The sequence below is a fragment of the Xiphophorus maculatus genome, chromosome 17 (genome assembly GCF_002775205.1).
Source record: "Xiphophorus maculatus strain JP 163 A chromosome 17, X_maculatus-5.0-male, whole genome shotgun sequence".
In the NCBI taxonomy this organism is placed as follows: domain Eukaryota; kingdom Metazoa; phylum Chordata; class Actinopteri; order Cyprinodontiformes; family Poeciliidae; genus Xiphophorus; species Xiphophorus maculatus.
In genome coordinates this window covers 18,923,664-19,167,456 of record NC_036459.1, presented here as the reverse complement: position 1 = coordinate 19,167,456, position 243,793 = coordinate 18,923,664, and the positions used below count along the sequence as shown (strand labels likewise).

General features: G+C 39.0%; 12 protein-coding genes and 1 non-coding gene across 23 annotated transcripts; 8 read left to right on the top strand and 5 right to left on the bottom strand.

The window, feature by feature from the left end:
- Positions 1-573: 573 nt before the first annotated feature.
- Positions 574-27,688, top strand: arhgef39 (Rho guanine nucleotide exchange factor 39). The gene is made up of 12 exons (XM_023349861.1): positions 574-660; positions 2,058-2,229; positions 3,746-3,840; positions 7,877-7,997; positions 8,398-8,516; positions 10,927-10,997; positions 15,643-15,771; positions 19,442-19,671; positions 23,688-23,776; positions 25,543-25,648; positions 26,311-26,408; positions 26,862-27,688. The coding sequence occupies exons 2-12, from the start codon at positions 2,080-2,082 to the stop codon at positions 26,896-26,898; spliced, it is 1,245 nt and encodes a 414-aa protein (XP_023205629.1). The 5' UTR covers positions 574-660; positions 2,058-2,079; the 3' UTR covers positions 26,899-27,688.
- A 2,512-nt stretch (positions 27,689-30,200) lies between these two features.
- On the top strand, positions 30,201-40,167 carry il17ra (interleukin 17 receptor A). Its single transcript, XM_023350247.1, has 11 exons — positions 30,201-30,438; positions 31,952-31,976; positions 32,797-32,943; positions 33,188-33,309; positions 33,789-33,915; positions 34,033-34,080; positions 34,150-34,295; positions 36,250-36,324; positions 36,446-36,515; positions 37,639-37,752; positions 37,848-40,167. The coding sequence occupies exons 1-11, from the start codon at positions 30,301-30,303 to the stop codon at positions 39,281-39,283; spliced, it is 2,448 nt and encodes an 815-aa protein (XP_023206015.1). The 5' UTR covers positions 30,201-30,300; the 3' UTR covers positions 39,284-40,167.
- Positions 39,939-45,994, bottom strand: tmem121b (transmembrane protein 121B). The gene has a single exon (XM_023350249.1). It carries the CDS (start codon positions 45,765-45,767, stop codon positions 44,565-44,567), a length of 1,203 nt encoding a protein of 400 aa, XP_023206017.1. The 5' UTR covers positions 45,768-45,994; the 3' UTR covers positions 39,939-44,564.
- A 1,788-nt stretch (positions 45,995-47,782) lies between these two features.
- On the bottom strand, positions 47,783-58,140 carry mkrn1 (makorin ring finger protein 1). The gene is made up of 8 exons (XM_005808137.3): positions 58,040-58,140; positions 57,322-57,453; positions 51,172-51,371; positions 49,984-50,207; positions 49,684-49,898; positions 48,727-48,837; positions 48,413-48,557; positions 47,783-48,188 (listed from the first exon to the last, which is right to left on the bottom strand). Exons 1-8 carry the CDS (start codon positions 58,111-58,113, stop codon positions 47,976-47,978), a joined length of 1,314 nt encoding a protein of 437 aa, XP_005808194.1. The 5' UTR covers positions 58,114-58,140; the 3' UTR covers positions 47,783-47,975.
- A 2,553-nt stretch (positions 58,141-60,693) lies between these two features.
- On the bottom strand, positions 60,694-123,390 carry sbf1 (SET binding factor 1). 6 transcript variants are annotated; one of them, XM_023349862.1, is made up of 43 exons: positions 123,177-123,390; positions 97,699-97,784; positions 96,407-96,544; positions 96,161-96,289; positions 95,905-96,015; positions 93,924-94,001; positions 91,414-91,443; positions 89,528-89,633; positions 89,067-89,199; positions 88,476-88,584; positions 87,831-87,944; positions 81,971-82,048; positions 81,422-81,535; positions 81,200-81,328; positions 80,425-80,523; positions 80,100-80,307; positions 79,746-79,858; positions 78,904-79,053; positions 78,626-78,694; positions 78,257-78,406; positions 77,867-78,135; positions 77,342-77,514; positions 77,186-77,259; positions 73,233-73,425; positions 73,023-73,150; positions 72,754-72,929; positions 70,291-70,427; positions 69,969-70,176; positions 69,386-69,582; positions 68,561-68,698; positions 68,386-68,481; positions 68,143-68,217; positions 67,511-67,683; positions 66,507-66,683; positions 66,329-66,430; positions 66,051-66,236; positions 65,288-65,414; positions 65,078-65,208; positions 64,562-64,906; positions 64,226-64,431; positions 63,543-63,630; positions 63,319-63,450; positions 60,694-63,120 (listed from the first exon to the last, which is right to left on the bottom strand). In XM_023349862.1, exons 1-43 carry the CDS (start codon positions 123,229-123,231, stop codon positions 63,022-63,024), a joined length of 5,829 nt encoding a protein of 1,942 aa, XP_023205630.1. In that variant the 5' UTR covers positions 123,232-123,390; the 3' UTR covers positions 60,694-63,021. The 6 variants fall into 6 exon arrangements, with proteins under 6 accessions (XP_023205630.1, XP_023205631.1, XP_023205633.1 ...); XM_023349863.1 differs by having other exon boundaries at positions 77,867-78,132; XM_023349865.1 differs by lacking the exon at positions 68,143-68,217.
- An 11,390-nt stretch (positions 123,391-134,780) lies between these two features.
- Positions 134,781-143,970, top strand: LOC102234633 (ADM2). Of its 2 annotated transcripts, none has more exons than XM_005808154.2 (3): positions 134,781-134,889; positions 135,209-135,381; positions 140,791-143,970. In XM_005808154.2, the coding sequence occupies exons 2-3, from the start codon at positions 135,284-135,286 to the stop codon at positions 141,200-141,202; spliced, it is 510 nt and encodes a 169-aa protein (XP_005808211.1). In that variant the 5' UTR covers positions 134,781-134,889; positions 135,209-135,283; the 3' UTR covers positions 141,203-143,970. The 2 variants fall into 2 exon arrangements, with proteins under 2 accessions (XP_005808211.1, XP_023206195.1); XM_023350427.1 differs by having other exon boundaries at positions 135,113-135,381.
- Positions 143,971-156,893: 12,923 nt separating this feature from the next.
- Positions 156,894-158,941, bottom strand: LOC111611846 (E3 ubiquitin/ISG15 ligase TRIM25-like). The gene is made up of 2 exons (XM_023350432.1): positions 158,832-158,941; positions 156,894-158,258 (listed from the first exon to the last, which is right to left on the bottom strand). Exons 1-2 carry the CDS (start codon positions 158,875-158,877, stop codon positions 157,708-157,710), a joined length of 597 nt encoding a protein of 198 aa, XP_023206200.1. The 5' UTR covers positions 158,878-158,941; the 3' UTR covers positions 156,894-157,707.
- A 1,770-nt stretch (positions 158,942-160,711) lies between these two features.
- glt8d2 (glycosyltransferase 8 domain containing 2) lies at positions 160,712-173,251 on the bottom strand. 4 transcript variants are annotated; one of them, XM_023349929.1, is made up of 10 exons: positions 173,113-173,251; positions 167,704-167,747; positions 165,429-165,515; positions 164,585-164,783; positions 164,379-164,496; positions 164,184-164,268; positions 163,486-163,598; positions 163,150-163,316; positions 161,786-161,898; positions 160,712-161,565 (listed from the first exon to the last, which is right to left on the bottom strand). In XM_023349929.1, the coding sequence occupies exons 2-10, from the start codon at positions 167,720-167,722 to the stop codon at positions 161,387-161,389; spliced, it is 1,080 nt and encodes a 359-aa protein (XP_023205697.1). In that variant the 5' UTR covers positions 167,723-167,747; positions 173,113-173,251; the 3' UTR covers positions 160,712-161,386. The 4 variants fall into 4 exon arrangements, with proteins under 4 accessions (XP_023205697.1, XP_023205696.1, XP_023205694.1 ...); XM_023349928.1 differs by lacking the exons at positions 167,704-167,747; positions 173,113-173,251 and adding an exon at positions 165,696-166,426 and having other exon boundaries at positions 163,150-163,328; XM_023349926.1 differs by lacking the exons at positions 167,704-167,747; positions 173,113-173,251 and having other exon boundaries at positions 163,150-163,328; positions 165,429-166,426.
- A 655-nt stretch (positions 173,252-173,906) lies between these two features.
- ankrd16 (ankyrin repeat domain 16) lies at positions 173,907-180,542 on the top strand. Its single transcript, XM_005808156.2, has 7 exons — positions 173,907-174,314; positions 175,554-175,774; positions 176,291-176,333; positions 176,731-176,839; positions 177,199-177,360; positions 179,413-179,491; positions 179,602-180,542. Exons 1-7 carry the CDS (start codon positions 173,977-173,979, stop codon positions 179,775-179,777), a joined length of 1,128 nt encoding a protein of 375 aa, XP_005808213.1. The 5' UTR covers positions 173,907-173,976; the 3' UTR covers positions 179,778-180,542.
- Positions 174,410-174,497, top strand: trnay-gua. The gene is given in 2 exon segments: positions 174,410-174,446; positions 174,462-174,497. It is a non-coding gene; the product is annotated as a tRNA-Tyr (tRNA).
- A 1,069-nt stretch (positions 180,543-181,611) lies between the features above and the next one.
- On the top strand, positions 181,612-192,938 carry LOC102230669 (rab GDP dissociation inhibitor beta-like). The gene is made up of 10 exons (XM_005808138.2): positions 181,612-181,757; positions 185,769-185,876; positions 186,119-186,218; positions 186,350-186,484; positions 186,567-186,765; positions 186,846-186,977; positions 188,743-188,842; positions 189,861-190,032; positions 190,146-190,345; positions 192,253-192,938. Exons 1-10 carry the CDS (start codon positions 181,713-181,715, stop codon positions 192,403-192,405), a joined length of 1,344 nt encoding a protein of 447 aa, XP_005808195.1. The 5' UTR covers positions 181,612-181,712; the 3' UTR covers positions 192,406-192,938.
- Positions 192,939-194,216: 1,278 nt separating this feature from the next.
- LOC102235420 (ankyrin repeat and SOCS box protein 13-like) lies at positions 194,217-197,165 on the top strand. The gene is made up of 6 exons (XM_005808157.2): positions 194,217-194,645; positions 195,303-195,490; positions 195,568-195,724; positions 195,793-195,927; positions 196,513-196,704; positions 196,808-197,165. The coding sequence occupies exons 1-6, from the start codon at positions 194,603-194,605 to the stop codon at positions 196,942-196,944; spliced, it is 852 nt and encodes a 283-aa protein (XP_005808214.1). The 5' UTR covers positions 194,217-194,602; the 3' UTR covers positions 196,945-197,165.
- Positions 197,166-201,695: 4,530 nt separating this feature from the next.
- On the top strand, positions 201,696-208,113 carry LOC102231095 (ankyrin repeat and SOCS box protein 13-like). 2 transcript variants are annotated; one of them, XM_023350548.1, is made up of 6 exons: positions 201,696-201,784; positions 203,549-203,736; positions 205,180-205,336; positions 205,432-205,566; positions 205,703-205,894; positions 206,756-208,113. In XM_023350548.1, exons 1-6 carry the CDS (start codon positions 201,763-201,765, stop codon positions 206,881-206,883), a joined length of 822 nt encoding a protein of 273 aa, XP_023206316.1. In that variant the 5' UTR covers positions 201,696-201,762; the 3' UTR covers positions 206,884-208,113. The 2 variants fall into 2 exon arrangements, with proteins under 2 accessions (XP_023206316.1, XP_005808197.1); XM_005808140.2 differs by lacking the exon at positions 201,696-201,784 and adding an exon at positions 202,091-202,277 and having other exon boundaries at positions 206,756-208,112.
- Positions 208,114-243,793: the final 35,680 nt, after the last annotated feature.

Sequence of the window (243,793 nt, the reverse complement as noted above, 5' to 3'; positions counted from 1 at the left end):
AATCTCATAATCTCTTCATGTCCTAATTAAGATGGATGAACTTTATTATGTTACACTACCACTCAGCATTCACCTTTCCCGAATATCCCCAGTGTGGGATATTAAAGGATATTTCCATTTCTTCTTTTAATTATGAATATTTCTTCCTAATCATAATGAAGTTGTTCAACTGTTTGGGTTTGGAAGTACTCCGACCTCGTTGATTACCAGTGGGTATGTTCTTTTACGGTAGCCGGCACATCTCCTTGGAGGGAGTGATGAGGAGGCAGCGTGGGAGGAGATTACCTCTGAAATGAAGAGGTTTTTTGGGCTCAACCAATCTAGTTTTATTCCTCTTACTGTGTGATCTAAAAGAAACTCAGTTATTCGGCCACAGAGGGCTCCATCCATCGCCACCCAGGTTATGAAATCCAATCAATGATTGCAAATCGCGCCTCCCTTTTGCACCGATTCTTTCCTTCGCTTGGTGGTAAATGGTGCGCACCCAGTGACGCTGTGTTTCGGAATGCGGACGGGAAGCTGAGTGGTTCAGTTCCCTCCTCTGCCCAACAGGCTGAGTCTCCGCGTTCAGCCAATCAGCGGGCGTCCCACAGCGGCTACCCGGAAACAAGTTAAAAGTTAAAAAAGGGCGCCTTGATTAAAGCAGGAGACCAGCTGAAGGTAAGCTTCGTTCTCGTTTAAAAATAAGGTGCATAGTTTCCACTTGTTACTTTGAGAGCGCGGTTGAATAAGCAAATCGGAAAGTTTCTGTGCCTGTTTCAATTTTCTTATACCTCCACAGAAAGCTCCCTCATTTGTGTTCATTATTTGTCTAAAAGTTTAGAAGTATTTAAAGCATTGTTACAGTAAAACATGTAAAACTGTCATCATGTACAGACAGACGTCTGTAGTAGAAGGAGCCGCTTTCGTGTTGTTTCAGTATATGCAAGTTTTGGATGATGTGTAAATACGTTGTGGTTGCACAATAATTTCCACACTGCCAATAGTTTCAGGATATGGGGTCATGAGTCTGTCAGAAGCAGGAATGCCGGATCAGAGAAGCTTTCAGGCGGGGCCCTGACTGCCTCCCCTTAAGGCTTTATTCTGTCATTTGGTAAAATTATTATTCTGCTTTATGAAATGTAACAGCAGGGCTCCATGAACTGACCTGGTCAGGATGTTCTCTATACATTTGTCAGATAACACATTTAGCAACCTCAGTTCTAACATTATGCAATTTTCTAAGAAATTGAATCTTAAGACAAACTATTAAATCTTTAGAAGCTTTAAAATAATTTATACAACAGGGAAAATAAGTGTTTGATACACCACAAGTTTCCCGTTTTCATTTTCAGCCATTTTCATTGCAAGGCACAGCTCAGCTGTGATGGACAGCATCTACTTCAGACAAAGTAAAACAAGCAAAAAAAAAAATCTAAATGTATGATTTGTAAAACATATATAATTTGTAGTTACTTGGGGTTAATTGGAGATTCTAAATTTTAGATTAATTTGATGCCATTTAACATTATGTGAAAACCTTTGGAGGTCAAGAAAAATGTCATGCATCTATCCTTCAACATGGAGCGTCAGTCGTCACTCTTTAAGAGCATGTCTAAATAAATATGGACGTCGTCATGACTGAAATGTTAATTTATTTTAGCAATTCAGTTAAAAAGTGACACTTATCCATACTTGATAAGTATCAGGTATGGATAAGTGATCGTGAAGGAAAGCTCTTTTAACAGTTCAGTAGAGACTCACAGCTTCAAGAGCCAGCACCATGTCACAGAAAACATCAGAACCATGATATGTGAGCTTAGGAGAAAAATAACTGGAAGGTTCTGACTCAGGTTCTGACTGTGACTAAGCAACCGGATTTGAGACAACTGTAAAGTCAGCAGTCTTCCCTATCTTCTTCTATAATTTCTAATGGTAGTACTGGTTATTTAAATACATTTCTTTAAAATAAAAGTAAAATTTCAAGAATTTCTTGGCCTGTAATCAATCTAATAGGTCGATTATATTACATATTGTTTCAATATAACCCTTGTGTTGGTCCTTGTGTTTCCCTGCAGTCTCCTCCTCACTACGGTAACCATGAGCTTCTCCCCTCATCCACCCGGTCTCTCTGGGTGCAGCAGCATCCAGGAGCAGAGGGACCGCTGGGAGAGGAAACGCAGCCGAGCTGCTAAAGAGTTGGTGCAGACAGAGCAGCACTACTGCCAACAGCTGGAGCTTGTTACCACAGTATGTTTTTATTATCGCTCTCAGTAAGGGAGGTTTGAGGTTTTAGACCCGTTTTTATTGGCTTGTTGCGAATTTGAAATTTGGTAAAAAATGGGTTTGTGTTACCAAAATGGTAACACAAACCCATTTTTTGGCGATTGCATGTTCGGATTTCTTTTTTCACTAGATTGACTTCTATGCTTCTTTGTTAGAAGTCAGTGATGGAATAGGAAGAATTGATGATAGCTTTTGTATTTAAATATGACAGCTCATTTTGGGTATTTTTTCAAAATTATAAAATTTTTCTATACATCATTCCTTCAGCTTACAATCTTTTTAATGAACTGCTGTGGAGCACAAAATCTCCAAAGACTGCTATTTTCTTATTTTTTATATTCATTGGGAGATACTATTTAAAAACTTTGGAGATATTTAGGGTAATAATGTGTCCATCAATGTGTTCAATAAAATATCAATATGTTGTCACACCAATAGCAGTACTGTTTTGCAATGCAATCATTTTGTTAGAATAATGGTATTCAATAAATTAGAATATTAATGTTGTATCTCAGTAACTCAATCAGTAAATAAGACAGATTGATTTCACACAGATTAAGGTTTTTAACCTTTAAGCCTTTATTTCAGTTATTTGTGATTATTTTCTGCTTACAGCTGATGATGAAAACACATTTAACATAAGAATATGAATGACCATTTTATGCAATTCCAAGAATAGACAAAAAATAGTTTAAGTAAAATTCAAAACAAAACAAAAAAAATGCTTTTCTGAATTAACTCATGGATCTTACCAGCATAGAAACTCAGCTGGGGTGTTCAGACAAAGTTTGAACTTTGAGTCTGTCAAACCAGCACCATTTAGAGATAGGCATCTTTATACTGCATTGTGCCAGCCCATTTGGTCACAAAAACAAAAAATTATTTAGTTATGTATGTACTGTATTTTTTTGTTTTCTCATTTAAGATATCTCAGAATTAATATTACACTATTGTTTAACTCTACCATATATTTTTCGTCTTTCTTTCGTCTTGAATTTTGATGTATTTAATAGTGAACCTGAACTGAAAATTAAAATGACCCAGCAGAGGTAAAAGTGTGTCTAGTCTATTCAGCATCCATCCTCTGCCTCCTGCAGTGATGAAGGGAACCTTACATAACAGCTCTACAACAAAGCCTAACTAAGTTTTTACAAATAGTATTAACAACACCTTACCTTCCTGTGGAGAGTGCAGAATTAGTATGTGCATCTATAGTCTAAATTCAATGCAACTACTAGGTCTCCACCTCTTCACTAGAGGTAAATTTCATTTTCTTCATCCTATTTTCAGCTTAAATGGATTGAGATCCCAACAGATGTTGTTTTGTCATTTTGGCAGCTCAACAGTGCTGGTTTTGTGTGAGCTACACAGCCCACAAAGCTCTGGCTAATGGATATTTGGATTTTTAATGCTTTCATATTATAGCTCACCACCTTGGTCCAGCTCCAGAGTTTTAACCATCTTCTTGTCCTTTGCACAGTTTTTTGTGGAAATCTTGAAAGCCAAAGGAACCTTAAAGGAGGATGTTCGAGAAGGAATCTTCAGTTCCATCAAATCCATTTTTTCAATGAATCAGTAAGTATTTTTTGAGTACCTGAGTATTTTTGAAGAGCTGATCACTGGTGCATGACTTGGTTAATTGATGAAAATTAGTCGTTTGTCATTATTACTGTGTTGCAATCTTGAGGCATTCTCTTATTATATACCTATAAAATGTCACGTATGATTTATCCAGGTAATATTAATAACGTACAGTTATTTGTTTTTCCTTGCATTTTTTTAACCCTACATTGACTTCTGCCTAGGCCGGGTTCACCGATTGCAGTTATCTGGCAGATCAAAAATCTTTAACAAGCCTGACATGCTGTTTCCAATTTTTATTTATTTTTTTTGTCTGAAATGTTGCTAAATATAGCAAGAAAGTCGCAGAGTTGGCAACTGTGGGCGACTATTGTTAACTGCAAGAGTGCAGACATGACTTGGTGGGCGGGGCTAACAGTCAGACCTCTCTCATGCAGAGCAAAAGAGGACAGTGGTTGATTTTTAGACCTTTGCTGAGGTAGAAAACATCAGTGGATGAGATCGGCTTCACATGTAAGTATCAGCTGATCACCAATTTCCCAAAATGAAGGAAATCGGATTTGGGACATGTCATCATTTTTCAAACTGGAAATCAAACAGACACATGGGTGCTAACTGAGTGCCCTGTCATTACGAGAAATCTGTGTTTAAAAATAATACAAATCTTTTCATTTATATCGTTTATAAAATAAAACTCTGACTTGAAATGGTAAATTTCTGAACATTGCAAAACAGTTTGTCTTCCTTGGAAACTGTTGCTAGTTAGGGATCAGTCTCTGGCTCAAGCAGGAGCCAAGGGTCTGGTTTACGAGTAGGATGGAACACGAGATGGACAGATGGACTGGGGTTCTGTCATTAGAGGGTGCTGCTGCTTCGGTCTGTTGTAGTGAAGAAAGGGCTAGGGAAAAAAGCAATACTCTCAATTTTTCCAGTCCGTCTACATTCTAATCCTCACTGACTGAACCTAGTGATGGGGTGTTGAGTTCCTCCAACGCCTTCTTGAGATTCCTGAGAATGAGTAGAAGGATTCTTTTTAGGGTGGAGGAACGTCTGGGGTACCCTCCTGGCGCTGTTGCCCCCACAACCTGGTTTTACATAAATCATGGACGGATGGATGGATTGAGCTAAGCTGGATGGAAATCTTAGCCTTTTTTATGATTTGTATCCAATGTGAGAGAGAAGTTTGCTCTCCAAGTTTTTCTGGAGCTTTCTTTCTTTGACAAGTTGGGAAAACAGGTGATAGGCTCTTATTGTCCTGCTCAGGCTGAAGCTTCCCCAACATGAGCCCTTCAGGGGGGAAGGCTTCAAAGCTACAGCTGGCTAAAACAAGGTAAGTCATCTGAAAAAGTACAGTTGGTGCTTGATTTGAAATAAAAATGCAAGCAATTTGTGTTCACAATTGCACTCTTCAGCAAGGCAAGCTGTGGAATTGTTGGTTCAGATGCCTTGGACACCCATAATAAGGAGTTTAAGTTGGTCTAAATGAAGGTTTGAGTCCCTGCAGATGGCAAAGCTTTCTTGTTTAGCGTGCTACAATGAAGACTGAAGTATAAATTACACACTCTGATTTATTGGATGAATGGCTCCACAGTTCCCATACATCTTCATTATGTGCCCATTACTGAATCAGTGCTTGAAACATAGTGACAGTCTATCCTGTAGGAAGTGGTCTTAGGGGAGACAGTGGTTTACTGCTAGAAAGATTTAACACTACTCTTTGTTTGATTAAAGACTTAGCTGTTCTGACATGTTGTATTCACTAAACTTGTTTTGTAAGGCCAGAATTTACATTGATGTATTGATATATAAAGTGTATAATCCTTAGTTTCATATTTATTATAGGAACCTATCCGACTGAGAGTTTAATAAAAATCGGAATCTGAAGTTTTCCAGCCCTTGTTAGAACCCTCCTAGCTGCTTCTGCATCGCTTGATTATGTAGAGTCTACCTAAGCATGCACCTTCATTAAAATCTATTTAAATCAACTTCAGTGGTAAAGTGTGTGTGCACAAGACATGTGGTTAGAAGTCACGGGTAGCATCATTTGATGAGGGTGTGTGCGTGTTCGAAGTTTAGATAATGAGCTCGTTCACACGTGCCAAAGCCCTCTGCCAGTTGAGTCTGTTAGAGAGCCTTACAGGCTTAGCGACTGTGTTCTCATCTCCTTCATTCTGTTGTTTTGGTGAGTTCAGCAGGTGTGTTTTCTCTACAAAGTGGCTCTGTTCACCCCGAACATTGACTTACAGGAAAAGTCTCACCCTTGAACCTTGCCTGCTAAGCTATGTGTTTAGAGAAGCTCTACCTCTTGACTTTAAAAACCATGTGTGGTCAGGCAGGAGAAACTGATACAGACGTGATGTTGCCTTTATCTCTCGTGCAATATTGCACCTTAACATAAAGTTCAATGCAGTTTCATTGGGGTTTGAAATGTGACCACATTCTGTCATAAATTGTTGACATTTTGAGCTATAAATTTTTCTGTTTAAAATAGAAACCACACAGACAAAAACTTATAGCAGCCAAGTATAACGCAACAGATGAAGTTTTTTATTGTGGGTGACCTGGTTGAAGTTTGACCTCAATGTAATATCTTTAAAATGAAAGCAACACACACCAATTCAATTCAGTTTATTTATATAATACAACATGTTGCCTTGAGGCACTTTACCACATTCAAACAGCACAAATTAACCTAGTACTGTATTTTCCACATCTACTTTATAGGGTAATAAGTTAAACTATAAAAGTTGAAATTTGAACTTTTATTCAAAGTAGTCAACACATAGAAAATAATTATCATAAATTTGTACTGTTCTCTTTCTCTCTTTGTTCCAATGCTGATTGTATAAAAGAATTAACAGTTGTACCCAGAAGTTTACATACACAGAACAAAAACAAAACATCAACATGTCTGAAGTTAAATCAGACCAAACGTCTCTTGTTTTGGCTTAGTTAGAATTGCCAAAATTATTTCTATTTGGTAGCATATCAAAATGATGAGAGAATATGTTAAAGATTTATTTACTAATGTCTTCAAAATCATAACTTGCAGAATAATTACCATTTCTTTAAACAATAAGATAAACAGTTATTTGGAGCAAGGTACATCTAGAACACCCTGCTTTCTGGTTCGACCCCATAGGGGGTCTGCAGTGTGCAGATGGACCCAGAACAGAAACCAAAGACCTTGGGAAGAAGCTGCTGAAGCTGGTAAGAATCATTACCCACAGTGAAACTGTCCTGCACCAAACTGGACTGAAAGGAACTCAGAGGAAGAATCCATTACTCCAAAAGAAATAGCAAAAAGCCAGACTGCAGTTTGCAAATGTCCCCAGGGACAAAGAGCTTAATTTTTGGAGACATGTCCTCTGATCTGATGGGACTGAAGTGGAACTGTCTGACCATAATGACCATTTGGAGGAAACATGGGGATGTTTGTTGCCTGGAACATCATCCTAACTGAAGTATGGTGGTGGCAGCATCATGTTGTGGGGCTGTTTTGCTACAGGAGGAACTGGTGCACTTCATAAAATAGATTCATAAATAGGCATCTTGAGGAAAGAACATTATGTGAACACATTGAAGTGAACAGAAATTAATTTGTTTTAGGTCTAACTGACCTAAAACAGGTCAGCCAGACCTAACTGACCTGTTAGGTCAGAATTTTGGTCTGATTTAACTTTTATTAAGCATGTGTAAACTTATTGTTTTCATAGTTTTAATATATATATATATATGGTGAATAATGGTGACATTAGAAAATCAAAGCACATAGACACAGTAAAATGTTGGGTTAAAAATGCAGTTAAGGGCCCCACCTCCTCTCTGACCCGTCCTGTGGGATTACAGTCCAATAAAGCCCAGGAGTGCCAAAAAATGATTTAAAAATGTAACTGATGTTTAAAAAAAGATATGCAGAAACTATTATATATGAAGTTCAAAGCTGTATTAATAAAAAGTTTTGGTTGTTTTTCAACGGCCAAATTGAAATGATTCAAAGTTTTATTTTTGGCTACTTTGTATTTTACAGATCATTACTGGTCCATTTGGAGAATGGCTACATTGGGAAAGGCCTGGAAAAGTTCTCTTCACATTTGCACCACTACAACACCTATGTGGACAACATCTATAATGCCAACAAAGTGCTTGGGGTAGAGACTCTGCATTTGTTATGCAGCTGAGTTGGATCATTTTTTAATAAATGTACAAAATGTGCATGTATATATTTTTATTCACTTCTATTTACTGTTTCATTTATGAGAAATGAAACAGCTGGGAGAAAGAATCTGTTATAAAGTTTCTTTGTGCACCTAGAATGCAGCAGGTGTTATTTTCCACATCTTTCTGCTTTAGCAATCAATGTACTGCAGTTTAACAACCAGATACCAAACCACTTCCAAAACCAAGGGAGTTGTCCTGGAGTAACATGAAAAAATAAAAACAATCAAGAACTTCAGAAAGCTTTCAATAAAAATGTCCCAAAGTATTTGCATTGTCCTGTGTATGACCTTGAAAATGACCTCACTTAATATAATGGGTTTTTTTTTCCAGATCCAGCTGAAGAAAAATAAAGCCTTCAGACGTTTTAAGAAACTACAAGAAGCTCGACCACAGTTCAACAACCAGAAGCTGGAGGACATGCTTCAAATGCCAGTTCAGCGAATTCGTCAGTAAGACTTCACCTTTCTGTTTAAATTAAGATTCTGGTTCTTTTGTTTCTCATCATGTTGGAATTGGAAATTGAATTTGGGGATCTATTTGGTGTTCAGCAATTTTTATTATTATTTTAACTTTGTGACATGGCAGGATGGATTCTTGCTGTTATGTTCACTGCAAATTCTGACCAAGCAATCGGTAGTGAGATTGAAAGTTGCCGCCACGGTTCACATACACATCTTCTTCAAGGTTCAACTCATTGTGTGTTCATAGATGAAATTCTGCTGGGTAAAATAAAGGTTGTCTTCCTTTTTTCTCAAACTGGTCTGCCCATTCTCCTCTAATATTCATAAAGATATTTACCAGGTTCTAGCCTGGTAAAACCAGCCTCTTGTTCTACACTTTGCTTCATCCAGAGGGTCCGGACACTTGGCTGTTGAGAAACGATTACTTCCTGGAGGCGTGGCCTATGTTAAAGTTTTAAATTTTACCCAGTTGCAAACGTATGTGACATATGTAATGCAGTAGTTCAATGCTATGAGCGAACCAGAAGTTGCCTGCGCTGTAAACAACCATCTTGCACTGTGAAGAGAGAAAAGCCGATCCGAACCAGTGAGCTGTTGATGTTAATCCAATATTTGGAAGTGTGACCAAAACGGACTGAACGGCTTGGTTCACTTCCTCCTCTGCCATCACTAAAACTACAGTTAGCCTATAATTCTAAAACAGAGCAGAAAATCATTGTCATGATTCACAACTTCTCCTTTTGTTCGCTGAAGGAACAGTAGAAATTCTAATAGACAATCCAAGTCAAGGGTCTGCACTCAGTCTGTGCTTTGGATAATGGTAGGGGAAACGCTGTACTTGGTTGTACTATAAAATGGCACTTTTTGCCTTGAGAATACATAATACTGCCCCTTTAATTTAATAGGTGGGTCAAACCCTTATTATGCCTCATCTGGCCGTCTGACTGCAACATAACTAATCTAAGTTGAGGCAGAAATAATATAAAAACTTTCCCTGATTTAAAAAAATAAACACCTCCTATGACTGTTTCATTGTCAGAAATATATATATATATATATATATATTTAGCTTTAGGATTTTTTTTAGGATGATACTGCGACCCATGAGGCTTCTAAGTTCTTTTATTTAGTGGTTTTTACTGAGGCTTATGCTTATTAGGCATTACTGCATGAGAGAGAAAGAGAGGTAGATAATGTAAGCCACTTTCCCCTCCCTGTGTGAGAAGCTTGCACCATTACATTTGGAGTCGTGGGCTAAAAAATTTGGGAACCATTGGTCTTAGCAACCTCTGTCACATTACGCTGGAACATTTAATGCCACCAAACAGACCAGAGTCAAACAGCCTGGTTTTGTCTATAATGGCCTCTTCCAGTGGCACCACTGTGTCTGTAAAACAAGTTAAGACTAGACTCAGGGAGGGGTGGGCTGAGAGGTGGAGACAGACATGGTGAAAATCAATGAGAACTGTCAATGTTCCTGTAGGTCATGTTATCCTATGAAAAAGTATCAAGTTTTTGTATAGTGATTATTCACCAATACAGTGTTTTGCAAAAGTAACACCATGGACTTGTTATTTTGTTCTCTTACTATCACTAACTTCAGTGCAATTTATTGAGATTTGTGTGTTAGACCAACACACAAATCTTGGAATTAGACCAGAGGATACTTACTTATACTTATTTACCAACCCTGAATAGGAATATCTAGTTTATTTACTTTGGATCAACATTATTAGCTTTTTCTTCTTTTGCTCTTTCGTTTGGTTTGTTATTTGGTTTGTATTTCCTTTTAATTCCTGTAAAGCACTTTGTATTGCCTTGTTGCTGAAAATGTGCTATATAAATAAAATTTCCTTTACCTTTACAAAGGAGAACATCCACATGCATTTCACTTTTCATATTTTCATTGATTAACGTTTTAGATTTTTATTTACTTAAAAAAATGAAAATCATCTAGTTTGAATGTAGTGTGAAACTCTTTGGGGATCTCTGGACAAAGCCCTATACAAGGGCAGTCCATTTGCCATACAGGTTTATGTCTTTGAAATATGCGTATAGACTTATTAGGGATCAGATTGTCTGCATGTTTTTTGCAGAGCAACAATCTTCAAGGAGCTAACAATGCGCGACCATGTGGAGGGAAAGTATAACTGGGATTATGCCTGCTCTGAGTCTTGTAATTATGGCATCAATATCTCAATTTTTTAACTGCAAAATGTACACTATTATTTGACAGCTCACATCAAATAAACAACCGCAGCTTGACAGCTTTAGGTCAAATGGCAGAGAAGATCTTCCAAAGTCTACAGTTCAATACATACCAACAGCTGTTGACTCTGGCTGACTCTGCATTTTTCCATTTCTTCAGTTAGTTCAACTGGTTTTGTTTGTTACTCAGGTATAAGCATCTCCTCCAAGACCTGGCCGCCAACACCAGTCCAGACCACCCAGAGTTTGAACAGCTTTCCAGTAAGTATCTCTTTATTTAAATTAGTGCATGTTTTTGTTTTAGTACAACAGAAATATGGACCATCTGTATTTACATCTCCGCCTTTCATTATGTCTTTGCTAATGAATTTCTCATTAAATGCAAACAGGAGCAGCTTTAATGTGGTTTGCATCATTAGACGAAGATCGTGTTGGCCTCTTTCAAACATCTTTAAGCAACAAATTAAGGAGTCTGCACAGTTAGAAACTCTATGGCTTGTTCTCATGACACTGTAGTCTGTCTGATTGTCTTTATTTAAAGGAGAATGAAAAGTGCTTTTCTTCATAACTCCATTGTAAGTGTGAAATTTTCATTTGACTGGAGAGAAAATGAAAGCAAGAGAATACTGTGTGTACATGTGGCTCCAGTTTGACCTCATTAATTAGGAGTGGATCAGAGCATATTAAGCAGGCGGTTATATTAATAAATAAAATCTTCAACATCAGCACAGATCTTGATAATGACTATTTCCAGTTGTCAAATAAACAGAAATGTGCTTCAAGTGCAAATATACACAAGGAATTATTTATGTGTATCAATTAAAATGTGGTTGCTGGTGTGCTGCGTGTGTTTACAAATTAAAACCTCCTCTGACTCTAAAATGAAGGTACATATCTTACTGTGCCCTCCTTTTTCCTTCCTCTTCTCATTAGTATTTTTTTTATCAGGGAGCCTTGTATGTGTAGCACATACGAGCACATAATGGAAATTGTTCAATGAGAAATTTCGGATAATTTTAGCAAAACTGGATTAAGCTAACGAACAGAGAATCACAAGAGACTTAACTGTTGTTTCCATTCTGTATCTGTTTGTTTTCCTTCTTTCCTTTCCCTTCTCCCTGAAGCATTACTTTACTCTTTCTACATATTAAGGCAGCATTTAGTTGGTGTACCTGCACTGAGTTTTCATGGTTGCAAATTTTGTGATCTGAGTGTCTGGAACACAGTCGGACCTGAGCAATGCAGCTCAGGTTCTAATCTGTGAAGTCTGATAAATCTTTGTACTGGGTCAAACACAACTGAAGAAAAATTTGGAATAAAGAGTTGCAGCAGGTGGAAGATAAATGTGGAAACCAAGGCAACAAACAGTCCTGCTGCTGTCAGTGACTGTTGAAATAGTCATATTTTCTGTAGTCTTTTTTTTGTTTGTTTGTTTGTTTTATTGATAAACCAGACGTTTTCAGAAATTGCTTCTTTTATTTTCTGTTTTGCTTCTTATTTGGTTTCTTTTTCTTAATTTCTTGTATGAAGTTAATTTTCATAGAATCACAGCTTTTGCTACCGCCCAGAGAACCACAGCAAAGATACTGGAACTGAATGAAAACGTGCCAGAGTTCACAGGTTAAAATAGTGTTTGCAGTGCAGTAGCAGGAGGACGATGGGGACGAGGCTTGCACAAGTCTTCTTAGGCTTAGTAGTTCTACTGACAGAACTACTAAATTAAGTTTTAATTTATTTTTTGTTGTTGTTGGTAGTAAGCTAGTGTTTAAATTATGCAAAGTGGATTAAAATCTAGATTAGTGAGAAATTTGCATCAGACTTTACTTTTAAATCCAAGCTCACTGATAGCGTTCATTATTGGGGCGTGTCCTCTCAGTGGTTTCATAAAAATGAATCTTTTTATTTCTCTTTCCTGTTGTTATCACACACATAATTTCTGAAACCTCCTGAAGCCACCAGTCCTGGTTGAGATGATCATTTTAAAACCTCTTCTTTCCTTCTCCTAATTCTTTTTGTAAATGCACTTTTTGGAGGAGGCCTGGCAGGAGCGAGGGGCTGATTCAGCACCACTGACTAGACTTTAGTGCACTCAGGTCCCATGTTAGCCTTCTTCTTTCAAGTCAGAGGCTTTGTTCTTTCCCAAGTGATCCTTGGAGAAATGGAACGTTTGCAGGCAAGGCATTTTAACTTCAAAGTCGTTGCATTGTTAACTGATTCACAGTAGAGTTTATGTAGAATGTTTCTTCTAAAAACTGTACAGGAGAACATTGTCTGCATGTAACTTTTACAGATGATATTTGTTATTAAACTGGGAAAACACTGCAAGCACCTTTTTCAGTTGTACACTGCACCAATGCCCAGTAGTTGAAGACAGCCAGCTGCTTTGAACAAAAACAAGAGGTGAATTTGTGAACTTGAGGGCAAAAACTCAACATATCCTCATAGAAATTCATCCCATAATTATTACAGGCACTACTGCACATGTGTGCTGCCAGTGACAAAGAGGAGAGAGAGGGGGCAAAGCAACAAACTGGGACATTAATACCACCAAATGGTATGATGGTTTATTCTCTAAACCACAGGGGCCAAATCCAGCCCACCAGGACAAGATAACAGTTCTGTGCTTAAATATTGTTTAATCAGTCAAGTTAAATCAGGTTTTATCTGTGTACTGCTAAATTACATCAATGTGAAAAGATGTTCAATATTATTTAACTTTAAAAAGTACTTACTGAAGCAGACATAGCTATTTATTCATATTTTACCAATTTGTTAATGGGTTTTATCAATACATTCTGCCACACCAAGAGGACATTGATGATCTTAATGAGTCTGACACTCTTGCTATAAGCTGTTCAGCGAGAGTTTCCTTGATTGGCTTTAAAGGTCCACTATTATGCTTCCTGAAACAAGCATTCTGTGTGATATGCAAAACTTGTTCCTTACATTTAATGCACAAAATCTTTCTCAAATATTGAGATTTCACCTGATCAGTGAATGAGGCCTGTTTTGACCTCATTAAGGAATGTGATGTTTTATGGCTTCATCACAATTATGCAAATGAGCTGCTGCTGGTTAGGCAGCGTCAATAGACATTTCAGACGCATTGAACGTGAGTAAATTTGTTTTTAATCAAATTTCAGCATAATTTTTCATGACACAACTTTGGTTTTACCACTTACAGACAGTTTTATTAATCGCTAATTTCCAACATGATTTACAGTCGGATTACTGGAAACAGAGTTCATACAACTTCATCTGTGATTTCCTGAAGATTTCTGCTTACAGCTAAGCCTACATCTAGTTTGTAAGCTCTGTAAACTTTTATTCCACAGGCTAATTTTACTCAACTCTGGAAAAAAAATTTGCATAGCAATTATTTATGATTCCTGCGGTGGATGATAAAGTGACATCTGACCTCTGCACTGTTTAAGCACTTGTGCCATTACTGGTAACTGGGACGTCATCAGTCCAGTCAGTATGATATTCCTCTGATGGTAATGGTTTGATGTAGTAAATCCTTTAAAGAAATAATTTTTTTTATAATACCCCATGTTTAACAGGTTTAGCTTTTTCTGTACATATCATAGACATAAAAACTAACTTGAAAGCAGCTATTGCATTATGGGACAGAAGGATCCCTGTGGTGGAGACCGGCATCCCTAATTAAAATAACCATGGTTTGGTGATTCTGAACACACTGTTCAGCAGACCATCACACCTAATCAGGGCTCTGAATATTTTCATTTTCAGTAGAGTTCCTGACAGGAACTTACTGAAATCAGGTTGTGTTAGTCTGCGATCTTATGAAGCCTTTCAAAAACAGATCAGAAAATTTATTGTTAAAAACAAATTATCAAGTTTTACATTTTTTTGTAAGATGTGTCATACATTCTCAGAAAAGAGCAGGATGATCACTGTTCAGAACTTATCAATATTTGCTTCTTCAGCTGGCTTTTGTCTTCACAATGGGTTGCTTATGATATTTGCATTCATCTGAACTTATATCTGTATCTATGTTTGTGAATGTGACAATATAACTATGTCAATCAATTTGTTTCAGTGAAAACTATTTAGAAAAATCTAAATTATACTTTACTAGAGTAGTGACAAAATGTAGACTTAATGTTGGGTGTTTTCTTCTGTTTACAGAATTTTTTTTATGATTCTGTAACTGATGAATGCAGTGGTGGAAAACTGAAGCAAAATACACAAGATTATTAAATGTACAGACGGCCTGCCATAGCTGTGCACCAAGCAGCTCAACTTCATTCACAGGAAACTGATGATTCCTAGACTTTATTGGGATTCCTATTTATGTGACCTTAAACTGTATGAGCCATTTAAAGGAAAATATTTAACTTTCAAAAAATGTGATGTACTCTGAGAACAGAATCAGAACCAGTGCTGGTCAGGGTGGAATGCTGTGCAGGGTTGGAGTAGCTAATTTACTGTTAGGTTGGAGCTAATACAGGAGAAACAGTGGATTGGTTATTTGAGTTACTGTTTTATTATCTTGGAGTAATCTGCACTCTCTCCTGAAATCAGCAAGACCTTTTTCCACCTCTTTATATGTGCTTACCTTGCTCTGCAAACTCTGCCGATTGTTCCCGAACTTCTCCACCCAGCCATTGGTTGGTTCTTATATTCTAGTCTTATATTACTTTTATAACTATCACTGCTAATTTGCTAGAGAGATTTTATCTGGACCCCTTTACTGCTTCACATGGTTTTGAAATGTTTTTTCTTAACCGAAACATGTAATTTTTTCTTACATGTTTGCTCTTTCATTTGACACAGAAATGTGTGGATGCCCACAATATGTTTAGAAACATATTCAGAAAGAGCTCACACACAAGTTTTGTGAATGTCCTTCTAATACACTATATATCTTTGATTTCTGTAGGAGCCGTGGCTGCTGTGTGTGAAGTTTTCCAGCGTATCCAGGGCAATGCTCAGCGCCATGAAAACCACCTGCAGCTCTGCAGAGTGCAAAAGCTGCTGCAGGGCCGAAAGACGCGGGTGTTGGCTCCAGGTTGGATCCTCCAATGACGCATTCCTTTCATCTTTTTCATCAATTGCCACAATCTCTCTTATACATTCCTGAATCTGTTGCTCAAAGTCCTTTGAGACACAAGGGGGAGAGGAAGACACAGCTAAGCTTAAGCAGGGCGATGGTTTGTCAGGACATAGGGGTTCATCTGGTTTGAAGCCCCGCTCAGTCTGTTGTGTCCTTGAGCAAGGCACTTCACCAGTCTTCCATGGTCAGAGTGCCCAGTGGCAGCCATACTTCTGTCAGTCTGCTCCGGGTAGGGCATTGTGGCTACAACGTAGCTCACCAGCATCAGTGTGTTTAATGCATCTGAATGACTGAGCACTAACAAGGCTGATAGCCTTGCGTGCTTTGCAGGATTTTATGACAGTTTTTTGTGTTTGCTCTCTGTCAGCTGGCGGGAGCGTGTGTTTACCCGTGTGTGTGTGTGTGTCGTTGATATATAGTAGAAGTGTGTGTTTTTATTCAGCGTTTGTCAGCCTTGTGGTTGGTGCTTTTGAAAATTCGAAATTTGAAATTTGAAGTCACGCAAACCGAGCAAGCTCCGTTAGTTGGTGAGTGCACCCTCACACTCAGTTCAGTGTGTCAGGTAGATGAGTGACCACTAGGGGCAGAAATCACTCATAATGTGGCCTGCTGTTACTAGAAAGGTTGATAAAATTAAAGGCATTCATTGTGAATACCTACAATTACTATGTCGTAATCTTCTTGGGGGGTAAGGAGGACGATTACGACCCCCACCTGGATAATGGTAGGGGGAAACACTGTAGATTAATATAACAGCACAAATTTAATAGGGAATGGCTGTAAAAAAAAAAAAAAACGTTTATATGTGTTTACCATTAAATATGCTGCAGAACCATTGAACTGTCTTTTCTTGTCTTGCCTGTGCATCTTTGACTACTGGAAAATACTTTAAGTAGATACAAGTTATAAAACTATTTCAATTAATGAATGAATGTACCTTTACCCTTCACCTGCTTTCTACCTTTTTAATTTATTTCCTCTCTTGAGTTGCCGTTCATCCAATGCTTTGTGGAATGGTGGCTTTTTTCTTCCTGCCACTCCCCTTCCTTTTGTTTGCCTCAAGAGAATTAGGCCTCATTGTAGCGCTGCTCGCCCTGCCAATCTCCCCCAGGACCAATTAGAGTCCGGCTTCATCTCACAGACCAGAAGATAAAAAGAAAGCCAGAATGTGTGTTTCTCTTAATGTGTGTATGCGTGCGTGTGTGTGTGACGGCATGTGGGGGTGCGCGCTGGTGTGTGCCTCTATGTGTACTTGCTTATGTTACATATTTAGGACCTTTTGTGGTGTATTTAGTAATCTCCTAAAGACCTCATGGTGCAGAAGCACATTTTAATGGAAAGGGGTTATGATTAGAGGTAGGGTGTAAATTAAGTTGATTATTCATATCCTAAAATGAATGGATAGAAAATACAAACCTGTGTTTGTCTTTGTGGATATGCAAGCTGTTTTTAAATCAGCTCATGGAGGCTGAGAGTGAACGATGAATAGCAGCTCATGTCTCTAAGGCCAATGTGGAAAGTTTTGAAAGCTTCCTCTCATCCAAGTTCTCAAGCCTTTGCAGTGCACAGGCTCCATTTTAGTGAATAAAGCTCCGGTCCCACCAGGCAGACTTCAGAGGTGCAGCAGCACCTCCCCACGCAGCAACCTCATCCCGACCCATTCTCCTTCCTCCTCACAATCACCACCTTTAATGTTGGAGAAAGAAAAGCAATGCCTATTACAGATCAGAAGCATAAGAGCCCCTCCAACATATTAAGTAGCTTTGGAGGACAGAAGAGGGGCAATTGTGGGACTCAAAGCCTAAATCACTAAGGCAGATACAGCACACTGTTGTGTGTTTTTATGTATTTGTTACTGAAGTCCTACATTTTGTTTGTAAGTAATGAGGTTTGATTGTCCATGAATCTTCCAAATATTTTTCCTTCACTTCAATTATTTTTATTTTTCATTTGAAGCCTCAGGACATGACATGGTTTAAAAAATAATAATCTGAGATTGTATTTTTTGAGCCTTTATTAATTTCTGATCACCCAAGCATTTTTTAAATTTTAAGTCAGTAATCATGTTATCTTTAAATTATACAAAAGTCAGTTATTCAAACATATTCATGGAAATGTTCACATTCTAGAGCCAATGTCAGACAAGCTAACCTACAAACTGTAATTGCATGGAATCATTTTTAAATTGGGTTAGTTCAAACCTAACCATATAGGGCAAATGAGCGTGGTTAGAAACGATGCTGGGATGCCATATGACGCTAATGTTCTTCAGCTGTGGTTCTGGTCCGATCTGGAAGGGTTCTGCTGGGGGTAACTTGAAAGGATCAACCAAAGAAGCTGATGACATCATGAAAGGGTTAGCCGTTATTTTCTATTGTTTTCCTTTAGATCTTTGTCCTAAACAGTTGTGTAAATGAATTGTAAGTTTAATTCATTCTTCTAGACTCTTTGGTTTGTCTCGGCAGTTAAGCTCATTCTTAAGATTTTCATTTAATGCCTGCATGAGAGTTCCATCCAGAAGCTGCAGCTAAAGTCCAAAAACCACTGATTTCTTGGCTTGTTTAATAAATGGCATTTATTATTATATAGATTTAATAATAAATCTATATTATCTCTGCTTCAATAGCGGTTTAACAAAAAGTCAGCCAGAAAAACTTCTAAGGTTTGACTTAGGAGAGTCTGCTAACTAAATTTAGCTTCAGTAAGCTTTACCTTGAAGTAAACTGGTAATCCTGGTTAGATGATCAGGAAAAGACTAAGGAGATCGACTTAACACCAGATGAACTAAGAATGTTATGTGTTTAAACTCCTGAATTTGAAGTAATAAAATAATTCTCATGTGAATCTTCTCTTTTAATGGGTACCTGCAATAGTGCTTTTGTCTCAAACAAGCTAATTAGATTTCAGAAAGTGTTTATTTCATATTTATTGGAACAGTCAGTCATTTTCCAGTGAAACATGTGAGAAGTCATGGCATGTCTCTTTCTTTTTGAAGCACATTGCATTTATAAGCAATGTGACCCATTCTTGGCCCCACCACTTAATCTCAGTGGGCTTGTCTTCTGCTGAAAATGTCCTTCCTGAGCCCAAAGGCAGAGCTGCAGTCACTCAGGCTAACTACAATCACTTTGGTGAAAATGACTCTGGACCCAGGATAAATTTTCATTTTATCTATCTAAATGTCAGTCCCCTGCTTATTAGCTGTCATCTTACTGCTGCCAATCAAAGTAAAAACATGAGCTTTTCTCTTGGCATAGGCCACAAAGGCAGTTAACTAGAATGATAACGGCAAGAGGTGCTGCTGCAACAAATAAAGAAAAAAACAATGAAGCAAAATAAATAATAGGAATAATGTGCAGGTAATTCAACCTTTTCTCATGCTCTGTACCAAATAATTTGATGTATGATTTGGAGTGTCTGACTGAATTCCTTTTTTTATACATACACTGCATCTTCTGCTATGTTATGCTGCCACCCCTAGCCAAAATCAGAAAAGAAATTGAGCTAAAAATGATTTATTTGGAGCTTTCTATGTTCAATTTTGATTTTTTTTTGAATTTTCGAATAACCCACATCCTGTAGAGAAAGTAAAAAATAATTTCAACCAATCATCTCTATTTCACAGGAAGATGGTTCATCCGTGAAGGTTGGCTAAACATGGTTCCTCCAAAGGGCTCTGAGGCAAAGACCAAGATGTTCTTCCTGTTCTCTGACCTCCTGCTGGAGGCCAGACGCTGCAGCCCACTGTCTCTCTCCAATGGCGAGAAGTTTGTAAGCCAGCACGCCTACCCGCTGCAAGACGCTGCTGTTGAAAAGGTCTTTGGCCACACCAGGAGCCAGGGAGGACTGCTCAGTGTAAGTTCTTGTAGCCTTTGGTATGACAGGTTTGTTTTTAGTTTTTGAAAACACAAACAGAATTATGATTTTTCTTTTTTTTTCCCATGTACTCTACAACTCACAGAAAAATGTAATATATTTATTAAACAAACAAAATAGCTGGACAGATTGTAAAGATCAGTTCAAACGTTGTTTGCCTATTAGGTTAACTTCGGTACTCAGTCTCTCCAGACGATGGAATTTCTTTGTTTTTTGAGTATTATCCATGCAAGTGTGTTGTATACTAATTAAAAGATGCTTGGTAATTATTCTTGGGTGGGGGAGGGGATTTTTTTCTTGAGTTGTGAAGTGTTAATGTCAGTGTAAATGATTTAAGCCAGGCATATTAAGCCCTAGGCCTTACAGGCCAGATATAATTGGATCCAACCCACGAGGTAATTTCATACATTTATTAATAATGTAATCCCAGAAAGAGTTCACAAGCTGCTTGGGAAAGTTAGACGCAACAAGAAAAACTATGGCACTTTCCACTTGCCAACTATTGGCAAACCAAGTGCACATTTTACTAGTAAACTGATCATGTGTAATGACTTCACATGGAAAAGCATCTGAAACTCTATCATAATACATTCATTTTTACACAATGACTACCATTTGTTTTAACTGTCAACATAATGTGCAAAATCTTAAATGTATGTATGATATTTAAAAGAAAAAAGGATGAAGTGATTCAATTGTCAACACTATGACAACTACAAAACAACGAAAAAGTTTTTAAGAAAATTAGTGAGAGAGAGAAAATAACGCACAACACGTTGATAGTATGACTAGAAAAGCACTCTAAGTTCAGTTTAGTTACCATTTTACTCTGTAAAGAGGAGAGAATTAGAATGTGCAATTCCACCATGAGCCAACAGTTTATTCATGTTATGGATGTTTATTCTTTTAATAAGACAAAGACATTCAAGCAAGAGCAATAAAAGAAAGACTAAAAAAATAAAGGAACTAAGGGAAGAACTCGGGGTCTCTCACACCAAATGCACCACTAGCTTCACTGCTCCCTAGAATTCCTCTACTTGTTGCTGATTTTTTGTGCAGCAGCTTTGCAAAGCAAAGTGCAGGTGGAGCAACGCTCCCACCTCTGTGTGGAGGTGCGAGCTGCTTGGTGGCTCTTGGACAGTGCTCAGGTCAAAGTTGAAATTTCTTCAACTTTTTACTCAGTGCACTGTTAGGGATATTTGCATGATGTCTATCCAAACTCCACACTGCTCCTTACTCCTCAAAGCTCTTCCTCTGTCTCACTATACCATGTTTAGTTGAGAGCAGCAGCATCTGTGTTGCTGCTTGGCTCCACAGGGTTCACTGCAGTCTCCTACAGAAAGCTCAGCAAAAGCTGTTTTTAATCTGGAAGTCTAAAATACATCTGTTTGCTAGCTCTTGCTAGCGCTGCGTTACTATACTAACTTGGCATGCTTCAGATAATGTTTGTTTCTGTTTTCTGGTCAAGAGCTAAACTTGTCAAATTTTGTGACGTATTCTTCAGGCTTTTGGCTCATTATCTTCCATCCTTATTGATTAATGTGATCAGAAGCATGTTGTGTCACTACACTAATAGTTTCTGTGTGAAATAGCAGGTAGTCATTTGGTGCTCAAGGACATTTTTACATGGGGAATTGAACTGGCAACCTTCTTGTCAGTAAATTACTTAATTCCATCATAAGTCTGTACCTTTCCTGTGCCTGGGGGGAAAAATGATTTCCTCACAGTGGACTGTGCCCCAAGGACAGATAGATCAGGTTTTATGTCTGTCTTATTGTGAGGATTAGTGTTAAACAAGTAAGAGTCAGAGTTAAGCTTAGAATAAGTGACCAGGAAGTGAATAAAATCCTCTTCTTTGTGTGTGTGTGTGTGTGTGTGTGTGTGTGTGTGTGTGTGTGTGTGTGTGTGTGTGTGTGTGTGTGTGTGTGTGTGGGTGGGTGTGTGCATGTGTGTGTGTGCGTGTATGCATGTGTGGGGGTGTGCGTGAGAGAGAGAGAGAATCATCTAGTTGCTGGATCCGATTAGGTTGCAGATCCATCTCTTCTGGTCTTCCAGTAAATGCATCTTCCTCAACCCCACTCTGCCATCTCCCTGCAGCTTATCTAATGGTAGAAATGGCATTTCATTAGCCTCTTATCCCACGGTGCCCCGCATGCATACGCAATAGCTTTACACATAATTTCTCATAACGACACATTATTGATCCTGGGCCCCTACCTGAGCTAGAGGAAAAGGGCTATCAGCACTCCAGGGCCCTCATCATGCAGGACCATGAGGAATTAAAGCTAAATTAAATTTGACAGCTGTAAATGCCATGCCAATCTATATGCAAAGTTTTTTTTTTTAAAAAGAATTTTTATTAAAAATTCTGTCTTTTTCTTCTCTCCTTTCTTTTTTCCTTTCCTCTTTTCCTCCCGTTTTTCTTTGTGTCTTGCTTCCTTCGCTCTGTCTGTCCTGACCTTCCCCGTCTCTCTCTCTTCCTCCTGCTAATATTCCCTCATTCCTTAAGTATTTTCTCACATCGCTGACAGATTCTCTTTGATGTATAAATAATTAGACTAAATTATGTGCAGCGATCAGGATTTCTGCTTTGCTGTTCCTATTACACAAAATAATTTCTACCTAAGAGGATCAGATTTCCTGTCAAATCCCTAATTACCGTGCTGCAGTGGAGCTGGAATTTATTTATGCAGGGGTGGGTGCCTAATATTATGAAGCACTCTGCTCATCCTGACTCACTGAACTCTTTAATAAGACTTATGTTGATGTTACATTTGAAAGATTTTGTTTAAATGTCCAAATAAAAAATACAATTATCCTTCATGAACTTTCTGGTCAGTCTCTAGTCAATGCCTTGCGGATTACTTTATCAATGTCATGTAACCATTGAGAAAACAGAACTAAAAATATTTCATTACAATATCAATCCTCTTGCCTACTTAAAATTTTATTTTTCCTGGAAACTTCACCTGGTTACAGCACAATCTTAACTAACATTACTTCCAAGCACCATTTTTTTTAACTGCAAATGTCACTTTCTGCTAATTTCTTGTAGAAACAGCAGTGGCTTTTTCAGGAATAGTATTGCTTGATCTGGGCTGCCCCCTACTGTCGGTTCTCCATCACTGCAGACAGGTGTTTCACCTAAAAACAAGCCTTTGGAATAAGAAACAGGCCAATAGGAAACTCTTATAACCCAAGTGGCTACAAATGTTCTTTATGTTCTTTGGCCTGTTGAGCAAACAAACCTTTCAATATGAGGCAAAAAATTAAGCTTCAATTCAAAGCAATTCATGTTTCTCTAAAGACAAAACATCCAACCTAGTGTTATGAATAAAGGGATATATAAGGAACACAATCTAAAATGCAGAATCATTGTTTTCTGTTTTACAGTTTCCCGTTGCATTGGAATACTGTCACAATCATTTCATAGATTTAGTTTTAATATACTTTATTACAACCTTATATTGCATATTATGAACTATAATACTCCCAATTGAAGTTGCGTTAGTAAGATGTTTCCCTATTTTTAAAAGGAATACACAGAAAAAGAAATTATTTGATAGAATCTTACAGGAGTTGGGTAAGTACCAGAGATGGATTTAAAAAAATTAATTTGTAAAAAGTGTCCTGAAGAAGCATTTTTCAATTTTTGTATGTTTTTAATAGCAGTGTTTGTGGAGGTTGGCTGCACTGACGTGCAGGGGAAAAAACTGAATAAGTTGAACATCCATTTTTATTGTTACTTTTAAAATTATCATAATAAAAACCTAAAATTTAAGGTGGTATTGTCACAAGACCACATCAGTAAGAAACTACTCCTGTAATGTATTGATTCCATCAACAGGAGCCTGCTTATATTTAGATTAGACATCACTACTTAGTAAAAAAAAAAAAAACTCCAGACCTGGAAATATGGAAATAGACAGGAACTGATTAGGAACTCACATCTTCATCAGACATCATTACTCTTTTCTTCCCATATCTTCCTTCAGCTAACCTTCCCCAATGCAAAACTCCTGCTGATGTCCAGTAACCATGACGACCTCAATGACTGGTATCAGTGCCTGAACTCAGCCGTAAGGTATATAGCTGCTACACACACATACCAGGTGTTGCCTTTAACTTTGACTGTTCTAACATTAATATTGACTTGTCTACATTTTGCCTTGTTTATACCTATAAAGTGAGTATTTCTTGTCAAAGAGACTAAACCAATATGAATATCAGAGAGCTGTCTATAGGAGAACAGACAACCATTTTGAAGCTGAGAAAAGAAGGAAAATCAATCAACCACTGGACAAACATTGGGCACAGCAAGCACAACAATTTGGAACTGTACTGAGCAACAGATGTCGAACAGGTCACCCAAGGAAAATAACAGAGTTAATGACAAAAATATTTTGAGAGCTGTGAAGAAAAACTTCAAAACATCAGTAAGTGACATCACCAACAACCTCCACAGTGCAGAGGTGAAGGTATCACAATAAACTGTTCAAAGAAGACTCAGAAAATAAAAATAGAGAGGATGTACCCAAAGAGGCAAACCACCTATCAGTGGTAAGAATTAGAAAGCCAGGTTGCAATTTGCAAAGAAGTACAGAGATGAGCCAGAAAAGTTCAGGAACACAAACTTAGGGACTGATGAGACCAAGATCAATCTCTACCAAAGTGATGGAAAGGCCAAAGTGTGGAGAAAGAAATCAACTGCTTTTGATCCGAAGCACATAAGCTCATCTATGAAGCATGGTGGAGATGATGTCAAGGATTGGGCTTGCATGGCTGCTACGGGAAAAGGCTCATTGATTTTTATTGATGCTGTAACTGATAAGGATTGCAGCAGAACAAAATCCAAAGTGTGCTGAAATATTTTGTCTACCAACCCAAGGAGAAAGGCATCAAAAGTAATTGGGACAATGGCTCAAAACATACTACCAAAAAAAGTGAAAGGTTTTGGACTGGCCAAGTCAGTCACCTGATCTTAACCAGAGAGAGCCCACATTTCACCTCCTCTTTCAGGAGGACTGAAAGGAGAAACCCCCCAAACAAGAACTGAAAGAATCTGCAGTAAAAGCCTGGAAGAGCATCACAGTGAAGAATGCAACAGTTTGATGAAGTTGAGGCATTCACTGCAGGACGTAAGGGTGATGGTGGGGACGGCGGTAGGAGTTTGCCTCACAATCAGTGGATCACTGGTTCGATTCCCGCTCCACCATTGTTGTTTGTGTCCTTGGGCAAGACACTTCTGTCAGATTGAACACTGCAGCCATGTCAGCATGTGAATGTGTTCCATTTGATTTAAAGGATACTATAAATAAAATGTGTTATTATTAAATATTACATATTATTCACTTTAACATTATTTTCCCTTTACTTTTGCTCACCTAAAAATGCAGCGGTGTAATGCAAATGGTGATATGAACTAATTTGCGTAACACATCCACATGTAAATACCAGGAAATAAAAACTGACATTTTATTTCCTGGCAGTCCGTTGACATTCTGAACTCTTGTCTCATGCTCATCTTTTGATGAAAACCCAAATGTTTTCAGTGTACAACAAAACCAAAGAATTTGGCTTTACTGTTCCAATACTTTTAGAGGGGACTGTAAGTATTTTCTTGTCTCCAGTGTGGTAAGACGTGTTGTTATTACCAGATCACTACCAAAGGTAATCAGAAGTTGGACTTTCCAAACCTTCATATCTCTCTCCGCTACTATTGCAGGGTTTGTTCCCTCAGTTTGGTGCCAAATATGTGCACAAAGGTCCTCCATATTTATACACAACAAAGGTCTTTCAACAAACACTCATCTAGCATAATGCTGAATGTGACCGCTAATGTGTTTCCAGGAAGCTGCAGGCTAAGCACACAGTGGTTCTTCAGAGAGATGAGCAATGTGGCCGACCTCTCCTCCCGGCTGTGGATCACTCCAATCCAGGCAGGAAGAGAGACCTGGTGAGTTAAAAAGCCATCAGAAACTTCCTCACTGGTAGAAATTCTGGCTTTTAACTCCAGTCATTTTGTGCTTCAGGAGTTTTAATGATCTTCAAGGGGCTTGATACATGTAAATATCAGTGAATAGATTTATTTCATTTAATTTTCACAATTCTGGCTTATAAATAAAATTCTCAAATTCAGTTTGACAAAAAATTGTAATATTAGATCAGACCAATAGATGGTGTTTTAATACAGAAATGTGGGCCTTCTGAGAACCATGTACTGTACAATCTGTGCAGTTCATACTTAGTCAGACAATAAAGAAGATCCTGCAAACTGTAAATTTGAAATTAATTTATTTATTTGACTGGGGGAATGCACTTTAATTAACATTTCTGTAAATGTGCCAGGATCATTTCATCCATTGTTCCTGGACAATGAGCATTTGTCTTGGTAAGAACAAACAAAGATTATACAAAACAAGATTAAAATAAAACAACATCTCTGTTGATAATCTGCTGCAGGTCTTCTGTGTTCTATTAAGATTAGACTTATCATCCAGTTGAGGTTGTTTCCTGTCAGCCACCTGAGACAGTCAGGCTGCTGTCATTTCCACATGCTTGGTCAGAAATTAGTTTCCCCTTTCCACTTTATAAACTAAATCCCGCCTCTGTCTTCAGGCCAGCGTTGAACCCTCGGAGCGCATTCAGAAGTCAGTGGCTGAGCTGGAGTGCAGCGCCCCCAAGAGGACAAAGCAGTCAGTCGACGCAGAACCAATGTAAGGTCCTTGTAGCTCCGCAGATCTGAACATTCCATAGTAATAGTGAAGAATTATATTCTGTTTTGCTCCCTCGGGTGACAGTTTCTGCTTAGAGTTTTGGAGCAGCTTTATTAGCTGGACAACAAATATGTCCTAAAAACAAAGGGGACATTAAATAAATAAATAATCTGATGGAAAAATATAAGAATGAAAAGAAAATTTAATGTTTATTAGTTTTTCAATTGTTAACTTTATGGTGTTTTTATGACTTTAGGTTTTTATAATATAAAGCACTTTGAACTGCCTTGTTGCATAAATATGCTATAAAAATAAACTTGATTGATTGACCGAAAATTGAACATAACTGTATGTGGGTGTGTGTTACAGAAATTTTTAAGTTTTCTATTCCTAACTTGCCTTCTGTTCTGTGTGAGGCGGTTTGATTGAGAACATTCTCTCTGTGCCCAGCAGTGCAGAAGACTCCTCTTCCAGCTGTGTGATCCTCTGATGGGTTCCTTCGGTCTCAGATGAGTGTGGACTCTCTCACCTGCACATTTTGATTCCACACTCAGGCTGTCCTCTAAATCATCACATGCAGCTGCACTGCCTGCATCACCCAGATGTTTTCCTCTGCGTTTACTTCAACCTCAGAGCTTTTTATAACCTAACCTTTGTTTTATAAACTAACCTCAACTTTTTCCCTTCATGTGACATGTTTTTTTCTCTTACCTATGGATCAAATATATCTGCAATTAATCGTGAGATCCTGCTGTTGCAACCTTAGCAGCGAGTCACATAAACGATAATCATGGGATAATTAAACATATAGCACTATATGCAAAATGTTAACATCATGTAAACATTGAACTCTATTATCTGATTGACTTGATTCAGCTAATATCTGTTTCTGTATTCTGATGAAGAATGTATGCCTTTAACTCCTAAAACCAGAGAATACAAACTGATGGAGAGTTTGGGGTTCTGCTGCCATGCAGCTGCAGGATAAATGCTCACTCACTGCTCCTTCCTGAAAGTTCTGTGGTGTGTATCAGAAGGTTCTGTGTCTACCCCCATCCAGGCAGAACAACCTGGTTAACAGACATGGATCTGGAACATGTTTTCCTCCCTTTGTTCTACCTTTTTACAGAAATTCTGCAAATATTACCTCTATTTTGTATCTTTATATTGCACACTGAGTCTTTTAATGCTTTTTTTTGCTACTCAACATGCTATTTAAAGCTGTTACACTGGTTTCAAATAAAAACTGATGAAAATGATCATTTCCTCATAAAATGAAAACAATAGAACAAACTAAAACTTGAGTGCTTGATTTTGTTGTTGCTTGTTGGTTCCTGAATGGTTTGAATAGATTAAACAGAATTAATTAATGTATTGCATTAATATTACAACAATATTGTGATCTAGAACTCAGAAGAAACAGTGTTAGATCAAACCCTCTTTCCATCATGGGAGAAGAAGTGGAGGTGGTTGAGGAATATAAATACCTCGATGTTAATCTGGACAACAGACTGGACTGGAGACACAGCAGTGAAACATCTATAAGAGACAGAGCAGACTGGACTTGTTGAGGAAGCCAAGATCCTTCAAGGTTTGCAGCATGATAGTGCAGACCTATCAGTCTGTTGTTGAGAGTGTCATCTCTTCTGCTGTCATCTGTTGGGGCAGCAGAGCCCTGACCATCTTTTTCATGAGACTGTCATTGGAAAAGATAGTGTCTTCAGTCAGAGGCTTCTTTAGATTTGCTACAGTAGATATTTCCCACCAATACCCATCACTATCTACAATGACTCTTTAAAAATTTGAATTAATATGAGTTACAACAACATTTAATATCTGTTTGGGATCAATAAAGTATTGTGAATATGGTTAGTTGTCAGATCTGACTTTACTTCAGATACAGAAATAGAAATAAGGATAATGCAGCTTTCAACATTTTAAACAAGAGCATTGTGTGTAATTTCAACAAAGCAAGGAGTTTAGTGATAAAAAAGGAACAGTTCCATTTAACTCAGCAATACAACCAAAATCAAACCAGGAGATCACACATGCACATAATTCATATCTGACAACAAGAAACCAAATTTCAAAGTGTATCACCACTCTCACATTAAATGAGTTCACACAGCAGAAGAGCCGTGTGTCATGATGTTTTAAATATTAAACACCTCTATTAATGGACTGAATAGACAAAGATTCTGTTTCTATTTTGGATGACAGGTGATGAGTTATTTTATCACCACAGTCTGTCAGATCCAAGGTCCAGAGAACTTTCCCTTTAACTTCATGTTGGAGCTATTTCTCTATTTTTTGGTGAATCTTAGAGTTTAGATTATTTAGTTTATTTTATTGATTTCCTTATTTTCTGGTTGATTCATAGTAATTTTGTTTGGGATATGGGTGTTTCACGTATAAATATGTAGGCTTTAGGGAGCTCTGCATGGTCATGGTTTTTTTTTTACCAGTCACCATCATTCAGGCAGTGGGCGAGAAGGTGAGGTAATCAGGCTGTCAACCAATACAGGAACCAGGGCAGGAAAAGCAGCAAGAGATCCTGTCAACTTCCACCATGCTGTTTGCCTGGAGTCTTGGAATAGACCAACACGGAGTCATCTAAAGGACCTCTGAACATGTCACTTAAGATGTTTTACTCTCCTTACTATGCATTTCACATTTTGAGGAGCAAGGGCTGTTGTCCTAGATGCAAAAATGATGGATATTATTCAAGTTTAATGTGACAAATGCAACAACATATTTTAGAAATTAAAATCCTACTTCTCATTTGCAATGAATTCCTGTTTTAACATCAGAGGGCTCCATTCTCCTGCTCTCATGAATGAGATCATCTCAGTGTCAGTCGAAAGACACACCGCAACAGGACATCGTTCCTGAGAGAAAATATGCAACAACAAAAAAAACTGAAAGTACTTTGGGAGCTGATACAATGACCCTTGAATTCTTTACATCCTGTAGAAAGGAGAATCAGCACTTTTAGAACCTTGGTATGCAGGAGAAACACTGAACAATACTTTGTGAAGCAAGGAGATAAGACTCTGACATTAATATAATATAGTAATAAGATATGATTTAGAAGCAAGATAATGTTAGTAATATTTCCATTTATTTGGATAAACTTTATGTGGTCATTATTATGAAACTGTTATTAAGACTGAGACAGATTATGCCCTGGTGATTACTGTACTAAAGGACCAGACCAGAACAGTCTTGGAACTGAACATTTAATTGGTTGTTCACAACATAGGTGAAGCTAGTGGGCTGTTGCGATGTTTCTGCTGCCAATGGTTAATCATCTTAACCAGACTGTTCCAAAGAACAAGGAAGTAGACAGAATGGTGGATGATTAATTCACGGACACAGAAAAAAACTCAAGAGGTTGAAACTTCCTGGTGAAAACTACTCCCCAGTGCAGCCTTCAGGTACTGCTGTTACAGCCTCTCTGGAGAATTCTTAATCGCAACAATAATAATGAGTAAAGCAATTTGTCTGTTAAGATATTTAAAAAATAATATTTGAAATCTTCTGGTAAGGTTGGCCTGACAGACATAAACATACTGTATGTGATTAATTTAAAAGCTAACACACTGAGTAAACATTTTCCACCTCAGTGTTCAGAGATCACTGAGGTTCGAATTCTTCAATGAATTTTCAAAAACTCTTGATTGTCCAAATAGAAAAAGAGCAAACTGTCGATAATTCTGGTAACAACTAAAAGCTGTAACTTCCGAGGTTAATGAACTCATCATGAGGTAGAAGTTCCTGCTCTGAGCGCGGAGGGGATTTTCCCGCAACAGAGCAGGAAGTTTAGCACCTGCGTCAGTGTTTCGGAAAAAAAGGCTGTTCTTTTCACTTTGTTTTTGATGCTCTGGCTAAAATGGCAGCAGCGAGGCTGACTCTGGAATGGCTGATAAACATGAAGTTGGTTTTAGCGCTGCTGGTCTTACTGGAAGCGATGGGCTCGTCGTCCATCAGCATTATATCTCAGCAAGCGAAGCTGAAATGCTCGCGACAGGTGAGACGCACTGAGACTTTCTTAACGATTCCAGTGTTTGTCAACACCGGAAATATTTATTTGGTCTTATTTTTCTTATTGAACTAGTGATAAAGCATTTCTTCTCTGTGTCCAAATGTTGTAAATGTAATCACTAGGTTGAATTAAATGAATTAAAGTGCTTAACGTTTTAAACATGTCAAACAATTAAGCTTAAAATTGTAACGTCTTAATAACACAGACTAATCGAACTACCTGTTTTGACGTGAAAGCCTTCCGAGTGTTAGTTAGTTAGTTAGTTAGTTAGTTAGTTAGTTAGTTAGTTAGTTAGTTAGTTAGTTAGTTAGTTCACAGTAGCGCGGTATGGGAGAGACACATGGGGAATGAGAGAAAACAGCAGCAAAAGTTGTATATTTTCAACTTTTTGCATTTCTACCCCGCGTGTGTACATCTACGTACACGGGCTCTAAATTTCACTACGTCGGCCGCTCGGCTGGATGAGGACAAACTGTCGCCTCATCGGACAAGTTTCATAGAGCTGAAATTAAAGGAGAGGGACATTTCTAACCAGACGTTCAAAACAAAATGACTTCCTTTTAATCCTCCTGGAAAACCGAGAATCTTCAGACATGTTTGGTTTGAGACAGTAAATCCTTTTCTTAAATATGTTTTGAAAATGTGCATACAGTCATGGTTTTTGAAAAATAAAGCATTTTACTCTCTTTATTATGCTGTAAGAATTGACCAATGTCTTTTCTCACCAAAAACTTTTAAATCAGGTGGAGGTCTTTTCTGATGTAGATCTGCAGCTGTGTTTGGATCATGGTTCTGTTAGGAACCATTTTAGCTGTCAGGTACCTCACATGTCACCTTACACGTTGGTGTACAGAGGAGCTCACAGTAGACAAGTTCAAATCATTACCCTCCACCACAGGGCTAAAAATGGTATTTAAGCTGTTTGAGTTTCTCTAAACATGTTTCACTTAGGATGGTTTTGTTCAAACTTTAACTCTTGGAACGATTAGAAACTTTGCCACTTGACACATTCAAATTATTTTAATATACCCTTGAATCCCTTCTCAGATTGATTGGCAGCAACAATTAATTCTCCGACTTCATTATCAATTCTATCTGTTCTTGGCATATTGCTAAGATACACAATATTAACAAATTTATAAAGGTGGTCCTACTATGATCAGGTCATCAAGTTCTGTAATTAGCAGCACCTTGTTATAATTATCACTCAATCCTATGGAAACAAAGGTATGCTCTGAGATTTTCACACAAAGCCTTTCAGCAAAATCTTTATTGTAGAATTATTGTGTTTTCTAGACTTTAGGTTTGATTTAAATTATTTTAGAAACTTGTAAAGACTAGATCATTATCAATTCAAGAAAGCCCTAGAACTGATCAGTGGGTCCTTTCTGTTTTCCGTGACTTTGTAGTTACTCAACCTTTAAATACCATGTGTACAAAACACCAAGTTTGATAAACTCCAAGATTTCTAATGTTGTCGTCTTTGTTGTTGTAACAGGATGTGGACTGTAAAGCCAGTTACAGTGAGTATTTTGAATTTCCTGTTGCAGACATTTCCTTCTTGCTCTTTTGTTTATAGTGAGTTAGAAATCCAGAAATTACAGATCTATTAAACTTTTCAATAGCATTTTCCACACTTGTGTCTTTGATTTTCATTCCCCCCGCACCACTCATGTCATGAAAGTTATTACATTTACATGCTCCGTATTTATGTATTAGAAAAACTGCCATTTTTTTATTGTATATATTTAAATTAGGACCACATGTAATATATAAAATACTAAGTATTTTTAGGATAAATAAAAAATAGCATAGTGAATGGATACTGACAGGCCTGTCACAATAAGCAATAAATGAATTAATCACATGATAAATTAAAAGAATAGTTTTTGAATAATTTTCATTTGCTTGATTTATCTTTTTCCCCCCTTTTTTTTCTCTCTCTCTCTCTTTTTAAACCAAAAACTGACTGATAGAAGTCTTCGGTCTGGTGATTTGCTCCTCAACTATCTTTTTTTTTTAAAAAAAACATAATTGGTTTATAGAGGCATCCTAATTTATTTAATTTGTTGTCTCTGTTGTTTTCTATATTTATTTTGGATATTCAAAATATCTTCCAGTGTTTAAATGTTCATTAGAATTGAAAGTTTTTTGATCTTTGAGAATGTGTTCTTGCATCTTTATGCCATTATTGCTATTATATTACTTGAAAATGTTCTCAAAACAACAATGATATCGTTTATCTAAATAAGTTCTGAGACAATTTATCGTCCCAGAACTTATTGTTATCATGGCAGCCCTAGATACTGAGGCATTTCACTGTGAGTTTGTCTCTTTATGCAGATAACTGTATGGACTCTGGGTGGCTGATCAGTCACCAGTACACCCCCAGCGGTCCAGACGACCTGCAAGTTGCTATAGAAACAAGGATAGACAAAACAGGGAAACTGCAGCCTGTCCTTCAGGCTAACTGGACTTTAAAGGATGATGGTGAGTCAGCGTTAGTGTTGCAACACTAACACTGTATATTGTTTGATTATATTAAAAGTATTGTTAAAATTCAGTGTTTATATGGATTGCAAATATGTCTAACATTGTCAGTGTCTCTGCAAAGTTTAGGATTTAAGTTTAATATTCTCCAGTCAGCTGATTCTCACTGGAGTTTGTTCTTTTTATTTTTTCATTTTCTAACATAGACAAAGACAACATTAACATCAGCTGTGTTAATCAACAGGTAGCATACATTTCCTGAATGCCACTGAGCTTCATGTTCTTCGGATGTCCACTAATGAGCAGCGGTGTATTCGATATTCCTTCAAAAAACGTCTCGACATGAAAAGCCCATCAGAAGAGAAAGTGAGTGACTCATGTTTCATATTTTAGATCAGTTTTTGCCAAGTTTGGAAACAAAAATGAAATCATATGTTTCTTCTATTTTTTAGTCATTTTAATATAGTTGTCATACATGGCAAATCACAGTTGTCATTGTAATATTTATGTGTGATCTAGTACAATAACAAAATATTGCATGGATGCTATGTATATTTGGTAGGTTGCATAATATTTCAGGTATATTTTGTACTAAAAATTTTTGTACATAGATTTCCTTTGCAAACCATGTATAATCCTGAAGCAAACAGAATGAATCTATTTATTAGGCTAATTATCTACTAATATTCAGACTTAACCAAGATGATGAAGCTGGTCAGGTTTGCATTGCTCTCACTGATTTCTTATTCAGTCTAAGTGTTCCAAACAGAAGCAGGAAACCAGAAGCATTTTACTTGTTGAGTCCAGAATTCTTTCTTTGGACTGACTTATTTGTGTGTTTTCAGTGGCTGTTCTCCTCTGATGTTCTGGTGCTGAATCCTGGTGAGAAGTATTATGTGTCTGTCTATAACATCCCCAGACCAGAGCAAGGTCACAGCAACTATGACGTCAGCAGACAAATTCAGGTCCCAGGTGAGTAAAACGAGGATGCAGTTGTTTTTGGTTTGTGATTCACAAACCTGTCAGGAAATCTTCCATTTGATTTTTTCTTGAGTTAATATGTCCTCTTAATCTGTGTTTTTTTTTAAGGATGTGACCACGCCAACATGAAGAAGACCCAGGTTTGCATAGAGAGAGGTGAGTCATACTCCTGTTTCCCCAGGTCAATGTCCTTAAAACTGCTAACAGGCTGTGTAATCTCTGTAGGAAGTCTGTGGAAGCCTAACATCAGCCTGGTTCATGAGCCAGTCAATGGCTCCCTGGCTGTCAGCTTCATCCCCAGCACTCTGTGTAAGGAATACCTGGTTCTAATGAGATGTGGCTCCATCACAGACAGCACCCCTGTGCTCATGGTGAGGCTCAGCCTCATGGCTGTTACATACCTTAGTCGACTTTGACAGTAATCTGTTTCCAGGATTGTACATGAACTCATTAGAATGAGTATGTTTGTGTGGTGTTTACTTTTTGGAGAACACTAAACATGTAGAAAAACACTAAAGCCTCATAAATGGTGGAACATTAGCTGAAGCTGTTGACACATAGTAGTTTTTGCATTGTAAGTTTTATCAGACTCAGTATTCTCAAATATATCAAAAATCATTCTGAAAGGTAGTTATTTTAACCAGAGAGCCCTAATTTCATACTTCATGTGAATGAATGAGACATTTTTCAAAAAATAGATCAAAATCATAATCATTTCCATTGAAATGGTTTGATTATCTCAGAACTTGTAGGACTAATATATATTTAGTAATCTTAATAATATACTGTATTTAATGATTATTTAGGTAAATAAAATGGACTGAAGAAATCTACTAATCTACATTAAATATGTTAATCTATCACTGTCTCTCTGAAACGTAAACTAGGTTTTTGTGCACATTATGGAGTTCTAAATGTCGCACTCAAAACAAAAAGAAAGCTTTCAAATAGAGGAAAGATTCAGATGGAGGAAGCCCTGAGCCAAGCTTTTGGGCCAGAAAACCACTTGCTGTTTACTTTCTTTGAGTCAATTTTTGTTTCAGTTGATAGTACTTCCATTGCAGACTTTGCTGCAGTTTGTCATATTGAGCATGCGCATAGCAACAGCAAAGAGGAAAAATCTCCAGCAGAACCAGAACCTTTCTCAGTGTGAACAACTAGTGGGGGTTTGAGAAGACAAAGCAGACACAGAAAAGAAACAAAAGCGCTGATTCAGTAATACTTTCAATGTTAAAGAAATAAATGTAATGTGTGATTCCTTAAGTGGTTTAGGACAACTAAGCAGATCATTTGAACTATGTAAATTTGGATAAGCAAGCCTTTAATTCTAAATATGAAAGACAGAACATTCAGTTAATTACAGCAAAGCCTCAGTCAATAAATTTGTTTAGGAAAGATAGAGTTAAAAAACTCTTTGGCTGTTGCTGTGGGTTTATGTGCTAGTGTGCATGCCTCTCAGGGTACAGCACACAATAATTTGTCTCCACTGTTGATCATGCATACCGTTCCCTGTTATTTAACAGGGAACGGTATGCATAAGTTGCTGCTTAATGAATGCAGTTTTTCTCTCACCATCCACAACAACATTATGATACAGCTGGAACAAAGCAAGCAAAGAAAATCACATAGACAGATCAATATGCTCATTGATGCTTGATGTTGTGATCTATGCATTCTAAAATACTTGACTTCATTAAAATGTTGATATGTGAACTAGCCTTTCAAAACAAAAAAGGCTAGTTCCTGTCTGGAGCTGTGAATGTAGTTCAGATGCTAAAATATATTCATGCAATGAGTTTGTTTTAATGTTGCGAAGTGATTCTCCAACATGAGGGTGAACAGATGCAACTCTGATGTTATCTTGAGGAACATACAGGCATTTTCCGTTTTGTGTAGGTTGATGCTGATCAAAACATTCTGCAGTCTGAAGCCAATTTACTTATCTGTGACCATATTTTTTTTCCGTACACAAAAATGTTAGTCGCACTATCTTTGTGGGGACTTTACATTGACTTCCATTCATTTCTACAGCCTAACCCTAACCATACCAAAGCTCAATTCACATCTTAGGTCTAAAATATGAATCTTAGAACAAAAAACAGCATTTCCCATGGAGCAGTTGGTCCCCACAAAGTAATATGTGTCAGGAAAATAGTTCCCACAATGCATCAAATACATGGCACATATAAGTATACATGTGGGAGAGTGTGTGTGTGTGTGTGCGTGCGTGCGTGCAGGTGTGGGCGGGTGTGTGTGTGTGTGTGTATTTGTGTGGATGTATATGTTTCCCCTGCAGTACTAACTTCTCCGTAAACCTCTCCCCAGGAGAATCAGGAGACAGTGAATGTACAGTTCAGTCTTCACAAATGGCCAAGATTCTGCTGCCAGTTTGATGCTGAGGTAAATGTTTTCATTTTTTCTGCTGACTTCCATTATGTCAGCCATGCTTGTGTTTATTAGCAATACGTCTGCATCATCTAAGCTAAATATGAACATTCATTTGATTCTTCTTTTCCTGCAGATTAAACCTTTTTTCCCACAATGTGGCAACGACTGTACACGTCAAAGAAAAACTCATAACTTGTGTTCAGGTACAGAATCTTGTTTTATGGCAAAGATGGATGACAGCTAAAATCTTTAGCCATTAAAACTTTACCTTCCATTATATTCCAACTGGGACAAGTGATTTCTGTCTACTTTGTCTCATTAAAGAAAGGCCTTTTAAAAGGGCTGGATGGAAACAGATGATCAGCTACTAGAATAACTCTAGCGATACAATTCAACATTAGAATTTTAACAAGTAGATAAAAGCGTTCTTTTGCAAAAGTTATTAATTTTTTTCAAGTTCTGCACACACACGCACTCTAGCAAAACATCAGTGGACATAATATATTCAGAGCACTCGATTATTGCAAATAAGCAGATAGGCTTCATCTAAAGGGTATCTGAGGGAAACCTGCCTCAACGGCATCTACACAAACATTAGTGCCAGGTCAGAGTGGTCAGACCTTTACTTGGTCATAGTTAGCAGTAAATGTAATAATAATCCCATCATGTGTCATATTTTCAGCATTACTATTCAACACTAATAAGTTAGAGATATTTGGATTTCATGTGAACTTTCAGGATGAGTCTAAAATGCACTCTAACCTTTACAAGTGAACTTAATGTGACCTTCTTGAATTGTTTGAATTCACAAATTGTTCAATATTTCAGAACTCTTTGTGCAACTTGCTGCTCTATTAAGCCAGCTCAAAACAAAAGTCATCCTGGGATACTTTTAAAGAAACTGCTTATACTCATATCTGACTGCAGTCACTAGTATACAGAGACATTTTGACATTCTGAAAGTGCAAGGTTGGATTTTATCAGACTACATTTGGAAGGAAAACTTTCTCTGGGAATGGGGCCCACTCATTCAGATACTGTGGTCAGTTTTTTTTTTTTGTTGTTTTAATCCAGAATTACAGAAGCTTTATTTGGTATTAGTTTGCTCTACATTTTACTTAATAAAGCCCAGGATGTCTGTCCTGACTTATTTCAGAGCAAGTCTTTACACTTGAAAGGCTTCTCAGCATATTGTGTCTAAAACATTTGTGGGTTTCAGATGTTGGAAATAAAGCAAAAAAAAAAAAGCCTGGCGGCTAAATGAGAAGGACAAGGAGACAAGAATCCTCTAAAACTTTCCAATCGCTTGTCTTTTCTTTCTTACAGAGAAAACACCTCAGGCAGATCCGCTTCCCCCTGGGTACTTGTTTGTTCCCATTGCAGTGATTTCCATCTGTATCATAGTGGCAGCAGTGATGTGTGTCATTTGCAGAAAGCGCGGTATGGAATACTTTTTTCAAATTCTTACTTTTGAACTTAATGAATGTAGGAAGTGTAGTTTCATACCACTCATAGATCGCTTCATCCACCTTTAGGTAAACATTACGTTGCTACTCCATCAAAGGACGGTGAAACACAGCAGACGCCACTTAAACCACAACCCAAAGTGCTGGTCATCTACTCCCAGGACCACCACCTTTACAGGGAAGTAGTGCTTAAGCTGTGTGGTTTTCTTCAGGCCAAATGTGGCACCAGGGTGCTGGTAGACCTGCTGGACTCCTCCTCAGTCAGCATGGTTGGCCGTCTCCGCTGGCTGGAGTGGCAACGGCAGCAATTAAACAACCCGTCCGACAAGATCCTGGTACTGTGCTCACCTGGAGTTCAGGCAAAGTGGAGAGCGATGTGTGGTCAAGGCCAGGTGAAACTGAAGGAAGATGTACTTTGCCCCACAGATGACATCCTCATTCCGTTTCTAAATCTCTTCCTGCCTGACATGCATCAGGCAGGCATGTTGGGCAAGTATATGGTGGCTTACTTTGGGGACATCAGCAGTGAGAGGGATGTACCTTCAGTTTTTGACATTGGAATCAAATACAACCTGATGAAGCACTTTGAGGAACTCTACTTCCGTATCTTAGACATTGAGAAATATCAGCCAGGTCAGGTCAGCCACATCGAGGGAATCGGTGTGGATGAATATTCCAGCTGTGCTTCTGGTAAAGCCCTTAGAGATGCTATTGAAACCTTCCAAGCCTATCAGATAGAAAATCCGGACTGGTTTGAAAAGGAGTGTGTTCTCAGTGAAGAGGAAGTCATTTGTGAAGCCAACCAGCTCATTGAGCCACTGCAGACCCTTCCTGTCTTTGAGTACATCCCTCCTATCAGAGATGGCCTTCCAGTCTACATTCACAACGTTGACATTGATGAAAGCTGCAGCACTGTTCACATGCTTACACCTGAGTTAAACCCAGGGCAGCAGATGTCTTCAGTGGCAGAGCTTGTACCAGCGATGAATTCTGACTGCAGACGTCTGTATGCCCCAAGCCAGGTGGAAGTGTTGACAGAAGTCCCACTGTACCACCACAGCACTGGGCCAGAGTCTGCGTATGTAGCTGAACCTGTTTTCAGGAGCCAGTCTTCTGTCCAACAGAACTGGGTGTCCCTCAGGGAACCATCATCTGTTCCAAAGTCTGCTGAGGATGATGAAGCTTCTTCGCAGCATATGAACAAAAGGCTGTATGTCTATTCAGACCAAGTACATTTGGCTCAACAGAACTTTTCTGACACAAGTTCTCTTGGATGCCCCAGTTCTGTTGTGCAGAGTGAGAATATTTCCTTACCTGAACTGAGCCTGGCTGAGCCTGTGGAGATGGAGGAGGATATTGAGCCAGGTGCAAAACGTTCCAGCAGTGGATCTGACCAGGGCTACAGCTCCAAAGGATCATCCCAACATGAAACCCCTTTAGAAGAGGATCCAATGAAGGCTTTAGTCAGACTGCAGGAGGAGCTGTTTCAGATTTCTGACAGCTGATCACAGTGCCGGCCCTTCATCTCCTGCTCTAACAGACTGTGGTGACTTTCTAGGTGAAGCTTTTTTACCCAATGCCAAGTTCTTCAGACCCTCAGAGACATTACACTTAATGCTCAAATGTGACTTTTCAGAACAAGCTGACATACCTGGACCTGTAAAGCAAAACAGACATTTAATTGCATTTCTTCATAGACAGAGTAAAGAGTGTTACATCTTTCACTTTAGGTTTCATTCTCATTAACTCTGCCCTGTGCCAAAGTCCCAGTTCCTGCTCGCGACACTGTTTGATTGTGGTATTCTGATCCTGTGTATGCATACTGATGAGACAATCTGAATGATTAAAATGTCTTAATGTGATATAAGAAAGAAGAAACCTATTTTAGGTTCTGAGAAACTCAGAACAAGAAATTCAACAAACAGCTGAGCTGAGAGCAACATGGTTCTGTTCTGTTAATGTATGTAGTATGTTTGGACTGCATACGATTGAAAACAGACGTTTACATCCACTGAACAAAAAGATACAAACACAGACAACTGGTAGGTTTTCTTTTTATTTCAGTCTTCAACCACATAAAACTCCATCTTAAACTACATTGATTAGATCAATACAGATACAGTATACAGCACATCTGGGTTGGAGATAGTATTGTTATAGTAGCCATACTATAACAATACTATACTATGTATATATTACATAATTGATTTAGAACAATTCTAAAAATCAATACTGTACTTAATACTGATTTTTATTATTGTTTACTGTCTTTATGTTGTTTGTGATGTATGTAATATATTTCTCTTGTAAATGAGACCATGAGTCTTAGGAGATTTTTTTTTCCTGTATAAATAAAAGATGGTGTAAGAAAAGGAAATGAGCGCTCTGACTCCAGGACTCATGTGGATCTGTTCTCTCTGTGACAGGCTCCTTCAAACATCCAGAAATGGTTTTGGTCCCGTCAGAACTTTTTGCTACATGCAGGTCACAGCTTCACTGCACTCTGGCTGGATGATTTTGGTATTAATCTGGGGTAAAGGTTTTGTGCTGCTGGATTAAGGGAATTCAAACTGAATTTGCTTTTACATGCAACATAAAATCTAAGTAATACATTGCATACAAACGTGACAGATGGGCAAATGACAGAATCATTTCTCCACAGGAATTTTGTCCAACTTTCCTCCAGTTTGAAATGTTCCACTGAAGGTGAAGACATATGTGCAAATATTGAGTTGAAACATTTAAAAAAAAAATTCAGCTCTGCCAGACCATTAATATTCCTGTAAATACATTCAAAGAACTTCTAGAGCACACGTTTTACCATAAATCAACAGAAATCTGAAGATAGTGATTTTTATGGTTCTTTGATGAAGGAATCTGAACTGGAACATAACATCATGTAGATACTGAAACAGAAACCAACCAGCGTTCGCTCTGGAGTGGCTTCCTGATGGCTGAACTATGACCTTATGTCTTCATTCAATTCATTTGAGTTATTATATATCACAGGTCAATTGACAACAATTAAGAAGACAGCAGAGGTCAGACTGCACAGCAGAATGATGTTATTGATATTAATATGGTCAGTAAATGAATGAAATGATTTGTTCTGTGGGATAACAAGGGCCAGCTGGAGGAGCACCACTCTGCAGTCATATTCAATAAATGAGAATATGGTTTCTGATGAGGCTCATTTGTCAGATTAAATGTATCTTGAAAATAACCTTAATACAAGATAAGTATTAAACGTACTTCTCATTAATCCCACATTTTTGTATTATAAAATGTTTTTTTTACTGGTATGATGTAATATTCTAATTTTAAATGTCATGTTTTGATTAACTGTAAATGGGAAATTATCATTATTATCATAAATAAGAGGTGGAAAACACCAGCCTGTGTGTAATTAATATAGACATGTATATGTATATGTGATAACGCTCCTGAAATAAACCAAGTTGTAATAATATTCTAACTTTCTGAAGGGATCTGTGCTTCCTGCTCCATGAGTGCAGGGTGTGTTGAACTCAAGCAGCATGTTCCAGTTACTTCAGAGCAGAGCGAAGTTCAGGTTTGAGTCTAAGCTGAACGCTGTTCTGTGGAAAACATCATAAAGTGCCTTTAATGCAGCAATGATTCAGAAATAATTATTTTTGTCACCAGCATATAAAGCCATTCATCTCAATTATCATGAAATGTGTGCTTCAGGCTTTGACCTTGACAGATCTGTCATTTAATGACCTCAGTTAATGGATGGATAAATGGATTCCAGAAGTGGCTTTAACTGGACTCCACATGTGTTCACACAGTGTGTGTAAATGGATGACGATGGTTTCAGCTGGACAGCAGAACAAGGCCAGCAGAGTTTCAGGTGGATGAGTAAATAAAATTAGATTTGGGAAATTCATAAAATTGCTTGTCATGACGATAAACCAGCAGCTCAAACCCAGAAAATAAACCCAGAATGTTTCATCTCCTTCTACTGATCTAGAAGGAGGAAGAACTAAAAAATCAAAATAAAAAGGTAGACATGAACGGTACACACTCAGGTTACTCTACTGTGACACTTTAAGGTGCAGCGAGCCACTCAGGCAGGACAAAGATCTGATTTCTCTAACAGAACAGAACTAAAGTTAAAGCTGTGGGTCCTTATGGAGGAATGTTTCTCCTCACTGGTCCTTCATGGATCCACACAAGGCATCAACTATCCACAAGTTCATTTTCAGCAAAAGGCATTAAATGTATTTTTATTTGTGAAATATTGCACAAACTGCCACATCAAGCAGGATAAGGCATGACATTCCAACTTAAAATAAGACACTAAGCAACATCTCACATGTAGAGCACACATTATCAACAGTATATGTTCTTCTGACATATTTAGGTCATTGCAGTGATAAGTGCCTGAACAGAAAGCAGGTGGATGTCTGCTTCACTCCTGAAGACAGCGAATGTCTTTTTGTACTGATGGAGAATCTCAGGTATTTAATCCCTTTTGTGGGCATCAGAGACCAACAATATTATTTGTTTCTTTTGACAAATTATCATTCAAAATCACATTATTTTCTAAAGCTGGTGTCAAAGCCCACCTGTGCAGATTAACTGCCTTCTATTTAAGCTCTTTACATCACTATTCCACCCTGGTCTTTCACTAAATGACAGAGCAAATGTACAAGAGTGGGATGTAGTGTTGGGGTAAGACAACTTGTTGATTATGGCTGAATCAGCAACCTGCTCTCTCAATTAGGTTATGGAGCAAAACCCAAGACTCCACTGTGCAAATAAAAGCTCTATGATTGGGCATCCTGATATCCATCCACTGTCTGTGGGTCACTCTGGGGCAGCTCCAGCAGTCACTAGGCAAGACAGCAGTCTGTCATCAACCCAGAGATACACACACTAGGGCTGTTGTAAAAGAATATTCTAGTAATCGAGTACTCTATCCATTATTGTTATGATTAATCGAGTAATCAGAAAAAAACTGTGATCTCCCTTTCATCCCTTCTTTCTCCCTTTTTCTCTCTCGATAAAACCCAGAAAACTGGACGTTATGCTGCCAGCACTGAGCAACAACTCACAGGCGGAAGTAAGAGCGCTGCCCGGAACTCGGCACGCTAAATAATAAAGCATAATTTATCGAAGCTTCAAGGCCAATACATTTTTCTCGAGGAATTTTAATAATCGAGGTACTCGAATCATTTGAAGGATTGTTACAGCCCTAACACACACACGCACACACACTTGTGCCAAATGGCAGTAGAGAGACCAATTAACAGTCAAGTGTTTGAACGGAAGCTGGAGTAAAAGGAGAGAACACACACATGCATGAGTAGAACATTCAAACTTCCATGCAGAAAGACCCCAACTCGGGATTTGAACCCAAAACCTTCTTACCAGAAGGCGGCCAACTGCCCGCTTGTGCTGCCCTGCATTCTGACTCTGCCAAATAAGTGTTTATTTTAATAAAATCACTTTCATTTAAAACCTTCTGTTGATTGAATATAACATATTCACTATGACGGTGAATAAATGTATTTATTGTGCAAATATGTCTATTTGATCTTCTTTAATTTTTCCCACCATCTAAGCTTCTCCTTCAGGGAAAAGTTAAACCCTGACCATGTACAGCAACAGGTGGGGGAGGAGCACAGCTCTCTGTGCCACATGGCTGGAGAAACATTTGGTCCAAATCTGGACTTTTAAAGCCATAGTTTTTTACAACCTTCACACTGGGAACAGCCTCTTGTGTTTTAAGCCAAAGTGATAAGATATGAAGTTGGCATTTTATTGAAATATTGAGGCTTTCAAGGCACAACCACCAGAAGTTCCATTTGTGCCATTAAGTAAACCTCCTGCAGTAACCCAGGTTACCAGCTTCATGCTCTGACAGGCACTTTACATTCCATCACCTTCATCTGAGAGCAGAGCTGAAAACTGAACGGCTCAGTGGGGACGGAGCAGGCGGCCTATCAGAACCATCACATCAGATCGAACTCATTGCCCTAACACTGTGGCATCAGCCATGACAGCGTGACACCAGCAGACAGAGGTCCACTCCACTGAGTCACTAAACTACAGACACACATTCTACTCTGGTTCTGACAAATGGAGCAAAAAGCCACAGGAACAGGAACTGCTGCTGTCCATGACATCTGGAGTCAGAACACACGTTTTGCTTCTATGTCCAAAACTCAGCAGGATTCTTCTTCTTATTATTATTCCTATTATTATTATTATTGTTGTTGTTGTTTGCACCAGTTTAATCTGAATGTGACCTGTGTGAACTGGTTCTAAATAAGAGCTTGGAAATATGAGACAAAAGCCTAAAACAGCCAAACATGTCCTGTAGAAAATGATTTAAAGTTCTACAGAAAGTTCCTCAGGTCCAAGGTGTTGTAGTAATGTGATATAATCCCCAAAAAGCAACAAAGATCAGAAGAAGACTCCGTGGAGGTCTGTTATCTAGAAAGAGAAGAAAAGTTTGCTGACTTCGCAAAAAAGAGATAAAAAAGAGAATCTGTTTGAACATCCAGTTTCCAGTCTCTAGAAATGAAAGAGATCCGTGGTGCTGCTGTCATTGTGCTGGTTTATCTTTATCTTCTGCCAGTGGAAATCCTGCAACCTGGATGTTTTTATCCGACAAACTGACAAGCAACCCTGTGGTGTTGCCCTCCCCACCCCACACCCACCCCCGGTCCACAGCAGCAGTCTGCCCGCTGAGGCTCGGCTTGGCTCTCCGCTGTGTCTGCTTCATTCCCACGCCAGCCTCCAGCACATGCAGGCTGATTAAGACTGCGTGACGGCCAGAGTGTTGACATATCCGTGGGGACACATGTCGTTCTCGGACACGCAGTGGGAGAACTGGGCTGGGTTGTTGGTGCCAGTCCGCCTCCGCAGGCCCTGCACCGCGGCGCACTGCTCCAGCAGCTCCAGCAGGCGGCACGCCAGCAAGAAGATGTTCTTGAACATGAACACCGACACCGGCATCTTGTAGACATACACCTGGAAGCAACGCACGACGAGCAGCGGAGCGTTGACCAGCAGTCCGGTGGAGAAGCGGGCCCACAGCCACCGGCACCGCAGCTCCGCCGCCGTCAGCTCGTAGAGCCAGACCACCGGGACCGCCAGGGCCACGAAGTACACCGTGATCACCGTGTACTTCAGGTACACGGAGGGGAGCTCGCCTCTGAGAAGCATCTCCATCAGCGTGAACGAGTCCAGCAGGTCCAGACAGGTGCTGGTGAAGCAGCTCTGGGAGTGGTGGCGGGTCGGGCCGTTTAAATCCACCACGATGGAGTTGATGAGGCAGAAGAGCAGCGGCGCGGACAGCAGAACCGTGATCTTAAAGCCGGTCACGCCGCACGGCACCTTCAGCGCGATCAGCTCCAGGATGGAGGTCTCCAGGATGAGCACGACTTTCGGGGTGCAGGCGATGACATAGATGAGCCAGGCCAGGTAGGCGTAGGTGAACTCTCCGAGGTTGCAGCCGAAAATGGAGCTCTTCTGGTGAAAGCCGCAGGCCCGTTCTCTCTGGCTTCGAGCGTTCTTCAGGAAGAAAACCCCCCAGCCAGAGATGACCACCAGGTCCGTGGCTATCCACGAGCACCAGTACAGGTCGGTGAAGAGGATGAGGTAGAAGTCCAGGACGCCGCCCTGGAAGAAGAGGAGAAGGAAGCAGAGCGACTTGTAGAGCAGGCTCCTCCTGGATTTGTGCACCAGCAGAGGAGCGCTGGGCAGGAACTCCCCAGATGTCATGATGCAGGCGGAGAACAGAGGCTGGAAGCTGCTGCTGGTGCTCCGGGTGTCCCGGCTGCTGCTCAGCTGGCAGGCTGCAGAGCGGAGGGAGGAGGATGAGGGGCTGGGAGGAAGATCGCTGTTCTGATGAACGCCGCCAGATTCAGAGATCATTGTATTTGTGCTGCCGCCTCCCTTCATCCACTTTCTGCCCTTCTGCTGGTTTTCTTTGGGAGCCGCGGCAAAGAAAGGCATGGACTCTCAGGGAATGGACTCTGCTTGCATTAGGTCCAGTCATTTAAAATGCAACCCGGACAGCAGACTGAAAACATCATTTCCATCAGCTTCAGTTTGACAGTCAGCAGTGAGATGTGGAAATCGAGTGTCCCTTCGATCAATCAACCAAGTTTATCTGTAAAACACATTTCAGCAGCAAGTCCGTTCACAGGGCTTTACATCATAAAAATCATAAATACACCTCGAATATGTTGGTCAATGTTTCACAGAAGCTGAAAGCTGCTTCTCCATGGTTGGTTCTGGTTCTGGATGCAGAGCAGAACCAGAAGACCTGAGGGATCTGGAAGGTTGATACAACAACAACAGAACTTTAATGTGTTGTGGTGCTGAGCCGATCAGTGATTTATAAACTAACAGAATTTTAAAGTCTCTTCTCTCAGTGGTTCATCGTCATGACATACTTTTCTTAATCCGGTCTAGATTGTATGAACGCTGAACTCTGCTGCCCTTTGACCCAGAGCAGATGAAGAGCTGCTTCAGTGACAGATGGCTGCATCCAGCAGTTATCACAGATCCTTCCTCCCCTCTGTTCCCCACTAACAGGTTGACTGTCTTGCAACATCTCTGTTGTTCACACACTTTTTCATTTATTGTAAATAAGCACAACAGTGCTTATGTGCTTCTGTGCTTTCTTTAAAAAAAGAAAGAGAGATCATATTCAGTTGCACAGTCTAATTGCTATTTCTAATTACTGCACAGTATTTTATATTGTATTTTAGCCCCTAGTGTACAGTGTGTTTTTCTTAATTCTGTTTTTATATTTGTGTGAATCTACGTTTCGATTGCTGGTACAATTGCCATACAATATGCAAAGGCACATCAGATTATACATGAGCAGGCTATGTTGTTTCAAAAATGTAAACAAAGTGCTGCCCCTTATGAGAAAGAGAGTAATGATGTTTAAAAAATTACATGTTTAAAAAATGACAAGCTCTTTCACTATTCAGAAAGACATTTCCTCTGGGAGGGACGGCCGCAGTGTAACAAGGAATTCTATTAGTGAAAGAAACACAGCTACAGACGACCTGTCAGTGTTTCATGAAATATACTGTAGGCTAATAAAATACATGTTCCAAGTCTGACTGAATCAAATGTTTCTTATAATTATTTCATATATTGAGCATTTCAACACTTTTGGCTTCAGTTTCCTCAGTCAATATTTAGTGAAGTAATAAATGCATGGATTATGTTTCCAGTATCATACAGGAGTGGTAATATTCTGGAATTGTTTAAGACGAGATTTAAATGACATTCTGGACAAAAATAACACCAAGATAATTTATTTTATCATCAGAAGCTGATCCACTGCCGTCCAGATCAAGTGATTGATGAAGCAGGTTCTTTTTCATTAGTTCTGGTCCAAATACAAATTCTTTGTCGTCAGAATCTAAAAAGAGAAAGCTTAGAGTCGTCCGGGTGTTTACATCAGAAATGTCTGTAATCTGCCTGAATTAAGGTTTATGGATAGATATAACTGCGTGTCATCAACATAACAGTAGAACTTTATCCCATGCTGCCTGACGATTTTAACAATTTTGTTTATTTGGAAAGCACATTGCCTTTCTTTGCCTGACTTCTCATATTTATTTATTTTTTCAATTAGTCCATCATAATTAGATTTTAACCATAAAAAAATCCCAACAAAGGCCAGGAACTGATTATGGTAAATTTATTAAACATCAGCAGCTTTATAAACAGACAGAAAAGAAGTCCCGGCCTTCAACAACCATATGTAAAGTCTTACAACATGCCCATCTCAGTTACAGTAAACGGTGCTGAGTAAGTTCAAGTGCAGAGTCTCAGAAGTATGTACAAATACCTGGATAGATGATAAACAAGTCAAACCCACAAACAAACTGGACGATGTCTTAGCAATTTCTTAATGGTTACTTTAATTAGATTTTATATTGACTTCTTTTTCTCATTTTATATTTTAATAAACCACGCAAGAAAGACTCACAAGGATAGAGGTCTATAAAATGTTTAGCACGAGCGCACGGAGGTGGAGTTTTCTTTTTTTTTTTAGTTTTTATAAGTTCATTTATTATTCATGGCCTGCTTAAAGGCACTGCCACAATACAGAGGGGAAGCTACTGTCCATCACTCACACAAGACAGTCCATTCTAATGTCTAGAGTATATGGGTGGTGGGGTTAGGAGGGAGGTGCTATAGGTAAATCTCATAGAAATCGTCGAGCTCCTCATGAAACAAGTCCCATTCGTCCTCTGAATCCGTCACTTCGTCGTCGGTTCCTGCAGCAAGCAGCATGAGAAGCATCTCACTCAGCTCGAACGTCACCATCTCCTCGTCGTCGTTGTCGAACGAGTCGGTGCTTTCTCTCTCGTCAAAGATGTCCCACAGTGGCGTCCGCCTCGAGCTCTGAGAATTGGAATGGGTCTTATAAAGTGTCTGCTAGTTCTCACACACTCAGAGAAACTAACTGCTTTTCACTTTCTTTAATCTGCTCTTCCTATACTCAACTAGTTTTTTGCTTTCCAGCTCCACTACAAAGTGGGAGTTTTATCTAGCAGTGGTCACTTAACAGAACTGCTCACTGTAAAGCTTTGTGAATGCATGTTAGCGGTTTTGGGAAATGTGTTTACCCGGTTCCTGTTATTGGATCCAGTCTGTCTTCTCTGCGGCTGAGCTTCCTCTAGACGTCCATCAGGGAAGGCGTGTTTGTAGAAGCAGTTTGAGCCAAAAGGGCAAGTTCCACGACCTTCATCGAAGTACCGACATGGTTTACTCCTACAGACAACAGAAAACAGAGGTCAGGCTTTCTCAGTGAAAGCAGCAACAAAAGAAAAGTAAATTAGTTTGAATAAAAACCTAACTAAATCTAAATATTTGATCAACTTGATTTGATGTCAGCCACTAAGCAGAGCAGCAGAGCTCATGTAGGAAGCAGGCAACGTACCCCATGCCATCCTTGTATTTCTGGATTAGCTTCTGCTTGTCCTCTTTGTCCTCCACCCAGTACTCACTCGGGATGACAAAGTTAGATGTGATTCGACACTCTGGACAGGACCTAAAGAAAGAAAGAAGAGATTACCAAACCTCTAGTTGACAGGCATCATCCTTCAGATCAACAGGGCCGGCTAGTTTAAGTTTTGAAGTGAATAATAGGTTGTGTACTCTAAGCAATTTAAAACTGATGTATCTAGTGTGAACAGTCACATAACTTCTTGCCTGTACTGCTGAAGGTGTTTTTGGCTCTAGTGGTTTTTATCTGAAAGTGCTGGACAAGAAAGTAGGTAAAGAGAGAGAGAAGACATGGGGCAAAGGTCACCAGGCTGGGAATCAAACCTGTGACGGCCACATTGAGGACTAAGGCCTCTTTATCTGGGTTGCACTTTTATGGTTAGAAGTTTTGACTAGGTCAGTGGTGCCCAAAGTGTGTCCTGGTTAGGGTCAGGGCATCCTGTATGTTCTAGTTCTCTCTGGTTTAACACACCTGGATCAAATGATGGCTCAATAGAAAAACATTGACATGGTGGGAAAGTTGTTTCTACCACCAGGGAGAGGAAACATGCAGGATGTCGGCCCTCAGGAGCCACTTTGGGCGCCTCTGGTTTAGGCTGTAAATTCAGAAAGATCAATACCTGGTAAAAAGTGGAAAATATTCCATGATAACATTCCTATTTAGATAGGTTGAAAATTTACTGTATAAAAAACTGTTAATTTTTATACAGTGAATAAAAAATTTATTATATAATTTTTTATTACATGGCAAATTTGTTATTGTCCTGTCTGAATTAGGACAAAGATTCATAACTTTGTCAAACATTTTTACACACTGTTTGTTCCTTAGACTGTGTTGGAGGACGCAGGATGAAGTAACTGCTCTCCAAGCTATAGAAATAAATCTGCTTACTTGATAATTTTGCTCTCGAACTGCTTGGCACTCCTCCACTTGCGAATGCATTTCAGACAGTAGCAGTGGCTGCAGTTGGAGAGGATCCCAAAACGACGTTCGCTTGGGTTGGACTTCTCAAACACAACCTCCATACACACGCCACACATCATGTCCTTACTGCGCTGGATGGCAAAAGAAATCTCCATGTCTTTCTCATGAGCTTCAATGCACGCCTGGAGGGAGGACAGTTAACCAACATTCAGTGCTGCAGGGTTTGGAATAAACATGCTCTCTCTGACGCCTGCCTGATTCCTTCACCTTGGTGTGCTCTGAGCGCTGGGAACTGTCACTGGGGTGGAGAACCTGCAGGCCGCACATGTCACACACGTCACCATGGAGATAAGCACAGTTGACTCCGTAGCGACACTCTCCAACAGCAGCGTATGGACAGAGCTGCTTCCTCAGGTCTTTGTTGTCTGGGCCTGCGTCGCTGTCAAACTCCTCAATGAGAGGGGCCGAGCTCTCCACTTTCACTGGCTCAGCTGTGAACACACACACACACACATGCGTGCGCACACACAATTTACTAAATGTTTCATTGTTGCGCTGCAGAGTGGATAAGTCCTGCTCTCTGTCTGATGAACATTTACCCCAGCAGATTAAATGTGATCGTTTACTATTTACAACATTTCTTCAGGCTGGAGGTGATAATGTCTTGGACTGCTGTAATACCAAACTTTAATAGAGAACTTGCCACTTTTTGCTAAAATGTAAATATTGACTAAAACTACAGCCATGAAACTATCTGCTCTAGTGGAATTAGTGAGATATGGTCTGAGCAGCTGAATGGAAACATGCTGAGGATCCGAGTCAGAAACGTTACTTGAATTTACGGCATTAAAAGTTTTAGAGTGCCCTGTGTGACGACGTCATTCCTCACAGAATGTGTGTACGATGTCTCACACACACTGCTCAAGTGAATGCTGTCAACAGGAACCAACACACCTTGTTTCTGGAATCCCAGCTGCATGAGCTGAAAGCACATAAAGCCTGTGATCCTGGCATGATTGACCTTTATGACGGTTAAAAGTCAAAGCGGTCGCTAATGTACCTCAAGAGCCACCATACAGCATTCAGGACACGGGCCATTAGAGAAAAGCGACTGCATTGTAGCCGTCTAGTGAAAGCCCAACCATGAATTAATGCACTTACTGTATAGTACATAGACATATTTGTCTCATTTAATATTCTAATTAAAAAATGATTTCTGGGTTTTTACTAGTTCTATATGTAAGATATGAAATATAGTTGTAAGTGAGGAAGCTATGTACATTTTGTTAAATTTTTAGAATGATTAAAAACTAAGATTTGATATTTCCCTTAGATGCCCCTGAAAGTTGTTCAGTACCAATGATCACATTCAAACATCTAAAATGACTTAATAATGTCATATTTTCAAACATTAAGATCACTACCAACGTCAGGTGAGTGAAGCCGTTCACTCACCTCGTCCACAGTACGGCTGTCCTGGAACAAACTCTGCCGCGTTGACCCAGTCCTGAGCCTCTGACCCAGGCGACATGCCCCTGGGTTCTGGGTCAGCCGGGTCGGTTGGGTCGGCTGGGTCGGCCTGGGAGACAGAGGCCAGCGGCAGCGTCTGGGTGTTTGGCAGCTCCTCTTTCTTTATGGGTTTACTGTGCTCAAACCTAAACAAGCAAAACAGAACCCATCATCAGAGCAGAAACCATCTACTCACTTCCTGAAATGAAAGAAAAAAAACCCCTAAAACTTGAATACAGTAAAATAAATGATGAGATCATTTTTAACTCAAACCCCAGCCTATTAAAACCATTTCAGACTAAAGGTTCACACACCTGTCTACAGTCGTCCTTGATATATAACTCAAAACATTGATAAACATACTTACTTGATTTTGATGGCATTTGACAAAATATAATGGTTATTGCTTGCTTCATGGTTAGTTACTGGTTTATATTTTATGGTAAGGTTTAACAGCAGTCATCATGGTGTAACACTAACCTAATTCTGAACATTAAGACCAGGGCAGTGGTTGTGGATTTCCACAGAAACCAGTAGAACCACTAATGCCCTGTTGGCAGAGAGGTGGTGAGAGAGTTACCAACTTTAAATACCACAGAGTAACTATTCTGGAGAATCCTGACATCTCCTCAGCTGTGGGGAAAGCACATCAATCCCTGTTCTACTAGAGGACGTAGAGGAGTGGCTCATGACGGTGTCAGTGTTTTAACTTTTGGAATGGTAGTGTGATTTCTGGCTGTTCCAAAAGTGACTGAGAGGCAACAGCAGAGAAGGTCACTGGGCCAACTCTTCCAGATATCAGCACCATTTACACCTCCTGCTTTCTGTGTGTGAGCAACACCATCTGGTGCTTCACCTGTTCCCTCTGCTGCCCTCCGGTGGAAGGTACAGGCAGTAGAGCAGCTCCTCTCTTTATCCCACCCAGAGACAATCATAACATCCCACTGTGTTACAACAGCTGTGACCTGGACTTAACACTGACACATTAATCAAGACATTACTCAAATAACTCGATTCTTTTTCTTTGTTAAGATGCTATCTGTTTGATGCAGTATCACTGTTGATGTTTATTATACTTGTGCCAACACTGAACTGATTTATTGAATATTGCTGTTTATATTGTGATCACTTCATAGTGGGTGTTTACAGGCGAATGGGTTTTGCACTGATCTAGCACTTCATTACATTTTTGGCTATGCAGTATATAAAAGCTCTGAATGAAATTTTGTTGAGATTTTGACGACAAAGAAATTAATTATCTAGGTTAATGAATTCGTTACAAAAATGAAAAAATCCAAATACTACACACCACCTCTGCCACAATATTAAATAGAATGCCAAAAAAAAGAAAGATCTAACATTAAAACCAAACACTACACTACTACATAACTATGAACTAACTTTCCAAAACCTCAAAACAGATATTGTACGATGTTCCACATGGCCACTGGATTTTAGGAGAAGTGTACCAAAAATTATGCGTTTGCCTAGACTGCTCTGTTTGTTTCAGGCACTCCCTGTTGACATGTAACTTAAACAATTCATTGAGTGGGACAAGATATACTAACATACATCAAGATTTATTTGGAAAAGTAACGAGGTATTCAACACAAAGCCAGCATGAATCTTCCCAATTTGAAATTGTATCACTTTGTGGCTCAGCTTGGTTATTTGTGTTGCTGGCGTGACCCTCGTTACATCGCCAGAGGGAAAGAGTTACAGACCCGTATCCAAGATCACCAAGTGCAAACGCTTCTGGAGAGTACAGCACAGCACACCAAATTGTTTTTTTAAAAAAAGGGTCTTAATCCAGTGGTCATATCCACACTGGATACTTGGTTTAAGATAACAAGACAAGTTGAACTGAAGAAAGAACAACAAAAAAAACCCCTTTAAGATGGATAGTTCTGGACAATTACTTTAAAACTGGCATGTTTGACTCAACATTTAAGAGCTGAATCTAAGACCTTTTTCCATTGTTGTAAAAAAAAAAATCAGCAATGAGGAGTTCCCAAAACTTGAAGAAAAAAAATTTGGACTTTGTAATCAGGACTTATTATATATCTACAACTAAGAGAATATTATAATGAAGAAAGAAAATTTGATCTGGGAAGTGAACCAAATGTAGTTCTAGAAATATTGTTGCCGCATTTAACTACAAATGATCAAAATCTATTTATATACACATTATGCTAGTATGCTGGCCTGCCGGAAATATTACAGTAATACTCTACCAAATATGTAGGAGAAATGGGGAAAAAATAAATAAAATTCTGTCACATTCTCAAATGAAGGATGGTTTCAAATGACTTCGAGCGGCTCATTAAGACTGGGGGAATTCAACTGGAAAAAATCTTGTTTGTCTTTTTTAATCACTTCACTTATTAAGAAAAAACAACCAGCAATGCAACAAATCTGCTGGAGGCAATGTGGTTCTGAGGACTTGAGTCACTCATGTTTTGGAGCTGCTTAGAATGTTATTTTTTGGGATTATATTTACTTTTCCTAAAGAAAATATTAAGATAGTTTATTGCATGGCATGTGCATCTTCATATTTTGGCAATATCAATATGGTAGCCAAAAAAGAAGACCAGCACTTAGCTAAAATACGTCTGGCAGCAGTTATGAAATGGATAAAATGACATTCAGCCAAAGATTCAAGGAAACAATGCAAAATGAAAAATGGGTCAAATTAATTACTTATAAAATATTATATATGGTCACTGAATAGACTTATTGAAGCTTAAATATGTCATAATATCTGCTATGTCCTCTTGTTCATATTTATTTATTTTTGTTATATGTCCATTTCCTGAGGCTCTTGTGTTTTTTTCATATAATTTATCTTGTTTCTTCTAAATAGTGCAATAAAAAGCAAAAATGTAAGTGGAAAAAAAATAATTATACTAATAATACTAGTTTTGCAAGATTTTTAAATATCAAGCAGCCCAACTTCCAGATAACACTTCCACAACAATTCAACTCTAAAATATACCCATGTTGACTTTAAGTAATAGTATCTGACACCAACATTTGCATATTAAGTGCAAACAGTGCGATAAAATAATTTTCCAAAACCTAGTCAAGTTTATGTCAACAAGCAGAAACCCTCAGAGCTTCTGGGGGGCTGGGCATCCATCACAAAGACAAATTGACAAGAATGTACAAAGTGAGATAGCAGTGAACGCAAACATACTGACATTCACAAACACCTCATAACAACATTTTATGTTTACATAAATGGGTTTTATGTAAAAGCATAAAACCCATTTTGTTTTTAACCACAAATTGGTAAAAACATCACATGCTAATGGTAGTGATGAGTTCCATAAACCTGATCAAAACGCTCATTTATTAAGCAATCACACAATTCAAAAGCCAAACATGAACCAAATCAACCTTCTTCTCTCATCAGCTCCTCTTATCCATCCAAACAGACTCACACATGAAGATGCACTAGGCCTAGTTATGAGACACTGTGTGCAAAAAGCTACCCAGAAAGCTTGTGGAGTTTGAGGAGGGGGAGGGTACTGAAGCTATACATAAAGAGAAAAGGAGTGAGCTGCAGCAGAATGAACCTGGTGAACCCAACAGCAGCAGCCTGAGAGGAGGAGAGGAGGAGGGAGGAGGGGGTCAGTCTGACAAAGAGAGCAGCTCAGGAAAAAAAACTGTTATGCAATTACTATTCGGTCTGCAGTGTATTCTGTCTGGCCCTAGGGGCTACAGGGGGAAGAGAGAAGCTTCAAATGCTAATGACAACATTCACAGCATGTTGGAGTGTTTTAAATGAACATATCTGTCTAAATCAGCATCAAAGTGTAGCTACAGTGCAAGTAGTACAGTGTACAGTGCAGTTAAAAAAAAAGAATGGAACATGTCAGTGTTAAGTCTTATTGTTTACATTACACCAAAAAAAGAAAAAATATAAACACCCGTTAATCTGCCCTGACGTTCAAGAAAATTATTATTTTCTTCAGTACGTATGCATAAAATATTTAATATATTCAACTTGGACATACAAAATGAACTCAGATTACAATTTTTGATCAGAACTATAAAAAGAACTATGATTAAAATAATTTGGATATTATTCAGAACCTGTCAGGTCCCTGAATGACCGGTGTCAGAGTCTGGTCCGCATTGCCGGCAGTAAGTCGGGCTCATTTCCTGTGAGAGTTGGACTCCACCAAGGCTGCCCTTTATCACCGATTCTGTTCATTACTTTCATGGACAGAATTTCTAGGCACAGCCAAGGTGTTGAAGGGATCCATTTTGGTGGCCTTAGGATCGCATCTCTGCTTTTTGAGGATGATGTGGTCCTATTGGCTTCATCAGATCGTAATCTGCAGCTCTCGCTGGAGCGGTTCGCAGCCGAGTGTGAAGCGACCAGGATGAGGATCAGTGCCTCCAAATCCGAGGCAATGGTCTTGAGATGGAAAAAGATAAAGTGCCTTCTCCAGGTCAGGGGGTGTCCTGCCCCAAGTGGAGGAGTGTAAGTATCTCGGGATCTTGTTCACAAATGGGGATAGGAGGGAGAGGGAGATCGACAGGCGGATTGGCGCAGCGTCTGCAGTGAAGCGGGCGCTGTGCCGGTTTATCGTGGTGAAGAGAGAGCCGAGTCAAAAAATGAAGCTCTCGATTTACAGGTCGATCTACGTTCCTACCCTCATCTACGGTCATGAGCTTTGGGTCATGACCGAAAGAACAAGACCCCGGATACAGGCGGCCGAAATGGGTTTTCTCCGGATGGATGGATATTATTCAGTTTTTCTTTTAGAATCTCAGAAATCAAGCTACAATATCTGAGATGATTAATGAATCAGTCCGGTCCAGAGTCCAGGACGCTCCTGTAGCCGTTTTAATCCCGAATAAGTAAAAATTAAAAGAAAAAAAGTGGTGGGAAAAATAACAAATAAAACATTTTGGTTTTGTAACATTCAATTTTGAACTAAATATTTCAGTTAAATCAACAGAATGGCTGCCATGCTATGGTTCATGGTCTTTGTAATAAAACTCATCCACCATCTACCAGCTTAGTCTGCAAATGGTGACCTTCAACACACTCAGGCTGCTCATATGCATAAAAACTATGATGGGTAACATTATTGTTGGAATATTATATAAAAATAAGCAATACCATAATGTGTATAAATATGTAAGCAGCAACAAAAGCTGCTTTTCTGATTTAAGTGAAAGCATTTAGGGAAATGTTTCATTTTATGCCCTAATCTAATCCACTATCAGAAGTAAGTGTGTAATTTCTTTAGGACTGCACAACACAAATTTAAAGCCATCTTAATATTGCTGTAGACAAAATGCATATCATAAAGAACTGCCTTGCCTGCAACAAAGACTGGCTGATTATTTAAGTACCATTCATTTGGACTCACTATGTCTGTAATATACTTGGTAACATATTTCTGATGTGATAAAAATCATTTCAGAAAGCAATGTGACAGTAAGGTGGGCATCAACAAGAACCAACTGTTTCAATAAAACCATCATATGTGAATTTCATTTTCTCTGGGGTTTATGTTTGTTATGAATCCAAATCACAAATTCATTTAGGCCCTAAGCTGAAAGTACATAAAAAGAACCTGAAGGTGCTTAAACAAAAAAAAGGATGCATGGGAGTCAGCTGCATGAGATTTCTGGCACCAGGAACCAAAACTGCAAATGCACAACATCCATCACATTAAGCAATTCATTCTCTGGAACTGTTTCCTACTGACCTAAAGAGCATCAGAAACATAGAGCCAAAGGAGGATGTCGACAAAACTTTACAAATTCATGTTTTATAAAAGCTTCCTCTCACCATAGAGCAGCTGTGGAGCTTAACAGCAACTCCACAGTTTAGTGATAGACAACACATTGACTGAAGCAGCTGTCTCACATATCAGTCACTTGAGGAGCAAGCAGCATAGCTAAGACGCCCCTCCAGCAAGGCTGTGATTGGTTCAGAGCATGGCTACTTTTAGAAAACTAGTAACAGCAGTCTAGATCAGGATGAGTATAATTTCCCAGCCCATATTAGATTTGCATCCATATCTGATTTATTCTGGCATGTGTTTGTAAAATTCCTGGAGTAGTCAGTACCTGCAGCGATCTCCAAACACACAGTTTCCCTTCTGAAAGAACTTGCATATCATGGCTGCAGGTTTGCTGCTTGAAAGATCATGAGAGTATCGACAGCTGTCTCCTTCTTTGCAAAGACCATGCATGAAATACCTGCAAATTCAAATGTGAAAAAGACAACAAGTACAAGAATTAGAAAAAGAATAAGGTAATCATTTTAAAATTGGTAATTTGGCAGAACTGAAAGGCTGAACACTCATCTAGCAGTACAGAAGACAGTTAAGGAAAATGCATCCTATGGCTTTATTACTGAAACTACATTCCTAATCTCTGACTATAAAACTATTGGAATGACGAACCAATCAGGAATTTATCACCAGATGCTATCTTTCATTACAGTGTGTACTGGTTACCACACGGCTGCTTTAAGGTGAAAGAATATAAAGGACTTATGAAGTATTTATGGTTTTATCAAGGTGTGGCAGTATGTGTAAGTTTGACACGAATGCCAGTCGGGTAATAGTTGACAATGTACGTAACATAGCTAGCTAGCCGGCCGCTAAAGTGGCTCAGTGGCCATAGTCAACACAATAACAGAGGACTCCAGCTAGCTCAGTAACAGAGCCGAGGTTGTCGTCAGGCTATTAATCGGCCACTACCCGTCCTCTCAAACCAATATTCGTGTCAACCAATAGCTGAATACATCCTGGCACTACAATACTCGAAGATAGCGCTCTACCTGCAGGTTACATGTTTTGTCCAACCTCCTGTTACTGAAGGAGCCACCGTAGACGCTGCTGCTGCCTCCGCCATTTTTGTTTATGTTGAGAAGCTACAGCCGGATGTTCCGGACAGCTCAGCTTAGGCTCGGCTACTTTCGGAGCAAACGATCGGGATCGATGATTACCGAAAACCTATTTTGACTCTTTATTATACAACTTAATTTTTTGTTTAAATTATAATATTCTTGATTGGTCACATCACGTGAAACCCATTTAATTTCATGAAAAAAAGAAGAAGAAAGAAACACTATTAACTGAAGAAGAGCTACATTGTTTAAATAGCGGTTAAGTGAAGGTTTAGTTTAATTTCTGCTCTATAAACCACATTCTGTAAGCATGAGCTTCCTCCGGCCTCCTACAGATGGCGCTGCTCGGAAGCTGGGTTGAAACACACGTAGTCTGTTACCAGGAAATACTGGTAGAGTGTACTGTAACTCTAAGGAAAATAACAATTTCAGGGAATTTTTATGACTGTTTCTAACCAAGAATAAATCTCACAGAAGCATAGCTAAAAAAAATTTAATGTAATGGAAAAAGACGGCTGCATAGTGGCACAGTTGGTAGCACTGCTGCCTTGCAGCAAGAAGGTCTTGCCTGGGTTTGAATCCTAGCCTGCTGTCTTTCTGCATGGTCTCTCTAAATTCTCATTAGGTGTGTGCGCATGATTGTTTGTCCTGTCTGTCTCTGGACAGGTCGCCATGTGATAGACTGATGACCTGTCCAGGGTGACCTCGCCTGTTGATCACTGGAGTTAAGCACCAGCACCCCAATGACCCCAATGGGATACGGGTGTAAGAAAATGGAGGGAAAAAGTCACATTCTTTGTCACTCATTTTAGAAAGGGAAACTCAAATTACAGAATGTATTATTATTACACATAGTAAATGGTAAATAAATAAGAAAATAAAGTTTTCAAGTGGCAAAGATTTTATTCTTCATTCCCTCATACATACTGCATGAAAAGACATCTGGCCCACAGCCACTGGAGGTCAGGATGTACTAGAGGTCATGCTTCTCTGAGTTGCTCTGGATTCAACAACTTATAATAAAGCAGAATATTTCCTGCAGTGATTTGGAAAGTTAAAATACTTATAGTGTACATTTATAGTGTTGGAGTTGTACTGCCATTGTCAGCAGTAGAAATGCCAAAACAGCAATAGTCCAGTCATTTTGGATGTCACCATAATGACTCCGAGGCATACTAACCTGCACACTCAAATCCTTATGTGCATTTTGACTGAGTACACACATCATAGAAGGGCGTAGTGCGAGTACTGGGATGGGGCCGTTGTATGCGACATACGTTACCAGTAATCACTCTGGTAGCACTGGCAGATATACCTAGACGCACTATGGCAGGAAAGTCTGAGGAGATGGCACAAAGCATGTGAAAATGACAGAAAAGGTCCCCAAGATACTGTTCTTATGAGAAAGCACTCTTTATCCTGTTCAGCAAAATACAACAGTCAATGAACTGCATAGTTCTTGCAATGTGAAAACACAAAACGTTTTAGATGAAAACTGTTGAACACCAAGTGGCACCATCAGGTGTTGCACCATGCACCAACTTGGTTTTGACTGTCAATATACATTACTTGCTCTCCACTGCTGTAGTAGATAAGCAGTTTTACATTACACTGGTAATTTAGAACAAGCAGGCAGGTCTTCTATATTTTGAGATAGTTTTAACCAGCCATTTATTTGGAACATTTTAAAGGTTCATTTATCTACTGTTGCTATACCCAACACTTGGTCTGGTAGTGTTATTCAGCTTTGGTGGTTCCATCTATCACCAAAGGTTGCTTGTCGACATCCTTAGAATGTTGTCTCATTGGTGTACTTCTTGTGAATAATGGCCTTTCCTTTTAGACTATGCAGGGTTGTAATGTAAAGCTCTTCTCCAGATATGCTGGCTAATTTACTGGAGATTTAAACAATCATTGTTTTGATTCCTAGTCATCGTACAAGTGAGCCTGTGCAATCGAGGGAAACAGCTGGGTGTCTACGTCTCTGCAGCACTACTATGCAGTTATGTGCCAACTTGGGAAATTAATTTGAATGACTGAAATAATTTTGATGTCAATAAGTCTCAATTTCTTTCTTTTTTTAGTGTACAGGATGGGCCATAAGTTTCCATACATAGGAGAATGTAAAATGTATTATTTTTTATTTCAGATACCCAAGAAGATGAGTTTGACAAAAGAGCAAAGAATTTAAATTACACTGATGGCTGGATCGGGAAGCAGTCGCATGGTTTTACGAAACTTTAACAGAAAACATGGAATGAGCATCACACACGACACTGTGGCAAAACCTGTTTGCAAGTTTCAGAAAACTGGAAATGTTGCAGATCAACCACAAAGTGGTCCAAGACATGCAGCGATTACAAAGAGTCCCACAAAAATAAAAGCGGTTGTCCAATATAAAATGTTTATTTTTTCTATGTATAGAAACTTATGGTTCACCCTGTATATTATATCCAAATATTACTTTGATAACTTTAGGCCAAGTATTCCAGAATTTAGAAAAAATTATTCCTGGATGACTTGTGAAAAAACAATAATGAACACCTGCAGAAAAGAAGAATGGTTAAAATTGATGATGACACATGAACCTTTAAACCCACAGTATTTATTTGGATTCTAAAAACTAGACTGACATGATTGACATCCCGGCTCAGAAGGTCATTTCTAAACAAAAAAATGAACCATATAAATAAAGGATTCTGTCAGACTGTGGTTAGTTGAGCTGTCTGAGGAGTAAACTAGAGGCAAATTGACTTGGGACTGACTGAAGCTAATATGGCTCTACAACAGGGTAATACACAGAGTATTGGGTTCTGTTCTGCTGTCATTTTGCACCAGCTGCAACAAAGAGCAAAGTGATCTCACCTGAAACTGAGTCAACATCTGCTGGACTGTTTCAGTTTGGATCAGCAGGAAGCTACAAAGCTGAACCCAATCGACGGATCCGAAACTTTAGAGAGGACTTTCTACTTCTCTGATTAGAACAAACATTGTTTTAGTGCAGTGAAGTAGCTACTGATTCTGTCAGAAAATTTAATACCTGAAACAAGAGCTAGATGTTTCTCAGGTCAAGGTTGATGCCACAGGTCAGCAGAACAGAACCTAGCACTAGGAAGGATTTGATGTCTGACATTTTTTTTACGTTCTCCATGACGATGACCCTGTGAGTGGGTGACCGTATAATCTAACCAAACCCAGAGACTCCTACTGACACACCACTTCCACTCTTGATGAACAATTTGTATAAAGTAATAATGACTGTGTAAACAAAAAAGCAATAAAATTTACTTGCACATTAAAAAAAGTATTAGTCACATTAATACAGAAATAAATGGCACATTGAATTCCTAATTTCAAAAGAAAGTGGTGCTTTTCTTTACTGAGGAGACATGTTAAATAAATTACTACCATAAATGTTACATACAAATCTGGAGTAGTATATACAAATGAGTTGTTAGACACAAATAAACTACAGTTTGTAATTTTATGTTCAGACAGCAGTAGAAGTGTATGATACAATGTAGGGAGTTGTGTTGAACAAATGTGGGCCGGAGCGTGTGGGTTGGTGGCTGGCTGTGGGTGGAGAAGGGGCCGTCTTTCCAAAGGAAACAGAATTGCCTGCTGTGGACTGGCTCTGGCACGGTCACGTCCAACATGATGGAAGCCTTGGGAGCAAAGGAACACTGGTTCACTTTCACTTTGTTAAAGGAAAATTATGCCATCTATTTCCATCCCAGCTCAAACGCTTAGTGGAGTTCTGATTGTTCAGTTTTGTGTTTTAACACAGTAAGAGAAGCACAGAGAATAACTGTCGGTCTGATGGGAAGGAATGGGAAGTGTAAGTCAGACTGGGTCCGAAGTGCAAGGAAACAATTCTACTGTGGTAAAAAAAACAAATTATAAAATGACATAATTTTCCTTTTACAACTTGTTTCCAACAATTTGTGTCCATCCCTAAATCTATCTCTGACACATCCCATAATATCACAGTATCCCTCCATGTCCCATCTCCCTGACCTCCTGTAGATTGTTCTGAAGACATAATAGAAATCCCTGCTTTTTCCTTCAACATCCCTTAAAAATCTCCATGGTAACAGTGGTTGGATAGAAGCACGGGGCCGTGAGCTGAGTGGAGCTGAGTAAAGAAACCGTTGTCTACTTTGTAAACACGTATGGATTCTGAATCTCCAGATGGCTCTTCTGGTTTGGTCTTCACAACTGGATCATGGCTTTCACAAGATGTCTCCTCCTGTGGAGAACAGGTGGCCACAGGCAAAGTTTTCTCATTCTGATACAAACTTCTGATTCCTAAAAAAAAAGAAAAAGAAAAAACTCCAAAAGAAAAACAAATCCTTCATGAACCGTTACAGAGCTCTCCTGCTCTACTGTCTCTATAGCAACATGCTCGCCAAAACAGAGCGTCAGCGGGCTGCGTGAGGCAGTGAGAGCAGAGCTTTATGAGGACTGGACGCTCCTCAGGGCAGGTTTGGTCCATCAACCCAGCAGTTAGTCCTTGAGATTCTAGTTTGGGCAGTCTAATGAGTTCATTGTGCAGCTTGGCTGCCTCCAGCTCCTCCGTCATTCCTCCTTAAAGTGTGAGTGGGGTTTGGACAGAAGGAGCAGGTGTTGGTTTACAGGAGGAGGGTCTGGAAGGATGGTGATGCTGGTCCAAGCTGCAGGATACCTCCCAGAGACACCTGTTGATCAGACACTTGGGGAGTTGGCTTTTCTGGGACTTTTTCTTTTTTATAATAGAAACACTGTAACATGTGACATCAGATTATTAGTTCAACACTAGTGAACAGTGGTGAAAGGCCCCTTTCCCTCTTTGTTCTGCTGAGGTTAACCAGCAGAGGCTCCTGCAGGCACAGCAGCGCCCCCCAGTGTTTCCTGGTAGCACGGGCTCCAACCCTCTAGGCGTCTGACAGGGAGCTCTGGATACTGTCCATCCACAGCTGGGCATTTGAACTCTCCTGAGCACACAAGTTATACATGCGCTTGGAAGTTTTCAGCTGAGAGTGGGAGAGAGAGGACAGTTAGAACCACTGAAATACACAGAATACTTTTTGCCTTATGAAAATATTCACATCCTCTGCACTCTTACACAGTGGAAACTGGAAAGTATTTTCCTGTCTTGTGTTGATCTATTTTGTTTCTGCACCATAATGAGTGTTTCTGTATTTGAAGGAGAGAAATGTTTGCAGACTCACATCAAAGAAGGCTTTCTCCTCAACGTTTTTCGGTGCTCCCATGGTAGGTGTTCCCACTGTGACCGATTCCACGTCCGACAGCTCAATCACACCTTTACAGTCTTTGTCCTGCCTGCTGTCGTAATATCGCAGCTGGAAAAAGAGCCATGTTGGAGACAGGAGGAGGTCACAATCAGAACGGTATTCTTTAGTTTGGGTCGGTGGGGCTGTGTGATAAATTTCACCTCATGTTTCGTCTTATCCAGCACAAACCACCTAGGTTTCCAAGGTTTCAGCAATGCTCCTCTTTTGTACAAAATGCCTTCAAAACTCCTGATGGGGAAGAAGGGTTAAAAATGAGAGCAGTTCTGTTGAGGTATGGGATGATCAGCAGTTAAAACTCATTTGAAAAATCATTTGATCTGTTCACAGGTGAAGCTCAATAAATTAACATGGAATTGAAACTCTAAAAAATATTTTTCATGGTGTAAACATCATATTATTTATGTCATATTTATTTCTGTTCATTTTGAGGATTGTGGTTCACAGCTAACAAAACACTGAAAAGTCAGCTTCTTAATACTCTTTTCTAACCTACCATAACAGCATTTTACTTTTTAAAATGAATTACTGAAATTAATGAGCTTTTTCATGACATTCAAATTTAGATGCATATTGCAGGTTTTGTTGTTTGTTTCAGGAGGACATTCTGTCTCTATGTTCACACTGCAGGCCTTAATGCTCACTTCTGACTTTTTGGCAGTAGTTCACATTTCCAAATATTTGTGACTTGTGTGTGATTTTCTGTGTGAACTGCAACAATGTCACATGCAGTGAGCATGCTCAGAGTTTGTGGAAGTAAACATGGATGGTAATGATGGAGCATCTGAGCTTCCCCTCACAGACGGCCGCCCTCCGGGGAACAGACCTGTTCTCGCTCTCCGTGCTCTGGAACTGGCTGTAGAGTGTGCTGGTACTCGGCCGACCCGCGACAGGTGTGGACGTGGCACTAGCTTCACAGTCCAGACCCAGCTTGATGGAAGATCCAACTCTGCTGTCCTGCAGGCAGACACCCTGGGATCGCCGCTGGTGGCTTAGGTTGGAGGACATCAACAGAGAACTGGAGAATGACGGCTGTTAAGAGAGAGAGAAAATATTCAGAATCACATTTAAAATCAGATCTACTGCTCAAAATGTTGTGCATAGAAACTGTTACTAGGTAACATTATGAGTATGTGGGTGGGAAATGAAACTCTTATCTCACTTTGCTTTCCAGTTTGGTCTCAGTCCTCTGTGTGGTCTTGATTTTGTCCCACGTGTCCTTCCACTTCTCCGATGTCTGGCCGAGCTCAGCCTCCAGGTTCTGCAGATCTTGCAGCAGTTTGGTGATGGCGTCGGGCATCACTTTGCTTAGGTTGTCGTAACACGGCCACACGATGTGCCGCTGAGACTTTGGAGCGCCGGTGTCAGCTTTCTCTGCTGTCTCCTCTGCCAGGCTCTCCTGCCGGCTCCTCAGCTCCCAGTCGTATGGGGGTCCATCAGACAGAGTTTCCTCCAAGTAGAAGTCCCACACCTTCAGGTTGGAAATGAAAGTGTATGGCCGCAGGACCTGCAACACATTTCCACATCAGCCTCGTCTTAATGATTTAAGAACTCTGCGTCCTGAAACAATCCCGAAATGTTCCTGAGTCACATTCCATTAATATTCTGAGTCTAGGTTTCATTCAACCTCAGTAACAAGTGCAACTGTCACTACAAGATAGACGGAAGCTGCCCTCACCTCCTCATCCTCTGGAGAGTACATGTAGTTGTAGAAGACGGGGGCTTTCTTGTTGAGTCTGTCGATGTAGTCCCACACAGACTTGCACACCTGAGGATTTCTCCTGTCGCTTTTCTCCTCGTACAACACTCCTACATCCATACAATGATCAGCGTCACACAACCGCACAGTCAGAGAAACATGAGCAGATCTACTGCAGCTGTGGCTCACCGAGCTCGATGCGGTCATAGTCCGAGTCCAGCAGGAAGGTGCGGAAGCGGTTGGACATATAATGGTAGGCCAGGAACTTCAGGTAGTACTGGCTGAACTCAAACTCCATGGGGAACTGAAGGTGGATCTGAAGGATGCAGAAGGGTTTTTAGGATGACAACACAGTTCTTTAAACAAAGAAGCAGTTTTTATGCTGTTTAGCTCATTCAAACACACATTTTCATCTTGGTTAAACTCAATGTTTTGCTCTATAAATGTGTGACTACAGGCTTAAGAACAGGAAGCTCTTAAGCCTTCTTTTTCTGTGGTTCAACTCCACAAACACACAGATGGCCATATGTACACCATATGTAGAGAAAGAGGAAGGGAACTTGAAGACTGCTGACATTTCTGCACAGAGGGTTTTATCTTTTTGAGTCCAGGTCAGAGGTAAGCCAGGAGTGGTCTCAGACAGGACAAATACAGTGTCAAGTCTAAAGATGTAAGACTATTTTCAGAACTTTGAGTTCATTAAGGTTTGCAAACATTTGTTTCAGCACACCAAAGCATTTCATCCTGGGTGGAGGTCTGGTCTTTATTGAACCAATGCAACACCTTGGTTTTTCTTCGACACTTGTGTAAACACAGGAGCTCACGATCAGCTCAATGAGTACAAAATGCCGAGGTCCTCATCCATCAAGTTGAGGTGTTTGCTTCTTGCTAACCCTGAGTAGCCTGAGATGGAACACTGCAAAGTCTGACCTGGATAGAGATGTTGACCCACCTGGTGTACACAGTCGAGGAACTGCAGAAAGACGGGGGTGAAACCACTGCTCTGGCTGCCCAGCGTCTGCGCACCCCTGTGGCTGAACCTGTGGCCAAACGACAGCCACTCCTTCTCTACCAACAGTCGGAAACCATCAAAAGTTCTATAGTATGGGTCAGACAGCAGCTGCACCAGGGACACCACCTACAAAAACACAGTTTGAACTCCTTGATAAAAAAAAGTAACAAATAAAAGCAGATTTTAGGTTGGGCTGCATATCTTTGTCGTGGTCCAACCTGTGTTGTAACATCCCAGCCATCCTCCAGGCTGACCATGACCGAGGAGCCGGTGTCCAGTAGCTCCACCACCAAAACAGACACCTGCAGCACTCTGTGCAACTGGAAACACGGGCAACTCAGGTCAGAGTCCTGTCATCTACACTTAAGGAAAGCTGTAAAACCAATAAATACTGACCAGAGTCATCCACTCCGAGTCCTCTAGGAGGCGCAGGAAGCTCATGTTTGGCTCTGTGGTTTGGGAGCTCGGCACGCAGGCTTTCATCAGCTTCTTGAAACTGTTCTTCACCTGCCGCACATCACACACCTCGATGGGGATCACCTCCCACTGCTGGAACGAGTCCTGCTTTCCTCCCTGATGACAACATATCATTCTCTTCACTTACATTTAATGAATACCAACTTATTTTTTTTCCACCAAACATCACATATGAGTTTGACAGAGTGCCAAAACAGACCATATGATACCTTTTATCAAAAGAACAGATTTTCCCAAAGTATCTAGAGCAACAGCCTGCATTCCACACAGCTGTCATTCACATGAATGTTTTTATGACCCTGAAGTTTTATACTCAGAAAGGAAATCTTTTTCAAATGCCTTGGTCACTTAATAAAGTAGCTCTCATGTGAATCAACTTATTTAGCTCATTTAGAAATTCAAAAAGCTTTTGGTTATGTAATTAGTTAACTTTAAAGAGTGGTTAATATGTTAAATCTTTAATGGGAATTGGCTTTATAAATAAAGCAATGAAATGTTTAGAATTTCATTACTTTATAATGCAGTTTATAATGAAGTTTTCTTAGCCTTTTACTGCAGATCATATGTCAACCCATAATCAGAGCAGACATTCAATAACTGCTAAAAATCAGCCCTGTTGGGTGAGAGAACAGATCATCAGTGTAGTATCACCGATCATCCAAATATTTTTACAGAAGTTCAACTGTTCTGACAAGTAATCCATGTACAAGTTAAACACCACAGATTATTGACTTAACAACCACATTTTTGTCAAATCAATATCAATTAATTTAATTTGTCTAAATCAATTTTAGACAAATATTTTGTCTAAAAGAGCAGCTAACTGAAGACTAACCTGTTCTATTTTCTAGTTCTTTTGTGTAAACCTGTTATTGTGATCATACAGTATAACCAGTGACATTCTTTAGTATGTTTCTTCTCACCTTGAGTTGGGCCTTGTCCCCAATGATGTAGAGGTAGGCTTTCTGTTGGCGCAGGAATAATGGATCGTTTGGCCCTCCGTTGGGCTGTGGAGATTCCTTCCCAGCCAAACGTGTCCCAATGTCTGGGTTGTAGGCACTTAGACGGCCACTGCCCCGGATGCTGCCCCATTTACCTGCAGGGGACACACATACACACAAAGTCAAGTCTTCCTAGACATCGTGATGTGAACCTTTAATCAACACATCATGTTGAAGACCATTCTAAAGGATCATTCTGTTTTGCTGAAAGAGCTGGAATGATCCTTGAATGTGTCAGCATCTGATTGCTGTCACATTCAGCTACTACCAGCCAAGCTCTGAAGCAAGGCAGTGATGAGTAAAAACTGCCCAGCTCACTTTGCTACATCATGATGATTAATCAGCGGAGGGGAGAATCAAACAGAAACAAACAGGACGTCAGAGTCCAGCTGCAGCGGCAGCAGCATGCACAACACACACAAGCAGTAACAACAAACCCCTTAGTCTGCAGAGACACCGCTTTTCCCAGAAGAACACCACACTGAAGCTACTGTTAGACATCTGATTGGTTAGAGAGGAGTGCAGGAAGAGTGAGGGGGCGTGGCCTACTGTACCTCTAGGAGAGTTCCTAGCTTTGCCAGAGACTTTGGGCTGAGAGAGGGAGATGACTTTCGCCTTTTGACCAAGTGCTGAGGTCAAATGACAGAGACGGCTCATTAACCAACAGCGTTACACAACGGAGGATGGTTCACTGGTTTGCACTGATTCCACACATGATGTAAAAGGAGTGTGTTCACTGACACACCATCAACTCTGATCAGTTCTAATTTCACTATGAGGACAGACTAGCAGCTCACCTCCTCTGCTGAAGGTTCCAGGGACGTCTTCCTTGTTGCCCAGAACCTGCTTCATCAGGTCTCCAATCTTCGGCTGCCTGAGCTTATCAGATGACTCTGTGGATGGCAAAAGCTGTCAGCCTGCAGACAAGGGTCCTCTAACAGCAACATGTGCTTTTAGAGTGTGTGCACTGACCAGAGGTGTTCATGTGTGTGGATGTGAAGCCACTCAGGGTGTTCCTGCCGGTACTCTCACTGTAGGAGGGCATGGAGCTGATGATGGCTTGGAGGTATTTCTCCTGCTCCAGGCTGGTGGAGTCTGCTTGAGACGGCACTAGGTAAGATGAAAAACAAAAACCAAAATGTTAGGCTTGAGCTGAGCTCTACGTTTCACCAATAACTGAGGAGTTAAAAGGTGCTTGTCCCTTTATCGTTTGCTACACTTCACCAACATTTTATTATCAGATAAAAGATAACCTGACTAAATATGAAATAAAGTTTTGTAATGATCATTTACTTAACCTTTTTTTCCTTAGTGAAAAAAATCTGCCAAACGTGTCATCAAAACGCAGCCAGAATAAACTTGAAATGGTGTAAATATTTATTCATAGGACTGTACCTGTGCACAGTTGACAAAGTGGATGTTTTATATCTGATTAAATAAACACCTCACTAATTCAGCATGCAGCTCGGAGAATAAGTGATATGTGACTTCTTTGAAGCCCAACTGTCTCTTAGTATAAAGTCTAAACATGAATAAAATATAAACATGAACATGGTGTGCACAAAGATCACCAATAAGAGCTACACAATAAGTTGCAGTCATGACAGAGCTGCAACAGAAGGCAGCTGGACTTCTCTCTTTTTGTTGAAAACCTTTCAGAAGATTTACTCAGTTCTCAGAACCTTGTGGGTTTAGAAGCAAAACGACTTCAAAATATCTAGAAAAGACGTTTACTAAGACATATTTTAATGAAAACCAGGAATGTGTCCAGACAGTCAGCCTGACATAATGTTGTACCTGCAGTCGGCGCATTGGGAGACTTGAAGAAGCTGACGACTCCCTTGGCATGAAGGCCTGCAGAGCGCAGCAGGACGGCCTTGGTTCGTGAGTGTCTCCAGCACACAACAGGGAAGCGATTCTGTCTGTAGCAGCGGCAGATCCTATGAATGGTGGAGTCCGGAATGTTCTGAGGGATGATCAGCAGGCCGGGGTAGCTGGAGCACAAGAGGTCGAGCCATTTTTATTTGTCTGTCTGTCTTTTCTACACACTTTGCAAAAGGATTCATACCCCTGAAAATTTGTCGAATTTTGTCAAGGTACAAACAATAGCTTTGATGGATTTTATTGGGATTTCATGTCATAGACCAACACGATGCATCAACGTAAAATAGACAAAAAAGGATTCAGTTTTCAAAACCTGGGGTTTGAGAAAAATTTTGAAAACTATTTGTCATTTCCTTTAATTCACATTACTTCATTACCTTGTTTTCACTTAAAATCGCCACAAAATTCACCAATATATATGCCGTGGAAATGTTCAAGGGGTATAAACACTTTTGAAAGGCCTTCTACATTTGTACACCGACTACTGCTGCTGTACCTCCTGCAGACTGTGTACATGCGATTAGCTGTAGAAATCCTGAACGGCTCATTCTTAGATCGTGTCAGGCTGTTGCTCAGCGTGCCCAGACCTAGGCGCTGGTAGTCACGGCAACAGGCGCGCTCCACAACGTTGCTCATAGTCTGTCTGTCTGAAGAGCGGATGGTAGAGGACAGAGTCAGGGCACTCTGATCCACTTCCTCTGAGACTGTGGAGAAAATTGGTTGATTTAAACTTTAGGCCCATGATTCATTTCATTTCATTTGTTAAATGATGAAAAACAAAGACTTAAAAAACTGATCGGCCTTTTTCCTTGTAATACCTGAGATTTCATCTTCATCCAGCTCCGACTGGAAGTTGCTCCTGTTCTCCCAGGTGGCCGGAACCTCCTTCTTCCTGCCCACATACTGACGACTAATGGTTCTCTTTGCATTCTTCACCAAGTTTTTGGAAAGCGTCCTGAAGAGGATAAGGACATACTCAAAGATTTGTATCAATGTGGATCACTCTGAGTAGCTTACAGCTGGTTCTTTTTGGGGTTTTGAAATCTGAAATTGAGAAAATCTAAAAGTAAATCTGACAAATTGTCACATGGATACACATTCGGATTTATTAATACTTTGTTCATTTATTATGGTTGCGTTTTTTGTGCGTTTCTGATTTTTTCTTATTATTATGATTCTCCACTAAAACTCATATTGCTGCCTAAACCCAAAGACTTATTCTAACTTTTATTTGGTATCCAGGTTCAGTAGCCACACTGCCACTCAGATAGAAAAAAACTGAGGGATATGTTATATATTTTTTTATTTTCAAAATAACTCATGCTGAAATTACATTAAGAAACCATAATGGTTCAGAAACTCCCGCTGCTTTGCAAGTGACTCACAAAGCAGGGGGAGTCTTTGGATCACAATACTACGGTGGCCGACAGGTGCAAATGCGCAGCAAAAGAGAAAACATGCAAACAAAAAAGAAGACACCCCCGAATGAAATGCAGCAAACAAAAAGAGAGACGCAAACACCCCCGAATGAAATGCAGCAAATAAAAAGAGAGACGCAAACACCCCCGAATGAAATGCAGCAAATAAAAAGAGAGACGCAAACACCCCCGAATGAAATGCAGCAAATAAAAAGAGAGACGCAAACACCCCCGAATGAAATGCAGCAAACAAAAAGTGTTGAAAACGGAAGTGCTCCAGACCACTAGGGGGAGTCAAAGAAAATAGCATTCATTTCTATGGGACCAGATGCAAGATTCTTCTTCTTCTTCTTCTTCTTGGTATTTATTGGCGGTTGGCAACAAACTTACAGTAGCATTACCGCCACTTACCAGTATGGAGTGTGGTTCGAGATGGTCTATAAACTTTCACTTTCTACCTTTTCCCTCCATTAACTCCTGATTAAACATACCCCCACACATACACACCTGCTTATATTATCCAACTTGCTTATAACTTTATATACCCCTCTTTGATATTCTTTACACATTCACACCCAACTTGCTCTACTCATATCCTATGAAATAGCTTTGTTTTTTTAAGATACCGAATAATTATTTGAATATGTCTACTCCCGAAATCTCTCCTCAAAAATTCTATTAAATTAAACCTTTCTTTAATACCTACACACTCTCTCAGCATGCATCTTCTCTCTTCTTCATACTTACAACACTCTAAAATAACATGCTCTATTGTTTCAGACTTCTCACAATAATCACACTTTCCAGATGCAAGATTCAGAGAGATACCTTTACTTTCTTTCAAATTTCTTTCTCTGAATCTTGCATCTGGTCCCATAGAAATGAATACTATTTTCTTTGACTCCCCCTAGTGGTCTGGAGCACTTCCGTTTTCAACACTTTTTGTTTGCTGCATTTCTTTCGGGGGTGTTTGCGTCTCTCTTTTTATTTGCTGCATTTCATTCGGGGGTGTTTGCGTCTCTCTTTTTATTTGCTGCATTTCATTCGGGGGTGTTTGCGTCTCTCTTTTTGTTTGCTGCATTTCATTCGGGGGTGTCTTCTTTTTTGTTTGCATGTTTTCTCTTTTGCTGCGCATTTGCACCTGTCGGCCACCGTAGTCGGCCACCGTACAATACCTTCCTTAAAATTGTTCACATTTTAAAATGAGACCTTTTTTCAGATTTTTGCAGCGGTACGTAAGATCGGTGGATAAAATTGGCTTTACATGTAAGCATCAACTGATCACCTAAAATTAAGGACATAGCAATAGCAGCCATTTTGCAACATTTATATGTTGTAATCTGGAGGTTTGGTTGGAGGATATCTACATAAAATTTATTGCTAATCAGCAATAAATTAAATATAAATCTCCACTGAGTTGATCTTTAGAATTAACCAGTTTTCTAAATCATCTTATGTTCTCAGTGCTTTATCTATGTGACACTAATGCATAAACAGAAAACCATGATTCACAAGTATCCAGTTTAACCTTCCTATGTTCACAGCATCATTTTATCAAGGCACATAAATGATTCATGAGGCCAGTCAGAACACTGACACTTTGTCATAAACTAGCCTCAAAGTAAATCCCTCCTGTATATGGCCCAACAAACAACCAATTCTAATGGCTCGTCTGCTTTCAGAGTTCTGAGTACTTGATGAAATAATGAAATGTCAAGTTACAAAAAAATCAAAACAAACTATTACAACACTCCTCACCAGTTAGTGAGACTTGGTGTGCTTGGGCCAATGGATAAAGTCAAGCTAAAGGAGTGAAAACTGAGCTATTTGATTTATCTGAATAAAAGTCTTTTTGCCTCTTACTTTAATGACTGGTTCTTATCCTTGGTTTTGGGCTCCAACACCAGCTTGCCACTTTGACCAACTGTGAAAGCAAAGGTGCCCTGGACATGCTGAGGAAAGCGCAGCTTGTGTAAGTGCTTCCTGAAACTCTCAGCCAGGTCTGATGCCACCTCTTCATCAAAAGCAATTTTCATTAGCTGCAGGTAAGACAGAAAGAGAAGGACATCTGATCACCTGTGGGTTACAGGCGAAGGTCTACCAGAGGGTCGCTGATTGTGAGAGGTAAGTACCTGGAAGGTGCAGGATCGGAGCTGAAGGCCCTCCTGGACAAATTGGTCCATGGTTAGAGTGACAGAGATCCTCTTCTCCTTGGTCAGAGAGGCGATGGGGAAGGAGCGAGTCACTATCTGTTCACCCACTGAAGGAAAAGACAGCAGTTAATCTGGCTTAGAATAATGAAAAAAAATCCAGCAAGTCTCAGATGATCTTTTCTTCCTCACCTAATGCATCACTTGGTGTGCCCTTAAAGATAAGCCGGTAGGTTGTAAGAAAGATGGCGCCCTCTGCAGGAAGAAGAGGTGGCCCTCCCATCTGCCCTGTGGCCTCGTCGCGGCCATCAGGGATGAGGTGGACCCGCATGCCATCCATCACCAGCTCCTCACCAGGCAGCAGCGTTGGCCTTAGCAACTTGGGCTGCAGATGAAAACAAAAAAAAAAGGAGCCATAAATCATTTGAAGTGGAAAAACAAGAAAGTGAAGAGAAGTAAAGCAGGCTTGCATTTAGTTTTTTTTCAGTAGATCAGTTCTTTATTTAGCACCTTTTCAGGTTTGTGAAAATAATTTAGAAAAACTAACAGAAAATATCACTTTGTGTTTGTGCTTAAAAGTTAAACTGCTGACAAGTCTGAATGTTTGAATGTGAGTAGTAACTTTAAACTGTGCCATTACTTTAGGCCTTCACACACTCCAAACATCACTCTCATGCTTTGAAATCATGCGACCTGCACTGATTACCCAGAGAGCAAAATATGAGTGAATCAACGTTGAAATATAGTTAGGGAGAGACATTGAATCCATGTTGAAGAATGACACTGAAATGATACTGAAAGTAGTCAGTGACTTTCATGTTGAATCAACATTAATAACCGACACTATATCAATGTTGTTTCAACAATCTACATGCACATTTTAGTTTATTTTACATTGAATCAAAGTTAAGGAATCAATATTGATTCATGTACATTTTTTGGTCTGATAGGTCTACATCATCACATACTATTAAAAGTTTCTTCACTGGTGTTAAATACACAATGTTATTGACAGACAATATGTCATTCAAAATTGTCTTACATCAACATATTTCCAAAAATGTGTGTACACAAGCTTAAAATTGGCAAGATGGCATTAATATTACATTTTATTTAAGAAAACAGGCATAGATCTGTAAAAATATTTGATTGGTTTTTGAACAACAGTCTATTGTCCATGGAAGAACAGCGTTCATGAAGTTAAGCCTTGTACTGTATGAACCAGGGAAACATTATGTGTTGGGTAACCCAAGTTTGACTGGTTGGCGTCACGTTGGTTCCTTGATGCCTTTCTCCCTCTCTGGTACATAACAAAGCCACTTCTTGACAGTTTTGCTGCAGTCCTTGTCAGTCAGCTTTGGGCCAAACTTCTGAGCAGCAGCTGAAAAACACCAAAACAAGAGTGAGGAAGGTGCCAGTTTGGGCCTGTTAGAAAGATAATAAAAAAGTTTTGAAACACACTGAAATATTAAATAGTGTACTGGATCTGAGAACACACACAGAAACAGTATAATTCCACTTGTACACTCACAGCTAAATTAATAAGGACACGCCAATGAATATTCATGAAAATGTATCTTAAAGTTAGTCGACATACAGTACAGACCAAAACTTTGGACACACCTTCTAATTCAATGGGTTTTCTTTATTTTCATGACTATTTATAAGGCAAGAAATCCCACTTATTAACCTGACAGGGCACACCTATGAAGTGAAAACCATTTCAGGTGACTACCTCTTGAAGCTCATCAAGAAAATGCAGAGTGTGTGCAAAGCAGTAATCACAGCAAAAGGTTGCTACTTTGAAGAAACTAGAATATAAGGGGTATTTTCAGTTGTTTTACACTTTTTTGTTTAGTGCATATTTCCACATGTGTTATTCATAGTTTTGATGCCTTGAGTGTGAATCTACAATGTCAATAGTCATGAAAATAAAGGAAACTCATTGAATTAAAAGGTGTGTCCAAACTTTTGGTCTGTACTGTATATAATCACACCTTTACTTATCAAGCTGCAGCATAGGCACAAAACAATGCAGTTATTTTTCAATAAACACAGTTAAGATAAAAGTAATGTCGCCAAACTTACTGCAAAAGTGCTCAGAGTAGAATTCAATTCAGAAGCAGGTTGCAAACAAGCCAGCAGCGAAGGGCCGTGTAGTCGGACCATACCACTCATGTAAAAAGGCGAGTTGGACGGGGTGGACCGCTCCATTGATCGAGGTGACTTGTAGATGTTTTTGTCAACACATTATGCACAGTCAGTAATAATATTTACAGACAAGTAATAAAATGTACAGAAAGGAATCACAACCCACTGTCCTTAACAGTGCGTCATGTAGTGCTTAGTTTAAAACGTCACTACATTAATTTAACGTTGACCAGATATCGGCATTTGAATCATTACAATTCAACCACAAAGCAGCATTGACTCAGTGACATCTCTTCAACATTGATTTCTTGACTAGAATTGGATGATTGTTTGATGGTTGATCCACCGTCAGTCGTTGACTATAACCAAAAATCAACCTTTTTGACCATAATTCAACATTGAATTACCATTGCTTGCTATCTGGGTAATGTTAAAAGTTAAATTCTGACTGAAGAATGAACACCAACCAGATATCATCTGGAGAAATCCTTGTAAATGAGATTTAATACACAAAAACTATATAAACCAAAGACCAGCATTATGTTTGTTATATTTGACAATCGTCTGGTATTTCGTCAGCAGCTTCATTTTGACCTCAGGGCTGATTATGAGACTAGTGAGGTATTCCAAAGGCAGACCGTGAAAAGTATGAAGCTGGCTTTGTCCTTTTAACCACTTCATCATTCATCTAACAATTCAATTTGTTTTGCAAATAAAACAGTAACACATTCAGTCATGGCAGTCCTGTTAATGTGGCTGGCACAGGGCATTTCATTCTGTAGTCAGCTTCCTGTGACCATCTTCTAGCCTTTCTTTACAGGATGCCTATGAACGAGGGGTTTATATGCTGAGCAGAGAAAAACGAGATTCTGATCAGCTTTGTCCAGATGAGGTCTTGCTTTGGAAAAGTATGAATCCTTGACATTTGAATAAAACAAATCCAATGTCTTGTTTTCTCTGACAGAGTAGCTAACAATCTGTTGAAATGTTGGAAGTGCAAAAGAGAGTGATGCATGATTAGAATCCACAGAATCAAATGAATGGGTTAATTTTGCATTTGCAAAATTTGCTGATGTACCGAGGTGGTAATTCAGTGTTTTGGTTCAGGTGCAGGAAAACGTCCAAAAGCTGCAGGACAGTGGCACTAAAGGCACAGAGTTACTAGATAAGATCAAAGCCTCTTTCTATATTAGAATGGACTCTTCGAAGTCCTGCTCTGAATCCATTAACGACGACTGTTACTGAGCTATTTTGCAAAGAACAATGAGTACAAACTAAGCCTCTAGTTTCTAGTGAGCACACTTTTAAATTTATAATTGCAAAAGATTTTGAAAACCATAAAAAATTCCCACTGCATGCACTTCTTAGTGTTTGTCTATCACTCAAAATAACTTTCTATTAAAGTCTGTGGTTGTAACATAACTCCAGTCAAACCAGTGGACCATTACCAGGTCACTTCAGAACTTGATGACTTGCTGAGGTAATTCATTCATTTCAATCAGTTTTGCTGGAGCAGACACTCGTCTAAGACATTCAGGGCATTGTACGGCTGGAGGTGCTACTGACTGATTTACTCTGAAAACTAAGGCGAGACAATGCTCACAGGATGCCATCTTCCTATAACATATCTACAGGAATGATGAAAACAGTCAGATGAAGCTTGGCATAGCCCGAATCCGTCTCCAGCACACTGCATGCATGCACCCTTCAGCGTGAAGGCACTCAGCTCTGGAGGTCCTGGAGAAGCTACAACAGCCAGACTGAGCTTCTCCGGCCTCTACAGAGATCAAACAGCAGGGTGGGAGGGAACCATCACCCAGCAAGGACCACTGCGGCATGCTGAGAATCACGCCGTTCTGTCTGGATGGACAGACGTACCTGCCATGACACTGTGAGCCTGAGCTGAAGGGATTGGTGGAGAGGGGAGTGGGCGGGGCTGGATGGGGCTCTGCATGACCTTTTTCCAGTGGAAGGTAAAAACAGGAATTGGTTACCTTTTGGATCGGAGGCAGTCTCTTACTCTCCCTGTGGACTGCGTCCAGTGTCTCGATGTGCATCTGAACAATATCTGCAGGCACATTTATACCAATGAAGCTCCATACAATGCTTGTAAACTGCTCGATCAGAGATCAGTGAGTGAAGGACCATACCTGGTATCATAGTGTGGAGCGCCTTCAGGTGCTCGTTCGTCACACCGCTCTCATTACACACTTTATCTACAAAGCGATTGATAAAGCGCACCACTGAATTGGCCACGTCCGAGCTCTCTGCGTCTTCAAAGCCACTCTCTGTGTCGTAGCTCTCTGCCATGCTGCCTGCAATACTGCAAGATAACATGAACCCGATTTAAACTTCTGTTACATCAGGGGTGGGCGATCCTGGTCCTCGAGAGCCGGTGTCCTGCAACTCTTATGTCTCCCTGATCCAACACTCTTGAATCCAATAGCTGAATCACCTCCTAAGTGCAGTCAAGTTCTCCAGAGACCTCATTATTTGACTCAGGTGTGTGGAAGTAGAGATACATCTAAAAGTTGCAGGAGACCAGCCCTCGCGGCCTGGCGTTACCCACCCCTGTGTTACATTCTAACCTACAAACCACCAAGTCTTGAAGAGTGGATCGCATCATTACTCTGACCCCTGGTGGTTGAGATGAGGATGTGCCTCCCTCTGGTTACCTGTTGGTGACATAGCTGTTGCTGACGCTCTCCACGTCTCCGAGGCCAGAACTCCTCAGCAGCCGGTTCTTGCTGGTGTCCAGTGGCAGCAGGAGGTAGCTCATCCTGTTGGCGTAATGGATGGCCTGGCTGAACACAGTGCTCTCCTCCTTCTGCACGCGCTCCATCTGCATCTCTTTGCTGAGGGTTGGCCACAGACGGTTTTGCTCAGCTGCGAGCTCCAAGGCGCTGATTTCCCTTATGTTGCCTGACCCGTCCTGTTGGTCCTGCTGATGGATCAACAAATATGAGAGAAACAGATGAGCTGGTAACCAGAAGCCAAATTTGACCATTGCTAAATGCTCTCAGTCATATGGAGAGTGGAAAGTAGGTGCTCACTGAGTTGCTCACCTGGTTTCCATCATCTGTCTCCATGTACAGAGCTTTGATGTGGTTCTGAACGTCACTGTAGAACATGGCCTCCCAAAACTGCATGGTAGTCCACACCATGTGTTCTTGTACACAGCTGTAGGCAAACTGAGTGATGCCTGCACCCAGTTTCTGTCCAGTAAAAAACAGACTCTTGAGAACAAGCCAAGAAACTTTAATCCAGATTAAACGATATAGAGTTCACATTCTGAGTGGCTCTCATCTAAAGTTCCTCCCACTGAGTGAAGAAAGGAAAACCTACAGTATCTCACTGTTTTCTTAGAGCTTTATGGATTTAAGACTTGAATACATATAATGAAGTGACTTTCTTAATACTAGTTTGAAACTTACTCTGCAGAAGGCAGTGACAAGAGGAAGCAGAGTGGCTGCAATACCATGTTCATCCATATGTGAACAGTCCTGCATTGAAAGATAAATAACTTTTAATTTGTTGTTTACAATGAATACAAAAGTTCACTAAGATTTTATGACAGACATTTCAAAACCTAGTTGGTTTTACATGAGCATCAGAGACAGACGCACTAAAAGACAGCGAAAACTTCATGCGACATTAACAGCAGAGCGTTAGTGCTGATGTTCTGAGGTGTGTTGCACATGTGCAGGCTCACCTGTAAAGTGCAGTTCATCATGCGAACAATGTAGTCAAACTGCTGGTCGTCCAGCACAGCTCGGTTCTGGAGAACATGTTGATTTAGCTCCTGGGTCAGACAGACCCGTGCTGTGCGACCCTTTAATGCCCGCAGCACAGCTGGCATCAGCTGGACCATGGAGAGAGACAATCACAATACACTTCACACACGCATGATCTGCTGTGACATGGCCATTTTAGGTCAAATGCTAATGTTGAATTCACATTGTTAACATCAACATTCTTTTATGTTATAGTTTATATTAGGTCAATACCTTTTAAATGTTACAATTTCTGTTTGCCCAGAAGATGGCACTATTTTGTCCCTTATGAAATCATGCAGCTTCTAAACCAGAGACACTCATTAGCATCTTACCTTTAGCTAAGGAGAAAAAGTTCTAGACTGTGGCTCAGTGATTCAGTCCTTTTTTCAGATGAAAGTAAATTTTCCATTGAAAGGAGCCCTGACCAAGTATGGAATGCTTGTCCAAGAACATACTATTCTGTTGTCCCACATTCATGTTTTAAAATATGTTTATAATTGGTCTTATGAGTACTCAAGATTTTCTGAGAGGAATTAAATTACTGAAGTGAATTCACTGTTCAATAACATACAAAGGCTTATAAATCCAAATTTCAGCCTTTGTATTATACAAACAGGAAATTTTTTCTGCTCACTGCACAACCAGAGGCAAAAAAAAATTCCCTTTAGCATTATATCATTTAGAAAAAAAAATAAAATTTATTCCTGTTTTCGTTCCCTAAGTTTGGAGTTTAGAAACGCTGTAGTTCCATCTTGCAGACATCGTGAGTCTCACTCACCTTCTTGGCCTCCAGCATCTTGTTGTCAAAGATGTAAGTGATGCAGTTCCTGACCACCTCCAGCCTGCGAGCGCTGTTAGCCATCACATTACCGTTCCTGTCAACAATGTCTCCTGAGGGGAAATAGCAGTTATTCATCAACATCATGACTCTCTTGCTAAAATTAAAACGCTTAGACAAAGGTCTAAGTTGCATAAAGATAAATACACATCTGTATTTTTAGACTTTTAACACAAGGCTTATATTCCCATTGTGAAATACACATCTACAAATCCTCCTGGGTGACTTCAATTTGCACGTTACCATCAGGTTCCTCTTTGTGTTTTAGTCTTCAGGAATAGAGGTTGTGCTCACCCAGAGGAGGCCCAGACGGCACCATGCTCTTGAGCTCTGCTTTGACAACAGGTGGTGAACTCTTGAGCTTGGCAACAGCATGATCGATGAAGAGCTGCACTGCAACATCATCCAGAACAGGAAACGGAGTCCGACTCTGGTCCGTACTCTGGCTGGTTTCTGATGGCCTCTGGACTTTGTGCATTGCAACTGCGGGGTAGGGATTCTCCTGAAAAGACGTCAAGTAAAAGTGAAAGCTAACTCTAACCCTAACTGAACAAAGCAGAAGATGGCAGAGTACTTGGATGATTGGAATGTGAATGCCCTGAAATAATGGAGATCATACATTTTTAAAAAGTTGCTCTGCCAGCTCTTTGACATGATTCATGACTTTGTGTGGGCAGGCTTCTTCTTGTCGTATTCGCTCCACGTGATTGGCAACAAGCTGTGGAGAAAAAAGAAGATTTAAACATCTGCATTGTATCAAAGCTATATAACTAACAGACAAATACATAGCAAAATAATAGAACCCCCTGAATAAAACGGCTAAGAATGCAGAGTAGCTGTTTTTGTTAAGGTTAAAAAGTTAAACTTTAACCTTTTTTTTAAGGTTTTGTTGGCTCCAGTGGATTTTATTAACAGCTCTCAGACAGGAAAGTGGGTTGAGAGAGAGGGAAGACCTGCGACCAAGGTCATGGGGTCAAGACTGAAACCCGTGACAGCAGCATCAAAGGCTAAAGCCTCCATACATGGCTTTAACCCTGCGCAACCGCCTCACCCTCAGCACATTTTTAATGAAATAGTTAGTCAATTAATCCATGCAACTCATATTTACATGCATGTAAGTTATTAATTCAGCAGAAAACTTATTCATTGCAGTAATTCAGCTTAAAAAACATAATATTCTAGTTATCAGAGAAACTAAAATTTTCCATGTTTATTGAAATGATTGAAATCAAAATGCTTCATAATAGCATTGTTGCTGTAATGAATCTCTTTCTTCTCTCTTTTTTTATTTAACTACTGATATAAACTTCACAACACTTAGTTTTTAAGAAATGAATGTCAGCAAGAGTCTTTATTTAGCTAGCAAGTCTTCATATTTGTGCAGAAAGACTCACATCATCGAACAGATCGGTGGCTCTGTACGGTGGGCCCCTCTCTGATACAAAGCCTGCGAATGCCATCCCGTCCAACACCTTCATCAGGAAGTCATCCTCTGTCAGGGATCTTTGACCCAGGAAGGCCGCCTGCCCCAGTAAAAGGAAGACACGCTTTTGTTTTTTTTACAACTAAAAGCAAAGGCCTCTCCCTCTCCCCATTAAAACAATGCATTTCTGTACCTTATGGAAGCGGATTACAGGTTCTGGGTGAATTCGGATGATATGTAAACACCAGCGATAACCTTGGAAAAGTCGAGCGAAGAGCCAGAGGAAGACGGCTCGGATTTCCTTATCCTGAAACACATCCACAGTTCAGCTCAGTTTATTTATAGGGCGCTCATAAGCCATGTTACAAAACAATTAAACAATGTATGTTCAGAAATATATAGTAGCAGGGTAACAATCCATTCAATCCAATCCCATACAACTAAATTTAAAGTAAGTTACACACATTCTAATTAGAATCCAGGTACAAAACAAATCAACTTATTGTTCTAAATGGTTAAAAGTCCCAACCATTTGAAAGGAATCACTGACTTAGCATGAATCGACACTCTAAATGAGCATGAAGTGACAGTGCATGGTGTCCATGATTTTAAAATTAAAATAATTTTTAATTATTTAAAATTAGATCTTCAGAGGCTTTTAAAGCAGATTTAAAAGTCAGTCCAAGTGTTCATTCGGGGTGTGTGGAGTGTGTATAAAGGTCTACATTCACATTTTTCTTACCTGGATCTTTAGTGCAGAAGGATTCATGGACTGTGGGGGAAACGCCTGATCTGAAAATTCCAACTCCGGATCCAAAACCTGCAACAATTTTACAAACCTGTCAAAAATTATGCACAATCACATCTCCCCTTCCGCTTTGCTTTCTCGTGTGCTTTCCCTATTTTAGACGGTCCTTCCAAAGAGCAAAACAACTAAAAACACTGAGCCTCCCGCCAAAGACACCCACTGTAAAATGTGATGGCGGCAGCATCTTGCTGTTTTTTGTCAGTAGGGACGGGGATAGGAAGATGGATGGAGCTGGAGAAAAACCCAAGAGAGGTGGTAATATAGTTGAGAGTGCAGCAGAAGTTCAAACAGAGTTAGTTTATACCAATTATGTTTAAGGTTGAAAAGAAAACTTAATATATTTTTTAGGTTTTTCTGAAGGCAGAGCTCCGATTTCTTGTCATTTACATTTTTGACCTATGATCAGTTTTGGTATTTACTTTTAGAGGAAACCTGTTCACTATTAAGCTGAAGTGAGATGGCTCATGCGGTAACACTGTTGTTGTGCTGCCCAAATATGTGCCTGTTCAAAATCAGTGAAGATTGAATCATCTACACCAGTTCCCATTCTTAGAAAATGTAAAATGTGACCAATGTGACCTCTCCTCTGGATATCAGCTGGATTTTCTGTGCTTAAATACAGGCAGGTGTGTTGCTGCCTTTGCAACTTATTGAAATTGTAATTTTCTTTTTATTAAAAGTGATTTCGTTAAAAAAAAAGGTCTAATATATCATGACAGCATGTGGGTAGGAATGTGCGTTTGTGTTATTGTAATATTCAGCATTTTATGAAACATTCATCTCAACAATCCAAAGCAAAGTCTCAGATGTGATAAAATTGAATAAACAATGCAGAATGCCAGTAAACCTTTATGAATTTCCGCTTATTTCAGAAGGATTTGTTCTTTTTTGTTTGTTGTGGAAGGAAACCGGGAAATGTTTCCTCAATTAGTGACAGAGGTCAGTGTGATTACACAGAAACCCTGAAGTAGCACATTTCATTTCACTTAGGCCCAGTGACTCGGGCTGTCTCCCAGATGCCTGACATATTATGCCTTAAAATGAGCCCAAATAGAAACTCTGGGCTCCACACAACGTGTTGTTGTCCTTCTTTTTGACTTAAAACCCAGACTGTTGTGCTACTTTTCTGCAACAGTAAATGAGAAACCCCTGTGTCTTCAGCCAGGAGTTCATCGACCAAACAGTGACAAGAGAACCAGAATCAGATCAGGAGCTTGTGCTGCGGTTATTTTATTATTTAAATCGACTTGCTGGGATGAATTACCTCTGATGTAGATCCAGTTCATTGTTTGCCAGCAACCTTAAAACAGCACTTAATGCTAATTTTCCTGTTATGGTCTTGTGTCACCTGCCTTGTGTTCTGTAAAACTGAACATACCACTGAATGTAGTCAGAAAACCTGTAAAAGGGCAAATTATGGACTTCTGGGTGGGCAAGCAAGATGACAACAGCCTAACTGAGCGTTTCCCAGATAAATATTCTAAAAATATCCTTTCTCTATGCAGTTGCGGGCTGTAAAATACACTACAAAGTGAGTTAAAATGCCTAAGCCTAAAACTAAAAACTCTCTGCTGTACAACAACAAATTACAAAAGATGAAGGAATGAATGAAAAATGAACGGCTAGCCTCTGGAATTCAGAAGCATCTGTGGTGGCTAACGACGACTGATCTACAAACTATTTTCCAACAACTCAGAGAATCACGTCGAGAGAATAGAAGTGATTTTAGAAGTTAAAGAGGAACTAGAAAACAAATGGAAGAATGGACAAAGCAGAAAGCAATATTTTGAAAGCAGAGAAATATATTTAGCACAATGAAGTAAAGAACAATGTGAAGCAAAACAGGTTGAGTTGGGGAGCAGACTGAGATGGGTGAACATACGGCGCCATGGCTCTGCAGAAGGCTGAGGACCACTCTTCCTCTCTCACCCTTCATAGAAAAGATTGTCTCTGAAAACCTTCATAGACAAATTGGACATTCTGACATAATTTCACCTGGTTATTGAGAGAGCTCACCGATCACTGGGACCAGAAGCTCCACCTGATGCCCCCCACCACGTTTAATAACAGTCAAATTTGCCACATTTGAAGTCAAGGATGCAGTATTAAAACGAGCTTGGCAAAAGGAAAGCTTCATGCTGGCAGTGATTGGAGTAATAGACCATGATTATGCCCCATATGTGTTAAAATGATGATGTGAATACGCTGAAGCAGTTCCTCAGAGAAAAGGAGATAAATTCCAGACCCCATTCCCAGCCAAGTTGAGGGTATTTTATGAGAACACCACGTGTCTACAACTCTGCAGCTATAGCAACAAAAACATGGTGAGTTGAGGCTTCAAAGCCACCATCATCCAACCATCTACATTGTGAGATAACAAGATCAAGAGTGCTATGTGGACCAAGTCAGTAAAGATGGAAAAGAGCATTCAAAGGACGAAACATGGGATGGATGCAAGAAGAGGCTGGACGCTTTTAGAAGCCTTGTGCCAGAAGCCCATTAAAATGCTGTCTACATCGTTTTAAACTGTGTGATTGTGAGTGTGAGTGGGAATAAAAATAGCAATGGGTATTTTGTTCCATATAACACAGTAGGAGTGTAACAGGTAAACCTTTTATTAATGCAAACTCGACTAAAAACCCACCTGTTTGGAATTGTATTTGAAATGTAATCAATTACAAATTTATTGATGGAACCTGACTTAATGTCGTGTTTTGATTGTTGATTCTATGTTGCATTGCGTTTCTGTGTTTGATATGATGTAAAGCACTTTGAAATGCCTTGCTGCTAAAATGTGCTATACAAATAAAATTTGATTTGATTTGATTTGATTTAGAAGGGAACAAGTAAAACCATAAAGAAAAAACACGACCTGGTAAATGGAACATCACAACCAGGTAATGCCACCAGAGGGCCCTTCACAACCACAGAGCGTGATGCTTCACCCTCAGTCATTCATTAACTATTACACCATTAAGGTAGTTGATAAGACCAAAGGAAAGGAAGTCTTCTTTAACTGGACTTGTGTTAGTTTCATTTACAAAGTGAAAATGTTCAGACTATTGATTGTTGCTATATGTTTGAGTATCCAAAAGGTTTTCCTTTTATTTGTTCTGGATATATGGTAATCTCTAACTCCTGACTTTATCAGTACCAATAAGAATCACAAGCTAAAATGTAAAAGGAGTTCTTAATCCAACAAAAAGGGCTAAAATACTAGGCGAAATGAAAAATAAAAGACAGGAGTAAAATTCCTTCATGGAACTCACCTCTCTGAGACAGAGCATAATAAACTTAAAAGAATCGAGGTCTTCAGTGCATCACATGAATCAGGTTGTAGAAGGAGGGTAACATTTGAGAAGATCCTTGAATGACTACAAGGCCAAAGAATGCAGATACAATGTAGTGATTGGCAGACTAGAGGGGCAGGAAATGATCTTTAACAACGTGTATGTAATTTTGATAAATTATTTGGTTACCCACGTTAAATAATACCAAGTTTGTGTTTTTGGATAAACACTTTGAACAGATTCAGTACAGAAGTGGAAGTCAATCAATAAATTGGAGAAAATTAAATTTGTCCTTTTTCCCCACTTCTCCAGCAAAAGACAAAGCGAGACAGAGAACCCCCCCCCCCCCCCCCCCAACACACACACACACACACACACTGATGTTATGTACGGAGGATCTGAATGCATCTTGGTGTGCATGGCCCATCCACTCCACCAGTACTAACGACAGTTGTGAAACGTCCTGTTAAAAACCTGATCATACTGACAGGAGCTGTTGCTGCCAGTGAATGGTAGTTTCAATGTGAGAAAGGGAATATGTTTTCAATACTGATATAGTTAATACTTGTACAGAGCACTGTACTTCATTTATTAACAACATTTCAAAATATCCAGATCCAGTTGTTCCTCTTTGATGATTTCATTCTAAGACTTTTTGTGGTTAACTGTTAACTGATTATTATAACAGGAAAAAATATATACTGAGAGAAAACATATGGAATCATATTTTAACAAAGAAGCAAGATTATTTTGGTAGCTCAACTTCTTTGACTGTGCCACTTTCTTTGAAAATGGGAGCTGAATTCTTCCTGCCCCCCAAAAAACACCTTAAATGTCTCAGTTATGGTGAGATAATGCCATAACGCCATACGTTAATGTTTTACTGCAACAGAATTAGCAAACTGCCAGCAGGTTCTGTTATTCAAGAAAAAAAACCTGTAAAATATAGGAAGTAAATATTTTTATTATGGGGGTATAATTAAAGTCTGTGCAGATGTACAGCACGTGAGCTGGCTGACTAAATATGCAATAAAACTAGTGCTCACACATGGAATTATATGAATAACAAAGATGATACATTTCTTCAATTATTCCTGGTAATCCTTTGGTCTACACAAAACCAAGATCATAAAAATCATTTCCAGCATCACGCTGGAGGGACTTCCTGCATTATATAGCCTCAGAGTGTAAATGCAATGACTAACAACAAATTCAGTATTTGTTATCAAAAACACACACAATCATTTCCAAGAAGAGGAAGAAATAATGTAATGTGTAAATATCAATAAGGAAGCTGGGAAATCATCTGTGTACAGACTGTAAGAACTTTTCTCAGAATGGGCTGTCACTGGGATACTGGAAACAACCCAACAGCTTTATATGAGCTGGGTGGTCAAACCGCCTCTAATGAAGAGAACAGGGCAGCACAGACATAATAAAAGTTTAAGAAAATATTATACTGTAATATAGAAATAGAGTGTCAGCAGAGGTGGCAATATCAAAGCTCTAACATGAACAGTAGTTATAAAAGATACATAAACAAAAACAAATCAAAATAATGATGCAGATGGAGTTTAACATTGTAGGCTTAAAAAATGAAGCAAAAAATATTTTATTACCTGGATGAGTAATTGGAAATAACTTCTAAAAACATAAGCAATTTCTATCATTTTTTTTTAACAATACTTGCATTACGGCATTCTAGATTTTTGCAAAATCAGTTTAATAATAAGACATGTAGAATGAGCAGTTCTACAGATAACTCAGTGTTGTTTCAAATTCCAATCAATTCAAAAATTATTTATTGATCCTAAAGGGAAACTACATGTTGTAACTCAAATTATTCAAGATTCTTTAAGGCGTTAATGTAGATGGTGATGGCTGAAGGATCTCCTGTAACAGTCTGTATTAAGAAGCCTCTGACTGAAGACACTTTGTTTTTCTTTGACAGTCTCATGAAAAGGATGCTCAGGGTTCTATACCTGCATATGTTAGTAATTTCTAATATTTCTCACCACTCTTAGCACTTGAATGTTATTAATTAATTAATTAATTAATTAATTAATTAATTAATTAATTAAATTAATTAATTAATTAATTAATTAATTAATTAATTAATTATTGTAACAATTACTAGTTTGGTCCCACACTAATGCAGAATGATATTCCATTCCTCAACCAGCAAGTGTTGGAAATCAGTCCATGTGGTTGTGTTAATCATTTCAAATGTGATACCATTTTAGGGGAAAAAATGGTTTTCTGACAGTATAAGTTATTAGAAGAAGTGTGTGGTTTCTTTCACTGTTGCAACAATGAAAATAAAGGATTTAAATGGCTTTAAAAGATGTCACAGAAGGAAGAACTCAGTGAGGACTTTCCAGCAGTGCTGTGTAGCTGATAACTTAGTGAAGACTTCCCACAACCCATTCCTGAGATTTCCCTACATTTACCGGTGTGTTGTGTAATGGTGTGGTTGTGAGGCTGGTTGTGTTTGCAGTTCTTACCATGGAGAGGGCAGTCTGGGTCTGCTGCAGCAGAGGTTCAGGCAGCAGAGAGATGTGGACGCATTCAGGGATAGTAACGGTGCCTCCATCCAGGTCAGCGATGATTACGTCCAACTGAAGGCACACAAGTATGTATCATATATCACCGATAAACAGTGCAGCATCAGATGATAAACCGGACTAATAGACATTAAGTTGTTTCTGTCGGCTGCTGTCCATTACGACATCAGACATTAAACAACAACAATTCCACATTGAGACAGAACGGTTACAGAGCTGATAACCTCTGTTCTACACCGACAAGCGATCAGAGAGCAATCTGTGGGCTGAGATAAGGACTCAACTCACACTTTTAACATAACTGATCATTCCATTTTCAACAAGTCACAATCAGACAAAAGATTATTATTTTTAGTACTCTGAAGATTAACTTATGAAGGCTGAAAACACACAATTTTATTACATTTATAAATCTTAAAGGCAGCAATCAGTCAGGCTCTAGACTGGAACTCTAGACTGGAATTATAATATTAATTGTTCTGAGATCATGGATCTCTGTAGCCGTTTGTCAACACAAACATTTCCTTAACACCAGTGAGTTGCTTTAGTTATATAGTTTTATGTTTTGCAGTGATAAAAACTCACCAGTTCCTGTGTCTCAGAGCGAAAGAAGGAATTGACACCAATGATGAAGGGGGTGGGAGTGCTCAGGACCTCCAGCAGCTTCCCGGGTAAAATGGGAACATAAGTAAAACTAAGAAAACCAGAAAAAAAAAGTTTAATGTGAACATAATCACAAACAAGCTGATCACGACTACAGCAGCAGAGCAAAGTTAACAGCTGGATCAACTGTTTTGTACAAAAACGCCATTTGAGTTAGAGCGTTCTCCATCTCAAACTTAGAGACTGATGTGAACAGGGTCAGCAAGTTTAAATAAGCCTAACCTAACATATAAATATACATTTTACTTATGATTTCTACTGTAGCTTCTCACATAATTTCCAATAATCTCTGGATTTCCAGACCCTAAATATACTCCCTAAATTGACTTTTTAAAATTACACATCTCCACGTTGGAAGGTGTTTTAAGGATCTCAGTTGTTCTCATCAATAAAAAAAAAAACTAGTTTGAATGTGGAGCGGAAGTACAAGCAGCAGAAAATATTTATCCCTCTATATACACATGTTGGTGCAAACAGGGTTTTTGCTTCCAAAGCATCAGAGTGGAAGGTCACCTGTATTTGAGGGGGAACATGATGGCCAGCAGGCCTCGGCAGGCGTCGGTCAGTCTCTGGTAGCTGCTGGACAGAAACAGGATCTTGTGCTCCGTCAGAGCAGCACAGAACAGGTACAACACGTTGACTATACCTGAGAGGAAAAACACACTAACCATTATGACAAGCCATTTGCGGAGAAAGACTAGGTTTCACACACACACGAAAAAGATATACAGTTGTCAAGCCATCTAACCAATTAGCAGACACTAATGTAGAAAACAACAGTGTTCTAAAAAGCGCTGAAATCAACCAAGCTAACTCCACACAGGAACACTGGCGTGGTGCAGTTCAACCCAACAGGCACCAAAATCGTAAAGCTAAAATTGTAATCTGTTAATATCTTATAAAACAAATTTTAAAATGAATGAATTCATTGTTTATTTCCACAAGCTATAAAAACATGGGATCAGAGTCCATACCAAGCTGCCTAAAGAGCTGGGCCACGCTGCTGCCGCTGACAGGAAGAGCATCATTGATGGGAGTCTGGATAACTTGCCGGTCGCCAGCGCCTAATGTTATTGTCCTCTACAGGTAAGGAGAGATAAAAAAATAAATTAGAATAAATTAAAGAAAAAAAAATAAAACAAATGCGACTCAAAAAAATCATGATTCAGTGCGGAGGTTTGATCAGAGTTGTGTGCATCCAGAAAACAGCGTGAGTCTGAGAGAGAGATGGAGAATCACCGAAGCTCAGCAGGAACATGACAAATTAAACCCAAGCCATTCCAGCTGATCAGGTGCATGAGGCTGCAAAAGAGTCCATGCCAGCAACCTTACAGGAAAACACCAGCAGCACCATAACAAAAGGTTTCCACGGACAATGGAGGTAAAAAAGCCACTGCAGCCCTCATGCTCTATGAACTGTCCACTGCAGTCTAACGGGTAAGAGGGAATGATCAGACTGACTACATACATCAGTCAGGCCAACAACATTCTGCAAAAACTATTTTTAACTTTTTAATAAATAGCAGATATTTCTGTGCTTTATGTAGAAGGTTTCAGTTCTATATGCCAGTTACCAGATCATTAATAAACAACATCAAGCAAGAAGTAAACAGTAAAAGGCTTAAGATGAGATTACCTAACGGAGTTTATCTCAGTGATGTGGTTTAGGACAATATTCATATATTGAGTAGAGAAGAAGTTCCAAAAGGCCCAGGATGGTTTGGCTCAGGAGGCCAAACAGAGAAAAGTGCAGCCACATCCCATGCTCTCTACAACAGCAGTGATCATGTCAGTTGACTCAGATTAGCCATTCAGTCCTGTGGGCCAACGTCTGATCATCAGGTGTACAAAATGTTTTTTTGGACAAATAGAAGCACCTAATGTGCTGCTTCTTCTTCATCTGTATTAATACACCTACATGTCATAGTTGTAAACTAATAGTGAACTGAAATTCTATCCTTGATAAATCAGAGCATCTCAAAAAGTTAATCTAGTTCAGTAATTCATGAAAAAATGAAACTGGTCTGATGGATTTATTACACAAAGTGACTTATTTCAATAATTTATTCCTGTTAATCTTTGTGATTATGGCTTACAGCTAATGAAAACCCAGATTGTAGCTTTTAAGAAAAAAAAAATTAAAAATAACAAAGACCAACATTAGGACTATAGTTTGTGTGAGCTTGATTAGTCAACAGCCCTACAGAGAAAACGGTTGTCAAGATAGACAAACACAGAGCCACAGCATGATGGCCTCCACGGCACGCTGCACCAATGCAGTAACATCTGCTAACGGCACCCTGACCATCTGCTGGGTGAATATACTGTACATACTGAAGAGTGGACAGTATATACACAATTATTAGAATAATATCAGCTAATTTCTGAGAAAATGAATTAAAGTTTAACTGTAAGCCAAAGTCATCAAACAGAACAGAAAAGAAAGCTTGAACTATACCACTGTGTGTAAGGAATCTATTCTATTCAACTAAATAAATTCACATTTCACTTCAAATTAGCTGATCTATAACTAAGTACTAATCTGGAGCCTGTGCTTGACTTTACTGAGGAAAATGGAATTGGTTTCATGTTCTTGGTCAAATTGTTGCTGAGTGATACTTCAGCTTCCACTGTCTTTATGATTTGCATCAAAATCACATAACAATTTTGAAACATCTCCAGAATCTAGGATCAGCTTTTGTTATAGATGAGATCAAGTGTTGTTCACAGACAGAAAGCATCTCAATTAATCCACCTAAAGCAACAGGTGTGCATTGATAGACTGAAGGAAGTGGGCAGGGAAATAAAAAGAAGCTGATTGGTAGAGAGAGGATGAGGATATGAAGTCAGGCTGGCGTACCAAACTGTCCTCTCTCTCCTCTGGACCCGGCTGCACACGCATTCAACACACACACGCACGCACACACACACACACACAGCAGGATAAGACATGTTAGAGGTGACTGCACAAGGTAGTCATGTATCAGCATGGCAAAACATATAGGCTGAACAAACATCATCATACCTTTGTAAAATGGGTGAAAATAGAACATTGGGGGACACACATGCAAAACAAATATTTGGCATTTTGGCAGCACAAAAACAACAATAAAAATAATAAATGGTTCCATTAAAAATCAAAATATACATAAGAATAATAGGGCAAATACTTTTCACACAGAGTCAAGTTGTTTTGAAAAGCTTTTCCCCTAAAACATAATCATAATCTCAACACATTTACTATAGTTAAATTACTCTGATGTTACAATTAATCTGATAGTCTCAAACATAAGTGTGATTAAAAGCAAAACCAAAAGCTAATGTTATTTTAAAATGCTGTTACAATAACAACTGGCTCAGAGGGAAGTGAATTCTGAGAAATCAGCTCCAAAACTGAAACAGTGGTACCAACCATAAGCGGTACTAAAAGTGAAGCTGCCTCCAGCAGACAAAAATGTTCCCAAACAAAGAAGGCCCCGACATTAATATCTGCAAGCTCATGTGAATCAAGCAAAGTGCCAATGACCTCCGGCACAGTGACTGATTCTTTCATTTCAGTCAGAGCAGCTGGCAGAGTGACAGAGGGCAAAGAATGGACTTGGAGTTCCCAGTTTCAGGAGGAGTACCAGAGATAATGTGTATGTGCTCCTTTAACGGCTTGGGTTCTAATAAACACTTGACCTCGTTCCAAAGTAAACAAGTCTTTGAAAATCAGGGAAGTTTGGACATTTGAAAATTGTGGACACTGCCGTGGCCAGAGTTACCCTCAGTTGTTTGCTTCCATTTCCCCAGGGGAAACTCCATGGACTCTTTGCCATCCCCAGCCCTTCAGCTAAACATTGCCCCCTCCTAACTGACTAATTTTGCTAAACTTAAACCTATATCTTAGGGACAAACATAGCACAAATGTTCCACAAAAATTTGACACCATTTTTGTCTGCTTTGAAGAAGGTGGGATGACCAACTTCACTCAGGTATCTTAAAGTCAACAACAATTTGTTTCATTAATCACAGACAGTTCTGTAAGACATTACTGTTGTGTGTCAAAGTAAAGCCAAAGTTAACACTGACCCTTAAATTTGACTCATTTTTCAATGTTTAGGCAAATATGAAAATATGGCTTTATGTAATCGAGAATAGCAAAAGCAACAAACGTGGGATGAAAAGATGGATGGACAGCCTGAAAGTGTGATCTTATTGACATGTTTTCCCACAGAAGACGTTACATCTGGAGAAAAAGGGAGGCTGAAAACACAAACCCAGCTGTACAGCATCAAGTTGTATGGCTGTTTTACTGCACAAGGGACTGGTGCACTTCACAAATTACATCACTTCATGAGGAAAGATGATTTTGTTAAAATATTGAAGAACCACCTCAAGATATTCACCAAGAGGTTGTAGTTTGGGCACTAGTGGACCCTAAGCATACCACCAAGTCTTTTACAGAATGGCTCAGAGACAGCTAGTTTTAAATGGTGCTTTTCTAATGAAATCACGTTATGGAAGCGTCACATTCATCCAGCCGCAGTCAAAAATATGCAGACATTTATACACAGCTCAGAAGAAATCTTGGAGTCAAGTGTCTTGCCCTCAGGCACATCGACATGTGGCAGGGTAGAAATCTGGAACTGAGCCGAATGGGCGTGTGAGTAACAGGTTCTACAGAACTGACTCAGCTCCACTAGGTCTATCAGGAGGAGTACGAGAAAATTTCAGCAAACTATAGTCAAAAGTTTAAGAAAGGATAAACAAAAAATCCAAGTTTCAAAGGCAATTCTACAAAATACTAATGTATGTCTTCTTCTGCCATTGGACAAATAGAAACAATTACTGTTTTACAACCTAACTAATTTAGTCTAATTTAATAGTGGGAAAAGTAGCAGAATTGTCAAAATATGTTTTTTGACATATATTAAGTGCCTTTCTGAAGCGTGTAGTCGGTTGCTGCAGTCTGGAAATGTCTAATGCTGATTAGATGTGATTGTCTCATTCAGATGCTGCGCTGCCAGCAGGAAGCCATCTGCCAGGCCATATGGCCAACCAGCAAGCAAACTATGACCTGCTAAGCAACCACTTTAATGTGTGTGTTTGTGTGTGTGTGTGTTGCTGGGTGGGTGTGATTCTTAATACCTGAAGAAAATCAAAATGATTAAATAAGAAAACAGCAACAAACTCGTATCTGGAGAAATGATATGATTCTGCAGTCTGAATACAAAACACACATAAGCAGGTCAGAAACAGTTGGAATCACTCAGTTATTCATGATTTGAAATGAATTAATGAAAAAAGGACACTGATTTGATTGATTGACAGAATCAATAACATGGAGCTTGTTGCTGATTGGTGAATCTTGCAGAACAGGAAAGTTACCTGGAGACAGGCCAGCAGCCAGTCACAGGCCGGGGACTGGGGAACTTTGTCTAAACTACAAACTGGGGACTCATCTATCTGTAACACAAAGGAGCCAGTGTACAGAAGGGTGCACATACAATAGGATAGCACATCTGGAACTCTAGTAGAAAGCTTCAGCTCACAAAGAATCACAGAAAATATGAAACTGACACCATCTGTGAACCCCTAATAACATCAAGTAACTGAGTTTTGGGATAGCTTGCATTTAAAATAAAAAGGCAATGGCTGAATGTGGAAGACAAACTTTTCCAAAATTTCAAAAGTACGATTCATCAGGAGCAAGAAAACACATTCAATGAGAATGATGCCATTTAAAAACTGAAAAAATGTGCTTTAAAGTAAAACACAAGATGGCATGCTGACATCCCACAACATAAGTCTTCAAGATTTAAACAATATTAATTTGAACATACATACTGCTGAACATCCCATCAGAGGTTTGCTGTAAACACATCATTAGGAAGTGGAAACGAACTGTGACAACATGCCACACTAATGACATCCTATGTGAAAGAAAGCAGGTTGTTTGGTTTGAAGGCCTATATCCACCTGTAGGACTGAGTGTGGATGGAACATCTTAAAACAGTAAAAGTTTCAGTTTACCGCTTTGTTTCAGAAGCTAATTCATGCAGCAAGCTGTAAATTTGAAGTAAATGTTGAGCCGCTTAGATAAAAATCTTTTTGTGCGTTTTGAAGAACCAAGCGGTAACAGATGAGCCCAGTCATTTCAGCTTGTTAATGTGAGGAGGCTGAGAAAAGGAGCAGGTCCTCAGAGGAGACACCTGGAGGAATCTTCTCCAGACAGAATGATTCCAAAGCCAAGAAGTATTTGCTTTGTTTTTTAGAGGAACGGTAGCATCATGGAACCCGAGGTTTTGTTGGTGGATATAACATCTCATCTAAATGAGTTGGACCTCAAGCTCCAACTCATTTAGATCAGAACACTGTGTAATCTGATGGCAGCAGTCAGCTCCTTATTTGTTTTTCAAGTTTGATTAAGAATGTATTTTCTAATTGCAGTTCTCATTACATTTTATATTAAAAAATAGAGCAGCTTAAGTTCACAAACAGAAATGATGATCCTTTGAACTCATAATACATATGATATTTTGTCCAGTTTTCATCCTAAGAAAAACAGGTAGCAGTCATAACTTGCTCTAATGTCGATCACAGCATAGTTTACTGTAGTTCCAGTTCATTGTAAAAACTTAGAGAAAAATCTACTTCCCTGCTCTACACATTACTTGCTGTGCTTTCTCCCAACAGACAGCTGTTCGATGTTTGTCAGTGATCAGCAGCTGAGTAATTGTAAAGCATGACACAGATTATTAGACAAAACCCAGATTCCTTGGGTGAACTAAATAATGTGGACAGCCTATATAACAAGCTACACACAAAAATAGGCCATGGTTTGAAAAGTTAGCAGCATGAAACACAGCTGGATAAGACTACGCTGTAACAGTTATGTTTTCCATCAGCATTACCCGCCTACATTTAATATTTGTCACATTCAAAGCTACATGAACATCCTTCTGTGTGTGTTTCTCCTGTTGACCCCGGACTGGGCTCCATGTCCGCCTGGAGAGCCATGAGGTTGACCCTGACCTTCAGTAAAATCTAACCAACCTTTTTACAGGGTTACCGCAGCTGCAAGTCCTTATTATTCTCCATCCATCTCTTCCTGTGTGACGCGCAAGTTGATAATGATGACTTAGAGGAATTAGGTGGATACAGCAGAACTGATGTGATGAACTGGTGTGAACCAGTAATTAAGGCAACACAGGTTTCTCATTAAGCTCAGGAATATTAAACTAAACAGTCCCACTCACACATTAATGACCACCTGTACACCTGTGATCCAGCCATTATAACAGCTGATCTTGGCTCTGACCAGAGCAGAACTAACATGTCTCATGCAGGTGTTGGTCGGTTATCGTACCTGGGAGCCTCCGGCAACAGGGATGACACAGGTCAGCAGGTTTCCGATCACAGTTTCTAAAGGCGTTGACAGGCCATCTACATGGACGGTGTAGATCAGACCTAGGCAGTTCTGTGGAATCAAGGCACAGACACAGAGGTTAGAGGTCAGCAGGGCAATGTAACAACCACACTAATGATGCACTAAAAACTATAAATCTGTCACTTTTTTCTTTTTAACACCTAGAAATATACTGGGAAAGCTGATGACGTCCTACCCTGAACGCCTCGGTGTAATCAAGTCGAGAAACCACCACCAGGCTCTTCGGTGCAAACAGTTTAGAGTGCTGAACTACAGCTGGCTCCTCGTCTGCCTCGTCAGCATCGCCAGCATCAACCTTCTTCAGCTGAACACAGAGGAGAAACAGATGCTGTCACGACATCAAGCTGAAATGAAGTTATTGGTGTTCAGCTTCCTGTGTGATCAGCTCAGAGAGACTGTGTCTAGCTGGCGTTCCTCTCACCTGTGGACTATCCAAGCCCTCCCAGAAAGTAAAGCAGGCACAGTAGTGACGCTCCGAGTTTATGTCAGTCAACACGGCAACGAAGAAGGAGGCCGGCTGCCGCTCTGGAACCAGCTGCCAACCGCTGGGCTGGCAAAACTAGAGTGGCGGAGGGAGAGGAGGTGATGACAGCAGGAAGATTAGATAATAAAAGGTTTTACCGTAAACAACGAAGATAAAACAAATTTTCAAATTGATGTGTCATAGTTTCATATTTGATTTCCCTGATACTCTCTAGTTGAATACTGAAGGTACTTATTTAAATGAAGGCTATATACAAATCAGCAACTTGGTCTCTCATAAACAAAACACTGATTTAAAAATAAATTACAAAATATTAAAAATAAATGAAGTAGCATCTTAATACAATAAGAAAAATACTAATTCAAGTCTGATCCATAAAAAAGACAATAATTTTTCAGAATTTTAAATCATGCTTTAACTTGAGCACATTTTTTGCAAAGATATAAATATGTGTGAAATTATCATGTACAATGTGCCATAAATGTTAGGAATTTCTATGTTCAACTTACATTTTGCATAAAAGACCATGTCCAAAATTATTCTTACGATGAGAATTTCAAGGTTCTAGAAAATTTTAAATAGTCTGATGTTCTAAAGCATCCAAATTAACTTTCAACAGATGCTTCCAGCTAACCCAACAGGTGGAAAACAGCAGGTAGAGGCTCAAACAACAGAGCACAGTGAGGAGTTGCAGCTGTGTGATGTGGCCCTATCTGAACGTGCTCAAGTCCCAGTGGCAACAAAACACACTATTATTAAAACACACATAAAAGACTGTAAAAAATGTCAGAGGGAATGGTAGAAATTCAAAAGTAACACCTGAATTAACTAAACTGATGGTAAAAAAAAAGGGCATGAAAATTAGAATGTCCTGCAGAATGTGGGCTATGGAGGTGGCATCGTCTCCAGGCAGACAGTCCACCACACACTCAACAAGGAGGAAGTGAGGATGGTGATGATCTTGCCCTTCAGAAAATCTAATCTGGACAGGTTTTCTGTTGTGTGGTGAGATGAAATGCACATCGTACCATCCCAGAGCCTCTATGAATTTCATCCCATCATCTTATTTTGGTAAAGCCACAAAAAAAACATTTCATCCGCATGTGAATGCTGTTAGCTCTATCTGAACCACAGACAGTTGTTGTTATTGTGTCGTGAGGAGAGTGAAAGCCCTAACCCTGACAGGGCTAAATCCATACACAGGAACATGACAGTCAGCACAGACTCACCAGTTCAATGCCTTGTGGGAACGGACTGTCCTCCCAGTCTTTCTCAGGAAACCGCTGGAGAATGCGACCCTGACCCTCACCCTCCACTGTAGGAGACACACAGAGGAGCAGAGGAAGAGGTCAGTCTGGGTCATCTGTAGTGTTTGTTGCAAAGTCTGTTTCTACAAATAAGCTTCTGTTACAAATCATTTATAGATCATTCCAAAACATTCGGCTCTCATAAAAGTGTGTGCTTATTTACATGATCTAGCCAAGACGACATGCATGCGTTTCCTGGACTACCGACTGCAACTACAAAGACTGGTGCCAATCATAGCTTACTATGTAGAGTTTTAGGAATCAGAAGAAGTTATATTAAATAAATTATATACATCTGCAATACATATAGATATGTATATGCAGGGTTTCCTCCAAGTAAAGCCTGGTGGGAAGCTGCCAGGCTATACTTGTGTACCCTCCAGGCTTAGCATTGCTTATTTATTTGTTAATTTTAATGTTTGCATCTTTTTAAGACTTTATAGTTGGTGTTCAGATTTTAATCTGAACACCAATTATATGTTCCAATAACATATAATAATCAACTGATATTTTCAAATTTCCTGTCAACTTTAAACATTTTTCAGCTCAAAAACACGGCAGGCCGCTGGATGAATGACCGCTGAGCGCACCGACCACCAGGCAGTGCTAAATTCCAAGTATATAGCGGAGAGTTCAGAATGATCAAAGTGTGCTTAAAAATCTATATAAAAGTTTTTTAAATGGACTTTTGACTTTAGATTTCAATTTCCAGGAAGCAAATAATTACTCAGCACATTTTGACCATAACATGTTTTCAAGATGTTGCTTCTCAGACCAACAGATAGTGTAAAAATGGGATGGATTATATGTGTATTTGGTGAGTCATTGGATATTAATTTGACTGGTCTGTCATGCAGATAGCCTTGAGAAGAAATGTGGTTTGAATTGGCACTACACAACTAAACTGAATTAAATATTTGATGAATAACTTGGTCTCTAAACAAAGCCTTCACTTTGCTTTTTGTATAAGGACAACTGCCACATGACATCAGGAAAATAATGTTTTACACTGACGATATGATGAATAATTTTAGACTCTTTTCTTTCTCTACAGTTACACCAGGTCTTTTCCACTGTGTGAGCTTCAGTGTCTTTTGCTGAAAACAGACACCAGGGAACTACAGACTGCTGTAATACAATTAATACATAATTACACTTATAATACACAGTATCCTAACAAATATGACCCATGGTCACAGATATTGCCATGACGATTGCGTTTCAGTACTACATATTGAAACTCTAATGGGGACTGAGCCAGTCCATGCCTTGTGACTCTCCCCCACAATTTTGAATAAACAGCAATAATGATTCTTTCACACATTTTCCTTCCACTCAACTCTCCATTAACATGCGTTGACACAGCATCGACTTACTAATGACCTTTTATGGCTTACTCTCCTTGTGGAGTGTGTCAATGAGTGGAAAGCCAGCAGTCTTCCCCCATGATTTTGATGGCCATAAGCTTTCTGTATTAAAAATATTTTTTTATTTATCTTTTGGAAAAAGGCCGATATTATCAGATACATCCACGTATAGCAGTTTCATCTGGGAGATGGGCTAAACTGTTGCTTCCTGCTGATTAATGGAGACTTTTCTACTGTTGGTGTGAGCTTGGCTCATCACAGAGCCACAATAATACAACAAAGAGAAACTTTTGTAACCAACACAAGCCAGTCTTTCAGCTGGGTTCCGACTGTAGCCCTGCTGGTCGCTTAAAGGAACCATTCATCTGCACAGAGAATACACTCTACTTCCAAATACAAAGGAAACGCAGACAGAAACAAAGGAGCACAAAACCAAGTGCTAATCCATGCTAAAAGAAGATTAACACCAGTTTTTACACACCATAAAAAAAAAAAATCAAAGTTTGCGTAAATATACACACACTTTTTCGCTGGCATGAAAATGTGCGGCAGCCACGCAAACTTTTTCTGTGGACAATATCAAACTACAAAGCGTCAAAACTCACCTAAATACACTGAAATCTGACTACATTCGGTGTTATATAGACCAAGAAGCATCGAACTCTATGTTTTTGAGGTTTGTTTCATGATTTTAATTTTATTGTTTAAAGTAAACAATGAAACTGAACCACATTTATCCTCAGACAATAACATAACACTCACACACAAAACAAAGAAAGCAAAAATAAAAGGATGCGAAAATCTCACTAGAATGTAAAAAATACATTTCCTCAGTTTTTGTCTCATAAAGATGTAACGCATTGGTCTGTGCGCTGAAGTGAATGAAATGCATCTATGGGGTAATTTCATTCTCACAAAAAAAAATAAAAATAAAACATGGTTGGATCAACAGATTAACTGTGGAGCGCTTTGGCTCTGATGGAGAACATCACCAACGGAAGGATTCAGGGGGAGCAATTGATCATATTGAGCTGCTGGGAAATGTTGATGATGGTGTATTAGTGCTTAGATTAATCCAGACTGATTATCCTGGAGCTCTGAGCAGAACTTAAAGAAGAAGCCGTGCAGTACCGGGACCGGTCCAGCTGCAGTCATCCTTCAGTGGAGCCACCAGCTTTGTGAATGTGCCTTTCTGGACAGAAAGCGACTCTACTCTTTAAATGTACAACTTATGCACATGATTCCACTACTTATAAGAACCGTCTATTTTACCCACTCAAAGGACTCTCTGACTTTCTGTCTGTCTTTGAATCCCGGCTGAACGCTCTGCTGTTCAAACAGGCATTTGCACAATCTCTTTTTTTTTATTTATTATTTGGATTTTCTTCTTTCTTTAAGATGTATTATTTTTGTGAGGTAACCTTATGTTCCCTGAAAGCACCTTTTAAATAATATATATAATAATAATTATTATTATAAATACTTATACTGCTACAAACAAAGGACATTGCCATGGTTATTGCTTCCCGTGGTGGCAGACTTCTGGGTATTTATACTAATTTACAGATGTATTTATGGAGGCGACATGGTGGACCAGCAGCTGCGCTCTATTTCCCGCAAATTTGGATCTATAAAGGAAAGGTGCGCGGCCACGTGCGTGTGCATGGTTTTATACATCCGAATTTTTTTGTGCGCCGCACTTTTCTAAATTTTTCCGTACACCAAGGTTTAGTGTGAAAACTGCACACTCTTATGCATGAGGCCCCAGGACATTTTACAATGGACCAATCAATTAAGTCCATTGATTTAATTCCTAATTAAACATCCCAATCCTTTCCAAAGGTGTATTGGTGTCCAGTTTAATTAAGTATTACTTTACAGCAATAAGGCCGTTCATAGTGCTTTACATGACAGAAATATAAACAAAAAACATTACAGAAGACATAAAAAGTTGCAATCCAGACTAGAATTAATCAATGTTCCAGCTCTTATAAAGCCACTCTGAACAGGTTGGTTTTAGCCTTGTTTTAAAGGAACTCAGTGTTTCGCCTGTTTTGCAGTTTTCTGGAAGTTTGTTCCAGAAAACTGCAGATGCTGCTTCTCCATGTTCACAAGAAGACCTGAGAAGTCTGGAAGATTGATACAACAGCAGATCTTTAGTGTATTTTGGTGCAATCATGCACATTAGCGCAAATCACATTATTGTGTACTCTAATAATGTACAATATTACACTAATAATATGATGATACTATTTTACAAAGTATCTTGTAAAATACTTTGTAGAACCCTTAGAAGTCAATGTATTCTTAGCCAGTTGTTTCAGTCTGTTATTAACACAATCTCTCTCGCACACACAGGAGCTAAGGCAGCTAGGCAAACAGAGAAACACCAGCAGTCATCTTCACAATAGTAGCATTTGTTCCTAAAATATAAGCCGTGAATTTTTATTTGCGTGTAGAAGTACCATCCATCCACCCATTTTCTGTACACCCTTGTCCCTAGTGGGGTCGGCAGGGGTGCTGGTGTCTATCTCCAGCGAACGTTTTGGGCGAGAGGTGGGGTCACCCTGGACAGGTCGCCAGTCTGTCGCAGGGCATGTAGAATTACCAGCTTATGCATATTTGATTTCAGTTAATAAAAATGGGACAAATGAAATCACATACTTTTTAAGGCTTCAAAAAACAGCTTTTAATATAAAGTAGAGCCCAGTCATGCCCTTATTAATTCAGTGACACATTTAGAGACTTGTCATTTTGCACTCTCTTTGTACTCTTGGACCAGCATAAAATGCCACTGTGCTTAAGAATGTGTGAACCATCTTACCTCAGAAGGGATTTAATTATGTATTTTCTATTTTGCTTTTGTCTCTCTTTTCATATCACTCAGCCTTTGTTGTATTCATTGTTATGTTTGTCAGTATTATTGCTGTTTTATCTCCTTTTGTCAACTTATAATGCAAAAAATATATATATCAGTGAGACACAGAAGAATGTACAGTAACTGTGGACAAGTGTCACTGTTGTAAAAAAAAAAAAACTAAGTTAAAAAAAAAAGGGACAAAACGAGACATGTAGGGGTCTGGTTTAGGACCTCAGTCCATCAGTTGAAGCTGGACATCCTGCAGTGGAGGGAGAAATGAGTAGAAAATGAATGTGGCTCACCAAGCCACATTCACAGAAACAAGTGAAGCTATAGTGTCTCTCTCTGTGTCTGAGTCCAGCTCCCGCCACATTCTGGGCTGGCTTATGGGAAATAAAATCCGACCAAAGAAGTCCCTTTTCCACAAAGAGGCCTGATTACCATTCTGCTTCCAGATGCAAAATACATGAATAAAGACAGTGTGTGACATTTTGAATGCATCTGTTTCTGTTTCTGAATCTGTATGGGTGGGTGAACCATTACAGACACAACATAGCAGTTTCTTCTACTGGAGCAAGAACTACTGCATAACTTTATAATTCAACTTTGCTGAGGTGGATAAAGATCGGCTTCATGTGTAAGTATCGGCCGATCACTAATCTCCCAAACTGATGGAAATCTGCGCTGATTTGCGAGTGCAACCCCAGTTTTAATTCAATTCAAAAATACTTTATTGACCACAAAGAGAAATTAAATGCTGTTGTAACTCATGTTGTTCAAGGTTCTTCAAAGAGAGTTTGAACATACTCCTCCTCTCTCTTCTCTGTGGTTCTGCTCTGCAGCTTCTGGGATTAGTTCAGGTAACATTTGAGATTTTGAGATGCTAATCATCTGCTCCCAGTTGAAAAACAATACATTGTTGCCATAGTTAGACAACATTCTAATTGTCCAAAAGTAAAAAAAGCGCAAAAATTCTTTCATCAATTATTCCCTCAGCATCCAAAGCTGAGGGAACAAATGTCTAACCATGCAGTGAATCAACCAATAAAAATATAAACAGACATCTAGAGAAAGAACCAATCAGAACTGACGTAGCAGAGCTGCTCCAACATGCTGCCACCATGAGCGACACATTAATAGAATTAAATAGAATTCTCCATGCGTCAAATATAAAATGAACAATCACTCAACTCATTCCTATGTCGGTGAGTAGGTAGAGGATTTTATCTCTCGTCAAAAAGTATGATTATTAATGCATTTTTTCCCCAAATTATTTAATCTATAAGTTCACAAGGAAATATGTTTGCTGCTAAAAGCTAAAGTACATTTCCATCGTTTGCTATACGTTGATGGTTAAACATTTCAGTGGTTTGTGTGCTGTTGCTGTGGAAACTGGTGCAGCCCTCAGGTCCAGTTCTCTAAAGAGGCCATGTAGACAGTTAGCTCCAATAAAAAGGTTATTATCGTATGAAACAACTCCTGGAGCTCTTTGCACATTACTGATTCAGAAACAGATCCAACTGGTCCGTCAAGAATTTCTCTCATCGCATCAGCCCATAAAATCTTTTAAAAAAAGAAAAAAAGATCAGTGATGGTTGGGTTTCTGAGCCCTGAACATTAACATCCTGAAACAGTATGATTTCAAGAGTGCTACATCTCTCTAAAAGCCTTTTTAAAGTGTTTGATATTTCACAATCAGTTAAATATTTCTTTATCTATTTTGCCAGAGGAAATGAAGCTACCAAGTAAATATGCACACCATGAAATCAGGCTTTGGTCTCCTTAGACCCCTCTTCACTACGCAAATAAGTAATAAATGACAGGCTCAAATCCTGCCAGAATTAGTATCAATTTGGAAAATGTGCGTAAAGATATTATCTGATCTGACCGGTACTGATCAATTATTCAGGCTATAAAGCCTGGTACTTTTCTACATTTAGGACTTCTAGAGCTACCTCACTCAATCTATAATGTATGCATTAGCTGGAACAAAGCCGCATTTAAAACAAACACATGAGACAGCAGTCCTGCACACACCAGGGTTCAAAGAGAGGCTAATATATTCATACACAAACTAACAAAGTTAGGATAGGTTTCATGTTTGTGTTCTCTTAACAGTGATTTTATTCATACGTCTACCAAAACCAGCTTGTGTAGCTCATATCCCTCTGATTAGTCAGTGACCCAAACTCAAAACCTGATCTGGAAGATCTGGAGATGATGGTGAAAAGAAGGAATCTTCAGAAAATCTAGAAAATTCTGAACAACCCTGAGCATCCTCTTCATGACAACAATCGCCTCTACAGTCAGAGGCTTCTTCAGATTCGCTGTAACACAGACCTCTGCAGGAGATCTTACCTGCCCATAGTCATGAACAGTCACAAACACTAAAAATGAAGATTAGGTTTTATTACCGAAATGGATCTTGTTTCTCTCTCAAAGCTATAAGTAAATTGGTAACAGCAACATTCCTGCCACTCCTGGATTATGGAGATGTTTTATATATGAATTATTTGACCAAATGCCTTCAATCATTGAATACTGTGTATCATTGTGCTTTAAGGTTTGTAACCGGTAGCAGACGTCTTACACATCATTGTGAGTTGTATGTAAAAGCTGAATGGCCTCCTTTAAGCGTACGGAGAAACAATCACCTGATGATCTTGATTTATAAATCTCTACTAGGCTTGGCTCCCGCATACTTAAGCTCTCTCTTACGTAGATCTGTTATTTCCCATTCTTTACGCTCTGATAACATTTTTCTTTTGCATGTTCCACGTGTTTGAACTGAAAAGGGGAAGCAAGCATTCAGTGTGACGGCTCCCACAGCCTGGAATCAGCTCCAGTCTGAACTCAAGATGTCAGAATTGATTTCATTGGATTTATTTCGAGCGGTTCTTAAAAACAGGCAACAAGATTCTATTAAACAGTGTCACTGCTTTTAAATTGTTTTCTATTGTTTTACACTTGTGCATATGTATTAATTAGTTTTATTTTGTAACCAGGTTGCTGTGTATTGCAGACTTCTGCCCAGGTCCCTCTTGAAAATGAGAGCTAGACCTCAACGGGGTTTACCTGGTTAAATAAAGGAAATACATTTTTTTTAAATCTACAATTCTTTGAAGAACTTTGAATAATATTAGTTACACAGCCTTTAATTCTCTTTGGGACCAATAAAGTATTTTTGAATATGACTTTGTGAATGTTAATGCTGCTGATGGGTAAATCTGGCCCCAGCCTGTTTGGTGAGGGGCATGTTGAAACAAGGAGCAGAACAACAACTGACAAGGACGTAAAGACAGAGAAAGATACAAGTTAAGACATTTTTCACCTTCTGATTTATTATCAGCTCCACAGGTATCCCACAGAGATAGCTGCAGGTTTCAAAACAGCACCGGACTGTGTGTAGAGCTGCTCATGATGAGCAATTAGAGTTTCAGAGTCAGCACTCACTGACAGTTTGTGTAATGTGAGAGGAATGTGAAAAGAGTCGAGTGTCCTTGCATGGATATAACATGCAGTTATGAGGCTGAGGAGTTGCATAACAGCAGCAAACATTATGACTGCATTCCCACAAGTTTCAATATTCAGCCTGAAATCTACAACAAATATCTTGCATCTTGTACAGATCTGACCAAAGTTTCTTGTTAAAAGTCCTTGAACCCTAAACCGAGTTGATTTTTACCACTTTCTCTAAATTCTTTGTTAGATGTACTCCTGACTTAGTTGAGCTACTAGGATAGATGCCCTGGGTCTGCCAGGCAGACCCTGGTGGATCGGAGGCGCCACCAGGCCCTCCGATCAGCACCAGCTGGCAGGGTGGGTCAAGAGTGTTACCTCGACGACGGAGACAGACAAGGGCTCGAATAGACAACCCAGCGATAATATATCCACCATTGCTAGTATACAATCGATACTAGAAAAATGATTTATTCAAAACACTAATTAATGTCAAAATTGTTATAAACGGACGTATTCACATTTGCTGGAATTGCCACATTTCTTCCAGCAGCAACAAAGACACTCAGCTCCTCCCCTCCTTTCAAGAAGTTTTGACGTTTAACCTGTCCAGTACATCGAAGAGGAAACGTATGTGACCATGACTCTCTTTAGCCGACGTGAGAAACACAGCAGTACTGTTCAGAGAGCAGACTGCCTGTGAGGCAAACAGACAGGAGAAAAGGAAATGCCTGCACTAATGCTACAAGCTAAAGTTATGACACTAATTTTTAAGAACAACTATAAAAAGGTCAGAGTAGCTCTTGTATTAACAGCCTCCTAGACAACATAAGCATAACGCTATCTGTCTGTCTGGACTGTCCAACGGTGGTGTTCTGTCTGTTTGTGTGCCATCGAAATCCGCTTCCTAGCTCAATCAAGCAGAACTCCACTCTAACCCTGCAACGCTCTGATATGTTTTGGTATGAATAAATAATGACAAAAAGGCTTAAGTTGTGGTGTTTGGGCCTAGCAATATTTCAAAGCCTCATGTTGACCTGTCCTCACTGAATCAGTTGGTGTAAGGCTGGACTTCAGCCTTGGCTCAGTTGTCAAATCCAAGTTTTTTTTTAAATCTGAAACAATTAGCCAGAGTAAAACCTTTTCTTTCTGTGCATCACTTTGAAATGATTATCAGTCGGCTACTAGTGAAGCTGTTAGGTACCCTACTGCTGCTGTTAATCATTAAAGAAAATATTCAACAAAATTATGTGAAAGAGAAATTATACATCTACTTGGACTAAATCCTTGTTTGAACTGCAAAAATCCAGATTAATTTATCAAATCATTTATTGTGATAAATTTATCACAAGAATTCTGATTAATCGTTGTCACGATAAATTTCAATGAACAACGTTTAACCCCCACACCTGTCTGTCTTGTTGGGATTGTTAAGTTTACTATTTTATACACTGTTTATTCAATGAGGGCTTTAATAAATATCAATACATTTTGAAAATATGATTAAAAGCAGTTACTGAATGTACTTATTGACACAAATGTGATTGGTGTGATAAATAAGTATTACAAATTGCTTTTTAAGAAGTATTTGTGTTGCTGTGACTGCAGTCGCAGCTGTACCACTACCAAAAAAGTAGTAAAAAATAGTTCTTGCATGATCACAGTAGTACAAAAAAAATCATAATAAAACGTAAAGTCTATATCACTTACTTCACATCCATGTCAATTTTGAAACAAAAGTAGCATAGAATAAAATGATCCCGTTTGATTTTTTGTACTAAAAAATTATTTGCATCAAAAGTAAACTGACAAACAAATGGAAGCACAGTAAAGAAAAGCATTTATAAATAATCAAATAATATAACTACAGGGCTGAACTAAAGATTCACTACCATAAAGTATATGAACATTTTACTAAGTGTTATCTTATTTTGAAAAATCAAATTAAAAGAAGCTATTACAGATTGTTGGAGCAAAATAACTAGTGTGTCTTCCCAAGGGCCAAATAAAGGCCTGAGGTAAACCTGCTCTGATAGTGACACTGGATATCATGTGACCACTGTGAATAAAGGTGAAGGAAGCATGCACCACAGACACTTTATCTCTGTGTATCATGCTCTTTTGCGGAACCAGACCACAGCTTCTTGTTCATAAGCTTTCAAACCACAATGACACGACATCATGGCATTTCCACAGCAACCATAGCAGTTGGGACAAAATAGCTCAGTTTAGACAGTGGGAAATGTCAAAAGTTTGACACTGGAGAAAACTACAAATGAAGTATTAAGGATGAACTGAGGCAAAGTTAATTCAGCAGAAAGGAAGAGGGGTGACATAATACCTTCATTACAGAATTATTAATACCAATAATAGAGCATTACAAGTCTAATCTGATTGGTCAAACTGATTGACCAATCAGTTTGCTGGAAACTGATCAGTTCAGAGCTCAGAATTAAAAATAAATAGTGTTTATTTTTAATTCATTAAAAATAAACACTATTTTTAATGAATTAGTTCATGTTCAAACCCAACTGTTCAAGCTAATCTACCATTTAGGAATCAGCTCCGTCTGGCTAGCTCCATAGCCTTGGACACAATGGTGAAAGGAGGGCGGGTGTTGGAGGGGCGGGGGCATTTTCTTTCAGCAAAAGTTCTTCAGCAAACTCACATCCTTTCTCCAAAGCTGCTGCTGCTGCCCCCTCCCCCTTAATACTCCACCATGCAGAGCCAGAAACAAAATGAAAAGAGAGAAAATGGCCAGCACTGCCTGGCTGGACACAATTTAGCTTTTCTTTAAAGTAGGAAAGGCCTAAAAGTTTCACAGTAAGATGTCGTCTGATGAACAAAAGGCAGACCTATGAAAGTCCACACAATACATTCTATCTGCTTTTTATTCTAAATAACAGGTCACCCACATTCGCCAATGACTATTTACATACACCGTATGTATTAATAACAAATAGACTTGATTTAGAAAATGACAAAACATAAATGTCACCATCCACATTATAGCATAATCTAATTCGCATCTGCAGTCCCTTGGCAACACGTAACCATTTCCTCCCTCACTTCCTGTTAATAAACCTGACAAGATTTCTCACTTTTTAGGTCAGCTAGAATTAGCTAAATTATTTCTATTTGTCACAAGCTTCTCACAACAATTTGCTGGAAGTCTGGCCTATTCCTTCTGACCGGACCTTCAGCTCTGCCACAACATTTCTATGAAACTGAGCTCAGAGTGTTGTGATGGTTACACCCAAACATTGACTCTGGTATCCTAAAGCTGCTCTGTAACTAATGTGATGGTAGACTTAGAGATGAAAGCGCTCAAACAGCCCCAAACATGACACTTTCACCACCATTCTTGACTACAGGAAAGCAACATGTGCCTTTGTACTCTTCACCTAGTTGCCACCACCCACTGTTGACACCATCTGGAACAAACACATTTGTCTTGGTCTCATCAGACCACAGGAACGGTTCTATTGATAGATGACCTTAATCTGCTTGTCATCTTCCTTCTGGGACTCCTCTGCCCATCCGTCTATCAACATATCAAAATTTTGAACTAGCTCAAAATACTGCAGCGGGAACCATAAACCCTGCATAAAGCATTCAGTGGCATCTTTGACTCTACTGGGCCCATCCAGCTAATCTCTGAACCAAACACTTCCAAACCTGAAAGCTAAAAATGACCTCTGACCTTTAAAAGTTAAAACAAACTAATTAGAAACATACATACACAGAAAATGTATTCTTGTTACCCGAGTAACCAGCAACAAACCACATTGTCTCATATATTGACAGAAACGGGGGAAGGGAGACGAGCAGGAAACATGACATAAAGCAGTGCATATGCACCTGCACAAGAAAGCAGCCACAGCCTACACATCAGGTTAAAGGAGGCACCCTCTCTACTTCTCTGAAACACAAACTTACTCGCAAAATCAAAGTCACATGGACTTTCAGTGCTTTGATAATCTTATTTCTTATGCAAATTTCCATTTCATTTTCATTTTTTAGTTTATTTGACAGGGACAATGCACACAATCATATAACAAAACAAGCAACAGTACACAGCTACAGCTAATTCACAACTCCAGTCCTGGTAGGACATTTATGTACATTAAATTACATACAATTTAAAAATCAAGATACTATAGAAATACATACTTCTTCCCGCATACATATTCGTGAACAACCTTGCAACCTCCATATTTATATAAATATGTTTGAACAGTCTCAGTACCTCTGCATCCTCTCACATTCAGCTAACGTACTAAAAAACTGTAAATATACAAAACTACTATGGGTTCCACATAAAAGGCTGAATGGGATATGACTGAACAAACAAAAAGAAATACTCAGGATATCTGCAGGTTTCAGCAAGTCAAATTTAAGACTTTAGACATTTTTAATGACATCCTGCTGCGTTACAATCAAGCACAGCAAAACGTCCAACATTTCTGGGTTGTGTTTGTGGCTCTTGGCAGCAGCGTTGTGTTTCCCATACAGTCTTAACCCTCATAGTGTTGAACTTAAGTTTTTTTTTGCACAGAATGCAGAATGTGCCTGGCCTCCAGTGGGTTGGCAACAGAAGGGGGTCAGTGGCGAAAATGAACGTGTTGCCAACCAGCCATAGATTTGCACTTACCCATAACAGACGAAAAAAAGTAACTAACTATTAAGTATGTATTAGCAGCTAGTCAGTGATAGCCTCAACTGCCTCGTGTTACAGAAAGCAATGAAGATGTTTCTGCATTACTAAAGCCTATACTTGACAGAAAATCCAGCAGGGGAAAAAAAAAAAAACTACATATGACAAAAAATAATTCTGCCATGACAAAATGTAATGCATTCAAGGCTAACTTGCATCTATTTTCTAAATTTAAGATATACCATGGCTTTAATTTCAGATAGATGAACTTAGGATTCTAAGGATTAGCAGCCATACCAAAAGGATTGTTGTAATATTTATCTACCATTAAATGTGCATCTATTTTTCACTTAACAGATTTAAGCATCAGCCTATGAATCCCTCCTCCTAACAGATGAACACATGAAAAGTTGTCCTTAGGCGCTGGAATCACCCTCTGGATCTGAATGATTGCTTCCTTTGAGCTCCACCACGCTGAGTGTGAGCCCCACTGATAAGCCTTTGTCCTGGGAGGGGAGCAGCTAAATTCCCTGAATTCCACCATCACTATCAAACCACAGTAAGATCGTCTTCTCGCTGCTGCCATATTTAAATTCCTTCTTAATCTTTAAAAATCTAACCTTCAAATAAATGCTTGGCTTTGGTAGAGTTTATACCATGATGAAGGTGTTAATTTTGGAAAGTTGAAGTGTGATGTTCTGATTCAGGCTTATCTTCTAAAGTGGTTCATTATCTACAAATACATAAATAAGTGTTTTTAAAATATTCTCTCAAGCTCATCAAAATGGAATTTTACTTTTATTCTGAAGCGTTCTGTTTATTTTACAGAACAGCATAAATTTGCACATAAGTGTTTTGTAAAAGTATTCACATTCACACTTTTGAACCATCTCATTTTTTCTTAGCCAACAACCACAAACACCAGAACAAGCAGCAGCACAAGGAAGATTTTGTAATTGCAAAGTAGAAAAAAGCACACATGGACTTCAACTGTTTTTACAAATAAAACTGAAATGTGTGGAGTGCTTTCATAAACCTGTTGCAATAAGCAATAAATCGCATGATGAATTAAAATGAGCTCAATAATCACAAAAGTCCTAAATGCCAGTTTTGCCTTTCTTACCCGTCTGAGCCTAATGAAGGGCAATTTTGTTTACAAAGACTTCATAATCCAGTTTGTTTTTATTTAAAATGTTTGATTTGTTTTGTTGTTTTTTTATTTTGCATATTTAAAATGTCTTCCAGTTCTGGTGTTAATTGTTCTTTACAAATGAACGTTTATTGATCTTTGAGAGTACGTACTTGCATATAATTCATCAATTATATGATAATTGTTAGTGAGGCATGTCCCTCTGGAGTCACATGAGGTTCCATGAAAATGGTCTCAAAACAGTAATATCATACTTATATCATACAATTATTTCTGGGACAATTTATCATCTAGGAAAGTTCGTAACAGTGACAGGCCTGGCATTGAAGCCCCTTTTACTCCTGAATAAGAACCAGGGAAATGAACTGATTCAGTGAACAGGCTGCCTGATCTTGGTATAAATGCAGATGTTGTGTGAAGGACTTAGAGTGTGTATCCAACCTGCAGCCAACAGACGCATGTGTGTTAAGGAATGAGGTTGTGAGGGTGGCGCTGTGGGCTTCATCTCCCTCGTTTACAACACACACTACAGCACACAGCTGGTCAACACACACCCTGAGATTAAAGCTGCGTCATTAAAAATGACACTTATTTTAATTCCCTTTATTGCTTTTATAGAAATAGTTTTTCTACTAATCTCAAAAGTCAAATGGGAACAAGTTTTCCTTTTAGAGGAAATGGAAAAGAAAAATGGCTGCATTTCCTAGTCTGTATGTGTGAGGTAAATAAAGGTTACCAAGGTAAAGCAGTAAATACTCAATAGTGTGTGTCAAGTTGCCAGCAATGACCAAGCAGGCAGCCCATCTGAGCAGAGCTCCTGCCAGCCGACATCTGTGCAGCACAACCATGGCTGTGGCCCAGCACCACTCTGTCCCCATCAAAGCTTCAGTGTGAGAATTATTTCTGGAGGGCCTGAATAGCAGCAGCCCTGCTCTGAAGAGGAGGAGGAAGTAGCTGGCCACTTTCAGCACACACACACACATGCACACACACCGTTAACCCAGTGGCCATGGCTTCAGGCAAAGAGCTTTCTATTTCCTCTATTAGTCTGGAGGATATTTATAATCCGCAACTGTATCTGTAACTTCCTATGATTTCATCTTTTAGAACCAAAGTACAAAATAAAGCAACAAGAGCAAAACCTGTGGCAGCATTCTGGATTCAATGTTCATCATGTAGGAGGCTCTGTAAATGCTGCAGGCCTGGCAGAGCAATCAGTTAATCGGACAGCCTGAGAAATAACTGCAGGGATGATTGGTGTCCAGATTCATTTTTTCAAAGTCTGCGTTCAGAGTCATCACATCAGACTAATCTATATCTACATCTATACAGAGAAATAATTTTTCTTACATACAAAGCCTTTAAAAAAGTTTCTGTGTGTTTCTTTTGTGTCTCTGCTTCATCCTCTCAGACTGCAGCCAGCTAGCTGCTAACACTGAGTCGGGTTCAGCTGGAGGGTCATTGCTTTCTACCATCACCACATGCATACTGGGTATGAAAGACTGCTGCAAAGTCAATGACTCAATGCAATTTGCTGAATTGGCTCACATAGAAAACTATTTGAACACACTAAAGGCAGAAACTAAGCTTGATTGTACCGTTTTAAGCCAAGAATCTGCATGTTGGATTGAACTGACTCCATTTGTGTATAAATCAATTTGTTTGTTTTCGCTACATAAAGCGAACTGAACTTATTATCCATTTAATCACATGTTCCCATCTTCTGGGATTTTTGTTCAACTTAAAGAAGGCAGTCAGAGCATATATTGTTGGTTATGCAGGGTTTCCTCCAGTTTACCATAAGCCTGGCGGGCCTTAGTGGTGCCAGATAAATTAAAACTATGTTTGTCTCTCAATGTAACTCTAGATCATCAAGCAAGGCCGGTTCAATGTTGGATGAAGCCTTGAACAGAATTTGATTTAGGGGCCCCTCTTCCTGCTAGAAGCATAGGGCTGAAACGATTCCTCAGGTGATTCAAGTACCTCGATTATTAAAATTCCTTGAGGAAAATTTATCTGCCTCGAAGCTTCGTTAAATTATATTTTATTATTTAGCGCACCATGTTCCGGCCAGGTTATTACTTGCGTTGCGCGGAGCTCTGACTTCCGCCTGAGTTCCGCCTGAGTTGCTGACGAGAGCTAAGTGTTAGCAGCATAACGACCAGTTTTCAAGTTCGGCCTGGGAGGATTTTATTGATTGATGATAATGTCTGGGTCTTTTGTAGTTTTTCGGGGGACCAATAAGCATCCTTAAAATAACTGGCGCGATGCTTGGAATACGGCAGCTTTTCTCCTCCCAGAGATGCTGCCTGGTGGCCGGTGTCCAGAGCGAACGGCGGGGAAGAGCACTGCAGCTCTATCTATACAGGTGAGCGGATAGTATAGACTGTAAACTGCGAATTAGATAATTAACATAAGTGTATTTTTATGGACGAACCAGAAAATTTATTTCATATCATCCCAGTCTCAACAAATGAGTGGCGATGCGCGTCGTGGCGGCATGTAGATGGTAGATGTTTCTGTGTGTGACGAACGAAGGTGTCAAATCCCGTCGCTAATATAAACACAAAAGCTATAAATGTCTGGAGAAGGTGAGAGTTCGTCTATTAAGCTCACTGAAGATGACTACCGAAACGCAAAGAGTATAGACATTTTTTATAAGCGTATTTCTGAGCCTGCCTCTTTATTATTGAACTGAAGATAATTTCAAAATTTTGTATAACTTTTCTTCAGGTTAACTTGGAGCTATTATTGTTACGAGTTAATTTTCTAAACTACAGAAAAGTTATTATTAGGGAAGCTCAAATGTGAAAAATTGGACTGATGTTCATATGCAATAGTAACACTGCTGTTATGTTAGATTCACCAATGTTTTACTGTTTCTTTTTTTTTTATCCGATTGCTCGATTAATAGTAAGAATAATAGATTACTCAATTACTAAAATATTCGTTTACAACTGCCCTAATCAGGATCACTAGCAGCATTTCAGTATAGACTTAATGGGATCTGGAAGAGGGAGTCTAGTTGTTTTCTAGAGCTTAAATGCAATCACTGATCATTGTAATTTGTTGAGATGTATTTGTGAACAGGCTGAGTTCAAACACAAAGGATTAAACTCATAGCTATGGTAACAAAACCATCTTACTATTAACATTATTTGCATTTTTACAAAGTAAACTTGCCAGCTCCTTAAAATCTTAAATTGAAATAGTAAACAATTCAAAGCCTTTTAATTTATCTATGCTGAAACCATTCAATCAAATTTAACAACATTGATATTCTCAATAAACAAATGTTACATTTCTATATCTGTGGTTTGTGTTCAAATGTAACCATTTATGGAGCCCCTGAAGTCCTGGGGGCCTTAAGCAGCTGCTTGGTTCAATTATGCCTTGGGCTCTAAATGTGATCAGCATTATAAAGTGTTTTAAGATCCACTGACTGATGACTTAATTGGGAAGTGCAAATAATTTATATTATTATTTTATTGCATTTTTTGTTGTTTTTAAGACTCTAATTGTGTGTTTAAGCATTGTCTGTCTCTGTGTGTGTGTAGCTCAGTGCTGCTGCAGACAGCGCCTCACACACAAGTACACAAACCAAACACTCAGTTTTCCTGCTTTCCACGCAAGCACAGGGGGACAATCTGGATTCTCGCTTTAAACACAAGTCTCCCTGGAGTCCTCTCCCCAGCTTCCTGTTTCAGCCTCAGACCATAAATCCAATTGGCTACTGGGTGCTCAACAAATGACGAATCGCTGTCAAAACACACAGGCATGCTGTAGAGTTTCTCAAGAGACTCTTGCAGGAGGACAACACCCTGGCAACTTTGGACTCTCCTCCACCCACAGACAGCAACGACAGCTCCAAAATCCACTGCTGAGATATTGGTACCTTGGCTGAGCACAATGTAAGCAGCAACATGACGCTTCAGTGGCACGAAACAAATGCAGAGAGGCTCTGACCCCCAGGCGACAGCTCAGCATCTCATAGCAGGCATGAACAGGTTCCTGGTTTGAGGTTTACCAAGGTTTCAAACAGGTATAAACCACTAAAATGTTCCCAATTACCACTCCCTTATCTTAAAGTCTTTATCGAGCATTGAGACAGCAGAGTTTCCTACACCTGACAGTAACACAGTACTGCCCCTCCCACACCTGCTGCTGCACGTTGGTCATCTGGCTGAGGTAAGTATACTACTGCAAACTGGGAAATGCTCTGTCAGTTAAAAAAAAGACATCAAACAGGTATTTTGTCATTTTTTGTTGTTGTTGTTTTTTAATTTTGTTTCAATATTAAAATAATGAATAAATGTAAACAATTTTTTTTGTATTTGATGAATGAAACAAAAGCAGAAACTTCCATAATTTTTTTAGTCAACCATTTTTAGCAGGCTGTAATGTGATGCACTTTCTCTGGGTTTAATCAAAATTAGTTTATGGTATAGGGCTGGTACTATTGTGATAGAAATAAATGTGACAAAAAAAATATTTATGACTTCTTATCACATAAACGGGATTTGCGTCACTAAATGACTATATATTGAACAAACGGTGGAGAAAATACTAAAACTAACAATCCCAACAATACGCACAGTTTAGGGTTGTTTTTTTTCAAACTTTATTATTTGGAATTCTTGTGACAACAATAAATCAAAATTCTTATGAGAAATTTATCACAATAAATGATAAACGATTTGATAAATGCTCACCCCTTGTTTAGGAACATATGCTACGACTTATTAATGACCAAAAGACAAAATTGTTACCCAAACCTACTATTTCTATTAAAAACCCTCAATATAAATTTTTCAATTGTAGTCAATACAGTTTTCAATTCAGCTCCAGCTCACAACAAAAAATGTCTCAAATCACATTTCAAAGAGAAGAATTTCAAAAAAGTAAATACAATTGAATCATACAATAACATTAAAAGTCAACTAAGCTCATTCCAAGTTAATGCTAGTTATCAAACCAGGTCTGTGACTTGTAGAATTCACTCCATCTGGTCAGGTATCAGGTGCACTGTGTATGTCGTCAAATTTGCAGCAATCCCTCATGCAAACAGCGACTGTAGAAAGGAAAACTCCCCTGACAGGTTTAATAAGCAATACTTAATAGCAATCAATATGTTTAATTATTTTAGAAACAGTAGGAATAAAATGATTGCTTCTTTCTTTTAAGTTAAGAAATAAGAAAAGTTTTGACATTTTTGTCTTTTGGAACTGTGGAACAGGCTACAGGAAAATGTCATACAGTCTCATGCCTAGCTGTTAGCTATGCCAATTATCATTATCAGACAGGAACATTAGTCTAATGAAATGAAAGAATGAGCAGAGGAAGTTGTGTTCCTGTTAGTAGCTGTGCCACAGTACAGCAGCAGAGTGGCGATGACGTCAGCTGTGAAGCTGTCAGCGCCTACACATGTAAAACATTCCACTGGATGACAATCAGCAACCACAGTCACACACAATGACTGGGACAGGATGGTTGAAATATTGAGGGACAAGCGGAAACTCAACTGAACGGAGAAAATTCCTCGTATTCTTAGAATCAAGGTCAGCTCCCTCTTGAAGCTGCTTTCTGCCAGGCTTTATCTCACCACTATGAACCACTTTCACTAGTTTGTGCATTTTTTTTATACCTAAGAATAAGATTTGAAGAAAGTGAACGCATATCTGACAGGGAAAAGGAAGCGGCAGAAAAATGGCTTCAGGTCTCTGAAGAGTGTGGGCTGTACACACAGACAAGAGCTTTCTACAAAAACTGGAGCCTAGAGGAGAACTAGAGCAGGATACCAGCAGGAGCTATTTCTGAGACAACAGCAGTCATGAGGAGGGTGCTGATGCTGCTGTCTGGACAGATGAAGTTACCCTGGATACCTGGTGATCCAGAGAGGGGACGTTGTGTTGGTTGTAGTTCTAGTTATTATACCAGAAAGCGTTTTGCTGTAAACTTCATGTTCCCTGGGTTCTGAGTTCACTATTACTTCTTTGTTGTTTCATTTAATTAGACTGAAAGAATCAAAAGCAAATCTGTTCATTTTTCCTTCCACTGCAGCTCAGTGTCACTCCCATTATTGTTCATTTTCAGGGTAACATGACTGATTATTTAGGCCTGCATACATGCTTTCCTGCATGATTATCAGCTGTGTAACATGGTTTTGTGAGTTTTCTCCGAGCTAAAAACAGAGTCAGCATTGGTGGGGTGATGCATGCAGATGTGACAGCTACGGATTGGTTCCTGAAGATTTACTATGTTTGTTAATGTTCCTACATATAAAACTGGGCAAAACAACATTCTGTCACATTTACAACTAAACAATTATTTATTTTTAACAAATGAGAATTTAAAAAATGGCATCAACAATTCTAAACAGCTCACTGTGTCAGGAATGCAGGTATTACTTTTCATTTACATTATCAATGAGTGTTTTCATCATTCAACTCAAAATATGATCAGGAACAGTGTTCTAATCTTTGTCCAGACTCATGAGAACTTATCGGTGTATTATAAGCCTGGAGTGTCCCTGTTATAAACAGGGAGTGAAGCAGAGAGTGTGGGGTCACCAATAAAACTGCTGGCATCTCCATGTGGTGGCCGCCTCGCACACCGTCACGGCTGCACCCCTGAAGTTACTAAACAGTGATCTGTGTTAAAATTGTAGCTTTTATGTCTAAGCAGCTGCTCAGTTCATTTATGCCTTGGGCAGAATAGATTGGGATTTAGCAGAAGTGCAAGGTTTCCCCCAGAAAACTTGCTAAGCCCGATGGTTGGGCGCTTGGCAGTCATTCAGCCCTTGGCCCACTGTGTTTTTGAGCTAAAAAATATTTAAAGTTGACAGAAATTTTGAAAATATCACTTCATAATTATGTGCTATTGGAAGATTAATATCTGAACACCAACAAACAAGTCTTAAACAAATGCAAACATTTTTTTAAAACTTAAATAAATAAGCAATGCTTAGCCTGGCAGAGCACAAGGAAAGCCTGGTGGCCCACCAGGCTTATAATACACTGAGGGAAACCCTTGCAGTAAAAAACACTGATATTTATTGTAATTGTATTTTTTTTTTTTTTTTGGTTTGTTGTTTTTAAGATTCTATAGTTGTGTGCTTAACTATTGCAACCAATGTCTTTCAGTAACATGTAAATGACCTGGTAATATTTTTACCTTTCCTGCCAACTAAACATTTTAAAATAGAAAAACATGGCGGCCCGACCACTAGCAAGTCTTCTGGAGGAAACAAACTCCTCGGTATGTGTTCATCTTATTTCTACCTGTTCAATTAGAAGTGACCTGTAGTGAAAACAATGGCTGAAAAAAAACCTTCTGGAGATTTTAGGAAGAACACATCTAAGAAAATCAAAATATTACAAAAACAAACAAAGATATTGTCTGTATAAAATCATGTCTGTTTTTTCTCTTTTCCTTTCCTCCTCTGCTAAAACACAGCAGAGGTACTCTTCAGTAGCTCTAAACATTTCAGAGAAAGCATCAACCTTACACTGCAATCTATGAGTCAAAGTATAAAATGACAGAATTTAAGAACACCTGTGTTCTACTCAAACAACAAATCTTGGCAAACTACCAATTGGTAATTTTAGCTTCAGGGACTTTGTTCACTTTTAAAGCAGCGTTAACAGGAGGTTTCTCCCTGCCACAGCACTGAATGCAGCGATTATTGGCTGTTAGAGGATTTTTTTTTGTACCACCATTTATTAACTATGCACTTAAACCAAAAGCATGCTTTTATGAATTTAAGAAGAAATTAGCATATTTATTCCCCTTTAAGTAGAATATTCTTTAGTTGAAAACAAATCTAAGTCGGTGACAACATGAATCAACATGTCAGAGCTCAAAGAAAACCAGAAATCCATGTTGAGGTCAAATCTGTCACTAAGACTACAGAATATATTTCTAATTCAGTCTCATTGCAATATTATATTAGTTGATTTTATTTGTACTACATGTTCATGTTCTATATGCCAATAAAATATATATCATATATATATTTATATTTATCACTTAAATAAATAAACAATAAAGTAATTTATTTTTCTATGTGGTGGATTTCTTGATATGGGACCCGAGTCCAAATTTCGGACCATGAGCTAGCTAGGTGGTATGACAATAGAAAATCCTTGAATCTTTGAATATTTAGTGGTGCTAATCTTTAGAATGTTACAAAAATATTTTGAAAGTCATTAAGATACTGAATCTGCATGCAACACAGGAAGGTGATTTATTGCCTAAGCAGCAGCTGTGAATGACGTTGGAATGAACACAATGTTTCTTTATCTTTACAGTATCTGCATAGGCTGCTAACATTCTAACAGAACAATATTAGAAAGTCATGTGAAAGCACTGTTATTGTTGAATATTGGGATGGTGACATCTTTGTTTCTCCTCGTTTCAATGTTTCTCTGTGACCTCACACCATGGCTGCTGTCATCTGTATCAGGAAGTCAGACTAACAGAATCAATACATGATCAACTATAATATCAATGGGAATATAATAGTCAACAAATCTTGCATACAGTCTTACTATGTTCACTTTGCACACAAATCAAGTCATGACAACATATTTGCAGTATGTTGCACATTCTCAATTGAGACATTCAATAAAGTTGCTGAATATTGAATGTTTTCCCAAAATAGTACAGCCCTGTGTGTGTCAGTATTTCAAGTAAAAAAAAAAAGGCAGACGGGCGGCTGGTGGCTAAACAACCGAGACAGCTCCTATAAACATGGGCTGTAGTTCTCTATGGAAAGGTCCAGGGTAGAGATCCAGACCTTCAGAACTTTGCTGAATGCCTTCCCTCTTTTCTCTCCAACCATTTCCTGTCTACACCTTCAAAGTGAAAAGCCCCACAATAACAAGAGATAAATGCAAAAACATAAGGTAAGTTTTTTTTATCCACCAGCCTCAAAAAGCAGCTGACAGGTCAATGGCACACTGCAGCGTAAGGAAAAACACCTGATGGAAGACCACCAGTCAGTGGCTTACTGGAAACTTAACTTTAATAACCAGAAGAGGCAGAACATGTCTAAAAAAAGAGCAACAGATTGGCAGACTCATGTTACCTGCTGGAAATCCTTCATTAAGCTAAGAAACAAGGTTTTCAGTCTGTCTACTGCCTTGAACAATACATGTCATATTTTCAAAGCAAAATACCAAAAGGTGGTTCTAAGTGTGTGTGAAGTCCTTTTTTGAAATCCTGGTTAATATTTTGGGAGCATGCTTTCACAATTAAAGTACCAGCATGTTCCATCTGTTCCATCATGAACAAACATAATATAGACATGCCCCGATTTACCTTTGCATAAATGTACATATAAGTATCAACAGGTCCAAACATATTCTGATCATCTGATCAGGCTTTTTCCCACTGCTTTTTGTCCTGGTGTTGTTGAGGCAACGCTGAATAAACCACAGCCAATGTCAGCTCTACAGATACAATCTGCCCTCACAGCTTCAATTGTATTTATATTTGCAATGAGAATTACATGGTAGGCCTCAGAATGACTCTATATATATTCACATCCTTGTCAGCTTCAGAGATGCTAAACATGAATCCAGGCTATGAGTAACGATCATTTAACACTGGAACTGGAAGACATTGTAAATATCCAAACTAAATACTCAAAACATCAGAAATAAATCAAAAGAACGACGAAAACAAAATGGTCCTTCAAACGAAGAATTACTTGAGAATAACACACTGGACTGAAGATGTTTGGCATCCAGATTTTTGTAAAATGAGAGGGAAAAAGAAAAATAATAAATTAGGCAAATGGAAATTATTGAGCTTGTTTTAATTTATCCTGTGATTAATTGATTTATCTCGTATTGTGTCAGACCTACTACCAGCTACACTTGCAGCCCTGCATTTACACAAGTGTCACCAAATATCTCCCTAACACAAGGGGCCTGAATTCATGGTACTTAAATAATCAACTAATACTTAGAAAGCTGGGGGGTTTTAAATATTGATATTTCTTACTGCGATCTTGCAAAAAAATAAATTTGAATATATTGTGCATCTGTATTTTACTTGTTGACATATTTTCCACAAATCTACATTGGGTTCTCTTATTAAGCTCCAGTGTTCTGCTGCAATCATACAAAACGCAAAACACAATTTGAAATTTGATTAACAACAGATGAAAATGGAGAGAGAAAAAATTGGCATAATACAAAAACTCTATACTGTGATGTCACTAGAAGGGCTTGTATTTTTCTTATCTTGATTAGATAATCTTTTAAAACAAAACAGCAAAACAAATGCTGTTTGTTTCGCTGCATTCTACATCACATTCTACAGTGATGTACGTAGAATGTCACTGTACAAGTGACATTCTACATCTAAATAAAGTGAGTTTGACTGATTTCATGATCAGTAGCTGTAAACTTCCAAAGCAAAATCAGCCACATTATGCCATGCAGCCTCACAGGACCAAGGCTGGAGTGGGTGGCTGGGCTGGGGGTCTGTAACTCATGTCTGATCTAAGCACCATTTCTCCACATTGCGTCTGACACTGACAGCAGATCGGTTCGGTCTGATCTCCACATCACACAAAACTCCCTGCAGCTACAGGTGAACCACAACATAACGCTGCGATCTAGAAACCTAACAGCGAGTGCAGCAAGTCGAAACACTGAGGCAGCAGCAGCACAATGCTAACGATCATCATCAACCATAAGTGTTGTGTTTTACAGGCTCTGAAAGCTGTTCTCCATTAAGGCCACTGGGGCTTTTAAAGCATGCTTCCCAGATGCCTTTAACAGGCTTGCTCTATGCCGCACTGCATTCAAGCTGAGTAGAACAGGAAGGAAAGTTTCTGCAGCGCTTGCAGTGTCCACCTTAGAACATCCTGTGTTCAGCCCCTTCCGTAACAACTACAGCATAAGAGGCAATACGTCACTTCATGCAACCAAGAAATTGATGCTCGCTGCTGTTGCATCACAGTGATAAAAGCCAGTCCCTCTGCCTGGTTTTAGCCACAGGGGGACTTGTCATGTTACAATCTGCCACTTAATAAATCATAAGAAAAACTCCACTCCAATGGAAACTTCTAGCCATGTTACAAGTTTGCATTCTTCCATGGGATGGGCGAGTTGAATATTTCATGATTAAACGGTCCATTATACTGCTAAGATCTAGGCCAAGGCTAAGACTGAATGAAGGGAGGGGGGCTCAGATAACGGTCCAAGCCCCGTCCCAACAACGCAAGGAAGCAGAGCTGCGGCGCGGGAGGGCGGTCAGGGAGGGGCCAAGCCATCTAGGTTAATCCACACAAACACATACAAAGAAAACAATAATCAACTCCGACAAGAAGAAGCATCGATTTCTATAAGTTTTTGTGCTGGGGTGACTGCAGTAGCGGGTTGCTGTCTGCAGCAGCACTTAAAGCTCCCAACAGTTTGATTCGAGCGTTTCTTTCTGAAAGTAAGTGCCCTGCTGTTTGTGAAGTGCCCAAAGTGATGCTTGTAAAGACAAACAGCAGGGAAATTGTGAATAAATGCGAACCAAGTTATATTCAACTCTACAGCTAGGTAATTGTTAGCTCTTAGCAAATGAAGATACATCAAGTTTACAGAAAAATAATGGCTGTTTTAGCAATGATAAAGGCTGTTTCAAGGCAAAGTCTTCCAGCAGAGCTGTGATTTCAGTGGCTTCTCCCGTCAGAAATGCGTGTCAACACTTGACAGCGTCGCACTGAAGTACGCTAATCCCCCCGAGGCCTCCTAGTCCCCGGCCTCAATTTGACGGCTTAGGCTGCTGACAGCGCCTAATATTGGTCAGCTGTAAATGGCGTACAGGCCGGTCCCCGCCTCCTATTTACTCACAGCTAATAATACGGCGTTAAAGCTAACAGGGCTGGCTAACTGGAGCACCAACCTCGGTTGTCGAGATCGTAACCGACCACAACAAAGTAGTCCGCGAGCCTGGCCATGTTCAGAGCTCAGGGCGACAGGCCGTTCTCACTGAATCCTCTGGTTTCTGGGCCGTCAATAGTCCATTTACGTGCTGCCGGCGATAGAAACATCCTGGAAGACAGTAGCATCCTTCCAGCTGCACTCCGCCGCCATACTGTCAATTTGCCTTGCCCCGACAGCCGAGAGCCATGCGCCTGCGCACCGAGGGACTACTAGGGAGGGGCTGTTCTGCAAGAATGTCCCATGTGGGGAGCCGAACCAATTAAGAGACCAGAAGTCTGACCAAAGCCTATGATTAAACCGGTTCAGCTTCAACTAGGCCAGCGATGCAGAGGTGAGGGGTAATGTCGGTTTTCAGAGCCTCTAAAGAAAGAGAACCCGTAAACGATAAGACAACCCAAGTTTATTTGTATAGCTTTATTCACAATTCTCTAAAGGGAAAAAAGTTAATGACAATTACAATAACAATTCAGAGTAACTCATTTATTTGGCACATATAAGGAAATAAAATGCTAAATGCAGATTTGTAACAAATAAATTGATAAGAAATTAGAAAGACGGTTTGAAGATTTAATTTCTGACCTTGTGGGTAAATCTGCAATAATCTAATGTTTTCAGTCCTGAATAATCAGCTTCTGCCATCCTTAGGTTTTTTCTGTTTTGGTTCCAGCGCAGAGGAGTGTTGAAACTAAAGAACTGAAACTCCATCTAACGTAGTTTATAAAGAGGTCCACAACTGCTTTGTGAAGTACTTTTTTCAATGTGGAAAAACCCAAACTTAGTCATACCTCAAAATAAAAGCTTCATATCCAGGCTACAGAGAGTCACCATCTCTTCCTCTAAAATCCTGGTTAAGATAACATCATAAACATAGGGACACTTTATTCTAAAAGTTAAATGAAAAGGAAAAAACCCAAAGTATTTAAATGGATAAATACATAATAGGGACTTTAAATGTTTCACATTCATGTCAATAAAATCCTTTAAAAAATAAATCATGCCAACAAAAATCCAATACAATTCATAACAAATAACAGGCCAATTAAACATTTACACATTTTAAGAAATCCATTGGAAATATGAAGAAATGGAAATATCTTATTTTAAAGCTAATTCCAAGACAGTTTTTACTCTGTGAACATTCATTAGTATTTTTTATTAAAATACTAATGAATATTATTTGAAAATTAATGTATTTCAGTAAATCAGTTCACTGAAATACAATGAACTGTATCTCAGTGTTGCTAAGTGACCTCTAGCAGCATTTTTTGAAAATAACTAAAAATTTGCTTGGCTTTTGCTCAGGAGCAACTGAAGTTATGTAAAGTTCTTAAAAACTGGAGTTACACTTATGGATGTGTAGATAACATTAGAGTGGGGTGAGAGGAAGGCCTCATGGCTCATATCCATGTGGCCTGTCCTTGGCTGTCAGCTTTGTTATAAATTCAGGAGATGTCCAGCACTTCCTGCATCTGACCTTTGATCCAGAACACTTACACACTTACACTCTGGTTATAAACAATCCCTAGGTTTGGATATAAAGTTTTTCATAAATGCTTTCCCCCCCACGATCACTAAAAACTCCATACTGTTTGTTTTCGTCACATTTATCTGTAATTGAGGGCTCAGCGGTTAAAACAAATAGACCATTATTTAAGAAATACAACCAACGCTGCACTAGCAGGAGATAACATCCACTGGAACTGGTTTTTATATTATAGTGACGAGTCTTGGTGAAGTAATTGGAGCTTCTCACCCTCAGCCTGCACCAAATGTAGCAAGCTGTTGTTAGTAGAATAAACACCAACAAACCCTAATTCATCATGTATTTTGACTAATAACACAGAGATAAAGGCAATACAGTAAAATGTGTGTGCTGGCTGCTTTTTTAAATGATAATTGTACATAGTTGTGTTTAAAAATGCATATCCTGTTCTAAGTCTTTCATTCTGTGGCAATGCTTTAATTCCTCATATTTTTAAAAGGGGTGAAAAATTAAATCCAGTAAATATACAGACAATTTTTTGTGTACAACTCTGTTCAAGTCCCAAACCCACGTTTAGTTGGGTTTGTGACTGGACTGGGCAATTTCAAGTTGCTCATGTAATTTTAGATGGCGTTACTTTTGACTCTTGAATAGAGCTACCTAGAGCTACCTAGAGCTACCTAGAGCTACCTTCCTGTTCAATTCCGCTCAAAATAATTCTCACTTACAGCACAGTGTGGGCTCTCTCCCCTTCACTTGAATTCTCTCTGGTAGGTTAAATCAGTAAACACCAGGAGAAGTTGTGAACAATAAAGTAGATTTTCTGCTCTGTTTTAGAATCGTAGTCTGAATGTAGTTTAACAATGGCAGTGGAGGAAGTGAGGGAAGCCATTCAGTCCGTGTTGATCACACTTCCAAATATTAAACTAACATAAACAGCCGCCTGGTTTGGATCAACACTTTCTCTATGTATTGCAGGATGGCTGCTTACAGCGCAGGCAACGTCTGGCTAGCTTTCATAGTAATGAACTGGTACTTTACATACGTCACTAACAAACGTTAGCGATTGGGTAAAATTTAAAACTTCGACACAGTCCGAGCCTCCAGGACGTAATCGTTTATCAACAACCAAGAGCCCAGACCCTCTGGACGAACCAAGTACCATAGAACAAGAAACTGTTTTTTACCAGGCTACTTTAAAGCTACAATATGTAACTTTTACAAAAATATGTTTATTACATTAAAATTGTCCCCATGTCGTGACAGTTTATTATGAGAGAGATTATCTGTGAAAAGATCTCTCCCCAGTGCTGCCATTGCTCTCTGAAGAAGCCGCTCGCTGTCATAAACAACCAATTAGAGCTAGAAGGCATGTCTTGATGCTGTCAAATAATCTCCTGTACGTGCTGCTAAATGTGCTAATGTTGGAGAAATAACTTGTTTAATAAGATATTTATCTGCCGTCATCAATGGCCATGATAACTAGCCTGAGCATCCACTGCAGCCTCTGTTGTGATGAACCAGTGCAGAAAGAAAGGGGAGGGTATGAGCAGCACATACGCAAGAATGATTGACAGCGTTGAGACCGTCCTCCCAGCTCTGATTGGTTGTTTCTGTCAGAGCAGTATATTTACTCTGGACCACAGGGAGAAGGCAGAGGAGCTCCAGTTTTTCACAGATCATTTGTTTCATATAGAGTATTTTCACGACATGGTGATAGTTTTTAAAAATATGCAAAAAATGTATTATTTATAAAAGTTATACAGTGCTGCTTTAATAGGCAATTTTTAAATGATAATATTAAGTGAAATGATTGGCACAATTCCAAACTTGGTGTCCAAAATAATTGTCAGCATAGATTTTAATTGAAGGACTAGAAATTCTAATAAATATTCAACCATCTTCCTAAAAGTAAGCAGCTACAGTCGCTCTGGTCATCTACTATTTATATATCATCTTTTTCTGACTGATTTCATTTCCAGGAATCAAAGAAAAGAAAGCTTCTCTATTCTGCCCATCGTTGATTCTTCAGGCTTTATAGTCATAAAGCATGCAATCAGAGCATGAACTCACTGTCAGCAGGATGCAGCAGTCATGTGATTTCCTGTAGACTAACCAACAGACAGGAAGTGGTTTGAAGGCCTAATGCACATCATATCTCTAAATAGGCTAGTTCCAGCAGCCATCTTATTCTCTGCTCAGGTGAAACATATCTCCTGAAAATGGATTCATGTTCCAGAAAGTGGTGTATTTTTCCTCAACTATGACTAAGAGAGACTTCACAGTTATAGTTTAATTTCCTTGTTGCACCTTTTCTCTGCACAGATACAGTTAGATGATATGTTGTGTTACATAATGTGTCATGTAAAAACAGTGATATATCCAGGTTGCAAAGAAGAATGCACAAGTGAGAACACATTCTCACTCCCCACTCATCATATAATGACACTTTGGGAAGGTTCCCTCTGCGTCACATGTTGACTCGTCGGGTACCCCCTTTGCGTCAATAATTGACGAGAAGGGTTCTCTCATTGAATGCTGTACAGCTCCCTAAGCATCCAAAAACGACAATCTAGGAACAAATAAGAGGTTAGGGTTAGGGTTAGGGCTATCCAAAGCGGGTACCCGATGCGTCAACATGTGACACTAAGGGAACCTGTCAAAGAGTGAATATATGACAAGTCGGGAGTGAGAATGGGTTGATATGTCTTAGTGTGGTGACTGAAGCTTTTCAGCATCAGCCCACACAAGCAATGTGGCAACCTGCTGTTATTACAAACAGCATGAAAGAAAAAATTCCATGAAGGTGTTGATCGCCCCATGTAAGGATTAGAGAGAAATATATGGGAAGTGTTGGTTGTTTCTTTGGCATTATCAAATTATAGCTAAGCTTAAAATCATAGGCCCTGTTCTTTGGACTTTTAAAGTACCTTTTCAATGAGATATTTGCGGACACCCGTTTTGGTCAAACATCCAGAGCTGAGGTCTGAACTTTGACTAAGCTATCGTAACACTTTGATCCCACCCCCCCTTTTCTTTCAATTTTTTCAGTCTTTACGTTGTGAATTTGCTGTAGTGTTTGGATGAACATGTTTGGGCCAAGTATCAGGTCTTATGATCCCTTGTTGTTTGGACATTTAGCCTTAATAATTTTCTGTTTTGATCAATTCTTTCTTGTTTGTTTTCTTACATCTTGTTCATTCTTTGTGTCGATTCAGCTCTTCTCATTATTTATGTTCTGGATTTGTTTCATTGGAGCAGTACTTATTTCTGTTGCTGCTCAGGTTTCATTTCTCCTTTATTTTCTTTGTTTTTCATCTGGACTCATCTTCCATTCTGCTCCCCTTCCCAGCTGTTATTAATTTCTTCATTAATAACAGGTTTTCCACATAAAGCACCACTCCACAGCGGCCCTACTGGTCACACAAACTATAAAATTATTAAAACATTCCCTTGAACCACAAAATGGGAGAGTAACTACTTTGCCTTATGGCAGTGGAGTACATTGTTTCAGAAAACTCACACAAAAATGTGTCTAAGTTCTACCTGCAGATGTTATTGGAAAGGGGCAAATGACTGCAAGGAGGCTCCAAAACCAACCCATATCATCAGACCTCCTCCTCTGTGCTTGGCAACAGTGGTGGGAGATTTGTGCTGACTTGTATTGTATTGATGGATTATTATTAAAATACGTCTGATGCATTTTAGCTTGTTTTAATGTAACTATGCAGACCGAACCCATTACACCATGTTCATTTGGATAAAAGAGGCCTTCTGCTGGAAGAATCTCAAAACAGGACATACTGTTTGTAACTGTACTGCATGAACCAAAACACTGGCTACTGTACTTACCTTCTTAAATCTTGTAGAAACAAGGTCATTTAAGTTATTTATTTATATATTTTTTAACAGTTTATTTTTATATTGTTTTATTTTTGCTGCAATATTTAGTATTTTATTGTATTTTTGCATGAGAACAAATTGATGACTGAGTGGAAAACCTGCAAATAACAACCATAATTTTGTTTGGCATGGCAAGATATAGATCAGTCATGTTTTTTTCCTGACTGGCATGTGGGAAAAAAAAACTAATTCTCTAATTAGCTTTAAAAATGAGATGAAAAAGTAAAAAAAATAAATAAATAGTGAGACCTTAAGGTGTGAGCTGTTGTGGGATATTTTCATTTGGGACAGATGTTTGATATAATATTCTGAGGACTGATCTTATGTGTCCACTAGCATTTAACTAAGTAACTAAATAAAACATTTTGTCTTCAGCTCTGAGGTTCTGTTCTACTGGATGTTTCTTATTGTTCATAGAGAGTTCTTACTTTCCACTGTCACCATGTGCTTGTTATGGAGAATGCATTGCTGCAAATGTAATTACTGAGATTTTTTGGGTTTAGTTTTTTGAATGGGTATTTATTTTTTTACCAATTGGCATTACATGTTCAATTAGACTTTATTGTACCGAATATTAACATCGTAACATTTGGTGCTATAATTAGAAATAAACTGGGTTGTTTTCAATTTGGTCTGAATTTGAAGAGAATCTACAGCATTGCAAAAAGATTTCTGTGATTTATACAAATACTGTACGTCAAAATTCCGTCAACCTATCTTAACGTAAGTTAGAGACATTTTTTTTTCTTTTTACAGTGTGGAAAAAACTGTATGGACATGAACTGATTTAGATGGAATTTGATTTTGTTTCACTGTATATGAATTCGACTTGCAAAGTGTCCTGAGACTTCATCAGTTGTGACTGTAAGAAAAAACTGAACTGTTTGGATCCGCATTATATGGACATGATGCGACCTATTTTTTATTATATAAATTTCTCTGAATTTACATTGTGTTTTAAATAGATGGAAGGTGAATAAACAGAAATGTGCAGAGCTGGTTTGTATTTGCAGTTGTTGCTAATAACGTCCATCTCCAGTGTCAACCCTTCTCTCCATCTCATCTTTCTCACAGTGAAATCTAATCCCTCATTTGTGCACAACACTGTCCTGATAGTTTTCTGCTCTCACTCATACTTGTGTTAAGCCATTCCAAACAAACCTATCTGGATAATATCTAAAATAATGTCAATAAAACTTACTGAAGCTGCTAAGCCAACGATTAACAAGATAACAGTAGAAAAGTGATTCTTCACGTGGATGTAGTGTTTGGAGTAGGATAAGCTATTTTTTAATTCAAGACATTAGAATAAGATACAGCTTCTACTTGTTGGAATACACAAAGAATTTGTGTTAATTTATTTTTATGTTATCCTCATCCAGCTGCAGCACCAAGTGTCTCCTGCTAGTGCAACATGAGGTTCACTAGGGGGCAGCAAGTATTAGACTACCACAGAGCAGCTTCTGCTGCTATGAAGCAGGTCTGCAAAAAAAATGCCACAAAGACGAGCACTAAATGATTAAAACTAAAATAATTTGAGCATGGCAAGATGGATATTTTTACCCAACTGTTTTTTACATTTGATATTCTATGGTGTATTGATGTAAAACATGATCAAAAACATTTTGTCTTTAGGAAATTTCACTTAAAAACTGAAATCCATATAACGATTTGTTACACAGAGGGACATAGTTCAAGCATTAATTTCTGTTCATTTTTGTGATTTTTGGGTTTCAGATATTACAAACCAAAAACTCTGCCTTGGGTTTCAGTAGAAAATAAGAATATTTCATGATACAAACAAGAAATGAAAATAAATAAAAACAAAAAACGTGATCATTTTAAATCATGAGTATGTTACGGCCTAGATAACAGTGGGGAAGATTCATGAAGCAAAGGGAACATCAGGCGAGTATTTTCAGTATGGGCCATACTTCTGTATTAAAATTATTTTCTTATTGTTGTCTTATGCAAAATCGTTTTTTTAAAAGCTGAATTTTGGGTTTTTATTTCCCTAAGCCAAAACCATCAAAACCGACAGAAATATGAAGTTGAAGTACTTCATTCTACGAGTAAAATCACAAAATGAGTTTCACTGTTTCTATAAACTAACTTTAATTTGATATTTTAATTGGTGGACATGTACACATTTAGTGATTTGTTTCATAAAAATCAACAAAGACAAAAATGTTGGTTCAAGTCAAGACCACAAAGCACAACAGCGAAACCTGCCAGGATGGAAGATACAGACTGAACACATGCTGCTCATATACTGGTGGCCTTGTAAATGTTTTCAAATAAAGAACGACCGATGAGGACAAAAATATCTTCAGCATTTGTCTACATGTAAATGAGTGTGTTGCTGAAAACCAGAGGAACTCAGTGTCCTCTATGAAGAACCATTTACCTCCTGAGAACTGCAGATGTTCTTTCTCTGGACCCTTCAGCTTCGTCCTCTTCACGCCACATTTCCTCCATCAGGCTGGTTGCTTGTTTTGTACCTGTTCTCATTTAGCAGGAACTGATTGCCACCCTCACATGTACGCTGTCTGATCACATCAGAATACTCCCCAAGATGTTTACTATTAACAAAAATTAAACTACACTGTCAATTAAATTGCAGAAAGCGATTCATACTTTTATCATTTCAGCGAAGAGGAATGTAAACTGGACTTCATGACCAATGAGGTCAATAATTCTCACACATACATAAATAGTTATTAAAATAGGATTAGACTTTTCTTGTTAATAAACTTATTTTACTTCTTTTGTGTTGATCAATAAAAGGCAGAATGTTGCTCCATAGCTGTAATGCATGTGAGAACTCGTTCCACTTTTTTCAGTGGCTCTCTTTTGCACTCAATGAAGCATACTAATTTGCATTTTCAGCCATCTCATGAAGTAAGCCGTGTTCTACTGTCTGTCATTCAAAGGCTCTTTGCTGTTCTCAAACACATCAACAGAGACAACAAAAAGATCGAGATAAAGGACTGATTTGATTGGTCTTTGATCAACTGACTGCATTCTCTCAGCTTTTCCTTTTCTGGCAATTTCCATAGTCGCAGATAAATGACTCTGTCCCACAATTGTCTGCTTCACAGAGTATTGAGTCATGTTTGCTAATTGCTGCCAAAAACAACAGTAAAGGCGGGCCACGACTGAGAGATCAATCGTAAAGAGAAGGAATGTGTTCAGCTCTCAAAGGATTCTGAATCTAGAGCTGAAACTTTAGATTCAGAGAATCAGTAACAGTATCACCAAAGAAGTGGCCTATTTTCTCAACCAGCTCTGATTGATCAATGGGTTACTTTCAGATATCTGTGTTGGGACGTCTTTTTCTTTTTGATGGTTTTTGTTGTCATATGCAAAGCTGAGGTATGCTCACACATTCTTCTGCAAATCCTAAAATGCAAAGCTTTCACTTCCCTTCTGGTACATGCTGTGGTTGTCTCTGCTAGAAGTGCATGTTTCCCCCTAAGAAAGTTGAAAAGAAGACTCTCAAAACAATGTATACCTTCACACAGGTGGTTTAAAAGTGAAAGCACATCTACCTGCCTTTCACTCATATAAAGACAAGCTGCTTGCAGTAAGACTGACTCTCTGCTCAATATGGTAATATGATATAACGCTGTAGCACACAACTTCATTTCTATGTAGGATTTCATTTTACCATTTTGAGGCCTGAAATTCTGTTAGGTTCTTTCAAGTGGTTTGATTAAAACCACCTCATCTAGGAGATGCTTGAAGTGGCCTCAGTGGCAGCACAGCACAACCTATTTTGTGACTAGGTGGTGGAGATGATTGTGGTAGGAGTTTGTCCTGTGATTAATGGGTTGCCGGTTTGAGTCCCCAGGCCATCTCATGTCTGTCAGATTGCCCCAGCCCAGCTGTAGCTTGCCACCATCACCATGTGAATGTGTGTGTAAATGGGAATGACTGATTTCATTGGAAAGAGTGTTTGATTGTCCCAAAAAGTGCCATGTCAGTCTGATGTCATTTCAATTCATTAACTCTGTTGATCATTTTGGGGGCATTAGGCAGACAGTTGTAGACAGCATTGAAATCACATCTCTTGGGATTGAAGAAAAACATAATCTCACCATAAGATTATGGAAAACGTATCCTACCCTGTCATGCTACTTTAACATACACCATTTTACTCCCTTCATTCCTACATACATGTAACATACAATATGGAGAGGCAATCTAAGCAACACATATATGTCACACAACTTATATAATCCACAAACTTTACTTGATTACTCCATGTCTAGATGCATATATTTTTTCAGAAATACAATTCTTTATCTATGTTGGATTTAAATATTCAAACCTTCAATTTATTAATATTGCACCACCAATAATAACAAACGTAATTTTAAGACACTTTACAAGACAAACAGATCCAGAGGTATAATATTACATCATTTCAATCATATACAGCAATTCAAATTCAGTCACATTCACTACAATTCAATGGCAGTTCTAATTCATTTCATCATTTGTAAACAGCTTCCCATAATGAAGAACTCCAGGTGATTGAACCGGGTCATTGACTTTGCACCGGTTCCTCCACAGTACGGAACATGAGGATGAAGAACATGGCTGTCTGATCAGTCACTAATGTCCACAAACCTGTTTGGTTTAGCAGCAGAGTAACCATCGGTCTGTGAGTCACTATGCTTTATTTGCTATCTATATATTGCATCAGCAAGTGGATCAATCAACTGAAAACTACAGACCAACCAGTGGTGTACTGGTTGGTCTACTGGTTGGTCTGTTGATCACCCATCAATTTTAGGTTCTTTCAGCCAAATGAAGAGGTTTGCACTGACTAGAACGTTGACAACAGCTTCATCAGGGTTCCTTGGAAACCAGCCTCTGACGCAGCACTAGATGTTATTATTAGCACAAAGACTAGTCAAGGAGAATTTGGACATAGAGCAAAAAAATTCCAGCCGATATGAGATCTGAGTCATTAATTAAAGTAGAGAAAAATGTGTTTAGACCTGCACCGTACCTGTCTTAGTGAATGATTCAATGAGATAGCATGCAAACAACATTGGCATGCTTTATAGTGTTGAATCATACTGACAATAGACCAGTTCCTACCAGGAACCACTGAGCTAGAATGACAACAGCAATAAAATACTGTAAGTGAAGGAAATGTTTATGTGTGGGAATTTAACAGTGATGCCTCCCAACGACTTATGACTGAAACTCAAAAGCATTAGGGGAGGTAGTGGAAGATTCCTGCATCTGGTCATATCTGTGCTAGACACTTGGCTGAAGGCGATGATAAGAAACAGGAGAGGGGTTCGACTGAATTTCTTGAAAACGCAGCTTCCTTTCATAAGCATGCACATGGTGGATTATGATAGCAAAAAGTCTCCAGGAATATACCAGTTTGAAACGGGAATATGGCCTGTGTCCTTCCATCCAATGACCACTGGAGATAAACGACAACCCCCTCACAATCAACCTGCAACAACATGCCGCTAAAGGCTGTTAGCAAAGCTACCTGCAGTTCATTACTGAAACTTTACAGCTGATGTTCAGTCTAGAGCAAATTTAACAAAACTATATTAACTGTAAAGCTTAAACAGTCTTTAGATCCTGTTGCAGTTAATTTCAGCTTCTTCTACCACTCAACTTTTACAGCAATCTCTCTTTTCCAGAAAAATACACGATCCCATAGAAAATAAATGGTGTAAGCTTATAAAATTAGAAAATGTGTCTCTTTTCACATAATGTAGCCTATACATAAATGTGTTAAGGATTCTGAAATGTATGCGTCAAATCAAAGAAAATCTCTGACCTACATAATGCTACACACAATTTTTTTTTCTGTTTTAGCTGTTTCAACTGTTAGTTCTGTATAGAACTAAACTTATTCAGCAGGTTTAACTATTTTATTGTGCTGATTTTTTTTTTTTTTTTTTTTTTTACAGAGAAAGCCTTTATGCTTTCAGTTTTATATAATGTTTGCTTACTTTTTGAGCTCATTCCTTTTAAGGTTACAGAAGTTATATTGCCTTTGGGCATGGACTGCAATTTATAATATTTTTTATAGAATCTCTTGGATTTATATCAGTACAATGCAGAATAGTAAAAATTTCCAAAGATGTAAAATACTGGTTAGTTGTAACTCCACCCACTCTATTTAAATCCACTATGTTAGTCAGCACTCAACTTCACATTGGAACTTGATCTTGACCAACAGGATTGGAATCGTGGGAATAAGAAGACTTTTGACTGACTCCATTCTCTGAGCTCCACATTAAAGGTAAGACAATTTATTTTTGCATAATGTGTGGATTATGAGTAAATAGGTAATCCTTCAGACAAAGATTTTCTGTTTTTATTTTGTTTCTGCAGTTAAAGTTAATGTAGAATTCAGTTTGTATAAGGCAAGAAAATCTGCCTATATTTAAATATACTTTTTACCATCATTGTCTTTTAGAAAAAAGAAAAACATTGACTTTTTTTTATTTTATTTTCTTTTCCAGTTTGCCCAAGTTGGAATTCTCAGCTTCAACGTTTTGCTATAACGTTTTTATTATTATTTAAATTATCTATTTATTGCTCTCCCTCCAATTTTGGAGGTCTGAAAGTCGGAGAGGTAGCCCCCCTCCAACTCCTGCAGAGAGAGGCTGTACAAAGTTGAAGCTTATCCGGAGATGCGGTCCTTCCTCCCGCTTGTCGTGTATTGCATCAGCCTGCTTTCCCTCCAGCAGCTGTCGGCTTCACCGGCCGGGGAGCGTCCTGACGGAAACAGGTACGACAAGATTAACTACCGGCTAATAACGCTTTACTACTGTTTCCGCTGCTGTTGTCGGTATAATAACACACTAATACAATTGTTTTAGACGATAAAACAAAGCTACACCTGATTGGCTAAGTTTATAAACATTTACTCACCTGTTACTTTACGGCAAATTAGTTCACGGGAAGTGCTGCAAGTCGGAAACCTTGTAGGAACAACCCACTTCTGCAATTGTCTTGTTTTTAATTTAAGGAGTTGAAAATATGGGTTTTCTGCCGGTGTGGTGGTGCGTAACAGATCAAGAACTTGAACTAAAGTTTGTTGCTAGTTTGGTTAACTCTCATTTTCTGCCCGCGTGTCTAAAGAGTCACATGAGCGTGAGTGGTTGCTGTTATGTCGTGCAGTTCACAGAAAATGAGCTCTACAAAGTCAAAGGCTGTCTACAATAAAACACTTTTTTTAAAAAAAAATTTTTTTCATTATTGTGAAAATTAAAATATAAAATAATGCGAATATTTGAAATGCTTAAAATAGCACAATAGTTCGTAACTCTTGGTTATTATTATTATAAAAGTTATACAGCATTTGATAAGGTCATGGACTAAGTTCTGAAGTGAAATAATATTCATTTAGCAGTTCCAGTGTAAAAAATGACCCACGTTCTGAATTTAAAGTTGAAGTTCACTGTATTTTCTATTGTACTATTCCTCCACACTTAAATCCCCAAAGCATGTGTGACATTTTCTACGTCGTTTTACACAAGGAGGGAAAACCGGTTTGTTTTCATGAATGGAGCCCCATAATGGATTATCGTGAATGTGACGATAAATGGTACCTGTTCTTTTCCGCCCTTTTAGACTGCAGGGGGTTTAGTCACAAAGCCCGGCCATAAGAGATTAGGCAACAACCAGAGCGCTTAGTAACAGTCTACAGTCTGACAGTCTTAGTAACAGTTTGATGTGTGCGGGGTCAGCAGCTATACAAACGTGTTACAATGTTGTCGCAGTGAGTAACGTGTGTGATTGTAGATGAATGACTGTAAATGGCGCCTTCTACTGGTAGAGTCTGACAAGAAGATGCATTTTTTTTTCTTTAGAGGCAACTTTTCTGTATTTCCATCCATTTGTGAGTCAACAAGGCAACTTAAAAGTGATAGACCTAAGTGTAGCATTAAATATTATGGGAAGGTTTATATATATTTATATATATAATATTTATTTGTTATTTGATTCCAGACATGAACTGTGAAATGTAACTTTTTTTGTAGGCTGCTTTTCTCTATCTATCTGGAGAGAACATCACTCATTCATTTGCTTTTTATTCAAAGGGATTTAAACTGTAGGAATAGTATAATTGAATTTGTACCTTTGAAACTGTAACTTTTAAAAAGCTTTCTACACTTTGATACCAGAAACAAGCAAAGTAAATGCTCAGTTTGAACAAAGTCTCTGACTGAAGTAGGAAATGAAAAAGTTTTGTGACTGAAAAAATATGGATATAACCCAATAGATAACTCAGGAAATTTTGGAAATCTTCTCTTTTTCTCTTGGAGAAAAATTCCCTCATCACTATGCATACGTCAAATGCCCGACACAATTAAGCAAGAGGGTTTGGAAGAATAATAAAGCAAACATCTGTGCTGATAATCTAACACTGTTGGAGGCAGAGCATTATCACACAGCACCATCTCATCTCATTGCCTATTGATGTGTGTGAGCAAGCGCTGAACACCTGCTGCTGAAACCTTCACCTGCCCAGCACCTTAATCCCCTCAGTCCATCTAGTCTCCGCTTAACAAGAGAGTCCTAATCCCTCCGCTGTCCCTAAAGACGTGTCTTTTTCCCAGTTTGATTCAGTCTGCCACTTCCCCTTTCGAGCATAATTGGTCGTAAATGTTCCATTGCTTTCTTCTTATGACACTAAACTCTTACTCCCAGTTCCAATGAGCACATCATGTCCTGTTACCATGACATGCTGACTGAAGAATAACAGCAGACATAACTATTCTACATTTCTTTCGCCTCTTAGACGCTGGGTGGATTTCTGTCATTCCTTCCATGTTCTGTTTCTGTCCACGTTCTGTCTCTGTAACCTGATAAGGTAATGCTAAAGAAGTCCTTAAGATGCAGAACTGCCGCTTGCCAAACTAGGAGCGATTGCATGTTTTTCTGATCACATGCAGCAAATACCCTTCATTTTCTGCTAGATTTTTTCTTTTATGTTTTTTTAGGTTAACCAGTTTTTATCTTTATTTACCTCAATAAAATATGTCAAAACCCGGACGTTTTAGCTAATATTTCTAGCTAAGAACAATGACCTTTCACCCACATTTAGCATCAGTACATATCTTTGGTGGTGTGCCACCAAAACTAAATTGTTGTTTTGGTTGTTGAGCACTTTACAAAACAGATTACCTATTAAACAATTCATTGTTTTGAGATGAAGGGCATGCCAAACAGATTTGTACTTGGACCCCTTTCGAGCCCCACTGTGTTCGCATCAGTTTGCGTCACATGACAGTTCAGTCTGGGTGCTTATGTTGTAGTCCAGGTTTGTTTAAGCAGTATGAAGTCACATGATGTTATGGTTTTTTTTTTCCAATTAAATCATTAATGGAGAAAAACAAGAGTGAGCTACAGACAACCTTTAGAAACAGACAGATTTAATATCACACAGGGTATGTGTAATAATAATAATAATAATAGTGCAATTATTATTATTATTATAACTATTAATTATAATAATTACTATTAGTATAGTAATTATTATACAATTAGTAATTATAATAACAATATAAGGATTTTAAGTTAGGTATTTCAGGTTTCTGTGCATGTTTTCTTGGGACTGAACAGTTACAGTTGAGCAGGGTGAAAGCAGTGACCAAACGGGGAGAATTCCACTCTGGATTATCGTCTTAGACCAAAATCCAACTCTGGCATCCGTAAAGAGCTGCTTTCCACAAGGAAACCAATTTTGTAGAGGTGTGACTTTACATGTGCTGTGTATGTGCTGTGAGGAGCAGCACTAATCTGATGATGTGGTTGAATGTTTTGTTTATTGATCACAGGGTTTCAGATGCTAGTTCCTATTTAAACTTTTGACTTCAACTATCAAAACCACAGGGCTAGAATCATCAGCACCGCAGATTATAGTTCTGTGTTGTGCAATAGTGGAGTCAGTGTATGAGTCATGCAAAATATTACCAATTTAAATCCACAATGAATTTCAGTGTCAAGATGCCATGGTGACTGCAGTTAGAGAGAAACAAGACATGCATCCAGTAAGTTAAATACTAGTCCCATTGTTTAGACGGGTGATGTGGCACCATGGCGCACCAAACCTGATCTGAAAATAGTAAGCGGCATCCCGTTATGCAACTGTCTTTCCAGCAACAGCCTCGTCTTTGGCAACTGAGTCCTCGTCAGGCTACCATACCTGTTTGAATAGCATTGACCTTCCATTTTGTGCCAGATTACTGAACAAGATCTCAATGGTACACAGTTTTCAGCCACTCAGTGGGAGTAAAGTCTGAGTGCTAGTGTTGAGTCAGCGTTTTACTGAGTATATTTAGAGCAGCTGTGGTGTCTGCCACAGACAACTTGGTGCAATTTTTTTCTTGTAGTTGGAAAAGCAAACATATGATGCATTGCTCAGCTGTAGTGTTCCAACAGAATTATAAAGGTTTACTTCTCGTCTGCCAGGTGTAGTCATTTTTTTGCAACCCTTTTTCCATTGGTGGTGCTAAGTTAGACACTCAGCTACTTGACTCTTACTGATGAGCTACCAGGTCAAGTTGTAAGAATGATACCCGTTGTTCAAACAACGAACAGATGGTAGAGATGTTGCTACTGTTTACTGAGAGGCCAGTACATTCTGCTTGCTTTGCTGACCGTGTCCTTTCCAGCAGAGAAATTGTCCCAAGGTCCATGTTCCAGACAATGCGTTTTATGCACGGATCAACGAAACGTCAAACAGTCTCCAAATAAAAAACATACCCTTCTTAACTTGAAGGAACTCGTTACTGTACACAGATTCACTAAAACTCCACTGGTTTGCTTTATATTTGTTCTGTTTCCCCAGGAACCATTCAGCAAAACTGAAACAAGTCTCATCAGGTTTCTTGATAATGAGATCCCGTGCCTACTTAACAAAAAGCCAAAACTAATCAGGTGGCGACGTAAAAAAGGTAGCAACCAAGGCTGACTCAGGAATATGCTATTCAAGGCATCAAAAGGCTATTTACTTTTATGCCCCAATTAAGAGACAGGCATGTTGAAATGCACAAAGTTGTGCTCACATGCAAAAGATAAACAGATGTTGGTACTCTTACTAAAAGTTTCACAGTATTAGCTGATCCTAACCCTTAAAAGAAAACAATAGGAGATAAATGCCTCACTAAAAATTTTACTTCTTTCAAAAGAAACCAATTCATACTATTCAGTGATAAAAATATTATGTAGTTTGGAAGATATACTGATCTTATGAGCTGTGTTTGTAATTCAGCACAAGACTAAAGCAGTTTCTAGTGTGATTGGTCTGTTTGTGGACAGGATTTGGAGTTGCAGAAAGGAGGGTGACTGGTTTGGGAATCTCAGGGTCTCCTTTCCTTTGGTTTGATGATGTGCTTCTGTGTGTATCTTTGGACCATGACCCTCAGTGTGTGCTAGAATGTTTTGCTTTGTATTCTAACGGTATACATCACGTCATTCAAAAATCTGTTACTATCCCTTACAGTTTGTAATTGTTACTCGCTTGTGACTACTTTTCGAGGTGTCTCGGTGGACTGATATTAGTGGGACGACTTCAACTCCTGATTCTGTTTGAGGACCTTCCAGTTGATCACACCATGTAAAGAACATCACACAATGAAAGGGGTTTCTGTTCTGGGTCTCTAACAGACTGGCATCATGCTTAGAGGTTGTACCTTCCTTGATGGCGGTGCCATCTCCCCAGTGTAGCTAACAGGACTTAGCAAGTACAGAAAATGGGCAGCAATTTCACCACCCATAAAGAGGCGTTTTCCGTGTCTGAGGAGCTTTTGAGGTTTTGTAATGTTCCTCAAAATATTCCTTAGCATTTTTTGTGGTTTGACATGATGCGCCATAATGCTTGAGGAGACTTCTACTGCTGGCGTGGTGCAGTGGATTGTGCTTAGTTCGTTGAAATGTTCAAGTTGAGGGCAAGTGTTACATGAATATAACACTTTCATATAACTCAAGGTTTGCCAGCACTGCATTAAAGTGTTGTGATTTTGGCCATTTAAGATTCTGATTCTTAAATATGCAAATTTTTCTTGCATATGATGTGTTACCTGCTTATTTTTGCATTGTATCTTTTGTTCATCCACTACTGTTTGCTTAATCCACTTTTATCTCAAAAACCTAAAAGAACACCTTTTTACCGTCTTTTTTTTCTTTCCAGCCTGAATCATCTCAAAGAACCAATCGACCAGGAACAGGAGCTTTCCACTCCCTCAGAAGGCCAGTCCAACACTGTCCCAGCATCTCCAGCTGCAAACAAACTCCACAAATGGATGTTAAGCCTCGTGAGGCACCCACCAGCGTCCAGTTTGAGGACGGCATCTCCTGGCCTGACATGGGCACAACCTGATGAGGCTTTTCAGATCAAGAGAAGGGCTAAGAGATCTCGTGGCCATGGACACTCGAAAGGGGGCAGAAACCACCACCAGCATCCCCAGTTTAAGAGAGTGGGGTGTGTCCTGGGAACCTGTCAAGTACAGAACCTCAGCCACCGTCTGTATCAGCTCATCGGTCAGAACGGCAGGGAAGAATCATCCCCCATTAACCCTAGGAGCCCTCATAGTTATGGATGAGCTAGGTTGCCCCTATAGCAGGTCTGTCAGTATTTGTCTTTTAATGTCTTGATTATCGTTTTTGCATTTAGGATTAATCTAGTGCACAGTCAGCTTTGACTTATTTTACAAGTCTCCTGCTTTTACTGTTTGTACTTTATTGGTGGATTTTAAAGTTAAATTTTAAGATCACAACAGACCAAATCAACTCCAGGGATCGACCATCTCCGTCACAGGAAAATATGGACATTAAAACATTATGGACTCTTCAGCTTAAATGCTAAAAGGAAGCCAAAAGCTGACATTGGCACATTTTAATCTGGATAAAGTAAGAATTGAGCTGTGTCTTCAGTGCCATTCAGTGGAGTACTTCTTGTTGCCAACTGAACTTCATAGCTTTGGATCTTTTGCTGTTCACTGATCACACCCTAAACCTCTAATGTGGATTAGAAGCTGCACCATGAACTGGAGACCTGTCAAAATCAATGTGTTTCTGAATACCTTTTCAACAGTCAAGTGAACCCTTTTACCTCTCCATCAGCTTTGAAGTTCATACACTGTGTCTAACATGAACTCGGAGATCACCACAACAGTCCTTGAGTTTGTAGCTGAACTTAATCTGAGGTCATCCACAGCCACGGCTTACAGCAAACATTGTGATTTAAGACACCATGAAAAGGAAAATAAGAGTCAGCATGCAGGGATTAGTTACTGAGTCAAGAAAAGTTCTGTTTCAATTTTGTGCTTCACACAGTTGAAAATAAAAGTGAACACTATAGTCAGATTAGCATTTCATTGTTTGAGTGGATCCTTGTTAAATCTCTAGAGATAATTTTAAAAAGTATTTTAGCAGTTAGATCAAATCAGAAAAATAACTTAAAATTTATCAACAAGCTTCTTTATTTAGTGGACTAGCAGATGTTGTTAGGCTTCCTGGTTTCAACAACTTAAAAGTTAAACTCCTGAGTCTCTTATGTCATCCAAGTTGAGTCTGCAGCAAAGATCTGAAAGTAGACAAATCAGAAATAGGTTAAACACATTTACTTTCATTTTTACTTCCAACTATGTAATATGGTGTTACAATGTGGGTTTGAAACAAAAACCACGCTGACCAAAATGCTAGCTGTAACAGTGCCCAGTTTCAAATATGAACACAAATAACCAGGCACCAGCAAAATGCATGCCCCAACATTTTGTTGTCTTCTATTTATTCCTGCCTCTGAAATGGTGGGTGGATGATGGACCAGGAATTGCTGGGAAACAAGGTATAATTTGTTTGGGTCTTAAAGTTCTCATCCATCCAGCCTTCCATTTTCTATACCCACTTAATCCTGTTTAAGGAAACCACCATCAAGCGAGTGGGTTATGTCAAAGAGCTGGCATAGAGTGTAATCTCTATGCCAGCTATTACTGGGCAAGTAGCGGGAAACAATCTGGAGAAGTCACCAGTCCATCATGAAGGCAAGATTATAATCCTAATGTTTCCACACCCACCATATAACCTAAATCATAAGGTTTAGATGCAGCTTGAATCAAAATTAGAATCAGTTAAAATTTGAACCAACAGGTCAGACTTCAATCAAAACCAGAAATCAGTGTTGGCCAGCAAAACTCTGATTGGTGCATCTTTAGTATTAGAATTAGATGTAAACTTTTTAATAGACCTTCATACGTAGTAGTGTTGGAGTACTATTTGAGTTGGAAAGTGAGTCACTTCATTTTATTATTATTCACATTATTATTATTATTATTATTATTATTGTGTGATATTTATTTCCTATTGTTTTCTGTAATCTTGAAACAGCATTAGTTAAATCTCACCAAATACCTGGAAATACTTGACTGACTGAGTGGCCTTGCAGTATGTGACCCACATGATATGGTACCATGTTCTTAATGTATTTTCCGCTGTTTTTATTTCTCCCATCTATTTTTTTTCCCACCCTGGCTATAATCCTTTTAGACCAGAGATCAAGTCGTGGTAGCCAGCAATTCCTTGGTCTTAACTCTAATGTGTTCAAAGCCTCACTAAAGTAAATTGTGCCTTTCTCTCTGCTGTAACGGAGCTTATCAATGTCTCGTGACAAATCATTAAACAACTTTTAAACTGACAAACAAAAACATCTCTCTACTTTCTCAAAATGTAACTTGTCAGCCATTCTATGTGTTTGGATGAGTTTTGCCTTATCACTGGTTTGCTTTCACAGTATGTTTTTGGGACGTCACACATTGCGTCATACGGAGTTGCGTTAGCAAACCCTACCACAGTCGATGGCTTCCGGTTAGAGACCACGGACAGTGTTTCAAGGCTATCCATGACTAAGATTCATAGGACTTCAGTGATGTTCCTGTTAGTTTTTCAGCAGACTTGTTTTCTTGTTTTCACATTTGAGTGTCACGTGTTCTTCTTTATGGTCACAGGAAAGCACTTTAATGCAATCATGTTGACAGTTTTTTCTACAACTTGAATTTCAATGTTGAAGAGCTAGTGACGGTAGGATGAGGTGCTTCCTGTAAAAGTTGTCTTATTGTCTGTGAAGATGTACGTGCGCTCCCTGTGAGGGAGTGCTGAGTGCTCCCGTGAATATATGTTATACTTTTGTATTTAAAGAAAGTTATGTATTTAAGTATTTAACTTATCTTGTATGATAATGCCTGAATGTCACCGAGAACTATTTATCTTGTCTTTTCCATTGTTCCTTATCATAGTGGAAATTAAGTTTGTTAAATGTTACTGTTTGACCATGTTCTTCAGTCTTTAAAATAAAGAACCATACTGTGTATAGTGACAGAGTGCTGAGTGTATGTTAAATGTTTGTGCAAAACTTTTCATAATTTTTTCATGTTACAACCAAAACCTTATTAAGTTTAAAGAAAAGTTTTATTTGAAGAGTTTATGAATGAAATCCCTCTGCCCATCTAAAAGTTGACATTTTTGCCCATTCTTCTGCAAAATAGCTCAAGCTCCGTCAGACTGAATGAGGAGTGACAGTAAACTTATGCTCTAAGGTTTTGCTCCAGATTCTCAGTTAGTTTTAGGTCTGAATTCTGACAGGGCCATACTGAGATATAATTAGGTTCTGATAGCCATTAGCTATCTGCTATAGCTGTAGGTTTAGGGTGGTGGTTCTGCTGGAAGCTGAAGCCTCAACTCTTCTTCAGTATCTAGCAGGTTTTGTTCTAGGGTTTCCCCTTAGCTCCATCCATCTTTTCATCAACTAACCAGCATCCGTGTTCCTGCAGAAGAAAAGTCTGCCCACAGCATGATACAGCCACCACCATGTTTCACAGTGGGATAGGGTGTTCAGGGCTATATGTTATTTTGACCAAAGTACATATTATCACCATTTAATCTAATGGAAGCTTAAGAGTTGTGACTGATTTTGAAAGGCACTATCACTTCATACAGGATGTGATCCCTCTTCTCCTTTGACCTGGACACAACGTCTCAAATGTTGCAACTAAAGTCAATCATTACATGATGAAGGCTGATGGAGGGCATTGGACATTGTGAATGATACATGGAGGGATCAGGACATGATCTGATAGCTGCCACATCAGTACGTCTGACGGAACAGGGTTAATGAGTGATGGAGGGAGTCTGACCAAAAGCAAGACCAGGATTTGGTCTCCAGAGGGGGCGGAGTTCAGGGGAAGAGTGCTGAAGAGTAAAAGGGGACGAATGAATTTGTCAACCCTTGATAGGTCTTTGAAAGGGTAATTTTTGACTTATTTCTTGGAGCCAAATGCTTCGGAAGGTGGATGTCACTTTCCATGAAGTCCAGTTAATTCCTGACAAGAGGTCAACTCCCTGCCTTGCTGTACCGCACATCCCATGTTTGCAACGTTTGGCTCCCATGATTCTTATTAAAGTTATGTACGTTCTAAATATTTTAAATAGATTGTAAATCAAACTTGATCTTTCAAGTTCCACAGCAAATGAAGTGTTCTTCTTGTTGGAAGAATTACTTTTAATTCCTTTAGCCCCTTTAGTGTTGAAGCTGAGCTGGTATCCACTTCAACTGTAAATTTGGACACGATGAATCAAGTATTCTTTGATAGAAACCTGCAGCAGGAAGTACCCACTCACACTTTGCTGTAACCCCAATGGAGACTCCCACATTCAACACAATGTGGAAGATAGAAAATATGGTTTTGACCTTAAAGTAAGTCCCTAAGTGTGAGGATGCAATGAAGATCAACTGATGCTACTATAAATTTTTTCTGTTTCTTAAAAAAATCTAAGAACAGCCATGTTGTATGAAGAAGGAATCATGTTCAGGATCTTCAAGAGATTTGGATGGTGGCTGCTGCACAGCTGCAGATTGAGGAACAGTTCATTTATTTCAGTCATTTTTATTACCATCCAAAAAATAAAACCACACACAAAGGTGCCTATCTCCAGTGCTTATAATACAGGAGTCAAGGAACACCCTGGTCTCTCATTTGGCAAAGGACAGACACATGAGACAAACAACCATAGAGTGACACACTCACTCCTTAGGCAAGTCTAGTTAGGGAGAACATTCTGGACAGGTTTAAGGCTTAGTTAAGACAGAAACAACACCCAAGCTTTGGACATCTCACAGAGCTCTGGTCAATCCATCATCTAAAAATATCAAGCGGAAGGCACCATGCCCATAGTCATCTGGGCAATACTACTTCTTACGAAAATAGGCAGCTTCATATGCCAGTTCAAATTAAAAGCACTGGCTCTGAAGTTTTATCACTTCATAAATACTGAAAACCAAAGAGACTGACAGCAGTCTGTCCACCTAGCAGTCTGTCATGCTGTCCACCCTGGATGCATGTCTGCCAGCAAAAACAACTGTAGAAAATACCAATTCTCTCCTTGGTCTTAAAATGAGACTTTCTTTTACCATTTAAACTTTAAAAAGCTGAAAGTAATAAAACGGGCTGAATTCCTGTCTTAGCAGGTGATGCCAGGCAGGAAAACAGTTCAACCCCCAGCTGAATGACTGTCTGTCATTGAAGGGTTTGGTCAGGTCTTGTGATCCCATGTATATGGGCTCACATATACCCAGTGGATTTCCAGCCCACTGGAAACTCACAGCTAGGAGTTCTGGCTGCCTAATGGAAACCAAACAGTATTTGACACATGGTAGATTTGCACAAGGTTTACTCCTTTTAAGTTTCCACAGCAGTTAGCTGATTAAAGCATGCAGAGGTTCTTCTTGAAAGCAAACAAGTGAATTTGAAGATATTCTCAAAAACTGTCAAGCTGTCTTCGATTTTGTTACTTTGCACTTAGTTCATGAAGAAGGCTGAAATCACAGAGCAATAACGCAGACTGATTGATGTCAATTGTTTTATTTCTCATCTGTTCTTGTTTCTTTAAGTCTAGTATAAAGCTTTTTGAAATCTTTTAACCTACTTCATGTTGTTAGACAGGTTCTATTTAATTGGGTTTTTCTTACACTAAACATCTGAGTAGTTAATGAAATTGCACTCAGATTTCTAAAAAAAATTGTTAGTTATAGTTAGTTAATGTTTTAACAATGACAGCAGTTACTGTTCTGTGAAGGGCCAGGTTGTTTTGGAAAAGCTAATTTAATAGAAATTCTCATTTGAAAAGTGAATTTATTTTTCCTCAGGTTATCTTTGCCTGAGATTAAAATGTGTTTAACAATCTGAAGCATTGAAGTTTGACAAATGAGATCTATTCTATTCTATTCTATTCTATTCTATTCTATTCTATTCTATTCTATTCTATTCTATTCTATTCTATTCTATTCTATTCTATTCTATTCTATTCTATTCTATTCTATTTAAAAAAACTACATTAAACTAGTTTTTGCCCTGATTGTGTCTTGGAAGTAATATATTCTGGAACACAATCACACACCACGCTGAACTTGTTTCTGTTTCTAGCTGGAAATGCTTGCTGAAGTATTTCCTCAGGGGAAATACTTAAACACTAAGGAGCTGTAGGAATTGGAAAATGTTTTTATATTTCCCTGGAACAAAGTAATCATTTTAACCAACATTTACCCAAAAACCAAAGTCATATGCTGACACACCATAAAAGTGATTTACCAGTAGCTAAAGTTATTTAAATGAAACCTCAAGTATGTAAAAATACACGCCAGATTTAATAAAACAAAGAGGAAGCCACAATGGAATAAGAATGTGCAAAAAGTAAGTACACCCGTGTGACTTGCATGGTGGCTGCTTGTCTGGAACGGATCCCAGGATGATTGTCTCCTCTCTAAGAAGAAAATGACAGCATTACTTTGGTGTGGAAAGTTATATCTCAGCCAACCACAAGACTTCTGGAACAAGGTTCTTTAAACACATGAATCCAAAGAAGCAATTTTTTCCATTAAGTCACAGTCATGTTTGCAGAAACACATTGCACTGTGTCTAATTGAATCTGAGTATAGATGCAATTATTCCTTGAAGGACTCAAAGATTTGTTAGAGACAAACAGAGTCATGAAAACCAAGAACCAATCAGGGATAAAGCTGTGGGACAGTTTAAAGCTCAGTCAGGTTGTAAAGAATGTCTGAGGCTCACAACGTTCTGCTTGGGATGCCATCTGCAAACGGAAGGAGTTTGACTTACCTGCAAACCTATTGATACAAGTCTGTGCACTGTATGATAAAGCTGTTGACTTTTTTACTTATCATTAAACTGATCCCTTCAGTACAGCCACGTTTTTTTCTCATTTTCTTACAGGTTGAACTCGGCAGGTTTTTCCACCAGCTCTGTCTTCCAACTGATGCAACACCAGGAATGGAGTAAGACTCAGTTCACGCCTCAGGCTAGCCAGCTTTAGATAACCACCTATTATTACCATAATCATGTAATTATAATCTTACATGTAAAGTTAACCATAACACATTGTTCTGTAAAGTCTTGTAATTAAGTGCATTTTTCTAAATTATTTCCAATTTAGTGCAAGTAAGGTTTTCAACATGAGTGCATATCTCAAGCAAGATGCACTCCAGCACATCAGCAATGTCAAAGTCTGTTCCACCTGGTTGCAATCACCTGATCACCTGCTGGGGTTTTAAGGAGCCGCTGGAGGATCCCTGACAATCAGCCTTTTCTGGGTGACTTGTTTTCTCCTCCAATTAACAGATGTATCTGTTAACCTGCCTATGATATGTTGTTACGTCTGGCTCAAGGTTATAACAAAAATGGAAAACCATGCAGTGGTTAAGGTGCAGAAAAAGGAATATTTATTAACAAAAACTACAATGAATTGTGAAAGTTGGGATTAGTGGCATAATGCAAATGCTTAGATGGATTGTACGAGTGAATACGGAAGTGTTGAGGTGCAAAATCAAAGACAAACTCAAATGTGCAAGAGGAAGGAAGCTGAGGCCTGGAAGCAGAGTACCACAAGCGCCAAGAGGCAGAGCAGATGCCGAAGGCGACCCAGAAGACGGAAACAGCCAGGTTCAAAAACTGCGCGTTCCAAATCAATGGATCAGCAACAGTTGCAAAGGGGAGGAGAACAAAGGCAGACAACAAAAGTCACTTCAACTATAAGCTTTTTCAAAAAATTAAAGAGTAGTCTTAAAAGTGAACATGGCATCTTCCTCACACACACCTGGGAGCTGGGTCACTCTTTGATCTGAGTGTGAAAAGTCTCCAACCTGAAGTCACCATCAGACTACAGAGAAAAGATAAAGTCAAGTAGGAAAGTCTAAATCACATCCTCACCTAACCACAATAACGAATGAAAGACCAGAACTGTAATTTATCTTTCTTCGCTCCATAAACACACCATAAATTTAACAAAGGCTCAAACGATCACTGACGAACCTCTGTTTTATGTAAAACCGAAGCAAAAGCAAGAACAACAAAGTTTAAAATTCAAGGTCATCCAAATAAACATATGGACTCCAGCCATTTAGGACAGGAAAGCTCTTAAATTTTGTTTGCAGTTGTGTCATAACTATTCTATTTCGAGATGATAAATTGGTGCTCTGGGAGATTTTTTTTCCTAGCCTTGCTTCAAACCTTTCCATACCCTCGTTCTCTGACTCACCTGCACTAAACAGCTGGATTAATTCTGAGGCTAAAAGACACCGAGGTGGACTTCTGAAGGTATTTAGTGTATTGAATTTTATTTAGGTTAAACAGAGTTAAGGGGCTGAATATATACATGCATCACACAATTTTCAAATTTTTCATTGCTAGAAGAATTGACTACCAGATATAATTTTCCTTCCACCTCACAGTGATGCATTTCTTTGTGTTTGTCCATGACAGACAGTTCCAGTGAAGACATTGAAGTTTGTGAATGTAGTCTAACAAAATGAAAAAATGATTCAGTGGAAAATAAATTATCCTGCTGCCAAAATAGGATTTTGAGCTCAAATACATGTAAATGACATCATATCCAAATGAGCTGCATGCTGACAGCAGAATTGGTTAACAGTTATGTTTAGTGATCTGAAGGTAGGGGTGAGCTGGGTTATCCAGCCTCTGTGGGAAGCATTGGAACTGAAATGTGGACTGGAAGAGTTGGGATCTGGATGTTAGGATGTGGGGTGTGGTTCCCAGAAATGCCACCGGGTGTCAGATAATTATTATCTGTGAAATCTGGAAGCTGTTTACATTTCAGAATCTCTGTTGTTTTCTTTGACCCATTCTTTAGCTGTTTTTTTGGAAAGGTAACCACATGCTTTCTTTGTCAGCCTATGTAAACAAAATTAAAAAAAACTCAAAATGACTTATCACTGTTGATTTATAGCATGAGGTCATGACTACCAACAACTATATCTGAGTACCAAAGGTTAGAATCTTACCTGTCCAAATAGGGTCATTGTTATGCCGCCTTGTTTATAACTTTTACAATAAAAGGGAATGACATCACACCTGACCTTCTCGATATCATAGTCTGGGTCCAAGTTAGATATAATGTTTCAGTACTATGTTAGCAATACCCTCCACACCTTTTTTTCTGTCCAAACACTAAAGCAACAAATCAATAATTGTCATGCTTGTAAGTAGTTTACACCGGCAACTTTTCTCACGTTTTTATGTGCCTCAGCTGTCCTACACTCAGTTACGTAACATTTTTAACTCTTCGTATGCTCTTCAGGACAACCAGGCTGTCATTTCCAATTCCATCTATGCAGGGAATTTTAGTGACAGTGAAGCCTGGAGGGCTCCAGATCAGAAGCCTGATTTACCAACAGACCTGTTAATCTGTTTGGGTTTTTTTACATATTCTGCTATGATTATAAAGGATTGTGTCACACTTTACACTGAATATGCTGCCTTTGAATACATAGGATTAGGATTTTTTTATACATAGAATAGTTTGGAACATTGACATTATTGCATTGAAAATGTTCACATTAAAGAAATTGTAAAATGTTTTTTTGATGGGTTTAACATTCTTAGAACATTAGTTAAAGGCTGGAAGATTAAGGGAATGAGAAAAAGACCTAGAGTGCTTACCTAGCTGCTGGGATCCAGAGACAACTGCTTCCATAGAAATAATAATAATAATAATAATAATAATAATAATAATAATAATAATAATAATAATAATAATAATAATAATAATAATAATAATAATAATAATAATAACTGTTGCTGAAATATCTCTTCCTTTATTCCTATCTGTATATGTTGATTGTTTGGTCTTCATAATTTTTCCTTGTATTTGTGTTAGTTATTTTATTATTGTTATTACTGTATTTGAACTAGCATTATTTTATTATTTATAACATCACAGTCATATTACACAGAAAAACTGAGCCCTGAACTCAGGACTGTTCTGCAACACCTGACTTTCTCCTTCAGAGTTCTGACTGTAGGGGGCGCTGTTGTTGTACTTCTGAACAGGAAATCTGAAAATCTGTCTACTGAGTACAAAGGAAGCTCCATCAACTCCTCTGGGTGCTTAGACATTTTCTGTGCGTGTTTTTTTTTATTAGTTTTGGCTGTGTTGATGCATACATAGCCAGTAATATAATTTTGAGGGGAATGTTATATTTTCTCAATTTTATTTTTCTTCAGCAGTTTTTAAAAATGACTTTCCAGCTAAACAGAACAATCTGTGTCCCTTGTTAATATTCCCCCATTTCAAAAGCGTTTTTGATTACACTTCCATTTTGATAATTTTTTTATGTTACATGAAGATGTTTCCTTTTTTGTACAGTTAATCTATAATTTGCGTATATTGGATGGAAAAAGAGAGATATAATTTAATGGCTGAAATTGCATGAAAAATGAATGAATAGCTCTTATATAAAGTGTCATGAGGACTGAAGTCAAGGCTGGTATTCATGGAAAGAATATGTTGATTTAAAAGTTCATGTTGCATGTGGAGCTCGCTATAAAGGGCCACACTGGAATAAATTTAGAGGTTAGAAATTTTGAATAAACTTTATCCTCTGTTATTTATTTTTAATGTTTTCCTATTTCTGATGGATTAAGCGGTGATATTAAGACAAGTAAATTGTTCATCCATTCACATCAGACTGAAATCACCACAGTTCCAGGAGGAAATCAAATGACCTCTAGAGTTGAGTATTTGTCCTGATTAACAGATGAATTTAAAGTTCAGATGTTGAGTTTGGCGGTCTGTGGATGATCTAATGAGAGAAACTTGCAGCCTGGCAGCGGTTCTGCTGTTTGACACATTTCTCTGCACCACACGTCACCGACCCACTCATGTTAGATATGCAGAACAGCATGCAGATATCTGCAAGCTGAAAACAGTTTGGGCTGTCACATGATAAGAGATTGTGTCAAGGCTTTCAGACTGATCTCTGCATTCTCAGCCTCCAGTTCATGTGATGTAAAACTTGGACTGGACCCTTTGCTTGAGCTCACAGAGCCTTTACATACTAGAAAGTCTATTCTACTAAATGCCTATTCAAGTTTCTATATTGCTACATTGTACATTATTCATATTCCATGAGGTTTTTCCACATACTGTCATCTTACAATTACAATTTTGATGAAATTTGGTTCGACAAATCACTTAGAGAACACAAAGCAGCAGCTAATTAAGTTGAATGAAAATGACTGACTTTTTTTTAAAAATTTAACTAAAGATGTGGAAATTGTATGACGATTTTTTTAATGTCAATTTTTTTTTCAGCCCTGCCTTTTTTTCTAGTAGCTTTGCATTTCCAAAGACTGAACATTTTGCACATTCCTCTTTGCAGAATTAACAGCTCAAACTCAGATTGTTCAGAGAGAGTGTCTGTGAAAATCAAAGTTGATGATTTTAATGACAACATATAATATCTATTACTGGTTTTCACAACTGTTGGCTATATGATATGTTTATGATGGTTTTTTAAAAAAAATTATGAAAAAAAAAACCTTGAACTGCCTTGTAGCTGAAATGTGCTTTACAAATAAACCGGTAACACTTTACTTGACGGGGTGTGAATAAGACTGACGTGACACCTGTCATAATTATGAAGGAGTCATGAAGTGTCATTCAGTACATAATAACACTTTTAATGCAAAGTTGCTCTAAAAGTTGCCTTGAAAGTCCAGTAAAAGTGCCAACTTGACATTATTTTGTAAATAATGACACTTTAATGCAAAGTTGGCACTGTGATTTTCTCCAGTTTTCTTTGCCCAAACTGCAAAAGCTGATTGTCCAGTTTGTTTCTGGGCAAACAAAAAGTTTTAGTCAAATAAAACAAAAACACCTGCATTTCATTTTTTAGTAGATACAATCTGTGAAATTAAACATTTCCTCAAATGGTCTGAAACAGTAGACAGAGAGGTAAAAAAAAAATCTCCACACTTAACCTCATTTCTATTCATCACCTTTCAAAAGCCTTTGTGCCCTTTGGCCTAGTTAAATTCTGACTGCTTTCAAAAATCACGTCCTGCTTTTTTTTTATCTGCTCTTGCTAAGTTTTTGCTGAGACAGAAATAAAACTGATTTGAGCAAGAGCAAGTTGCTATATGCAGACAAGAGGATTTAGAAAGCGGGTTTGAAAAGTTTAAACATGAATATAGTCGGGAACATGCAGAGAAACCCCCTCAGCTGTGTAATTTACACAAAGGCTGCTAGGAAACGCTACCTGAGTCTGTGTTTAGACCTGAGCTGGTTTCTGTTTCAAACTCAGATGTGTGGGTGGAATCGAGCACAAAAAAACAGTTTCCCTTTCCAATCAGTGATCCCCCTGGGGCGACTGGGGCTGGAGAAAACCAGACCGGTCTGCATGTCTGCGGCGTTGACCTGCTGCCCCACATCCCAGCAGGTGGAGTCCGACTAACTGAAACAATGCTCACTAAATTTAGACTTTCAGAAAGTTCCTGAGGTACCAGAGAGTGGTCGTGTTCCTTCAGCCATGCAGTGATTTTCATTATTAGGATATCATTTATTTCAGTAACTCCATCACTAAGTGAATCCTAGAGATTAATTCCACACAGAATGTGTTCAGGTCTATTTCTGCTCACATCTGATGCTAACATTACATGTAAGATTAAAATATTATACCAGACCAATAAATGAAAGCATTTGATATAGAAATGTTGGCTTAGTGGAAGTTACCATCATATCCTGGGGATGTTTTGGTTTTTTGTGAGTTTGATTTTTTACATTAATGCACAGCCTATTTCTCATTAGTTCACTTTGTTGTTTTCTGCTGAGTTTTTTGATTCTTTGCTTTTTAACTTGATCATTATGCATTTCCTCCTCAGTCTGCCTGAGGTCTCTCCTCTCAGCTGCTCCCTGATCATAATTTTGTTTCTGTTCCAGTAATTAAGCTTCCCGTATTAAACTTTCTCCAGGTCAGTCCTGGATTGTCCTGTTCATTCTTGCCACTCTCTGTTTCTTCCTGTGTTTTCTGCCTGTTCCTTGTCTGGTTATTCATTCCTTGCCTGCCTGTATGTTTATTTTTAATCTTCATTAAAAGTCTGAAAATGTACCTCTTTGTCCTACTCCATGTGCATCCCAAGCCCAAGTTACATGTAACCATGACAGCTACATTTTCTTTATTAAACACTTTTTGGCCCTACTGACCTTTATTTTTGATATCAACCCAACAGACAGGGGTCATGGGAAAGACATGCAGCAAAGGCACCGAGGACGGAATTCGAACCTGGGATTTTGATCCTGGGCCGAACCTGTTCTCCTCTGGCTCCCTGCTTTCCCTTAAATTCTTTTTGTAAGGCTTTTGTTCATCATTTTATTTCTAAACTTTCCTAATTTTTCTTCTTCTAATATTTTTTTTCTTAAACATTTACCATTTCCTTTCCTCACAACAATTATTTTGTGTCAGTTTGTCACATAAAATGCTAATTACACACAGGTTGTGATTATACTGTGGAAAAGTGGTGAATACTTTTGAACTGCTTCAGGTCTTCAGGTCAGACAGATAAGGTCCATCCTGATCAGGCCAGAAAATAAAAGTGAAAGCTGAACTTTGTCCAAATGAAGGTTGGTTCAGTTGGCTCGCTCATTTGAACATTTTCACGCTGCTAATGTTTTCTGCGTTTCTTTTGTTTTGCTAATAGACTTTAGACAAAAACAGAATTTGGAGACATCTTGACTTAACGTTGTTATTTCACAAACCTCTTAGTCACATACAGTATTTAAAAACAAAAAAACTTTCTTCACTTCCTCTGACTGAAACTTCAGGAGGAGGGAAAACTGAGCTGGGCTGAGGTAGTCATCAGACGATGATGACACAACCACCTCAAAGCTAAACGTGACTCCACTCACACACACACACACACACACACACCCACACCCATACACATCTATACTAATGACACCTAAAACTGATAATCCTAGATGACCTGTTACCTACATCCTCCAGCATGTGTCTGTTGTATTGCCTACACTTCTATGCTCACACTCCCACCCCAGACACACACTCACACACACCGAGGCTGTGCTCCCCCCCTCCTGGCTGCCAGCTGTGAGCAGCATACGTGCCGTTTCACACATCGTCTCCTCACAGCCTTTCTCTCACAGCAGACCAGCAGGATTTTCTGCTGATCCCTGCTGCTGATGTGGAGCATTCTAATCCTTTTACATTACAATCACATCAATGAACTTCAATCCCCGTGCTTCCAATTAGCATCTTAAAAGGTTTTTAACTTTCTTATTTTTTTCCAGACACCACTTGCCCCCCCGGGCTTCTCTTTCAACCTTTGCCTTGGGGGGGCTTCGCCTCTTCCTAAACAGTTAAAGGTCTAACAACGCCACAGGAGCCTGAAGCTGAACTCTGACCTTCTGATGGGAAACACCGCACACTGGCCTTGCTGACGCAGGCAGGGCAGGTTTCGGTCGTCTTATTGACACAGCAAGCGCTACAAAATGTTTTATCCACATTTTTGAAATTGCGAGCATTGTAAGAGGCGTGGGAGGCTGATAGACTCCCACTGAAGAAGACAGAAAGATGAAATGGAAGAAATATGTGCAAAGTGTTGTTTTAAGGGTTCAGGAACATAAACAACAGTCATTACATGTTTTTATATTTTACATTTAGCAAGAAAAGTTATTACATTTGCACTTGGTTGATTATTTCTATTATAACAGGACTTCTTGGCAGTAAAGCTTATATTTTTTGGAAAGCCTGTTTATTTCCCTTCGTATAGCGCAGCATCAGGAAAAGAACCTAATGTGGCCTTGGCAGCAGAGGAGAGGATGTGGGACGCTACCACTGAAAACTTAGATTCAAACTTTGATTTTGAACTGCTCTTAACAATAGACCTTGTCATCAGCTGATGCTTTCTTTATTTTTGTCCTGTCTGATATTAATATCACAAATTGGTCTGATATCAGTCAAAACACAGGAATGAGATTATAACGGCCAACATCTAAAATCTCTGATATAAGCCTGTGGATAGAGGCACTCTGCTCCTTTTTTGGAGTGAGCCAAGAACTAACTCCAAATCATATAATGAGCTCAGCAGACCCTCAGTTCCACCAGGTGTTTGTTAATTGCTGCTGGCTAGTCTGGAGGAGCTGAGGGGGGAAGCCATGGGGCTTGGAGGCTCTGTGAGGCGGAACCTCAGAAGCTTGGAGACTGCAGCTCCAAAGTTTTCATCCAAGCAGTTTGAACAGATAAATGGTTGCCATGGAGATTAGAGGGTTTCTCAAACATGCACGAAAGAATCAAAGCAACACTCCAGCTATGTTTTTGATGAGGGAATAACATTATAACATGATGTAAAGGTCAAAACAGTCATTTAAACACTGAGCCATTTTACTTACAAGTGTGGCACGAATTAAAGAGATATATTACCAGGAAGCTTTGTTACAAAAAGTATCCAACCAAACACTAATGTTCTTACTTTGAGTTCTGTGTTGAGTTCCCTCAAACACATTTGTAATTTTTCTTTTTAACTTTATATGATGCATTACAACTGAAAAAAATGTTTCAAAATTCTTGATGCTTTAATCTTTTCCCTTTTTGTCTCATTGCGGTTACAAGCTTTGATGTATTTATTAAGGCTTTGTATGAAGTGGTAATAAAGAACACACTGTTTTTAAATCTTTCAGGAAGAGATTTTCATTGTCAGATGAAAAATTATTCAAAAGATTCGAAATGTGTGGTTTTTCTTATTTATCAATCACATTTTATGCCTTAATTTTAATTTCATAGGAAGAAGGAACCCAAAGTGCAGCAACTTTTATTCAAATACACATAAGAAAGAAAGACATATGCCTTGTTCTTATGAATAATGTTTATTTTTCTATTTGAAAAAAAAAAAATCCAAAAATATTTAACATCAGAAATGTGGTAATTGTTATTAATAGGGAAATACACCAGACACTAGTTAAATGTTGGGAATCTACATACATTTACACATTTCTTGTCAACACATATGTATGTATATTATTCTTTTCATTTAAAACTCCCCATGTTTACTGAGCACTTTATATTTAGAATTCACATCAGAGTTAGTTTCTACATTTTCAGCTTGAGGATTTTGGCCAACATGGCCGACCATTTGGATACTGCTGCAAAAACATGAACAAGCTTGAGGGTTGAGCCAGATGCCGGAACTGATCAGAGTCTGTAAAGAATTGCCCCAAAAAGTTCCCCAACCCTCTTCCTGTATTTTTTATTTTTTTTTTTTTGTCCCTGAAGTACACACACTTCCTAGATTTTGATTTGGTTTCAGAGCAGACGTAACACACTACTTCTCCTGATTTGGCCTCTTGTTGCTGTGAGGTGCTATATCACATCAGTAACCAGCTAGAAAATAGTTTAAGTTTATAAATGTAAAAGAATTGCAAGGCTGCTCATATTATACATAATTTATAGTTTAAAAGATTCCCAAGAACATCTTGCCCTCTAGTGGTCTAACCTGCTCAGCAGAATCAAAACTTAACCTTCTAAAAATTAAATTAAAGAGCACTTTCCATAAAATCGCGAGGCTAACAGTTTTCCATAAGATAAAAATTGGAGTGAATGACGAACATCATGGCAAGTTTCTGTCTCCAGAGAGGCAGGGAGCTTCTGGACGGTGGACAGAAAACTATGCAAAAAAAAGAAGTTAATCAACAAACCCAGATGAATCCAAATAGTTTAGTAAAAACAACAAAATTAAATAAATACAAAATAACAAACAGCAATTATTAAAATAAAACATGCAAGCAACACAAAAAGGCCACGATGGCACATAAGCTTCTCTGAAGCTTTTTGATACTTGTTGCTTATTTTGTCCTCCAGTCCGTCCACAGGGTCCAGCAGAGTGTGTCTCCTCAGGCCTGGGATCCTCTGATGGAAAACCTGATGGGTCTCGCAGTAGGAGCTGAGACACACCAGGCAGGACATCTGGGCCTCCTCGGAGCAGACGCAACACACAACCTGTCCTGCATCAGGCCGTGGTTCCAAGCTGCAGCAGGCAGTCTGCTGAGCCGGCAGCTCCAACTGATCACTTAGTTTAGACATTCCTGTGTTAACCTGAAGCTCTGGTCTGCTGGTGAAGCCCCTGTTACACAGGGGACACTGCCATCTGTCAGCGTTGTCCCAGTGTTTGGTGATGCAGGTCCTGCAGAAGTGGTGCTGACACGGCAGAGCCACTGGCTGGGTGAACACATCCAGGCAGATGCAGCAGAGTGGCTGATCCTCAGAGAGCCCAGCAGCTGCCATGTCTGACAATGGAACCGGTGACAAGTTTCAGCAAACACAAGCCTTTACAAAGATCCTAAAGAAATGAAAACATATTTATATTAAAGTAAAGGTTAAAGTACTGGTGAACCCTGAAGCCTTGTGGCATTTACAATGCTTTGCAGATGCATGCAATGCGTCTTACATATACTTTTCTCCTATTTGTCATGATTATATGTTTCAAATTTTAAAAAAAGTTTAATAACGCTTTTTAAAACCACAAAGAGGATGTTGCTGCAGCAATGCAGCAACAGTGCAGTGCAGTGGACGACTGTACTGCACTCTGTATCACTGTTCAAGATTCAGCGTTCCAATATTTCCAGGAAGTTAGGATCGATGTGATCACATTGTATTTGCAACAAGCTTTTTATTTCTGCTTTAAATGTGTATTTACTGTATAATAAGGACGGAAGCCCGTAGGTAGTGAAAGTCAAACCTTTAGTGATGCAAGAGCTTCCAGCTTTCAGAAATTAAAACAAAGACGGCAGTAATTGTTTCATACTTGCTGCATTTCAATTCCCTTTGTCCACTTTCTAAACACAAAAAGCTGTACTCACCTGATGATGGCTCACAAAGGCCTGGCAGGATGTGAAAACAAAACATAAAATCGTTGTCGATCTTGGATGTTGTCTGCAGACTCAGACAGCTGAGGCTCTGATGATTTTGCTTTCATTTCCTGTCAAGCATGTGATTTACAATAAACTCCTGCCTGAATTTGCTCTGTGTAATCAGCTGTGCAGGATCAGCTGATAAGACCTCCTCTTTTTAGTTTTTTTAACTGACTTTAACCAGTCAGTGAAAATCCTCATTGTATTACTAAGTGGTGCTGAAGGTCATAGAATATATTCCATCCTGACCAGGTTGAGGATGTAGTAACTTGTTTGAGAGCACACATTTGATTGGCTAATAGCCAGAAAAGTTGAAAAGTGAAAGAAATTCACTGAAGATCTAAGAATGTCTACATAAGCCTGGGAACTATTTTACAGCCACATTCTCAAAATTCTTGCAGATTCCAAGATTAACAGCAGAAACAGGACAGACATCAAAGTACCAAACATTTTGCAAAAATTTGAGTCCTTAAATACTCTCATTTTAATTCTGCTGATTAGAATAGTGATTAAACATGAAGCTGGTATTGGGACAGAAATTATTGATGGCTACAGAAAGCGTGTTGAGGTCCAACTTCCTAAAGGAACATTTAAAACAAATATTAGTGCAGATGTGAATAATGTTATTGTGTGAAACAGTGAAAATCCACATTCACCCATATACACAAGAAAATGAACAGTTCAAATAAATATTTAAAAGTCCAGATGAGTGAATGAAAACCAGTCAACAAGTGGTGAAACAGGAGGCTATCAGGGAGTCACAGACGACGGTTCATATCAGCATCTGAAAGGAAGGCAAAACCAGCATATATATACAGTATATATATATATATATATATATATATATATATATATATATATATATATATGTACACATATGTATATATATATGTTTTTTATGACAGTTTACAGCTGAGCTCAACAACACTGTGTGTAAGCCCCCAAATGCTTTAAGCATATATTTTCTGCTTAAAGCTGATGAAAGTGTCACACTTACGAATAGAATATTAATCAGACCAAGAAAAAAATGGGAGTGAGATTTAGACACTTTTATCAGTCGGTGAGGATAAAAACGGAGCCAGAACGCTGGAGAGCCGGTTTTAACCAGAACTACCAGCACAGGATGACCTCAGTGCTACAACATTTCAGTCCGAGGTGAAAACACATCATCTGATCGTTTTTATCATGACATTGACCCGGTTTAGTCTACAGACTAACAACATAAACAAAACAAAAAGTAAGACAATGTGTGTTCTGTTTGTTGTTAAAAACAGTGTTGGAAAAAACGACTTATTTCTCTTTCAATGTTACCTCATCTATCAGTTGAGTATGTGGGTTGAACTCATGAATGATCTGGCAGTATCATCAGAACCAGTCATCCCTAAAATATTCGTCATTTTTAATTTGACCTCCAAGTAAATTTGGGGGCTTACACACAGCATCGTTGAGCTCAGCTGTAAACTGGCATAAAAAAAACAAAGTTTGTTGTTCTAGTTACAAGACAGTTTTGCCAGATGGCATACAGGTCACCCATAAAGACAGGAAATAAAAGATATATTAACTTGCGTCATTACACCCAGGATCATGTGTTTCAAGTGGTTTTTCCATTAATTGTAATGATTATGCTTTCAGCTAAAGGAAGCACAAAATTTAGTTTCAGAAAATGTTAACAATAAATAATACCAATAAAAAAGATATTTTATGCAGGTATCTCTTGGCAACCCCACACACCAGTATCATAAATAATATTATTGTATATATTAAAATACATAGAAAATGGTGAAAAAGTACAAGACATTTTTTATTTATTTTTTATTGGGTATTTTTAAATGAATTTCAATTATCTGAGCCAAATCTATGTTTTCATATCTGTAAATGATCATTAATAAGCCTAAATAATACTGAGAATTAAAAATATATGTATATACACCACAAGAAATATGAATATTCTACACAATTCCCTATTTCACTTCTCATAACTTCAATAAAAACAAATCACATAAAATTTAAATACCAGAATCTTGTTTCTTTTACAACTTTAATTATTTAAACTCTGTTAGTATATACTAACTAATTATATTCAATACATAGAAATCAGAAGATAATGTAGAAAATAATTACTTTAAAGGCATATACTGTATGTATACAATATGAGTTCCTAAAGAAAATCAAACAGATATAAATGCATAAAACTTAACTTTGCCATGAATCGTTTGTGTGAGTTTATTTAATGGTTAACTCCTAATACATCAAACTTATCACCTGAAAAGCTGCATTCACTATTTATAATTTATGGACCAATAATTCAGAGATTATTATCACCTTGATTCCACATATTAAGTTCACATTTTAACATAAGACAAACTTATAAGATGAGGACAAAATGAGAGGAGGAGTTAAAAGAAGCCCCCTTAGTTAGAACACAAAGGCAGCCTTTTAGTGGAGCAGCAGACTAAAAGGCTTCCTTTTTGAAATGTGTGGATCAGTCCCTGCAGCGCTGGGCCTTAGCTGTCACTGCCAGGCCGAGTCAAAGTGAATCTTCCAGACGGGTCAGGTATGAACCACCTTTCCCACAGATCCGAGTGGACGGCTGGGTCATTCCATGGTTTGAATGGGCCATTCCAGTGCAGCAGGTGTGCCCCCTGCAGGAAGCTCTCTGCATAGCGTGCATCGGGGCTCCAGCCTGAAGACAAAACAAATCCTTTAGTCAGATGTGGCGGCACCATGTGTAAAACTATTCTTAATCACTAAAATGCTCCCTTCCATAAAACTACATATTCTTACTTGCTTCTCACTACTTTTGGTCTGGATTTCAGGCATTGTAGTTAGCAATATTAGTTCTGATCTGGATTTTCTCTCTTCTCATGGCGCTGCCATGTTTGAAAGGTTAGTTAGAATCTTACCCAGGTGTCTGACATGCCAAAGAGGATCCAGCGCTGTGTATTTGTCATGAAACACTATAAGCATGGGCGGAGTGGCCACGCCTCCTGCCATAGCACTGCTGTAAATGTTCTGCCTGTTGGAGAGAGGGATGGGTTACTGATCAGGCACATCCAAACAGAAGCACTAAAGTAGATGCTGCATCTCACCAGATGCACCAACTGTTGATAGAAGTTTCCATCATTATGTTAAAAAACCTCTAGCATTCATCAGTTCACTCCATCTCTACATGTTTACTGCTCCAAGTGGATCGGTTGTGCTAACAGAAGAAAAGGACTTGAATGTTTCTGTAATGTCCAACAGAGCCAAATTCATGTTTTGTATCTATAAATGATCCTTAAGAAGCCTAAATGATACAATGAGCTAAAGAAAAACACATACAGTATATACTGTATAAAATGTGAATATTCTACACATCTTAAAGTAAATAACAAACCATCATTGCCTTTTTGAGACACCTGAAATTATATCATATATATTTCTATCTCCAGATCAACCAGACTGACACAGAATAATTCTGTGGCATCAGCATCACAGTTATGAGATGCTATAAGTTTTCCACATATGTGAACTATTACAGTGTTTACCCAAATGTCACAGCATTGTCCAGATAATAACATTATTGTCACGATTTGCGGGTGTGAGGTGGTGAGGCAGACGCAGCAGACCCAGGTAACGTGAGAAATGACGGTTTTAATGATAAATAAGTCTAAAACAGTCCACAAACAACCAAGCAGCACGACTGAGCAGAAGCCAGGGCTCAACTGGTAGCAACTGGTAAATTGACTGGACAACACGAAGGACTGAACGCACATAAGACGAGGACCCGACAAAGAACAGACACACAGGTGACACTAAATACACTGGGGGTAATCAGGGAACAAGAAACACCTGGGAACTAATCAAGGGGAGAACAGGACAACACGGAGACACCGAAAACTCGAAATTAACACACAGAAAACACAGAACACGACAATTATTTAATCTCCTGCTGTGGTATGCAGACACTCTCTCTACCCTTGCAGGTTCATTCAACTCTACATGCCTCCTGCTCCATGTGGTTCCAACAGCAGAGAAGGCCAACCCAGTTTCTGATGAATTTGTTGGCACTCACAATACCATGCTTGTGGTTAGCAACCCCACCCTGCACCTGCCTGCCCAGTTAGTGTTGACCAGTGATGATCCTCTGTTTGGGTTCTGGTTATCTCAGCTGCACCAGAGACTCCAATGGAACAAAAAGGAGATGAGCAGAATGTCTCCACTGTTGGACTGGATTTTGTATTAACTTTCTTACAACATTGTTGTACAAACAATGTTTCCCATTCACCTAAAATTCTTCTCCATCCATCTCTCCAGCTGTTTGGTGATCTTCTGCTTCTTCCACTCTTTAATTTCTGCGACAAATACTCCGGGGTTAAAGGAGCAGTGGTTGGGGTTGATGGCCAAGTCTTTCACTTCTTGCTTTCTGTAGTCCAGGAAGCCCATGTAGGTGGTCTGAGGAACAAGCTCAGAAAAAAACAGACTTTAGCTTTCAACATAAACTCCATCATCTGTCTTACACTCTACAACCCAGAAAATATAATATTGGATAGTTTATATAAATGTGTATTTACATAATCAATCCAGTGTAATGTTACTTTCATTAAAAACCATAGAAATGCACCTGCATGCCAATGCTTCGAACCATCTCATGTGTGGAGGGTAAGTCACAGTCAGAGGCAAAAGCAGCAGCATGTCCTGCTTTCAGCTTTATATTGTAAAGGTCCTTAATGTCACCTGAAAATAAGAATCATTTAATCAACCATAGAGCCGTATAATATAACGTAAGAACAGTGCTTCATTTATAGATTATTATTGTTGCTGATTTAATAAGGAACTTTCACAAACACTGAATCTCCAATGAAAGTTTAGTTATGCATACAGCAAAACACTGACAACTGTTTCACAACTATTTTCAAAAATTTGTTTTGTACATTTTCAAAAGTTTTTTTTTTAACATATATATATAATTTAATTAGCTTCTGTCAAAAGCTTTATTTAAACTTAATTAGTGCAGCACTTTGTTCTAAAAAATGTAAATGACATTGCAATAGCTTATTTAAAATAGGCAGTCCAGGATGTTGGAAAAGATTTTAAGAATTTGCAAAAATCTGAGAAGGTAAAAACAAAACCAAACATTATCTATCTTTCTATCCGTCCGTTCGTCCATCCACCCACCAACGTATGTATGTATCTGTCTGTCTTCTGTCTGTCTGTCTGTGTAATTCATTATATTTTCTAATGATACTAAAATGGTGAAATGTATCAGCAGTGAGACAGCAACATCTAAACTCTACCCAGATTCAGTTTTTAAACACATACCCTGCACAATGACATCGTCGTCCACATATATGACTCTCCTGTGGCTGATCCCTAGTAGAGGTAGGTAAAATCTGACAAAATTAAGCTGTAAAACATAGTTGAAGTTATTCCATGTGTCTGAAACAGAAGCTTTGCTGACTGTAGATTAGCATATGTACTCACAACATAGTTTAGGAGTAAAAATTGAGAACTCACTGGATGAAGGAGATCAGGACGAGAAGAATCTGGCTTCACCTTTCCTTTTAGAACCATAGGGTTAAATTCTAAAATCTTATACTGGATGACTTTCAGCTTGGTCTTCTCTATATACCTCCTTGAGAGAAATGGACAGTGATACCTGGATTCTGAAAGGTGTGAGGGAAACCTTCATTCTTGATTTGAAGCTGAAGAAGGTGACAAACCTTGCTATTTTGACTGCATCACGCAGAGTAACAATGTAGAAGAAAACACTGGAATCTGTGTTACTAATGATGCTGTTGATGGTTGCCATGGTTGCCCCAGTACGCTCCTCGGAGGCACAGATGATAACAGGAACAACATCATCTGTTTTAGCCTCTTCTGCTGGGAGGTCAGCTGTTAAACCATGGCTCTGCCTGTGTGCTGAGAGGCACCGAGAATGGAAAGTGGAGATGAGTTAGATTTGGTTGGGATACACTGAGTGGGATTGTTAAAGGGGCAGTCTTGTGCAAAATCAACTTTTTTGAGCTTTACATCATGTCATAATGTTATTCCCTCATCTAAAACATACCTGGAGTGTTGCCTTGATTTTTTTTTTTATGCATGTTTAAGAAATCCTTTAATCTCCATGGCAACCACTCAGCTATGCTAAACACCTGGGTGGACCTAGCCCTGCCTTTGAGGGTAGAAGAAGTGGAACTGGACATCTGCTGAGCTTATTATACAAATTACTTCTCAGTGTAACGCTGGTAAAAATGTTGTTAAAGGGTTAATAGAGGAGCCATGTGATGACTTCATGAAGGCGGAGCTTCAGAAAGAGCAGGAGTTTCTTAAAGAGGCAGATGCCCAATTTCATGCTAAATTTCTTTTATGTAATATTATATATATATATATATATATATATATATATATATATATATATATATATATATATATATCATTTTTATAACAACTGGAGGTAACATAGTTGGTTGACTGTGCTATAAAGTGGCACTAAGTGCTTGGAAAACACATAATAATGCCTCTTTAATGCTCAGAGCAGAAAACCAGATATCTGAGCTGCCATACCTTTTTGTAGTTGAGTGGAGGGTTTCAGTGAACTATGGAGAAGCAAACATGCCAGCAGCAACAGCAGCACAATAAGAACCTGGTTGACTGACACATGGAAAGAGTTGAGAGTCAACATTTACTAGGAAGAACATCTAAGGTTTCATTCTGTAACAAGAGGTAAATTAATCAAAGACAAACAATTCAGGGACCTGAAAAAAACAATGGAAGGAAATGTAAAATGCAAAGATAAAAAAAGAAAAACAAGTGATTCTTGAAGTACTATACCTTTCATTTTATTGTAGACTGAGTTGTCATCCTATAATGTTTTATCTCAATTATTTGATTTAATTGGAAATTCAGTTCCAGTTCAGTTGCCCTAATAATTAAATAAACCACAGAAAATATATGTGTTATGCTGCTTTTTGTTGTGCCATTTCAAATCCAGACATTGAAAACTCATAGTGACACTGAACACAACAAGTGATGTAACCCTGAAGGAGCTGAAAGGGTGTATTTGTCACTCACCAGCAACACATCTGGATAACAGAAGAGGCTACTTTAAATCCCCCACTGTTCTCCTGCTTTGGTTTAATACAAAATGTAAGACTGACAGACCTGAACTGCTCTGCTTAAAGTGACACTCGCCACCAAATCAACTTGTTTTGCTGATAAACCTAAACAGGTTATATACCGTCCTATCTTTAGGATTCTGTGCAAATGTTGACAGTTTGTTTATTTTGGCATTATTTTGCCTCAGACCGTCTCACTTCTGGCCTCTTCAGTCGAACGATTATTTCAGAATGCTTTCAGAATGCAGAACACCTCTGGCAAAAAAATCTCATGTTCCAGGCACACTGAAAGAAATAGGATCCCAAATTATTTGAAATAAACTCTGTGCCCCCCCTTTATAAGTTTATAGGAGTCTATGTGGTTTTGTCTTTATGCATTGCTTCCACAATCTACTATCAGTACCAAAAAGAAACAAAATGCTTTGGAAGAGAATTAAGAAGAAGAAGAATTACTTTATTCATCCCAGCAGGGAAATTATTTTGCAGTTACAGCAAGAATTTTTTATACACAGATTAACACACACACGACGGGAGCTGCGTCTGCAGGCAGCCAGCTGAGCCGGCGCCATTTTTGAAGGAGGACATGCGGCAAAGGTCGTCGGGACCGGGAGTCAAACCCGCGACGTCCGCGGGTCTAAGGCCTCCAAGTGTGGGGCGTGCTAACCCCCTGCCACGGCACGCCCCGGGGCTAATAATTATTAGGGCTAATAAAAAATATAAATAAATATATAATTCATTCTGACTTTTATTCTCAGAATTCTAAGATTGAAGTCAGAATGTTAGGCAAAAAGTCTGAATTCTTTTTTTTTTCAGTGGCCCTATGTCATGAAATGCGGTGGTGAGGCAGACGCAGCAGACCCAGGACGCAGTGAATAATGATGATTTAATGAACAAAAGAAATCCAAACCATCCAAAAACACAGGCAGCATGACTGAGCGGAAGCCAGGGCTCAACGCCGGTAGCAACTGGTTTACCAATGGACAACACGAAGGACTGAGCGCACATTAGACAAGGACCCAACAAAGACACAGACACACAGGTGACACTAAATACACAGGGGGGTAATTAGGGAATGAGAAACACCTGGGAGTAATGGTGGGGATAACAGGACAACACGAAGACTCAGGGACACAGAAAACTCTAAATAAATACACAGAAAAACACAGAACATGACACCCTAATTCTTTTCCATAAAATGCTGACAGGTAAGAAGCCCTTTAAATACCAAATTATGAGCTTTTGAAGTTCTGTTCTGTTTTACCTGACAAAGGTAGGTGGATTTCTTTTTTGTCCGCATAGAAAGTTGGCAGGATTTCACTACTGCTGAACGGGAGAATGTGATTTATGCTGCCTCACAGTTTGCTAACAAGCACCACACATGATACACTTGGTTGAAACAAATCTTAGAAAAGACATGGGGAGAATAATGTTTAGTGCTGATCCTGATTACTCTTTTGGAGCAGCTCTCAGATGTTTGTGCAATCCAATTGGCTGTTCTCTATGTGAATAAACTCATAAAACATAACTCTGTACAGACTTGTACCATCTGGTTACTTCATCACAGCTCACACAGTTCCTGCTTCCTTTCCCTGGAGGAAAACTTAAGAGTCTGTCACTGGCAACAGCTGCTTCTGATAGACTTCCATTTTAAAAACTATGGCAAACTAAACATTGTCATTTATAATTGTTTCCTCTGCATTGATTGGATCTTACTTAGCACTTACTTTTTTTTAGGAGAGGCATATTTTATAATTCCTCCAAGTAGTATCTGCAAAACACACAAAATAAAAGAGAAATAAAGACTGTCAGTTATATTGACACTTTGTCATTGTGGACTTTATTGGGATGGACTGCATATTACTGGAGGTAAAGCTCTCCAAAAACAAATACTGCATGAAAAAAATTTGAAAAAGGAACAATGAACAGGTTACTGAAGTTCAGGACAGCACATCCAGGCAGTCGTAGTTGACCCCAGAACGACCTCAACTCACTGTTAAAGTAAATGATCATGATTCAACCATATGAAAGATTCTGGACAAGAAATGGAATCCCTAGGAGTGTTTAAAGTACAAAATCATTGCAAAGCAAAAAGAACCATCTGACATGTGTGGAGCTAACACAGCATTTTACAAAAACAACAGCAGACTCACAGTCACACACGGAAGAGGTGGTGTGATGGTCAGGGGAGGCCTTGCTGCTTCAGGACTTGGACATTTGGTCATAATTGATAGAACTATAAATCCCACTCAGTTCCACTGAATTCTGCAGAGAAAAGTGGACCAGAATTTCTCCATGGCGATTGTAGTGACTATTTGTCTCAAACTCAAATAACCCCCCCCCCCCAAAAAAACGCAAGACTTTGATCAAAAGTGATCAAAGCAAAGTGAATTAAACGCAAATAGTCACCTGATGCATCGTGGGTTCTGGTTTACGCAGTTCAAAAAAGGGATCAAAACAGTAGTGATGTGACGTGATGTGCCGAGGCTTCGAGGCGTGTGTCGAGTAATGGAGGGGGCGTTTCCGTAAAGCGCGTATCGAGGCTTGCTTCATTTAGGGGAGGAGCCGAAAACGATGACGTCCGAAGCCTCGCTGCCTGGCTGTACCACGTGACTGCTTCGGGAAGTGGCTCAGATGTTGGCGCGGCGTTTGACAGCTTTAGAAACCCCACAGGCTCCATTCAAAATGTGGGTTGTTGTAGGCGAGTTGCGGTCAGTTGAGAGAGTGGATAGAGTTTTGATAGTTTGGATAGCAGCGTTTGGATAATGGTTATTTAGTTTGAGACAGTTAGTTTGGTGTGTTTGGAGAGTTTAGGAGAGATATAGATAGATAGATAGATAGATAGATAGATAGATAGATAGATAGGAGATTTAGGAGCACGAGGACAGGATAGGAGAAGGATGGAGCCGGCGAGAAAGAGGAGGATTTCCCCTCCTCTTTCGATTTCGAATTGATAAGCCCTAACAAGGTAAGGTGAACTGAACATTTGCAGATGCATTACGTTTGCTTATGAGGAACTGTATTTTTTACTGTTTCTTATGTTCTGTAAAGGTGAGGTGTTTATTGTGCTCCAAGGAGTTGGGGTACAATAATAACACCTCATCCATGTAGTGTCAAAAAAGAGAAATCGTTTGAAACCAAAAACTGTGGAGAAATTGTTGTTTCTTAATAAAAATGCATGAAATCATCCAAGTTACACAAGCATTAGCCTATTCACTACCCCCTCCCTAGTTCCACAAGCACTTTCACTGTCCTCTGCCTGATTAAGCCCATGCCATTTTTCTAGAGTCACAGAAAAACTTTATTACACAACATGCCATATCACATGACACTACTATTTTGGGAATAATTACACACAGAGAATACATTCAAACAATATTTTATTATACACATATGTGTATACATAATTTATGTAGACAAATGATTTCGTCCTACACCTTTTGTGAAGTCATTCCCAAGAGCCATAATAGACAAAAATTCAATGCATCACACGTGTTAAGATACAGCTGGCTGTGATTATACACCTGGCCAGTAGGTGGTTTTTTGTGCACATGAAGCCTCAAGAAATGAACCCTTTCTCGAACCATTTGGCTCAAGTGGTTCAATGCCTCATGAGGCTTCATCTCACCATCACTACTAAACAGTCAAAATGCAGTTCTAGTTACTTTTATTCCAGTTCAAGCAAAACAAGTTATAGACTGAAGTGACTGGAACTGACTGATACTGGCACTGGTAAAAAACCATATGACTACCCATGTGCATAATGAGCTACCTAAGACCTACCTATTTATACCATGAAACACCCACGAAAACTGAAATTGATTAACTAATTAAGTGAATCACTAGCCAAAAACCTATTCTAAATAACAAATTAAACAAAAATTCTAATTATAAATCAGCTAAAAAATAAGCAAAAAATACAAATAAACTAAATAATCTAAATTCTAAGATTTAACTGAAAATAGATAAATAGCTCCTACAGCGATGTTAAAAACTTACTAGTTACGCCTTGGCAGTTAGCTACCACATCTATTTATTAAGTTTAGTGATCAATTGCTTTTTCTCATATAGGGCCAGATTGACTTGTATACTTTTTCCGCCTTATATTTCTTTATGAAATAAAACAATAAATTGAAAATTGTTTTTTGTATTTATTAAGGCTATTTTTTCTGACATTAAATGTGTTTTATTTGTTTCACAAGAATTTTGTCTCTTATGTTTTTGGGAGCGTCACCCTCTGACTCGGACAAACTGCTCCTGTGATTTGACCTGCAGGAAATTCACGGTCGCCTAAAGCCAAGAGAAACCGGCCAGCACATGTGGCTGATTTTGTTTTCCACGGCTCCCTTCCTTCCTGGTGCCAGGTTTAAAGAAAAAACTCAGTTTGCATTCCAGCTCTCTAAAGTCAAACTTATTCCACTGGTGGACTAAACAAACACAGATTTCTATTAATTTAAAGCCTTTCTTCCCCCACTGTAGCTGATGTTGCTGAATGATGGGTGTGATTCTTCATAGAAACTCTGACAATAATGTGAGTTTATGAAATAACCAAAGGTAAACATACAGGCCTGCTTCTTTCTCCTCTGTCTGCTTTAATTTTGCAGAGCGTTTTCATGACTCAGCCTGATGTCAGCAGAAATTAAACAAAATGTCCGCTTCTCACAGCACATTTGTTTCAGGTTTGTTTGTCACTGTTTGGAGAACCTCCACACATCTGGAATCATTTGGCTGCAGACACACTTTTTCCCAGAAAACAGATCTACTTCCATCATTTCTGTTCTAGATTTGAACAATTAGAAGTCCACTCTGGAGACTATGAGTTACAGCGCACTCATCTTTCATCCACATCATTCCTCCACCCATATCTTCTTCTTTTTTTTTTTCTTTTTATACCAGATTAATATTTGCTGGGTCATAGACTTTCTGCAGCAGCCCCAGGAACACACAGACTGGATAAACTGGGTAAAAACAGGATGTTCTTTACTTTTGAGCAAGTCATGCTGCTGGTATTGAACCAGACTGCATGCACCGCTCCATTGTGATGAGTTCAAATCTTTCTAGATCACATTATACTGTACATCACAGAGACTTCCACAAGTATTCTTATATTCTTAAACTTTCTACTATTTCGCCCTATTACCAGTGTTGTATAGTAACAAAGTACAAATACTTCACTACTTTACTTAAGTATAGTTTGGAGTACTTCATACTTTCCTCGAGTATGAAAATTTTTGATGACTTTCACTTTTACTTCACTATATTTCCGAACTTAATTGCGTACTTTTACTCCGATACATTTTCAATGTGTGGTTTAGTTACTCGTTACAAAAACGCGAGAGAGAGAAACAAAGTGTTTTGACCCCACCTACTGATTAGCAAGTAGCAAGTAGGCTACCGAACAAAGTCCGTAGCCTGCTTGCCTGGGCTTGTTCATCACCTCCAATAGGATACACCTGTTTCGCTTCTCCCATTGTTGGGGAAATCAGAAATCAGAACACCTTACACCGGGTGGGTGGGGGGACGACGAACAGAGAAGAGTGCTGCCCGCACTGACGCGGCTCAGGGATTACGTGACACGCAGCGCCGTGCCCTATAATGCACTGTAAGCTATGTAATGTGTTTTGAGGCAATTGACCAAAATCCCGGACAATTCTTAAATTCCCCCCGGACATCTTTTTAGGTCTGAAAAGTAGGACATGTCCGGGAAAAAGAGGACGTCTGGTCACCCTAGTTCAATGGGGGACAGAAGCCACAGCGATAGCAATTTAGACTAAATTTAACGAATATAGGAAAGGCATGCAAGTTCAAAACCACAAACCATTAACATGTGCTACTCTTTAAAACTGGAACAATTTATTAGCAGGTTTCATTTTGCCTGCACTTGGTTGGGTACATTATTTTAAGTTTATTTGACAAGTTTACCAAAATATAAGAAATGTCATTCAAACTTGCCTTGTTTTACTTTTTACTTGTACTTTTCATTACATTACTTGAGTACATCCATTTTTACAGTAATTTCCATACTTAAGTACAAGAAGTTTCAGATACTTTAAGACTTTTACTCAAGTAACATTTCAGTCAGTGACTTCGACTTTTACCAAAGTCGTATTTTGGAGAGGTACTTGTACTTTTACTTGACTCTGAGATTTCAGTACTTTATACAACACTGCCTATTACGATCACAAGCATATTTCATTTGGATTTTATGTGGTGCTATGGATCAGCTGAAACTAAAATTGACATATTTGTCCTATCTGCAAAATGTTATGTGTGGAAAACCTTTAATTTAAATTCAATTCAGTCTATGTATATAGTGCCAATTCACAACAACAAAAAAGTCCATTCAATTGAATCATGAAGATTCCAAGTCAAATATATTTATTCCAATTGATCCTGTTATCAAACAATGGAGTCAAGTTCAGTTTACTGTTCCAATTGATTAAAAGGTTTTCTGTCAAAGGAAATCCAGAAGATTCCATCCAATCAGTGACTGGCAGCATTCAGTCCTCCTGGACCAGCGTGTAGCGACTGTGTAAAAAGAAACTCCCATTTAACAGGAGGAAACTTCCAGCAGAACTAGAACCTGGCTCGGTGTTAGCAGCCATCTGCCACAACTGATGAAAACACAGATTACTTTTCTGTGTTATAGAAAAGTAATCATGCCATATGGGAAGCATGTCCATTTGTCAAAATCCAGACTTAAATCTCACTGAGAATTAACTTAACTTGCTGTTAACGGACACCCTTCATCCAATCCAGCCGAGCTTTTTTGCAAGGAAGAACAGGCAAATGTGTCAGTCTCTGGATGTGCAAAGGTGGTGCAGTGAAAGGCAGCTCCACAAAGAACTGACTGAACTGAATGAATGCAAATGCACACAGTATTTTGCACATCTTAATATGAAAAAGAAAAAACCCCACACAATATCATTTAAATTTCCACTTCATAATTCGGCACTGTTTTGTGTTCTTGTATAACATTAAATCCCAACAAAAGACATTAAAGTTTGTGGATGTAACTTAAAATGTGAATAAGTATAGAAAATATGAATACTTTTGCACAATGCTTGTGTTAGTCATTGTGTGTTAGACAAATCGTAAGCATTTTGAATATTCTTTCTGAAATATTCTACACTCACCATTAAAGAGATGTTGACAGTCTCATCCCTGGATTTCACAGTTCATGTTGTAAAACAAATCAAGGAGAAATGTATTCCTTTGTTCCTTTTTCTTAAACTTCTCTATTATTCATCTTCCTCTTCTCACCGTCTAACTCGTCTTGTTCACCAGCGCCTTTATCTAGTCGCTCTCTGCTGCAGAGAAGGCTGGATCATGGCTTTCTGCTTCGTGTTGCACCTCAGCCACATTGATGGTGAAGGAATAAAATCTGCAAACAAAGCTGTGTTTTCTAAATAGGATATTTAAATGTGTCTTATATTCTTGAAATAACTGATTTAATTTTTTTTATCAGTGAGCGGAGAATCATACTTTACACTTTAAAACTACATTTCCCATAACTCTTAGTGTTTCGTTTTGATTTAAAGGACAATAAATGCGTAGCCCGATCCTCGCGTCAGACAGTTTTGTTTGCACATTTTACTCCAAAGGTTGTTTTATTTTTCAACTGTTGATGAGCTGTTTAATTTGTTATATATTTTCAATAATTTATAACATTTCCATTAAAGAGCTAGTTTGAAATGCTTAGAAGTTATTGCAAAGAAATAGCTTTGATGTATGTTAGTTCTGCAACCATATTCTAAAGTAAGGTATTTTGTGCTGTTACACAAGTTTTCACTTATTCACATTGAACGCTTAGTTCGAATGAAGTTAGAAAGAATTAGCGAAAAATTGGATAATATGAAGATCGCTGGATATAGACAATCTCCGTAAATATCTATGCTTGGCCATCTAATTTTACAGCCTCTGAGAAAGCCCCTGTAAGAAAATACTTCTCCCAACATGTCTATCCCCGGAGTTTAGTTAGTTTTGTCTTATAAGTGAGCATGGATGAAGGTGGTTTAAAACGGCTTGTGAAGCTAACTCAGGAGGGACGGTTGACCTGTCTGCAGAAACACATCGCATCATGGAGCTCTGAAGCTACTGCTTCTATCAGAGGCAAACACTTTGGACGCTCAGGAGACACTCTGCTGCACTACGCAGCGAGACACGGACACTTGGACGTTATGAAGTTCCTAGTACAGCAGCTTGGCGCAGACGTGGAAGTGTTCAATAACGACTACAAGAGACCGCTGCATGAGGCTGCCTCCATGGGCCATGAGGAGTGTGTCGACTTCTTGCTCCAGGAAGGAGCTAACGTGGACAGCCTGAAGAGGGCAGACTGGTAAGAGGCGAATGAAAATCGTTATAAATACCAGCATGACGTAGAACTCCCATTGTTGGATTAAAAACTCAATGTTGAGGGAGGGTACGCAGTTCCCTTCGATAGCTCAGTTGGTAGAGCGGAGGACTGTAGAGGCTTGACGCTGAAATCCTTAGGTCGCTGGTTCGAATCCGGCTCGAAGGAACGAGTTTTTGTTTAATTTCAGTAGATGTATTTAAAACATATTTGTTCAGCTTTGATTTTAGCGCGGATATATCTGGATATATTTTATAACAGATAAAGTGAACAGCGACTCATATTTTACTCTTTACACCTTTATTAAAAACCGTGTTTCCTTTTATTCATTCATTCTCATCATTTTGATCTGTAAAAATAGATAACTAATTGTTTTAGACATTTTAGTTGTTGGTGTAGCTTATATTAATTCAGATTCTTTAAAGAGTTATTGTAGCTGATAACCATATAATAAAAAGCATTTTAGGTTTAGTTGCATTTGTAGAGCCCTGGAAATATGTTAAGAACATGATGTTAAATTAATAGGTATAATTATCTTATTGGGCAAGCATTCGTTTGATTTAGTATTTAGTTAGAACAATTCATTTGGTTTATGACTAAACACATTTTTGTCATTTGTACATCTGTTTATTGTAGTTTTCAGTCTAGTTTAAGCTAGTTATAAGTCACACACAACCTACGTGGATTTTATTTAAGGTGAAGGCAGGGTATTACAAATACAACTCACTTTTGTTTTAGGACATTTATTTGTAAAAATAAATATTTGAAAACCATGTATCATCTACCCTCCAATTCACAGTAGTTTACTAATCTTTGTTAGTCTGTCACAAAAAATCCCAATAGAACATTGCAGTTTGTAGTTGTAATTGGAGAAAAGGTTAAATGGAGTCAGTATGTTTGTAAGGGAATGTAAGGGCAGCTTGGGAAGGTCAAAAAAGGAATGTGTGTTTTTATTCAGGGCACTCAGAGAAAACCAATGAATGCATAAAGAGAACATCCACAAAGAAAGATGCAGCAGACTTTTGAACCCAGAGCCTTTATGTTGTAGAATTTACCATTTTTAATGTATGTGTATTGTATGGAACAATAATTTTACATAACTTGATTTTTCCCTGTTGTATCCCACACTCCAGTGTTACAAATATTATAACAATTACATCACAAAACAATGAAAACGATTGCTGTGTCAGCCTGTAGTCATGTTTTGTGACTCCTCTCTCACAGGACTCCCCTCATGATGGCGTGCACCAGAAAGAACCTGGAGGTGATAAAGAAGCTGCTGTCCCACGGCGCAGACCCCACACTGAGAAACAAGGACGGCTGGAACTCCTTCCACATCGCCTGCAGGGAGGGTGACCCTCAGGTCGTGGAGCTGCTGCTTCGAGCTGCACCAGACGTTTGGAGGAGTGAGAGCACGACGGGCAGAACACCGCTGCACACTGCAGGTGGAGCATGCTTCTATCCGCAAATTCATTAAAGGGGCAGCATTACGTAAAATAGACTTGTTATAATGTTATTCCCTCGGGAGCCCCACGTCTTTCCCGCTCAGCTCCTTCAGACTAGCCAGCAGCAATTAGCAAACACCTGGTGGTACTGCTCATCTGCTGAGTTCACTATAGGAGCTACTTCTCAGTTTAACGCTGGTAAAAACATTGTTAAGGAGTTAATAGAGGAGAGATGTTGTGATGGCTTCCTGAAGGCGGAGTTTCAGAAAGTCATCACAAAGAGCAGGAGTTTTTAAACATACAGAGACCCAATTTCAAGGCGCTAAATTACAAAGTAAAATTTCTTTTAAATCATATGTGATATACATACAGCATTTTTATCACAACTGAAATTAACATAGTTACTTGATTATGCTATAAACTGCCTGGAACACACATAATGCTGCCCCTTTAAGACTGAATCCAGCATTATCACGATATAGCAGACTACTAACATCTTCTCTGCTCTTCTTCTAGCTATGCACGGCTGTGAGGAGGTGGTTAGCATCCTGCTGGAAAGGTAAGGGGGAAATGTAACGGTATGGTTCATCTTTTAAATCGCGTGACGCATTGGAAGGTTCCATACTGTGCAAAGCCAGAATCTTCCTACAGTATTCATGACAATCACTGTAAGACAAGTCCACAAACATGTGGCATTAAATGCTCTGCAGGAGACCAGAACTGAACCGATCCTCCTCTCTGGAAGACAGTTAGCACTCCACATCATCCTGAAGGCTTCATCCCCACTGGGAAGCATCGCAGTGGATAATGCATCATAATGTGGCAATGCATTTTAGATGAACTATGTGTCATAGGATCAAAAGGTTCAAAATGTGTAACAACCTATTGCAGCCAGACTATGAGCCCATACGCTGACCTGCTCTGACTAATGTTCAGCTCTGCTGCATCTCTTCCAGATGTGGCTACGATCCAGACAGCGCTGACAGCTGTGGAGTCACGCCATTCATGGATGCTGTCAGGAACGGACACCTCCCTGTGGTCAGGCTGCTCATAGAGAAACACCAGGTGGATCTAAGTGTTGAAGGGATATATATAAATATATATTTTGATTCTGCATTGGTTGAGTCTGCCTGTTGTTTCAGTTCACCAGTCCACTGTTCACCAGTTCCTGATGTTTCAGGAACATCAGGAACATGCTTATACATGTTTTCCATGTATAAGCAGAGTGATGCTCATCAAGGACCTTAGAGTCTGTTTGTTTTTTCTATCACACGCATGGTTGGATGAAAACACAGAGGGAACATTTATTACAAAATGTTGCATACACTAAAAAAAACCCTCCTGAAAGTTCCTCCTAGAAGGGTAAAGTTGGTGTAGTTCTCTTTTCCAAATATGACCAACCAGTATCTGTGATTGTTTGGCAGGCATCTCCAGTGGCTGCTGATGTTCTCGGGGCTCAGCCGGTGCACCAGGTGGCCGTCACTGGCCAGGAGGAGGCACTCCGTTTTCTGGTGCTGGACCTGGCTGTGGACGTAAACCAGAGAGCCACTGACATCCAACTCACTGCGCTGCATTATGCTGCAAAGGTTAGAGCAGCAGCTATCAGTTTGAGGTTCTTGCACATTTGCACTTTAGGTCTTGAGTAGGAACTTACAGAAAGAATAAATGTTTAAAAAACAGATGAGCTGGGAGCATGTGTAGTTAGCATGTTCACTTCTGCTTTAGCATCGCTGCTGTGACTTGCGTTTGAGTCATTGTTTTGTTCACTGGCTGACCACAGCTGGTTTCCTACTTCCTCACTGAGCCGTTGTATTGCTGCGTGTGACTGCAGATGGAAACTCCATTTAAAGACGAGTCTGTGACAAGAGGCTTTCAAACCATCCGAACCTGTTCCCTCTCAGTACATTTGATTGGTTTTCTTCCTGAAAATTAACAGTGAACTTTAGGAAAAAACAAAGTTTAAATGTAGGTACGTTGCAAACATTATCACCACATGGTTTTATATCACTGGTTAATTTTTTTTTACCACCAGACATCCTGTTGAAGAAGTTTTTTAGCTCACTTCTAAATCAAGTCAATCAGGCTTTTCCTGGCAAAAAGCAATTTCTACCAATTGTGGTGTGTCAGAACTAAACCCATAAAAGGAAACGAGCTGTGCTACAGAAACCAACAGCTAATACAGGAATCACACACACACAGGTGTTACGATTCAGATATTCTATATTGGGCTGTTGTTGCAACTAAATACATCTAGTATTAATTCATAGCATGCAGTGACATTGATGTTATTGCATATACATACCTTGTTTCTCGGTTCTGTTTTTCTCTCTTTCTGCAGGTGTAGAAGCAGACTTCTAAGGCGTACTCTCTTTATTCCTCCTTTTCTCTTCTACTCTCATCTCATTTCCCTTTAAATACTTTTGCTCCACTGCTCTCACTTATTTTCTTTTCTCATTTTTGCTTTCTTTTCCATCTCCGTGTCGATTACATTTAATAAACTCAGCAATTTCTAATTAAGTCTTTTATATACATCTCCAGTGGAGAATTACAACGAAATCCATGATCCTCCACTTGTTGGGACTCAGAAATCAATCCTGAGAGCCACACTGCCAAACATGACATGTTAAAAATAAATAAATTCATTCATGAAAAAAACTGTTTAAGATTATCACAACCTTCGCTTTAAAGCAGGTCAGAAAACTTCATCTGAATTTTATAAAACTGTGCGTAAGGACATGCTGTTTGTTGGTGCAGTTACAAATCTAAAATTGTGAAATATCTTAGTTTTGATGTATGTCACGCATTGATAAAATATCCTTTGAAATTACCAACAGATGAGAGCTGACTGGAGGTAAAATGCTCAACTCCCATCTCTGGCTAACTGTGTGTATAAGTTCTATTGAGAATGCATCTACAATGCAGCAGCTGTTGGTTTTTTCTCAGGTAATTTTTAAATGAACTAAACACTAACTTCCTTTATTATATCCAAATCTACAGGCGCTGTGAAATCTGAGTTTTCTCAAATGCTGTTAGTGGAATCCCCCAACTAGGCGATATGAAGCTAAAAGAAACTGAATCCTGGAAGATAAAACTATTAGAGGTTGTAGAAGAATTGAGGGAATGAATGGTGAGGCCTGTCCTTCCAGCAACAGCAATAAGAGCCTGACCTATGGGGGAATGGACCAGTTAAAGTCGAGACCCAACAGAACATTTGCGAAAAAACTTTAAAACTGTCTTGTGACAGACAGGTACAGTTTAAGATCTTGCATGTTTGACATTAGAGGGCAATTGTTTTGTATCACAGACAAACTTTTCTTCTTTTAAAAGAGCCACAGATTTCTATGAATATTATCATCTATTATGCTGGTCAAAGAGTTTGTGCATAAAAATCGTCTTTTGGACTTGTGAAATTAAAGTTGATTTGTCAACCATAGTATCCAGCCTCTAGAAAAGAAATAAATACACTAGGAAACATATCTACAGCAGGGAAGTTACTGACTACTTAAGCCGCTCTACAGAATCCCTCTAAAAACTGTGACTTAAAGAAATGTTTAAAAATGTTACAAAATCCTTTATAAAAAGCTTTTTGGCGGCGGTAGCAGTGCAATCTGAGACTAATAAGGCTGGGTGTTTTTCAGGAGGGCCACACTGCCGTAATTAAAACATTAGTGGAACTTGGAGCAGATCTTCACGCGCGGGACAAAAAAGGACGCACCGGTAAGCAGTGTGTCAGACATCGTGTTCTCATTTGCAGCTGGATACATGTAACTTTGTGAAGAACAATAACTTTTACTCCATGTGCTCTTCATTTGTCCTCCCTCTCTGAGCTCTCCACATGGCCTGCATTGGGCAGCATGCAGAAGCAGTCCGGACGCTGCTGCTACTCGGACTGCAGGACTCTGAGGACGGATCCGGTGCAACAGCCCAGCAGCTGGCCAAGAAGCAGAATGTACTGCGAATGTTTGAGCGTGACACGCCAAAAACACACACAGGGCCGTCGTGAAAACAAACACACGTTTTTCACTGTCGCTGTGAAGCTTTGACACTTCAGAGACGGAAGCTATTATGAGACAGTTTTGTGGAATTCACTTTAAATATGAGCAGATGCTGTGAGATCAGGTTGTGTCTCAGCGCGCTCCCTTATCTGACAGCATCCTGATGATATCATGACCTTCTATTTTGCTCATGCCGTTCCTTGGAAAGTGGAAATATGAGATGAAAATATTTATTTAGAGGTTTGCTATGAGTTTTTTTCCCTGCCAGATGGCTGTGTATACTTTTTGTAAAAATCTGCTCAATAAATCTTTTTTTTTTTTTTTTTTTAAAGAGGTTTTCATACACTGAGTAAAGATTTTCATACATATTTCACACTTTGTCACATCACAAAGTTAATGAATTTTAGCAATTTAAACTGACACAAGGGGGTACAGTTAAATAAAAATTATACTTGGTGCTTTTGCAAATAAAAACCTCCAAAATGAATCAATCATTTTATATTTAGCCCCATTTACTAGAGATATGCCAAGTCTTGTTCAATAAATTGTCTGTAATTAGTAAAATACAGTCCACTTGTGTAGTTTAATGTCAGTATAAATGCAGCTGTCCTGTTTCTGGCATGAACCCAGCAGACAGGTCAGATAGAACACTGTTAGATGTTTAAACCAGAGTTAAGTTCTAAAACATAATTTACATTTTTTGTAAGGACAGTAACGTTTTAACAGGCTCTTTCAATTCTTGACTTTTATATGTTAGTAAATAGTAAAAAATAATCTAATCCCATCAAGGTTCTAAATGTTCTAATCTCAGATTTTCAAAATGAAAACAGATTCTGCACTATTTTTATTAATTAAAGGTTAAGCCAATGTGGGGAATGATAAGAACTAAGTGCCCCTAATGATTGAACATCTTGGAGAACCATCAACGTTTTGTTTTCTGCCTATCATTTACATTTCACCCACTTTTCTATACTTTTTTGCTTCAGATGATTGAGTTTTGTTTCTGCACAGCTCTTAAAATGACTCACCTCAGCATTTCAAAAAGGTCACAATCTGGACTTTGACTGGGCAAATGCAAAAATTAACTAATTTTTTGCAGCCTTTCTCTTGTAAATCTGCTGTTGTACTTAGGAAGATTTTCCTCAATATAATCTAGTTAGACTTTAGATGTCAGCCTGATACAATACTATTGGCAATAAAAAAGCCCAAGTCAAAAGCTGTCTTACACCACGGCTATTGGTTAGTTTGAGGAGTTTGTGCTGATTTGCTGTTTAATTTTCACCAGTGATGTACATTATGACTGAACAAATCTAGTTTGGTCAAAACTAGGACACATCGCTCATCAAGACTCATATTAATGCAACTTTGCAAATCTATATTGTGCTTCCATAGAAACTTAGTCATTACTCCTGGCAACCAAACAAAGCAACCCATACTTTTTCAAAATGTCTTGTCATTATATGGAACAATAAACATGCTAAGTGCTAAATAATAACATGCTAATTTACAGAGTTGCGGCAAAAGCAAATGAAGTGGCGTAACAGTGCTTGCCAACAACTGATGTTGTGTTTTCCACGATTGAGAATAGATTTAAATCCTTTTAAACATAATACAGATTGAATCATTTTCAATATATATGAAAATATAACCTGATATATTTCATCCCCCCCAATGGATAGTGTTGCTTTTGAAGGAACAGAACAAAAGTGTACATGCTCACTGCACCTGTGCTGGACCATGGTCACTATATTTTACGCCACAGGTACACTTGAAGAGGCCAATCACACTCTGCGACTGTCCGCTAAAGATTGACAAGCTCTGAAGCCCTGCCCCCTGCGTCACGCGCCTGACGTTGAGCTGCAGCCCCTTTTCATTTCCAGTCTACAGATCTCCATTTTCTTATTTCCCGATAGCTAGAACCAGAAGACGAAAAGCGTTGCAAAATGAATGAAGAGTACGACGTTATCGTCCTGGGCACCGGGCTTACGGTGAGAAAGCGGAATATGACGTGGAACAGAGCGCAGGCTTGATTTGCAACCTGTTACTAGCGCAGTTGGTGGTTGACAGCTTGGCTTCGAGATAACTAGGCCCAATTAGCTAAGTAGCTAGCTTAGCCGCTAAGGGGAGCGGCGGTGTAATGTAAAGTAATGGAAACCCGAAACCGAGCAGCTAAGGCGAACACTTAGCATCATGCTATGTGCTGTCAATGGAAAGATTAATCCAGTATCGCTAAACTTGCATTAGAAGAGTAGTTAACCTTTCAGCTAGTTAGTATTTATTCAGAATGTATTTCCTCCTACGTTATTTTAAACATAAACTTCACCAAATATCTGAAGTAGCTCAACGCTACTTTAGTTGAGCTTTCCTCTTCCAAGGCGAGATTAAAAGGCGGATAAGTCCGCTAGCATTGGCTAGGCCACTTTGAGCAAACTAATTTCCCTTGATTTCGCTTCCTTCGCGAATCTTTCTGCATCTTGTTTGAATACAGAATTATTGATTCTGTGCCACTTTACAGTCAGTCAGACTAGTTTCTGGATCACTAGATGAAATTATTCGTAAAAACCAAGCAACCTTTCAAACTCGATTTACAGACTTATCATCATAAACTTTTGCAGAAGTCCCTCATTCTTTACACTTAAAGTACTTTATTTAAGTGAAGTGTTTAAGTACTTTATTTTAGTGAAGTGTTTAAACTGCATGCCCTTCCGTGTTTTAAGTTTGACACTTTTAAGAGGCGCACAGAGTCGCTGCCTCGGTTATTGTTGGGAGGTTTCCTGAGCTGTTCCAGTATGTTGTGTTGTAACACTAAGGAAATCTTTCATAGTATTTCCAAAACCACATTCACCATTCCATCACTTTATGGAGAGCTTTAAAGTCCTAAAGGCCTCCTGACTTGCAGGCAGTTTTAATGGCTGAAGCATACCATAGAAACCCCGTGATGACTTTATTGCAGGCCAATAAGCAGCTCTATGCTATATATGAGTAGCGACATAACTTCTCATGCACTCTCTTCAACCTGCTGAACCTAACTGTAAAAGGAAATGCTAATAATTTTTTTTTTATCTTCTTACGCTTTTTAAAAATACTCTTCCACATTAGTGTCACTGCAAAAACAAACCAAAACAATCGCTACTGCTGAGGTATTTTTTATAGAACTTATGTATGAGTGTGAAACTCACTTGGGTGTGGTCTCAACAGGACTGGAACTGAAAGATCACTGAACATTTTCTGAAAGTCCGGGTCAATAAGAGCTTTCTACCAGTCAAAACACACGCAGACTAAAACTGTTGTTTGTCTGAAGGGAGAGGGGTGTAGCTTCATAGGTTTCAGTTCCTGATTCAAATCAGTGACTTCACCAACATCTACCACCTTCCTCTTTTTGGGTCAAACAGCTAATTTATGGATGGAAGCGTGTCACAGGTGTTATCAATATAGCTGGGGTCCTTAACTTCTGTTTTGTTTCAGTGTTTAAATTACTGGGCAGAATAACATGCACCTTATCTTGTGAGATGTGCAACACCAGCTGGAGAGAGAGAGAGAGCTTTCCTGGATGATCCAAATAAAAATGTGGGAATTATGAGATGACCTCTGATTTCTACATGTTAATGTCACTTACCTTGAACTGGTTTTCACTGAGCTCAGAGTCCATCTAGAGGCAGGAAAGAAGAGGCATTTATAGACCAGCAAAAGCAGGAAGTATTAGTTTTTATGCATTTAGTTATTATAAATAAATAGAAATGAGTAGTAATGACAAAGTCTGGATAAAACAAAGCCATAATAATCATTAACATTGACTAAAAATGTGGTCTAAATTTTTTTTTTTTTTTTTTGCAGGTTAGACCAGTCAGAACAATGTCTCCCAAACAGTTTAATTTACTGTTCTGTTATGTTTATTCAATTAATTAAATCCTACCTTATCCACTCAGCTAGTTGAAGATGATCTTTAAATTTGGATTGAATAATCTAGAACAAACACTTTTGTTTTTATTGTTATTCAAGCTTTGACTTGGTGCTAAAGTAAAATAATATGTCTGCACAATATTAGGAGCCTGTGCACTAGTGATATTATTGTAGGATATTGTGATCATCAGCTGCATCTAAGCTGTTTTTCTGCTTATCCTTACCACCACTCTCCCTGGGCTTTTAATCTAGATCACTAAGGTCTTTAGGTACAGAAATAATCAGCAGTAAAGTCCAGCCAACTAGTTAAATATATTATTTGTTATATATTTATTATTTGATTGGTGTTTGCAAAGCAGCCAATCCAGGAGCGGTCTTTTTTCCTTTGACCATGGTTGGCTGTATCCCCAATAGTGGAGATGAGGAAGACCATGGAAATTAGCTACTGCAGTAGTGCTGATACAGTCTCCACTGCATGTATTAATGTGCATCAAGGTAAATTGTTTGTACAATTAAAATAGTTTGATTATAAGTGTCTTTAGAGGAGGTGTCAAGGATTTGTTGGTTTTAGCTCTTCACATTCAGTTGTGGCTCTTATACTGGGATCAAAGAAAGATACAGTGAGTAAAAAGTGACAATAAAAATTATGGCCAGAAAATGCAAGAGTATGGTTGGATTTACATATGTAGAGTTGCCATTTCTTATAGTGGCTGCAGCATGTTTCTGTGGAAAAATGATGCTTTTAAACAGGATGCATATGTATGAGATTCCCAAAAAATGGACTGAATCAGTCATCTTCACCGGTAAGAGTGATGTATGAAGTCGTTCCTCTGGGTCTGCGCCTCCCAGCCATCTGATGATTCTGTAGAAGGAGAACTCTACAAAATTCACTAAAAGGTATTGGCTGCAGTTAGGCCATGCTCACTTTTGATTAAATTAAAATTATTTGATTTCACGCTGAGGACAATTTTGGGTGAAGTTTGAGTTTTTGAATATGCTTAGGCCACCTGTTTGGGTTTCTGGGGTAGAAAAAATAAAATAAGAAGAATTAGTTTTATTCCAATGGACTTAGCAGTACTTTCATTGCTCGGTCCTAATAAATACTGCATGTAGTCCATAATTTTAATTTTTTCCAAGTGTCCATTTCTTAGAAAGCTTTTGTCTTATTCAGACCACATATTGGGCTTGTTTGATTTTCATTTACATCAATGAGTCAATGCTTCAAGGCTTAATGGCTAAAATGGGCTAAGATGTGAACATGGACTTTGTGCTTCCAGTGAATTTTGTTAGCGTTGATGTTTGCATACTGTATGTGTGTTTTTCCTGTGTCAGCGTGGCATTTACTGTGATGAGCACTCTGTTCATGTTTGCTTTTATTCATGTGGCAGGCTGGATTCAACTGCAGATCACTGCAGAGGAAAGCTGGTTTTTCTTGATCTAAGCTATTTCAGAGCAGCAGACTAGTTTTCAGCAAAGGTGCAACCTGCCAGGAGACCTTCACTGTGCAGCAACAGGTGCAGGAGGGGCAGTCCTGCTTTAAACATTGTGCTATAATGCTGAAAGTGTCACTAGGGGTTGCAGGGTTTGAAATCGTAACATCTTAGCTAACGCAGACGGTGTGTTTGTGAGACAAATGTTAGTTGTTACAGCTTTTTTCCCACCAGTTTTTAAAATAATTGAATCCACAAATTGACCCGTCTTCTGTTTTGCTGCTGTTCAGTTGAGTCTTAAAGTTGTCCTGTTTCTACATGAGAAAGGTGTTTGCTGCTCTACTTCCTTCAGGGCAGCTTTTCCCTGACAAACAGGAAACATGCAGAGCCTGCCACTTTCTGTGTGATGATGATGATGCAGGAAGTTGTAGAAAGTGACCTCATGCTCAGTAGGAAACTTGTTTTAAGTCTCTGGTCACATGATGCACATTACACCCACTTAGTTCTGCAAACGTGCTTCTATAATCACATAAATTCCAGAATAAAGGAACATGCATACTTTCCTTCATTATGAAGCCTCTGTGAGCTTTATTGATACATTAGAATAAACCTTGCTGAAGACATTTGACTTTTAGTCGTTTAATTGTGTGCTTTTATTTTGTTTTTCAGGAATGCATTTTATCAGGCATCATGTCAGTAAAGGGGAAGAAGGTTCTTCACATGGACCGCAACTCATACTACGGAGCTGATAGCGCTTCTATCACACCACTGGAAGATGTAAGTCGCCCTAAAACCAGTGTCAACCTCCCATTTGCAATTTAAATGTCATTTAAATTGCAAATGATATTTTATATAATTAAGAATTGGCTTTTATTTCAATCGTCCCTTCTGTGAGTTCTCCTGCAGAGTATTGAGACAGACAGTTCTTTGTCTTTGTCAGCATCGTTAGAGACGGTGTTGGTTTCAGAAGTCAGGCCTGTAAGCTGGGGGTCTCATTGGGTTCTGCTTCCTCCCTGCAGCTCTACCAGCGTTTCCACCTGCCTGGCACCCCTCCAGAGTCGATGGGAAAGGGACGGGACTGGAATGTGGACCTTGTCCCAAAGTTCCTCATGGCTAATGGTAACAGTTGTTCTGGGGCTGCAGCTAACGATTGTCTTAGCAATAGAGTATTCTATCAATTCTGATGATTACTCGATGAATCAGATAAAAAAAAGGCACATTGTGCAGATTTAATGCTGGTGTGTTTGTAGGCCAGCTGGTCCGCATGCTGCTGATCACACAGGTGACTCGCTACCTGGATTTCAAGGTGATTGAAGGCAGTTATGTGTACAAGGGAGGGAAGATCTACAAAGTGCCCTCCACTGAGACTGAGGCCCTGGCATCCAGTAAGTAGTGCCTGTTCGGGATGTGATCTCTACTCTCATTAAAGCAGCTCCTTCACTCACAGCTCGTTCTCTTCTCCTAAAGGCCTCATGGGATTGTTTGAGAAGCGACGCTTCCGGAAGTTCTTGGTCTTTGTCGCCAACTTTGACGAGAACGACCCTAAAACCATGGAAGGCGTGGATCCCAAAAAGACCACCATGAGGGCCATTTTCCAGAAGTTTAGCTTGGGACAGGAAGTCATCGACTTCACCGGCCACTCCCTGGCACTCTATCGCACAGACGAGTCAGTTCTGCCTCTGGTTAATGTTTTCTGGTCTTCTATGCACTGTTCTGGAGGCTTAACGTGTCGTCGTCCTCCCTCAGGTACCTGGATCAACCCTGCATGGACTCGATAAACAGAATAAAGCTTTACAGCGAGTCTCTGGCCAGATATGGCAAGAGCCCATACCTCTATCCTCTGTACGGCCTGGGAGAGCTGCCGCAGGGCTTCGCCAGGTACCACACTCCTCCTGGGTTCACTGTGTGTGCATGTATTTGTGTATGTGGTGTGTATGTATGTAGGGAAACTGCAATTTAGAATGTGACATTGGGTTGGAGTCACGTTTTCTATTTGAGATTCTGCATAAATTATACGAAATTCGATTTCTGACTGTAATTGTGTTTTTCTTTTTGTTTTTCTTAAATTGCAAATTGCAATTTGCTTAATTCTTATATAATTAAGAATTGGCTTTTATTTCAATCATCCCTTCTGTGAGTTGATCTGAATCCTTCATGAATCTTGGGGCATCTTTATAAGTTTTAAGTTCACTCTGTTTGCAGTCTGTTATACATCAGCTATTCATTCCGTTAGTGAAACTAATCCAGATAATTGCAGAGGAGTGAGAGCAGAGGGAGCTTTCTCCTGCAGAGCAGAATTCATAGCTAGAGATGCCTTTTTCTGGCCAACATACATTTCTGATTTTCCTTAAAGTCTTGATAGCAATTTTGATTTTGACTTGGTTTTAATTAGTATTTTTTAACTGCTATGACACACAGCTTAGTGTGCTGTAAGCTCATAGATAGAAAACGAATTTGGAATCTGATAGTAAAGATGGAATTACATAAACACCAGTATGTCTTATCTTCACCAAGTCTAAAGTGTAACACACTACATGCATTTATATACCTAAATGACAAGAGTTTTTAGTTTTGTTGCATTTAATGACCAACTAGGGGGGGAAAAAACATTTTCAGTATTCAGCACTGGTCTGCTGATGTCACATCAGAGCTGAAAATTATTTCCCATTTCTGGCCGATTGATTGGTGCATCTCTAACTTTCCTGTTTGTACCAAGTAGCACAACAATCATAAGACAGTTCTGTCAGGGCTGTAATGCCCCGCCCCTCTTTAAGCTGCCTTTGCCCTCATAAAGCCCCAATGGAACTAGCTATTGCCAGTGCAAGTGTGATTTTTTTTCAGAAGGAAATGGCTTCTTGAAACTTGATGCAGTCACATAGGGTGTGAAATTGTGAAACAAATGGCATCGTGTGACGTCTGTCAAAAACAATCAACCTCTGTTGATTTAAATTTCTACAGCCTCATCACAGGCATGCTGCCATGACGATTTAACCAGGGATACGGCGCATCAGCTGAGGCCTGCAGATGTTTCTCTGACATCAAAGATACACCAGTCACTTGAATGACTTTATTGTTCAGACCTCTACTGGTTGCACTCTGGTTGACTTTCTTTGTGTTTCAGCACTTTCAGTCTGAGAGGTAAAAGAAAATAACATGAAACCTAACTGAGCTCTTGAGTAGGAGAGCTTTGTCAATGAGCTCATGCAAGCAGTGTGGCTTGGTGCGCGCATTGTCACACCTAGTTCAGTGCATCAACTATAAACTGAGTTTGAGAGGTGAAAGTAGACGAGCGACCATATAGGGACAGAAATGGCTCATGACGTGATCTGGTTTTACTTAGGCTAATAAAATCAATAGTAGTATCTGTAACCATGACCACCTTCTATTACTACATATAGCCATCTTATTGGAGTTGAGGGGCTGGTCTCGATGGCGGGGTCCTAATTGTCTATGAAACACTGACTATCATAAAGTAATGTCAGTGTTACTTCACTGACATGACGAAGAGAAAAATGCTTCTTCCTTAAGGCAATAAAAGAAGAGCTAAAAAATGTTTCAGTTAGCCCTGCTGGCAGAATGTCAGTGAAAGCTTTTGTGAAACTTTAATTTGTGTTGCAGTGTTTCTTGTTTGGTTCTATCACAGGTTGAGTGCCATCTTTGGTGGGACGTACATGTTGAACAAGCCCATAGAGGAGATCGTGATGGAGAACGGGAAGGTGGTGGGAGTCAAGTCTGAGGGAGAGGTGAGCTCACAGTTATCAATATCATAGTCTTTACTCACAGTGACTTCAGCCTAAACACTGTTGGGCAGAGAAATGGAATGAAAGTATTTATGTTATATAAAAATGTTAACCTTAGTTAGGAATTCTTCTACTATTTATGTTTTCTCGTCCTGCTTTTCTTTTCATAAAACCAACATTTGTCATTTTCCCATGGAATGACATTAATGCAGAATTATTAACTATGTTTTCTTAAATACATCAGTTCACTCATGTCTGATTTGGAACCACCACCTGCTTGGACTCGTTGTAGAGTGTGGAGAGTTGTTATAGTTACACAAGACACTTAACAGCTCAATGGTTTATGTAATAAAACAAAAAAACCTGCACTGTTTATAAAGCATATTTGTATTCATTCAAATATGCTTCAACACTAAATGTAACACTTATGTTTTGAATATCTTGCCTGAGAGCATGAGGAATGCTTCTGGGTGACAAAGTAAACAAGCTTGTGACGCAGATGTTCAGTGAGTCCGCTTTATTTTATTTGTAGAAAAACTTCTACTCAGATATGTGGTGGACATTACTTACAATTAACATAAAAAAATTTATCAAACAAGATATTAGAAATATTTAGCATATATTTTTTGCTATTTTGCTAACAATAGCAGGGAAAAAAATGTCATCTGCTTGTCAGTTTTCCAAAAACATAAAAAATGATTAGTGTGTCTCTGATTATGGTAATGCTTTCTTGAAAAAAGTGCAGGACTGTCAGCATGTTGGAGAAAACAGTCATTCTGTTGGCTAGCTGATTAATATTAATACAGCATTAAAAGCAATAGTTGGCAGCAGTCAAACCCACAACTAGGTGCAGCTCAAACGTCTTGGATCCATTAATTCTGACTGCAACTGTTCAGTCAGTGCAGATGTCTTAAAACTTGGAATAAAATTAAGCGCCACTACAAACTTTATATTTTCAAACCTACATTTTTATTTCTAAAATCCAGCTGCTCTTTTTATTAATTTTCTCTCCACCTCCCAGATTGCAAGGTGCAAACAGCTGATCTGCGACCCCAGCTACGTCATGGATCGTGTGAAGAAAGTTGGCCAGGTGATCAGAGTCATCTGCATCCTGAGTCATCCCATCGCCAACACCGGTGACATCAACTCTTGTCAGATCATCATCCCACAGAATCAGGTTAACAGGAAGCACGGTGAGTTCAAATGTGAAGAGGAAAGACTTACTTAGATTAAAACAGAAATGCAGGAAATATTTAATTTCCACAGTGAAACTGTCAAACGTTAACTTCCAATTTTCTCTTTACAGACATCTACGTTTGTATGATCTCTTTTGCTCACAACGTGGCCGCAGCGGGTAAATACATCGCAATCGCCAGCACCACAGTGGAGACGAACGAACCCGAGAAAGAAATTAAGCCGGCCATGGACCTCCTGGAGCCCATCGAGCAGAAGTTTGTCAGCATCAGTGATCTGTATGAACCCACTGACATGGGCACTGAAAGCCAGGTAGGCTCAGTATTGTGAATCTACTGCTGAAGACTCTTCTTCCCATTGTGGTCCTGGAAAAACAGGCGACAATTAAAAACACTGTGTTGGTATGAGATAAGGTATTGTTTTAAGTAGGAGAGGTTAAAGCTGTTGAGGCTTTTATTTGGTAGAACAGAAGCCAGAGCAGGACTAGCCTGTTATAGCTTTCTAGTCCGCAAGTGTGCAGTTGCAGCATTGATCCAGCATCACCTTGTGAGAGTGTATTCCAAATTGTGTTTCCCTAGTAGGAACATGGCTTGAGGGGTAGGGGGAGAAGCAGGCAGGCAGATTGATGACAGGCAGGGTGATTGATGACCTATGGATACTTGCATGTGAAACTGATCTCATCCACCAATCTTTTCTCCCACCTCAAAGGTCTGAGAGAGTGCTGTGTTCAATAGTCTGCCTACTGCTGTCAACTTTGCAATTTTTTTGCTATATTTGTTGCAGAAACAAATCGGTGTAGGCCAAAATGAGTCAGGATTTTTAAATACTGATTGTACAGAAAACCACAACGATGCACCCCTACTTTCTAACAGCAATAATAGTTACTCCTCTTGCTACTTGGAGGAGAACAAGCTGCGGACATTAAAGCAAAATTCTGCATTTTTTAAAAATCATTGATATCCTTGCCTGTTTTGCAAGTTGCAATTGTTTTTTTGTTTGCTGGCGGGAAAATGCTTTCGTCTGCATTCAAGCGCACCTGACTCAGCGCGTGAGCGTCTGTAACAGAGTAGAAGTGTGTGTTTGTATCCAGTTTTGTCTACATTAGCTTTGGTGCGTTTGAACATTTGCGATGAGCTCGTGCAAGCTGAGCAAGTGGTGTGGCTTGTTGCGTGCACTGTTGCACTCAGTTCAATGTGTCAAGTAGCCAAGCGGCCACATAGGGACAGAAATCAATAACATTAACTGTGAACACCTACAATGACTGTCATGATCTTCTCTGTTGTGGGAGTCCCCATTCTGTCTGTTTATGTTAGCATGCTTCAGTAAAAATTCATTGTATTTTGAGATTTTATTAGCATTTTATTCAGACACACCACTCTGATCATCACCTGCAAAATACAGAACTTGCATCATAGACAAGATTACCACAAACGAAAAGAAACACAAATGTTTGGGTCCCCCGGTGGGTTGGCTGCTCAGTCAGCTCAATCTTATTGGTCATCAATCTACCACTACAGCTCCAGAAAGTCTTTGAAAACATTGCTCTGATCTCCTGGCTGTGGTTTTCCTCGTTGCTGTTTTTGTGGCAGAACCTAAATGACCTCCAGCTAGCGTTGGACTGTTTCCCTATCTCTGTATTTTTAATGTCTGCTTAAATCCAGTGCACACTCCGAAATGTGTTTTTTTTTTGGAAATACCTGTCAGTAGGCCTGCTGCAATAAATATTAAATCAAACTCAATTTCTATTTGCATGATTTATTTTATTTTTTCTCCCAAAAACTGGATGACTGAAGTCTTCAGTCTGGTACTTTGGTTTTAACTAGACCTTTTTTCAAAGGACAGTTTTGTTTAGAGAGATTCCCTAATTCATTTTATTTATTTCTGTTTTATTTATTTTGGATATTAATAATGTCTTCCAGTTCCAGTGTTAAATATTCATTAGAATTTAAAGTTTATTGATCCCTGGGAATGTATTATTGCATTATTATGCCATTACCATTATTTTAATTGAAAATGGTCTCAAAACAACAATATTATAGTTTATCACAATAAGTTAAAATATAAGAATATGTTCAAGTGTGAATTAGACATTCAATTTTCTTGAAACAAACCATCTGTTTTATTGTAGATTTAGTTTATTGCATTAAGGCATTTTGTTCTCATAACCTCTCTGGGCTCAGACAGAAATATTTATCGTCTCATCCTTCTGTCCCTCCCAGATCTTCATCTCCCGCTCTTATGATGCCACGACTCACTTCGAGACCACCTGTGCTGACATCAAGGATATCTACAAGCGAATGACTGGTTCAGACTTTGACTTTGCTGAAATGGAGCGCAAAAAGCAGGACATCTTTGGCGACGCCGCAGAGTAGAGGCGACACATCCACAGTACTCCAGATTATCAAAGATGGCAATTACGGAATTCTTAAAAAACAAAACAAATAGATAAACTACAGAAATATGTATTCATGGGTGGGCTAACCAGATATCCAGGTATACGGTTTGCCCTAAGTGGAAGTTTATGATCTATAGAAAGATATGAAATAGTGTTGTTGGATAGGGTTCAGAAAGGGAGCATTGCTTTTTCAGATCTCATTCAGGTGGATGTTGCACTAAATACAGTTTATGCCTATTAGTCAGTACTTTATACTATTGTGAGTCATCATGTTTAGATGAAGCATAATCCAAAGACCCTAAATCAAAAAGAGAATTGATCAGTATCTTAAAAAAATGAATTCTGGGGTGGGTGGGGTCCAAGTTTTTTTTTTTTTTTTGTCATTATTGAGGTTCTAAAAGATGTACAATATCTCCAACACCACGTTGTTTCTGCAGGTGTTTGTTTTCCATGTCTGACTGAAAGAGAGGTGGCTTTGTCCTTTTTGTATTAAATCTTGTGAGCAACTTTGTTCTTTGCAGGGTGTCGTAATTTCAGCAAATAAAGACCTGCGAAAGACGGGGTCTCACTTCTGACACACTGCCAAGACAGTATGCTTTACTGTAAACAAAGTCACGCTGATGACCGTACTCAAGAAGAAACTACCAACAGCTGGAGTTCCTAGAAAGCAGCAGACATTTGGATCTATGCCTGGTAAAACGATCCAAACATTGATGCCGGATGGCAAATATGGTTCACTGTAATTACTTAAGAAGGACCAAATGTATACTGCTGCAGTATTGAACTGATGAGAGCCTGGTCTCTGTTTTGAACAACTGTAAAAGAAAAACACTTGGCCTGGGCTCAAATGATTTCTGTACTGCAAAGTAAAAAAAAAATAAAACAAATGACTTGTTTTTGTTCATTTTTATGGAAATATATATTTTTAGTTTGAGTTTTTTTAAGTGTTCTAACACAGGAGGATTATTATCAAGTGTTCCAACTAGGACTGAAAGGATTAACCTGATTAACGGTGATGAGTTGGTTATTGAAATAATCGTCAACTAGTTTAGCATTTGATCAATTATTAACTGGAGTATACAAACGCCGCAGTAACTAAGCCAAAATTACTGTACATGTAACACAGAAACATGCATGCATACCTTTTGCTATCCAATTATTAATCCAAAAAGTAGCTAACTGATCAGCCCTGCTCTGTCTTACATGGAGCAGAAAGGGCTCAGATTTTCACATGTTGATAATTTTTTTTTTTTTAGCTGCAGATGCAATCCAAATCCAGTGTTTCTCCTACTTCTTAGCTGAAACCTGGCGCAAGGAAAGTGTCAGAATGACGTGTCCTCTCCAGGGATCCTTTGATTCCCGGATTATGTTTTCAACCGTTACTGTTTTTCGTCACAGTCAATTGATCTCAATGACATTTTAGCCCGCACGTCATTCATATGACACAACGAGGACTTACAGTATTTTTCTGTTGTACTTCGACTTAATGCCAACTGGAATGTTACTGTAGCAGCACTGATGATTTACAGCAGGGGGCGCCGTTGAGGAGAGTGAATGTTCTTCCCCTTCATAGAGTGGCGCATGTCTACTTGTCGGACAGGACATTAGGGTTCAATTCCCAGCAGGTGTTCTCGATAAAATATATTCTTTTTATCTTCTATATTATTGGTATCAAGCACAAATAGCTTAGTTATGGTAAAATTTCTAATTCCATTAACGACAAATGCGCATTTTTCCCCCGTTGCCATGATGAATAGCGTTATTTCCGTCCTATTGATGACGGTTTCTCGCGCTCAAGCTTAACATCTCATGTAACTTGACTCAGAATCGAGTTACTTAGTTGATATTCTGAAACCAAAAACCCGGAGTATTACAGAGCTGGGTAGGTCTATTCAGAGTACCTTCTACTCAGAGCTTGTTAACCCTGCTTTCTGAAACGGGGCCCGGGGCATATTGTTGTTTTTATACAGTGGACAGCAATGGTCCTAGAAAACTACCTAGACGTATAGGTAGTTTTCTAGGACCATTGCTGAGTAGAGAATTACGCTAGCACCTAGCTAGCTAGACAGTAACTACCTGCGGACTACACTTCCCACATTCCCCTGCTGGACCGTCCTCTCCCAAAACGTTGCTGTGTGAGTTCTGGTCGGATTGATTTAGCCATCCGGATCATCATGGAGGTGACTGCGGCGCGTCGCTCGTTTCTTTGCGACATTGGTGAGCAAAACTGTTTATGAGCGGAAAGCTGCGGCATGTTTAACAGTGGCGCGATTCATACAGGCTAAAAGTGGACAGAGCAAGTCAGGCTGTAAATCTGGACCTACACAAACGCAGTAAAAATGTTTTATTTTCCACATGGGTTTGAATATCTCTCAAAATAAAATTTTGTCAGAAAATGTGCTACATAAGACCAACAAAATTAATTTTCAATACATATATTTTATGCCACCGTCCACACAGTCATACGAAATACTGCTGAGTTGACAGCTGTCAAATCCTGTTTTTGAAAAACATATCCAGGTGTGATGCGCTTCTTTATGACTCCAGCCACTTAAAGAAATGTGATTTATATCACTTAACTGTACCCAGTAACTGCATTTAATCATATATTTTAAATTTCTTGATATTTATTGATACTTTCATTGAACAAACAGTGGAGATAATTGTAAAAATAACAATCCTGACAATACAGTTTTTTCTTTTTGATATCACAATTAGGAATTTATCACAACAACAATAAATCAAAATTCTTATCAAGATGAGTGAGAAGCTTCTCACAGTTAATGATAAATGGCCAGCCGTATCTGTGGTATTATTTGGGTCCAGTGTACTGTCAGGTTGTCCTGTGTGTTACTCTGCTGGTGTGTGCGTCAGGTTCCTGGGCAGACCGTACGGTGTTGCATGAAGCCGCGTCCCAGGGCCGGGCCCTCCAGTTGAAGCAGCTCATAGAGAGCGGAGCCTCTGTCAACACCGTGACCACGGATAACATCACACCGCTCCACGAAGCCTGCATTCAGGCCCGTCCCAACTGCGCCCGCCTCCTGCTGGAGGCCGGAGCTCAGGTGAGTTCAGGCTCAGCAGCACCAAAGATGCAGAGGTGGGGGTGAGACGGCGCTTGGTGTGTGTGTGGCTGTTCCAGGTAGACATCCGGACCATCCATGGCAGCACGCCTCTCTGCAACGCCTGTGCTGCTGGCAGCCTGGAGTGTGCCCGGCTGCTCTTAGAGTATGGTGCCTCAGTGAACCCATCGCTCACGGCTCTGACTGCATCTCCGCTCCATGAGGCCTGCATCCAGGGTGCGCCCTCTGGGAACAGACCGGGGGAACTAACGTGTTCATTCAGTAACGTTCCAGTCTCCTCCCAGGTAATGCTGAGGTGGTGAAGCTGATGATAACCAGCGGCGCCAAGCTGGAAGCCTTTGATGTCCACTTCGGTCCTCCGCTTCACATAGCGTGTGTTAAAGGTCAAGTGGAGTGTGTCAAGGTGCTGCTGAAAGCAGGTTGTTAACCAAGTCCAACCACAAACTTCACTCATCTTTATCGAGGTTGTATGTGATCCACCATAACAATGTAGTGTAGAAAAGTGAATTGGAAGGCATGTAATATATAGTACTCAATTATTTTTTGTAAATACAAGTAAAAAAGTAGCATTTAGTTTCCATTGAATGCAACTGCACCTTCTTTGTTCTGCTATCCAGGATTTCTCACTTTAAACAACCAACTGAGTCTAGTCTGTTAGTTTTAATAATTAGCATGAGCCTTGAGATGAAATGCTGATATTTGAAACCGAAGAGATTACCTTCAACTGTAAAGTGAATGGAAAATAAACAGCTTTTATCTCTTTTCTGCATAAAACACCTAAGTGTGCCTCTAAAATCATTCAGTGCACATCTTTTATTCACCCTCAAATAAAGGCATGTTACATTATGTCAAAAACTGCATCAGTCATTGCAACGTTCTCAAAAACAAAGTCATCTCCATTTGTGAACACATTAAACATAGTATTAATACTTTTTCATGATTGTAAATAATGTGAGCTCATTAATTCCAGGATTTGAATAGGTTGGTTTTCATCCTTTGTGCAGGTGCCAATGTGAATTCAGTGAATTTTCATGAGACGGCTTTGCACCACGCCGCTCGATCCCACATAGTGGACATGATCGAGCTGTTGGTGGAATTTGGAGCCAACGTGTACGCCAGTGACAACCTCGGAAAGAAGCCATTCGACTACACGATGCCGGCCTCTCCCTCTTACGCCTGCCTCCAGTTTTATGAAAGTAATTTCAACTGAATTCTGCCAGAAGCACCAGCAGGCTCGATTGGCTACAGTCTGCTGAAAAGCTAAAAAGTGGATTAACAGAGACGTCGTCTTCCTGACAGGTAATCCTCTGAACCTTCAGCAGCTCTGCAGGATTGTGTTGAGGAGGATGCTGAGTACCAACGCCTCAGAGGTCATGGACCAGCTGAACATCTCTCGACGCATCTACGACTACCTCCAGTTCTCCGACAACTGCTGAATCTCTCCTACCCTCTGAAAGTCTTAAAAAGAAATTGTCTTAAATAACTGTATTGTGTTATGTACATTTATTGGGATTCTTGTTAAAGACGTGTGACAAAAGAAACTTAATATAAATGCACCATTTATATCAATATTTCTCTCTCTAGAAACATTTTTAAAGACTCAAAATTTTAATCAAATTTAATCATTGGGTGAGACAATTAAAAAAAATGTTCTGAAGGCTTTTTGTGATTTTTTAATTCCCTTTTCTCGGTGGGTGCAGGGAGTTTCTAGGAACTTAGAAATGTGACGTAAACACTTTTTTTTAAAGATGTCTCATTAGATCAGTTTTAAATATTACTTAATTTTAAGTACTTAATGTATACAAAAGACTTCATCTCAATATGAAGAAGTAGCAATGACAACATGTTTGTTCTCTTTATTTAAATGATGGCTGCAGAAGGATAATCACGTGACTGTGAAGACTAAGGAGGATATACTTTGTCCTGACAGACACTACTCTATTATTTATCATTTTTAATTTACAGAGTGGAACTGGGAAAACTTAGCACAGCCATGAAAACGTGAAAGCCTATTTTTACTCTCAAACTGTAACTACCACTTAAGTTGATGTTATGAGGAACTCACATCATTGAAATATAAAGTTTGGAAAGTTACGGAAGAGAATTAGGGCCTCTGAAAAAAATAAAGAATTCTGACTTTAATCTTTTTTTTTCAGTGATTCTATTCCTCTTCTGTATAGTTTTGACATGTGTACATCAAATTTTTATAATGTTGCTTAATGTGTCCTTATTATTTAGTATCTCCTTTAACTAATAGTGATGTACAAGTATTATTTATAATGTACGCTTTATTTTGAGTGTAATGTGCTTATTTGATACCATAGCAAATATAGTATCAATATTTTTGGATGATTTTTTAGGCAAACCAGAGCACCTGGAGAAAACCCACATATGCATAGTTACCACATGCAAACATCACAACAATTCCCACATGAGGTTTGAACCCTGGACTGCATGGATGCTGCTGTGCTAATTACTATGCAAGAAGCGTTGAATGACATATTGCTAAAAATAATGTGCAATCACAATACAGGAAAATATTTTGAGACTCATTTGTTTAATCTACAAGGAAGACCTGTGAAATACATAATCATTAACAACATAAAAACAATAATAATACAATCTACTAAGCACAATCAATCTAATCTAATCTGAACTGTCAGTATGTGAAATTACTCATGTTGAAGTAATTTAGACCAGGGACTTATTTTGCCTGGTTTGTTAAGTTGCAGGCCCAAATTCCATCCATCCCTCTTTCCCACATGTTCCACGCATGTTTCCTCTTCTGGCTGAGCCCAGCCAGGGCTGGAAAATATATCTCATTACCTCAAGCGCTAAAGTTCATCTGATCCAGTCTCTCTCCAGATCGTTTTCCCTGGCTTGTTTCTGGGTTTTACATGCGCTGCCCACCGTCTGTCTGTCTCTGTTGTACCACTAATCTGAATGGTCTCGCTCTTCAGATGTGTTGTCCTCTTCTGAGGACAGTGGATTCTTGATGTCTCAGCCTTTGGAAGTCTTAACAGTCTGACTCTTTCGAACTTGTGTCGTGTGAATCTGTTAAGTTGTCTTCAGATGTCATGTCTTCCAAAGGACTTTCCTCCAGCTCTTTATCACTTGTCTTGTCCTCTGACTTTGCAAAGTCCTCCTGTTTCCCTTTCATTTCCAGCTTTTGGAGGTTTGGAGAGCCTGACTCTTTAACAGTTGTGTTGTGTGAATCTGTTAAGTCATCTTCAAATCTTGTGTCTTCCAAAGTCCTGTCTTCTAACTCTTTATCATGTATCTTGTCAACTGACTCTGAAAAATCCTCCTGTTTTTCATTTCCTCTCAGCCCTTGGAGGTCTTGAGGGTCTGACTCTTTCACAGTTGGGTTGCGTGAATCTGTTGAATTATCTTGAGTTGTATTTTCCAGAGTTCTATCTTCAAACTCTTTTTCACATGTCTTGTCCACCAACTCTGAAAAATCTAATCGGTTCTCATTTTCTCTCTGCCCTTGCAGGTTTTGAGGGTCTGAGTCTTTCACAGTTGCATTGCATGATTCTGCTAAGTTATCTTCAGATGTTGTGTTTTCCATTGTCCTTTCTTCTAACTCTTTATCACTTGCTTTGTTCACTGACTCTGAAAAGTCTTCTTGTTTCTTGTTTTTTCTCAACCCTTGGAGGTCGTGAGAGTGTGAGTCTTTCACAGTCACAGTCTTGCATAAATCTGTTGAGTCATCTTCAGATGTTGTGTCTTTGAACTCATCACTTGTTTCATCCTCTGACTCTGAAATCTTCTCTACTTTCTGGTTTTCTCTCTGCCTTTGGAGGTCTTGAGGAAATGACTCATTTATAGCTGTGCTGTATGATTCTATTAAGTCATCTTCAGACGTTGTATCTTCCGAAGTACTGTCTTCTGACTCTTCGTCACTTGTCTCGTTCTCTGACTCTGAAATATTAACTTGTTTCTTGTTTTCTCTTACCCTTTGGTGGTCTTGAGGGTCTGGCTCATTCGCAGTTGTGTTGTTTAAACCTGATAAGTCATCTTCAGTTGTCGTTTCTTCTAAAGAGCTGTCTTCCAACTCATCACTTGCCTCATCCTCTGACTCTGAAAAATCATGTTGTTCCTGGTTTTCTCGAGTAGGAGGCACACATTCCCCTTCAGATAATATTGAATCCAACGAAATTTGTTTCCATTCACCTGTTAAGTTACAACGGTCTTTGGTAAACTTCTGATCTTTTGCTGGACGAATTTTATCTTGTATATTCACAGCAATAGAAGACGGAATATTTCCAAGAATGTTCTCAATGTCTAGTTGGAAGGAAACAAATTCCTTCTTGAGATCATTGAGTTTACGTACAAGGGAAGTTAAGCGTTTTGCCATGTTGTCTTTGTCCTTTTTCTTTGATTTGGTCCCAAGTTTTATCGTTGATTTTAAATCCTCTATTTTGTATAGGTAATTTTGCTGGGTCTCCTCCAGCTCTTTGATCATATCGTCTGCCTCTTTGTAATTACGTTCCAGTGCAGTTTGATATAACAGTTCGTTTGTCAGGTCCTGGACCAGTTTTTCTAACTTAGGGTTCAGTTGTGCGAGCCTTTGGCACTCTTTTTTTGCACACCTGTAGTGGTATCTCTTGATAGGCACATCAACTAGTTGTTGTTTCAAACTTTCAAGCTTTTGCAAAAGACTGTTGTTCCTTTTGTCTAAATGATCCAGGTTTTCATCTTTTGCCATGTTTTTGTCATTCAAAGCCGCCAAGTTGAATATTTCCAACTTGTCCATAATCTCTGTTATGCAGTTTTCTTGAATCTTCATCAAATTTTTGTTACTGTCTGCAGACTTTGTGTACTTATCAAATACTTTAGTTTGATATGAAAGTTGGTCTGTCAAGATGTTAACATGATTTGCTAACCTAGTGTTAAGACGTTTGAGGCTTTTCTGCTGTTCTTTAGCCCCACTTAAGTAAGATTTTAACACAGGTTTCTCAATTAATTGTTCATTCGTCCTTTCCAAAGTCCGGAAAAGTTCATTCCTCCTTCTGTCTAAACACATCAGTTTTTCTTCCTTTACATTCCATTTGTCAGCTTCCAGATTCAACTTCCTAATCCGTCTTTCACATTCGTTGCTCAACTCCATCTCAGCTTTCATCACTTTTTTTGGATTTCGGAGATCTCTCTTTTTTTGAAGCTTCTGGTTCTTTTCCAAGAGTTCTTGGATTGCCTCATTATTCCTTTTGCGCATTTGTTCAAAATCAGTAGAGACAGACTTCTGTGTTCTCTTGAAAAAGGAAAACATTTTGAAACTGTTCTTGTTGTCTAAAACTTAAAAATTGTTTACAATTTTCCTTGCCGTTTAAAAATGAAGCAAAATGTCAGAGCGAACTGAATACTAGCAGAATGCAGAAAATTCTGATGATGTATAATATGTCAAATATCAAAGGGATATGTGACATCATTGGTGATGTATGATGTCTCATACACCCAGCTAATGGCAGACAGTTTCAACATGAAAATTGGTTTCATCACACTTGCACTCCAGTTATCTGAAATTGGTTTATGAGTAGACGTATTAGTAAATCAAGATATCACTGATTATATTTTAACTAGTCAAAGTCCCTATTTGAATCTTTGATACTACATTTTGTTTCCCTTATGGTTATATTTGTATTTACTAACACATTTTTAATGGAGTAGCTTGTGATTAAAAGGAAGCTATTTCCCCTTGGAGATCATTAAAGTATATTCAGTTCTATTCAAATTTACCAATATTTTGTATGTTGGCTGAAATTCAACATATTCACAATTAATTACAAACTATCTGAAGCATATATTTTAGGTATCAACAATTGACTATCGCTAGTCATAATGTACATATATAATATTTCACTTTTTGTTCTGGCTAGTTATAATTCTACAGCTATCTTGAAAGCTGTAGATATCTAAAAGTACATTCTAGATATCTTAAATGTACTTTTAGGTAGGATGGAAATAGATCTGACAAGTGGAAATTAAATTTCAAATATCTTGAAAGTAAACAACTATTAGGTAAAACTAAGTAAGAGATATCTGGACCTTTAATTTTGACTCGTCAAAATTTCTTTTAAGATATTTGTAGACTATAAGTTTAATTGCCCATTTTTATCTCTTTCTGGAAATTTACCGTCTTGTTATCTTGCTATTACTTAAACTGTTATCGATTTTTGTGTGGTAGGTACAGACTGACAAGTTGATCTGATGATTACCAGCCACTGCTTTTTATATAGCTTGACCACCTCTGGATGAGACATCTTGAAAAATTGGGTGAGTCTCATTTTTGAGTTTGTGTTCTTTTTGAATGCATCTGATTTCCTACATCCAGCCAACCAAGATCAGAAATCTCTACATGTACACTGTTATTTATTGTCATATCAGCAGTAAATTTGACTTGCTCAGCAATCATTTAATCCTTAAATGATTGTTTTCTCATGGATGGATCATTCATGCTATGATCCGTCCACTCCTGAAACAGGGTGCAACGTAACAAGGCCGATATCTGAATTATTAAATCGATACGCCTGGATATAGCTTTGTCAATACCTAATTTTCGGAAATATTCACAAAAACTACAAGTACCAGGCTTCTCGTCGGCGTTCAGTCATGTCACGTGACTGTAGAAGCACGCAAGCAGTGAAGACGCGGCTGTTTACAAACAACCATAACTGGGTCTCCTTTTAACACCGCTTCACTGGTGAAAGGAAGAGAACAACCAGGATGGAAATAGAGATTTCTCAGCCGTATTACGTTGGGGACATTGGTGAGTACGAGACACGCAGAAGCTCCGGGGAGACTTACGCTTGTTTAGTCCCGACCCGGTTTGACGTCGACGTGTTTGGCACGGCTGCCAACTAGCTAGCTAGCTCGGGAATACTGTGTCAGGTTGTGCACCGCTAGTAGGCTGCCAAAGCTGCCTTCTCTGGCGGCTAAGCGCATAAACATCAGGAACACTGGGTCAGAAGTCTTGGGTATCGCTGTTATCAGCAGCTCTCTGTAGGAGGCCTCAGAGTCTTTAACCCAGTGTTTCCTAACCCGGGTGCGCGAGCGGGACGCCACATGGCTCAGTGGTAGAGCACGCGCACCGTGTAAATAGAGACCGAGCCACAGCCGTCCCTGCGTGTTTCGTTGTTTCTCTGCTTTGACTCACCTGATCCAGCTGTCCGTGTGACTTGGGCCTGTTAATCAGTTGAAATCAGCTGTTCTGCAGCAGGGAGCCCTACAACATGCAGGGCAGCTTAGAACCACTCAGGTCTGAACAGAATAAATTTATCTTATTAAAAGATAAAAGCAATCATGGATATAGAAGTTTCTCTACATGCTTTATGCAATATCAGTGAATCATTTTAACAAGATGAGTTCAGTGTTTGTTTGTTTTTTTTAAATTCTTTTATACTAGTTGGCTCCAGTTTTCTACAGAGCTTGAATATTTTTTAGGTGAGCTACCTGTTTGTTTTTGTTTTTTTTTTAAATTTTGTTTTGTTTTTATTCCTTTGTAAACATGAAAAGGATCCTATTGGCCTGATTCTACAAAAGATAGCTTTCTTCAAACTAAACAAATAGTATTTTTCGTATTTTTCTTCAAAAATAACAGTGTATTTATTAAACTTGATATGTGTTTTTCTGCTGGCAAAATAAATTTTGTTCCACTACCAAATGTGTATTTTTGGAGGAAGGATGAAAAATAGTTCCTTGGATTGAAAAGTTGCAGAGTTCTGCTTTAGATTGTTGAGTTATAATATTGAAATGATGTAGGCTCCACTAGGGTGCATTGATTTTATCAATTAGAGTTTACATTTTCTGAAGATTTAAATTTTGGAAAATCAGCTATAGAAAAGCAGCTGACTGCATCCAGAGTTATGATGTCAAATGAAAGGGATAATAGATTTTTAGGACGTCTTCTTGGATTGAAATTCAGCAGTAGGATGGATGACTGTTTCTGGATGACATGAATTAGTTTTAACTCGGTATGGATGACAGCAGCCTGCGGTTGGATATATGGTGAACCTTCCACCTGCCACCTCTGCCCCTCAGGCTGCTGGGCGGAGAGAACGGAGGTGCATAAGGCAGCGTCTCTCGGCCACGCCTCCCACTTGCAGCACCTCATAGAGGGCGGAGCTTCGGTCAACATGGTGGCGGTGGACTCCATCACTCCGCTGCACGAGGCCTGCCTCCGGGGACAGGCCCGCTGTGTGCAGCTGCTGCTGGACGCTGGAGCCCAGGTGAGCTCTCCTCAATGACATTAAACCATATCCACAACAATTATCTTATGACAGGTAAAAACAGTATTCACACCATTTGAGTTTCTTCAGATTCTTTTATGCTACAGCCACAAACTTTAATCTGTGCTCTGGTCAGATCAGACCAAAATTAGAACGGGGCAGAATCGTAAAAAATTTGAAATGATAAAAATATGTTTAATGAGTTCTGTCAGTTGATTAAAACATGTATTCAGATTAGTCACACTCCAGCGCTGTGGTCAATCATAACTAGTCACTCTGACTATCGTTGTAAGCTTGAAGTATAAATATGCACATTGTTGTGGTTCTTGCAGGAATGGTGGCCAGGGCAAACTTATCCTTCTGCTGCATGCCAACCAATTAAAATGCCAGCAATTATCAGATTTTTCTTTTTTTTTGGTAGCAGAAAGAGGTTATGTAGTCTCCCTGTACTCAAAGATAACTAAGGGAGACTACTGCACACGCTACAAGTAGCAGCGAACTAGTTCTGGGGACAACTGACAGATAAGGTACACTTTATTTTTTAATTCTTTGTGCCCTTTCTGATGCCGCCCTGGGCAAATGCCCATATAACCCGTATCAAAAACCACTACTGTATGCACATTTTCAAAACATGTCTATGAAATGGATCATTGTCTCAAACCAAACATGTATAAAGATTCTAAGTTTTCCAGGAGGATTAAAAGAAGTCATTTTGTTTTGAAAGTCTGTTTAGAAATGTCCCTCTCCTTTAATTTCCTATGGAACTTGTCCGATGAGGCGACAGTTTGTCCTCATCCAGCCGAGCGGTCGACGTATTTCATACATGTGAAATTTCAATCTTTCAAACTTTTGTTGCTGTCTACTGTTGTGGAAAACTTTTGCTGTCGTTCCCTGTGTGTTTTAATGTATATATTTTAAACAATTTACTTGCACAGTAAATTAGGGTGTCCAGATCAGATATTGATATCGAAAATTGGTTCAATATCAGTCTAAAAACAAGTATCAAATTATATCGGCCTGCATCTAAATTCTCTGATATAAGCATGCTGATGGAAGCACTCTGCTCCAGGATTTAGTCTGTCCCAGTAATTCTATCCAGCAGCGCTTGTGAAGACCCATTGGTTAATAATAAACTAATTTGTTGTTCTTATTGCTATTGTTGCCGACTGTTGTTCGCTCAGTAACATCACTTGAACAAACCTTTTCTAACATTGCACACTAGAAGATATTTAATAAAAATATGTATGATTGGTGCTGATATTGTATTGGTATCGTCCAATACTCAAAGCTAGAATATCGGTATCATATCTGAAGTGAAAATGTTGTCAGCACACCATTACAGTAAATACTAATCCCCGAAATTGAAGCCATAATAACTAGAGTTCTTCTAGAAAAAGATAGGTTTTTAGATTGTGACATTGTGCGTCCCATGTTTGATTCCAGGTGGATGCCAGGAACGTGGATGGAAGCACGCCGTTGTGTGACGCCTGTTCAGCTGGTAGTCTGGAGTGTGTGAAGCTGCTGCTGGAGCGTGGAGCCATGGCCAACCCGGCCCTCACCTCCCGCACCGCCTCCCCACTTCATGAGGCCTGCATGGGAGGCAAGCACTTCATTCTCAATCTTTACAATGCAGACTTTTTTTATGAACCCAAATGAAGGATGTTTTTAAACTGGGGAATGTTATATTTCTAACAGGTAACTCAGACTGTGTGAAGCTGCTGATTGCCATGGGTGCTTGCCTGGAAGCGTATGATCTTTACTACGGAACTCCGCTACATGTGGCCTGTGTTAATGCACACACAGAGTGTGTTAAAGTTCTGCTTAATGCAGGTGTGTGTCACCACAAAGCAGATTCTTTAATTGGGATGGACAAAATCAAATTAGGATGTTTGCCAATGTTCAAAAAAATACAGCAAGGGGTTTATTGACCAGAAAAGGAGATTGACTGGTTGTCCTTTGTTTCTAGGTGCTAAAGTCAATTCTGCTAGGCTACATGAGACCCCTCTGCACCACGCAGCTAAACACATGAGAGTTGAAATGATTGAGGTTCTTGTAGAGTTTGGAGCCAACATCTACGCTAGAGATCAGCACAACAGGAAACCGGTGGACTACACCACACCTGGCTCTCCTTCTGAGGCCTGTCTGCAGTTTTATGAGAGTGAGTTTTATTCCTCCAGCGGTTCTAAGAGACAGGGTCATTTAGACCCCGCAAGATTTTACTTTGTTCGCGGTCCGGCAGGGTCCTACTGACTGTGTGCGCTTTTACAAATTTTTGTTGTGTGTGGTTTGGAAAGCGATAGTCTGATGGGGGACACCTCCCCTCACTTCCCTGCTGTTCAACAGTGACATTTGCCACACTCCTCCTGAGTGTTAAGAAATCATTGAGTGAAACAAGCAACCTCTAGAAAGGATGCAGTGTCAGGGAATCTCCACAAGATGGCACACTTAGACTTAGATAGAAAAGATCATTCTTTCATCTACAACTTTATATAAAAAAGTATTTTCATTAATCTAAATGTAAACAGATATAATATTATTTTGCTCGTTTTTTTTAGACACTTTTAGGCATATATACCTTAATTCCTTTAGCACTTAGGTTTACATAGCAGAACATGATTAATATATTTTGTTTGATGTTTGTTAAATACTACCATAGCTTACAAAAACACCTAAATTACAACATGTTAACACCTTTTAAACCAAAGATTCAAAGATAAGGATAAATTCAGAATGAGTGTGTGAAAACTAGAAATTAAACGAGTCACTATGCTGATTATTATTGTCTGTAATTAAGAGATGATCTCCCACCCATCGTTAGCACAATGCCAAGAGAGAAAGATTTCCGGAATGACCTTGTAGAGAAATGAATGCAACAGAACTGTTGTTTCCCATCAACCTGGGAATAGTTAAGGTGCAATTTCCAGTTGTAAGACCATCTAGTAAGATTAACAAGTGGAAAACATTCAGGGTAAATATTAAATCTATGAATGTGTTAAGTCTGTCCTGTCTTTCCCCATAGCCATCCCCATGACTCTGCAGCAGCTCAGCAGGTTGGCAGTGAGGAGGAAGTTGGGAACAACATCTCTGAACGTCATAGCTCAACTTGACATGCCAAAGCTAATCATCAGCTACCTCTGCTATCAGTGACTGTTACACCTGCTGGGAGAGTGGGCTCCAGACTGAAATCAAACTGTTGTCTGGAAAGCAAACACACACTGGTAAACATGGTGCCAAGCATCACAGCAATGCCTGCTTCTGTCCAATACTGCACTTTATTATTGTGTGAATACTCAAAAGTGTAACTAACAAGGTTTAGTATAGCTTGTTAGTTAATGGTAGCATTTTAGCTAATGATGGTCTACATACTGATGTTAGCATAGAAGAGAGAGGTAGTTAATGCTAACTAACATGGTATTGTTAGCTAACACTGTAATCCAGTGTTGGTGTCTGAGATGCTCTTAGCATACCATGCTAAGAGTATATATACTATGCTAGACAGCCAGTGGGCTAAAATCGCCATGTTAGCTCATGTTAGCATTTTTTTATAATGAAAAGATGTAAGCTACTGTTTGCATGGTGGAGTTCATTCACACTAAAGTTAGCATTCTGCTTGACTTTAGCATTATAGCTAATGCCGGCACGAGACGCTATTAAAATAGCAGCTAGTCCTGACTATTTTTAGCTAAAATGCTACTATTAGCATGTTAAACTTGTAGCTCTACTATTCTCGCACTTTGTACTTTCAATCATTTCTGCGTCTGTTCAGCTCCTTCAGTATATGAGCTTATCAGTTTTATTTTCTTTTTGGTTTCTCTGCCCAAAAAGTGAAAGTTTTGGGCAGAGAATATTGACAGTTGCTTATTTAAATGAAGTTAAGTATATATTTGCAATATGTCTTAATTCATCTTTACTGTTTGTCACGTAAGACTTGTAATAGTAATTATTATAAGAAGTTTCCAAGTTAGTTTGAGGACTATTATTTCATAACACTTGCTGATTGTTTATAATGGCACTGAAGTCAGCTCACTATGAGGTAGCAAAAAAGTCCTTAAAAGGCCAAATGTTTATAAGTGTACACAGAAAGTTTTTTTTTTTGCATTTTAAAACTTTTTTAGGAAACTGAATAGGATCCTTTAATTACATTAAATCTACTGCTTAAATGATAAAATACAATGTCCATATGTTTATTCATTTGTTTATAAAAAAATGTATTATGTATTTAGAGTGGCAGTAATTATCTTGAACAAACTTATTTCCCCTTAAGGAAATGTTGGTACTGAATTTCTATATATATATAAAGAAATTATGTATATATACTGTATGTGTGTGTGTATGTAATATATAGAAGTACTTAAAACAGCTAAATTGTGACACATTTTTTCCAGATTTTTTTTCAGATTATATGAGCATTGCCTCTTTCTACATACAGTTTACTGAGTCTGCCTGTTAGGATTCTTTGGTGCTTGATGTTTAGTCGTTCAGGCTGCAGCTAGCAGCGGGCATGATTCCTCTGCACACGCCAGCTGAACATCAGCCTGTTTTAGCTGCACCTGTGTTTTAATATTCAGCATGACGGCGCTGCGCCAAGCTTTCAAAGCCCTTCATTCTTAGTCTGTGATTGTTGTCCAAACTTCTAGATTCACCCTCTCATGTGGCTGTGGGCCTAAACCTGCCTGGGCTGTACAGATCTGGCCTGAATACATCTGCTGCACTTCACCTATTGTCAGACAAGCTTGATTCATCCAAATTTTAATTTATGAAAGTTTACCTTTAGCCAAGCTAAAATGTTTTGACTATTAGTCATTCTCAGGAAAGGAGTCCAACACAATAAAGTTCGGGCTGTAAATGGAGATCTGTGGGCCTTTAAGGATAAATAAAATGTCTGACTCTAATACAGATCTGAAAATAACCAGTGGAAAACATGCTCTGTTTAAAAACACCTCCGGGCTATAGTGGGGAACGGAAAAAAATCAAGTGAAGGGAAGGTATGAAAGAATGTCCTGCTTTCTAATAACTCGAAAAGACAGATGAGGACTAAATCTGGAACACACTGAGCCTTCTGACAACACTATGAAAAGCAGGTAGAACCATCAGAAGCACAGTCTAAAAGACTAAAACTTCCAACAGCTTATGTAACAGATAAATTCATAGAAGCACATGAGTATAAAGTGGAAGGAAAATCATAAATGGTTAAAAAAAACCCCCACAAATTTGCTTCTGGATTTTCATTCACTCCCTTATGACGGGCAAGACATCTGCAACCAACCTCAACTGAGAAGCACTTCACAAACCACCACATATGTAGAGCTGGTCAGTGACCATAAGTGGGCAGGTTGGAAAGCTAGGTACTTCCTGGTTGAGGTTGGTTGTAGTTTGCTCTTTGGCCAGAGCCCTGAATAGTTTTGGCATCGAGGGAGAACACAGAAGGACAGCCATCTGTAGCAGCAGACATTGGCTCAAAATAGTTGTGGCTTTAGAGAGGAGAACTGTGGAGTTGATGTAGCTAGTTGGCCATCTGGACACGAGCTGGGGACTGATCATCTCTGGACAGCTCACCTGGAAGGGGGTGTATGATGTTGAAATACCAGAAACACCCAATGATTCTAGGAACATCACTGCTGATGTGTGCAGAAACATCAGTGTGATGTGTGTGATGTATTTTCACACAGAAAATCATTGAAAAATATCTTTGTTTTTGTAATTTATCTTCATTTCACACACAAATATATTACAGGTATTTGTTTCAGATAAATGCAGTGACTATGGCTTGTAGATTTCAGTTTGGCAGACGACTTGACTTCTGAAACTATCAGTAACTGTGGAGCATTCTTCACCCAGACTTGATTTTAAAATGAATAAATAAATAAAAAAACAAACAACAATTTTAATTTAAAAATAAGACTTTGAATCTCTGATGAAGAGCCCAGGTAAGAACTAACTACTGGGCATGTCACCGTTGTTGCCCATATCCTGGATCTGGCCGTATGTGGTGGTTTGTGAAACTCAGACTCCAACTGCAATCCCAAACCTTGAAAATATCTCACCAAAAGTTTTGTTTTACAGTCCTTTTAAATCTTTTGCTATCTCTGTTGCCCTAAAGCTTTTTCTACTCAACCTTCCATTAATGTGCTTCGCTTTGGTGAAACACTTTATGTCCCTCCAATTTCTTGACTCACCTGAAACAACACATTTTAGGGGAATGTGTTTACGAAGTAACTGTTAGCTCAGTTGTACTCTACTGCCACTAGGTGGTGCCAGAAATAAAGAAATCAACAGAATACATTTGCTATTGGAGGACTTACAAACTGTTGTATAAAACTAAAGCAATTGGTAGAGATTAACTTGACCTTGCTGCCTTCCTCTCATTGCTCATCTACCTCCTGAGAATTAGACGCTGGTTATAATGAGAGTGTTAGGTTAGGGTGTATGGGTATACAGAGGGGAGCATGGAGGAAGTAGGAGGCTCCTGGTTGAGAATGAGGGATAAACATGGTGCTGGACGGTGTGATGGTCCAGTGCCATGCTCCTCCATCAGATACAACGGCTGCATAAAGCCCCCACCTCTCACTCCCTTTGAAATTAGCTACAGATGGATTGTGGTTTCCAGACATGCATATGTTATATACAGCGTATGTGTGTTTCATAGTGAAAAACCTAATGTAAATGTTTAAGTTAACTGAATGTGGTTAAGGGTCTAAAAACATCAGTAAATGGAAGGAGAGAATTGCATGTTATAGTGGTGGTCTCTGAGAACAGCTCTTCTGTTCTCGCTTAGTTATTTTCCAAAAAGAGAAAATTTGGTTTGTTAGAACCAAGTGTAGAGAATTAGTTCACCCAAAGATGGGACTTTGACTCAGTATGAAGTAAAAAAAAAACTGCTGGAGATAGGCACCAGATGGATGGATGGATTCTGAAGGGCAGCAATGTTTTATCCCCAACATCATTCAGTATATGGTTTTATTCCTGAACTCTCTTTTCAGCTTCTCCCCATCATCCTCGCTGACCTGCCTGCTGGGTTCCTTCTTCATGATGCTGATTGTCTATTAATGTTCACTAACAAACCTCTGAGGGCTTCAAGGAACAGCTACATTTATGCTCAGTTTATTAGAATACTGGGACCGTTAAAGATGTCTAAAATAACATCCAGACATTTTGAGCTTAATTTAAAAAAGCTATATAGTTGCAGACAAAAATATGTTATTTTCCATCCTCAAATTTGAGTCATCCACATTCACATGAAGGTTAAAGATAAATATTTACAATATTAAAACTGAGATATTCCATGATGTTATATAGTTATATGGCCAAAAGAAATCAAAAGAAGTTGACGTGACAGCTGTACTTGCGAGGGAATGAGAAAAGCATGCAGCACAGGTCAAGAAAACTTGGATCTCCTAAATTATAGCACACAGATGTCCCCGCAAAGTTCCTGGTGAACATCAAGTTTGAAGATTACCCCTTTTACAGTGATGATTTATTGATTGCACAGTAAAATGACAGACTTCCAAAGTATTCTCAGCGTCTGAATCTCGGCCTCCGCCCATCGTCTAGTCCCACACTTACAGTCCGACTGCTTTGGTCTGAGAAAATCACATTCACGTGTGTCTGGATTAGAACACTCAACACACATATACACAGAGGGAGACTTCAAAAGCTGCCAGAGGACCAAGACATCTGGTTGGAGTTTCTGGAGGGAGTCCCCTGTAGCAGACGTCCCCTGTCTCAAATGTGGTGTCGCAGTGTAAATGAACTGAACAGACATTTTCCCCTCTTTCCTTTGTTCTTTAGCTGCTTATGTCTGCATTTAAGCAGTACCACCTCTGAAAAACCAATGACTAAACTCGGTCTGATTTAGTGCAGTGGAGTATTCCACGGTTTGTGCACATTGACTCATTCATAGGGACATGTGCCAGAAGTAAAATTGGCCTGTTTCTAACCCCAGATACTGTACGCTTCACTTATGTCTGAGGATCCATTGCAACTGACAACTTTAATGACTCCGATTCAGACTTCAAAAGATCAGCTATGGGTTGACTGGAAATCCTCCGGGTTAATGTAGTGTCAAACCCAGAGGAAGCAGCAGAAGGGAGAATGGGATTACTAAAAGCTCCCAGGTTGTCACTTCATTTTCTGTCAAATGCATCAAATGTATAACAGAGAATTCAAATCCTCCCTCTCTCTTGTTGGCTCTACTGTTTCTCATCTTTCTTTTGACAACAACTTATAGAGATGTTGATGGTCGTCTACGTTCAGTGTCTCTGCTCTGTCTTCTGAGAGCCCCAGTTGGTCATGGCAGATGGCCACTCACACAGAACCATGTTCTGGTTCTGCTTGGGATTTCTTCCTGGTAAAGGGGAGTTTTCTTTCTACTCTGGCTACATGCATGCTCAGTACAAGAGATTGCAGTGAAGTCAACCAGACTCGGATTGACTAATCGGTAGAACTGGGACATTTCCCTTTGGGCCGTTCTGATGATTGGGCCTTTTTTTCCAGGCTGGTGTGCAGTCACAGCACTGGTGGGTTGATCCCATCAGCTTCTACTGTTGTATGGCAGACCATTCTAACCTGAAATTAGTTTCGTCTGACTATCTGTGATTGATGTAAGCGTGGTGAAGCTTATTTTATGTTAAAACGACTTGTCATAGATGCTGCCCCCAAACTGGTAGCTCTGTTTTGTTGTTGTTGGTTTTGTTTTTGAAGACACTGAAAGATGTAATGTGTCACTGCACTCGATCAGCAGTGGTTTTTAAAAGGTGGATGGAAAGAGCAAGGATGATACAGAGAAGGCTAAAATGAAAATAAGGAAAGCTACAGGAAAATGAAATCAGCATCTCTGTCAGGAACTTGTCAGGAACCATGAAGTACTCTAAACTGTCCCGCTACACAGCTGCATTGACTGTGGACTTCAGAGAACCCAGTGGAACAGAACCAGCAGGTGACATGACATATACTGACTGGAGAAACTTCCCACTGGACCTCTCCACTCTTTGGTCATCTTGACCCTGAGCTGGGCCCAGCAGTGCTATAGCCAACATGGATTTAGTTACATTCCAGATGCCTGAAGCTGACTTGTTCACCTTCTGGCATCTGGAATGTAACTAAACCAATCTGGTGAGGCTCTTCCTGATATCTTGGCTGAAATCTTTTCTTTTGGTTTTGTGGCGTCACAGAGTGTGTCGGGGAATGACCAGGAGCTTAGAAAGCTAAGAGATTATCTTTAAAAGGCTTAAAGTATGTCAATTTCTAATGTTGAAGACAGCAATAAAGGATTCCCCTAAAAAACTATTTGTCATTATTGTAGCAAACAGGAGAAATAAAAACTGGAAAGATTTAGTCTAATTAGAAGTAGAAACTGTAATTCTGACCTGCTATCAGTTTAAATGTGTGTACTGTCAGTCAGTCCAGGATAATTGCAGCTCATTTCACTGATGTGCAAAGAACAGCACATGGTGTTCTGAAGGTACGACTGTTGCTTTGAACTACTGATAGCTATTAATTAGATCTTCTTCACCGCGATCTTGGCACACTTTCAGCATCAGCGGCAGTAGAAGCTTTTACTGTGTGGTAAGGCTGGGAACGCTAAGGTGGAGTTGAACATTGTGTTCATGTTGTAAAGGCTGCTATAGAAGCAGACACGTCTATTAAAGTGGGTTCTGTATCACATGTAAACTTAACAACGCTTACCAAAAACCCTAGATTGTATTGGATTAAAGCAAACGTCTATTTGTAATGGTCTGAGATGAAACACATGCATTAAAAGTAAAAACCATGGGGTTTGTTGTGCTCCCAATTAAACATTAATTTCTATTATGCCACTTAACCATGGAGAGACTCTGACAGTATAAACATTTTAAGCAAAGAAACAAAGAAAACAATAGTTATAATTACTACCAGTAAAAATCATTTATGAGGTGGAGTTTGTCAAGTTGTGGCTACTTAGATATATTTTATACTTCAAGAACATCAAAGTTAGGACAGATGAGGTCAGGCCAGTGGTCTTGGCTCACAGTTGCAGTGATCAGCGGTCTGAGGTCGCCGCCTCTCCTGCCCTGCTGCATCGCCACCTCAGCTCTTCTTTCACAGTACATTCACACAGCACCGCTTCTATTGCCACCTCCCTGCTAACAGCTATAGTGATGGAGTGTCCAAGTCTCCCTGAAGGGGAGGATGAGCCTTCAGGGATTAAATGTCCTGATCCCGTTGCATACTGGTGGAGTTGGAGTTGAACGACTGTAGACTTGTGAGTTTGACATCCCACATAATGAACTGTCTTGTCTGTTGAATTAGAATAACGATCCCTTAGCAACAAACATGAGGCTGCAAGTTGCTAAGGGACCTTGTAAAATTCAAAACTTCACAATACATGTACAAAGTGAGGAACTGTCAACTTCCACACAATATTCAAAAAACATTTTGTGAGAGAGGTGGTGGTCAAAATTTAAGAGAAGGAAATGAAAAAAAAAAACAAAACAATGTATTACAACAACCAATAATAATTTTTGTGTATCAATGTGTGGGGCGGATCTATAGAATGGATTAAATGAGGAGATTATAGTATGTAAACCAGCTTCTAAAACTGTATGAAAAGGAGCTTATCAGAAAATATGTTGTATAGGATGGGTATCTCAAAGACTAAAAATTCTACTATTGATTTTAATAATGTGTGGGGAATTGTACTTTCAATAATGAGAATGTGAGGTTTGAGCGTCATTTAATACAGGAGTACCTTAAGGCTGATCTGGAGGTTAAAATGATTGTATATTGATTAGTAAGAGAGGGGCAGGAAGTCATAAGATCTTATATCTTCTACAAGCTTCTTTTTGAAGAAATTGTATAAAATTGCATGTCGTTTGGCATACTTGTCTTATTCTTTTCCTGTTTTCACTTTATGCCTGGCTCATCTTGACATTTCTTTTTACTTACTACATGACTTAAAGTAAAAAGAAACTGAAAATTTGGCTTTCAAACTTAGAAAGTGGGTCTTCAAGAGAAATGTTTTTCTTCTTCCCTTCCTGATCTTCCGTAAACCTTGCAGGAATACTGTGAAAACAAAAAACAAATCAGTTTGGAATAAGGAGGATTTCTGCAGCGCATTGCAGTCTATCTTTTGCACCGCTATTCTCATTACAATACAACACCCCAGAGATTTATAGTTGTGTGTGATTTACAATGTTATAACTTTAGAAGATCAATCTGAAGCTTCATCCCCTTGTCTTCAAAATGCATGAGTGAGAAAGGAAATTTTAATATTGATTCTGTTTGTTTCTAAGTTAAAGTTTGGTGACTGTTTTATTCCTCAGACTTTAAAGCAGCCTGAATTCAGATTACACACATTCGGCATCACAGAAATCCCAGCAGTGTTCTGTGTCAAACGCTGCACCGCTTCATCATTCCTCACATTTCTTTACTTTGAGAAGGTTTCAAAGTTGCACAAATGTTCGGAACCTTATGATGATAAATCAGCCGTGACAGGGTCAAGACATGCTTCAAGATCATAGAAACTGTAAAGCGCCTCTGCTCTTCTTTTTACACACATATTGCATGCATTAGAAGGAAGCCCGGAATGTTGCACAGAAACCATCAAAATGGCTTCGGAAGTCACCCTTCAGACCGGATCAGTTGTTCTTTCTCACAATGTATTTATTTCATCAGGAGGTTAGAGGAAGCAACTTAACACAGGCACCAGTATGTAACTACTTACATTAGCTCTCACACATTTATATCCTGACTTAGGTGTAAATCCTCACAGACTTCACAGTTTAAGCTGCTTCTTTTCTCTGTCAGAATATCTTCATTTAAAAATTGCTTCTTAAAGAGATAGAAACCCAGTTTCAAGGTGTCGTTTATGTCATGTCTGAGATATACAAAGTTTTTAAAACAACTGATTAACTTAATTTTTTTAGCTACTTGATTGTGCTGTAAAATGGCATAAATACTGCTACTTAAAAAAAAAGATTTTTTTTTACATTCTATGAAGGAGCTGTGCACATGACACCAAGATGCATTATGGGAAGAAGAGAAGGTGAGGCAGTGTAAGGCTTCCCAGGCTCTGCTGGGAAGCCTTTGGTCCTGCCATCCTTGTTGACGTTATGTTAACATGTACCAAAAGTAATCACACCTCAGGGAGATTTACTCTAGATTCAATATTATTTTTATTCAACCAAGAAGTTGTTAGATGAAACTTTTTGAACTAATCTGAATAATGAACTCAGCTTAATGCACTGTTTGGTAACTAGGATCAGTCGGAGTGTCTGAACTGAAAGTCATTTGTTTGTAAAATGCTTTTAGAGACATTTGTTGTTAATTTTGTTTCATTCTAATTTGTTGTTAAAGAAGTAAAGTGACTTGGATTGAAGTTTGTTTCTGACAGAAACTGAGACTAGCCTATCTTAAAATGTAACAAAGGGATTGGAATTTAAGTATTAATAATTAAAAAGAGTTTTTTTATATTTTGATATTGAAAAAATATTTACACTTTTCTCATTAATAAATCCAGCGTATTTATATATTCACTACAAATATCTCAAGGCACCTTATAAAGAAAGTCAATTCAATCCAGTCACACATGTGCAGAGTTACATGTATTTACTCTCATCTTACTCCCCTGTCAAGTAAATATTAACGTGACTGTTAGCAGTCTCTCCTGTGAATGTAAACCACAGACCTGTCGAGCGGCCACACTTCCCTTCCAACTCTCTCTGGACATTGGGTAATGTCTGGATTCTTTGCATTGTGGCAGAGCTGGTGGTCTGCTAATGCAATTGTCGCAGTGGTCTGTGATGTTGGGGCCGGTTGAGCCAAAATATGAGCTAATGATGTGAGCGGACCGCAGTTTTCCAACAGAGGCAGGGAGCCGAGTGTCTGTAGCTCTCAGAGACTCGACACATGGAATAGGAAACCGAGCTGCTGTCAAAGATTTGCCATCTCAGATGGAAGGATAAACATTTTTCAAAAAGCTACACCCTCAAATAGATTTTAACCATGTGCTTGTTGGCTCCATCTCAGATAAGTGTTCGGCTGGGTTAACGGACTGCAGCCTCTACTGTCCACAGAGTCATTTTGACCTCAGTCCTGCTTATTCAAAAATGGCTTAGAGCTACAATTCTTGCCTGACTTTTTGAAAAAATACATCTTATAATTCCTGATAAATATCTACTACATGAAGTTTGTTGTAATTTTAAAAGAGCAACCAAAAGTTTTAAGACAGAAAAACATACAACTTTTCAAAAAGATGGTGGCTACGTTCTCTTACATGGGATGTTGATATTTGCACATATCTGCCTTAAAACAAGAAATTTTTTTTTTGCATTGATTACAAATGGCTTTTTAAGGACTTGGAGAAATCCAAAGTGTTACAACCAACTTTGGGTTTGTCAACTTCTCACACCAGAACCTCCATGATGTCCAGAAACTGGACTGTTGGATTACCATACATGTATAGCTCTCATGACTCATCTTCCACTTTGACTGATGGGGAAGTTTTCACACAGCTACTGCTACACCTGAAAGGTCAGTAAGACTGGAAGGCTGCCGATGGTGATCCTTATTCAGGTTGTTAAATCTCTAGAATTATTTTCAACTTACAAAAAAGACTGCAAAGTCACAGACTGATGAATATTATTACTCTTCTGGCCAAGGCTTCTTTCTGGTTGCTACATGAGCCAGCAGTTACCAGAGGAAGGAGTCATCACAAGGGCCCGATCAACCAATCAGGCGCTGACCTGAGGGAAAAGCAGGGTGTATGGGAAAAATGGATTCTACAGTTTTCCTGTCATAATGTTGAAAGAAAGATTGACAAAGCAGAGAATGCTATCTGGAGCTATTTCACATTCATGGTTTCCTACAGCTAATTCTAGTTTACACATTAATCATTACCTATATTTAAAAGTAAGTAGAAATTGTTATTTTTTAACAATTTCAGAATATCTACATTAGGAAAGAAAAGCTCAGGCAGGATCATAAAAACATTCCTATTTTAAAGACTCGGCACAGCGACTGTGGCTCAGTGGATGGAGTCGCCTTGCAGTTGGAAGATTGTAGGTGGAACATGCTGATGTTCCCCTGGTCATAGCACCTAACCATGAGTCATCTACTGATCTGTGCATCAGTGTGTGAATGTGTGTGAATGTGGCTCTAGTGTGAAGCCCTTTGAGTGGCCAGTAGGACTAGAAAATCACCAGCTGAGAACTTTTTCCTTGGACTTTGGAGGAAAGCGCGGTTCGATCTGGTGTGTTGGTGTAACATACACACACTCAGCTGGAAATAGCAGCTTACAGATTCTGACCTTATAATTAGGATGGAAATGTTTCATTACAAGTAGATCTGAAACAGGAGGTAAAACGTTCTGAGAAGTTTCTGAGAAGTTCTTTTATTTTTATTTATGCTTCATACAGAGGTAAAGACATTGCAGAGCTGGTGATGCTGTCAGTGCTGATAAAACACAAAGAGTCCAAAATGGTGAGTTGGATCGTCTGCAGACTGAGCGAGGCAGAGGGCAGGACGTTAACTGGAGCCAGCCGACTCCATTAAAGAAAACTGCGAGTTTATTAGCCGGCATTGGCTCTGATGAAAAGCCCTCACTATTAAAAAAAAAAAAAAGACTAGGCAATAAAAATTCTTCGGAGTCTGTGATGTAGATAAGTTACATGAAAACCAGTCTGCAGAGCGCAAATGTGAACAGACGTAGTCTGCCAGCAGACTGAGTGTGTCACCTGAATGAAGTGTGTGTTTTAGGGATGGCGGCAGGTGCACTGTCCTGAGCCGTTAGCCACTGCAGTAGGGGATCTGATAAATCAGGTCAATGGCAGGGCAAATTAAAGATGATTATTGTTTCAAAAGAGTAAAAGCTCTTTCTGATCAGTTCTGTTCCCAGTCAGTTCTTCTTTTCACAAAACTCACTGGGTAAATTCTGTAAATGGGAGAACAATGTGTACGACATAACAGATGGATAATGTACAACGTTTCAATGGGATTTACAGAGTCCATTTTTTAAATACTTTAAATTAATAAAACATGAGAATTTTTTATTATTTTGCCATATTTTACAAACATGACAAACCCACATTTGTCATGTTTATATAAAGCAAACCAAAACCAAACCACCAGAACAAAACGTTACGGTTTCACAGCGGATTTTAAAGAAGGTGACTGGATGAAGGTTCTCATCTGTTTGCAGACTCTGATCACATCCATCTTTTTGTTCTAACACTGAGAAAGCAGCTGTCTGCTTGTTGGGGTGGGACTGTGTTGTGTCTCCAGAACCTTGCAGTGTGTGTGGGTGTGTGTGTGTCATGTAGACTAAGAGACCACCCAGGTGAGACATTTTAACTTTTTATTTTCTCCTCAGGTCATGCATGGGGTCATCACCACTATTCTGGTCTCTGCAGACAAAAAGCCAAAGAACTTAGCTCGACTCTCTCACCAGTGGAGTGTGTGCGTGTGTGTGTGTGTGCATGTTTGTCTAATACCAGTCTTTTCTTTCCTTCTAGCTAAAATAAGTATTTGGAAGTGAGTGAAAGTGATGATTAATTATGTACAGTTGCATTGTTTTCATTTTTTCCCTTTTTTCTTGACTGCGTATTGTTCCTGTTCTCCAGAAGAGAGGGTGACCAGGCACGTGCAGGGGGGGGGGGCAAAAGGGGCTTGAGCCCCTGCCCTTTTTATCCTTGATGCCCCTAGTGCCCTTTTTGAGATTTTTTTTTTCAAAACATTTTTTTTAATCTGTATGTCAGAAGGCCTGTTTGTGCCCCTCAACAATAATATTTAGCTAAATATAATAATTTAGTAAAAATAAACTAGTCTGGCTGCCCTCAGTCTAATAATGACTCTCAGAGCCTCCATGTTGTTCAGACTCCGGGTCCATGGCAAGGAGGAGGGGGCGGATCTGTGTCCTCTATCAAATTATGGGCAAGAATATTTTTTCATACACTGGTTTGTGAATAAAAACTTAGCTCTGATGTTAACGTTAGAAAACCTTTTTCTATTTATATTTTCATAATCGTCCTTGCAATAACGGGACAAAATCCGCCTCGCCACTAAACACAGAAATGTTTCGGATCCTGAGAAAACTTCTGACTTTAACTTTATCGTTCTGCTAAATGTCCGGTTCACTACATGCAGTCTGAGTTGGTCCACCGACAGATAGAAAGAATATCTGTCTTTATATCAGACATCCTGATATAAGACACGGTACCGACTGTCACTGCAAGTCCCAACCCAGCTCAAAGCCCCGATACCACCTGGTACCACCTGGTACCACCTGGTACCACCTGGTACCACCTGGTACCACCTGCTGACTATTTGCCCTGCTTCTCCTTAACGTTTCTACCAGGTGGGTTAAAGCTGCTGCTGACGGGATCTGGGCTGGAGGTTCGCGGCTGTAAATAAAAGTTATTGCAGAACCTCAAGTGTTAAAGGAAGATTCGGCCCAGAGCAATTAGAGTTCACAAAATAAACATCAGAGAAAATATTGTAGCAATAATTAGAACCGCAGCAAAAAGCCAAACATGCCACAATGAAATGAATCAAAATGTCTCCAAAGCATCGGAGGACTGATAGGGGCCACCAGGGGATTAAAGGTAGATTCCAGGTAGATTCCAGGTAGATTCCAGAGATGCGTATCGCAGCGGCTGTTCATGCAGGGCCGGCCCAAGGTAATATGGGGACTTAGACAGAACCCCCCGTCCTACTAAGAACCTCAGCATCGCTAACATGTTTAAATATTGATAAGGTGAATCTGTGAGAGGGAGACCAGGTTTATTGGCCGAGTTTAAAATCAATCACTGATTATTGGTTATTTGCTGTGATGTATTTGTGAACAAACCCAATTCAAACACAAATATTACACCATATTGTAGCCATGGTAACACAACAATCAAACTATTAAGATGATTCTTTAAACTTTTACACAGTAAACTTCCTAATTAAATCCTAAATGTACTATTTATTTTTCTCAGCTGAATGCATTAAATAAAATGTAATAACATTGTTATTCTCTCTAAATGATGCTACAGGTTTAGATCTATGGTCTGCGTTACAATTAAACCATTTCTAGGGGCCCCTGAATGTCTGGAGGTCCCTGAATGGCCCCTACCAGCAGCTACTGAGTTTTCTTTGCCTTGATATTCCAGTCTTATAATTCTAGGGCTCAGAGGTGCTAACATCAAACTATTATATAGATTTAACCCCTTTGAGCTTTTTTGATCTATAAATCAGTCTGCAGCCAGGTTGTTCTAGAGGTTAAATAGATATTATTAGGGCTTAATTAGTAAAATGGCAGCAAATTAGCTTATTTCATAACTTTGTAACCAGAGACCTTCTCTCCTCTGGTCTGTTTAACAGCTACAGTCTCAGATCAACTCAGTCCTCCAGGACTGTCAGCAGCAGAAACAGCAATTTTATACCTGTTGGGGAAAATATAGACTACATTTGGTTTGCATTGTCCCCACATGATGGCAATGATATAGTATGATTCAATTAAATTCTTAATTAATATGGGTTGTTTTGTTGTTGTACTGTGTTTATGTTCAACGTGCCTCTTTTTAAAATTTGAGCCCCTGCCCCTGCATAGGTCTCTGCATGGCCCTGAAAGAGACGGCTCCTTGGGGTCCCAGGGATTCTTCCAAGGTTATCTGGTCTTTCTGAGTTTGCATTCTTGACAAAAGGTCAAGGTCATTTCCAGTGAATGTTGCACTCCACTGTGGCTGTCTCTGCTCCAGTCCGGTCCGGTCCGGTTCGGTTCGGTCCGATCAGGTCTGTCCAGATCCTCATGGACAGGTTCTGGACGTGTAGTCACGGAGAGAAGAGTTCACTGGTTTGGGAACTTCAGGGTCTCATCGTTGCTTCTTGCAGATGATGCTGTTAGGTTGGCATCTTTAAGTCATGATCTTCAGTGTGTTGCAGACAAGTGTGAAGCTGTTGGGATGAGAGGCTCTAAGACTGGAAAAAGGTTTCTCTCTCCAGCTGGAAGTCAGTCTTCACCTCAATCGAAGTAGTTCCAGTGTCTGTGGTCACAGAAACAAAAAACCAGAAAAACCATTTATTAGCCATCACTGGAGGCCATGCTAACTATCCCTGGGATGTGAGAGGTGATGAAATGAGAATGATTGACAGCGCTAAAGCCCGGCTCTTGGCTCTGATTGGTTGTTTCCAGTTAGCACTGGGAGAGCAATTTCTCTTTTATCTCTCCTACCATAATGTCACAATATAGGGACAGTTTCAACAAATTTGTAAAATAATATTTTTTCAAAATGTTACATACTGCAGCTTTAAACAACTAATTATTCCAGCAAAGTGTTATTTAGTAATATCTTCTTTTAAATAGAACACACCATGTCTTGCATGAGAGCTTAACAGATTTGCTATATCCTGTATATATATATATATTTTTTAGGTGTTAAGACAATCAAATTATTTTCTTCCAGCTTCTGACATCAAGGTAAAAAGCAAAACTTATGAACTTCTCACCGTCTGTTGTTGACATTTCACTTCTTTCTTCCCACTGGGACTTGTTTTTCCTTCCTGGCCTCACACCCCTGGTTGTCTGATCTAGTATTTCCACAGCTCAATCCCTCCACTTTCCACTCTGTCCATATGTTATAGATGGAAAACAGCTGGTTGTCTCCTGAATTTCCCAGCATCCTTTTGCTTTTGGAAGACTCCCCCCGGTTTTCACTCTTTTTTTGTCTGGACGGAAACAATGACAAATTGCAAACAGACCCATCCATATTCAGCTCTTTTGATCAATGGCTTACTTTTTAATTTATGATACTACACACACTCATACACACACACGCACGCACCCGCCCCCCACACACACAACAGGCATACAATTTTTGGAAAATTAGGCCTGTCCAGTGTTAAGAAACTGTGCTTCCCTTCCAAGAGGACTTTCTCCAGTTCAGCCTCACAGCTCATATTGTTTGTAGCAGCTTACATAATCAAAACAATATTGCATAATAATTCTATCACCACCATTCTATCTGTCTTGAGGATTTGTTGCATAATTTGAAGAAATGCTTAGCTAAGTGTTGCAAAATTACAGACCAAGTTGCCATGCGCCTTATATTCTGACAGTCACCATAGGAACCAACATTTTTTCCCCATTTCTTTAGCAATCTGAGCCAGACTAACTGTTCTGGTTGGTGACACCAGGAATCTGCCACAAGAGCTGTGGATTTTGGAGACTTATATTGAAACCTTAAGTTGGGCCGACATCATGAAACACATCTGTAGCAACAATTTTCATGAGCTTAAGTTATGAAAACAATATTTTTTGCCATTAAAATAATGACTGCAACTTTCGTTTTTTTGTTTTCTGCTGTGGAAACTGAGAACTCACCATTGAATATTTGTTAGAAGGATGTGCTAATTTTCCATCATTGTCTCTCTTGGGAGATGCAGAGTTTGGATCATAGTTTGACTAAGGACTGTTCTTGCTTTATGATGTTTATCCTTCCTTTTTCCAACTCAACTTAAGAAAAGAATACATAAACTGCATAGACAAAAGTTGTGCCTATGGAATACTACCCATCAGTATGCTCTGGAGGTGTGGGATAATGGACCTTGCTGGCATTAGGCCCCTGCAGCGCCCCCTAGGCTTACCTGGATGTAGCCTGGTAAAAACCAGCCTCTTGTTCTACGCTTTGCTTCATCCAGAGGGTCTGGACCCTCGGCTGTTGAGAAACGATTACTTCCTGGAGGTGTGAACTCTGATGAAGTTTTAAATTTTACTCAATCTCTAACGTTTGTCTGTGATGTATGTAATGCACTAGTTCAATGCTAAGAAGTTAACCAGAACTTTCCTAACTGCAAACAACCATCCTGTACAAAGAGAGAAGAGCTGAGCACAATGCGGCGCCTGTTGATGTTAATTCAACATTTGGAAGTGTGACCAACACGGACTGAATGGCTTCCTTCACTTTCTTTATTGCCATTGCTAAAACAGCAGTCAGACTATTCTAGAACTGTGCAGAAAATCAACTTCATTGTTCACAACTTCTACTTCTGTTTGCTGATCAGAGTTTCTACCAGAGACATTTTACTTTCTTTGTTAAAGCAACAACCTCAGTGCTGTAATCATCTGATTTTCAGACCATTGATCTATCTGGGCTGACTGTCTTTGGGTCTAACGCATGACAATGACCTGTTTCTAACTTTTGAAAACAGGTGGTTGCTTCATGTTTTCAGTGATTTCTTAACAAATAATTTGACAAAACTCAGCAATAGAAACACACATCTGACCAAATGTTCTTTCCGGTTTAACATTTCAACCCAGCCAACAACTTAAAGACCTGTTTACCTTCTTCCCAGACCCTTTGGTCAGAAGTCCTCACAGCACATCCTCTGTCTAACATCTGGTTTGGCGAGACATTTAATTTCACTGTTACGTCAGGCACACGTGCAGACTTCCAGTAGAGGCCATTAGAAACACGATGCTGGACAAGTCTGGGGCAGCCAGACAAAGGAGCCTTTTCAGCGTTGCATCAAAACTTTGCACCTCAGTCTGGAGTTTAACAGCAGCGCTAAAACAACACCAAGGTGCAGAATGCTCAGAGACATATGAACGGGCCTGAGAGCATTCAGCCAGGAGAAATGTTTTTCAAAATTTAAAGTGGCAGTTTGTCATTTTATTCATTAGGCTGCTTCTAAACAGGAAGTAGACTTTGCTAATTAGCATGGACAGCATAAAAACATGAAGAGAGTCCCCTCTGAGCCGGAGGTTTGGGTTTAGACATTTTTTCAGCGTTTCCTGCCTCTGGTAAGGGCCACAGACCCACCGGTGGACAGGGACGTTCCTTCACTCCCATCCCAGCCTAGACTGCCCTTCAACAGCCACTCCATGCTGACAGTCCTCTTCTCCAGGCTGGAGGTTTGGGCTGGGAAACTTCGCTTCAGGAAATGTGTTTTCATCTCCCCTTTTGTGCTTTAACTGTTTTCCGGACAAGTCAAAACCCACTTCAACATTTTTTACAAAATTGAGAAATATTGGAGACAGAACAGAGCAGCTCCATAAACCAGCCAGATGCCCACTGCAAGATTCCTGTCTAAAGTGATAAACTGAGGAGTCCAGAGGCCTGGAAGCACTTTACAGAAAGCTTCAGAAATACATGGAAAAAGATATTGTTCTCAAACATGGAAGAATATATTTTTCTTCACCAGCACAGCCTTCACTCTGCAAGACGCCGCTCCTGAAGGAGATGTAAAATATGTGGATTGCCTGTTTATACAATTTAAAGATCATTTAAGCCTCCTTCAGTTTTCAGGTTGCTAGTTCAGGAAAATCAGCAGACTGATTCTTAGACAAGAGTCTTGTGTGTGTGTGGGTGTATGTGAGTGTGTAATATAGTACTGCACTAGCCTGGTAAAGCCGGCACTACGCTTTGCTTTGTTCAGAGGACCTGGACCCTCCGCTGTTGAGAAACGATTACTTCCTGGAGGAGTGGGCTCTGTTAAAGTTCAAAATAATTGGATCTAATTTTACCCAATTGCTAAAGTTTAGTTGTGACGTATGTAAGGTGCTAGATCGATTGTGAAGGAAGCTAAGCCATGAAGCTTACCACCAACCTCTGGACGATTCCCTGAAGTAACAATGCATGTAGAAGGAAAAGAAAGAAGAAAATGTATCTATTTATGCCTTTATTTTTAATTGTTTCAATTTTGGTCTTTCATCCCCCGCTGTGAAAGAAGAAGTGCAAACCCCAGCAAAAACTTTGCCAGCAATAACAGGTTCTATGCATTCCTCCTGGTTCGTCTTTAATTGCTCAATAATTGGAAGCGTGGCCAAAAAGGACTGAATAGCTGAACCGCAGAAACTCCTCCTCCGGTTCGCTCTCAGGTCACTATGAGGTATATTACCCAGTGGAACTGCCAGACTGCTGCGTACATTCAAAATGAGGGCAATTAAATAACCCGTGACCCAGCACCGAGTGAGTGTGTGTGGGGGTGTGTGTGTGTGTGTGTATGTTCATGGTTCCATTGCAAAGGAAATTAACAGGCAGTCAAACTAGGCTATGTCAGGGTTTTTAGATCAGGCTGTGTTTAGACAGGGTGTGCTGTGGAGGAAGAACAACATAGAGGAGTGAAATGAAGCTGAAATCAGCAGAAGCGGTGGCTTACTGTGTCGCACACTAACAACCACAAATCTACAAATGTTTAAAGCAGAGATTATCGCTGCCTCATCATGAGCCGTCTGTCTGCCTCTCAGGTTAGCAGATTTTTCTACAGCTACGATTCAGGTCAGTCCAACATTTTCCCAAACGCTTCGACAAGAGAAGAAACATACATACGCACACACACACCCCCCCACACACACACACCCACACACACCCCCACACACACACACACACACACACACACACACACACACACACACACACACACACACACACACACACACACACACACACACACACACACACCCGCACACACACACACGCACACACACACACACACACACACACACACACCCACACACACGCATAGGAACTTAATCACTGAGAGCACACCAGAGGACTTGCTGCCAGCCATTGTTAGGTTGCCATATGAATGTCAGAGAACCAATCAACACTCAGCTAGCTGTCAATGCAGCATGACATTACATCTGTGCTAGCTGCTTAAGGACTTATATGGAGTAATGATCCAGCACTGCTACACCCATATATGTTGCCAACGGAAACTCACAGAGCTGAGTGGGCAAGTTGATGTAAGTGGGTGATGGTGGGGGGATTAGGAGAGTCTCTAGAGCTTCAGCAGCATATTTCTACATGAAAAAAATCTCTGCACAAACCCAGCAGTTCAGTGAAGACCTCAGAGGTTTGATACAGAACAAAGTCCAGGGAACCCAGCATGGTGCTGTAGAGAAGTATTAAATTAATCCCTGACAGAGCTGTTCTTATCAGATGAACATAAAAAATGATGGCACAGCTGCAGCCATACACCCGACTGACAGGTTGGCTGAGAAAAGCATTAATCAGAGGTGGAAAAAAATCTCCATGGTGCCCCTGGAGGAGCTGCAGAGATCCACAGTTCAGATCAGAGAATCTGTTCACCCACTCTACAAATCTGGTCTTTGTAGAAGGGTGGCCAGCAAGAAGAAGCTGCTATTAAAGGAAAGTTGTGAAAAGTTCAGTTTGCATTTTGCAACAAACCACAAAACAAACATGGAGAATGAAGGGCTTTGTTGACATGATACCAAAATTTACCAAAAAAAAAAAAAATGTATGGTTGAAAACTAACACAAATCGCCCTGAAGTTCCCAGGATAACAATTGGTGGTGGCAGCATTATGTTATGGGGATGCTTTGAAAAGCTGGTCAGTTCTGTTGGCAATATGGAATCTGGAAAAAGACAGTTAGAAGTTGTAAGACTGGAATGGAGGTTCATCTAATCACACACACAGAGCTACAGCCTGATTAAAGCATGTGTTAGAAAGGCCTAGTCAAAGTCCAAACCAAAATCCAGTCAAGAATCTGTGGAAAGCCTTAAGAATTGCTACTTTTTTTTTTTTGAAAGGCTATGCAAAAAGGAATGAGAGAAAATATCAGGAGGAAAAAAACTCTAGTTTTTCTCCAGAGGGAAAAACTATTAAAGCAAATTAACTGATCATGTGTAGTTATTATTTCAGTGAAAGGTGGTTCTACAAAGTGTTGAATCAGCAAGGCTAACTAATCAGATAATTTGCATAAAATAATTGAAACCCAAGCACCAATTTTTTTTTTGTTAAACGGGTAGTATTATGTAAAATAATTCTTTTTAGCTTTACATCATGTAATAATGTTATTCCCTCATTAAAAACACACCTGTAGTGTTGACTTGACATACGTATTTGATAAATCCTTTAATTTCAAAACACCTGAGTGGACCTAATGCCACCTTTGAGGCGCAGCTCCTCCTCAGAGCTGCAGTTTCCAAGCTTCCACCTCTTCCACTCAGCTCCTTCAGACTAGCCAGCAGTAATTAGCAAACACCTGGTGGAGCAGAGCTTCTGTTGAGCTCATTAAAGGACCTACGTCTCAGTTCAACGCTGGTAAAATGTTGTTAAAGGGTTAATAGAGGAGCCATGACTTCCTGAAGGCAGAGCTTCAGAAAGAGTAGGAGTTTTTAAAGAGACAGAGGCCCAATATCAAGGTGTTAAATATTGAAGTCAAATATTTTTTAAGTCATATTTGGTATATGTAGCATTTCTTTAGCAACTGAAGGTAATACAGTTACTTGACTGAGATATAAAGTGGCACAATGTGTCCAGCACATCAAAACTTAATGAATTGCAGAGAAGTTTGTGACAAAATCTGAAAATTCTCAAGAAATCAGAATGTTTTCACAAAGCCCAGATTTTTTTTGATCAGATAATTTTCACACTGTGAAAATTTTATATATTGTGATTGCTTTGCAACCAGGTTGCAAGTTGTAACTTGTTTGTTTCACAAATTGATCAGTTAAGAGTAACCTAAAGCAGAAAGTGCTCAAATGACAATCATGGGAAATTTGAAACAAATAAAGGTAAATAAGGATAAATCGAGGTACATTGATATTTGCTGCTATCTGTATCCTGACATCAGTCCTAATGTCTTATTGGGCTAATAGTGGTATTTGAATGTTTAGGCTAAATCCCCATTAATTGCCTTGAGGTGAAATGTGAAGGCAGAGTTGAGAGGCTACATTTGGGACAACAACTTATCAGAGGCAGCAGAGCATAAATTAATCAAACACTCCCACAAATCGGAGGTCATGATCTCTGATGAGTAAACAAAGGTGTGTGTCTAGGCAGGGGCGTCATATAGGGAGGGAAAGTTATGACAATTCCAAGGGCCCCTGACTGACAGGGGGCCCTCCACAATTAATTTATTTTATTAATTTTTTTTCATAGAAACAAACAAAAAATAAAGGGGCCCTGTCAATTACAAAATTAATCATATTGTGTTTTCTAAAATAGTATTTATCAGTAAAAATCAAATGTTTTCCTCCCAGACCAAAAAGCAGACGTCCATATTTGCCCTGAACCCCCCTGGATCTGAAGGAAATGGTTCGTTCCTGCTTGGCACTTGACGGTGATGGTGGTCAGCAGCAGTCAGTGGAAGACAAGAATGACTGTGGTGGTTACTATGCCGCCACAAAAAATAATAAAGTCAGGATTTCAAAAAAATAGAGAAATTGAGAGAGAGAAAAAACACGAGTGTCAATTTGTAACCCAGTTTTTCTCCAATAGAGGTTGGTAGACTGTGAGATTATCAACCATTTAGCATAATTAGCTCAGCTTCAGACGACTGTTTGCCTCCATTTCACTAGCATTCTATGAACAAAGGAAAAAAATGACCAATATATTCATATATTTAAAAGGTAAAAATGTCCTTGTACCTTTTTACCACACTTAACAACAGATGAGTCAGTCAGCAGCAGTTCTAACCCACGTCCCTCCTGACCCGTCCTCTCCTAAGTGAAATTAAAGCTGCAGTATGTAACTTTTATAAAAAATACTTGTTTTTACATATTTGTTCAAACTGTATGGCATAGAAATAATCTGTGAAAAATGTATTTCATCTGTTTTCTCCCAGTACTATCTAGAGACAACCAATCAGAGGCAGGAGAGTTTTAATGCTGTCCATCACAATCTCATGTGGCTGCTCCCTCCCTCTCATTGCTCTGTGCTATGCTGTTGCTAGCAATAACGACAAGTTGTTTCTCCACCGTTAGCACATTTAGCAGTGAGTGAATGAGGTTGATTGACAGCAATAAGACCCTCCTCCTGGTTCTGATTGGTTGTTTTTGGCCAGAACGTTGCATTACTTTAACCAGTAATAGTAGCTCAGGGAGCAGATGGAGGAGATTGATCTTTGCACAGATTATTTGTATCGTAACAAACTGTCACGGCATGGTGCCAGCTTTAACAAATATGGAGAAAACATATTTTTTATTAAAGTTATGTACTGCAGCTTGAATAAAATGCAACTACTTAGCATTTTTTTGAGAAATCTGGATTGCTTTATGTATATTTTGCACGTTGCTTATGACTGTTGCTCGTGGGGAGAGACATTTCAGTAAGCTAAAACTAATAGAAAAAATGTAAGCAACCTACTTGCATACTGTATGTGGACTGCTGCATGTAAAATTCATGAGCAGTAAATATTGTGCCAGTATTGAACCAAAGAAAGCAAGGCCATTGCAAGCCTTTAAAATTGTGACGCTGTTGATGGGTCAGATAGACTCAAAAAATTGTGACAGCAGCTGCATGGGGGGCCAATTTCATTTTTTGTCATGGGGCCCAAGATTCCTGGCAGTGCCCCTGTGTGTAGGTGTGTGGGGGTGCTTGTGTGAGTGTGTCCACCAGTAGTGGGGCTGAGAAAGATCACAAACTACCTGCAGTCAACCAGAAAAAATCCCACTGCGACTTTAAGAATGGCATGTAAGTACAAGGGAGCATCCTAAGAGCAGATCAATAAAACCTTTGCCCCTTTAAAACACAAGAGACACAAGAAGAGATAAACCTACATCCTCCTCACTGAGCTGAATTACAGACAGCCACTTGTCAGATGACTGTCTGTAAGGACCAGCAGAGCTGCTGTTCCTCAAAGAGACAAAATTCATTTTCAGTAAAAGCTTCTCACAACTGGAATAAAATGCCAGAGAGGGTCTTTTAAATAATTTTCTACTAACTTTAAAGAGTGGCTTTAATATAATCAAAAGTATAAAGACACGGACCATGTGATTCTTATTTTTATTTTTAATGTATTGTTTGTGTAGTGGGGAACTTCCTTGCTTTATGGCTTTTTCTTCTTTTTATTTGTGTAACTTGATATGCTCCTTTTAGATAAAAAATGCTTTTGGTTATTCTCTTTTTTAGAAGAAGTTTGTCAAGTTGTCTGTATTGCACTGAAATATATTGTGTTTATTTTGATTCTACCTTCAGGGAAACTGTTTGGTTTTCTTTTTTGACATTAGCAGAATATTGACAAAGATTTGCATACATTTGTAATGGAAAGGCAGCTCACAATGCTTCCATGCTGGCTTCATTTTTCCACTCGGTCTTGTATAAACTATAGACAAATAGTTTCACTCCATTGGTACATCAATGATAAAAGTGGATTTGGATGAGGTCCAGCTATACCCCCCAGTTAGAAAATGAAAGTCAAGCACAGACAGCACAATCACCATTTAAAACTAATGATGTGAATTAAGTGTAAAAGTTTGGTATTTTGAAAAGACGAAGCCCATCCCATCAGGCAGCCAGATGTGGGCTGTAGAGGAAATCAAATCCCAGGTATGACAGTTAGGCCAAACACAACAAACTAATGACCTCACAACAAAGAGAGAAAGAGACAGAGGGCGCCTGGCCAGATTACATCTTTGTGTTTTAAATGCAGATTTGAGAATTCACCATTCTTCCTGACTTTACTTAAGGAAGTGTCATAGATGAATAAAGCTATGGTCTGGACTTTGTTGAATAGCCTCTTTGTGGGCGGCCTTATTTTCAAGCTGTGCAATCCACCTGTCTGTTTGTACCTCCTTAACAAGAAGCTTTCTGCTAGAGGAGCTGCAGAGGAAGGAGCTCAGATATCAGCTTAAAACCTTAGTCACCCCTCAGTTTTCCCGTTCTTGTCTTTCTGTTACCATAAACTCCCATTGAGGCCCTCCACAAGCCCTTACAGGTTTGCCCTATCCCCCCATGCTCCACTCTGCCCTGCTGTCTTTAGCCTGTGCCTTTTAGCCTACTTTGACAGGAAATCAAAGGGAGGCTTTGCTGTGTCAACATCACAGGCAGGAGTATCGATGAAAAGCAAGGCCAAGCTGGGGAGAATGCACTGAACAGATAAAAGCAGGGATCTTGTGTCAAAGCCATTAGGCTGCTTCTTTGATTAAAGTCTAAATCAGGGTTCACTGAACTTGGTCCAAAGAAAGGCAACAAATGTGAGTAATTCGTGGAATGTTTCTCTGTCTAGAATTCTAACTTTTCTGTCAGTTGGCTTAACAGAGGACTTTTAAATACAGCATTAAAACTAAACCCCCCTTGTCAAAAGCGTTAGAAAGCACCCTGTAACATGGCCTTCATACACAGTCAACACCGCAGTAAGCACAAGTTGATCCCAAGCTAAGCCACATTGCCACAGTCGTTGTTAGAAACTTTCCACAGAGCGAGTGCCACAGCTCTCCCAAGCCATTTATACTGCAGTTTGCCTAACCGTGCTGCTGCTACAGAATCAATAGCGTTTTGACTTAAATACCACAGTAATGAATGTTGCATGGTCTGATTTAATGCTATGCAGATGATTTTCTCATCTAAGCATGCAGGTTCCTTAATGTGAAACTCATGGTATAAGTTCATTTCTGATTAATTTGGTTAATAGTTAAAGGTATTTAACATGTGTGTTGTGCTGGTTTGCACTGATCATGAAAATCTTGCTTATTTACAATCTGCCAATCTTTCTCTAGCTCTCTCGATGACTCTCACCTGATGAAGATGACAAGACTCCAGTTCCCTCCACCCAGTTGTTCTGTTGGCACCCTCACATGGGCACCTAGTTGAATCGGTCAATCACAACCGAATGAAACCATCCCACCTAACAAGATCTACATCACATATGGGTGATGGTGGCAATTGAGATAGGAGTTCATCCTGTAACCATTGAGCCCCACTCCATCTGTCTCTGTCGTTGTATCCTCAGGTAAGACCAGGGGTGTCAAACTCCTATTCTGGAGTAACCTCACAACATTGGAAGCTCAAAACATTGTCCTGAGCCGTATGCAACGAAATTTCGTTCTGTATACACCCTGTGCATGCAAAATGACAATAAAAGTAAGTCTAAGTCTAAGTCTAAGTCTAAGTCCAGTCCTCAAGGGCCGGTGTCCTGCAGTGTTTAGATGTGCCACAGGCATGGGCGTAGGTTTGGGTATGGACGGTCGTGACATGTCACGACCAATATTCAAGGGATATAAAATAGTCCCGACCAATTTTTGCCATATTAACAAAAAAAAAAAACATGTATTTTTTAACAAAAACAAAATAAATAAACGAAAATCTACATTGATTAGTTTAATATTTCAATATACTACGCAGTGGTAGCATTCATTTTAAAATTCGCTGTTCTGAACTATGACGACCCATGCCGCTATTGGCTCAAAGAACGTGGATCTACGTTCTTTGATTAGCTGCAACAGGCGGCGGCCAGCTGGCCACACGCGGAACGGAAGCTTGGTCCATGGTGCTGACAGTGAACGCGTCTCCTTCTGAGTTTGACATTTATTATGAGTCTCCGAGACCATGTCGCCACCAAAAAAGAAAAGGACGACAGACATTAGAAGTTATTTCGCTACCTCGGCTGTAAGTACAGTGAGTGAACCCATAAGTTAGATATCTATCATGCAATAATATCTCTACAATTGGATCTTTTTCCTGAAGTGCAAGAAGTCATTTTTTGTTCTTATCTGCAATTGTGTTTGTTGTATAATCAGTAGATCCAGAGGATATTTCTTTTGATCTTACTTGTAATGTTTGCTGAATTTTGAAAACGAAAAAGTAAAGTGTTCTTGAAGTGATCTGCTGAGCATGACTGTATGTGGTTGTATACACAAGATGCATGATCAAGTTATGGTTATGGTTCGGGGGAGGGGGTTATTAAGCCAATGTTGTGCCCAATCTGTGCCTGAAATAAAACAGAAACCAACCATCTGCTGGTCTCCTCCAACCACTAGGTTTTACAAAATGCCTCTCACTTCACTGTCGACTTCCCTTCTGAAAAGGTATGACCATCATTTTTGCCATTGTTGACCGTTTTTCTGAAGCCTGCCATTTTGTCCCTTTGAAAAAACTTCCCACATGTTCCGTTTCAGGGCATCCTCTCTGACCGTGGCCCTCAGTTTGTCTCTCAACTTTGGAAGCAGACCAGCAATGCATTACACACTAAGGTCTTAGACTTAGACTGACTTTATTGTCATTTTGCATGCACAGGGTGTATACAGAATGAAATTTCGTTGCATACGGCTCAGGACAATGTTTTGAGGTTACAATGTTGTGAGGTTACTCCAGAATAAAATAAAATACAGTATGAAATATGAATATAAATATGAATATAAAATATAAAGTGCAGGACTGACAGTAAAATGGAAGTTACTTAGCTATGTATATGTGCAAGGTATGAAGTGGAGACCAGTTTTTGAGTGGTCTCCACTGGTTTTCACAGGTCATCTGGTTTTCACCCACAATCCTATGGACAAACCAAATGCATGAATCAGGAACTTGAATCCAAACTCAGATCTCTCACCTCCACCAATCCATCCAACTGAGTATCTTCTCTTGGCACAGTCACACATTTTCTCAGCAACCAGTGTTTCCCCTTTTGAAGTCTCTCTGGGTCTTCAACCCTCTCTTTTCCCAAGTGATGAAAAGATATATCAGTCATCTCAGTTCCTCGTCACATTCATTGATATAAAACCATCTGGTCCAACATTACCATTTCTATAAATTGAATCCATAATCAGCCCCATTGTAGTTCATCCATGCCTCCCAGCTTCACATTCACCATACTTCCACATCTTTCAGCTCAAATCAGTCCACTCCAGCACCAGACACACTATGCAAAACAGAAGCACATCAATACATCTTTAAGACATGACAGAACTTGATGTTGGACAGAATTCCCATCATTTTCTCGCGCTTAAATCTGCAAAATAATGTTTTGATAAGACTGTGAAGAAGACTGTGCTGTGAAGTACAGTCTTCTTTTTCTTCTATCTCCAGTTTTAGAATTCTGAAAAAATGATGTAACATATAAGCAATTAAGTGTCGCCAAACCATCTCCCTTTTACCAAAAACTTGAGTCACCAATGCATCCTTTGGATCCTTCCAGAAACTCTAGCAATTACAATTTTTTACTAATACTTTCATATAGGAAGAGTTGATGATTGTTAGTGCACACAATGATTACAAAATTTGTACTAATGTGTTTAAAAACTTTACAAGCTTTATCTGACTTAATATACCTTAGTCTAGGCTTTAACTTTACGCATAGTCATGAGAAATAGACTTTCTGAAATTGCCAATAAATTCATTGGCAAAGCTAAGACAGTTTCTTTCCACCAAAAGTACTTTATTCACCAATTGTCTTAATACACTTTAATAGAGTCTCTTATGGGATAAAAGTGTCAGCAATCATCCTAGAGAAGAAACTTCCTGTTTCATCTCTATAGGAAATGTCCAGACACCTAAGTGTTAAGTGAATCACGAAACCAATTATACCATAGAAGCAAAAACATTCATACAAATTGTTGGTCATGCTGGGCGATGTATTGATGGTTTTGGCTTCTTTTGCAGCCACAGAGCCTGACTACTCTGTGTACCGAAGCACTGTGAGGCCATATGCAAAGCTAAAGCCTGGCTAAAACCTAGTTATGAAACAGTGATGAAGGCAGCAAATCAATAGAAAACAGTGACTTGAGAAAGAAGGAGGGGTTTCAATGGTCCAGTCAAAGTCAAGGCATCAACAAACCTCCAGGAACTGGAGCTACGTTAGACAGAGAAGTGGACCAAAAATGTGTGTCAAAATGTCAGAAAACTACAATGGATTGCTGCTAAAGGGGTTTTACAAGATATTGAATCAAGGGGGTGTACTTAATTTCCTCTATGACTGTAGGTAGCTCCTTTTTATCTCTGTCTGATCATTGTGCAGAGTTTACAATTAACCTGTTTCAGTTCATTTCTGTTTTCTCACAAGCCCCTCGTTGTTCTGCTGGACAATCTGAAACAGACATGTTTATCAGGCTGGAAACAGCGAGAGCTGGGTGGAAGGTTCTGGATGAATGCTTTTGCTTAAGATCAGCAGCATGTATGTATCAACATGGCTCATGATTGACCCTTCAGGCTTCTGTACTTTTCCCCAGCTCTGTTTTTCTGCCCTGGCAGGACTGTTTGAGGTGAGTTTGCAGGGAGCAACTGTTATCTGGATTATTCAGGAACGCAGCTTCATAAGGGAGCTTCAAACATACATTTCATTTCCAAAGAGTTCAGCCTCTAATAACAGCTGTGACCACAGTGGTTAAAACACACTGAACAATTAACCTGTGGCTTATCCCAGCACGTGCTACGACTGTGTGTTCCCAAACCTACGGGAGTACTCAAACACACAAACACATACTGTACATGTTGAGTAAACCACTGCTTCTAGCTGAAGTGTCTCAGAAAGGCAGGTTTAATAAAAGAGGCTGTAAAAGTTTGTTCTCGTGAAAATGACAAAAGCAAAGTAAAACCCACAGTAACAAGAATTGTAAATTATTTATTGAAACAGTAAAAGATCAGCCGTGGTTCACCAAGAACAACAATAAAAACAAACAAATTAAGGTAAATATTAAATGTCTATATTTAGAATGATTGTACTGCTGGTAATGGTTATTTTGTTCCACTTCACATATTAGCAGTTCTGGTTTCTTCATAATCAGGCTTTTGTGGAGAGAGAAGAAGCCATGCTTTGTGGTCTCTTTAAAGACACAACAAACCACCAATAATGTCACTTACTGTACACAGCTTTATTAAAACTCTTTTCCGTGCATCAGAACAACAAATAGAGGTGGACAGAAGTTCAGTTGTGAGAAAAAGAAAATATACATGGAGGATTCACCAGCACACTTCAGCCAGCATACCTAGGTGGAGTAAATGGAATAAATGAGGGAAAACAATACGGATCTCAAAAGGTTTGGTCCGTGGTTTTCAAACCTACATTTGGTAGGTTTTTGGTAGAAAACCAAAAACATTTGGTAGGTTTTTGGTAGAAAACCTACCAAATGAAGTTAAATATTAAGTGTTTATATTTAGAATGACTGTACCATTGGTAATGGTTATTTTCTTCCACTTCACATATTAGCAGTTGAAATGAACTAAAGCCATGCTGGCTCCATGTAGGATCACCATGGAAACCACAGATCAAACCTTTCGCCCTTGTTAATCCCATATGGGGCCCATCTAGCTATGTTGACTGGTAGGTAGTGAATGTAAAAGCTGTCATTTCAGACTCACAATTCTGACAAATAAATAAGGTAAGAAATGAACAAGCTAAAAATAATACTAAAGGGAAATATAATGGGAAAGAGCAGGAGGATCTGGCAATGAGTGACAGAGAACCGGGATGATTATACACTGGGAAGAGTGACTACTGGAATGTTAGACTGATTCATTCAATGCTGCTGTGTAAGAGCTGTGACTGAGAGAGCTAACTGTAGAAATGACAAAAGAATATGAAGACCCAAGAGAACATAAGAATTAGGTAAACATTAACAAAACTGAGCATGACTACCCTGTGAAGTAGCAAGTAATCAAAGGCCACAAATGATAAAGCAACAGGGTGAAAGATTAAGAACCAGAACTCAAAACAGAACCCAAATCAGCACCTGTAGAATCCAAAATACTAAACATTAATGATGTAAGTGTCTCAGTTGAGAGATAGCATACATGCCACATTTATATTACTACGATAAATTTATGCAGGTATTTGTAGAGTTTGCAAATGTCAGTAATGACCTGACAATAACATTATTGAATCTCATGTGTCACTATGAAGATGCTCTGTCTGCAATTTTGAAGAGTCCTTCTCCTCAGAAGGTTGAATTCTTTAAGTGACTCCAACAGCAGGGCAGGGTGGCCTATTTTATGATTAGTAATAAATAAATAGGTCAGTAAAATATATTTGGCCACTTAGCAAAGAGCATTGGAAGTTCAACCTGAGGTGGTCAAGCATTCATTAAAGCTCCAGTGTATAACCTTTACAAAAATATTTTATTTCCATATTTGTTAAAACTGCCACCATGCCATGACAGTGTAATATACGAGAGAGATAATCAGTGAAAAGATCAGTCTCCTCCAACTCTTCCCACTGCTACTATTGATGTTGCTGTCTGAAGAAATGCACCACTCTAAGCTCGTTGCTGGCGCTGCTGTGAAACTCAGCCTTGAAGGCAAATGGTTAGTTTCCCTTCATCGCATGTTGCCAAGTCTTTGAGAAGTGGAGAAGAGTCTCCTGCAGATTCTTCTCCTCCTCTCTCAGTGTTTGGACTCCTCCTCCTCATTAAGTCATTAGCAGTATCAGCAAAATCATTGAGTTTGCACATTTCTACCACTTTATGTCAATCTCGCTACTCAGTAAAACTACAGCTGTTTATAACCTGTATAATTTAATCTTCTTCTGTCTTTTCATGTGTGCTGCAGTGTAACATATTGAAATATATGGTTGTTCAACCTTGTGGGTAGACTATTTTGTTTGTCTCACCCATAAAGAGATATTATTATGTATATTTAGACATTTAAAGTGGACTACAGACTTACAACCTTCCAGGGTGAGTCCTGCATCTCATGAGGTAGAGCCAGCCCAGTTTGTACTGGAACGTCCTCAGGCAGATCTAGATGCAGACAAGGACAGCACCAGCCCAGTTTAACTGTGTTGTACAGTCTGATATATTTTTAACTTTAAAGTTAAAAATGCAAAAGTTCCAGGATCTAATTTCACGATGCTTTCTTCTATACATTAAGACTTTCTTTGTCATTTTTGAAGGCACTACAAACCGACTTTCATTTAAGCTTAAACATCTTTTTCCAAAATATATATATATATATTCAAATAAAAAATGAACAGAAAAGATTTATCTGAAAATGGTCAGGAGTTTTACTCAAGATAAGTGGAAGAGCAGCTAAAATCCAAGTAGCTTTCAAAAACCTGTGGAAAACTTGCAAAGCTATTGATCAAGACCACTTTAAAAGAAAATCTGTTGTTAGGTGTGTGATATGTACAGAGCCGAGAAACAGAAGCAATAAAATAATCAGCACTAACAAATTCATATAAAGTCTGTTGGTCTACTGGCTTTCTTATCCAATCCCAGGCATTTGCTCAAGATGTTTTATTTTTTTTCTCCATCATACACCTTGACAAAACTTGACTTGTGAATTCTGCTGTTATTCAGCAGAAGTCACAAGTCTGATTAACAGCAAAATTGTGTGTGTGTGTTTGGGGGGGGGGGGGGGGGGGGGGGGGTCTGTGTGTGCTGCACCAAACACACCAGCTGCAGCTATTCCCATCTGCATGGCACTGCAAATGAGTCTGTTGATCTGACAAAGAGAACAACTTTTTCCATTCAAACCATACTGATATGTGTTATGAATTACATTTCCAACAAGTCATATCAAAACTCAGAGTAAACATGCTAATGTTAGCCTAGCACTACAGCTAACTGCTCTGGATGAACTACCAAGCAAGACATGAGCCTCTAATGTAGAATCAGTGGGTTTTTCAGGTGAAACGTTCTCAGAAGATTAAAGTATCGTACATAAACTAGTTGGAAGAAAATATCTGATGTGGTAAACAACAAATAATAAACAGAAAGGAGAAACTGCAGCACTTGGAACATCTATGGTGAGTAAGTTATATGTTACACAATCATATTTCTAAATTAGGCACCTTCTATTAGAAAACACATTTTATTTTGCTGTATTTATAACTGTAAATACCAGACATGACAAAGAAACTGTGACTTCACTGTTAACCACTGTTTATAAATTGATCAGAATTTTTCTAAGTCTAATTATTGATTCTTCTCTTTATAATCTATCCAAAACAGCAATATAAATAAACATAAAATATCTAGAATGTCAACATAATAAAGAGCGTAAAGGCATCTAAACACAAAGGGAATGTGTAGTTCACCACAGTTTGAACTTTAACTGGGCCAAAAGACCTTGAAACTGTAGCGTTCAGCTCACAAGGTAGACGTGCGTGTTGGTGAGTCTCCAGGACGTACGTGCAGCTGCACACTGTTGCTCTTCATAACACTGGACTTATCTCAGCCATATCTTTGTATCTGCGTATAATGACACAGTTTGATTGGAGAGGTGTGACTTTTCCTTTTACGATACTTTCTGGAAAGCGATGAGTTTATTTTTTCTGTTCTTGTACTACATAAAAAAGCTGAAAAACATCACAACACTGAGCAAATAGCAAATATTTGCTTTATTTCTTAAAGTAAATAAAAATCATTTACTTTAAGAATCTTATTGACATGTGTTTCTGTTCAAACTGGTTGATAAATGTTGATGTCTTTTATTGCGTCAAGAAAGCAAAGCACCTCCACAGACATCGCCTGTTTGTTTTGTTTTTAAATAAAACAACCGTAGAAATTGTAGAACTGTATATGGTCTTTTTATGGTAACAACTTGTACATGTGTGCTGAAGCAAAAACATGTTTCAGTGACCTGTTGCTTTACAGCACTGCTGAAAGTGGCAGCAGTAAAATGTTAGCTAAGAAAAACCTTCCAAATACATTTTGAAACTTCATATTGACTGTTTATCTGGAATGTCTGATAGTCCACCTGCTTTTCATCTCAGACATCTGTGTGTAATCACATCTTCCTAAGTAAAAATTTCAACCCAAACATTAACGCTCACATCTTTTTGATAATTTTTTTAATTTTTCAGCCATTTTTAGTCTTTTCTTTTTATATTAATTCATTAATGAAATCATTTGTGTTTCATTTATATTTCATTATTTTATTATTTAAGTAAGTAAGCCTTCAGTTAGTTTCTACAAACTCCACAGTTTAGTTTTTGTTCACATTCAAAGCAAAACATTATTGTTGGGACTAATTTATTATAGACTATAATTGTTTACTGGCATGTTTATGAGATGATAAAGGGTCCTTCCTATCAAATTGGTAATATTAACAAGAGTGAAAAATAGTACTCTAGGACCCCGGTATATGATCAACCAAAAGGTTTTTCTGACTAATCCACAGGCAAAGAATGTATCCCTCTACCAGAGTATCCACCAGACAGATTTTTGCTCGGGTGCCAAACTTTTAGGCCAAAAGTCATATTTTAGCTGGACATTCAAGTTGTTGGCTGGAAAATCATAACAATGAGCTAAAAAGAGTTTACATTCTTTTTTTATTGTACATAAAAGGCAATAACTGAAACTTTTAGGTCAGTTTTAATCAACTCTTTGCACCAAAACCTCAGCTGAAATGTTTTATCTGATGTACAGGGCATCTTTATCACTGCTTAACCCCTTCTTTACAGTGATATCTACCTTACAAAAATATTCTAATTTTGTATAAGATCTTCAAAAAACTATGTATGCTTTTCCTTATCTTTCATAATCATACACCGTTTTATGTTGGTCTCCACATCAAACCCAGAAAAGTCCAGATTTTTTAGTTGCTGCAACAGTGGAGAAAGCAGACAGATGCTTTATTTGGAGCAACAAATTCTTCAAAAGTCTAGAAGATAATATCCATCTTGTTAGCTCACCTCTCAGAGAGAGCGGAACAGCTTTCACCTTCCTCTTAACGTGACAAATGAGACAGAAAATGCATGATAAATACCCTGCTGGCCCCTGCAGGGATAAGACACATATGTGTTGAATTCTGTCTGTTCTGCTCACATCCCTCTCTGTTAACACAGGCACAAGTGAAGCTTTATCATCCAAAGGCGCCACAGGTAAATTACGTCAGCGTAGAGCCCGGCTTTAAGTTGTGTATATTTTCTTTTTAAAACATGTTTGCCTGTGCGTCATTTTTTCCCATGGAAAAGTCACAGGACTGCCATTAAGCACCATGTGCTTCTATGCAAAGGTTAAGCAAAACCACATAAACAAGAGGCGCTGCAATGAAGTGACATCATTCTGTATGCACTGTAATGCCGCCATGCTTTGCAAAAGTATTAACACCCCTCAGTTTTTACCCGAGTGAAGATGCCCCCCCCCACCTTCCTCAAATCAAACAAAATTGTTGTTAAACATTTGTGCAGCAAAAAATGGATTGTGCCGCTATCATTTTAACGATATTAAGAAATGTTTCTAGAGGTCACAAAAGATTACCCAGACCACCCCACCTTCTTTAAATCAGATAAAATTGGTGTCAATCAACTCAACTATGTTTGTGCAGCAAAAAGTTTTGCTTGTGCTAATTTTGGCTTTGAAGACATCAATGAAATTTAAAGGTCAAAAGGTCATCACTTTTACAAAATCAAAATGACCTTTAGAATTTTATTAATCTCTTCAAAGCCAAAGCAGCACAAACAAAAAAATTGTTGCTGCACAAACCAGCACAAACGTTTGACACGATTTTTGTCTGATTTGACGAGGGGGGGGGGGGGGGGGGGGCTTCACTCAGGTTTAGATTTTTTTGTTGCAGGTTTTCACATTACATCCATAAACTTTAATGTGTTTTATTATATATTTATACAAAAAACTGAGTGATGGTAAAGTGAATGAAATGAACACATGGTTTTCAGTTTTAAACACAATCTGTACATAACCTATACAATTGTATTATTATCAATTATATAACTGTATATACACTTACTTACTATATACAGTATATAGTGTATCTTAAAGTGTCCCATGGTGAATGGGTGGCCCTCCATGCTAACACACACAAGCACATTTAGAAGATGTCAGTCCATTAATGAGGTCATCTGGAGTGAGAAAGCCGAGTTCTTAGCGCATCACTGATTTCTGTCAGAGCAGGTTTTTTAGCTCTAATGCAGTGAACTTTCTGTCATCAGAGGCTTTCAGATGTGCATTGTGTTACTTCTCCATGAGAACTAAACCCACAAGGCAAACGCCCCAGTGTCTGTGAAAGACAGAAAACCCTGCTGAAAACAGCTCTCCTGCAAGATCTGACACGTTTCCTCCCTTATCCTGTTGGAAGTTGAAGTGAACGCCGACGGTTTACTTGTTGCCACACACTGTGGTCAGTAAAACCCGATGAACATCTCAGTTTCTTATTTTAAAATTTATTTTTACTATAGTGAACTGTGATATAATATTTTCATAAAATGTTACTGGAGGTGTCTTCAGTGGGTTATCTCTGTTCCTGCTGATGGAAGTTGTTGTTTTTTAAACAAAAATCCAACAAGCTGATATATTCTGAACTAGTCTGGTAAAAACAGAACCTTGTTCTACGATTTGCTCCGTCCAGATAGTCTGGATGCTCAGCTGCTGAGAAATGATTGGATCTGACTTTACCCAATAGGTATCAGTGCCTATTAGGCACATGTGCACACGTGTTGCACACATGTGCACATTCTGAATTGATTCAGAAGTTTTATATCAATGTTAAATGAGCAGATTTGTGCTGAAATGTGCTGTAATGAACTGTAGAACTCAGTTTCTTGTCCCTGACTTGACAAATCCTGTCTGGATTAGATATTATATTTCAACCATCCTGTGAACACCAGGAAGTCAGGCAATTAAACCACCAAAATATAAACACTTCTGAGCAACAGCAGCACACAAAAATGTTCTGGGATCTTAATGAATATTCCAGCTTTGTCCCTGCAGTTGGCCGGTGTTTACACAGAATCTGGCCATGCTGCTCTTGTTTTAATCAGGCTACAAAACAAACACTATGTGTGTGTCAGAGCACAGAGCAGCAGTGTGCTGTGTTCAACCTCTTGATGAAACCAACAGCTGTTCCTGTCCTCTCTGACTCCATGAGGCCACAGGATCAACCACATAAAGCACTTCACCGACCCTTTATCCTCTGGCGTGGAGTTCTGCAGCTTGATACCAGCTTAGCCTGCCTCTTTAAACCTGCTACACGCATTAGACCTTCCTACAACAACCATTTAAAGCCTAGTTAACAAAGTACTACTCATCTGACTGATTAATACACAAAAAAACTTAACTTTATACCCAATAGGTGCTGTAAATGTTGTGTACAGCAGTCTGGCTGTCGACCTAACAACCTCATCAAACCACCATGATGGAAAGGAATGTGAATCTAATGAATCCCTCCAGGAAGTTATGATCACAACATCTCAACTATTAAACTTTGACAACTCCTCCCAACATGATTTTACGTATATTAAGGGTGCTATTTCAAGAAGGTTCTTGAAAACCTTACTTACACTTTAATTATTACCTACAGTATGTTAAGACCCTATCCTTTCTTGGGAAGTTCATGTGCAGCTATTTCAAGTTTTTTGTAAGACCTTCATGTAAAAAATAAAACCATAAAAATTAGCATTGTTGACTGCAACTTTTTTTTTTAAAGTGCTGCAAAATCAATAATTTTAGACCACAACAATCACAAA

Bases quoted from the DNA above. Each gene is read 5' to 3' on its own strand.
- glt8d2 (XM_023349926.1), bottom strand. From the start codon at position 165,546: ATGTTGACTCTCAACTCTTTCCATGTGTCAGTCAACCAGGTTCTTATT. The intron at 164,269-164,378 runs GTGAGTTCTCAA...TATGTTTTACAG, and splicing joins GTCCTGATCTCCTTCATCCA to CTTAATTTTGTCAGATTTTA. The intron at 163,329-163,485 runs GTGCATTTCTAT...TTTTTTTCTGAG, and splicing joins TTCGAAGCATTGGCATGCAG to CTTGTTCCTCAGACCACCTA.
- LOC102231095 (XM_005808140.2), top strand. From the start codon at position 202,235: ATGGAAATAGAGATTTCTCAGCCGTATTACGTTGGGGACATTG. The intron at 205,337-205,431 runs GCAAGCACTTCA...TATTTCTAACAG, and splicing joins TCATGAGGCCTGCATGGGAG to GTAACTCAGACTGTGTGAAG. The intron at 205,567-205,702 runs GTGTGTGTCACC...CTTTGTTTCTAG, and splicing joins TAAAGTTCTGCTTAATGCAG to GTGCTAAAGTCAATTCTGCT.
- LOC102230669 (XM_005808138.2), top strand. From the start codon at position 181,713: ATGAATGAAGAGTACGACGTTATCGTCCTGGGCACCGGGCTTACG. The intron at 186,485-186,566 runs GTAAGTAGTGCC...CTTCTCCTAAAG, and splicing joins GACTGAGGCCCTGGCATCCA to GCCTCATGGGATTGTTTGAG. The intron at 190,033-190,145 runs GTGAGTTCAAAT...TTCTCTTTACAG, and splicing joins TCAGGTTAACAGGAAGCACG to ACATCTACGTTTGTATGATC.
- LOC102235420 (XM_005808157.2), top strand. From the start codon at position 194,603: ATGGAGGTGACTGCGGCGCGTCGCTCGTTTCTTTGCGACATTG. The intron at 194,646-195,302 runs GTGAGCAAAACT...TGTGTGCGTCAG, and splicing joins CTCGTTTCTTTGCGACATTG to GTTCCTGGGCAGACCGTACG. The intron at 196,705-196,807 runs GTAATTTCAACT...TCTTCCTGACAG, and splicing joins CTGCCTCCAGTTTTATGAAA to GTAATCCTCTGAACCTTCAG.
- LOC102234633 (XM_005808154.2), top strand. From the start codon at position 135,284: ATGCGGTCCTTCCTCCCGCTTGTCGTGTATTGCATCAGCCTGCTTTCC. The intron at 135,382-140,790 runs GTACGACAAGAT...TTTTCTTTCCAG, and splicing joins GAGCGTCCTGACGGAAACAG to CCTGAATCATCTCAAAGAAC.
- mkrn1 (XM_005808137.3), bottom strand. From the start codon at position 58,113: ATGGCGGAGGCAGCAGCAGCGTCTACGGTGGCTCCTTCAGTAACAGGA. The intron at 57,454-58,039 runs GTAGAGCGCTAT...TTGAATTTGCAG, and splicing joins ACAAAACATGTAACCTGCAG to GTATTTCATGCATGGTCTTT. The intron at 51,372-57,321 runs GTACTGACTACT...TTGCTTGTTTAG, and splicing joins GTGTTTGGAGATCGCTGCAG to GTTTGAGCACAGTAAACCCA.
- il17ra (XM_023350247.1), top strand. From the start codon at position 30,301: ATGGCAGCAGCGAGGCTGACTCTGGAATGGCTGATAAACATGAAGTTG. The intron at 34,081-34,149 runs GTGAGTCATACT...TAATCTCTGTAG, and splicing joins CCAGGTTTGCATAGAGAGAG to GAAGTCTGTGGAAGCCTAAC. The intron at 36,325-36,445 runs GTAAATGTTTTC...CTTTTCCTGCAG, and splicing joins GCTGCCAGTTTGATGCTGAG to ATTAAACCTTTTTTCCCACA.
- tmem121b (XM_023350249.1), bottom strand. From the start codon at position 45,767: ATGCCTTTCTTTGCCGCGGCTCCCAAAGAAAACCAGCAGAAGGGCAGA.
- ankrd16 (XM_005808156.2), top strand. From the start codon at position 173,977: ATGGATGAAGGTGGTTTAAAACGGCTTGTGAAGCTAACTCAGGAGGGA. The intron at 177,361-179,412 runs GTTAGAGCAGCA...GGTGTTTTTCAG, and splicing joins CGCTGCATTATGCTGCAAAG to GAGGGCCACACTGCCGTAAT. The intron at 179,492-179,601 runs GTAAGCAGTGTG...TCCCTCTCTGAG, and splicing joins GGACAAAAAAGGACGCACCG to CTCTCCACATGGCCTGCATT.
- LOC111611846 (XM_023350432.1), bottom strand. From the start codon at position 158,877: ATGTTTTGTTTTCACATCCTGCCAGGCCTTTGTGAGCCATCATCAG. The intron at 158,259-158,831 runs GTGAGTACAGCT...TTCCATTGTCAG, and splicing joins CCTTTGTGAGCCATCATCAG to ACATGGCAGCTGCTGGGCTC.
- arhgef39 (XM_023349861.1), top strand. From the start codon at position 2,080: ATGAGCTTCTCCCCTCATCCACCCGGTCTCTCTGGGTGCAGCAGCATC. The intron at 2,230-3,745 runs GTATGTTTTTAT...TCCTTTGCACAG, and splicing joins AGCTGGAGCTTGTTACCACA to TTTTTTGTGGAAATCTTGAA. The intron at 19,672-23,687 runs GTAAGTTCTTGT...ATCTTCCTTCAG, and splicing joins GCCAGGGAGGACTGCTCAGT to CTAACCTTCCCCAATGCAAA.
- sbf1 (XM_023349862.1), bottom strand. From the start codon at position 123,231: ATGGCCAGGCTCGCGGACTACTTTGTTGTGGTCGGTTACGATCTCGAC. The intron at 63,631-64,225 runs GTCTGTTCCCCG...CTTCCCCATCAG, and splicing joins AGCACGGAGAGCGAGAACAG to GAGTTTTGAAGGCATTTTGT. The intron at 63,121-63,318 runs GTGAGTCTGCAA...TCCCACTCTCAG, and splicing joins AGGAGAAAGCCTTCTTTGAT to CTGAAAACTTCCAAGCGCAT.